The 283,970-nt window shown below is 56.3% G+C and overlaps 2 protein-coding genes, 3 long non-coding RNA genes and 1 pseudogene across 10 annotated transcripts; 2 read left to right on the forward strand and 4 right to left on the reverse strand.

Moving 5' to 3' along the window:
* Positions 1 to 5,107: 5,107 nt before the first annotated feature.
* Positions 5,108 to 119,360, reverse strand: SHISAL1 (shisa like 1). The gene is made up of 5 exons (XM_039463191.2): positions 119,048 to 119,360; positions 90,381 to 90,479; positions 85,571 to 85,784; positions 75,127 to 75,423; positions 5,108 to 11,058 (listed from the first exon to the last, which is right to left on the reverse strand). Coding segments are annotated over exons 2-5 (579 nt in total). The 5' UTR covers positions 90,448 to 90,479; positions 119,048 to 119,360; the 3' UTR covers positions 5,108 to 11,057.
* A 6,194-nt stretch (positions 119,361 to 125,554) lies between these two features.
* Positions 125,555 to 134,439, forward strand: LOC120361492 (uncharacterized). 4 transcript variants are annotated; one of them, XR_005577670.2, is made up of 4 exons: positions 125,555 to 130,476; positions 130,918 to 132,110; positions 132,310 to 132,428; positions 133,463 to 134,439. It is a non-coding gene; the product is annotated as an uncharacterized LOC120361492 (long non-coding RNA). The 4 variants fall into 4 exon arrangements; XR_012515430.1 differs by having other exon boundaries at positions 130,918 to 131,311; positions 131,967 to 132,428; XR_012515429.1 differs by having other exon boundaries at positions 125,556 to 126,356; positions 126,624 to 130,476; positions 130,918 to 132,428.
* Positions 134,440 to 135,496: 1,057 nt separating this feature from the next.
* Positions 135,497 to 145,324, forward strand: LOC104652132 (uncharacterized). 3 transcript variants are annotated; one of them, XR_012515439.1, is made up of 6 exons: positions 135,497 to 138,407; positions 139,014 to 139,169; positions 139,568 to 140,674; positions 141,704 to 141,801; positions 141,992 to 142,136; positions 142,727 to 145,324. It is a non-coding gene; the product is annotated as an uncharacterized LOC104652132 (long non-coding RNA). The 3 variants fall into 3 exon arrangements; XR_745480.3 differs by having other exon boundaries at positions 139,568 to 141,801; XR_745481.3 differs by having other exon boundaries at positions 135,497 to 138,242; positions 139,568 to 141,801.
* A 57,169-nt stretch (positions 145,325 to 202,493) lies between these two features.
* Positions 202,494 to 204,517, reverse strand: LOC141582589 (uncharacterized). Its single transcript, XR_012515460.1, has 2 exons — positions 204,069 to 204,517; positions 202,494 to 202,845 (listed from the first exon to the last, which is right to left on the reverse strand). It is a non-coding gene; the product is annotated as an uncharacterized LOC141582589 (long non-coding RNA).
* A 50,260-nt stretch (positions 204,518 to 254,777) lies between these two features.
* LOC141582658 (uncharacterized) lies at positions 254,778 to 257,137 on the reverse strand (annotated as a pseudogene).
* RTL6 (retrotransposon Gag like 6) lies at positions 254,778 to 260,422 on the reverse strand. Its single transcript, XM_039463276.2, has 2 exons — positions 260,111 to 260,422; positions 254,778 to 259,924 (listed from the first exon to the last, which is right to left on the reverse strand). The coding sequence occupies exon 2, from the start codon at positions 259,698 to 259,700 to the stop codon at positions 258,981 to 258,983; it is 720 nt and encodes a 239-aa protein (XP_039319210.2). The 5' UTR covers positions 259,701 to 259,924; positions 260,111 to 260,422; the 3' UTR covers positions 254,778 to 258,980.
* Between the last annotated feature and the right edge of the window lie 23,548 nt (positions 260,423 to 283,970).

Raw genomic sequence — 283,970 nt, forward strand, 5'->3', positions numbered from 1 at the left:
CCCTTATTAAACTGCTTTTGCACCTTCGTCAAAAACCAGTTTGGCAAATAGGAGCGGGTCTGAGTCCTGTATCCGGTCCCATTAATCTCTGTGTCTGTCCTAACAAAACCACCTAGTCTTGATTGCTACAGCTATAGAAGGAGTAAAATTGGGTAATTACTCCCGCTTCTGCCACTTGATTCTTTTTCAAAATTATCTTAAGCTTTTTTATCCTCTGCTTTTCTGTATAAATTTTAGAATAATTTTGTCTGCCTTCAGAAAAACCCTCCTGGGATTTTGGCAGGAATTGGAGATAACTGACATCAATCTGTTTTGGGGAGAATTGACATCTTTATTGAGTATTTCAATCTCTGAGTAGCTCACATCTCTTCATGTATTAAGAATTCCTTTGATTTCTCTTAGCAGTGTTTTGTTTCTCTTTTAACAAAATACTTATCTGTTTTTCTTCATTTTTAAAGCAGTGTTTCGTAGTTTTCAGGATACAGTGTGAACCCGAAAGTATCTGAGACAGATGGCAATCAATTTAGAAAGATGATTTTTGCTAAGATTAAGGACACCCATGACACAGCTTCAGATCCTCATGACATGTGCCCAGGGTGGTCGGGGCACAGCTTGGATGTATGCATGTTGGGGAGGCAGGAGACAGAAATCAGTATGTGGATGGTGTACATGGGTTCAGTCCGGAAAGGTGGGACCACTGAAAGCTGGGGAAGGGGCTTCTGGGTCAGAGGTAGACAAGAGACAAACGTTTGCCTTCTTTTGAGTCTCTGAGCAGCCAGCCTTTCACCAAAAACACATGTGGGGTGGAGTCGAGGAGCAGCCACTTTTCCCTTAGTTTGGTTTAGAGAAACAACAGGCCACAGGAAGCCATCAGACACGCATGTGTCTCCGTGGACAGAGGGAGGACTTTGCGTCCTCTGTCCTTGGTCCACAAGGAATTTCCTTGCGGGAACATGGTGAGGGAGGTACGTCGCTTTTTAAAATCTTTGTAGCTGTCTTATTTAGGATGGAAATGGGAGGCAGGTTTGCCTGACGTGGTTCCCAGGTTGACCCTTCCCTTCGGCTTTGTGGTTTTGGGGTTCTGAGATTCATTTTCCTTTCACGCAACCCCTGTGCTTGTTTCTTTTTCTTTCAATTTACATCTAAGTATTGATTTTCTTTGGAGTGTTTGTAAGCGGTATTGTATTTTGAATTTTGATGCTCAAGTGTTCGTTGCTAGTATATAGAAATACGACCGATTTTTGCGTGTCCCGTGACCTTGCAAACTCACTTATTGTTCTAGGAGTCTTTTTAAAAATTCCTTGGGATGTTCTAGGCGGACAGTCGTGTCATAGATTGAAATACTTAATATTGTTAATTTGACAGTACTCACCCAATTGATCCGTAAATTCAACAAAGCCCCTCTTGAAATCTTAGGTGCCTTATTTTCAAAAATTGACAAAAGTCCTAACATTCATATGGAAAGGCAAGAGTCTCATATTAGCCAAAATAGTCTTGAAGAATACAGTTTGAAGACTCATACTTCCCAGTTTTAAAACCTACCACGAAGCTATGCTAACGAAGAGAATGGTAGTGGCAGCAGAATAGAATTGAGAGTACAGAAGTCAGTCCTCGTATTTACGGCCGGTTGGTTTCGACAGCAGTACCACCGTTTCTTCCCTTTGTTTATTCTTTCCCGTCCGTATACATTCCATTTCCCTTCCTGGCCCACTTGCCCTGGGTAGAACTTTCCGCACTACCTCGAAGGAGTGGCAAGAGGCGACATCCCGGCCTCGTTTTCAATGTAATTTGCTTGTTCTTAAATAAAAAAGACTTTATTGGCCGGGCGCGGTGGCTCAAGCCTGTAATCCCAGCACTTTGGGAGGCCGAGGCGGGTGGATCACGAGGTTGAGAGATCGAGACCATCCTGGTCAACATGGTGAAACCCCGTCTCTACTAAAAATATAAAAAATTAGCTGGGCATGGTGGCGCGTGCCTGTAATCCCAGCTACTCAGGAGGCTGAGGCAGGAGAATTGCCTGAACCCAGGAGGCGGAGGTTGCGGTGAGCCGAGATCGCGCCATTGCACTCCAGCCTAGGTAACAAGAGCGAAACTCCGTCTCAAAAAAAAAAAAAAAAAAAAAAAAAAAAAAAAAAAAGACTTTATTTCTTAGAGAAGTTTTGGGTTCACAGCAGAATGGAGAGGAAGGTACAGAGGTTTTTCCGTGGGTCCCCTGCTCCACACAAACACAGCCTCCCTTGCTGGCAGTACGCACACCAGAATGGCCCAGGTGACACAAACTGATGAACCCACGTTGACATGTCCTTGTCACCCAGAGTTCATAGTCTACGTTAGGGCTCACGCTTGGTGTTGGTTGGGAAAATGTGTAATGACATGAATCCACCATTACAGTATCGTGCAGAGGAGTTTCACCGGCCAGGAATCCCGTCTTCTACCTGCTCATCCCTCGCTCCCCGACTCCTGGTGGCCCCTGATGTTTTCACTGTCTCCATAGTTTTGCCTTTTCCAGAATGCCGTAGAGCCGGAATGACACAAGATGCAGCCATTTCAGATTGGCTTCTTTCACTCAGTAATAACGCATCTGTGTTTCCTCCATGTCTTTTCATGGCTGGATACCTCGTTTCTTTTTAGCGCGGAATAATCTTGTATTGTCTGGATGTAGCATAGTTTGCATCTGTTCCTCTACTGAAGGACGTCATGGTTCCTTCCAAGTTTCGGAAATGATGAATAAAGCTACAAACATCCACGTGCAGGTTTCTGTGTGGACACGAGTTGTCAACCCCTCTGGGTAAATACGAAGAAGTGTGAATGCCGGGTCATCTGGCATGAATATGTTTTGTTTTGTGAGAAACTGCCAAACTCTCTTCCAAAGCGGGGACCATGCTGCATTTCCACAGCAGGAATGAGAGCTCCCGCTTTCCCACGTTCTCCCCAGCGTTTGGTGGCGTTGCTGTTCTGGATTTTGGCCATTCTAATAGGTGTCATGGTTTTAATTTGCATTTCTGATGGCACGTGAGGTGGAGCATCTTTTCAGGTGCTTATGTGCTGCCTGAGTATCTTTGGTGAGGTGCCTCTTTGCCTCTAAAGATCTTTGACTCATTTTTAAATCAGGTTGGTTGTTTTTTCTTTTCTTTTTTTCGTTTTGAGACAGTCTTGCTCTGTCACCCAGGCTGGAGTGCAATGGTACGATCTCAGCTCACTGCAACCTCTGCCTCCTGGGTTCGAACGAGTCTCTTGCCTCAGCCTCCCAAGTAGCTGAAATTACAGGCATGTGTCACCACACCTTTTTTTTTTTTTTTTTTTTTGTATTTTTAGTAGAGATGGTATTTCACTACGTTGGTCAGGCTGGTCTTGAACTCCTGACCTCAGATGATCCACCCACCTCAGCCTCTGAAAGTGCTGGGATTACAGGCGTGAGCCACTGTGCCCAGCTGTTCTTTATCTGTTTTTTCAGACAGGGTCTCACTGTAGCTACCAGGCTGGTCTCAAACTTCTGGGTTGAAATTAACCTCCCACCTCAGCCTCCCAAATAGCTGGAATTACAGATACAAGCCACTGTGCCTGGCTCTGTTTTCTTAAGGTTGAGTTTTAAGAATTCTTTGTGTATTTTGGCTAATGATCCTTTATCAGACACGTCTTTTTATAAATATTTTCTCCTGTGGCTTGTCTTTCCATTCTTGACAGTGTTTCACAGAGCAGAAATGGTCAATTTTAATGAAGTGCAACTTATCAGTTCTTTCTTTCATAGATGATGTCTTCGGTGTTGTATCTAAAAAGTCATTGCCAAACCAAGGTCATCTAGATTTCCTCCTACATGACCTTCTAGGAGTCCTACAGTTTTTTTTAAAAAACACTTAGATCTGTGATCCATTTTGAGTTAGCTTTGTGCTGTGTAAAGTCTGTGTCCCGATTTGTATTTTTGCATGTGAATGTCCAGTTGTTCCAGCACCACTGCTTGAAAAGACTATTTTTTCCCTCCATTCTATTGCTTTTGTTCCTTTGTCAAGGATCGGTTGGCTATTTTATGTGGGTCTATTTCAGGACTCTCTGTCCTGTTGCATTGGTCTGTCTATTCTTTTGCCAGTACCACACTGTCTTACGTAATCTGCTTTGAAAACTCATTTACTGAGACCTTAGTTTGGGCTACTATGTATTTTTTTATTTCTACAGTTTCTAATCGGCTCTTTAAACAATTTCCTGTCTTTTTTTATGGGTTTCAGATGTGGCTTCACGTATCTGGCGCACACGAGGTGCGGCCGTGTGAAGACCCTTGTCTGATTGCCCTGGCCTGGCAGCCTCTCTGCTTCTCCTCCTCCTCCTGCCTCAGTTGCTTCTGCACATTGCTGCCTTGGGTACCTGATGATCTCTGATTGTGGGCCAGGAAGGATGTATTTGATAAATTGTGGGCAGAAATACTTTGAAGCCTTGGATGATGAGACCTCTCTACAGGAAAATAGCATTTGCCAGCATCCGTTGCCGCGGGGGGGCGGGGGAGGGGGCGGGCGGTGCCAGCAGTCTGGTATCCCCATCATTACGTTTCAGGTGTTGGGGGCCTCTGGGCCCCAGATGAAGTGGAACTGGGCTGCAAGGACGGGTCCAGCCTGTCCCTTCTGCGTCCTCAGTGTTCCTGCTGGCAGGTGGGGCCAGAATGGAGCCTGTGGTGTCCAGTGTGAGGGACACATAGTCCCAGTGTCGGGGACAGTGGCTTTTCAGGAGCTTGATGCTCATTAAAGGAGGCTACTGCTGCCTCCCTCGTCAATGACATGACAAACGGCACCGCACGTCCCAGCAGAGGCCACTGACAGCCGCCGTCGGCAGCGATCAGTCCCGCGCCCCCCACATGCTTTTAGCTCTGTCTCGTCGGGGGCTGGTGCCAGATTCGGGGCTCCGTCGTGCCTCTCTGACCTTGCCATACCCTCTTTGGCGGTGGTGTCCACCTGCCATCGCCATCAACTGCTCAGGATGAACGCGTGTGCCCAGTGCCACCCTGTTCCTCAGCTGGGACCCCAACCCCTGGTCCTCCACCCTCCCCAACGGAGTGGCAAATTAATTACAGGGGCACAGCTTCCCTTTAGCCTAACTTGAAACACTGACGTAAACGCCAAACTAGGGAACAGTTGACATGACACTCCTTTATTAAAACCTAAGGACATCGTTATAAAAACTACTGTATATAAAGACAAAAGCAGAGCAACAGCGGTCAGTGAAAAACACATCACTGTTACATTCTAGTAGTGTTATTAGGAATAGTATTGGTTTTTGGTTTTCCCGGTTATCTGCTCTCAGACCCCATGCCTGCTCCCATGAAGTCGGGGTGCACAAGGGAGAAAATGTTGCCGCCCCTCCCCGTGCCGCTGCGCGCCCTTTTCAGGCTGGCCCTGGAGAGGACACACCGGCCTTTGTTGGGAGGTTTCCTGCCTTGTTAAGGTGATGAGCCCCCACCTCGTGACTGCACCTTGCCCAGGTGCTGACCACTTGGTTATTTGTGATGTGTGTCAGTATCTTTAAAATAGGGCATGACGAAAAATAGAAACCGGGTATGAGAAACTGACGTGCAATTCCAAGAGGCTTTCTCGGGCGCCCAGCGTGGTTCCGGTTGTGGCCAGGGTGGCCATGTAATCTATAGTTTTCGATCCAGTGCTCAGGATTGGTGCTGACCAATGTGGGATTCTGCACTTTTTGGAGGGGCTGATTTAGTGTCATTCAACAGGGTACCTCATCCCACAAACCCAAGGGTCACCATTGTCGGTGCAGCCCATGTAAACGGTATTCCTGGGAGCCCATTACCATTGGTGGGACAGTGTCTGGAGTTGAGCCCTGCAGCAGCCCTGCATTTCGGTCTGTCAAGGGCAAATCCATCAGGGCTTTGAGGTGAAGGTAGTTGTTCCAGGTACAAAGTAACTAATAGCCAAATCTGCTCATTCAGCCATCACGGATCTAGCACCAGCTGGTGGCCAGGGGCTTGGATTATAAATGGGGGTGGGTAGGGCAATGACAGCTCCACAGTCACTCTGGGGGGTGGGACAGTAAGTTTTCTGCGTCTGTTTTGTGACTCTGAACATGTCTGTTAGGCAAAACTCGTCGTTTAGCAGGTGGTCCCAGCTACAGCAGGAAGGGCTCCCCGATGGGCGCTCGGCAAGTATCTGTTGAACGGGGGAGGGAAGTGTACCTCACTGCACGGGTTTGCTGGGAGGATGCTGACCCCTTCCAGCTGGCCCGAACTGCCTAACTTTAACATTTGAGCTTTTCTGGCCACAACCCCCAAAGTTCTCTGCATCCATTTAAGTACCAGAGCGGGACGTGTGGGCACTACAGCAAGGCGCGAGGGCACCGTGTGGTATCTGCCTTGCCTTCTGCAGGGCACAGGGGGTGGCTCCAGCCCACGGGTGTATTCCTGGACTGCCAAGGGCAATGGTCAGGGCGTCATCCACACACAGCCCCTCTGAGCATCCGGAGGCTGTTGGGGGGGGCCAGGCAGACACACGCTGATGCCCAAGAATCCCTGCACTGCACCGTTCCGACCCTAGGTTTTCACAGACGAAAGGGGCCCACGTGGATGTCTCCCTCCAGTGACGGGTGGCCCTTCAACATGGCTAAGACGTATGCCCCCAGTAACCCATCCAGGGCTCTAGTGTTTTTTCTTACCTTCCACCCCAACGGAGTCTCATACCATTGCCCAGGCTGCGTGCAGCGGCGGGAGCTCAGCTCACTGCACCCTCTGCCTCCTGGGTTCATGTTATGTGAATTTCAAGCATGGGGGCATCTGTAAATTCGCTTCCGCACAGGTTTTCTGGGAGGATCCTGACCCCTTCCAGCTGGCCCGAGCTGCCTAACTTGAAACATTTGAGCTTTTCTGGCCACAACCCCCACAGTTGTGGGACCAGCCAGCCAAGTTGAAAAATTAAAATAAGCTAACAAAACATTCTGTGCGTCTGCACCTCAGGGAACACTGTTTCCTTAATAGACATGGTGGCTGTGAAGGCTGCCGAGCCAGCGGAGGGGCCGGGGTGGGACGGCGGCTGGAGGGATGAAGGGCCCCACCTGGACAGAGGCCTGTGGGGGAGTCAGGGCCAGGCTCGGCCCAACCCACAGCCACAGTCCTGGTCTGCTTGACTCACTAGACCTGAAGAGAGCTTTTAGGTTGATGGCGAACTGGGAACCCTCTCCCGTCTCAAGCAGCCTGTTAACCCCCATTCCTGGCGGTGTTTTTGCCGACATTCCCAAGTCCTTCACTTCAGTTCTGGGCCAAGTTTGAATCCGATGATGGGGGGAGAGCCACCCACCCAGGGACCCCTGTCAGCTGCCCACCTGCTGCTGTCTAGAGTATTAGAGCCAGCAAGAGGGACGGGATCTACCTGTGGCATCACCTGTGTGCGTGCACACCTGGTTACATGTGCGTGTGTGTGCATGTATGCACTTGTGTGTTTTCAGTTAAGGCCTGTTGCACGTCGGCAGTAGTCAGGGGCTGGCCAGGCGGGTGAGCAGGCTGCTTCTCTAGGTGCAGGGCACGGTCAGAGGCTAACGTGAGGGCATCGAGCCAGCGGGCACTACCAGCTATTGGTTCTGAACAGAGATTCTGAAACACACAACAGTCACACTGTACACAGACGAGAGGGGAAGCATAAAACTGCTCGTGAATCACACACAGTTCCCAGCGGGAAACGGTCCTTATAAACGCGGGCGTTCCACACAGCAGCCTGGCACGCAGGTTCCTTTGTGGACACCGTGTCCTCTTCTCTCGTGTTTGTCTTTTCATGTTATTACAAATTACGTGGTGATGGACAGAAGCTCACAGTAAAAAGTAAACGTAGGCAGCTTAGAAAATTGGGTGTAGGAGTCACTAAAAAACGCTAACTCTAGAAATCTAAACTTGAACTCATCAGGACCCTGAAACCCTTTTGTTCTGAGGGACGCTACTCATTGAAGGACTTGCCAGCCACGGCAGGATGGGGACAAGGTGTATGACAATGACCTGGGGACCTAAGGGGTTCTGAATACACACCCCCACCTGCTTTCCACACCGAGCGTTCACACCCATGTGACACTGTTGTCTCCCCTCGGCTCCCCCGTGAGACAGCAGGTGCTGTGCTCCTGGAACCCCACTTCCCACACTTCATAGCTGAGAGGCAGAGGCTCCGAGAAGGGAAGCGGCTGGTGGGGTCGCCTGCATGGAGGAGGGGGCTGTGGTTCTCTGCACCTGCCTTTGTTGAAGGCTACCTGTACCAGGTGTGTGGGGTCTTGGTGATCTCTGTGGAGGCCTCCTGCTGGCCCCGAACGCTCCACGCCTCAGCCTGGCTGCCCCAGAGGTACTCGGCAGAGCGGTGGGACAACAGATCCCACCGGGCTTTTCATTTCTCCCCGAAGGACCTCTGTTGGGGCCAGCAGGCATGTCCTTCTAGAAGGTTGTAAACATTAAGGGATGCTGCTCCGGTGAACCCCAGCTCTGGCTGTCTATCTGGCAGTGACCTCTGACCCCAGCTGTCCAGGAGAGGGAGGCAAGGCCACCAGTTCTTTTGGCACAGGAAGCCCCTAAAGAGCATCATCCAGAATAGCAGGACACCAGGGTGGCGACCCCTTACATAACCATCTGACTCCTTCCTCTTACCAGTGAGGAAGCTGAGGGCACAGGCCTGGCCTGAGGTCACTCTGCTCTCAGTGGCCGAGCTGATGTCAGAATCTGGGTCTTGCTCCCCCCTCCCCCACTGCTGCCAAGGCTTCCTCTACCTCCCGAGGCACCGCCCAGGGGATGCAGCTGTGGCTGCCCCCGCTGGGCTTGTGGGCAGGCTGTGCACCCCTCCATGGCAACATGGCCCTGAGATGGCTCACAGCAGGGACAGCAAGCCATTCCTGTCTCTAATTGAGACCCCACGCTGAGGTTCTCCTACTTTGCCTCGGCCAAGCCATATGCCTGGAAGAGACGGCTGGTCCCAAAGACTGGAGCCAGGGGCCTGGGTCTTCCACAGGTGACCTTTGGGACCCTGGGCAAGCCACTTGACCTGGCTGAGTCTGTCTTCTCATCCATAAAAGGGGGAGAGAGCCCCTTTCTGGGGCTGTCCAGAGGATGGAGAGCCAGGCAGCGCGGAGGATGCTTTATGCCCTAGCAAGTTGTTTCTGCTTTCCCAAAGGCAGGGCACTGTGTTTGTGCAGCGTGATTCAGTGGAGTCCAGAGCTGGGCACTCCGTCTGCCTTCCCTCTGGGTCCCAGCCACCTGGCTTGCTTAAGCTTCCTTGAAACCACCAAACTTATGGCTGCCACAGGGCCTTTGCAGGAGCTGTTCCCTCTGCCTGGAAAGCTCTTTTCCTATCTTTAATACCCATGGCTCGCTCCTCTGTCATTCAAATCTGGGCTTCAATCACTTGCTCAGGAAGGACCTCCCAGACCCCTCCAGGTGCACAAGGCCTCACCCGCGTGTCCCCAGACTGAGCTCTCAGCGGAGCACTCACCGTCCTGCGCCTTCCTTCTTCACCGTCTTCCCACCCCAGCTAGAAAGTCAGCAGGGACCTGCCCCGCTCACTGTCATGTCTGGTGAATGGATGGGCGGTCAGCATGAGAACAGTGGGTCTGATGAAGTGAGGAAACTGAGTCAGAGGATACAGACGTCTATTAAGCAGGGCCTCCCAAGCTAAGAGCTGGGGAGATTTGGTATCACTAGCAGCCATGGAATGAATGCGTCTACACTGGCAGTGTAGCGTCTACACTGGCAGTGTAGCGTCTACACTGGCAGTGTAGCCTTTAGAGATGTTTGTGATCATCATCGTTTAAGTGATGCCATCTCATCTGTGCCCCAGGGAAGGGGGGCAGGCGTGGAGGCGATTAGCTCCGTGGGTGGATGTTATGGGCATCTAAGTTTATGTGGAAGTCCCACTTTAAAGTGGATGGATTTCTAGAAGCCTCCTCTCTTGTTACCCTTTCCAGCAGACATCCATATGTCTGTCTCTCCCACCAGATGGAGAGCTCCCCAGGGGCAGAGACGAGGTCTGGCTCATCTCTCATCCCCATCACTGCCCAGCATGGGGCCTGGCACACAGCAGGCACTTAGCCACAATGTGTGCTGAGTGGATCAGCGCGCCAGGCGGTGATGGTGGAGAACTCAGGGTGATGGCCTGCAGAGGCATCAAGGAGATGCTGCCGGCCTCGTGCAGGGCGTACCCTGGCTGGGGAGCACGTCATATCCAGGGTGTTGGAGACTGGACTTTGGGTCCTGCACCCCTGAGGTCAAAGGAGGGGTTGATCTCCTCCTGGCCATGTGGGCCTGGGCACCCCATCCCCACTGTTTCTGCAGGGGGTTAGTCATACCTGCCTCCCAGGTGGTGACAGGGAGTGTGCATGAAAACACTTAACTTGGTACCTGCCACCATCAGCCTGAGAGGCGTCCCTTAGTATTACTATCATTACAGGAACGAATCCTTTAAGAACCAACCCCGACTGGCATCTTCAAATCCCCAGTGCCCCCCGAGACACAGAGGGGCTGTTCTCTGTGCTTAGCAAGAAACTGGTGGCCCAGACATTGACACCACACCGATGAGAACCCCCAGCTAGAGGGTGGCCCGTGCCCATCAGAGAACTTGAGTGGAGGAGCCCCAATAAAAACCAACCAAGCAAGCAAGAGGAACACCCCACATCACACACGCGCACGCACACACGCACATTCAATATTCTGACATAAATGGGCCCAAGGGGCCGCTAGTGGAGGGAGCGGGGGCAAGGGAAGCTTCGGTTTTCAACCACAGGTGTAACTCACAGGCCTCAAACCTCCTGGCTGGAACCACAGTCCACAATGAGTCACCTCTCAGAAGCCACCAGCCCAAAATAAGACTATTGCTTACAGGCAAGTGGCTCAGAATCCCTTCCCCTGTACCCCCAGCCCCTACCCCTGAGTTTGCTCCTAATCTGAGAAGTCCACGGAAGGGAGCTTTGGGCACAGGCTGCATTTCCTCCTCTGCCACCGCCACCACCGTGGCTCTCCCTGGCATCTCTGTAGAAGGTGGTGTTCTCGGAGGCTGCACCAGGTGCTTCAGCTCTCATCTCCTCCATCCTGAGGCACAGCAAAAGGGTTTTCTGGAAGAAATAGAAAAAAGTGTTACACGGTGCTTTCTCCATGGGGACCCACTAGGGACATTTCTCTCTGGCCTCAGTGCCAAAAGAAGCCAGGTTTCCTGAGCACCTGGCATTTGCTTTCTGAACACTGTGAACCATGTGACTGTAAGACTGGAAGCAAGACAATACTGTCTGCTATCATTATAGCTCCATAGAGTGCTGGAGCCCGGGCCCACGCAATAAGACAAGAAAAAAAGCATAGAACTGAAATAGAAGAACAAAAGTTTACAGTTAATTATGGATAACTTACATAGAAAATTGAACAGAATCAACAGGTCAATTAGTAGAATGGAGAGTACAGACAGAGATAGAATAGTTGACCTAAAAGACATCAAATCAACTTATAAAATGCAAGAGTGTGCAGTCACCTCAGCAATGACCAGGGTAATTATATGTCTGGGCTTGGGACAGTCTCGGTTAACACCTATTGTTTTGACATAATTTTTAATATTGTTCCCCTTTTACCTTCAAAAGTATTCTGATTTGGATGATTATATGGTCAACCTTGCTGTAAAAAACTAAAAGTATGAAACACAGATACGGATACCATTCATACTGACAAACACCATTATGCGTTTTGGAATGGCACTAAGATGACCATGTGATAAAAGGGACAGAGAAGGGACCAAGGGGCTCCTGGAACAGGGAAGAGTCAGGAGACCAGCGCAACCAGATCTACAGTGTGGAAACAGGTCTGCGGGGCACTTGGAGCTTTGAGTGGCAGAGGCATGTTGCAAACGACACACCGGGGAAAAGAAATATTAACTCCATCCGTGGCAGGCAGCACGAACCCCACTGCCCCGTGTCTGTTACAGGGGCAGCTGCCCAGTCACAAATACTTACCTTCCCAGGGGGTAGTCACATGACCCGGTCTGACCGATGCTGTGTAAATGGGAGTCTACGGGGAAGGGGATAGGAATCCCCGGGAAGATGGACTATCTTGCATGCATGAGAATGAAGGACGCTCACTAACACAGGTGCAGTGGAAAGCAGGGGAGAAATTTCATTCTGGTGGCAGCCCACCCTGGACACCACGGCAGGAAAGTTTCTGTCACTTGCGTACGTTGCATCTGATGACAGTTCTTAACTGATAAACCATCTTCAACCAGGCTTAAAGTGCATTTTTTTGGGCAAACGGAGAGGTCAAGGGAGGGGCTCTGACAAAGCCAGCAAAGCCCACCTGTCCAGAGTGAGCAATACGCCAAGAGGCAGGACCTACTCTCTCTTCTTAGCATCAGTGGGAATCTGCACAGGGGCTAAGGGTGAGGGATTCTGTGGGGCCATCTCCTCTGCTTCACAGAACAAAGCCAGGTCCAGGTATTCTTCATCACCCACTCTGTTTTTCTCCATAGCACCCATCTCTATCCAGCACACCACCTATTGTACTTACTTGGTCTTCCCCAAATAGAAAGTTAGCTACAAGAGGGCTAACGTGATTGTGTATTTTATACACTGCTGCATTGCCAGGGCCTAGAAAAGTAACTGGCATACAGTAGGGGCTTAATAACTATTTGTCAAATGAATGAATGAACCATCTTTCAAGTATAAAGTCAACAGAAAAATGTGCTGAGCATGTTTGTGAATTACAGTTCCCATGACTCCTTCTTAGTAAAATTATTCAGGACACCCTTAGGCAAATCAAGAATGATTCAAAGGATGGGCAGATGATTTTTTAAATGTTTTGTGGATGGATGGTGGTGATGGCTGCTGTATGAGTCCATTTTCATGTGGCTGATAAACACATACCTGAGACTGTGCAATTTAGAAAAGAAAGAAGTTTAAATGGACTTACAGTTCCACATGGCTGAGGAGGCCTCACAGTGGGAGGCCATGTTCTGTGGGCTGGGGCAGGCAAAGAGCTTGTGCAGGGCAATTCCCGTGTTTACAGTCATCAGATATCGTGACATTTACTCACTATCATGAGAAAAGCATGGGAAAGACCCACCCCCATGATTCAATGACCTCCCACTGGGTTCTCCCATGATGCCTGGGAACTGTGAGAGTTACAATTCAAAATGAGATTTGGGTGGGGACACAGCCCTACAGTGAGAAGGTCCTTAATGATCCTGAACTGTACAGTTAAAATGGTAAATCATATGTGCATTTTACCACAATTCGAAGGTCGAGCAGAAGCATAACAAATGCAAATGAAGAAACATCCAGGGGTCACGGTGTAAATGGAGCATTGCCAAGAGCACCAGAATTGTGCGTACAATTTGTAGAATTTGCATAACTGTAGGACTATGCTGCAGCCCGTCTAAAGATTATCGCCATCACAGAGAAGAATGAAACAAAACAGAGAACTGGCATAAGTAATTAAAAAGTGGGAGGGGCTGGGTATAGTGGCTCATGCCTGTAATCCCAGCACTTTAGGAGGCCAAGGTGGGCAGATCACCTGAGGTCGAGAGTTTGAGACCAGTCTGACCAACATGGATAAACCCTGTCTCTACTGAAAATACAAATTTAGCTGGCCATGGTGGCACATGCCTATACTCCCAGCTACGCAGGAGGCTGAGGCAGGAGAATTGTTTGAACCTGGGAGGCGGAGGTTGCCATGAGCCAAGATGATGCCTTTGCACTCTAGCCTGGGGCACAAGAGCAAAACTCCATCTCCAAAAGAAAAAAAGGGGTGGAGGTGAGAACAGGGGAGGTAATATAAGTAAACTATGTCATATTCATGTATAGTTGTGGAGCTTAAAGAATTGCTTAGAAGTTTAAAATTAGAGGCATCAAGGTGAACAGAAAAAATATAATCAACTAAAAATAAAAATAATGTGATGGAAAGGAGACAAGAGGAGGAAAAGCAGAAATATTCTAATTTTGACATCATTCACAGGAGGGAGAAAATAAATGTTGTCTAGAGAAATAAGAGGATTAAAGCTATCATGTCGTATTATAATTATAAAGATAACCATGGGATCAAAAATACAGCTTTCCAAATTATCAGAATACATACAAAAAATAAAACAGACAACAGAGACCATATGGTGAAAATTGACAACCCCCACAAAAGCTCTAAAAGCAGAAAGCATATCAAACAATGATGACGGAACAAAGACCAAATATATCTGCCGTATCAGTAATGGTAATGCGCCATATCCACTTGCTCGAAAAAGAAAGGACTGGCTCACAAGCAGGTGCCGTGAAGGTGGGATGATTCAGAAAGGTTTCAGACAAGGATGGGCAGATGACTTTGACAAAGTTCTGCAGATGGATGATGATGACGGTTGCACTACAGTGAGAAGGTACTTAATGCCCTTGAACTGCATGCTTTAAAAATTAAAATGTGGCCAGATGCACTGGCTCAGGCCTGTAATGTCAGCACTTTGGGAGGCCAAGGTGGGTGGATCACAAGGTCAAGAGATCAAGACCACCCTGGCCAAGAGAGTGAAACCCTGTCTCTACTAAAAATACAAAACTTAGCCGGGTGGGGTGCCACACACCTGTAGTCCCAGCTATTTGGGAGGTTGAGGCAAGTGAACCACTTGAACCCCAGGAGGCGGAGGTTTCAGTGAGCTGAGATCACAAACTCTACTCCAGCCTGGTGACAAAGCGAGACTGCATCTCAAAAACAAGGTTAACATGGTAAATGTTCTTTGCATTTTACCATGATTTTAAAAAAAAAAAGGACGAGCAGAAGCATAACAAACAAATGCAAATTAAGATAAAGCAGGGGTCATAATATCAGACACAGTTGAAGTCAAGGCAAGAAATACTGAATAAAAAAAAGGAGGGCGCTGTGTGAGGGTGAAGGATGAGAGTCACCATGAAGATTTAACAGTAATGAATGTTCATGTACCAAATAGCATAGCCTCAACATCCACAGAGCAAGAACTACTGGAAATTTAGGAAGAAAAAAGTATGCTAGTGTTGATGCATTTTTCTTTCTTTCTTTTTTTTTGAGATGGAGTCTCGCTCTGTCCCCCAGATTGGAGTGCAATGGTGCAATCTCTGCCTCATCCTCCTAAATAGCTGGTATAACAGGTACTGGCCTTCACGCCTGGCTCTTTTTTTTTTTTTTTTTTTGCATTTTTGGTAGAATCGAGGTTTCACCATGTTGGCCAGGCTGGTCTTGAACTCCTGACTTCAGGTGGTCCGCCTGCCTTGGTATCCCGAAGTGCTGGGATTACAGGCGTGAGCCACCATGCCCGGCCTAGTGCATTTTAATTCACCTTTCTCAATCCATTTCAGATGCAGCTGGCAAAAATAAAAGGAGATGGGGTGCCTAAAATATCTAATTAACAACTCGTGTGTGTGTGTGTGTGTGTGGTGTGTGGTGTGTGTGTGTATGTGGGGTGTGTGGTGTGTGTGTTGTGTGTGTGTGTGGTGTGTGGGTGTGGTGTGGGTGTGGTGTGTGTGGTTGGTGTGTGTGGTGTGTGTATGTGGTGTGTGTGTGGTGTGTGTGGTGTGTGGCTGTGTGTGTTTGGTGTGTGGTGTGTGTGGTGTGGGTGTGTGTGGCTGTGTGGTGTGTGTGTGGTGTATGTGTGTGTGGTGTGTATGTGTGTGTGTGGTGTCTGTGGTGTGTGTGTGGCGTGTGTGCGGTGTGTGTGGTGTGTGTATGTGTGTGTGGTGTGTGTGTGGTGTGTGTGTGTGGTGGGTGTGTGTGTGTGGTGTGTGTGTGGTGTGTGTGGTGTGTGGTGTGTGTGTGTGGTGGGTGTGTGTGTGTGGTGGGTGTGTGGTGTGGTGTGTGGTGTGGTGTGTGGCTGTGTGTGGGGTGTGTGTGGTGTGTGTGGGGTGTGTGTGGGGTGTGTGTGTGTGTGGCTGTGTGTGGGGTGTGTGTGTGGCTGTGTGTGGGGTGTGTGTGTGGTGTGTGTGTGTGTGTGTAAAATGCAGTCTACCTTCCATTCAAATGCTCTTGAAAATGCATATGCAAAAAATGACTATCCGTCCACAAAGACAGTAAATTCCCCCCCAAAAATAAGACATTCCCAGATCACAATACACCGAAATTGGAAAATACTAATCATGAAACCACAGATCACACCAGACTTTGCCACCAAGAAGTTTATAAACACTTAAAAATAACCTCGAGTTAAAGAGAGCAAAAAATAAACTGCAGCCTATCTAGACAATCCCAAAGTCCAGTGTCAGGAGCTGTGGGGTTCGGCCAGGCCCACACCGAGAGGAAAACGCGTAGCCTGAAACAGTCGTCTTGTTCATAGAGGCGGCGGCGTGGATTAACTGCCCAACTCAACAAGTCAGAAAAGGGCAACAGAGCCCCAGAAAGACACAACAGCAGGAAGCAAATGGAACCAGAAATGAAGTTAACAGCAACAGAAAAAAACGCATCAATAACTCCATGTTCTTTTTTTAATTTTTAAATAAATTTTTTTTTAGAGACAGGCTCTTGCTCTGTTACCCAGGCTGGAGTGCAATGGCGCGATCTCGGCTCACCGCAGCCTCCGCCTCCTGGGTTCAGGCAATTCTCCTGCCTCAGCCTCCTGAGTAGCTGGGATTACAGGCACGCGCCACCACGTCCAGCTGATTTTTTGTATTTTTAGTAGAGACGGGGTTTCACCATGTTGACCAGGATGGTCTCCATCTCTTGACCTCGTGATCCACCCGCCTCGGCCTCCCAAAGTGCTGGGATTACAGGCGTGAGCCACCGCGCCCGGCCTTTAATTTTTAAATTAATTTTTTTTTTTAGAGACAGGCTCTTGCTCTGTTGCCCCAGCTGGAGTGCAATGGCGCAGTCACAGCTCACTGCGACCTCAGAGTCCTGGGCTCAAGCGATCCCTCTGCCCCAGCTTCCTGTGTAGCTAGACTACGGGTGTGCACCACTACAGCCAGCTAATTTTTTTTTGTAGGGATGAGGTCATGGTGTGTTGCCCAGGCTGATCTTGAACTCCTGGCCTCAAGCAGTCCTCCTGCCTTGGTCTCCCAAAATGCGGGATGACAAGCATAAGCCACCGTCTCTGGCCCCAATGACTTATTTTTGAAAAACAGTGAGACGTGTTCACTGCTGGGGAACCTAATGAAGCAGAAGATACAACACAAAGAAAGTGGAGGTGGCCAGGCCTGGTGACTGAGGCCTGTAATCTCAGCATTTTGGGAGGCTGAGGTCGGGAGTTCGAGACCAGCCTGGCCAACATGGTGAAACCCCATCTCTACTTAAAAAAAAAAAAAAAAATACACAAGTTAGCTGGGTGTGGTGGCAGGCACCTGTAATCCCAGCTACTCGGGAGCCTGAGGCAAGAGAATCGCTTGAACCTGGGAGGCGGAGGTTGCAGTGAATTAAGATTGTGCCATTGCACCCCAGCCTGGGAGCCAGAGCAAGACTCTGTCTCCAAAGGAAGAAAAAAAAAAAAGGTGGAGGTGATTGCTTGGAAGGATTCTCCTTCCAGCTTTTCTTCTCACGGCCCCTTAGCTGCTCCCAGCAGGCTTTCCTCCAACTTCTCTGCAGAATTTGCCCTTGTCAAGGTCGTCAAAGACCTCCGCATTAAGAAACCCAGTGGTCAATTCTCAGTGCCCCTTCCACTCATCCTCCCAGCAGCAGGGACTCCGGTGATCCCTCCACCTGCTGCCAGGACACTGCAGTCAGTCCCTTCTGGTCCCCCCCCCTCCTCCCGCTGCTCCTGCTCCAGCTGCTGGTCCGCCCACGTCTTCCCGACCTCCTCTCCTGCATTCTCCCTACTCACTCGTGGATCTCATCTCCTCCCAAGGATTTAAACACTATCTTTATGTTGAGGACTTTTTTTTTTTTTTTTTTTTTTTTTTTGGAGACAGAGTCTTGCTCTGTCACCCAGGCTGGAGATATGTCGACTTTTTGAGCCTCAAACTCTCACCTGAACTCCATTCTGATGGCCAACATGTCTACTCAACATCACAAAAGCAATATTTAATAGACACCTCAAACTTAACATACCCTGAACGAATACATCCCCATCTTCCTCCCCCATCCAGCTTTTCCCGCAACTTTCCCGAGTTTAGGAAATACAACTCCAGGCTGCCAGTCGCTCTCCTTAGAGGCCGGGAGTCGTCTTTGACGCCTCTCTTCCTCTCACGCTCCACATCCAACCCAGGAGCAAATCCCGCTGACCCTTCCTTTGGAGTATCAATAAGCCTTTCACTTCCTGCTGCCTCCACTGCTCCTACAGTGGCACAGGTGGGCAGGATTCTTACAGTGGTCTCTGCGCTGGTCGGTCCGTTCCATCTGCTCTCAACACAGCAGCCGGAGGAGCCCTGTGAAAACCTAAGTCCAATGACGTTATCCCTTTCCTCAAAACCCTCAGTGGCTCCGATTCACTCAGAGCAGAAGCTAAAGCCCTCCCTGCCCTATTCCTCACCCTCTTCCCTTTCATTCTCGCCACTCCAAAGGTGATGGTTTGCTTCATGTCAATTTGACCGGGCCACAGTGTGCCCCGATATTTGGCAAGACATTTTTCTGGGCGTGTCGCAAAGGTGTTTTGGGATGAGATGAACAGGTGCCCTGACAGACGGAGGAAAACAGTGTCCTCCCTGTGCAGATGGCCTCATCCAACCCGCAGGAGGCCTAAACAGAACCAACAGGTGAGGGGGAAGGCAGGCTGTCTCTGCCTGTCTTTGAGTGGGAACATTGTTCTATTCCTTTTAGACTCAGGCAGGGACTGGATCTCACACCGTCAGCCCTCCTGGGTCTCAGACCTCCGACTCACACTGGATCTCACACCGTCAGCCCTCCTGGGTCTCTAGCCTTGGAGTCACACTGGATCTCACACCGTCAGCCCTCCTGGGTCTCTAGCCTTGGAGTCACACTGGATCTCACACCATCAGCCCTCCTGGCTCTCCAGCTTGCTCACTGTGGAACTCTGGATTCCTCGGCCTGCACAGCTGCCCGAGCCAGTTCTCTGCAGTGTATGTCTCCATGTGTGTCTGCATGTGATCGGTTCTGTTTCTCCGGAGCACACTGACTAACACACCATCTGTACCAGCCTGCTCCTGTCTCTCTTCCCGGATAAACCCAAGGCTGATCCATGATCTCCTTCAAGCCACCTTTTCAGTGAGCCCCTTGGCCACCTGCTAAATTATCCTCTTTCTCAAACGCCCTCCCCGCCTGCACGTTGGATTTCCCCTGGGCACTCTCCCTAACAGTCCACATATGTCACATACGCACGCATAGTTAAAACCGCCTGCAGTCTCCGTAAAAGCAGGCTTTTTGCTGCTGTTGGCCCGCGGCCGTATCCCCAGGGCCGGGGATGCCTGGCACAGGGAAGGCACTCAACGAAGATGAACCGAAGAAACGGAAGAACAAAGGTGGCTACCGCCCGCTCGACTCCACGGGAATCGGGAAGCCCCCATGCAACGGATCGATTTCCAAGAAAAATCGCCCCAAGGATCCGGGACGGGAGAATCTAAACAGACCCAATGCCAAGAAGAAAGAGAGAAACTGTCAAGCAGCAAATCCAAAGTCTAAAATAAGAGAGATGCAAATGAAAGCCGTAATGAGAGACGATTTCAGAGCGCAGACAAAAGGGAGCATCCGCACTCCCTCCCTTGCCGCCGTGACACAGATCAAAAGGGCCGAGCGCCGGGGCCGTGGGCTGCTTTGGCTTTCCGCTCCACTGCTGGTTCGGGGGACCCTGGGGTAATTTGTGCGAAAGGCAACTCAACACATGCCTACGACGCAGAGGCCACGTCCTCCGACCCAGCAGTCCTGTGTAACAATTATCCTACAGACATGCTCACGGGGGCCACACAGGTACCAGGGGTAACAGCAGGAGGTTAGGATCAATCAAGTGTCCGTCGTTCGAATGACCCGTTCAAAAACAGCTCCGCACAATGGGGAGCCACGCAGAGACCAGGCAGGCCCGGACCGCCGTCCTTGGCCACCTGGCGTGCCCTGCTTTCCTTCCCTGGGCGCTGGTCATCGAGATTCAAAGATTCACGATCCGTGGCACTAATGCCACTTACCCGCAGGGCCCTCTGCCCTGAACGCTAGTCTTGAATTCCCACCTTCCTCCCCAGGGCAATTTCTATACTTACCACTCAATGTTTCTGTAAGCCTAAAACTGCCTTAAAAAAAAAAAAATCTATTCGTTACATAGATCACAACATTCATAGGACAGTGAGATGTCACTTTAAATCCATCAGCTCAAACTTAGGAGATCGGGTGATTTGAAAGCTAAGTGAACACCCACAGAGGGGACCCGCCAGCCTGCTCTGCAGACGACCCGGCGACCTCCGCCCGCAGCTCCCCGGGAAGCTCTGGAGCTGGTCTTCAGGGGAACCCAGCTCCCTTCGTGGGAAGCTGCATGAGCCCAGGCATCTTCTTTTTTGAAACCTTCCAAGTTCAGGGGTGCAGGTGTGGGACGTGCAGGTTTGTGACGCAGCTCAAGTGTCTATCATGAGGGTTTGTTGTACGGATCATTTTATCACCCAGATGGGAAGCCTAGCGCCCATTAGTTATTTTCCTGGTTTTCTCCCTCCTCCCGCCCCCTGCCCTCCAGCAGCCCCAGCGAGTGTCCTTCCCCTGCGTGTGCCCACGTGCTCTCATCACGTAGCTCCATTTACAAGTGAGAGCACGTGGTATTGGGTTTTCTGTTCCTGTGTTAGTCTCCTGGCCTCCAGCTCCAACCATGTCCCTGCAAAGAACATAATCTTGTTCTTTTTTATGGCTGCATAGTATTCCATAGTGTGCACACAGGCATCCATATGGTTCTCAGAAGTGAGGACGCAAGAGCCCCTATGGCAGAATGCGTAGATCTTGCACACATCATGTTGGGTAAAAGGTAAGAAACACTATACATGAGGCCGGGCCCAGTGGCTCACGCCTGTAATCCCAGCACTTTGGGAGGCTGAGGCGGGTGGATCACCTGCCATTGGGAGTTTGAGACCAGCCTGACCAACGCGGAGAAACCCCATCTCTACTAAAATTACAAAATTAGCCAGGCGTGGTGGCGCGTGCCTGTAATCCCAGCTACTCGGGAAGCTGAGGCAGGAGGATTGCTTGAACCCGGGAGGTTGTGGTGAGCCAAGATCGCGCCACTGCACTCCAGCCTGGCTAACAAGAGCGAGACAGACAGAAAAAGGGAAGAAAAAGAAAAGACTACACGTGAAAACATACGATGCACGCAAACACTTCTGTGTTCCCAGCATTGTACGTAATTTAGAAATCACAAGAGGTAAGAGTGGGGTGGAGGGAGCAGGCAGTAAGGGCCCGTCACAGCCGCCGATGCGGGAGCTACGGACCAGGAGGTGTGGCCGGCTCCACATTCCGGACGCGAGGGTTGGAGACCAGAACGAAGCCTGGCTGACTCGACCACGAGGCTGAAACACTGAGAAGGCAAGGCAAGTGAGAGAGGGAGGAGCGTGCTCACCCAGCCCGCTGTGTTCCCAGGCGGAGACCTGCAACAGGGTGGCCACGTGGTGCCAACAGCGGGGTGGGGCTGCTTCCTGGGTGGAGGCCTTGGTTGCACACACGAGCTCCTAGAAGCGCTTCCTGCCCCTGGGTTTGTGCAGGGCATGGCTGTGTGTGGGGATGGGCAGCCATTCTCACGTGCCAAGGGGAGCCGAGACGCACAAAGGACTTTGGGTTCCGTTAATAGAAGTATACGTGCCAAAATAGAGAAGGGGACCCCAAGTCCTGCTGATGTTTGTGGCGGCTGGACCGCGACAGGATTTCAGCCTAGCAGGGCTCGTGGCGAAGTGCCCAATTCTCCAAGAATGTATCTTTACCTTCGGCTTTCTCCCTGTGTGTTCACTTCCTAGCTCTTCAGGAACGCAATGCTAACATCTACCTTCTCTCCACGAGGCGCTCCCTGCAGGCTTATCCACCTAGTTCGATGCGCTTCGAAATTCTAAGGCCCAAGCCAGGCACCCTCTGGGATTCTCCCCGCCAGGAGGTGGCCTCAACACCACGGTCAGTTCACAGCCTAGCTCTGTCCACCACGCGCCCTGCGGGCTGCCTGAGAAGACACAGAAGCGAGTCACTGGGACCCTGCCCCTCCCCACCCCTCCCCCGCATGCCTTTCACACCACGTTCCCCTTTAAAAAACGACCCCAGTTCCCTTACGTCAGGAGCCTGCACTGTCCCCTCAGCCAAGCTCTGGAATCAAGTCACTCTTTCTCCCCGACCTCGCTCTGTTCGCTGGATTCTGCAAGTGGCAGGAGGCTGGACGTGTGCTCGCTTACAGCCGGGGCCCAGACCCCGCTCCAGCCTGCGTGCTGCACGGCCGCCTTAGTGGGAGAAGAGGAAGGGGGGATGCCCCGTGGACCCCTCGTCAGCCCAGGCCCTGGTGACAATTCAGTCTCTGGCCTTGGAGACCCTGTCTGCAGGTGCACACGGTGACATCAGGCTGATAAAGGTTGGGACAGAGGGAGCCCAGGGGCTGAGGGGAGAGAGACGGAAAGTCCGGGAGGCCTGCAGAGGAGGTCCAGATGATGGTCTGGCCTCTGCTTGGTTTCCCCCAGGAACGCTGAGCTCACTTCTTTACAGGCTATCTGGAAAACTTGTGTAATACGGGACCAAATCCCTGCCTGTGCTCCACAGCCTGGCCTTCCTGGCCCACGTTGGTCCCTCTGGGATATGGGTGGCAGCAGCCATGCCCCTCCTCACTGCTCTTTGCTGCTGCAGGCTGGCATGGAACAGAGGTTGTCCACTGTGGGGTGGGGCAGCATCACCCCTGACTTTGGGCGAAGCCTCCCTGTGGTTGCCCCTGCAGGAGCCTGCGTTTCCCAGAGGGCAGAGTGGCTCCGGTCACCCCCAGGGATATGCCCCGTTCGCTGGCAACAAGCACAAAATTCAGGCGGGTGGAGCCTGGAGGGGCGGCGTGCCACGGGGCATGCGGAGGGCGGCTGTGGCATTGACACGGGTCTATTGCTCGTGCCAGTGGTGACAATGTGGTGTTTGCGTCATTACTTGTTATATGTATATACACACACACGACATAGATTCTTTTATACAGTATACCAAATTATACTTTTATACTGTATACTATATACTTGTCTTATCTACAGACCTTATATAATACCTTATGTATACACCGTATACACGTTACTATATACACCTTATGGATCTGCTATACAGATTCCATATGTATGCTATATAGATTCTTTTATCTACATAATATACAATACTTTTATACCTTATATACATATTTTATGCCTTACATATACTATATGGCTTTTATACTTTATATATACCTTATACATATACTACATATACCTGATATATATACACGCTATATACACCTTATCCATACTGGATAGATTCCTGGTGTATATATACATCTTATATATACTATGTAGATTCTATACCTTTAAAGTTTTTATATTCTATATATATACCATATAGATTCTCTTGCAGAAAACGAAATATTTAAAATCAACGGCATTTAAAGAAAACCCATTCTGTTGACAGTTTCTTACAGGGTAGAGTTCCGGTGCGTCAGCTGGGCCTCAGGGCCTCTTGCCACTGGAGCTCCATCACGGCTTTCAGTCCTGTGGTCTCCACTGCAAGCCCTCTTTCCAGAAAGCCCCAGGGTGCTCTTCACACTGCTGGAAACACCCTCCCCTATCTCCACCTGGAAAACTCCTATCCATCCTTCAAAACCTCATGCCCTGGGCAGCCCTTCTGTGCAGCTCATCTGACTCTCACGGCCTTTGTGACACCCTGCACCACACAGCACTGCAGAGTTCCCTGCGGAGGTGACCACGGCCTCACGTCAAACAAGGCTGGTTCAGATCCTAGCTGTGCCCCTCCCAGCTGTGTGACCCTGGGCAAGCCATTAGCCTCTCTGGGCCTTACGCACCCACCTCATACTGCTCTAGGCCATGTTTGCTGCCGCAGCGGGGCTATCACTCCCGTGGACGCCGCGTAGCCCGTCAGCCCACAGTGTCCCCGGGACCCCGAGGCCGCCTCCTCACTGCACAGCCTTCTGGAAGGAATCTTTGGCCAATGTCAACCCTTGTTCTGCTTTCGTGGCAAGGCGTGGTCACGTGCAGGGCTGTGGCCTGTGAGTGCAGGAAGCTGTTCCCATGTGGCCGTGGGCTCCTGCCACGGAGGGCACCCGCCTGCCCCGAGGCAGGGCTCATGTGTCCCCTCGGGCACTCTGCAGGTCACCTCGCCCCTCACTGCCAGTCCCTCCGACCCCAGCCCAGGCCCCCCCAGCGCTTCCCTCAGTCAGTGTCAACTCACGGCCCCTTGGACCAGGCCTTCCACAAGCCGGGACGGTGGCATCTTCTCCAGCCAGGCCTGGGCTGGGGGCTGGGGGCATGGACCCGAGTCAGGTGGGGGCCTTGCCCTCCAGGGCTCCAAGCTGGCGGGGGAGCTACACCAGGACCCCAAAACTAGAGCAGCGCTGAGTGTCTGGAAGTCCTGGGGACCTGGCCAGGGTGGGATGGAGGGAAACGTTCCTGGGAGCAGCCACAGAGCTGGGCCCGGGGCAGGGTTTGCTGGGACAACAGGGAGGATCCTCTGGGCGGATGGAACAGCCTCCGCCAAGGCCATTCAGAGGATCACGGCGAGCGGGGCTGTCCTGGCACAAGATGCTCCCGGCAGGGGTGAGTCTGGAGAGGCGGCAGCCACCAGGCCCTCGTCTGCCAGGAGGAGGCGCTTGGACCCAGTCCCAGGGCCCTGGGGTGTCGGCGTGGAAGAGCATTCCTAATTCTCACGGCGCCAAGATTGTGGCTGCAGGGGACCGAGTGTCTCTTCTGCGCCGGGCGCTAGACCAAGCCCTTCCCACGTGTGCAGCCTCGGCGCTCTCAACAGCCCCGGGGGTGGGGACCCCTAGTCCCTGCAACTTGCTGATGAGGGAAGTGAGGCTCAGAGAGACGACGTCACTAGCCCAGGGCTGCGTCTCTAGCTAGGAGTGGAGTTTGGCCTGTGCTGCTGACCCCAGGGCCACACAGGCAGCTGTTGTGTCCATCCGGGACGGTAGCCTGGGCAGGGTGGAAAGCGGCAGGCTGCCCTGGTGGCCGTAGTGGCCCCGGCGACAGAGGAGCTGAGCCTGGCACCGGGAGCAAGGTCTGCAGCTGGCAGTCCCTGCGGGCTGGCGCCTGCAACCCACATGGCAAGATAACAGAGCACCTGGCAATTTGAATAACAATGGAAGCTTCCAGAATGCAGAGGGTCTGTGACAATAACCCTTCCTGCCAACAAAAGCGGAGGAGTCAGGAGGCACAACACGCCTCCTTGCCAGGTGAATCGCAGACAGCGCGTCCTCTAGCAGTGCCCGCAGCTTGGGCTGCTTGGTGCCAGCTCTGCGCGCGGGGTGTGGGGCTGGGGGCCTGAGCGTGTTGTTCTAAGGGATTCTCACGGGGCCTGAGAGAATCCTACTCTGTAACTGTGTCCCTGCAGACAGTACAGGGACATCGAGGGACCTATTCGGGGCGAGGTGGTCGCCCCAAGGAACGCCACCTCCACACGGAGAGAGAGAGAGAGATGCTGCCGACGCACTGGAGGTGTGGGTTTGGGGAGAGGGAGGTGACCCCAGAGTAACTGGCTGGACCTGATGTCATCAGAGTCCTAAGTGAGCAAGCGGGCGGCTCAGTGTCAGCGGAGGGGAGGTGGTCACCGAGGCAGAGGTCGGAGAGACGTCCTTTCGTCTGGAAGGGGCCACAAGCCAAGGAATGTGGGTACCTCTGGGAACTGGAGCAGGCAAGGAAACGGTCACCCCGCGGCCGCCAGCAGTGCCCCGCGCTGCTGGTGCCCTGTCCACGAGGCTCCTTTCTAGCTGTGGCCCCCGGACCCGTACAAGACGAAATCCGTGCCGTTTTAAGCCACTGCATTTGTGATCATTTACGACAGCTGCGTGGGGCACTCACACAGGACCCCAGGGCGACGTGCGCGTTCGTGTCACCAGGAGACGTGGATGCGCTGGGAGGTGGGAACAAGCCGGATTTCCTGAAAAGGTGACGGAGAAACCGCGTGGAGTGTCCACGGCGTGCACACAGCACGGCAGGCAGAGGGAGGGGACCGCAGCACTGGCCGCCGGCGTCCGGCGCGACTCCGAGAGAACAGTCGGGTCAGGGCCCGAGGCCAGGGGAGAGGTGGCGGGGGCCACCAGGAAGCCATCGGGGCCGCGGGGAGGTCTGACATCGCGCCCTGGAATCCCCCAAGCTGTCCAAGGAAGACGAAGGTGCCTGGTGCCCTTTGGCGGAATGCAGACCGTGTGACACGGGCCACCAGACGCGCTCCCCTCGGACGCGGGTCAGCTGGCGCCGTGCCGGGTGGGGGTGCTGCTCCAGAAATGTTTCCCGAAGGAACCCCTAGAAGCTGCCTGGGGACACCTCCAGCTCTCGGGTGCCCAGCCCCACAGGGGCGCTGCAGCTGCCTGGGTAAGGGGGAAGCCCCCCGCCCGTTACAGACGTCTGCACGCGCGCCAGCTCATCTGCGCGCAGCCGTGACACCCCCAGTCACAGCTGAAGGGCTTGAGGCTGGGGGAGTGCGGGGAGCCGGGTGCTGACTGACAGATGTCCCACCCCCAATCCGTGCCCCGTCCCCTGCTTTTCTGGCCTCACCCCAGGCTTAGTGTGGGTCCCGATGGGACGACGCCGTTCCCGGGTCCCGTCTCCCTGGCACCGTGCCCGGCTCCGGGATGAATGTGTCTGGGCAGGCTGGGGGGGGGGGCTGCTCCCGGGGCCCAAGATACGGGAACAGAGTCCGGACTGCCCAGCAACACACGGGCTGTGTGACCTAGAACGAGGTCCCCAACACACACACACCACACACCAGAGCCCCCAACACACACCAGAGCCCCCAACACACACCAGAGCCCCAACACACACACACACACCACACACCAGAGCCCCCAACACACACCAGAGCCCCCAACACACAACAGAGCCCCAACACACACACACCACACACCAGAGCCTCCAACACACACAGCAGAGACCCAACACACACACCAGAGACCCAACACACACACACCAGAGCCCCAACACACTCACCAGAGACTCAACACACACAACAGAGCTCACGACAAACACACCAGAGCCACCAGACATACACCAGAGCCCCCAACACACACACCAGAGCCCCCAACCCACACACACCAGAGCCCCAACACACACACGAGAGCCAAAACACACACACCAGAGCCCCAAGACACACACCAGAGCCCCTAACCCACACACACCAGACACCAAACACAGACACACCAGAGCCCCCAACACACACCAGAGCCCCCAACACACAACAGAGCCCCAACACACACACACCACACACCAGAGCCTCCAACACACACAGCAGAGACCCAACACACACACACCACACACCAGAGCCCCCAACACACACCAGAGCCCCCAACACACACCAGAGCCCCCAACACACACCACACACCAGAGCCTCCGACACACACAGCAGAGACCCAACACACACACACCAGAGACCCAACACACACACACCAGAGACCCAACACACACAGCAGAGACCCAACACACACACACCAGAGCCCCAACACACTCACCAGAGACTCAACACACACAACAGAGCCACCAGACATACACCAGAGCCCCCAACACACACACCAGAGCCGCCAACCCACACACACCAGAGCCCCAACACACACACCAGAGCCAAAACACACACACCAGAGCCCCAAGACACACACCAGAGCCCCTAACCCACACACACCAGACACCAAACACACACACACCAGAGCCCCCAACACACACCAGAGCCCCCAATACACACCAGAGCCCCCAACACACACCAGAGCCCCAACACACACACACCACACCAGAGCCTCCAACACACACACCAGAGCCCCCAACACACTCCAGAGCCCCAGCACACACACCAGAGCCCCCAACACACACCAGAGCCCCAACACACACACACCAGAGCCCCAACACACACACCAGAGCCCCAACACACACACCAGAGCTCCCAATACACACACCAGAGTTCCCAATACACACACCAGAGTTCCCAACACACACACCACACACCAGAGCCCCGAAAATACACACACCAGAACCCCAACACACACACCAGAGCCCCCAACACACACACCAGAGCCCCGAGCAAACACACCAGAGCCCCAACACACACACCAGAGAAACAACACAAACACCAGAGCCACAACACACACAACAGAGCCACAATACACACACCACACACCAGAGCCCCCAACACACACACACACCAGAGTCCCAACACACACACCAAATACCAGAGCCAACACACACACCAGAGCCCAAACACACACATCAGAGCAACACCACACACACCACACACCAGAGCCCCAAACACACACCAGAGCCCCAACACAGACACCAGAGCCCCAACACAGACACCAGAGCCCTAACACACACACCAAAGCCCCAACACACACACCACACACAAGAGCCCCCAAATTACAGAAACCAGAGCCCCAACACACACACCAGAGCCTCCAACACACACACCAGAGCCCAAACACACACACCACACACCAGAGCCCCCAACACACACACCAGAGCCCCAATACACACACCACACAGCAGAGCCCCCAACACACACACCAGAGCCCTAACACACCAGAGCCCCAACACACACACCAGAGACCCGAACACACACACCAGAGCCCCAACACACACACCACACACCAGAGCCCCCAAAACACACACCAGAGCCCCAACACACACATCAGAGCCCCCAACACACAAACCAGAGCCACAACACACACAACAGAGCCCCAACACACACACCAGAGCCAACAACACACACAGCAGAGCCAACACCACACACACCTGAGCCCCAACACACACACCAGAGCCCCAACACACACACCAGAGCCCCCAACACACTCCAGAGCCCCAGCACACACACCAGAGCTCCCAACACACACACCAGAGCTCCCAACACACACACCAGAGCTCCCAACACACACACCGTAGACCCAACACACACATACAACCCTCAACACAGAGCCCCCAACACACACACCAGAGCCCCCAACACACACACCAGAACCCAAACACACACCAGAGCCCCCAACACACACACCAGAGCCCGAAAACAGACACCAGAGCCTCAGCACACACACCAGAGCCCAAAAACACCAGAGCCCCCAAAACACACACCAGAGCCCCCAAAACACACACCACAGCTACCAAGACACACACCAGAGACCTCAACACACACAACACAGCCCCAACACACACACCAGAACCCCCAACACACACACCAGAGCCCCCAACACACACACCAGAGCTGAAACACACACGAGGCCCCAACACACACACCAGAGCTCCCAAGACACACAAGAGAGCTCCCAACACACACACCAGATACCTCAACACACACACCACAGCCCCAACACACACACCAGAGACCTCAACATACACACCAGACCCCGAACACACACCAGAGCCCAAACACACACACCAGAGCCCCAACAAACACCAGAACACCCAACACACAAACCAGAGCCCCAACACACACATCAGAGCCCCAAGACACACACCAGAGCGCCTAACACACACACCAGAGCCCCAGCACACACACCAGAGCCCCAACACACACACCAGAGCTGAAACACACACCAGAGCCCCCAACACACACACCAGAGCTCCCAAGACACACACCAGAGACCTCAACACACACACCATAGCCCCAACACACACACCATAGCCCCAACACACACATACAGCCACCAACACACACACACCAGAGACCTCAACAGACACACCAGACCCCACACATTAGAGCCCCAACAAACACACCAGAGCTCCCAACACACACACCAGAGCCCAAACACACACACGAGAGCCCACAGAACAGACACCAGTGTCCCAACACACACATCAGAGCCCCCAGCACATATATCAGAGCCCCAACACACACACCAGAGCCCCAACACACATACCAGAGCCCCAACACACAAACAAGAGCCCAGAGAACAGACACCAGAGCCCCAACACACACCAGATCCCCCAACACACACACCAGAGACCCCAACACACACACCAGAACCCCCAACACACACACCAGAGCCCAAACACACACGCCAGAGCCCAAACACAAACACAAGAGCCCCCAACACACACACCAGAGCACAAACACACACATAAGAGCCCCCAGCAGACATACCAGAGCTCAAAAACACACATCAAAGCCCCAGCACACACACGAGCCCCCAACACACACACCGGAGCCCAAACAAACACATAAGAGCCCCCAGCAGACACACCAGAGCCCGAACACACACACCAAAGCCCCAGCACAAACACCAGAGCCCAAACATACACACCAGAGCCCCCAGCACACACACCAGAGCCCCCCCCACACACCAGAACGCCAACAAACACACCAGAGCCCCCAACAAACACACCAGAGACCCAACAAACATACCAGAGCCCGAACAAACACACCAGAGCCCACAACAAACACACCAGAGCCCACAACACACACACCAGAGCCCACAGCACACACGAGAGCCCGGCACACACACAGCAGAGCTCCCAACACACACACCAGAGAACCCACACACAACAGAGCCCCCAACACACACCCCAGAGCCCCCAACCCACACATGCAGCCCACAGCGCACACACCAGAGCCCCTAAAACGCATACCAGAGCCCCAACCCACACACGAGTCCCCAACACACACAGCAGAGCTCCCAACACACACCAGAGCCAACACACACACCAGAGCCCCAACACACACACAAGAGCCCCCAACACACACACCAGAGTGCCAACACACACCAGAGCCCCAACAAACACACCAGAGCCCCCAGCACACACACCAGAGCCCCCAACAAACACACCAGAGACCCAACAAACATACCAGAGCCCGAACAAACACACCAGAGCCCACAACAAACACACCAGAGCCCACAACACACACACCAGAGCCCACAGCACACACGAGAGCCCGGCACACACACAGCAGAGCTCCCAACACACACACCAGAGAACCCACACACAACAGAGCCCCCAACACACACCCCAGAGCCCCCAACCCACACATGCAGCCCACAGCGCACACACCAGAGCCCCTAAAACGCATACCAGAGCCCCAACCCACACACGAGTCCCCAACACACACAGCAGAGCTCCCAACACACACCAGAGCCAACACACACACCAGAGCCCCAACACACACACAAGAGCCCCCAACACACACACCAGAGTGCCAACACACACCAGAGCCCCAACAAACACACCAGAGCCCCCAGCACACACACCAGAGCCCCCAACAAACACACCAGAGCCCCCAACACACACACCAGAGCCCCCAACCCACACATGCAGCCCCCAGCACAAACACCAGAGCCCCCAACCCACACACGAGTCCCCAACACACACAGCAGAGCTCCAAACACACACCAGAGCCAACAGACACACCAGAGCCCCAACACACACACAAGAGCCCCCAACACACACAACAGAGCCCCCAACACGCACACCAGAGCTCCAACCTGCACACCAGAGCTCCAACCTGCACACAAGTCCCCAACACACACACCGGAGCCCCCAGCACACACACTAGAGCCCCAACACACACACCAGAGCCCCCAACACACACACCAGAGCCCCAAACCCACACATGCAGCACTCAGCACACACACCACAGCCCCCAACATGCACACCAGAGCCCCAGAACACACACCAGAGCCCCAACACAAACCCCCGAGCCCCAACACAGACACCAGAGCCCCCAACAAACACACCAGAGCCCCCAACACAAACACCAGAGCCCCTAACCCACACATGCAGCCACCAGCACACACACGAGCCCCCAACATGCACACCAGAGCCCCAACACACACACCAGAGCCCCGAGCACACACACCAGAGCCCTAACACACCAGAGCACCCAACACACACACCGGAGCCACAACACACAAACCAGAGCACCCAACACACACAAGAGCCCCCAACACACGCACCAGAGCCCCAACACACACACGAGACCCGAGACACACACCAGAGCCCCAACACAAACACCAGAGCCCCCAACACGCAGAAACCAGAGCCCCCAAAACAGAGACCTCAACACACACCAGAGCCCCAACACACGCACCAGAGCCCCAACACACACACCAGAGCTCCCAACACACACCAGAGCCCCAACACACACACCAGAGCCCCCAACATACACACCAGAGCCCCGAGCACACACACCAGAGCCCCAACACACACACCACAGCCCCCAACACACACACCAGAGCCCCCAACACACACACACCAAGCCCCAACAAACACAACAGGGCTCCCAACACACACACGAGAGCCCCAACGTACACAACAGAGCCCCAACACACAGAGACCTCGACACACACCAGAGCCCCAACAGACACACAACAAACCCAAGACACACACTAGAGCCCGAACACACACACAACAGACCCAACACAAACACCAGAGCCCCCAACACACAGAAACCAGAGCCCTCAACACAGAGACCTCAACACACACCAGAGCCACAACACACGCACCAGAGCCCAAAACACACACACCAGAGCCCAAATCACACACACCACACATGAGAGCCCCGAACACACACAACAGAGCCCTCAACACAAACACCAGAGCCCCAAAACACATACCAGAGCCCCAACACAAACACCAGAACCCCTAACACACAAACCAGAGCCCCAAGCACACACACCAGAGCCCCAACACACACACCAGAGCCCCAACACACACACCAGAGCCCCAACACACACCAGAGCCCAACCTACACACCAGAGCGCCCAGCATACACCAGAGCCCCCAACACACACACCAGAGCCCCCAACACACACACCAGAGCCCCAACACACACACCAGAGCCCGCAACACACACACCAGAGCCCCAACACACACACTGTAGCACCAACACACACCAGAGCCCCAGCACACACACCAGAGCCCAAACATACACACCAGAGCCCCCAGCACACACACCAGAGCCTGAACACACATACCAGAGCCCCAACACACACACCAGAGCCCGCAACACACACACCAGAGCCCCTAGCAAACACTAGAGCCCTGAACACACAGAGCAGAGCTCCCGACACACACACCAGAGCCCCCAAAACACACACGAGGCCCAAACACACACATCAGAGCCCCCAACACACACACAAGAGCCCCCAGCACACACACCAGAGCTCCCAACACGCACACCAGAGCCCCAACTCGCACACGAGTCCCCAACACACACACCAGAGCTCCCAACACACACACCATAGCCCCAACACACATATACAGCCCCCAACATATACATCAGAGCCCCAACACGCACACCAGAGCCGCAACCCACACACGAGTCCCCAACACACACACCAGAGCCTGCAACACACACACCAGAGCCGCAACACACACACCAGAGTGCTGACACACACACGAGAGCCCCAGCACACACACCAGAGCCCAAACATACACACCAGAGCCCCCAGCACACACACCAGAGCCCGCAACACACACACCAGAGCCCCCAGCACACACTAGAGCCCCGAACACACAGAGCAGAGCTCCCAACACACACACCAGAGCCTCCAACACACACACCAGAGCCCCACACACATCAGAGCCCCCAACACACACACAAGAGCCCCCAGCAGACACACCAGAGCCCACAACACGCACACCAGAGCCCCAACCCGCACACGAGTCCCCAACACACACCAGAGCTCCCAACACACACCAGAGCCCCCAACACACACACCAGAGCCCCAACACACACACCAGAGCCAACACACACACCAGAGCGCCAACACACACCAGAGCTCCCAACACACACACCATAGCCCCAACACACATATATAGCCCTCAGCATATACACCAGAGCCCTAACACACCCACCAGGGCCCCAACACACACACCAGAGCACTCAGCAAATACACCAGAGCCCCAACACACACACCAGAGCCCCCAACACACACACCAGAGCCCCCAACACACACACCAGAGCGCCAACAAAAACCAGAGCTCCCAACACACACACCATAGCCCCAACACACATATACAGCCGCCAACATATACACCAGAGCCCCAACACACACACCAGAGCCCCAACACACACACCAGAGCACCCAGCACATACAGTAGAACCCCAACACACACACAAGAGCCCCCAACAGACACACCAGAGCCCCAACAAACACACCAGAGCCCATAACACACACATACCAGAGCCCCCAACACACACACAAGAGCCCCCAGCAGACACACCAGAGCCCCAACACACACACCAGAGCCCCAAAACACACACCAGAGCCCCAACACACACACCGGAGCCCAAACATACACACCAGAGCACCCAGCACACAGCAGAGTGCCAACACACACACCAGAGCTCCAACACACACACCAGAGCCCCTAGCACAAACACCAGAACACCCAACACACATACCAGAGCCCCAACACACACACTAGAGCCCCCAACAAACACACCAAAGCCTCAACACACACACCAGAGCCCACACACATCAGAGCCCAACACACACACCAGAGCCCACACACACAAGAGCCCCCAGCAGACACACCAGAGCCCCAACACACACAACAGAGCCCAAACATACACACCAGAGCCCCCAGCACACACACCAGAGCCACAATACACACACGAGAGCCCCAACACACAACGGAGCCCGCAACACACACAACAGAGCCCCCAGGACACACCAGAGCCCCAAACACACACAGCAGAGCTCCCAACACACACACCAGAGACCCCAACACACACACCAGAGCCCCAAACCAACAGACGCAGCTCCCAGCAGACACACCAGAGCCCCCAACACGCACACCAGAGCCCCAACCCGCACACGAGTCCCCAACACACACACCAGAGCTCCCAACACATACCAGAGCCACCAACACACACATCAGAGCCGCAACAAACACACCAGAGCCTCCAACACACACCAGAGCGCCAACACACACACCAGAGCCCCAGCACACACACCAGGGCCGAAACATACACACCAGAGCCCCCAGCACACATATCAGAGTCCCAACACATAAACCAGAGCCCCAACACACACACCAGAGCTGAAACACACACCAGAGCTCCCAACACACACACCAGAGCTCCCAAGACACACACCAGAGACCTCAACACACACACCACAGCCCCAACACACACAGCCACCAACACACACACCAGAGACCTCAACATACACACCAGACCCCCAACACACACCAGGGCTCCCAACACACACACCATAGCCCCAACACATACAGCCCCCAACATATACACCAGAGCCCCAACACACACACCAAAGCCCACAGAACAGACACCAGAGCCCCCCCACACACGCCAGAGCCCCCAACACACACACCAGAGCCCCAACATACACACCAGAGCCCCAACAGAGACTTCAACACACACCAGAGCCTCAACACACACACCAGAGCCCCCAGCACACACACACCAGAGCCTCAACACACACACCAGAGCCCCAACATACACACCAGAGCCCCAACACACAGAGACCTCAACACACACCAGAGCCTCAACACAAACACCAGAGCCCCCAACACAGACACCAGAGCCCCCAACGCACAGAGACCTCAACACACACCAGAGCCCCCAACACACACACCAGTGCCCAAACACACACAAAACACACGAGAGCCCCCAACACACATACCAGAGCCCCAACACACATACCAGAGCCCCAACACAAACACCAGAACACCCAACACACAAACCAGAGCCCCAAGCACACACACCAGAGCCCTAACACACACACCAGAGCCCCCAACACACACACAAGGGCCCCCAGCAGACACACCAGAGCCCCAACACACACCAGAGCCCCAACACACACACCAGAGAACATACACATCAGAGCCCCGAGCAAACACACAAGAGCCCCAACACACACACCAGAGCCGCAACACACACACAAGAGCCCCCACCAGACACACCAGACCCCAACACACACACCAGAGCCCCCAGCACACACCAGAGCCCCCAACAGATACCAGAGCCCCAACACACACACTAGAGCCCCCAACAAACACACCAAAGCCTCAACACACACACCAGAGCCCACACACACCAGAGCCCCCAACACACACACCAGAGCCCAAACACACACACAAGAGCTCCCAGCAGACACACCAGAGCCCCAACACACACACCAGAGCCCATACACACCAGAGCCTCCAGCACACACAACAGAGCCCGAATACACACACCAGAGCCCCAACACACACACCAGAGCCCGCAACACACACAGCAGAGCCCCCAGCACACACCAGAGCCCCGAACACACAGCAGAGCTCCCAACACACACACGAGAGACCCCAAAACACACCAGAGCCCCCAACACACACACCAGAGTCTCCAACCCACACATGCAGCCCCCAGAACAGACACCAGAGCCCCAACACGCACACCAGAGCCCCCAACACACATACCAGAGCCCCAACACACACACTAGAGCCCCCAACAAACACACCAAAGCCTCAACACACACACAAGAGCCCACACACACCAGAGCCCCCAACACACACACCAGAGCCCAAACACACACAAGAGCCCCCAGCAGACACACCAGAGCCCCAAGACACACACCAGAGCCCAAACATACACACCAGAGACTCCAGCACACACAACAGAGCCTGAATACACACACCAGAGCCCCAACATACACACCAGAGCCCCAGCACACACACCAGAGCCCCCAGCACACACACCAGAGCCCCAACACACACCAGAGCCCCCAGCACACACACCAGAGACCCAACACACACACTAGAGCCTCCAACACACACACCAGAGCCCCAACACACACACCAGAGCCCCAACACACACCAGAGCCCCAACACACAAACACCAGAGAACCCAAAGACACCAGAGATCTCAACACATATACAGCAGTTCCCAACACACACACCAGAGCCCTCAACACACACACCAGAGCTCCCAACACACACCGGAGCCCCAACATACACACCACACACCAGAGTCCCAACACACACACCAGAGCCCCCAACACACACATGCAGCCCCCAATACACACACCAGAGCTAACACACACACCAGAACCCCCAAAACACACACCAGAGCCCCAACACACACACAAGAGCCACCAAAACACACACCAGAGTCCACGACACACAGAGACCTCAACACACACACCAGAGCCCTAATACACACACCAGAGCCTCCAGCACACACACCAGAGTCCCCAACACACACACAAGAGCCCCAACACACACAAGAGAGTCCCAACACACACACAAGAGACCCAAGACACACACCAGAGCCCCCAACAGACAGAAACCAGAGCCCCCAAAACAGAGACCTCAACACACACCAGAGCCACAACACATGCACCAGAGCCCCAACACATACACCAGAGCCCCCAATACACACACCAGAGCCGCAACACACACACAAGAGCCCCTAGCACACACACCAGACCACAACACACACACCAGAGCCCCCAGCACACACACCAAAGCCCCAGCACACACACCAGAGCCCAAACACACACAATAGAGCCCACAAAACACACACCAGAGCCTCAACACACAAAGCCCACACACACCAGAGCCCCCAACACACACACCAGAGCCCAAACACACACACAAGAGCCCCCAGCAGACACACCAGAGCCCCAACGCACACAGCAGAGGCCCAACACACACACCAGAGCCCAAACATACACACCAGAGCCCCAACACACATACGAGACCCAAGACACACACCAGACCCCCAATACAAACACCAGAGCCCCAAACACACAGAAACCAGAGGCCACAAAACAGAGACCTCAACAAACACCAGAGCCCCAACACACACACCAGAGCCCCCAACACACACACCAGAGCTCCCAGCACACACCAGAGCCCCAACATACACACCACACACAAGAGTCCCAACACACACACCAGAGCCCCCAACACACACATGCAGACCCCAACACACACACCAGAGCTAACACACGCACCAGAACCCACAACACACACACCAGAGCCCCAACACACACACCAGAGCTCGAAATACACACACAGGAGCCCCCAACACACACACCGGAGCCCCCAACAGACACCAGAGCCCTTAAAACAGAGACCTCAACACACACCAGAGCCACAACACACGCACCAGAGCCCCAACACACACACCAGAGCCCCAACATACACACCAGAGCCCCAACACAGAGACCTCAAAAGACACAAGAGCCCCAACACACACGCCAGAGCCCCCAACCCACACATGCAGCCCCCAGCACACACACCAGAGCCCCTAACATGCACACCAGAGCCCCAACCCGCACACGAGTCCCCAACACACACCAGAGCACCCAGCAAATACACCAGAGCACCAACACACACACCAGAGCCCTCAACACACACACCAGAGCCACAACACACACACCAGAGCGCCAACACACACAATAGAGCCACAGCACACACACCAGAGCCCAAACATAGACACCAGAGCTCCCAGAACACACACCAGAGCCTCAACACACACACCAGAGCCCCCAACACACACAACAGAGCCGCCAGCACACACCAGAGCCCCGAACACACGCAGCAGAGCTCCCAACACACACACCAGAGACCCCAACACACACACCAGAGCCCCAAACACACACCAGACCCCCAACGCACACACCAGAGCCCCCAATCCGCAAATGCAGCACCCAGCACACACACCAGAACCCCCACCACGCACACCAGAGCCCCAACCCACACAAGAGTCCCCAACACACACACAAGAGCTCCCAACACACACCAGAGCCCCCAACACACACACCAGAGCCCCAACACACACACTAGAGCCCCCAACACACACACCAGAGCCCCAACACACACACTAGAGCCCCCAACACACACAATAGAGCCTCCAACACACACACCAGAGCCCCAACACACACACCAGAGCCCCAACACACACACCGGAGCCCCAACACACACACCGGAGCCCCAACACACAAACACCAGAGAACTCAGACACCAGAGTTCTCAACACACACACAGCAGTTCCCAACACACACACCAGAGCCCCCAACACACACACCAGAGCTCCCAACACACACCAGAGCCCCAACATACACACCACACACCAGAGTCCCAACACACACACCAGAGCCCCCCAAATACACATGCAGCCCCCAACACACACACTGGAGCTCCTAACACACGCACCAGAACCCCCAACACACACACCAGAGCCCCAACACACCAGAGCCCCCAACACACACAGCAGAGCCAGCAACACACACACCAGATCCCCAACACACACACCAGAGCCTCCATCACACACAGCAGAGCCCCCAACACACACACCAGAGCCCCAACACACACACCAGAGCCCCAACACACACACGAGAGCCCAAACACACACAAGAAACCCAAGACACACCAGAGCCCCAACACACACACCAGAGCCCCCAACACACACACCAGAGCCCCCAACACACACACAAGCCCCAACACACACACACCAGAGCCCCCAACACACACACCAGAGCTCCTAACACACACCAGAGCCCAAACATACACACCACACACCAGAGTCCCAACACACACACCAGAGCCCCCAAAACACACATGCAGCACCCAACACACACACCGAGCTCCTAACACACACACCAGAACCCCCAACACACACAACAGAGCCCCAACACACACACCAGAGCCCCCAACACACACAGCAGAGCCACCAACACACACCAGATCCCCAACAAACACACCAGAGCCTCCATCACACACAGCAGAGCCCCCAACACACACAACAGAGCCCCAACACACAAACAAGAGACGAAAGACACACCAGAGCCCCAACACACAAACAAGAGACGCAGGACACACCAGAGCCCCAACACAAACACCAGAGCCCCCAACACACAGAAACCAGAGCCCCCAAAACAGAGACCTCAACACACACCAGAACCCCAACACATGCACCAGAGCCCCAACACATACACCAGAGCCCCCAACACACATGCCAGAGACCCAAAATACACACCAGAGCCCCAACACACAGAGACCTCAAGACACACCAGAGCCCCAACACACACGCCAGAGCCCCAACACACACACCAGAGCCCCCAACACACACACCAGAGCCCCCAACACACACACCAGAGTCCCCAACACACACACACCAGAGCCCCAACATACAAACCAGAGCCCCAACACACAGAGACCTCAACATATACCAGAACCACAACAGACACACAACAGACCCAAGACACACACCAGAGCCCCAACACACACACAACAGACCCAACACAAACACAAGAGCCCCCAACACACAGACACCAGAGCCCCCAACAGAGACCTCAACACACACCAGAGCCCCAACACACCAGAGCCCCCAACACACACACCAGAGCCCCAACACAGACACCAGAGTCCCCAACACACACGCCAGAGCCCCCAACACACACAGTAGAGCCTCCAACACACACACCAGAGCCCCAACACACAAACCAGAGCCCAAACACACACACCAGAGCCCCCAGCACACACACCAGAGCTCCAACACATACACCAGAGCCCCCAGCATACACCAGAGTCCCAACACACACACCAGAGCCCCCAACACACACACTAAAGCACAAACACACACACAAGAGCTCCCAGCAGACACACCAGAGCCCCAACACAAACACCAGAGCCCGCAACACACACACCAGAGCCCCCAGCACACACCAGAGCCCCAAACACACACAGTAGAGCTCCCAACACACACACCAGAGACCCAAACACACACTTCAGAACCCCCACCACATACACTAGAGCCCCCAACACACACACCAGAGCCCACAACCCACACATGCAGCCACCAGCACATACACCAGAGCCCCCAAACCGCACACGAGTCCCCAACACACACACCAGAGTCCCCAACATGCACACCAGAGCCCCAGCACACACCCCAGAGCGCCAAAACAGACACCAGAGCCCCCAACACACACACCAGAGCCCCAACACACAAACCAGAGCCCGCAACACACACACCAGAACCCCAACACACACACCAGAGCGCCAACACACATACCAGAGCACCAAAACACACAGCAGAGCCCCCATCACACACACCAGAGCCCCAACACACACACCAGATCCCCCAACACACACACCAGAGCCCCAACACACACACTAGAGCCCCCAACACACACACCAGAGCCCCAACACACAAACCAGAGCCCCAAGCACATGCAACAGAGGCCCAACAAACACACCAGAGCCCCCAACAAACACACCAGAGCCCCAACACACACTCCAGAGCCCGCAACACACACACCAGAGCGCAAACACACACACGAGCCCCCAGCAGAAACACCAGAGCCCCAACACACACACCAGAGCTGCAACACACACATTAGAGCCCAAGCACACACACCAGAGCCCCAACACACACACCAGAGCCCCCAACACACATACCAGAGTCCCAACACACACACTAGATCCCCCAACACACACACTAGATCCCCCAACACACACACCAAATCCTCAACACACACACTAGAGCCCAAACACACACACAAGAACCCCCAACGAACACACCAGAGCCCAAACACACACACAAGAGCCCCCGGCAGACACACCAGAGCCACAACACACACACCAGAGCCCCATCACACACACCAGAGCCCGCAACACACACACCAGAGACCCCAGCACATACCAGAGCCCCCAACACACACACCAGAGCCCCGAACACACACAGCAGAGCTCCCAACACACACCAGGGACCCCAACACACACACCAGAGCCCCCAACACACACCAGAGCCCCCAACACACAGAACCCCCAACCCACACATGCAGCCTCCAGAACACACACCAGAGACCCCAACACGTACACCAGAGCCCCAACCCACACGAGTCCCCAACACACACACCAGAACTCCCAACACACACATGCAGCCCCCAGCACACACACTGGAGCCCCCAACACACACACCGGAGCCCCACCACAGACACCAGAGCCCCCAACACACACACCAGAGCCCCGAGCACACACACCAGAGACCCCAACACACACACCAGAGCTCCAGCACACACACCAGAGCTCCCAACACACACACCAGAGACCTCAACACACACACCAGAGCCCCCAACACACAGAGACCTCAACACACATACCAGAGGCCTAATACACACACCAGAGACCCCAGCACACACACCAGAGCCAACACACACCCCAGAGCCCCAAAACACACACCAGAGCCCCCAACACACACACCAGAGCCCCAAAACACACAACAGAGCCCCAACAAACACACCAGAGACCCAAGACACACACCAGAGCCCCAATGCAAACACCAGAGCCCCCAACACACAGAAACCAGAGCCCCCAACACACACACCAGAGCCCCAAAACACACAACAGAGCCCCAACAAACACACCAGAGACCCAAGACACACACCAGAGCCCCAATGCAAACACCAGAGCCCCCAACACACAGAAACCAGAGCCCCCAAAACAGAGACCTCAACACACACCAGAGCCCCAACACACACACCAGAGCCCCAACACACACACCAGAGCCCCAACACACAAACACCAGAGAACCCAAAGACACCAGAGATCTCAACACACACATAGCAGTTCCCAACACACGCACCAGAGTCCCCAACACACACACCAGAGCTCCCAAGACACACCAGAGCCCCAGCATACACACCACACACCAGAGTCCCAACACACACACCAGAGCCCCCAACACACACATGCAGCCCCCAACACACACACCAGAGCTAACACACACACCAGAACCCCCAACACATACACCAGAGCCCTAACACACACACCAGAGCCCCCAACACACACACCAGAGTGCAAACACACACACAAGAACCCCCAGCAGACACACCAGAGCCCCAACACACACACTAGAGCCCCAATACACACACCAGAGCCCCAACACACACACCAGAGCCCCCAGCACACACACCAGAGCCCCAAAGACACACACCAGAGCCCCCAACACACACACCAGAGCCCCAACACACACCCCAGAGCCCCAACACACACACCAGAGCCCCCAACACACAAACACCAGAGCCCCAACACACACACACCAGAGAACCCAAAGACACCAGAGATCCCAACACACACACAGCAGAGTTCCCAATACACACACCAGAGCCTCCACACACACCAGAGCCTCCAACACACACACCAGAGCCCCAACACACACACCACACACCAGAGCCTTAACACACACACCAGAGCTCCCAACACACACACCACACACCAGAGCCTTAACACACACACCAGAGCCCCCAACACACACATGCAGCCCCCAACCCACACACCAGAGTCCCCAACACACACACCAGAGCCCCCAACACAGAGTGGTGCCTCCTCCCTGTGCCCTCAGTCCCCGCATCTGTAAACTGCTGCTGCTCACAGCCCCACCCTTACTCTCCACCAATGCCCACGGGACGCAGCTCTAAGGTGTCTCCAGAGACCCCACCTCCAGCTATTCACAGCCGCCTCTGGTACCCAGGGAGGCCAAAGGATGGGGACGGGGCCAAGTGGCTCGCTTCTAAGCAATGGATAGAACAGAAGTGACAGGGGTGGGATGTCCCTTCCAAGGTTAGGTTCCAGAAGGACCATGGGTTCCACGAGGCTCTGCACCTTGAACCCTCTCTCCCAGAACCTTTTGGCCGGTCAGCTGCCATGCGCAAGCTACCCCGTGGAGACGCCCAGCCGGTGAGCGCCCACACCCCCCGCCAACACCTGAGCCCACTGCCCGCGCTGTGAGAGCTGGGAGGTGTCTCCTCTCCAGCAGAGCCTTGAGATGACACGGGCTCAGCAGAAGCTTTAACTGCAACCTCCTGACGGACCCCAAGCCAGGAGACCCGGCCAAGCCACACCCACGCTCACGCCTTTCTGACCTGCAGAAAGGGTTAAATAAACGCCTTGTGGGGTGACTGGTCATACAGCAGCCGCGAGCTGACACAAGGCCTCAGGGCAGAGCTGGATATTCTGGGGAGGGAGCATCTCGGAGACGACGCGCGTCTGCGGTCCCTCCACTCCGCGTCCTCAGGAAATGAGCCTCTGGCCTCGGCCCGCACGCCCCGTCGGGCGCTCCCTGCTCTCTGAGGCCAGCAGACCCGCTGTGGAGCCAGGCTGTCTGGGAAGTTCTTCCGTCTGCCTCCTGGTGCCAGCTGGTGCCAGCGTGGCTCTGGGGGTTCCCTGGTGCCAGCCCCGTCCTTCGGGATGTGTGGGTTCCCCCAGAGCGAGCTGGTGCCTGGACCAGGCTTCTCCGCATCACGGCTTCACTCCCTTCTCTGCTTTAGGGGAGACTTGCCGGGAGGCACGTGAGGGCTCAGGCCCAGCCTCATTCTGGGGGAAGCTGGCAGGGAGGACCGCAGGATGTGCCCGTGGCCACTCAGCCTTAGCTCTAAGTCACCGTCCCCCCAGCCCCAGTCTCCTCATCTGCTGCATGGAGATGTCTGTGAGGACACGAGGCAGGGCGTGTAACGCGCTGGGCACACACAGGCGCTCAATACGTGTACGTCCTACGGAGTCCAGAGAAAGAGTGTGCAAAGGGGGCAGGGGGAGATGCCCGAGGGCAGTTTTATTGTCTTCAGCGAAATATGTTGATAGGCCATCGAGATGGATGAGGATGAGTGAACGAGGCAGTGGTGTCTGTGTGTGTGTGTGTGTGTGTGTGTGTGTGTGTGTGTGTGTGTATTGGGGTTCTGGTGTATGTTGGAGTCTCTAGTGTGTTTGTTGGGAGCTCTGAAATGTGCGTTGGGGACTGTCGTATGTGTGTGTTGTGTCTCCGGTGTGTGTGTTGGGGCTCTGGTGTGTGTGTTGGGGCTCTGGTGTGTGTGTTGGGGGCTCTAGTGTGTGTGTTGGGGCTCTGGTGTGTGTGTTGGGGCTCTGGTGTGTGTGTTGGGGCTCTGGTGTGTGTGTTGGGGCTCTGGTGTGTGTTGGGGGCTCTAGTGTGTGTGTTGGGGCTCTGGTGTGTGTGTTGGTGGCTCTGGTGTGTGTGTTGGGGCTCTGGTGTGTGTTGGGAGCTCTGGTGTGTGTGTTGGGGGCTCTGGTGTGTGTGTTGGGAACTCTGCTGTGTGTATGTTGGGATCTCTGGTGTCTTTGTGTTCTCTGGTGTGTGTGTCTTGGGGCTCTGGTGTGTAGTGTGTTTGTTGCGACTCTGGGGTTTCTGTGTTGGGGGCTCTGCTGTGTGTGTTGGGGGCTCTGGGGTATGTTTTGGGGCTCTGGTGTGTGTGTTGGGGCTCTGGAGTGTGTGCTTGGGCTCTTGTGTGTGTGTTGGGGCTCTGGTGTGTGGTGTGTGTGTTGGGGCTTTGGTGTGTGTATTTGGGCACTGGTGTGTTTGTTGGGGCTCTGGTGTGTGTGTTGGGGCTCTGGTGTGTGTGTTGGGGGCTCTGGTGTGTGTGTGTGTTGGGGGCTCTGGTGTGTGTGTGTTGGGGGCTCTCGCGTGTATGTTGGGGGCTCTGCTGTGTGTGTGTTGAGGCTCTGGTGTGTGTGTGTTGGGGGCTCTTGTGTGTGTTCGGGGCTCTGCTGTGTGTGTTGGGGGCTCTGCTGTGGGTGTTGGGGTTCTAGTGCGCGTGTTTGGAGCTCTGGTGCGTGTGTTGGGAGTTCTGGTGCGTGTGTTCGGGGCTCTGCTGTGTGTGTTGAGGGCTCTGGTGTCTGTTGTGGCTCTGGTGTTTCTGTTGGTGCTCTGGTGTGTGTGTTTTGGTGGCTCTGGTGTGTGGTGCGTGTGTTGGGGGCTCTGGTGTGTGTATGTTGGGGCTCTGGTGTGTGTGTTGGGGTCTCTGGTGTGTGTTAGGGGCTCTAGTGTGTGTGTTGGGGGTTCTGTTGTGTGTGTTGGGCGCTCTGCTGTGTGTGTGTAGGGAGTTCTGTTGTGTGTGTTGGGGGCTCCGGTGTGTGTTGGGGGCTCCGGTGTGTGTTTTGGGGGCTCTGGTGTGTGTGCTGGGGCTCTGGTGTGTGTGCTCGGTGCTCTGTTGTGTGTGTTGAGGGCTCTGGTGTCTGTTGGGGGCTCTGGTGGGTGTTGTGTGTTGGGGGCTCTGGTGTGCGTATGTGTGTGTTTTGGGGGCTCTGGTGTGTGTGTTGGGGGCCCTGGTGTGTGTGTGTTGGGGGCTCTAGTGTGTGTGTTGGGGGCTCTGGTGAGTGTGTTGGGGCCCTGGTGTGTGTATTGGGGGCTCTGTTGTGTGTGTTGGGGGCTCTGGTGTGTGTGTTGGGGCTCTAGTGTGTGTGTTCGGGCTCTGGTGTGTGTTGGGAATTCTTGTGAGTGTGTTCGGGGCTCTGGTGCGTGTTTTGGGGGCTCTGGTGTGTTTGTTGGGGGCTCTGATGTGTGTGTTGGGGCTCTAGTGTGTGTGTTGGGAGCTCTGGTGTGTGTGTTGGGGCTGAGGTGTGTGTGTTGCGGGCTCTCGTGTGTGTGTTTTTGCCCGGGGTGTGTGTTTGGGCTCTGGTGTGTGTGTTAGGGGCTCTGATGTGTTTGTTGGGGCTCTAGTGTGTGTGTTGGGGCTCTAGTGTGTGTGTTGGGAGCTCTGGTGTGTGTGTTGGGGCTCAGGTGTGTGTGTTGCGGGCTCTCGTGTGTGTGTTTTTGCCCGGGGTGTGTGTTTGGGCTCTGGTGTGTGTGTTAGGGGCTCTGATGTGTTTGTTGGGGCTCTAGTGTGTGTGTTGGGGCTCTAGTGTGTGTGTTGGGAGCTCTGGTGTGTGTGTTGGGGCTCAGGTGTGTGTGTTGCGGGCTCTCGTGTGTGTGTTTTTGCCCCGGTGTGTGTGTTGGGGCTCTGGTGTGTGTGTTGGGGCTCTGGTGTGTGTGTTGGGGGCTCTGGTGTGTGTGTTCGGGCTCTGGTGTGTGTGTTGTGGGCTCTGGTGTGTGTGTTGGGGGCTGCATGTGTGTTGGGAGCTCTGGTGTGTGTGTTGGGGCTCTGGCGTGTGGTGTGTGTGTTGAGGCTCTGGTGTGTGTTGAGCGCTCTGATGTGTGTGTTGGGGGCCCTGGTGTGTGTGTTGGGAACTCTGCTCTGTGCGTGTTGGGATCTCTGGTGTTTTTGGGTTCTCTAGTGTGTGTGTGTTGGGGCTCTGGTGTGTGGTGTGTTTGTTGGGGCTCTGGGGTTTGTGTGTTGGGGGCTCTGGTGTGTGTGTTGGGGCTCTGGTGTGTGTGCTTGGGCTCTTGTGTGTGTGTTTAGGCTCTGGTGTGTGTGTTGGGGCTCTGGTATGTCGTGTGTGTGTTGGGGCTTTGGTGTGTGTATTTGGGCACTGGTGTGTTTGTTGGGGCTCTGGTGTGTGTGTTGGGGCTCTGGTGTGTGTTTTGGGGGCTCTGGTGTGTGTGTTGGGGCTCTGTTGTGTGTGCTGGGGGCTCTGGTGTGTGTGCGTTGGGGCTCTGATGTGTGTATGTTGGGGCTCTGGTGTGTGTGTTGGGGGCTCTGGTGTGTGTGTTTGGGCTCTGGTGTGTGTGTTGGGGCTCTGGTGTGTGTGTTCGGGGCTCTGGTGTGTGGTGTGTGTGTTTGGGCTCTGGTGTGTGTTGGTGCTCTGGTTTATGTGTTGGGGGCTCTGGTGTGTGTGTTGGGGCTCTGGTGTGTGTGTTAAGGCTTTGGTGTGTGTGTTGGGGCTCTGGTGTGTGTGCTCGGTGCTCTGTTGTGTGTGTTGAGGGCTCTGGTGTGTGTGTTCGGGCTCTGGTGTGTGTGTTGGGGTTCTGGTGTGTGTGTTCGGGGCTCTGGTGTGTTTGTTGGGGCTCTGGGTTGTGTTTTGGGGCACTGGTGTGTGTCCTGGGGGCTCTGATGTGTGTGTTGGGGCTCTGTTGTGTGTGTTGGGGCTCTTTTGTGTGTGCTGGGTGCTCTGGTGTGTGTGCTTGTGGCTCTGGTGTGTGTGTTGGGGCTGTGGTGTGTGTGTTGGCTCTTGTGTGTGTGTTGGGGACTCTGGTGTGTGTGTTGGGGCTCTGGGGTGTGTTTTGGGGCTCTGGTGTGTGTCCTGGGGGCTCTGGTGTGTGTGTTGGGGCTCTGGTGTTTGTGTTGTGGGCTCTGGTGTGTGTTTTGGGACTCTGGTGTGTGTTTTGGGACTCTGCTGTGTGTGCTGGGGGTCTGGTGTGTGTGTTTAGGCTCTGGTGTTAGTGTTAGGGCTCTGGTGTGTTTGTTGGGGCTCTGGTGTTTGTGTTGCGGGCTCTGGTGTTTGTGTTGCGGGCTCTGGTGTGTGTGTTGGGGCTCTGGTGTGTGTGTTGGGGCTCTGGTGTGTGTGTTGGGGCTCTGGTGTGTGGTGTGTGTGTTGGGAGCTCTTGTGTGTTGGGAACTCTGCTGTGTGTGTACTGGGAACTCTGGTGTGTGGTTTTGTGTTGGGATCTCTTGTGTGTGTGTTGGGAAGTCTGCTGTGTGTGTGCTGGGATCTCTGTTGTGTGTGTTGTGGCTCTGGTGTGTGGTGTGTGTGTTGGGAGCTCTTGTGTGTGTTGGGGCTCTGGTGTGTGTGTTGGGAACTCTGCTGTGTGTGCTGGGATCTCTGCTGTGTGTGTTGGGGTCTCTGGTGTGTGTGTGTTGGGTCTCTTGTGTGTGTGTGTTGTAGGCTCTGGTGTGTGGTTTGTTTGTTGTGGCTCTGTTTTGCTTGTTTCAGGCTCTGGTGTGTGTGTTGGCGGCACTGCGGTGTGTTTTGGGGCTCTGGTGTTTGTCCTAGGGGCTCTGCTGTGTGTGTTCGGGGCTCTGGTGTGTGTGCTGGGGGCTCTCGTGCGTGCGTTGGCTCTCTGGTGTGTGTGTTGTGGGCTCTGGTGTGTGTGTTGTGGGCTCTGGTGTGTGTGTTAGGGGCTCTGGTGTGTGTGTTGGTGGCTCTGTTGCGTGTGTTGGTGGCTCTGGTGCGTGTGTTGGGGTTCTGGTGTGTGTGTTGGGGGCTCTGTTGTGTGTTGGGGCTCTGCTGGGTTTGCTCGGTGCTCTGTTGTGTGTTGGGGGCTCTGGTGTCTGTCGGGCCTCTGGTGTGTATGTGTTGGGGGCTCTGGTGTGTGTGTTTTGGGGGCTCTGGTGTGTGTGTTGGGGGCTCTGGTGAGTGTGTGTTGGGGTCTCTGGTGTGTGTGTTAGGGGCTCTGGCGTGTGTGTTGGGGGCTGCGTGTGTGTGTTGGGGGCTCTGGTGTGTGTGTTGGGAGCTCTGGTGTGTGTGTTGGGAGCTCTGGTGTGTGTGTTGGGGGCTCTGCTGTGTATTGAGGCTCTAGTGTGTGTGTTGGGGGCTCTGGTGTGTGTGTTCGGGGCTCTTGTGTGTGTGTTCGGGGCTCTGGTGTGTGTGTGTGTTGGGGCTCTGGTGTGTGTGTTGGGGGCTCTGCTGTGTGTGTTGGGGGCTCTGCTGTGTGTGTTGGGGCTCTGGTGCGTGTGTTCGGGGCTCTGGTGCGTGTGTTCGGGGCTCTGGTGCGTGTTTTGGGTGCTCTCGTGTGTGTGTTGGGGGCTCTGATGTGTGTGCGTTGGGGCTCTAGTGTGTGTTGGGAGCTCTGGTGTGTCTGTTGGAGGCTTTGGTGTGTGTGTTGGGGTTCCGGTGTGTGTGTTGGGGGCTCTGGTGTGTGTGTTGGGGGCTCTGGTGTGTGTGCTGGGGGCTCTGGTTCATGTTTTGGGTGCTCTCGTGTGTGTGTTGGGGGCTCTGATGTGTGTGTTGGGGCTCTAGTGTGTGTGTGTTGGGGCTCTAGTGTGTGTTTGGAGCTCTGGTGTCTGTTGGGGCTCCGGTGTGTGTGTTGGGGGCTCTGGTGTGAGTGTTGGGAACTCGGCAATGTGTGTTGGGATCTCTGGTGTCTTTGGGTTCTCTGGTGTGTGTGTGTTGGGGCTCTAGTGTGTGTGCTGAGGGCTCTGGTGCGTGTGTTGGGGGCTCTGGTGTGTGTGTTGGGGCTCTAGTGTTTGTTTTGGGGCTCTAGTGTGAGTGTTGGGAGCTCTGGTGTGTTGGGGGCTCTGGTGTGTGTGTTGGGGCTCTGGTGTGTTGGGAGTTCTGGTGTGTGTTTTGGGGCTCTGATGTGTGTGTGTGTTGGGGCTCTGATGTGTGTGTGTTGTGGCTCTAGTGTGTGTTTTGGGGCCTCTGGTGTGTGTGTTGAGGGCTCTGGTGTGTGTGTTGGGGGCTCTCTTGTGTGGTGTGTGTGTTTGGGCTCTGGTGTGTGTGTTGGGGCTCTGGTGTGTGTGTTGAGGGCTCTGGTGTGTGTGTTGGGGGCTCTTGTGTGTGGTGTGTATGTTTGGGCTCTGGTGTGTGTGTTGGGGCTCTGGTGTGTGTGTTGGGGGCTCTGGTGTGTGTGTTGGGGCTCTGGTGTGTGTGTTGGGGGCTCTGGTGTGTGTGTTGGGCCTCTGGTGTGTTGAGAGCTCTGGTGTGTGTGTTGGGGGCTCTGGTGTTTGTGTTGGGAACTCTGCTGTGTGTGTGTTGGGATCTCTGGTATTTTTTGGTTCTCTAGTGTGTGTGTGTTGGGGCTCTGGTGTGGTGTGTTTGTTGGGGCTCTGGGGTTTGTGTGTTGGGGCTCTGGTGTGTGTGCTTGGGCTCTTGTGTGTGTACTTGGGCTCTGGTGTGTGTGTTGGGGCTCTGGTGTGTTTTGGGGCTCTGGTGTGTGTTTTGGGGCTCTGGTGTGTGTTTTGGGGCTCTGGTGTGTGTTTTGGGGCTCTGGTGTGTGGTGTGTGTGTTGGGGCTTTGGTGTATTTGGACACTGGTGTGTTTTTTGGGGCTCTGGTGTTTGTTGGGGCTCTGGTGTGTGTGTTGGGGACTCTGGTGTGTGTGCTGGGGCTCTGGTGTCTGTGTTGTGGGCTCTGGTGTGTGTGTTGGGGGCTCTGGTGAGTGCCTTGGGGCTCTGGTGTCTGTGTTGCGAGCTCTGGTGTGTGTGTTGGGGGCTCTGGTGTGTGTGTTGGGGGATCTGGTGTGTGTGTGTTGGGGCTCTGGTGTGTGTGTTGGGGCTCTGGTGTGTGGTGTGTGTGTTGGAGCTCTGGTGTGTGTATTTGGGCACTGGTATGTTTGTTGGGGCTCTGGTGTGTGTGTTGGGAGCTCTGGTGTGTGTGCTGGGGGCTCTGGTGTGTGTGTGTTTGGGGGCTGTGATGTGTGTGTGTTGGGGCTCTGGTGTGTGTGTTGGGGCTCTGGTGTGTGGTGTGTGTGTTGGAGCTTTGGTGTGTGTATTTGGGCACTGGTATGTTTGTTGGGGCTCTGGTGTGTGTGTTGGGGGCTCTGGTGTGTGCGTTGGGTCTCTGGTGTCTGTGTTGCAGGCTCTGGTGTGTGTGTTCGGGGCTCTAATGTGTGTGTTGGGGCTCTAGTGTGTTTGTGTTGGGGATCTAGTGTGTGTGTTGGGAGCTCTGGTGTGTCTGTTGGGGGCTCTGGTGTGTGTGTGTTGTGGCTCTGGTGTGTGTGTTGGGAGCTCTGGTGTGTGTGTTGGGGGCTCTGGTGTGTGTGTGTTGGGGTCTCTGATGTGTGTGTGTTGGGGCTCTGGTGTGTGTGTTGGGGCTCTGGTGTGTGGTGTGTGTGTTGGGGCTTTGGTATGTGTATTTGGGCACTGGTGTGTTTGTTGGGGCTCTGGTGTGTTTGTTGGGGCCTCTGGTGTGTGTCTTCGGGCTTTGGTGTCCGTGTTGCGGGCTCTTGTGTGTGTGTTGGGGCTCTGGTATGTGTGCTGGGGGCTGTGGTGTGTGTGTTGGGGCTCTGGTGTGTGTGTTCGGGCTCTGGTGTGTGTTTTGAGGCTCTGGTGTGTGGTGTGTGTGTTGGGAGCTCTTTTGTGTGTTGTGGCTCTGGTGTGTGTGTTGGGAACTCTGCTGTGTGTGTGCTGGGATCTCTGGTGTGTGTGTTGTGGTCTCTACTGTGTGTCTGTTGGGGCTCTGGTGTGTGTGTGTTGTGGGCTCTGGTGTGTGATGTGTTTGTTGTGGCTCTGGTGTGTGTGTTGGGGGCTCTTGTGTGTGCGTTGGGGGCTCTGGGGTGTGTTTTGGGGCTTTGGTGTGTGTCCTAGTGGCTCTGGTGTGTGTGTTGTGGGCTCTGTTGTGTGTGCTGGGGGCTCTGGTTTGTGTGCTGGGGGCTCTGGTATGTGTGTTGGAGCTGAGGTGTGTGTGTTGGCTCTGGTGTGTGTGTTGCAGGCTCTGGTGTGTGTGTTGGGGGTCTGGTGTGTGTGCTGGGGGCTCCGGTGTGTGTGTTGGGGCTGCGGTGTGTTTTGGGCCTCTGCTGTGTGTGCTGGGGGCTCTGGTGTGTGTGTTGGGGCCCTTTTGTGTGTGCTGGGGGCTCTAGTGTGTGTGCTGGGGGCTCTGGTGTGTGTGCTGGGGGCTCTGGTGTGTTTGTTGGGGCTGTGGTGTGTTGGCTCTGGTGTGTGTTTTGTGGGCTCTGGTGTGTGTGTTGCGGGCCTGGTGTGTGTTTTGGGGGCTCTGGTGTGTGTGTTGGGGCTCTGGGGTGTGTTTTGGGGCTCTGGTGTGTGTCCTGGGGGCTCTGGTGTTTGTGTTGGGGGCTCTGGTGTGTGTGTTGGGGCTCTGGTGTGTGTGTTGGGAGCTTGTGTGTTGGGGTCTCGTGTGTGTGCATTGGGGGCTCTGTTGTGTGTATTCGGGGATCTGGTGTGTTTGTGTTGGGGTCTCTGGTGTGTGTGTTTTGGGAGCTCTGGTGTGTGTGTTGAGAGATCTGGTGTGTGTGTTGGATTTGGTGTGTGTGTGTTGGATCTGATGTGTGTGTGTTTGATCTGGTGTGTGTGTGTTGGGGCTCTGGTGTGTGTTAGCTCTGGTGTGTGTGTTGGGGCTCTGGTGTGTGTTGAGGTCTCTGTGTGTTGGGGCTCTGGTGTGTATTGAGGTCTCTGTGTGTTTGGGGCTCTGGTGTGTGTGTTGGAGGCACTGGTGTGTGTGTTGGGTGCTCTGTGTGTGTGTGTGTGTGTGTGTGTGTTGGGGGCTCTGTGTGTGTTGGGGGCTCTGGTGTGTATGCTCGGGGCTCTGGTGTGTGTGTTGGGGGCCCTGTTGTATGTGTTGGGGGCTGTGTGTTGGGGGCTCTGGTGTCTGTGTGTTGGCAGCTGTGTGTGTGTTTGGGGCTCTGGTGTCTGTGTGTTGGGGCTCTGGTGTGTGTGTTGGAGGCACTGGTGTGCATGTTGGGTGCTGTGTGTGTGTGTGTGTGTGTGTTGGGGCTCTGTGTATGTTGGGGGCTCTGGTGTGTATGTTGGGGGCTCTGGTGTGTGTTTTGGGGGCCCTGTTGTATGTGTTGGGGGCTGTGTGTGTGTTTGGGGCACTGGTGTCTGTGTGTTGGGGCTCTGGTGTGTGTGTTCGGAGCTCTGGTGTGTGTGTTGGGGGCTGTGTGTGTGTGTGTTGGGGGTTCTGGTGTGTGTGTTGGGAGCTGTGTGTGTGTGTTGGAGTCTCTGGTGTGTATGTTTGGAGCTGTGTGTGTGTTGGGGCTCTGGTGTATGTGTTGGGGTGCTGTGTGTTAGAGGCTCTGGTGTGTGTGTTGGGGTCTCGTGTGTGTGTGTTGGGGGCTCTGTTGTGTGTGTTGGGGGCTCTGTTGTGTGTGTTGAGGGCTCTGCGTGTGTTGGGGGCTCTGCATTTGTTGGGGGCTGTGTGTGTTGTGGGCTTTGGTGTGTGTGTTGGGGGCTCTGGTGCGTGTGTTGGGGCTCTGTGTTGGGGGCTGTGTGTTGGGGGCTGTGTGTGTGTTGTGGTCTCTGGTGTGTGTGTTGGGGGCTCTGGTGTGTGTTGGGGGCTGTGTGTGTTTTGGAGGCTCTGGTGTGTGTGTTGGTGGCTGTGTGTGTGTGTTGGAGGCTCTGGTGTGTGTGTTGGGGCCTGTGTGTTGGGGGCCCTGTATGTGTGTGTTGGGGGCTTTGTGTGTGTTGGGAGCTCTGGTGTGTGTGTTGGGGGCTCTGGTGCGCATATTGGGGGCTCTGGTATGTGTATGTGTATGTGTGTGTTTTGGGGGATCTGGTGTGTGTGTTGGGGGCTCTGGTGCGTGGTGTATGTGTTAGGAGCTCTGGTGTGTGTGTTTTGGGCTCTGGTGTGTGTGTTGGGGCTGTGTGTGTGTGTTTGGGGCTCTGGTGTGTGTGTTGGGGCCTGTGTGTTGGGGGCCCTGTATGTGTGTGTTGGGGGCTTTGTGTGTGTTGGGAGCTCTGGTGTGTGTGTTGGGGGCTCTGGTGCGCGTATTGGGGGCTCTGGTATGTGTATGTGTATGTGTGTGTTTTGGGGGATCTGGTGTGTGTGTTGGGGGCTCTGGTGCGTGGTGTGTGTGTTAGGAGCTCTGGTGTGTGTGTTTTGGGCTCTGGTGTGTGTGTTGGGGCTGTGTGTGTGTGTTTGGGGCTCTGGTGTGTGTGTTGGGGGCTGTGTGTTGGGGTCTCTGTGTGTGTGTGTGTTGGGGGCTTTGTGTGTGTTGGGAGCTCTGGTGTGTGTGTTGGGGGTTCTGGGGTGTGTGTGTGTATACGTGTGTGTTGGGGATCTGGTGTGTGTGTTGTGGGCTCTGGTGTGTGTGTTGGGGGCTGTGTGTGTGTGTTGGGGGCTCTGGTGTGTTGGTGGCTGTGTTTTGAGGGCTCTGGAGTGTGTTTTGGCTTTGTGTGTGTTGGGGGCTCTGGTGTGTGTGTATATGTGTGTATTGGGGGATCTGGTGTGTGTGTTGGGGGCTCTGGTGTGTGTGTTGGGGGCTCTGGTGTGTGTGTTGGGGCTCTGGTGTGTGTGTTGGGGGCTCTGGCATGTGTGTGTTGTGGCTCTGGTGTGTGTGTTGGGAGCTCTGGTGTGTGGGTTGGGGGCTCTGGTGTGTGTTGGCTCTTATGTGTGTGTGTTGGGGGCTCTCTGTGTGTTGGGGGCTGTGGTGTGTGTTGGGGGCTCTGGTGTGTGTGTTGGGGGCTCTGGTGTGTGTGTTGTGGCTCTGGTGTGTGTTGGGAGCTCTGGTGTGTGTGTTGGGGGCTCTGGTGTGTGTGTGTTGGTGGCTCTGGTGTGTGTGTTGGTGGCTCTGGTGTGTGTGTTGGGGCTCTGGTGTGTGTGTTGGGGCTCTGGTGTGTGTGTGTTGTGGCTCTGGTGTGTGTGTTGGGGGCTCTGGTGTGTGTGTTGTGGGCTCTGATGTGTGTGTTGGGGGCTCTGGTGTGTGGTGTGTGTGTTGGGAGCTCTCATGTGTGTGTTGGGGGCTCTGTGTTGGAGGCTGTGTGTGTGTGTTGGTGGTTGTGGTGTGTGTGTTGGGGGCTGTCTATTGGGAGCTCTGGTGTGTGTTGGGGGCTCTGGTGTGTGTGTTGGGGGCTCCGGTGTGTGTGTGTTTGTGTGTGTGTGCGTGTGTTGGGGGCTCTCTTGTGTGTGTTGTGGGCTCCGGTTTGTGTATTGGGGGCTGTGTGTTGGGGGCTCTGGTGTGTGGTGTGTGTGTGTTGGCAGCTCTGGTGTGTGTGTTGGGGGCTCTGGTGTGTGTTGGGGGCTCTGTGTGTGTTGGGGGCTCTGGTGTGTGTGTGTTTGTGTGTGTTGGGGGCTCTGGTGTGTGTGTTGGGGGCTCTGGTGTGTTTGTGTGTTTGTGTGTGTGTTGGGGGCTCTGTGTGTGTATGTGTGTGTGTGTTCGGGGTTCTGTGTGTGTGTGTGTTGGGAGGCTGTGTGTGTGTGTTGGGCGCTGTATGTGTTCGGGGCTCTGTGTGTGTGTGTTGGGGGCTTTGTGTGTGTTGGGAGCTCTGGTCTGTGTATTGGGGGCTCTGGTGTGTGTATGTTTATGTGTGTGTGTGTTGGAGGCTGTGTGTGTGTGTTGGGGGCTGTGTGTGTATGTTCGGGGCTCTGTGTGTGTGTGTGTGTATGTGTTGGGGGCTGTGTGTGTGTGTGTTCGGGGCTCTGTGTATGTGTGTATGTGTATGTGTGTGTTGGGCGCTGTGTGTGTTCGGGGCTCTGTGCGTGTGTGTGTGTGTGTTGGAGGCTGTGTGTGTGTTGTGGGCTCTGTGTGTGTGTGTTGTGTGTTGGGCGCTGTGTGTGTTTGGGGCTCTGTGTGTGTGTGTTGCGGGCTGTGTGTGTGTGTATGTGTGTGTGTGTTGGGCGCTGTCTGTGTTCCGGGCTCCGTGTGTGTGTGTTCGGGGCTCTGTGTGTGTGTGTGTGTGTGTGTGCTGGGTACTGTGTGTGTTCGGGGCTCTGTGTGTGTGTGTGTGTGTGTGTGTGTGTGTGCTGGGTACTGTGTGTGTTCGGGGCTCTGTGTGTGTGTGTGTGTGTGTGTGCTGGGTACTGTGTGTGTTCGGGGCTCTGTGTGTGTGTGTGTGTGTGTGCTGGGTACTGTGTGTGTTCGGGGCTCTGTGTGTGTGTGTGTGTGTGTGTGTGTGCTGGGTACTGTGTGTGTTCGGGGCTCTGTGTGTGTGTGTGTGTGTGTGTGCTGGGTACTGTGTGTGTTCGGGGCTGTGTGTGTGTGTGTGTGCTGGGTACTGTGTGTGTTCGGGGCTCTGTGTGTGTGTGTGTGTGTGCTGGGTACTGTGTGTGTTCGGGGCTCTGTGTGTGTGTGTGTGTGTGTGCTGGGTACTGTGTGTGTTCGGGGCTCTGTGTGTGTGTGTGTGTGTGTGCTGGGTACTGTGTGTGTTCGGGGCTGTGTGTGTGTGTGTGTGCTGGGTACTGTGTGTGTTCGGGGCTCTGTGTGTGTGTGTGTGTGTGTGTGCTGGGTACTGTGTGTGTTCGGGGCTCTGTGTGTGTGTGTGTGTGTGTGTGCTGGGTACTGTGTGTGTTCGGGGCTCTGTGTGTGTGTGTGTGTGTGTGTGCTGGGTACTGTGTGTGTTCGGGGCTCTGCGTGTGTGTGTGTGTATGTGTGTTGTGTGTTGGGCGCTGTGTGTGTTCGGGGCTGTGTGTGTGTGTGTGTGTGTGTGCTGGGTACTGTGTGTGTTCGGGGCTCTGTGTGTGTGTGTGTGTGCTGGGTACTGTGTGTGTTCGGGGCTCTGTGTGTGTGTGTGTGTGTGTGTGCTGGGTACTGTGTGTGTTCGGGGCTCTGTGTGTGTGTGTGTGTGTGTGCTGGGTACTGTGTGTGTTCGGGGCTCTGTGTGTGTGTGTGTGTGTGCTGGGTACTGTGTGTGTTCGGGGCTGTGTGTGTGTGTGTGTGTGTGTGCTGGGTACTGTGTGTGTTCGGGGCTCTGTGTGTGTGTGTGTGTGTGTGCTGGGTACTGTGTGTGTTCGGGGCTGTGTGTGTGTGTGTGTGCTGGGTACTGTGTGTGTTCGGGGCTCTGTGTGTGTGTGTGTGTGTGTGTGCTGGGTACTGTGTGTGTTCGGGGCTCTGTGTGTGTGTGTGTGTGTGCTGGGTACTGTGTGTGTTCGGGGCTCTGTGTGTGTGTGTGTGTGTGTGTGTGCTGGGTACTGTGTGTGTTCGGGGCTCTGTGTGTGTGTGTGTGTGTGTGTGCTGGGTACTGTGTGTGTTCGGGGCTCTGCGTGTGTGTGTGTGTATGTGTGTTGTGTGTTGGGCGCTGTGTGTGTTCGGGGCTGTGTGTGTGTGTGTGTGTGCTGGGTACTGTGTGTGTTCGGGGCTCTGTGTGTGTGTGTGTGTGCTGGGTACTGTGTGTGTTCGGGGCTCTGTGTGTGTGTGTGTGTGTGTGTGCTGGGTACTGTGTGTGTTCGGGGCTCTGTGTGTGTGTGTGTGTGTGTGCTGGGTACTGTGTGTGTTCGGGGCTCTGTGTGTGTGTGTGTGTGTGCTGGGTACTGTGTGTGTTCGGGGCTCTGTGTGTGTGTGTGTGTGTGTGCTGGGTACTGTGTGTGTTCGGGGCTCTGTGTGTGTGTGTGTGTGTGTGTGTGCTGGGTACTGTGTGTGTTCGGGGCTCTGCGTGTGTGTGTGTGTATGTGTGTTGTGTGTTGGGCGCTGTGTGTGTTCGGGGCTGTGTGTGTGTGTGTGTGTGTGTGTGCTGGGTACTGTGTGTGTTCGGGGCTCTGTGTGTGTGTGTGTGTGTGTGTGTGCTGGGTACTGTGTGTGTTCGGGGCTCTGTGTGTGTGTGTGTGTGTGTGTGTGTGTGTTGGGCGCTGTGTGTGTTCGGGGCTCTGTGTGTGTGTGTGTGTGTGTGTGTGCTGGGTACTGTGTGTGTTCGGGGCTCTGTGTGTGTGTGTGTGTGTGTTGTGTGTTGGGCGCTGTGTGTGTTCGGGGCTGTGTGTGTGTGTGTGTGTGTGTGTGTGTGTGTGTGTTGGGCGCTGTGTGTGTTCGGGGCTCTGTGTGTGTGTGTGTGTGTGTGTGTGTTGTGTGTTGGGCGCTGTGTGTGTTCGGGGCTGTGTGTGTGTGTGTTGGGGTCCAGGCCACGTTCCCGGTGGCCCTGGGGAGCCTCTCCCTGGCTGACTTTGGACGCGTGTCGTGGCCTCAGCCCGAGTTTCCGCCATGGCCACGGGGGCGCGGAGGGGGCGCAGGGGCGCGTTGGTGGCACAGGGACGCGCCGTGCCCCGCAGAGCCCCTCACGGCCCGTCAGCTCCACCGCGTCCAGGAAAACCCCAAACGAAACGACACGCGTTCTGTGCCCTGCAGGGCGCCGCCTCCTCTCGGTGACGAGGCGCGGAACGTTTCTTCCTTCAGGGAGCCGCTGGCGGGCCTCCCAGCCACGCAAAAGGCGGGCGGTGGGGTGGGGCTGACCGAGCTCTTGGTGCCAGCTCTATGCCCAGCGGCTCCCGGCAGGCAGGACGCTGCCCCGTGTGCTCTCGGAGCCCACAGGTCGTACCTGGGATGGGGACGTGGGCACGGCAGGCGCAGGGCAGCCTCCCGTGGCTTCCAGACCCCATTCGCCCTGGGGTTCCTCCTGCCGCGGGTGGGGGCTGCTCCTTCCCAGGCCGCATGGCAGCGGCCTCTCGGGGCATCTCAAACCTGACACTCCGTGCTGCTGAGCCCAGGGTCCCCACCTTGGCAAGTGCCCCAGGCTGCTGAGCCCAGGGTCCCCACCTTGGCAAGTGCCCCAGGCTGCTGAGCCCAGGGTCCCCACCTTGGCAAGTGCCCCAGGCTGCTGAGCCCAGGGTCCCCACCTTGGCAAGTGCCCCAGGCTGCTGAGCCCAGGGTCCTGGACACCCTCCTTCTCAGCCCGCACCCCAGTCCCTGGCCGATCCAGGGGCTCCACTCCGCCGCTGTCACCTGCCCACCACCACCCTCGGCCAAGCGGCAGATGTGGCCACAGCTCGCGGGACGGCGCCAGCCTCTCCGGTGGACTCCCAGCTCCCTTCCCAAGGGCAGGTGTGTCCCGTCACTCCTCAGGGGTGCCCCATCTGCCCGTGGCCCCGCACAGTCAGCCCGACCCCAGCGCACCTGCCGCGCTTCCTTTCTCCGCCACACTGGCACCACCCGACCGCCCTTCTGACGGACGGGCGTGCGGCCGTCTCTGCCTCAGCGCCTCTGCCCTCGCCATCTCCAGTGCCCGGACCACTCCCCACGTCCCCCCGGGTCCCCTCCGGCTCAGACAGACTCACTCCTTTCCATCCTGCAGACGTCAGCGGCCCAGAGCGGCGGAGCCAGGCCCCGGAGGGCCGCGGAGGCCCGTCCTTGTCCTGCAGGCCCCTGCGCGTCTCCGAAGGCCTGGGAGCCTCTGCAGACAGGGCCGGAGGCCGCCCCGGCTGTGGGAGCGCGGTCACCAGGGAGCTGCGTCTGTCCCCTCCTTCCTGTCACTTCACCCTCCTGCCGTCCCGGAGCTTAGGGCCCTTCTACGTCCCCAGGTAAAGGTGAAGGTGTCATGCTGCCCTGGTCAATACTTGATGCCGAGGCTTTAGCGGGAGAACGCGTGAGACGTGCAATGCCAGGGGTGCCGAGACGCCGGCCGTTCCCCCGGGAGCCCCTGCCCGCACCTCCTCCTGCTCCTCCTCCGAAGATAAAGACTCTCCTCCGCCTCCTGCTCTGAATTTCTCAAAGCGTTTTCAGGTCCATGCTTGTCGCTGACGCGCGCCCGCACCAGCCAGATAGAAGGTCAAAGAGGCTCAGCCGAAAGACGGCTCAGAAGCCGCCGCTCGCCCGGCCCTCGCCTGACGCAGGAGGAAGTGAGGCCCGGGAGGGACGCGGCCTGCCTGAGGTCGCGCGGCGAGGCCGTGGGTGGGGGAGCCGAACGCGCTGCCGGGACTCGCAGCCCAGGGCTCTGCTCTGGCACTGGCACCCCTGGAAGACTCAGACCAGTCCTGCCCACGCTAGTCCAGTGCAAACAGGCCATGTGGCCGAAGCTGGCAGCAGGGAGAGGGGTCTTTCAGAGAATGGGGAGAGGCCTCGGGAAGGAGCGTGACCTCAGTGAGGTTTTGAGGGATGAGTAGGAGCTCGCCAAGGGGCGGGCCGAGGGGAGAGGGAGGGAAACCTGAGAGGTGAATGGGCAGGGATGGGGACTGGTCTACTTTGTACCTCCAGCCCTGGCCTGGAGATGCCTCCAGCCCGTGGCATTTCACGTCTCATGCATTCTCCCGTTAAAGCCTCGGCATCAAATATTTACCAAGGCAGCATGACACATTCACCTTTACCTGGGGACGTAGAAGGGCCCTAAGCTCCGGGACGGCAGGAGGGTGAAGTGACAGGAAGGAGGGCTACGAGCGGGGCGCCCAAGACAGACACAGCCTCGTCCATGCCTTTTAATCCTTGTGAAGGGAACGTGTCCTCCGTCTCCGGGGCCGTGCGCACTGTGCCCTGGGTCATCGGCTCCTGGTCCCACGGGCCCTGGTGCCCTTGCGTCTCTGCCTCCTTCAGCTTGGACTCCGACCTGACCCACTTCCACGCACTGTGCACACCTGGCCCGTCCCTGACGCTGGGCCCCTTCCCCCACGGCCCTTCTAATGCCAGGACAGTAAACACCCACAATATGCACACACGCACCCTGCCGCACAGACCCACACAGTACACACGACCCCATGCCAGACACCCACAATACACATGAACACACACCCCATGCCACACAGACCCACAATATACACCCCATGCCACACAGACACCCACAACACACACGAACACACACAGACCCATGCACCATGCCGCACAGACCCCCAGTACACACGCACCCCGTGCCAGACACCCACAATACACATGAACACACACCCCATGCCACACAGACCCACAGGATATACACCCCATGCCAGACACCCACAATACACATGAACATACATACTGTGCCACACAGACCCACGGTCACACACACCATGCCACACAGACACCCACAACACACATGAACACACATACTATGCCACACACCCACAATATACATGCACCCCATGCCAGACACCCACAATACACATGAACACACATCCCATACCACACAGACCCACACAATATACACCCCATGCCACACAGACACCAACACACAAACACACATACTATGCCACACAGACACCCAGTCACACACACCATACCACACAGACACCCACAACACACACGAACACACATACTATGCCACACAGACCCACACAATACACACCCCATGCCACACACACACACCAGGCCACAGACACCCACAATACACACACAGGCCATGCCACAGACCCACATAATACACACACACCCCATGCCTCACAGACCCACACAATAGGACACATAGCTGGGCAGCACAGAGTCTGGTCCAAGCCCAGCCGGGGAGCCCCAGAGCCCATGGTTCCTGCCTGCCCCCAGCTGTGGCACCCAGTGATTCCCGAAGCCACAGGTCCCAGCACACAGTCACTCCCAGAGCTCACAGCTAATGCCATCCGACGACAAGTTTTCCTCCCCCCACAGCATCCTCTGGGGCACCTTGGAAGCTGCGGGAAGTCAGAGCTGGGGGGTGCTTAGGAGGAGCAGGGAACGAGCACCCCCAGCCCACGGAGGGCCTCGGTTTCCATCATTCTGACGGGAGCCGGAATGCCCAGGCCGGGAGACATTGGCAGCGCCAACAAGCGTCTATTCTTGGAAGCAAATATTTTAGCAGTTAAGACTAGAGTCTTAATAGCTGGGGAAATGAACTAGAATCCATGGTCCTCCCTGACACAGGCCGATGGAGATAAATTCCTTCTCCACTCACCCTGCCCTGCAGCGCCTGATCTGGGAGCCAGGCCTATGAACGGCCCCTGAACTAAACTGTTTCCTTGGGAACATTACTGCCACCGGCCCGACCACACTCCCCTCTGTGTGGCGATTACGCGCCTTCCACATTACTCTTGCCGCAGCGCAGAGGGTGATGATGTGGAATTCTTGTCAAATCAACATAAAGGAGCGTCCTCTGAGCTGGAGGCGTAGGCGTGAGCCCCGATTCGCCTGGGCCTTTGTGGAAGCGTCTTTTTGTTAATTACTCACGCGAGCTGGCATCTTTGTTTGCACAGCAGTTACTGCGTTAGGGCATTTTAATTAAGATTCCAAACTAAAGAGTCCAAACTGGCTGGGTGGAGCAGTGCGGGTCTCCCCGGGGCAAGGATTATAGGAGCCACCTCCGAGGAGGGGACATGTGTGATGCCGGCTGCAGGCGGCACGTCCCCAGAAACAGGGGTGCCATGCTGCCAGCCCCCAGTGGGCGCCGTTCCCTTTCTCCCGACAGCTGCGCCCTGGGCCCAGAGACACAAAGTCTCCATCTGAACTACAAATAGCTGTGTTAGGTCTAGCTCATTCGAGAAGTGCGTCTTCAAAATGACTTTCCCAAAACATTCCCTAAGGAATATTGACTCTTTGGCTGAAGACGCTGAGTTCTCCAAGCACAGCCAGGGCAGGGTCGGAATGGATTTTCTACGCATCACTGGACAGAGCTCCTTCAGGGTGGGGACCCGGCCTTTTCTGTCTTTCTGTTCCCAGCACTTAACACAGGGCATGGCCTGCCGCCGGCCCTCCATAAATGCTTGCTGCATAAAGGAGTACATTAATCTTGTCTGGGCTGCATCCACACAACAAACACGGATTGTTCTAGAGAAAGAAAAGCAGGACAGAGTTGGAGACTTTGCAAAGAGGATGCCCAAGACATTTCCTTGCCGGGACTGCAGACCTGGATGTGTGGCAAAGAGGTCAGACCAGTCTGTCTGCCTCCTCGTCCGCCCTGCTTTCTTTGCTTTGGGAAGGGCCAGGAGCTGGAAAGGGCCAATGAATCGGCCTCCCAGGACCACCTTAGAGGAGAAAGAAAAAAGAGAAAGAAGAAAAGAAAGGAGGAAAGAAGACTGGAAAGAAAGAAAGGCGCGCGCACAGCAGCTTCCCAAACCACTGGAGCGCGTGCGATTGCGTGAGGAGGTAAACACACCAGCATCTGAACCGTTATGCCCAGGGGCAAGCCGGTAAACATTTAACAACTCGTTCTCCAGGGGGAGAAAACCCTGATTTGTGGCAGGTGCTGCCACGTTCCCGAGTGTAAATACTGCCAGCCTGCAGTCGCCGAACGCACAGACAGGAGACCACGCAGGGAGCCGCCACTCTACAGATCTCCACCACAGACACAGGCGCAAATCACCCCACGGGCACAGACGAGAACATGTAGCAAAAGAACTAAGAAGTGATACGTTTTGAGTATGCATTACCTCTGTGTTTAATACGATGTATTCACCTGTATGTTTATATAAGGCAGTTTGCAACCGTGGCCGTGTTTAATAACAGGCTCCCCAAATTCCTACAACTGGAACTCTCTTGAGCCAGTGTGCCCAGATACGCTGACGGGTTCGTTTTTACCCGAATTAGGAAAAAGGTCACTCTTAAAGCAGGGATGGTATTAGCTTAGCACAAGCCTGAGTTTTCTACAAACAGGACTTGATTTCGAGTCAATTGAAGCTGTATGAAGTGAACAGAAGGAGGACCAAGGACCCAGGACGCGGGGAAGAAATCTTGCTTTCTGAAAATGGCTTCAAACCTCGACTGGCTTGGGGGCACAGTAAAATAAACGGGCACCTCTCAAGATGGAAAACACAATTGAACAAATGAAAGGGAAGGTGTTTTGTCTCCAAGCCATCAAAGAAATGCAAACAGCCTGGGTGCAGTGGCTCACGCTGGTAATCCCCGCACTGAGGCGGATGGATCCCTTGAGGTCAGGAGTTTGGAATCAAGCTGGTCGACATTGTGAAACGCCACCCCCCTCCATCTTCTCCACTAAAAATACAAAAATTAGCCAGCCATGGTGGTGGGCACCTGTAATCCCAGCGACTGGGGAAGCCCAGGCAGGAGAATCACTTGAACCCGGGAGGCAGGAGGAGGCTGCAGTGGGCCAAGATCACGCCACTGCACTCCAGCCTGGTCGACAGAGTCAGCCTCTATCTCAAGAAATGCAAACTGTATAGAAAGAGGGGCACCCCATGCCGGAGAGGGCGTCCCAAATCCAGTGCCCTCAGCAGCGGTCTCACTGCACCAGCCCTTTGGGAACGAGGCTGGCAGTGGAACTCAGAGCCATATAACTGTCACCCCCGCATCCCCCACCCCGCCAGACTCAGGGATCTCCCTGCCTGGTGTCTCTCTGGAGTAAATCGTTCCAGGCAGGGAAAGGCCAGAAACTCACAAAGGTGTCTGCTGTTTTCTGGAGTATGTCTCCTCCCCCTGCCCCCAGGAGAGCTAGGATTGGTGTTATTTGTCATAGTATTAACAAAAGGACTATATGCTCTATTGACACCCACTGTAGGGCAGTGAGTGCCGCACATGGAATGGGACACCTGGGTGGCCGCTGAAGGTCAGGGAGAATCACAGGATCATTCAACAGGACGATAGAATCGGAAGGCGCGTCATTACCAGAGGCAGGCGTGCGTGGGAAGGCAGAATCACGCAAAGCGGTCGCACCTGCGTGCGAGCGGGATCCTGCCTGGGTTTTCTTTCCCTCTGGTTTTTTACTCTTCAAATAACAGTCGCAACAATAATCACCGTTAGCATTTCCTGAGGCACCTGCCAGAGGACGGGCTCTGTTCCAGTCCCCACGATCACCTCACAAGCTAAGGCCCCTTGTGTCCACTGCGCTGAGGGCAATACTGAGACCCAGGGGAGCTACTGGTTTACCCGCAGCCGCCCCCGGGCGCGCAGGCAGGATCTGAACTCAGCTCCGATTCAAAGCCGACGCAGCTCACCCCTCGGCGGGTTTGCTAGAGTACGGCGAGGAGGTTTTCGAAGTCAATTTGTATTAAAACTAAGCGTGGGTGTCGCGTTCTTACCTTCTGTTCTGCCGGGCCCTCCTCGGGTGGGGAGCGGTTTGCAGAGGGGGCTGGGAGCTTCCAGGTGGAGCCGAGCACACCTGCCGCCTCCGGAAAGATTCCCCGGGCTGGGAAAGGCCTTCACAATGGTGCAGGGGAAAAGGCGCACCCCGAAAGCAAACAGCCAACCACGCACCCCAACCGAGCACTCCCCAAGCCGGCACCGTCACCTCGTTTAAACCGCTGCCTGGCAGCCCGCGAAGGGACGGGTGCGGGATCAGAAGCCAGGCTGAGTTTCAGAGTTTCGGGAGGCTCCTGGACGCAGACCAGAGAGGACTCGTTTCACCAGGACCTGCAGGCCAGGTCTCAGGTGCTGAGGGAGAGCCTTGAGGTCCTGCCCGGGGCACGGGGGAGACCCGCCTTGCACAGAGAACCCACAGCCATAGGGCAGCTCTGCACCCGGCGTGGGGCGGCATCATCTCAGCGTCAGCGCTCACAGGGAGAGAGGTGCAGGGACAGACGCTGCTCTTCCCAGTACAAGGACGTGGGCTTCACCGTTTCCCAGACCTGGGTTCCGATTCCGGCTCAGCGGCCCTGCCGTTCCCTGGAAGTCTCTCGATCTCTGAGCCTGGGCGTCTCCTTTGTAAAATGAGGCTCGGGACGGCCAAGCTGCAGAGCAGCTGGGGACGCTGAACGGCAGCATTTGTTGCAGCTGGTCCACAAACGCGCTACGAACCGCAACAGTGCAGCTCAGTGACCGGACCCTGCCTCGATGCCTTCTGTGCCCAAGGCACTGGGCAGGAAGACTCATTCATGCAACATGGATACATTGAGCACCTACCACGTGCCAAGCACTGTTCTATGTGCTGGGGTCACAGCTGAGCACAAGAAACGCCAATCCCAACTCTCTGGGGGTTTCCTTCCAGCAGAGGAGACAGGCACAAAGCCACAAAGCCAACGTGATGACAGACGACCATGCACACGAAGAGAAGGAACAGAGCGATGGCGGGGTGGTAGCTGCTGTTTTGTGAACCTTGGCCAGGGAAGACCCCTCTGCTCGGGTGGCTCTGAGCGGGGGCTGTGGGAGGGAGGAGTGAGCCCTGCTGGTATCTGGGAGGGGAGAGGTCTGGGTGGAGGGAGCAGCAGGGGGGCTGGTGGGGCTGCAGCAAGTGTGAGTCTGGGGAGGTGAGGACAGAGAGGCGGTGGGGCGGGGCGGGGCCAGAGCACGTCGTTGGCCGAGGAAAGCACTTTGATTCCTAAGTGCGAAGGAGGCCAGTGGCAGGTCTTGACTTACTTTTTTTTTTTTTTTTTTTTGAGACGGAGTTTCGCTCTTGTTGCCCAGGCTGGAGTGCAATGGCGCGATCTCGGCTCACCGCAACCTCCGCCTCCTGGGTTCAGGGAATTCTCCTGCCTCAGCCTCCTGAGTAGCTGGGATTACAGGCACGCGCCACCATGCCCAGCTGATTTTTTGTATTTTTAGTAGAGACGGGGTTTCACCGTGTTGACCGGGATGGTCTCGATCTCTTGACCTCGTGATCCACCCGCCTCGGCCTCCCAAAGTGCTGGGATTACAGGCTTGAGCCACCGCGCCCGGCCTGCCCAGCTAATTTTTTGTATTTTTAGTAGAGATGGGGTTTCACCATGTTGGCCAGGCTAATCCCAGACTCCTGACCTTGTGATCTGCCCACCTTGGCCTCCCAAAGTGCTGGGATGACAGGCGTGAGCCACCGTGCCCGGCTTTTTAAAAGATCATCCTGCTGCTGTCGGGGACAAAGGCTGGTATCTGGGAGCCATGTGGGGGTGGCTGCCTCCATCCTGGCCGGAGAAGCTGGACAAGGAGGGCTGGTCTCAGTGGAGGGCAGGTGGGGGCGGATTGTGGCTTCCTTTTCAAGGTATTGCTGGTGGGATACGTGAAGCGGGAAAGAAAGGATGAAGCCAAGGGGCTGGTGGGAGGCGGCCAGGACTGGGATATGTCCCCCACATCTGTGGGACATCCAGAGCTGCCCTGGAGGACTCAGCCTCTGCAATGACCAGCAAGTCTGGATTTGGGGTGGGGGGACCAAGGAGAAAGACCGTGAGGTGGACAGAATTGGAGCTGTGGGCGCGGGTGGTGTCCCTGGGGATAGGGTGGAGACGAGAGAGATGTTAAAGGAAGGAGCCCTGATCCCTCAGATCAGGGAGAGGAGGATGGAGCCACAAAGAGGAGCAAGGGGGGCAGCCATGAGGGCCGGGAGCCAGGACCCTGCGGTGCACAGGACCCTGCGGTGCACAGGATCCGGGCTCCCTGCTTCCCCTCAGCCCCTCCCTCCTCAGAGGCTCCGTCTACACTGCTGCCTGCCTGGATGCCCTTTCTCCACTTTGGCAAACTCCTATTCATCCACTGAAACCCTTTCTTGGTATTGACTGCTCCTCCCCTGGCTGACAGGTGCTTAGTCCCGCGGACCGTGAATCCTGGGACAGCGGAGCACTGTCTTCAGCAGAGCCGAGAATGGGGGGGAAGGCTGGGGCCCAAGGTTGGGGGAGGGACAGGAACAGCTGCCCCATGCCAGGGCCTTCCCGAGTTTCCTCTCACTAAAGCAGACCACAGCCGATAAGCCAGTGCGGTCACCCTCCGTCCTGGTGAGGAGGGGTAAGCTGCCTGCTAGAGGCCCTCCAGGGCCCTCAAAACGGGGGAGCCGGGACTCGAACCCAGTTCTGTTTGCCTCCCAGAGCCTTTGCTCCTAACTCGACTACTCTGCCTGCAAACAAAAAACAAAACAAAAAGGCTTCCTGGCAGGTGGGGCTATTCACACACGGGCCAGCGTCCTGGGGTGAGTGCGTGCTGGGTCGCTGGGCCGCGCCTCCTGGGCAGAGACGTGGAGGGGATCCCAAGGCAGGCTCCAGGCAGTGCCGGAGGGCTGGAAACCCTCTCCCTGGAGGCCGAGGGACCCTGGGCATGAGACAGACGGGTGCTCACAGAGGCTGGAGGAGAACCATCGTGGGGCAGAGAGAGACCCCACGGCCCGAGGTGGAAGCGGGTCACTGAGTTACGGGCCATTGCCGTGGTGGTTATGAGTTCTTCTCCATTACAGGGACGCCCGATGGGACATTATGCTGAATTAACAACCCAAGACACCCCGTTTTATGTGCAGGCTGACAGCCCTGCCCTGGTGACCGGCCAGGCTGGCGAATGCGCGGCACTGCGGGCGGTGGTGAGGTCGTGTGCCCCTCACACTGGCAGTGCCCTTGCCGTGGCTAATACTGAGTGTCAACCTGATCGAGGGGTGCTAAGCCCCGATGCTTGGATGTGTCTGCGAGGGTGCTTCAAATGGGACTGACACTGGAGTCCGAGGGCTGGGGACGGCAGACCCACCCTCCATCTGGGTGGGCACCGGCTCATCAGCCGCCGGCGTGGCCTGAATGGAAAGCAGGCAGGAAGACGTGGAAAGGTTAGCCCGGCCTAGAGCGTCCCAGCCTCCGTCTCCCTCCCGTGCTGGGTGCCTCCTGCCCCCGAACGGCGGACTCCAGTCGAGGTCTGCAGCTTTGGGATGTGGACTGGCTTCCTTGCTCCCAGCTCACAGATGGCCTATCGTGGGCCTCTGTGATCATGCGAGTCACTGCTACTCAATAAACTCTGATAGATACATATCTCCATATCCATCCTGTTAGTTCGGTTCCTCTAGGGAACCCTGACTACCAGAGTCCCCCCGCAAGCAGGGGCACCTTTATGGTGGAAAACGAAGCAGGGGAACAGAAAATGGGGCTGTGCCCCGGGGGAGTGCTGGCGAGGAGCAGCTGGGTATTACAGCAGGGGAACGGAACAGAGGGCCAGGGCGGCCGGGCCTCTGCGCACACCTTAACACCCCCTCAGCCTCTGGGGGCGCAGAGAGGGCTCAAGGAGTTGTGTTTCCCAGGAAGAAGGATGAAGAGAGACTCTGCAGCTGCCACAGGGGTCCTGGTGCACCTCAGGGCCTCCGTGGGTCGTGGTGATGTGGATCCTAGCTCGGCCACAGTCAGCCACGTCCAGGATGCCACGGGAGGACATAGCCGTCGGCTTAAGGAGGGTTCCTAGAGGCTGGGACTGCAGCTCACGCTCCGGGGAGTCTGCACGGTTGGGCACCGGGGCATGGGCAGAGCCAGGAAGAGATTCCCTGCAGTCCGACTGTGTGCCCTCATGACCTCTCATCGCCATCACCATCAAGGGCAGGCACTGAGACTCAGGGAAGGCCAGCAGCTCGTCTGAGGACACACAGCAGGTAAAGTCACTGCCTCTGAGCCTTTCTGTTCCCCCCTCCCCCGCGTGCTGCCCATGGTACCCACCAGCACGGGGTGACACTAATGAACGGACACCTCCCGGGGTTTCAGCCAAGCTGGCAGAACAAACGAAACAGCCCAGAGAGGCAGCGAAGGAGGGAACACGTGCCTTCTCAGGCCCCAGCTCGGGGAAAAAAAAGGAACTGGAGGGGACGGCCCAGTTTCCTGGTCCAGCTGGAGCCCCCTCCATCCTGGCTCAGGACATCAACTGTCTTCTGAATTCCAAGCATGGAAGCCTCCTTGGTATTTCATGTTATGCCAAGGAAGTAAGACACTTGGTTGTCTCCCTTTCTGGTCTCCTCATTTTCTGGAATTTCTTGCTGTTGGCTGGCACCCTCCCTGCAGAAGCCACATACCCAGGGCTCTGGCTGCAGAGCTGGGAAAAATACGATGCTTGAGTTTCAGCAGAAGAAGGTTCTGGGGTTGGGCGAACTCTGGGACCTCACAGGTGAGGACGAATGTGTTTTATGAAGCGCTCGAGGGGCTCCGGGACAGTGAGGTGAGAAGAGGTGGCGATGGGGCTTTGCTGGTAGGCAGAGGCTGACAGACGGAGAGGAACCCTGACATCCCCCTTCCCCTGCTGGGCTCCTGTACCTCCAGGTGACCCGAGGTCCCCAGGGCCCAGGGCGGTGGAGCCAACGCTGTCGAGGCACTCAGGCTCTGATTCCCGCTCTGCCCTGTCCCTGTATGCCCCACAGGCAGCACCAGCATCTCCCAGGAACTTGCTATAAACGCAGAATCCCAGGCCCACCCCATCATTAGGCATCAGAATTTGCAAACCCAACAAGACCCAGGGGATGTGGATGCCCCTTAAGCTCTGAGATGCACACAGGATCCCCTTGAGCCAAGTCAGGAATTTTTCCCTGAGCTCCGACAGCCTGGGAGGGCTTATGAGCTGGAAGGTCTGGAGCAGGGCAGCCTCCTCTCCTCCAGCCACTGCCCATCTCCCATCCCCACCCAGGCCTCTAGACCTCAGGGAAGGTTTTGAAGGATGAATAAGAGTTCCCCGAGAGATGGGCAGAGCACACTGGGAAGAGAATCGAATCAGAAGCAGGGAGGTGTGAATCGAGGAGGGATTTGAGGTGTCAAGGATGGGGTAGAAGACATGGGCAGTGAGGTGGGGGGAGGCTCTGAGACAGGCAGGGGCCAGGTGGAGTCGGCTCAGATCTGACATGGGCCAGGGAGACCCTGGCTCAAACCCACGGTTCTACTGTGTGGCCTTGGGTAAGTCACTGACCCTCCCTGGGCCCAAGTTGGCTCCTCCATACAAGGGGATGATGCGCCCTGCTGAGCCCAGTCCCCAGGCTGGGAGTTGCAGGAGTCCCTGGAAATAGGGAGGGGCCAGTGTCTAAAGTCAAGTGCTAACCATGGTTCCTGTACTCTCTGCTGGTCTGTGTGGGTCTTCCAGGCCTGAGGCTTCAGGAGGGGGTCGCTGGGGTGGGGAGGCAGGGTCAGGCCACTGAGGGCTTGGGGGGCAGGCTAGGAGCCAGCTGAATGGAAGATTCTCAGTTATCAAAAAGCATGGCTCTTACAGACATTTTCCAGGGCCTCCCAAGTGCCTCTCTCCGGGATGGGAATGTGGCTGCATGGTGGAGGAAGGGAGGTGGGGTCCCAGGTGAGTGTCCCACCCCCATCAGGTCCTCACAACTGCATTGCAAGGCCAGGCTTGCCCAGTTTACAGATGGGGACACTGAGGCTCAGGCAGGGGAGACTCGGGGCAGGTTGCAGGGAGCTGGCAGGGCCAGGCAGGTGTGTCTGACTGGGAGCTGATGCTTGTGCCCTGGATTTGAGACAGCAACAACAATGACCATGTCGACCATGACAGTGGCAGCTTCCAGGACCCCAGCCACAGCTGCACTGACGATGACATCACAGCACGTGGCAGGAACGTGGTGACACCCTCCTGCCTCGCTGTGAACTGAGCGTGCAACTGTGCAAGGAGGCCAGGGGGCCTGGAGAGGCTTTCTATGCCTGGGAGGAAGACCCAGGACCTCCAAGGTGCGAAGGAGACACTGTCAGGTGAAGAAGGCACCCTGTCGCAGGGGCTGTGTCCCTAAAGTCCCTGCTGGGTCATGCTCGGCTCTGGGCCTTCAGCGGTTGTCCTGACTGCTTTCAGGAGGAAATGACGGGCAGAGTCTCGGGGTCACCAGAGGAGACAGAGTCCAGAGACTCTGAGCAAGAAACTTCGCAGTCCGAGTTCATTATCTCCTAAGTGGAAGGAAAGCCCGGCTTCTCTGTGAAGTTAAGTGAACGGGCTGAGCTTTCTGACTGCCGCGTCCCTCCGGACGCCCCTGCCGGCCCCTACCTCAGTCATAAATCCCAGGGGTGGGGGACGTCACAGCGCCCCACCTGCCTGGCCACGCGATTCAGCAGCGCCTGGCTTTTGCCCGGCCCCTGGCAGGAAAATCATATTTCTTGTGATTGACGGAGTGTCTGTCCACGGGGACCCAGAGGCAGGGCTGCGTGGGGCTGTGCCACTGCCACCAGGACCTTCAATACTGCCGCTCAGCAGCGGCCTGGGGCTGCCTCGGGCCCCTCACTCACCAAGCCCTACGGGTTTCTGAGAGGGGACTCGGTGCTGGCCCCAGCTGGGGAGCCGAGAGCCTTGAGGACGGACCCAGCAGTCGCCCAGCTCACTCTTCTGCCCCAGCTCTGCCGTCTGCTCCCTGCCCACCATGGGCCCTCCCCCTGCAGGGTGCCCATCAGAACCGCTACAGCAGCCCGGTGGAAGGCAGGGGCAGGGGACTCCTGGTGCCCCCAGCACAGCTGCCCCTCGCCTCCCCCTCCCACGGCGTCGCCTGCCTGCGCTGTCCTGGAGGTGCCTTGACCTCCTGCCTCTGTGCACTCTGGGCTGCTCTCCATCCACTGCTTGGGTCCCACTAAGCCCCCACCAGAAGTGGCTGAGCCTCATTTGGAGACTCCCAGAGCCCAGGTGATGAGGGTGTGTCTGCAGCTGTCTCGTTCCTGCTGCTCCTGCACGGGGAGCCCCGAGGAGCTGGAGAAGCTGGAGTCATCCACAGGGGACAGAGCTGGGGTGGGGTGGGCAGGGGCGAAAGGGGGAGAAGCCACAGAGGCTGGGCTCACAGGAGGCTTCTGGAGGTAAAGGCAGAAGCAAAGGGACGTTTTTGGGAGCAGCCGCACTCAGCAGGAGGCTCCTGAGAGCTGTGAGGGGAAGAGAAACCTTTCCAGGGACTGATTAGCATTAAAGGGTCTCCCAGGCCAGGCACGGTGGCTCACACCTGTAATCCCAGCACTTTGGGAGGCCGAGACGGGGGATCACGAGGTCAGGAGTTCAAGACCAGCCTGGCCAAGATGGTGAAACCCCATCTCTACTAAAAATCCAAAAATCAGCTGGGTGTGGTGGGGGGCACCTGCAATCCCAGCTACTTGGGAGGCTGAGGCAGAGAACCGCTTGAACCTGGAGGCAGAGGTTGCAGTGAGCCAAGATCGCACCACTGAACTCCAGCCTGGGCAACAGAGCAAGACTCAGTCTCAAAAAAAAAAAAAAAAAAGGAATCTCTGCGGCCCGCACTCTCTGCCTGGACATTCTCCGACGTGACTGAGGGCCGCAGAGAGCACCTGTTACGCCTGTTTGGATGCCAAGTGGTGCCTCACTGGCTGGGACACCACGGAGAGGCTGCGACGCCTGGGGCCAGGGACCTAGTCAGGTTACAGTAAGGTCTGTGACGCTGGAGACGTCGTGGGTCACACAGCCGGGAGGACGTTGGAGTGGCAGAAAAGGAGGGTCCTCCCTGATCTCCAAATCAAGTCCCCTCTCACTTCGGTTCCTCAACTGGCAAAACTGAAGCCCCAAAAGGAAGCTCCTCGCCCAGAGTCACACTGCACATCAAAGAGCACAGCGGGAGTGGGGCGGTGCCCGCGAATGCAGCCAGGGACGGGCTGTTCCCTTCGCCTGCACCACATCCTTGTGGGTTCTGAAGACCCTTCTTCACGCTCACATGGTGATGGAGCACCTTCCCCAGCCTGCACCCAGGACAGTCAGGAGCCTCCGAGCTCCCAGAGGAAACGTGTCCCACCTGGACGTGGAGCTCAGCCGCGCACCCAGGCACTGGGCACCATCCCCGAAAGCCTGGCAAGCTCTCCGCGTCCTGATGGCACAGCGTGGGACCTGGCACACAGCAGGTGTGCAATGTGTGCTTGGTGAAAAGCAATATGGGACAGGGTGGGGTGGGAACTGCAGCTGGGACACGCGAAGGGTTCTGGGCAGGGCCAGACTCGGGGGCTGTTAGCGGCAGGTGCAGTAACGCAGGAAACGGAGCACCCGGAGGCCGGGGCAGGCAAACAGCCCCCAGGTGCTGAGCACAGGGTGCTAACAACATCCCCCATCCTCTCGGCAAGGTTCGGGAGGTGTGAGCTATTGACTGCAAATGCACGGGCATGCAGAAGGCGTGGGGGTGGAGAAGGACCAACGTTTTCAACGGAAGATTCTCAGATATTAGAAAGCTTGGCGATTACAGACCTTTTCCAGTGCTTCCCGAGCTGTCCTGCCTACAGGCGTCCCCCCCAGAGAGGCCTGGTCCGTGGGCTCTGGGTCTTCCGTTTGACAAACCCGCCAGGTGTGTCTGCTGCAAGGGACTCGCATTTCAGAACACCCCACTATGGGGTCCTGCCAACAGACATTTCATTGCCAGTAGCTCTCTTAAGTCCCAACTGCTCAAGGGTGGGGGGCCGGCTTCTCTACTCATCACCTCCGCATCCCCCAGAACCGGCCACAGACCCCTGCGCAAGGACCACTCAGCCAGCATTTGTCAAACGGAGCCACGTGGGGCTGTGTCTTTGTCTCCTGTGTAATAGATGGCGCCATTATGCGATCGATAAGCCCAAACGGATTTATGCATATCTTATTAATTATTTAAGGCACTCATTACGGAAAAGGTCACTACCTGCTAGCTATGTGAACGAATGCTAACTCGCTTGGTTGCTGCCTCCAAAGAGGAGGAATCAAGGGTTAAGTGAGCACCTACTACGTGCCAGGTAGGCTCGCAGTTAACCCTTGGAAGGGGGCAGTCTTACTCTCTCCTTTTTCACGAGGATCAGAAAGTTAAGAGGGTGAAATCTCGTGCCAGGACTCAGACCCAGGTCAGGTTGCCTGCAAAGCTCCTGGACTTGAACCCAGGGCTCGCCGTGCAGCAAACTCCTGCACACCCCGCAGCAGGGGGGCTCTGGATGGATCTTGCAGCCGGGGCTTGGTATCATGATGTCCCTGTGTGATGTGCCCTGAGCCACGTGTGCCCATGGCTGCAGCTCAGCGCCAACAGGGCATCTGAACCTCTCACTCTACCCCCTGACCTGGGAATCGACCCTCAGTGTGGCTCCTGTCCTTGGTACTGCCAGCCTCCCAGGGAGTTCCTGCTCCAAATGCCAGACCCCGCCTCTCTCCTTCCAACTCTAGATGCCACACTACCCAGGGCTACCTGGGGTTAGGTCAGGCTCGCCCCCACCATGCTGGAACTGGGCAGAAATAGGAACTGCCGTAGAGAAGCTCAGATCTGAACATAACCCCGAGGCAGCCGCCCCACAAGGCCAGCCCCTGAGATGCCACCTGTCTGGCTGGCTTCCTTCCTGAACAGCCTGCCTGAGTCAGCACCAGCACCCTCCTGCCACACAAGGCATGTCGTGTAAGGAACGAAGTAACATTTGTATTTTCTAACCTCATGCTGAGAAATCTGCCTGGGCAGACCGATTTGCCTCCTTTGGCCAGATTTACAACTTAGAAAGCCATCCAGTCACCCCCTTTGCCTTGGCAGCTAGGAAACGCAGAGCTCCAGTCAATGTTTAGCGGCTGCGTCTCTCGCACGGGGCTCTAAGCGCGATGAGCTTGCAGGCTCTGCTTCTAAGCTCTGTTTCCCCATCTCATGCTGACCTGCCCGTCCGGGCACATGTTCTAGGCTACCATGACAGTTTCAACTTTTTCTTGACAAACAAGATATGCAAACAGTTGGGTAACCAAACAGCCAGATCACTCTCCCCATGGCGAGAATGATGGCGGATTTTCCAAGCTCTCCAAAGACAGTGACCCAAATCAGCGCGGGCCTCAATGGCAGCCACTTACCAGGCAGACGAGCTCTGGAAGGTCATCAGTGGCGGGCTCTGGGTGTCTCCCCGCAGCGTGTGCACGGCCTGGGGGGCTTGCGGCAGCGGGCCTGGGGCAGGCTGCGGCCGGGGGGCCCGAGCAGGGTTCCCCCACCGCCGGGGGTCCTGTTTCATCCACCGCCCTTGGATGCCCCACCGTGCCAGGTAGACCTTGCAGATGTCGTAGTTCATCGCCGAGTAATACAAAAGGTCCAGAAGCAGCAGCATCAACACGAAAAAGCCGTAGATCCACACTCCCAACAAGGCGGTGTAATTGCTGTGAACGAACAGAGGGAGTGAGCGGGGAGAGGCAGCAGCCGGGCTCGGGCTGGCTTCATCGGCGGGGCTGATTAGAGAAGCTGGCATGGGGGCTATTTTGGAGTCCCAGGAGGAGGGTACGGAGCCCCTCTGGAGGGCGGCACCTTGGCGCCCTCTCCTCTGCCTGCACTGTTCACCTCCTTCCCTGGAATTCATTGCCTTGGGCCTGGTCCCGACCTGAGCATCCTCCAGGACCCCGCCCGCATCCTTGGGCTGGCATCCCTGTGAGCCCCACACCGTCAGGCACTTTGGGAGGAATTCTGAGCTGGCATCGGAGTCTCCCAGGACATGGCAGCCTCTTCCTCCTCCTGGCACTGTTTTGGCCTGGCCGCTCCCTCCTTCCTACAGATGCCCGTGCTCGCCACCTCCCTGCCACCTTTGCCTCCGCTGTCCCTGCTCCCCCACCGTGCTCTCACTGCCTCCCCCCTGCGTGAGGATGGAGCTCCTCCCCATCCTGCTGGACCTAGGGCAGAGGCCTCAGGTTCTGCCCTCCACACCCCTCCCAACCTCCCCCAGAGGTCCCCTTCACTCCACAGGACCAGGCTGTGCATGGCTGGGGTGTCCGGGCCCTGGGACCTCACTTCTCTTATTCATTTGCCCAGTATTTCCCCACTGAGGGCTGCTCTGCCTTCCCCAGGCAGAGGTGGCCACAGTTGCGGAGGGTTCGGAACCCCGCTGGGAAGCCTGGCTCTCCCGGCATCAGCCGACACCGCTGCAGAGAGGCTCTGCGCTCCCAGCACCCGGCCTTTGCACAGGCCGTGCCTTCTTTCCCTGAGCCCTCCTCCCACCGGCCCTCTGTTGAAGACGACTTCCTCCAGGAAGCCTTCCGGACACCCTGACCCTCCTACATGGCTGGGACAAGCCCCTCTTCTGGCCCACAGCCCCGATGTCCCCTCAAACCCAGCCCTCGTCCGTCACCCAGAGCCACGTCTGTCTCCCACGCCCTTCCCCAAGGCCAGGGTCCGAGTCTCCGCACGCCCAAGGTGGACGGTGTCCTGGGCTTCCCACTGCAGCGGGGGCTGCTGAGTCCTAACAGGACATGCCAGGGGCTGCGGCTGCCTGAACGTACCGCTCTATTAATCGCTCCGGTTGCCTCCGGCTGCTCCCCGCTGCGGCCATGTGTCTGGGTGGGTGTGCGCGTCGGTGTCGAGGGGGTGTGAACGGAGCCACGTCCGGCCCGCACACGCTGCCCCTGCACCTCCCCAGGGAGAGACCCGCCGGCCTCTTGCCCAGACTGGGCTCTCAGGGCCAGCACAACCTTCAAGACCCTGTTTGAGGCCGAGGACAGGTGCCAGCCTGGACCCCTGGTTCTAATTCTTCCTCTGCCTGGTTTGCTGCGTGGCCCGGGAGAACCCCGGCCTGTCTCTGGGCCTGGAGGAGATGAGCAGGAGGCCCCCCCCCGTCTCAGCGTCCAGGCTCCAGGTCTTGCCGGGCTTAGGTCAGCCCGGGCGCCAGCAGCAGCCTCTGGAGGAACACGGGGGCTGCTTCCCGCCGGCTCCTCTGGCCCTGACCAGGGCTGAGCCCAGGGCCGGGGAAGCTCGCCTTCCCCCTCTGCCTGGAAAGCCTTCCCTCCCCTCACTCGGCCAAGTTGTGAGCCTGAAGATGCTGCTCGGTGCTGGCGTCCGCCGGACGGGAGGCCTCCGCATGTCCTGAGCACGTCCCACGAGCAGCCACAGGCTGGGGCTGAGGCTTTGCCGCCGTGACGCCACAGCTCCCGGTCACGGCGGGTCCTTGCTGCCTCCCAGCCCTCACCGCCGTGAAGCCTGCAACAGACTGATGGGCTCGCTCTAGCTCAGGTGTAAATGACTGCCCGCCAGGCCCCAGCTGCCTTCCGTTAAAGAGAGGCCCGCTTTTCCTGGAGGCACCTGGCTGTGGAATTCCTTCCAGGGAAACGCGGCCTGCGGCCCCATCCAGCATGCTGGGGCAGGTGTCCCCAGGGTAGCTGTCCCTGCAGACAGAGGAGGCCGGCCTGGCTCCAGTCCCCAGGCCTCCCGCTTTCCCAGCACCCTCCCACAGAATCGCTCTAAGTGGCAGGTTTTTCTTCGGTGGTTCCCATGGCAGCAGCCACGGGGGCTGAGGGAGGAGACGGGGGAGGGGGGCAGGGCAGCTGTGCGCAGATGCTGTCCGCAGAAGGGGTCCGGGATGCCAGCTGCGGCTGTGGCTGCGCCGCGGGCTGTGGGCCTGGAAGTACCGGGCCAAGAAGTAACAGTGCCAGAGGTGGCAGCGGACGCCTGTCCCCCACCTGCCTCCCCCGTTAGCCCCTCTCATGCTCACGCAACTGCAGGAAGGACCCGGCTTTTCATCATCGTCCTCCCTGCTTTACAGACAGAAAACCGAGGCGCGGGGGAATTAAACAGGCCTGAGAGCTCACAGCCATCAAGGGGCAGAGCCAGTGCTTGAACTCAGCCGCGGAGCCCTGGAGTTGCGCTCCTAACCGCTGCACCACACTGCCTCGGCTGTTCTCAGGGTAGAAAAGCTGCCTCCAGCCCAACAGCACTCCTGCCTGGAGGGCTCTGTCCATGCTGCACCTCCATCTGGAACCCCTGCCTACCTCCCACACACCCAGCTGGCCCTGGCGCTGTGTCTTAGCCCAGATATCACCTCCTCCAGGAAGCCTTCCTTGATGCCCTGTGTCCGTCCAACCCCTACCATGCATTCCCAAACACACGGGAAACAAAGACATGCCGTCTTCGCTGTTCGGTGGGACTGTCTGCCCCTGGATATTGGGAGGGCCCTGAGGGCGGAGCGTGGGTTCACGTCGTCTTTATGAGCCCAGCACTCAGCCTCGGGCTGTGAATACCGACACCAACACATATCGAGAGCTGGGGACGCGCTGGTGACAGTGGCCGCTTTGACACCGACTTCACTGGAGTTTATAGCCGGCCCGTCTGTGCGCCAGCAGCTAATGGAAATGCCGGCAACGGTCGTGCCTCGGTGCCTGTGCTTCCGAATCCCTGCAACGGCGCCACGAGGGAGGAGCGGGTGTCCCCATGTCACGCACGAGGAAATGAGACCCAGAGAGGCAGAGTCCCTTGCCAAAGGCCACACAGCCGGTGAGTGGCGGTGCTGGGAGTTGGAACCGGGTCCGTCTGGCCTCAGATGAGCTCATCTTGGGGTAAGGCCGAGGTCCGATCTGGACTAGATGTTCAGAGACGGGTCCCCTGCACCCGTGTGGTGTGCCCGCTGGTCCTGGCCCACCCTCTACCAGGAACCCCAAGGCGAGTCCCCGTCCTCCATCCTCTGGGCATCCTGCAGATCGGCGGGCGTTGTCGCCGTGTGGGAGCGCACTGCCCTGCTCCCGGCCTTCGCAGCCAGCCTGCCGGAGCTGACACAGGACGTGACACCCGGCTCATCCCCAATGTCCGGGAAGGGAGGGGCCTGCCTGTGGGAGGTGCTGCCTTGGCTGCCTCGCCCTTCCTTGTGAGGTGACCACCGTGGAGGTGGCAGGCGGGGAAAGCCCGGGACACAGGCATCATCCTAAAGCCACTCCCCGGGCCTTGCATGGCCGGCCCGCCCCATGGTCGACCAGCTGGGAAGATTCAGGTCTTTAAAAACATTTCAGAGATGCAATAAAAAATACGTGGCCCGGAAATTCACTCCCTCCAGGTGCAGGGGTCTGTGTGGTGTGGGCGCGTTCTGTGGACGGCAGACGTGACACATCGAAGGCTGTTTTATGGAGCAAGAGGTGAAGACGGCCAGGGCCGCAGACGGCAAGTTTTTAGTGTCTTTTGGGATGTTTACCGATTCAAATTCTTTTGGCGTTTTCCAAGCGGTAAACAAAGCCTCCTCTGATGGAGGAACCGCACTGAACGTCTGGCCGGGGCGCAGGAGCGGATCCGTCAGCAGGAAGAGCAGCAGCCCGTGTGGGCTGGGAGGCCCCGTCACCACCCACCAGGGAGTCGCGTCGGAGGGGGCAGGAGGAGCGTTCCTGAGGCCAGCAGGTCAGAACGAGACATCGGCTCGGCTGGAAGACGGCCGACGGCCCCTCCGCCAACCTCGTCTGTGGGCCGGGCGCGGTGGCTCACGCCTGTCATCCCAGCACTTCGGGAGGCCGAGGCGGACAGATCACGAGGTCAGGAGTTGGAGACCAGCCTGACCAACACGGTGAAACCCCGTCTCTACTAAAAATACAAAAATTAGCCCGGCGTGGTAGCACACCGCTGTAATTCCAGCTACTCGGGAAGCTGAGGCAGGAGAGTCGCTTGAACCTGGGAGGCGGAGGTGGCAGTGAGCCGAGATTGTTAGTGGCACTGCATGCCAGCCTGGGCGACAGAGCAAGTCTCCATCTCAAAAAAAAAAAAAAGGGGGAGTATGGTGCCCACTGGCAGGAGCAGCTCGGGTCCGAGACAACGCGGATGACCCTGGTAACCAATGTGTGAGCTCAGGAAGGCGGGGCTGTGTGAATCCACATCCTAGCTCGGCACAATTCTCTCTCTGTGATTTTGGGAAACTGAGCCTCCGTTTCCTCGTCTGTGAAATGGGGATACCCAGACCCCCTACTTCATGGTGTGACTGTGAGGGTGTGAGACAGTGTGAGGGTCTGGAGAGAGAGAGAGACAGACCCCCAGGAGTGCTGGCTCCTGTGACTAAGGCACAGAGAGAGTGCTTAATAGGTCTAGACCCAGAGAGGCAAAGTGCCTTGCCCGCGGTCACACAGCAGGATCCAGGTTGTCCGGTGCGGTGCTGGTGTGTGGGCTCTGGGCCGGGATATACCCAGTAAAGCAGAGGCTATTACTCCCAAAATGCCACCGCGCCCGGCTGAGGGCGTTCCCAGCAGTGCCAACCCCTCTGTCTCTCCTCACCCCACTGGTAACAGGCTTGTACAAGTGAGGTACGTACTTCGGCCAGTGAGACACCAGCAAAAAATGCTATGGCCACATCTGAGCAGAAGCTTAGAGACACGCCGTGTGTGGCTTCGCCACTGCCTTCTCCCTCCACTGCCAGGCCATCGTCCCGCCGGGATGGGAGCTGCTCCCGCCGCCTCATCCTCGTCACGGGATGCTTTACACGCACAGCCACGAGAGCACAGGAAGGACCCAGAGCATGAGCTGAAAGGACGCTTTTGCTCCCAAGCCCCCGGAGCCTGAGGGCGCGCCTCCTCTCAGCATAACCGAGCCCAGGATGGCGGATACGGCTGTGTCCCCTGTGTGCCGCGTGGCTGCAGGCACGGCTTCGCCCTCTCTGGCCTCAGCCCTAGCGAATGGGGCTCGTGGAAGGTCCTTCGTAGATAACAGATGAAAGGCGGCGGCGTGAGTCGGACCCCTCGTGTTGGAGGGAGCCCTCACAAGTGTTCATTCGCTTCCTTTCCCTGGGGAAGGACAGGGCTTTGGGGCTCAGAGGTTTCATGTGTGGCCAAGGGAGGGACGACAGGCGTGCCTGCACACGCGGTCTGTCTTCCTGCGGACCCTCCCCAGCTCCCACCCCCGGCGGCCCATCTGCATGGTCAAGGATGCCACTCCCAGCCACCTCCTCCGGAGACACTTTCCCTGTCCCCAGAGAGAAGTGACCGCATCCCCCACACCGCCTGGCCACCAGGACCCCCACACGGAGGCTTCCACAGATTGCTCAGGGGCCTGGGTCCGAGTGGCCATTGCTGGTGCCCGGCAGCACCCTGGCATGGGAAGGCATGCAGTGCGCCTGTCCTCAGCACGCCGGGGCCTCTGCCCCACTGCTGTCCCCACAGTCTCTCTATGGCCCATGTGGCTGGAAGCGGGCATCTCGCCGTGGTGGTGGGCCTGGCGAGGCTGCTTGCTCTCACTCTGCCTTCCTGCCAGGCAGCCAGAACCAAAACAAAACATTCTGTTCCTCCAGAAAAACACAAATAAATAAGTCAGAAGCGCTCTCCTTTTCCCTGTCACCAGCCCCACCTCCTGGCTGATTCACCAGCAGGGAGGGCTGCGGCGGGGGTGGGGGATGGGGGAGCACCAGGCGCTCTGCATCTGCGTGAAGCCCCTTTGGGGAGTCACAGCGGCCCAGTCCATCTCGACGGGCTGCTGGCGTGTGCTGACCTGTCTAGGACACGGGAACATCCAGCCTCTTGGCTGAGATCTGGCGCAGTCCCCCGTGGCACAGAAGTCCCGGTCTTGTAGATGCACCAGGGGCTCCAGAGCCTCTCAAGGTCTTGACACCCATGTGGTCTGGGACAGGTGACTTCCCCAGCCTGGGCTCCAGCCCCTCCCTCCACCCATGGTGAGGATTCCTGGGCACCACGGGTGTCTTGCCCAGGGGAGCCTGTGATATCGTGTGGCCAGAGCCCCAAAGCACAGGACAGGAACAGAGGTGGACTCTACCCGGGTCCCGCTGCACACGCAGGCCCTCCCCACCCCATTCAATGACTCTAGACTTCAGCCCAGCCTCCTGCTCCCCAGGGTTCATCGTCAAGGCCCACCCTCACTGGGCCAGCCCCACCCGGACAGCCGGCCCTGCTTCAGCTCCCTGGGCTTGGGTCCCCTCCCCAAGTCCTTGAACCTGTGCAGCTGGGAAGAAACTTGCATGACCTTTGACCACGAGTTCTCCAGCTCCCCTCAGTGGGGTCCAGGTCCAGCCCAGGCCGTTCCCCTGTGCCCTGCCCTGCAGACACGCCGTGTCCTCTGGGGCCTTATCCCAGGCATGGCCCATGCAGCGCAAAGCCAGCTAAAGCCCTCCAGGGACCCTTGATGGGCTCAGAAGAAAGTCTCTCCACCCCACCCCCGAGGCTAGACAGGCCCCCCTGCCCCCACCAGCTGTTCCTCGCCTGGTTCCCCTTGCTTTTCCACTGGGCTGCAGAGAATTCTGCCCAGAGCGCTCCTTCCTCGGGTGCGTGGGGCTCCCACCTTCCTAAACACTGTCAGGTCTCGAGAATCGAGCATCGCGCCTCCCTGGGCAGGAGCAGCTAGGACAGGAGAGGCCTGTCCCCCTCTGTGTGGGCTCCGTACTCACAGCTGTGGGGAGGGAAGGTGGCGAGGGGCCTGCTGGAGAATGACAGGGGTGGGGTCTCCCCAGGGCAGCAGCATAACTGGAGATGATTCTGTGCCCCAGGAGCCATTGCTGCTTACCGCCGGGTCGGTGGAGGCCGTCGGGAGGTTACTAGACATCCCGCAACGCACAGAGCGGGCCCCACATGGAGCATGACCCGGCCCCGATGTCTGCGGTGCTGGGGTGGGAGCCCCGCTCAGGGGTCCCCTCCCCAGTCGGATCTGCCTCTGTTGGTAGAAGCTCCAGAACGACTAACGTGATTCCAGACCATCTGGGCTGGCTGCTGGCTCTGCCACTGACCGCTGCCTTCATCAGGCAAGTGACTCCACCGCCCTGTGCTCATCTGTAAAATGGGCTGAGGACGGGCTGCCGGTGGCCACAGTGGCATGAGGAGAAGGCTGGGCGCGGAGACGCAGCAAAATGATGTGCTCCCTGAACACTTCTTAGGGCTAAGGATTCAAATGTAAGTTAAAAATCTGATCCTTGATGCTCCCATTTTCCCCAGGGGAGGCCTTCATTTTGCAGCCCGGCTCTTCAGCAGCAGCCGCCAAGACCCCCTGTGCTGTGGAGTGGAGCGTTCCGTGTGAAATCCTGTGCAAATATGCAGATTATAGAAACCTGTGGGCTTCAGCATGAGGATCCCAGACACCAGTCACCAGACCTTGGAGAAGCCTGGTGGTTTTGCCAAGCCTCGTCTGGCATTCAGCCAGAACTTGCAACACGACAGGGCCCTCGCCCCAGTCCTGGCACTACCCTCCTCCTCCAGGGAATCAGTTCCTTGTCTTAGAAGAGGCTTGGGTCAAATCCCAGACCTGATTCCAGCCCTGATGTGATGGACAGGGATTGCTGAGCGACTTCACACACAGAATTATTCTAAGGGCTGAGCAGATGGCAAGAGACTGAGGGGAAGCACCCATGCATTTGAGGAAGGCAGGCTGGGGAGCTGGCCTCGGTGGGAGGTGGGGAGGTTTGGAAGAGGCAGCTTCCCCCTGAGTGAGCGCAGCATGGTGGCAAAGCCCTTCAGCCCCAACATCAGCCAGAGATCGAGGCTCACACCCCCAACCCACCACCTCCCTTCAACAAATGCGCCGTTCAGGAAGGTTTTTCCTTATCATGAAAAAATACATCTGCCCCCAAAGCTCAGCCTCATGCTTATTGGGAAAATAACTTGAAGCATCACATTCAAATCAGAAGAAGAAAAGACGCCTGACAATTCTAAAGGCTGTTTTAGAGGCACTAGCCAACACAATCGGACAAGAAAAAGCAGTGAGGCACAAAAACGGCAAGGTAGGGCGATAAAATTATCATCGTTTGCACACGGAATAACTGGAAACCTAAGAGAACTGAAAAAAAATAAGGAATTTCAGTAAGGTGGCTGAGTGCAAAATTTCTGTCTCAAAATCATCGCTTTTAACAATAGTCAGAGGATATTGTGGAAGGAAAGACCAATCGCAACATGAAAAGCAACGACTTGAAATTTAGTGCAAAGCGTATGTCCGCTATCTACACGAAGAAACCTCTAAACTGCTAGGAAAGAAAACTTGAACAAATGGAAAGACATTTGTGTAGAAACGTTCAGCGTCATGAAAAGTTAATCCTTGGATTAACCTAGGAATTCAATATCATCTCAGTAAAAAATACTCACTGGATTTTTTCGGGGGAGGGATCCTGAACAGCTAATGCTAAAGTCTGTATGACAGAGGTGCCAGGGAGAGCCTGCTGAGACATTAAAACACGTTAAAAGTCACAGCAGTCAACACAGCGAGGGACCGGCGTATACCCAGAGCAACGGAAGCCAAGTACGGATCACGCTCCACCTCAGTCCTCAAATTCAGTATATGAAGGTATTTGGTAAGTTTGCATTTCATGTCAGGGGAAAAGAGAAGGTCAATTTAATAAATGGTGTTGGAATAACCAGCTACCCGTTCTCAAAAAATAAAATAAGATGTAAGTCCTACTTTAAAACTTTCATCAAAGTAAATTCCAGAGAGTTCAAATACTTAAAAACCAAAAATTAAAATGTAAAGGAATTAGGAGAAAACATGGTGGCATTTCTAATGACCTCAGAGCAGGAAAAGCCTTTCTTAGTGTGCCGTCAAAGCCAGAAGCCATAAAAGAAAAACAAAATTGGTAAAATGTGATTACATAACAATTAAACATGAGGAAAAAGCACTATAAAGTCAAAGTCACACTGAGGAAACATTGGTATGAAAGCATCCAACAATGAGAAGATGGGAAGATATTTACAACTTATCATATTTCCTTCATATATAAAAAGCACCCATAAATAAATAAGAAAAAGACCAAAAATTCAATAGAAGAATGGCAAAAGACATACACAGCTAGCTCACGGTAAAAGAAACACAAACGTCTCCAGACATGTGAAGAGACGGCCAGCATCACTCATAATACAGAAAGGTGTGCTGTTTTCAGACCCCGTGACTCGACTTAGCGCGTTCTCATGACTTTTCTACAAACTCTTTCTCTTTTTCCACACCTGTGGTCCCCTCCCTCAGGTCCCTGATCCCAATGTGTTTTAATCACCGTAAGGAAAAGAACTGCATGGGATGAATCTCTGGGTCAATGGTGCCAGTCACTACTTCTTGAATAAGCGAAGAATGAAGGGGCTGGGCCCGGCAGATGACAGGCCGAGGCACCTTCTATGCCTGAGCTTTCCGCATCCTTAACCTCACTCGGCTTCCGCGGTAGCCCTGCAAAACCACGATTCTCTGCCCATTTCTTTCTTCCTTTTGAGATGGAGTTTCACTCTTGTCGCCCGGGCTGGAGTGCCATGGCACCATCCCTGTTCACTGCCACCTCCGCCTCCTGGGTTCAAGTGATTCTCCTACCTCAGCTTCTTGAGTCGCTGGGATTACAGGCACCTGCCACCGCACCCGGCTAATTTTAGCAGAGACAGGGTTTCACCAGGTTGGCGAGGTTGGTCTCGAACTCCTGACCTCATGTGATCCGCCTGTCTCGTTCTCCCGAAGCCCTGCTCATCCAGAGACTCTCCCAGACCCCTTCCAGGCCCATCTAATCTGGTAGTGGTCACCCAGCCGCCTCCCGAGGGGATGGGACTTTGGGAGGCAGGTCGCCTTGCCTGGGGCGCAAGGCGGTGGGGCTGTGTCCCCCGAAACCCCCGGGGCACTCACTTGTGCATGTAACCCTCGGAGCCGGCCGTGAGGTTCGCCTGCGTCACCGCCTGGAACTCCGTCTCGTTGCAGCAGTATTTGAAGACCGTGTTGTTATGGTGGCAACAGAGGATGAAGGTTTTGTTGTCGGAGAGCCGGGGGCAGTGGAAGCCGAAGTGGTAGCGGCCTTTGTGGTCTGTGTACGGTTCGCAGACCCGGAAGTGTGCAGACAGGGCTGGAAGACAGAGTCGCCGGGCTCAGACGGGCCCCTTGCCAGTCCGTGGAGGCCGAGAGGAAAGGGGACTGGCCTGCTCTTCTAGGGTCCTGCCTGCTTCTTCCCTCCCATGGACGCCTCTGTGGTCCACTGTGAGCCTCCCCTCCGGGGTCCCATGACCCCCGCCCCCCTCCCTGGTTATACCTCTCCCAGCCCCGGTTCCACTCTCTGTGTCACCCAGACTAGGGGGTCGTGGAGCGCAGGGCTGGCTCTCCTGCCTCGGTGGACACGCGTGACGTGCAGCAGGCACTCAACCAGGAAATCAGCCTTCAGTGAGCACCTACTATATGCTTCACAGGCCCATCTCGTTTGACTCACACAGCCAAGAAAATTTGAGATCCCACTTTACAGATGGAGAAACTGAGGCTCAGCGACCTAAGGGGACTGGCCCGAGGTAAGTGTTGGAGGGGCAGGAATGGAACCCAGGCCTGGATCTGAAGTCCGAGGCCCTCTCCAGTCGTCCGTCGATAGCTCTTTGTTGGCAGGTGGGTCGTGGTGGGCCTGTTGCCAAGCCCAGGCTGGCCCGGGCGGGGGGCAGTGGCTGGCACTGGTGTGAGGACCTCTTGGGTACCTCTTGTGTCAAAAACAGCAGGCCCTCCGTGCCTTGGCTTCTGCTAAACGAACACCCGAGACCTCAAGTTCCCCGAGCGCCTGCCTCGGTCACCCCTGCCTCAGCCTGGAGCCCTCCCACCCCTGGGCTCCCGGGCGGGGGTCCCTCTTCCGTCCCCAGTGCTACTGCAGGGCCCCAACGACATTTACGAGACGTGCCACTGGTGACAGACAGGACCGAAAGCCCGAACAAACGTTAACAACGGAAAAACCCGAGAGCCGCCGTCCCGGGCTTCGTTAGTCTCTTCATAAAAGAGATCGCTGCATCTCATTTGTGTCGCTGCAAAGGGGCTTCGCCGGCCGAACGCGCTCCTTCCGCCACACAGGCCCTGGCCTTGCACCCCACACCCGGGCTGCCGCAGGGGAGCCCCAGCCGGGCTGGGCGGGCAGGTGGGCAGGCGGGCGTCACGCGCCGGGGGCTGAGGCTGCCCGGGGGGCGGGGGAGTGTGAAATGCTACGTCCCTTCCCCACACAAAGCGCTCTCTTCTGTGGGGATGGCATGACCACTGCGAGGGAAAGGTCCCAGCTTTTGGGGGGGCCGCAGGAGCTTCTGGGTGCTGGTAGTGGGCTTGCAGGGCTCCCCAGACAGCAAAGTCCAAGCCACGCCCGGGCCGGGGGTCTGGGGGCCACCCAGCGGCTCTCCCCAGCCCGGGGGCTCCCGGTGGCTCGGCTCCCCTGGTCATCCTCAACCTTCAGAAGGAAGAGGCCACCCGCTGTGGATGCAGGGGTCATGACGCCCCCAGCAGACGACTGTCCCGCTCCATCGAACCGATTCCCACGGGACAGGGGACCGCAGCACTGCGCGGCTCAGAGCAGCAGCTCCCCCAGCGTGGCCCCCCAGCTGCCTCGAGGGCACCCCGGAGGTCTGGGCAGAAACACAGCCCTCAGGCCAGCTTCTGAGTCGGAAGCTCCGGGGCAGGCCCTGCCATCCGTCCGGGCAGGCGCCTCAGGGGCTGCTGATGGGCGAGGGTGTAGGACCCACTGGCCTAGAGGCAAGGGGCAGAGGCAGCTGGCCCGTCCCGGCCACCGTCTGGGTCACCGCCCAGGTCCGTGAGGACCCCGCTCACGCTCAGCGTGTGGGCAGCTGGGGAGGGACCAGGCACACGTGCTGGTCAGAAAGTCCAGCTCAGGCCCTGCGACCAGCCGTGAGGCTGCCCCAGGACTCAGGGCGGGAAGGGACAGAGCGGCCGGGCAGCATGGAGGAGGCGGCCTTTGAGCTGGGCCTCGAGGGACTGGGAGGAGCCTGATGTGCCGAGCTGGGGGCGGGGGAGGGCAGGCCCGGCCAGGTGAGGGGATGGGAAGGGTCCTACTCAGTACCAGCACCCAGCTCACCCAGTGCCAGCACCCAGCTCACCCAGCGCCAGCACCCAGCTCACCCAGTGCCAGCACCCAGCTCACCCAGTGCCAGCGCCCAGCTCACCCAGTGCCAGCACCCAGCTCACCCAGTGCCAGCGCCCAGCTCACCCAGTGCCAGCGCCCAGCTCACCCAGTGCCAGCGCCCAGCTCACCCAGTGCCAGCGCCCAGCTCACCCGGCCACCGCGAGACGGTCAGAGCCACAGGCTTTGAACATTTGGGAATGATGAGGCCTCCCCGGCTGCTTCCCCGGAGCCAACAGAGCCCTGGGCTGGGAGCCAGGACAACAGGGGACTGCCTGGGCCATTGTGACCTCACTGGCCTCCTCTGTTCACTGATAAAGACTCATGGTCTCTCGGGGGCTTGGGGGCTCCCAGGGGCGTTCTGTGAACGGCTAGGCGCAGCCCCCCCCGAGCTGGAGGCCGGGCGTGCATCGGGCAGCGAGGGCGGCGTCTTCGCGCCTCTGCTCTGGGCGCGGCGTGACTCCAGGCCAGCCCCAGCGGGGCAGGGACGCTAGCGACAGCCGCATGTGGGGCCCAGGCCTCCACCGTGAACACAGCCCCGCGTGACAGCTCCGTGTAACTCCTGCACCTGGAGGGCCCTCATTCGACGGCCGAGGCGTGACCTCGGGCCGGCCGCTTTCCTTCCGAGTCTCACCTCCCTCGTTTGTAAAATGGGCTGAGTGGCCGTGAGGACCAGGTGAGCCAAAGCAAGGGCAGCACCTGGGGGGCGGAGAGCAGCCGGGTGGCCCCCAGACCCCCTGGCCTGGGCGTGGCTTTGGCTTTGCTGTCTGGGGAGCCCTGCCCGCACCCCCAGACGCCCTCACAGCCTCCCTCGGAGCTGCCCCTGCTGTCAGTGACTCTGTTAGAACACGAGGAGGTGCAGAGACACACGGAGACAGAGACAGAGACAGACAGACAGAGACATACAGAGACCGAGAGACCGAAACAGAGACAGACGCGGACACAGAGAGACAGACAGTGACGGATACAGACACAGAGACACAGAAAGACAGATGGAGACAGAGACAGAGAGACAAAGACAGACACAGGCAGAGAGACAGAGACAGAGATAGACGCAGACACAGAGAAATAGACACAGACACGGAGACACAAACACAGAGACAAAGGGACAGAGATAGATCGAGACAGAGAGACAGAGACAGAGATACAGAGACAGAAAGAGAAGGAGAGACAAAGAGACACAGAGAGACAGAGACCCAGAGACACAGAGAGACAGGGAGCAGAAGCCGGAGCGCCGGAGAGGGCTCCTGTGGGGGGCGGGCCCTGGCTAGCGTGCAGAGCTGCCCTCGTCCTTGGGCTGCTCAGCTCTAGAGGGAGGCGCAGGGGGTCCAGTCTGTGGCGATCATCCTTGTAACTGGGGGAGCAGGAGCCTGCCCGTGACCTAAGCTGGAAACCCAGGGACAGCCCAGGAGGCCGGTCGGGCTACGATCCACTAACTGCGTGGTCCCAGGCAAGTCAGCTCCCTCTCCAGGCCTCAGTTTCCTCACCTATAAAATGGGATGACTGGGACCCTGCCTGACTGTCTTGCAGGGGCGAAGGAGAGAACGTGAGTCAGGGCTTCTCCCAAGGGTCCTGGCAGCCAGGTGAGCTCCACGGCACGCTCAGGGCTATGGTGCGCAATGGAGACAGACAGAGAGAGAGAAACAGAGACAGAGACAGACAGAGAGACAGAGACAGACAGAGACAGAGGCAGAGAGACAGAGAGACAGAGACAGAGACAGATAGACAGAGACAGAGGCAGAGAGACAGAGACAGAGAGACAGAGACAGAGGCAGAGACAGAGACAGAGAGAGACAGACAGAGACAGAGAGACAGAGACAGAGGCAGAGAGACAGAGACAGACAGAGAGACAGACACAGAGAGAGAGACAGAGACAGACAGACAGAGACAGAGAGACAGAGACAGGCAGAGACAGAGACAGAGAGACAGAGACAGAGACAGACAGAGAGACAGAGACAGAGACAGAGAGACAGAGACAGAGAGACAGAGACAGACAGAGACAGAGAGACAGAGACAGAGGCAGAGAGACAGAGAGACAGAGACAGAGACAGAGAGACAGAGACAGAGACAGACAGAGACAGAGGCAGAGAGACAGAGACAGAGACAGAGACAAAGGCAGAGAGACAGAGATAGACAGAGAGACAGAGACAGACAGAGACAGAGAGACAGAGACAGAAAGAGACAGAGAGACAGAGACAGGCAGAGACAGAGACAGAGAGACAGAGACAGACAGAGAGACAGACAGAGACAGAGACAGAGAGACAGAGACAGAGGCAGAGAGACAGAGAGACAGAGACAGAGACAGAGAGACAGAGACAGGCAGAGACAGAGACAGAGAGACAGAGACAGAGAGACAGAGACAGACAGAGAGACAGAGATAGAGACAGAGACAAAGAGACAGAGACAGGCAGCGACCAACCACATCAGCTCCTCACCAGAGGGCACCAGTAAGGTGGGGGAACTAAAGGGAAGCCCCTGTGCGCCCCAGAAGCCCAGACGGGCCAGCACGAACCTTAGGAAGGGACCCCACCCTCCCCACGCCGCCCGCGCCGCAGAGTCCACGGGTTTTACCTGCAGAAAACAGCAACGGGAAGAGGACGGCGAGCGCGTTCCGGGACTGCTGGCCACAACTGGTCATCGTTTGGCTGGCATTGATCCGTCCAGAGCTGCCTGTTCAATGAGATCCAGGAGAGGCTGGGTGTGGGCTACCTCGCCTGACACCGGCTTCGCTGCCCACGGGGGGCGGGCGGGCAGGTGGGCAGCGGGCAGGAGAGGGAGTTTGCCAGGAGCAGGGGCCAGGCACGGACGACGGAGACGCCGCTCTCCAACTTCCTTTCCAGAATCAATGACCTTCCCCCACAAGCCAACTGTCACCTCCTTTTCTTTTCATGGCAAAATGGGACTTAATCAAAGGAGGACGGATGGCTCAGGTGGTAGAAATGACCAGTGGGCAGGCGCCAGTGGGCAGGCGCCAGAGCTGCAGAAGTGAAGATGCCCAGGCTGGCTCGGCCACCCCGGGGGCTTCCAGGATCCGGGTCCCCTGCCGTGTCGCTGGGGTGAGGGGGTCCATGAACCCCCCACAAGTACGCACAGAGCCAGGCAGCTTCCCAGGCACGAGGCACGCGACGGTGCATGCAATAGAAATGGTTCCTCCGCAGAGTCCCCGCGTTCTCCCCGGGAAGGCCGACGACACGCAGACACACGCATGTTTAAAACGCGCCGGGCTCCTGAGCACACACCCTAAGGTGGGGAAAGCAGGGACCCGAACAGATACACACTCGCTCGCGTTCCCAGCGGCATCCTGCACTTTGGTCAAAGGTGGAGGCGACCCACGTGCCCCTCGAGGGAAGGGTGGTCAACCGTTGGTGCGACCCCTCACACGATGCGCATTTCTCTCCCTACCGAAGACGGTAAACACGGTGCCCGCTCCAGCGGGGGGACCCCGAGGCCATTACGCTCAAACTAGGCACGGAACACACGGCGAGAGTCCACCGACCTGGGGTCTCCAGGGGAGTCACATTCACAGGGAATTTGTCATCGGGTCAAAAGCAGAGTGGAGGGTGCCAGGAGCTCAGGGGAGGCGGATGGGGAGTGAGCGTTTCGTGGGCGCAGAGTTTGCGTTTGGGAAGATGAGACAGTTCTGGAGCTGAGGTGAGGGCCGCACAACACCGTGGATTCGCTCAGTACCACTGACCGTCCGCTTCAAAAGGGTTAAAGGTGGCCGGGCGCGGTGGCTCACGCCTGTAATCCCAGCACTTTGGGAGGCTGAGGCGGGTGGATCACCTGCGGTCGGGAGTTCGAAACCAGCCTGACCAACGTGGTGAAACACCGTCATTCCTAAAAATATAAAAATTAGCCGTGGTGGCAGGCGCCTGTAATCACAGCTACTCAGGAGGCGGAGGAAGGAGAACTGCTTGAACCCAGGAGGCGGAGGTGGCAGTGAGCCGAGATCGCGCCACCATTGCACACCCCAGCCTGGGCCACAGAGCTAGACTCCGTCTCAAAAAAAAAAAAAAAAAAAAAAAAAAAAAAAAAAAAAAAGTCTGGTTAAAGTAGTACGTTCCCTGTAATGTATATTTTACCACAATAAAAACAATTTTTTTTAATGTTATAAAGGGAAGTAAAGCAAGGTGTGGCTGGGGGTGCTGCAGAGAAGGGAGATGGGGGTGGCTTTAGAAGGGCAGTGAGGACGGCCTGAGAAGATGGCATCTGAGCAGACGCTGGCGTGAGGCGGGAGAGGCCACGCGGCTCTCTGGAATAGAGTGCTGCGGACCGGGGCGGTGGGGGGGGGCAGCCGGGGCAAAGGCCCTGGGTTTGGGGTATCAGCAGGGCCACTCGAGACAGGGCCTTGGGCCTTGAGGGGACAGGATTACTTAGACTATGATCACCCCTGTCCCCCACAGGGGTTGGAAACGGAGGCTAGGAGAGGCCAGGTGTGTCCTCTGTACAACACTGTCAGCCTCCCGGCGCCCCCGTTGCCTGCGTGTATCTGGCAGGAGAGGTAGAGACGAGAGACGGAGGTTGCTTCGCTGAGCATGTACCTCGTGCCGGGCTCTGGGCCAGGAGAGGGGCTGTGCCCCGTCCTCGGGCACCCCGTTACGACACGTGAATTGTGTTCCCCCAAATTCACATGTTGAAGTCCCCCAGGACTCAGCAGGTGAGCTGGTTTGGAAAGAGGGTCATTGCGGAGGTCATTGGTGAAAAGGAGGTCCTCATGGTGGCGTACGGTGGCTCCCTGACCCAAGAAGACGGGTGTGTTTTATAAAAAGGGAAAATTCAGACACAGAAACACGAGCGCAGGGAAGACTCCAGGGAAGATGGAGGCAGAGCTCGGGGTGAGGCAGGCATAAGCCAAGGAACGCCAAAGATCACCAGCGAACCCCCAGGAACAGATTCGCCCTCACAGCCTCAGAAGGCCCCAGCCCTGCCGACAGCTCGCTTGGACCTCCGGCCTCCAGGCTGAGACCGTGAACTCCTCCTGGGGAGGCCTCCCGGTTTGAGCAGCTCTGCTTGGCAGCCTGAGCAGAGACGCAACCTCGGACGGGCACCTGCTCCCGGGAAGGGCTGGGCTGGGGCCACAGGAGGAAGCTCATCTGCACAGCTGGGGGCGGGGCCCGAGGTGAGGGTGGTGGGGCCTGGCATCCCCCCGGGCAGGGGACCCTGAGGACCTCCTGGCCTGGCTGAGCCCCCCTCGCACCCCTCAGCCCCGACCCCACCATCTGCAAAGCAGACTCCCTGCCCACCTGTCTGTGCCAGGTGAGGCCCCCGGCCCCCGGGAGGATGGTTTCGGAGTTGAACGCACAGTGCAGGGATTTGCTGCCAGACCAGACGTTTCTGAAAGAAGAGACGGCGGCAGATGATGCCCAAAGAAACGAGCCCCTCTGCGTGCCCAGGCTGTCCCGGCACCTGCTCTGGGCCCTGGGAGCCAGCTGGCAGCTGCCCTGCCCTCCAGAGCTCGCAGGCTGGTCAGGGAGGGCAGAGGCGACACCACCCTGGGTCCCAGGGCAGCTCTGAATGCTTCTTTCCTGGGGACAGAGTTAGGGCTGCAGGCAGCAGAAAGGAAAGCCACTCGGGCCACTCAGAGGTCGGAGACTTGGGAGCGCACAGCCAGGGCAAGACTCAGGGCCAAACGCACAGCGCCCATGGCCTCGCCCTGGCCCGGGGCCTCCGTCTCCTCCCCGGCAGCATGGCCTTTGCGGCAGGACCGGGAACGTCAGGGGCTGTCCTTGTGAAGTCTGGTTTGCCAGAACAAGGAAAGGGACCGTCAGGATTGGAAAACGCCCTGAAACGCAGGCCCCTATCACCAAGCTGACGCCAGCTGACTCACCTCTTCCGCCAGGAGGGGCCCCTCCCATCACCTGCAGGCCCCTCTGCTCCCACCTCCGCCCTGCGCGTCCCCGGGGGCTGTACGCGGCTTGGCGGCTCCGAGTCTGGGCCTCCTCCCGGCCTCTTTCAGGCCCTCCTGGGAGGACGAGCCGAGGCCAAGCCCCCAGGAGTGCTCGGAATGGATTTGTCCCGGGGAGTCCGACGGATGAGCCCTGGGAAGCGCCGTGAGAGTGGAGAAGGAGGGGCCTGGAGACGCCTCCCCTGTGCGCCAGGCCACAGCCGGGGAAGGCGAGACCCAGGGACGGTTGAAAGAGGTCCCCAGACTTCTGTGACTGGGGGTCCAAGAGCTGGTGGGTTTGCTGAGAGAATGAGGAGGATCCGTCTCCGCCACAGGCCTGGCCCCGCTTCAGCTACTCTGACTCCCTACAAAGCCCTGAGTGTACTGGCGGATGTTGGGGGGCGGAGGGGGCTGTTGCTCACCCCTGAGGGGACACCCTCCCTTCATCCCCAGGAGTCCAAATCCTGCACCACTTTAGAAGCTGCTCCAGTGCCACCTCCTCCAGGAAGCCTGCCTTGATTCTCTCAGCTGGAAAAAGTTTGCCCCTCCACTGAGTCCTTGAGTGTTGCATCTGTTTCTTCACTCGTGTTAATTCATTTATTCATTCACTTATTCTCTCAGCACCCACTTGCTGATCTGTACTCTGGGCCAGGCCCTGGGCTGGCCTCTAGGAACACAGAGGAAGTGAGTCCCTGCCCTCAGGGGGCACAGGCAGGGGTGCCCTCAGCGGCTCCCCATGATGCAATTCGTCCCAGGACCTCTTCTACCAGGCCACGAGGCTCCCGGCCAGGGCTGACCCTCAGCCCCACCATCTGCTGAGCGGACCCCTCCCTCTGCCTTCCCAAACCCAGGGTCCGGGGCTAGAGAGGCCTTTATGCCCCTGGGGGCAGTTCCAGAGACGAACGCGCATGACGGACACGTGCTGTGAGACAGCCCGGGTCTGGGAAGGGACAGTGTGCAGCCTGCAGCCGGGGGCTGGGGCTTAGGAGGTGCAGGGACCGGGTGGGAATCCCGGCCTGAGGCACAGCCCACAGTCATGTGGTTTGCACACTGCAGGTGTCCCCACCACAACGCGCTGTGGTTGCACTGGTCCCGTGTCCATCCTGGGCTTCCCTTGGGGGGTCTGTTCAGCATCCATGGCCTGGCTGTGCCCCCCAACCCCCAGGAGTCTGGCCTGAGGTGGGTCAACGTGCAATCAAAGCTACAGCCCCGTATGCTAGACAGAAGCCCCGGGGCACGTGGGGAACTCTGGATGAAGGGGTCAGGGGGCTTCTGCCGGAGGCGGGAGGGGCTGCCCTTACTCCGCAGGTCCCCAAGGCAGCTCAGGGCCAGAACTGCAAGCTGAATCCTCAGTGGAAAGAAAAGCCCTCCGTATGTCACGAGAAGTTACCCAAGTAAAAATTCCATTTCTAATGATCTGAGACAGGGAAGCTTAGAAGCCAACCGCCCCATTCCAAGCTAGGTCAGAAAGCTGCATAGGAAACCTCCCCGGGACTTGGGGACCGGCCAGCTGCTGTGATCCAGGTCAGGATTCCACAAGGTCCCCAACCTCATGGCCACAAGTTTAACGGCACCGATGTTCACAAGGCCAAAGCCATCACCTCGGGTCCCTCTGTGGGGTGTGCAGAGGGAGGCCTGGGCTGTGGGGCTGTGATGATGATGATGTGAGTGGAGGGACCCGGGCTGTGGGAGCTCTGATGACGATGTTGTGTCACACCACTGGGCACCATTACCTGAGAGGTCCTACTCATGAGGTCTGTGGACGCCGCTCTGGCAGCCCACGTCCAGTCCTGGAAGGGGACCAGCAAGCTCCCATCCCAGAAAGGGAAAGCTGAAACTCAGTGAGGTGACGTTACCTGCCCAAGGTCACACAGCCCCTCAGCAGCAAAGCTCATTACCTCCTTGCACCAAAAAAGTTTCTGGGTCTCCTGAAAGACCCCCAGAAGGCGCATGGACCACAGACAGATTAGATTTCTCCTCCCAGGCTCTAGGTCGCTGGGAACTGGAAAACTGCCTAAGATGGTACTTTGTGGCCAAGAAAAACCTCAAACAACTGGAAGAACATTCCGGCGGAGCGGGACGTTCCAGAATGCTGGTTGTCTGACCCGGGTCAGAATGATGAGTCAGGCATGCATGCCTCTCTGCGAGCCATCCCTAGGGTCAGCCCGGGATCGCTGTTCCGAGATTTGAGGATTATTTTTAAACACTGAACTTGGCGAGGCTGGGGGAAGAGGAAGGAGGGCATGTGAAGAGAAACAGAGCTGGGAAGACGAATGACACCCGCCAGGAACAGCCGCGATCTGTTTTCGTGTCTGCCAGGCTCTGCAGGGCAGGGTGCAGGAGGGCCCGAGGGAGGCGGGGCTGGGGCCTCAGGCTCCCGCAGGCCTGGACGATCGCCAGACACCTGGAGACCCCCTGCAGCACTGGGGGCTTCCGGCCAGCCCCTCCTCAGCACCCCCACACCCCGCTTCTGGCCAGCCCATTGCCAGGCTATACCCACGGCAGCAAGGCCCTCACCTGAGGCCCAGCCCTGCTCCACCTTGTGTGAGCACATCCCACGTGACCTGGGGTGACACCAGAGCCCCAGTGTTCTCAGCCCTAGGACGGGGATGAGCCGCAGCTGAAGGAAGTGAGGCATCGCAGGCCGGGGGCAGGCTTCTCGCTGCTGCTGTCTCTGCCTCTGCTTCCTCCGGCAACCAAAGCCCTAGGCGGCCCCAGTGCCAGCCCTCCCAAGTGCCCACCTAGTCACCAACCTGCCTCCTTGGGTTCGAGGCCCCTCTCACACCCGAGGCCCCTTGTGGCCTGGCCCTGTGGCCGCCTTGCCCTCTCTGTTCCTGGGGCTTGAGCCCTCTGGCCTTCACACAGACGGTTCCCCTGTGCTCGGACCACCCTCCCCCTCTCCAAAGCCACAGTCTGGAGGCTCATCCGGGCGGCCACCTCTCAGGGCAGCTTTCCGCTCGTGATTCTCCCACTCCCCAGGTGAGCTCCTGATGCTCTGACTTCCCCTGTCCCCACGGTGGTCTTGGGCTGTCTGGAGGCCGTGCTAGGGCAGCGGCTGGGGGGGGTTCGCCCGGGGCAGCATGGGCAGGGAAACCCTGCTCAGCCTGCCTGGTTTGTGTCCGGACTTGAGAGCGACCCGGGATATGGGAGCAAAGGCAGCCGAGGGTGGTTGAACCCTTAGACTGGGGCCACGCTCAGGCCTGAACCTCACGGGCTGGCGAGCAAAGGACACGTGGCCTGTTCCCCAAACACGTCCCACCGACTCTACTGTCGTGAGGGGCGGGAGGCTGACCTCGAGGTGAGGACCGGTCGTGCCCAGCATTCTGAACGTGAAGCGGCTGGTGGCAGAGCTCCGGAGCCCAGGCCTTTGCCCAGGCTGGTCCTGCCCCTGGGCCTCCCTTTCCCCACCTTGTACGTCCCAATTGAACCTGCCCATGGGGCCTGGATCAAATGCCGCCTCATCCACAAGCAGCCGCGGTTACCCGCCCACCCGAGCCCACTGTTCGGGGAGTGCTTTTTCTCCTGGTGGCCACTCAAGGAACACCTGCCGAGTCCACTGTGGACCAACAGCGTTGGGCATGGGGGTTCTCACTGCCAGGAGCCTTACAGCCTCGGGGGAGGCGGTCACAGACCGTCAATTTCACAATCAGTAATTCCACGTGGGCACGCTGATTGGCGGTGGCATTAGCATGGATTCGTCGTTCAACAGGGCAGGGCTCTCCGGGGCCACACCAGCAGTCCCGCGGGCAGACAGCAGCCCAGCAGAAGGGCAGGAAGTACAGACAAGGAGACGGGGGCGAGCAGCTGCGGGGCTCCCCAGCCCCAGGCAGAGCACGGCGCCCAGTGCACCCGATTCTCACCCATTCCCTTCTCGCCAGCCCTAGGCTGCACCCTCCGTCTCCGTCACACGGATGGAAAATGTGGGGCTCAGAGAGGGGACTCAGGCCCTGGGGGCCTGCGCCTGCGCCCTGTCTCCACGACTCATGAGAGTGTTCACCCCCGCGGGCAGCACGTGTGTGGACGCCTGTCTCCAAACGGCACACGTGCGCACACGCGTGTCATCGGGGGTTTAACCTCCACAAGCTCCCCAGGCTCCAGGGCCGTTCGTCGGCCGTGCAGACCTCATCCTGAGTCTGTGAACTTTTCTTTTCGGGACATCCGCTTAGAGGTTATGAAATCTCGCTCTGAAACGTGAGGTCCGGGAATAATATGCACGAAGTGAGATCAAAGCGCGCCTCTGTGACCCGTTCGTACTTGCAGGAGGGGGCGGCGGGGGAACTAGGACATCTTTCCTCGCTGTGCTGGCCAGGACGGAGGCAGCCAGAGAACGCGGCTGGGGAAGCAGAGGCGGCCCGTTCGCCTGCAGCTGGGGCGCTGGGCTCCACGCCTGACAGCCAGTGAGCAGGGCCGGCTCCTCGCAACCGGGCCACGGCCAGTGTGACCTGAGCCCTGCCGACCCGCTGCCTTGCCCTGCCGCGGTCACATCCCGAAGCCAGCCCTGCTGAGATCATTGTGTTTTTGCTCAAGTCTGTGGGCAGCACAGGCCCGGCACGTAGTAGGCACTTTAGCAACACTTGTTAATTGGTTGAACGAACATAGGCGGTTGTCATGTCCAGTAAGGAGATAAATAAACCGCACCTCCGAGACACTAAGCGATCCCCCAGAGCTGGGCGTGGCGGGGTTTCCATCTGAGCCCAGATCTGCGACTCCAAGCGGCGCTGGAGGAGAATGCGCAGGCTTTGCAGGGAGTCTCCCCCGCCTTGGATCAGGGCCTTCCCGCCAACGAGCTGGGGGATCTAGGGCAGGTTACTTCAGTGGCTTCGGTTTCCTCGTCTGTGAAATGCGAGCCGTGCCCGCCTTGCAGGCGTACCGAAGACAGAAAGGACCAGACGTTAGCAGCGCACCCAGAACATCAGCAACGGATCCATGCAGGGTGCTTATCTGATGCTGCCCACTCCACCGTTCCCAAAGCTGAGGTTTAGGTATCAGGGAGGGTCCTGCGTGGCCCTTGGCAAACAGAAGTGTGTTTGAACTCCGTGTCTACGTCTCGCCTCCCCAGCTCCTCTCTCCAGGCTTTGCTCGTTCCGTTAGTTGGCACTGATTTCCTTCGGCCCTGCCTGTTGGTGCACTGCTTCCCTGCCTGGTACAAGCTCCTCAAGGTGGGAAATTCTGTGCCTCTGACCTCCCCTCCACGCTTTGCGCACAGTAGGTGCTGAAGACATGTCTGCTGGCCGTAGGGACTCCATCGGCGCTCACTGGCCTGGTTTGTTTTATTGCAAACAGCAGACTTGCAGATGGAACAGCAGAGATCCGGGCAGGAGATTTCCTTCAGCTGAGACGGGGCCTCAAGGCTTACAGCCACCCCGGGAGTGAACCTGGGCCATCAGCCCGGGCTGGAAGCCACTCACTTTAGCCTGGAGACCCAACTCCAGGGCTCTGGTGGGACAGGTCCCCCCGAGTCCATGAGCCGAGGCGGGCTAGCTCATACCCCCTGGGCCCCACTGTCTTACCAGGCAGGCTCCCCTACCACCTGCTCCATGGGGCGGCTCCCAGGGTCGGGACGGAGAGGAGCATGCTGTCATGAAGGGCGCCGGCCCCGGTGCGGGAACGGGGAAGCGCCCAGGTGACCGCCAACCTGGAAACCTCTCCTATCTCCCCACGTTCCTCCCTCAGTGGCTAAACATTCCAGTGTATCCGTAATGACGCTTTTGCCCCTCACTGACCCCTCTCCTGCTGAATCCACCAAGCCCCAGCCAGCTGGGCTGTGGGCCCAAGTTACAGACTCAGCTGTGCCAGCGGTTCCCCCTTTGAAGCCCCTGCCCTGGATGAGCTCTGCACCCGTCAAACGCTCTGGGTGTGCTGCCCTCTTCAATGTTGGAGGTAGGCACCGCTGTGATCCCATTTTACAGATGGGGAAACTGAGGCCCAGAGAAGGGGGAGCTTGAGCGAGAACACACAGCTGAAAGGGGCTGAGCTGGAAACCCCGACCCCGTTGAAGGCCCTCGATGCCCCACTGTCCTCCTCGGGCCACACTGGGTCACAGGGCGAGGCGCTCAGCCCAGCCTCAGTTTCCTCCCTGATTAAAGGGAGGGCTTGGCTGAAACAATCTCGGGCCTTCTGCGACTCACCAGCCCTCTGTTTCTCTCCGTCCTGAATTATTTGGTCGCACCATGGAGATAAAACAACCCCTGGAAATCCCAGAGGCATTTTTTTTCCCACTGGAGAAACACAAAAATATCACATGAAGAATGAATCACTTAAAGTGTCAGGGCAGGAGGAGGCACGACAGGCACGGAGCTTGCTCGGCGGTGGGGGGGTGACCCTGGGTTTCTCTTCAGCTCCCTCGGCCTCCCTGGTCCTCAGCACCCCTTCTTCCCTGGAGGGAAGAGAAGCCAAAGCCCCCAGCCTCAGTTTCCCAATCTGTAAATGGGGACAAGACACCCACCTTGAAGGGGTATTGGGAGAGGCCAGTGCATCCGTTCGTTCATGCATTCATTCATTTCTGTCATATGGGCACGATGCCAGGCTAGGACTGCAGACTCTGCAGCGGGCCGAACAGATCCATCTCGCCCCCATGAAGCCAAGCAAACGTCCTCCGTGCCATGACCAGGGCATCCTGAGCGCACCCCCGAGGCCCTCTGCAGCTCTCAACAGCCCTCTAGGCAAGGCTCTTGACACAAGCACACGGAGGCACAGAGACGGTCAGCAACTTGCCCAAGGTCACACAGCAGGTAGGTAGTAGCCCCAGCGTCTGTGCACCCCCACAGGGCCCCCACCCCTCCCGGGCAGAGCCTGCTCCGCCTCCCACCCGACTGGCACAGCACCACCCCGGCCCCTCCCATTCTTCTGTGACTGAGAACCACCGGGCAGCCTTGCTTGGCTTCTCCCTTAGACCCAGTGCCCAGCCAGGGCAGGAGCCCCAGCCCAGTGTGAATGGACGGAGGCGACCACACACCGTGAAGACCTGGAAGCCCCCGCAGGCTGCTCCTTACCTGCCCAGCCCTGTGGCCCCCTGCAGCTGCCGGCTGCCGTCCCTCTGTGGCTGCTGGCCTCGTCCCCAGCTCTTGGTTGCCACCAACCCTAAACCCCAAATAAAAGGAGAGCAACCGGGTCGGGCCTTGTATAGGCAAAAGAGTTTGCCAGCGCAGGCTGGCCTGTGTGTGTGTGACAAGAATTCAGCGTGCTCCTCGGGGCGGGGAGTGGGGCGAGGGCCTGACTCAGCCTCGGAGTCCAGCTCCTGCCCGGGCCTAGGTGGCCACCTCCCAGGCCCAGGGTGGCAGCGGCTGCTCCCGCCGTCTCCACGCACTCCGAGCTGTGGTCTAACTGCCTTGTGCATCCTCAGAGCACCGGCAAGAGCCGCGTTTTACAGGTGAGCGAACCGGAGACACTCCCTGAGATCCCACAGCTAGAAGCGGCCTCGCTGGGGCTCAGACCCGGGCCACCAGGCTCTGGGGCACACCTCGGCTGGGGCTCGGCATGGTACCTGTGGATTCCCTCCCGTGGGCCTCGGTCTCCGTTGGGCAATGGGGGCTAGTGACACCATCGCCCAGCGAGGGGCGTGGGTACAACGAACCGTCCCGAACCAGCCCAGTGAGGAAGGGCACCTGGAACCCGAGAGCCCACCACGGGTGTGGCGCCCGCCTGACTCCAAGCTGTGCTGACCTTCCTACTGCTGCCCCCCTACCCCTGGCTTGTCCCCACGCAGCTGCAGAGGGTCCTCCCTGCCAGCAGGAATGGGATGGGGATGTGGGCAGTGCCCACACCTGCCACTGTTCAAAACACATCAGCGACTTCCATGACTGTCTGGACACAGCCCAAGTCCTGGCTTCCCGGCTGTCAGGTACCCCGCGGCCCACGGCCGTCTCCCACACCCGGGCCTTCGTGCATCGTGGTACCTCGGCTGCGCCCTTGGCTGGCTTCTGGGTGGCATTTAAACACAGCCATAAAGGAGGCCGGCCCTCCTCTGCCTCCCACCCATCCCTGGAAGCCTGCCCATCCTGAGCCAGGCCAGAAATAAACCTCCTTTTCCATTCCTTTCGGTGGACAGAGCAGGTTCAGACAGGCCTGGGCCCCCCTATCTAGCCACAGTCCCGATAATGGCAGCCCAGAGCGATGGGTGCCACAGTGGGAAACCAGGGGGCTGTGGGCACCCAGAGTGCCTGATGCAGCCTGATGGGGTAGGGGGCCGGGGTGGGGTGGTATTTATACAACCGTGATTAGGAGGTGTTGTGATTATCCCCAGTTTACAGAGGCAGAAACTGAGGTGCAGAGAGTTTCAGTAACTTGTCCTGGGGCCGCCTGGCTAGGGACTCGGATCCGAGGGTCTGGCATGAGTGTCTGGCAGGGTGGGGGCGGTCTTCCTGGCAGAGGGAACAAGGCACACAGAGTTCCTCCTGCCTCTCGTCTGGGGCCCAGCGTAGCAGCAGAGAAAGGGAAAGGCTCTAAGCTTGGGGTCTGAACTTCACAAGTTCAAGTCCCAGCCCTGCCACTTCTCAGCTGTGTGACCCCGGGCACGTTTCTCTGCTTCTCTGAGCCTGGGCTGCCCTGGGGATTTCATGACAGGTCCAAGCAGACCTCCTGTGCGCCAGATCTGGAAGCTCGGGTCTGCCAGGGACATTTACTCCTTGCAATCACCCCAGGAGGCGGGAATTGTGAAAGTCCACCTTCAACAGAGGCTGGAAGCTCGGCAAAGACCAGCCTGCCTGGCGGACCCAGGCGAGGGCCACCTGGAGGGAAGGTGACCCCAGTGCGGACTCAGGGAGGCTCAGGGAGGCCACTGTGACCCGGCTGTCCTGCTCAGCGGGTCCTCGCCTCAGCGACCGTGTGGGAGGAACGGCACCAACGTCCCCTCTCGGCCGAGGGAACCCCGCTCTAGAAAGCTCACAGCAGCGCTGTGGAAACCCCGACCCAGCCCTGGAGAGGGTCCAGTGGACGAACAGGACAGTCCGCGGTGCTATGGCCAGACACTGGAACAGTCTTCAGCTGCCCCAATGCACTGCGGCCACACACAGCATCACAGGGCGTCTCGGCGCCGCGAGAGTCAGAGAGAAATCAAGTCTCCAGAGACGAAGTTCAGCACACTACCCTTCCTGCAAGGCTAAAACCAAGGGTAAATAACAGGTATTTCTGACAGCATGTCTGGCTATGGTGAAGCGCACTGGGGGAACAGGGGTGAAGCGGGCCCCGCTGGGGGGCTCACAGGCTGACACGCCCGCCCTCACGCTGGGGGGTGGTTCAAAAACGTTTCTTATCTTAGTAACAACAAGTAAATAGAGAAGACTTGGCAAGGACTTCCGTGGGAGAGTACCAGGGAGCAGGGAGAGACAGAGCTGACTCCGTGGCCTGGAGTCCAGAAAATAAAACAGAAAATCAAGGTCCAAAATATAGGTAAAGAAATATAATGATTACAGTGACCCCCAGCCCCCACCCACTGCAAACAGGCCCACCCCTCTGGGCAGCTGAGATCCACACGGAGGCCTGTCTGGGGACTGCAGACACCGCTTTGACCTGGCTGGGGGTCCCGAAAAAGCGGCATTTTTCCCGGTTCACAGTCCCAGGCTGCTGGGCGTGGTGCCGGAATTGTCCAATTTCAGGAGGGAATTGGCACGAACTCCCAGCCTCCTCCTAGTGAGCCCACAGACACCTTGTCCCTTTGAGGCCTTCCCAGTCATAAACGCTCTGTGCCTCAGTTTCCCTATCTGTAAACTGAGGACCCCGGGCCATGTATCATCCTCCTGTATTTCCGTGTTTTGAACTGAGCTTGTCCCTTTGAGGCCTTGTCCCTTTGAGGCCTTCCTTGTCCCTTTGAGGCCTTCCCAGTCATAAACGCTCTGTGCCTCAGTTTCCCTATCTGTAAACTGAGGACCCCGGGCCATATATCATCCTCCTGTATTTCCGTGTTTTGAACTGAGCTGGTGGCCCCAGGTCACCTGGGCCACAGAATCCCGACGCTGCTTCTGAAGCTGTTGCTGCCTGCCCGGCGGGTCACCTGCCTCGGGGACGCTTGGTTTTTTCCTCTGTGGATGGTGCCATGGCTCCATCTGGCCCCTCGAGGTCATGGCGAACATGACTGAGACGAAGAACACGCAGGACCCCGCCGGGGCCGCTGCTGGGGGTTGCTGCCTCCCTCACAGCCTCATAGGCAGCAGGAGATTCTGCAATGGCGGGATGGGTCTCCATCCTGACCCTCAAAGGCTTTGCACTCCGGGGCAGGCAGGAGAGAGGCCTTGCTCACCGTGAGCCGCCCGTACTGATGAGGAGCCGGGCAGGAACCCCCGGGCGCCAAGTGCCCTCTGCAGTGCCCTTAACGGACCTGGTCTCCCACACATCATTCCCACAACAGGATGTGTCATTCTGTGACTTGCCCAAGGTCACAAAAGCAGGCTGCCACGTGGAGTCAGATTTGGAGTACGGCAAGCCAGGGACCCCGCTGGGACGTGGTGCCCCCCGGGGAGAGGGACCTGGGTGGAGGATGCAGGATGTGATGATGGGAATCGGCCGGAGCTTCCTAGCTTGGGACCTCGGACACGTGAGTAACCTCTCCGAGCCTCACTTTCCTCAGCTATCTAATGGGGGCACCCAGAGTAGGCCAAGATGAGCAGAGATATCCCCGGCAGTGGCTGTGCCAGGGCCGCACAGACCTGTTCATCAGAACCAGGGTGGGGGGCGAGGGGTCTGCGTCTTTCCCAGCTTCCCAGGGTACTCTGGTGCCCACTCCAGGAAGAGTCGCTGGGCCAGCTCTGCAAGCCACCCAGTCTTCATCCACTCTGCCGTTGTAGACAACAAGGAGCTGTAGAGAATCCTGCGCGAATGGGTAATGATGCTGTGTTCCAATAAAACTTTATTCACACAAACAGGCAGCCCCAGTTTGCAAACTTCTGGGTGAGATCATTGCTACCCCAAGCACAGCCCACAGAGCAGCCACCCTGGCGTCTCCTCGAGCTGCTGGGAACGCCAGCTCCCGCCACCCCTCTGGCTGAATCAGAAGGGTGGGGCTCACCCGTTCACGGCGTGCACGTCTGGGAACCCCTGTGCCGGAGCACGCAGCCGGCTGTCGGGGCAGCTACCTGAGCCTGCTGGTACCTTCTGAGGCAGATCGGGGGCGGGCAGGAGGGGGAGCTGGGGGTGCTGCCTAGAGAGTTATAACAAACCAAGGCACCAACTCGGCTAATTGGTAGCAGCTGCTGTTTCAACCAGAGACTTGTCAGCTGTGATTAAGCGAAGTTGCCTTCAGGCCAATCAACTTCAAAATTATGCAAATAGAGCTGCCGCGGAGACCACAGGGACGGTGCTGAGCCAGCGCCCCCACCCCTGACCTGGCACGCTTAACCCGCCGGCTGCAGGGCCCGTCCGCCCATGCCACACACTGGCCCAGTTCCACTTCTGGGGGTTAACGAGCCTCCCGCCCACACTGTGTAATTGGCATGGAAGCTGCCGGCCGGGTGCGATCCAGCAGCTGAGCGCCAGGCCGGGATGGAAGGACATGCCTCTCGAACGTCTCCGCGGCCGCACTGACCAGCAGGGCCCGGCCAGCCACACTGGCCCTCAGCAAGCCAGGCCTGTCCTTAGGGCGGTCCACGTCCAGGAGGGCTTCCCGTCGGCGATGGCTGGACAGCGAGGGGGACAGGTACTTTTGAAGGTGGTAGGAAGTGGCTCTCGGCTGCCTTCCTGAGCCCTTGCAAATCCTTGGCCCAGATCTGAACGGACGACAGCCTCCTCCCACCTCCTGGGGTCTCCACGCCTGTGGCGCCGATCCCCGAAACGTGCTCTGCCGCCACGTGGACTTCCCGGCCACCCTGGCCCTGTGGTCTCTGGTCTCCGCTTTGCTGCCGTGCTCTGCGGGCTGTTCCCTTGGGGGCCGATCCCCCAGGAAGAATAAACCATTGGATGGTACGTTGCAGGGGGAGGCAAGGAGGGCAGCCCCCCAGAACCCAGACTTAGGACCCAGAAGTGCGCCCGGTTCAGACACGGACTCCCCGGGTCCTCTCCTCCTCCCCAGCACCAGAGCAAGCGCCCGCCTCCACTTCCTCAGTTGAACCTTCTTCTGTGCAGCCCTCCCCAACCTAGAGATCCGGTCTGAGACCGAGTCTGCACTTTGGAAACAACAGAATGGCTGATAAACGTGCCCGCTGTGCCCGCTGTGCCCGCTGTGTCCGCTGAGCACGGGGCCCTCTGAGCTTTCCAAGCTGGGCTCTGCCACCGCAGCCTTCTCACAGAGGAAGCAGGGACTGAGGGCCAGGGCGAAGCCCCTCCAGGGGAAGGCCCCACACTCAGGCCGGCTGCCCCCCGACCCAGTCCAGCCCATCCGGGAGCCCACCACGCGGGCGGGGAAGCCCAGAGCAGACAGGCCTCTGGCCCAGGCGTCCGCCGCAGGCCTGATGCCACGCCCAGCCTTCAAGAGACGGTCTCCTGCTTTCCAAAAAGCAACGTCTCTTACAACGGGGAGAACGTTGCTCAACTGCGTAGCATCTGTTGACGTCTGGGTAGAGGGTATTACGGAAGTCTAATTAGCACGCCGCTGCTTTTAGGGAGTGTTGGCTCAAAAATTTCTGGGGAACGCAGAGGTAGCGACCAAAGGCACTTATGGAAGCAGTCGGAACTGCAAGGGCGAGTTTGGAATTCCCGGGGAGGCGGGTGCCGGGCGCGGGCCTGGCAGAGGGTGGCCACAGCCATGGCCAGAGAGAGGACAGGGTGTCAGGCCGGCCTGCGGGAGCGGATCCAGCTGGGCCTGTAACCCCGGACACGCGACTTAGCCCCTCTGGACCTTTATCTGTGCAGATCATGTGACTGTGAACGGGTCACTTCATTCAAAGCCTCAGTTTCCTTTCTTCCTTTCTTCACAGAAAGTTCTGAGGATTACACAAGGTGGTGTTGGCAAAGCACCCAGGTCAGGGCTGGGCTGAGCGGGTGAGTGTCTCCCCATGGGGCTGGGGCTCCAAGGGCCTTGGGCAGAACACTCCCGTCCCTGGGCCTGCTTCTGCCCATGAGCTGGAGAGGCTGCCTCACTGCCCCAGCTTCACTTGGGTGGAGTGAGAATTAAATGAGATGCTACATGTGAAACTCGGAGGCCATGCTAGGTGCCTACGAGGGGTCAGCACCAGGGCTGCCTCTTGCCCTCCCATCCTGTCCTGAGGCTCAGGGCCTGCTCCGCTCCGTCACACAGGTTCTTTTAGGTAAGCAGCATGTGACCCTGAGAAGCGGGTGAGGACACAGAGACCCCGAGAGGCTGTCACTCCTAGAGGGTCACACAGCTCCTATGTGGCAGACGGGACTGGCACCCAGATCTCTGACTTTCCAGCATGGGGCCCCCTCCAGGAGGCGGCGCTGGCCATGCCTGGCACCACCCACACATCCCCAGCGTGGCTAAGGGTGGATGCTGAGACACGTGGGGCTCAAAGGGCCACTCGTACTGTGGCTTTGCCTCTCATTGTCAGCCGGGGGGCCTGCCCAGGACGACGGCCCATGAAGACTCCAGGCCACAGAGGCGGAACCCAGGTAAGAGGGAAACTGTGTATCAGCCGCGGTGGCTCACGCAGCGGAACGAGGAGGAAAGGGCCGTTCGCGGAGCACTGTGACGTGTCCGGCACTGTCCTGGGGGTCTCACAAGCACCGTCTCCTTCACTGTTCAGAAAAGAAGGGGCTGCCGCCCAAGTCCACACATGAGAAAACTAAGCCTCAGAGAGGTGGTGTTGCCTGCCCGAGGTCACACCGCTGCTGAGCTGCTGAGACTTGGACCGGGCTGCTTGGGTTTCCAAGCCAGGGTTCTTTCTGGGACTCAGACTCCTGGCCTTGGCCCTTGGGGGTGAAGGGGAAAGAGGAGGGAGTTGCCACTTCCTGAAATGAAACCACTTCCCTGTTACTGGCAATGACCCCTTCTCGCACTGAGGGGGAAATACGGAAGAGACGGTGCCGGGATCCACTGGTGCCAGATGTCCCCACACTCACGAGGTCCCGGCAGACCCCGCCCCTGGGCAAGTTCCTCCAGCCACAGAAATTCCCGGCACCACAGCGCAGAGGGAGCTGCCCCCTTCCGGGGCAATTCAGACCACGTGGAAGGCCCTGGCTCTCGGTTCTGCTGCCCTCCCCACCACTCCGGTCTGGCCTCACACGGAACAGGCTTATTTTAAAACAATCAGCATTTGGCTCAAGTCGTGAAAGATTACATGTAGGAGTTGTGTTAGGAGGAGTGGGATGCAGTGTGCCGGGGAAGAGAGGGGTCGCCGGCGTGGGAGGCCCTAAATGTCTCAGACCTAGCTCCTGGCCCCAGGGATGGACGCGGCTGGGGGACAATCAGGTGTGGAGGGTGACGGATGTGACTCCAATCCCACCTCCGTTTCTAACAGACCATGTGACTATCCACGGGTCACTTCATTCAAAGCCTCAGTTTCCCTTCTTCCTTCCTCCCTGCCTTTCCTTCCTGCTGTCATTCAGACAAGAAACTTTTATTGAGCACCTACTACGTGCCAGCCCTGATTCTAGGGCCAGGACCCTGGGGGTCTAGGAGTGAACTAGGCAGAGACATCTCAACCTTGGCATGGAGAGTTCGTTGTCTGGCAGTGCGGGAGGGAGGGACGGGAGGGACAGAGGACCCCCCTCGGGGGCCTGTCAGAACACAAACGTCCTGTCTTAGCCATGGCCATGTCTGAGTCCCTATAGGCTGCTGGTTCCTGGAGGCCACGGGAATATGGCCCCCCTGAGACCCCCTGTTGCCAGCCCAGAGCTGGGCATGGAGGAGGCAGCCGGCGGTGGGGGTGAGTGGGCCGGGCAGTGGTGCAGGGGACAGTGAGGAGGTGTGAGGCCCTGGCCAGGGCCATGGACAGTCCACAAATAAACTCCACCCATCCCTCTGCCCGAGTGAGCTGGGAGGGAGAAAATAGCTTTCACACTATATTTTCTAATTTTTTTCCACTCCACTGCTTCTAAATCGATCCAGAACAGCTTGTCCGATTGTTTGAATTTCGGGAGCGGCGTCTCCCGACCCTTCCCTAGTCCTGCCTAAGGTGCTGCCGGGCACCCGCCCTCCCCCGTGACCCCTCTTTGGCCCGGCTCCAGCTGATGTCCAGGCTGTCCGGGGCTTGACCCCCGGCCCGTGGACCTGCAGGGGACGGAGGAAGGGCCGCCCTCTCAGGCGGTTCTCATGCCCAGGGAGCCCCTGGTGGCAGCTCACCCCCGGGGCGAGGGAAGGCTTTGCTTTTGCGGAAGAGCTGAACCAGCCGGCAGCGTTCGCCACAAACGCACCGTCTTCTCCCACAGGGAAAGTGCTTTGGGTTTGGGGCTGTGACGACAAAAACTTCAAAGGGACATCATTGTCCCCATTATTCACAGCAGCAAGGACAAACAGGTGTCATCTCGGGCACGGGCATGGCTGGGGGACTGGAGCCATCCGGGGTCCTGCCACCACGGTGGATTAGCAAGGTCCAAAGGCAGCAGCGCCTTCCCCGGGCACCGCAGTGACGGTGGCAGCGTTCCAGCCACACGGTTCCTCAGAGTGATGTTCAAACCCAGCAACTCTCCAGTAACCCAGTCACTACCCCCCCTGCGGCCAGAGTCCTCCAGCCTCAGCTTCTGCCCGGCTTTCCACAAGTGCCACGGGACGGCCACGCGGCGTTCCCGGAAGTCTCCCAGGCTCGTTTCCCAGCCTCTAGATGTGCGGCTCCCTCTGCCTCAAATGTCCCCACGGCCCTTGCTCGTCAACCTGCTCAACTCAGACTCCACCTCCTTGGGTGCCGCCTCCTCTGGGAAGGCCCCCTTGATGCTCAGCCCCTTTCCTACCGGCGGAATTGCTCCCCATCCTCTGTCATCACCCACATCCGACCATTCTCTGACGAAGGACTGGAGCCTGGAGGCAGAACGGGTGACTGTGGCCACGAGTCCCTGCAGACTGTCAGTCTGTGAGGACAGGCCCTGGGCGCTATCTCAGGAGTGAATAAACTCGTGACACACACTGGACAAGTGGCCTGCCCACGCCTGCCTGGCACCCACCCTCTTCTGAGGAAGCCACAGGCAGCTGGCAGTTAAGACTCAGGGAAGCGGGAGCAGCCCCAGCGCGGCCCCTCTGCGGCTCCTGCAGGCCCCACGCCTCCCCAAAGAGCAGTCAAAGAACAAAGAAAGGGTGGAGAGAGCAGGCCCGCTGGAGCGCTCTGCAGGGTCCCTCCCGGATTCAGGCTCCTGCAGGAGGGCCTGCTGTGAACACGCTTTACAGAAAAGGAAACTGAGGCAGACAGAAGACAGGAGGCTGGGCAAAGCCACATGGTGGTGAGAGGGGAGCACAGGAGTGTGGTGACCCTGAGCTCCCACAACGATACCCTTCCTGACCACAAAGCGCATTCGGCCTCCCCAGCAGAAAGAACAGAAGCCACAAGGTCCAAATCCCGGCTTTGCAACGTAGCGGCTGTGTGCCCTTGGGGAAGTCGCTTTGCCTCTCTGAGCCTCTGCTGAGAACGGCAACCTGTCCCTGCTCATGGAAAGTTATGAGGATTATAAAAGGTGGTGTTGGCAAAGCACCCAGGATAGGGCTGGGGGGAGCGGGGGAGCGTCTCCCCATGGGGCTGGGGTCCAAGGACCTTGGGCAGAGCGCTCCCATCCCTGGGCCTGGTTCTGCCCATGAGCTGGAGGTGCGGCCTCTGCCCCTTCCCTGCCCCTGCACCTCGGCACTATCCTGGGTGTCACACAGGTAACACCTCCTCAAGAGGGGACCGGTCAGTGCCAGGCTGATGCTTCGCGAGCTCCGCCAGCTCCAAATCCAGCCTGCTCCCTGCCCTTCACTGCGTGGGGTCCAGGCACCTCCCCTGACTTTCAGTTTGACTTTACAGGTCACAAACCATCTTGAAATGCGTTATCTTTGCAAGCCAGTCCTCTCCCCACATTACGGAGGAGGAAACAGGTTCCGAGCAGCACGGGAACTTGCCTATGCTGAAGCCGAGGAAGTCACAGCCTGAACTCAGTCCTGTCCAGCTCTAGAACCAAATTCTGGGGGATACCAAGCAGACTCGGGCCACCATCCCCAGTCAATAAAGATTCATGCAGCAAAGAGAGACCGCATCCAGCTACACAACACATCCCACCTTGTCACTCACATCCTCAAAAGGAAGCCTCTGCCCTTAAACTTCAGGCCCTTCCTTGGCTGCCCTGGTCTTAGTTTCATTTATTCATTCATTTGTCCATTCATCCATCCATTCACTCATTCACCCATCCATCCATCCACCTCACCCATTCATTCATCCACCCATCCATCCACCCACCCACCCATCCATCCATCCATCCATCCATCTGTCCATCCATCCATTCATCCATCCATCCATCTACCTCACCCATTCATCCATCCATCCATCCATCCACCTCACCCACCCATTCATCCATCCATTCATTCACCCATCCATCCATCCACCTCACCCATTCATTCATCCATCCATCCACCCACCCACCCATCCATCCATCCATGCACCCATTCATTCATCCATCCATCCATCCATCCACCCACCTCACCCATTCATTCATCCATGCATCCATTTATTCATTCATGTATCCATCCATCTACCCACCCACCATCCATCCATCATCTACCCACCTCACCCACCCATTTATCCATCTATGCATCCATCCATCCACCCACCCACCATCCATCCATCCATCCATCCATCCATCCATCCATCCATGCATCCATCCATCCACCCACCCACCATCCATCCATCCATCCATCCATCATCCCTTCATTCCCAGAAACCTGTCTAAAGCATGCCAAGCCAGGGCTTGATACTATCAAGCTTAACTAGGAACAAGGTGGCCTCCACCCTTCCAGGATAGAGAGAGGCTCTCTGACCCTTCACCGCGTCTGTGCCTCCCGGTGTTTCTGTTTTTAAATGCAGCCGTGGTGATAATAATACCGGTAGTAGTTACTGAGCACTGACTGTGTGCCCCTCTGCACCAAACACACTGCTTGGAGTAACTTATTTAATTCCTGAAGAGGTGGATATCGTTCCAATTTTTAGATGAGGAAACAGGCTCAGAGAGGTGATGTAATTTGTCCAAGGCCACAAGTCAGGAGGAGTGGAGACTGGGATTTGAACCCTTACTGTCCCTCCAGAGCTTAGTCAACATAACGGTGAGTGATGTAACTGACCCAGCTGTTCTGAATGTTACAATCCCCGCCTCAAATCCTCGCAAGCCACTCAAGTTATCATCATTATCATCCCTACGTTGAAAATGAGGACGCTGGGGCTCAGAGGGAAATTACGCAACCCCCACTGGTCACTAGTAAGAGGGGGTGTGGATCGGAACCCAGGCTCCAAAGCTGCTCCCTGCTCCCCGCTCTGCAGTCGCACGGTGCTGGGTGGGAAGCTCCGCCGCTGGTCCAACGGCTCACCGACTCATTTCCTCATTCACTCACGGTGGTCCGTACCCCAGAGGTCTGGGGAAGGGCTGCAGCAGTGTGAACACAGTAACACAAAGTTGGTAACAGTAACAAAGTGAGAATACAGAGTGCTGATGAGGCGCTGAATGCACACGTGCTAACTAAGCATTCTGTATGAGCTCAGCTTATCCGGTTCTCACAATAACCCATTTTGCAGGTAAGTAAACGGACGTTCCAGGGGTTAATATGTAACTTGCCCACGGTCACAAAGGGAGGAGCGAGCAGTGAGGAGACTTGTCTGGGTGGATCCCCAGCACAGCTTCGGGGATCCCAGGCTGCTCCTGGGGAAGCGGGCAGCCTGCCTGGACCAGCACCCGGAGCCTCCCCCCGGCCCGTTGTCACGATGGGGCTCAGCCGCACGGCTCATTCCCTCTCCGCCCTGGGGATCAGGTTCCCAGCATCTGTACCCTGTCCGTGCTACACAGTCATGCTGCACACCGGCTCCCCAAAGCCCGAACAGTTTAAACAGCCAAGGCACAGCTAGAGGGCTGACCGCAGAGGCTCACATCTGTAATCCCAGCACTTTGCGAGGCCGAGGCGGGTGGATGATCTGAGGTCAGGAGTTTGAGACCAGCCTGGCCGACATGGTGAAACCCCGACTCTACTAAAAATACAAAAATTAGCCGGGCGTGGTAGTGCACGCCTGTAATCCCAGCTACTCAGGAGGCTGAGGCAGGACAGTGGTCTGAACTCAGGAGGCGGAGGTTGCGGTGAGCCGAGATTGTGCTACCGCATTCCAGCCTGGGCGTCAGAGAGAGTCCGTCACAAAAAACTAAAAATTAAAATAAAAAATAAATAGAAAAGAAAAAGTCTCTGCTGGACTCTCACTGAGCTTAAGGCTGAACCTGGGCCGTCCAGGGCTTGGGATGATGCCAGACTTCCTGCAAAGGGGCAGAGAGAGGCTCCATCAGCACGTTTTCTGGATGCAGAGACGGAGGCTCCGAGCCGGTGGCCCCGGTCCTGAAGCCCAGCCCTGCTGCAGCCAGGGAGCTCGGCTCCGGTGGAGGGAGCAAGGGGCCTTTCCAGACGTTGGCATTCACGTCTGTGGTTCTTTCAGTTTTAGAATTTCTATAGAATAACTGACTCTACGTGCTCCCCCACCCGCACAGAGCCCGGGAGACCCAGGGGCCTTGGGTGTCGCAGCCCCGCCTGGCTCTGACGCCGGCCACCTTGCTTCCGTTCTCTGGGCTCGTCTCTCTCCTTTACGGAAGCTTGGCCTGCTTTGGGCTCCCTGAGGCCAGTGAAAAATAATGGATATGAAAGGGCTTTGTAGAAAGTCACATGTCCAGCCAGGCTGTCGCAAAGGAACCTTAAAACCTGAAGACGCCACGGAGAAGCCACATCCGAGTGACACCCACGCCAAGAACTTCCGCAGGCTGCTCCTCTTCCTGAAATGTCCCTCGGCCTCCTTCTCCTTGGCACACTTCTACACGCCATCCAAGACCCTAGCCGAAAGCTGCTTCCACCAGGAAGCCCTCCCTGACCCCTCCGAGACGCTTGCTTTCCTTCAGTTCTCCGGCCCCTCCCCCAACACACACACTGCAAAGCTCACCAGGGCACGACCCTGCTTCGAGCCGCCCCTCCCCACCCCCTGGGCCCGGCACCCTGTCCAGCACCTGGGAGGCGCTCCAGGAACGTGGAATGAATGAGCACTAAGTGCATTTCTCTCGGCCTGTGAATCCAGCTGCACACGTACAATTCTGCCGACAAAGGAAAGGAACCCGAAGTGAAAGCAAATCACCATCGTTTCCGTGACGAGCTCCGGGAGCCTCAGAGGAAATTCTCGTGCTGGATTATGGAAGGAATTTGCCTTTATTTTTAATTTGTGCCAATATCTAAGAAAACGGCACTTTATTTTGAGCCCATCAGGCAAGACGAGGAGCTTTGGAATCTGGCATGGGAGACAAACTTTCCCAGTCCAATTTCCCAATGCAAATCTCTCCGCCGCGGCAGAGCTGGCCGTCCCCTCCCTCTGCTGGGCATCTTTCTGAGGCTTGCCAGGGAGGAATAATCAGATTATGTAGCTGGGTTTTCAAAGATCACGGTTTGTCTCATTTTCCAGGGAAGTGTGAACAAAAAATGCTTCTTCCCTCCCAGGGCTCTGTGAAGAGCTTCCAGAACTTAATTCAGTGTTAAATGGGTGTAATTTGGGAAACTCGTGCATTATTTGTTAATTTCTGGAAGGAGCATTTGCACACATCTTCTGGGGTAGGTGTGCGTGCGGGCAGATGGGTAGTGACTGGAGTACGCACCCCGGATGGGGGGAGGAGGAGGGCAGGCTGGGGGCCACGGGCTGCCGGTGGAAACGCCCTGTTCGAGTTGACGTCGAAAACACAGGACTGGTGAGACCTGCATTGCATCTCAGCTTCTGCTTTTACGGACGGCCAGGCAGGGAGAGAGTCTGAAGCCTTTTCGTAAAAGGAGTGCCTCTGGGGGTTCAGTGCAAATTTCATCCTCTAGGAAACGTTTGGACCCCACCCCCCACCCTCCAGACTCCCTGAAGCACCTCGAGACCTGGACAGTGTCCATGTCTGTAATACAGGCTGGAACATCCTTGGCCTCAAGAATCCCCAGTTCACGGTGTGACCTTGAGCACAGTCCCTGCCCTCTCTGGGCCTCAGTGTCCCCATGTGGATATGGGGGATCAGATCGGCCTCAAGCCCCTCCACCAGCAGCTCCTGGGGCCCCTCCTCATCACGGCACGGTACGGGAGGCTCAGGGCTGCTGCAGTCTTCGTCTGCCACGGCTGTGGAGAGTGGGGCACACGCGGACACACACATGCGCACACACAGACACACACACACACACCCCAGAGAGCCCCTGCCCGGGCCTGGCCTGGCCCTTTCAGAAGGACCGTGCCTGAGGTGCTCACTGAGAAAACCTGCGGTTGTGAGTGCGGGTGGCAGTGGCCGGGGAGGTCAGGACGAACGTTTCCAACCCAGCTACAGCTAAGAGGGAAAGGAGGGAGGGGCTCGTCATAACTCGGGGCGTGGGGACAGAAGGCACATCAGTAGGGCCGGCGGGACATCCACGGCCCCAGCTACAGAATGATTTATTCATAGAGTCAATCACTAAACAGGCTGGCTGGAAGTGGCCTGGGGCGGGTCTCAGTGACCTTGGGGTCTCCTCCACCTCTCCAGGGGTCCATGCTTAGGGGTCAAGGACTGTGTGCCCTGGAGGAAGGCAGGAAGGAGGGAAGGGGTGCAAAAAGGGAGGGAGGAAGGGATGGGGCCCACCCCCCGCCAGGCCTGTGCAGTGAGAACAACGTCTACACAGCGGGTGTCCCCAGGAGGGTGTAACCAGGGCAGGCAGGGCCTCTGGTCACCCTCCTCACTCATCCTGGCTAGGTGGCCAGAACCCTGCATGCTTCGTGTTTAGGAAACGAGACCCCCCATTCTTAGGGGGTGACAATCGTTTCGGTAACTTCCGAAAGAGCAGGTGGGCTGGGAGAGCTGGGGAAGGGGCTCTGGGTTCACTCTAAGATCCTGTGAATCTGTTACACGAGTCCACTGGGGCGAAGCGAGAGCAGCTGACACTGGGTTAGTGGAGGCACAGCGTCCCCAGGAGGGGAGGTGACAGCTTTCTCCTAAGCGTACGGCAGGCCAGGCTCTGCGTCAGTCACACTGGCAAGTAAACGGGTAATGACTAGGAAGTGAGACTGTAGGGCCCCCGCCCCCGCGTGGCTCCCGGGTCCCAGGAGCCTCTGTGTCCCCACCCCACACCAGGCGACGTGGTGCAGCAGCTGGGAGCCTGGGCCTGGTGGGCTCTTCTGCGCGATTAGCCTCTCTGGGCCTGTTTTCTCATCTATACAACAGAATCTACAGTTGCCACTTACAAGGTTGGCATGAGGATTAAGTGAGAAGCCAGGTCTGAGTGTGCTCCGCACGGGGCCTGGCTCAGAGAAGGCCTTCCGGCTGTCGGTGCCTGGCTCGGAGCAGGCCTTCGGGCTGTCACTGCCAAGTGCAACCCTCGTGCTGTGGGGGGGTGCGACCGGGAGGCTGTTCCATGAAGCCCTATACTGTGGACACAGACAGCCGAAGTGGACAGACCTGGTGTCTGCATGCCACCGCCCCCCACCCACCCCAGAAGCCCAGGGCCTGGGCATGAAGCAGTCCCCCTGTGGTGCAGCCTTTGGGGTGGGGCTGGGGAGGGCCTGGCTGATTGTCCCAGGGAACTGGAAATCAGATTCACCTTCTGCCCACCTCAAGCATGGGCAGCCCACCCAGAAGCTGTCTAAGCTGCAAACCTGCCCGCCCTGTACCCAAACCCTCACTCAGGCTGGGGGTGGAGTTCACTCCTTCCGGGCCCTGCTCCAGGGAGCTCCATCCCCCCTGTCCTCCAGGCCTGCAGCCGCCTCCCAGCCCCGCAGGTCCAGAAGGCTCAGCCTGCCACCCTGCCGTGTCTGCCTCTCTGCCCACAGAGGGTCTCTGCCCAGAGCAGCTCCTCCCCCTTCCTCCGGCTGATTCACGCCTGTCATTCTGGACCAAGCTCCCCCGGCCCCAAGCCCTCCCAGGCTCCAAAGGACAGGTGCCCCCCTGCATGTGCACCTTCCCACCCCCAGGAGCTCACTGCCCCGTGGCCTGACCCAGGCACGCCTCCAGCTCTGCTGGCTTGTCGGGGGCCACCGCCTCCCCTGCTTCCTAGAGAGCTGCCTTTCGTAGGCACAGGGGCTCCGGGAGTTGGCCGGGGAAGGGGAGTGAAGGGCTGGCTGGCTGGTAACCCGGACTGACTCTCGGCTGGTCTCACTCTGAGCAGGTCCCACGCCCTTTCTGTGCCACTCACAAAGGTCTGAGGGAGCAGCACTGGCCCTGCCCTGCCCCCTCCTCCGGTCCACCTGCCCTGATAAGCTGCAGGCTGGGAGGCTCAGGAGAGCGAGGATGGGACACACACAGACAGACACACACACACACACACACACACACACACACACACACACACACCCCTCCAAGCCTAACTGCTCACCGCACCCCCCTTCATCAGTCCAGTACCTCCCAGATGCCTGAGACAGAGCCAGCAACGCAGCGTGAAGATGTCATTAAAGAAACCATCAGAAACCCCTGCCTGGGGCTTTCGGGTTCAGCCACGAGGGGCCGGGGCTGCCTGGCTGCAGAACTTCCTGGTCATCTCTTGCCAGGATAGGCACAGCAGACCGCCTCTCTGGAGACATGGGGTGCCTGCGCTGAGCAGTCACAGATTCAGGGGATGGGGAGTGACTCCCCAATTCTAGGCAACAGTGACCAGCGTGGGGCTTGTCCTGGTTGATGCCAGGACCTGAAGGTTATTTGAATTCTGGTTTTGAATGACATTTCTCACTGAAGCCAAAGGCTACCCATAGGTGAAAAGTCCCAATGCTTACCCCTGGACCACTTGATTCCCAGCGAGATTTGGACAATCCGAATCAGGTGAGGAAATAAAGGGTGATGCAGGGAGGGACTTCCCATCAGCCTGGGTCTGAACAGAGCTAAACCTGATGGTGTTTCAGGCATAGCCAGCCAGCAGCGAGATTCACAGGACATTGGTGACCGAAAACACCTTAGACGAGGCCCAGAGCAGGGCTCTTATTTTATAGTCTAGGAAACTGAGGTCCAGAGACATGTGGACAGCTGCCTGGGGTCACACAGCCATCAGCACACAGTGGGAACCCGACAAGGGTTTATCTGAGTGAGCTCACAGCCGCCTTTGGTGATGGGCATGGCTGCCATTCTGTCTTCCAGATGAGGAGACAGGCTAGGAGGCGTCAGGAGCCTCAGTCAAGGTCACACAGCAGTGGAGAGGGGGCTGGAGGCCACCCCCAGCCATGCCCTGTTCAGAGCACGTTGTGATCTTCCCGTCCTAGGCTGGGATTCCTTCGGCAGATGCAGTCACTCAGAACAGAGGCTCAGGAGGCCCAGAGAGGTGGGGGGCACACAAAGAGGCATGCCCAGAGGTGCTCTCCCGAGGATTACATAACTCCCCTTCCCTGTCCGATGGCCCCAGGGGTGAGGCTGGGGCAGCTAGAAAGACGGGGGGACCCTGGGGCGGACAGACCTGGCCTGGTTCGCCCGGACCCTCCTGACTCTTTCCAAAGAGGTAACAGTTGCCGGCGCCAGGACGCGCTGGCTTTTCCCCCGTTTCTGTTTTTCTTCTGGCTGAGTAACAAATACTAATACTAATAATGACAATAATCATTAGAATAAATATAACCTTGAGACGCTTGGGGTCTCGTTGCCACGGCAACCGGGGGCACTAATGAGCTTCCGAGGCCACCGCCACGGCCACCCAGCCCCGAGCGAGCGCGGGATCAACGTTGATTCGGCCCCGGGAGGCGACAGCGGTTCCGCGGGGGCCACGCGGCGGGCCAGGACCTAGGGGCACGCACTTGGGGGGGTCCTTCTCCCCGTCCCCTGCGCTGTCCAGTGGGACGCCCCCCCGCCCGGGCCCTCTGGGTCCGCAGCGTGGCCCTCGGTCCCTGTGCAGCGGCACGGGGCTCCCGGCTCACGGCGCTCCGGGACTCGGTTCTTGGAAGCCGGTGCCCACCTTGGGCGCGGATTCCGGTCCCGGCCGCCGCGTCCCGAAACGGTGCGCCCCGGACAGCTCTCGGGAACCCGGCCCCTTCCTGTGCAAGGTTCAGCGACCCCGACCTTGGTGAGCGCCGGCGCGGACCCCAGGGCAGGCACACGCGCTGTCCCGCACGGCTCCTGCCCCCAGACGCTGCCCCGGCCGTCCCCGGCGCCTTTCTGAACCACCCCGGACCCCCGACACATGCCCCTTGCCCGCTTCTCCCCGTGCGCCCACCCTTCGCCCCTTCTCCGGAGCCCAGCGCCGCAGACCCCGCCCCCCACTCGCCCAGACCCTCCTCCGCCACGAGCTCCGCCCCGGCCCCTTTCCCAGCCGCGCTCGGACCCCGGCCCGGGCGCGCCCCTCCCCCCCGCGGCCCCCGCCCAGCCCGCCCGGGGCGCCGCTCACCTCGTGCCCGCCGCCCGCTGGCTCCTCGCTCCGTAGCCGGGTGCCGGCGCCCGCGGGAGCCGCCTGCTGGGGTGTGGGGGGTGCCCACGCCCCCGCGATGCCCCCGCCGCCGCCGCCGCAACAGTTGTCCGGGTTCTGGGGGCTGCGGGGCTGCGGGGACGCGGGGACTCCGGGCTCCCGGATCGGAAGGCGCCCGCTCCTAGGCGCGCCGGGCGCGGCGCGGATCTGGGGCTGGGGCCCAGGCTGGGGCTCCGGCTCCGCGTCTGGCTCGGGGTCCGGCGGCCGGCCGCCTGCCCCGCCGCCGCCCGCGGCTACTCGGCGGCCCGCGCCGCCCGGCCGCCCGCCGGCCCCGAGCCCCGCGCCGCGCCCGCCACCGCCGCCGCCGCCGCCGCCGCCGCCGCGCTCATGCTCGCCGGGCCCCGCGCTCGCCGCCGCCGCCGCCGCTGCCCACTTCACTCCTGGGCGCTCGCGCCGCGCCGCGCCCTCTGCTGCCCCCTCGCCCGGGCTCGCCGCGTCCTGCGCTCGCCTCTCTCCCTCTCTCCCTCCCTTTCTGTCTCTCTCTCTCTCTCCCTCTTTCTCTCTCTCTCTCTCTCTCTCTCTCTCCCCGTCCTCCTCCCATTCTCTCTTTTCTCCCCCTCTGGCTCTCTCTCTCTCTCTCTCTCTCTCTCTCTCTCTCTCTCTCTCTCGCTCTCTCTCTCTCTCTCGCTCCTGCTGCTCGCGGCGGCTTCTCACTTTCTCTCTCTTTACTTCCTTCCCGTCTTCTTCCTCCACGCCTCCCTCGTCCCTTCCTTCCTTCCACTCGTCCCTTCCCTCTTCCGCTTCCCGGCCCGTTTCCTCCCTCCCTCCTCTGCGCTCTTCCTCTCTCCTTTGTTCATTCCTTCCCTCCTTCCTCCCCACTCCCTTTTCCTCTCCTCTCCCCACCCCGTCTCCGTCCTTCCGCCCCGTCCGTGGCCCACGCACCTGCTCTGCCTGGGGGCCGCGTTATCCCCGCCAGCCAGACCCTGGGCAGGGGGCTCGGGGGCAGCGCAGCGGGGGCCAGGGACGCTTCACACGAGGCTCCTCTGCCCGGTGTCCTGTCGGAAAGGCCCCACCTCCCGACCCTCCTGGGCCACTGCGTGGGGTCCCCTCCCCGGCTGCCCCCCGGCTCCAGCCTGACCCCCACTGCAGCCCTCTCACCTGCAGGACCAGGCTGTGCTGGCCTGTCTGTAGCCCCAGGCCAGCGAGCCCCGGTTTCCCCACCTTCCGCCGTCCCTGGCCGGGACATCTCCGGTGGTCCACAGGTCTCGTGGGGCAAAGGTTGCAGCCTCCTCCAGGGCCCCAAGAGGGAACGGAGGCCAGGGTCTTCTCTCAGTTTCTCATTTGGAGGGAGAAGGAAGCCCCTGCAGGGCGGGCCCCAAGATCTTCCCCCCGGGTCACCTGAGATGGTGGCTCTCACTCCGTTTTCCAGTCATTGGAACCGCACCAGAAACTGGGCTGAGGCCTTTATACTCGTGTGTTCTTTTTATACTTCGTCTGTGCTCACCACAGTGCTGGGCAGCATCCTCCCCACTTCACAGGGGACGCGCTGGGACTCAGAGAGGTTAGGGCACCTGCTCTGAGCCACACAGCCAGCTAGGAGCAGAATTGGGGCTCAAGCCCAGGCCTGCCTGGCAGCCAAGCCCAGTCCCCCAGCGTTGGCCCCTCACAGATACCTTGGTGAACATCAAGAGAAGGCACTGAGGGCAGGCACTGCACCCTCCCATTACTGAGGAGGAGCCAGAGAGACGGCGGCAGGTGCCAGGCACAACTTCTGCGCGACCCCGAGGTGACGGGGATACGGGTCCGATGGCATTCCCGATGCCGCATCCTGGGCTCCTTTTGAAGATAAAAGTGAGGCTCAGCTGTGTGCCCGAGGCACCCAGCTTTGACAAGGAGAATGATGCCAGGGTGCCCACCGCAGGAAGGTGTGGGCACTGTTGAGGTGCCTTGATTTCCCCACGTGTCTCACAGATGTCCCTGCCCTCTTGTCCTCAGTGGGCCTGGTTTGAGCAGCTGCCCGGGCGGGACACTGAATCTCCCCCATGAGAGCCGATGTGGGCCCTGCCCATGGGAGGGGCAGAGGGGCCCCATGAACACCCCAGCAGGGCGAGGTCAGGGCCACAGTGAGGGCTCAGGGGCGCAGCGCCTGCTCTGCCACTGGGGCAGGTGGCGTTGCCCTGTGGGAAGGCTCATGGGATTTGTGGCAAGGCCAAGGCGGCACTGGGTCCCTAATTGGCCAGGTGGCCTTGGGCACGGCACAGAAGCTCCCTGAACGTCAGCTCTCTTCCCTAAAGAGGTCGCACTGCCTCGCGCACAGGGTGTCTTGAGGACTAACTGGGGCTGGGCCCATGAGGCACTTCTCCCGATGCCTGGCAAACATCCCTAGAGGGGCACGGAGGAAACAGGCCCAGAGAGGCCACGGAACAGGTGGAAGGACCAGGTGCTGGCGGGGGCGGGGCTGGGAGGTGCCTGCCGGTTGTCTCGTCTGATTTTGGCTGTCACGCTGGAGAGGTGCCTGTCATGTGCGCCCTGGCAGGGACGGTGTCTCAGGGTCGAGGTGGCTTTCAGCGCCAGGAACACTCAGACTTGAGCGATGTGGGCTGAGTGAGGGCAGGAAGCATGGCAGGGGCGTGGCAGCAGGCCGCCTGTGTGGCTGGGGTGGGCTGTGCAGTGCGTGTGTGTGTCGTGCGTTGTGTTTGTGGTGTGAGTGGTGCGTGTGTGTTGTATGTGTGTTCTGTGTATGTGTATTGAATGTGTGGTGTGTGTTTATGGTATATGTGTGAGTATGTATGTGTGTATGAGAGAATGTCAATGAGTGGTATGTGTGTGGGGTGCGTTCTACGTGTGTGTAGTATGTGTGTGAATGTGAGAGTGTGTGAGTGTTGTATGTCTATGTGGTACTGTGTGTGAGGTGTGTGATGTATGTTTATCGTGTGTCTGTGTGTTGTGTAGAGTGTGTGGTGGTGTGTGTGGTATGTGTAAGATGTGTATGTGTGTAAGTACACACAGGACTGTTGAGACTGTGTTGTGTGTGTGCTGTATATGTTGTATGTGTGATGTGTTTGTGTATATGTGTATAAGTGTGTGTTGGTTGTGTCGTGTGGTGAGTATGAATGTGTGTATATGTGCATTGTGCATATGTGGTGTGTTGGTGTGTGGTATGTGTTGTGTGTTTGTGAATGTGTCTATATGTGTATGTATGTGAGAGTGGGGTGTGTTGTGTGTGAAGATGTGAGTGGTGTGTGTCAACGTGTGTGTTTCCGGGTGTGTGGGGTGTGTGTGTGGTGTGTGGCTGTGTATGGGAGGCTGTGAGTGGTGTGTGTGGGGTGTGTGCATGAGTGGTGTGTGTGGTGGAGTGTGAGTGGTGGGGGTAGTATGTGTGTGTGTGTGTGAAAGTGTGACTGGTGTGTGGTTGGTGTGGGGGATGTATGAGGGTGTGAGTGCTATGTATGTGCTGTGTGGGGGTGTGTATGTGAAGGTGTAAGCGGTGTGGGGATGTGTCTGTGAGTATGTATATGGGTGTGTGAGTGTGTAAAGGTGTGAGTGGCAGGGGAGATGTGAGTGTCTGTGAATATGTGTGTGAGGTGTGAGTGAATGGTGTGTGTGGTGTGTGGGTTGTGTGGTGTCTGTGTATGGGGGAGGATGTGAATGGTGTATGTGGTAGTGTGTGTGATAGTGGGGGGGTGTGTATGTGAATGTGTGTGGGTTGTATGGTGTCTGCATGTGTGAGGATGTGAATGGTGTGTGTGTTGTGTGAGCGGTATGAGGGGTGTGTGTGAGTGGTGGGGGGGTGTGCGTGTATGTGAGTGTGTGAGTGGACGGTGTGAGTGAGTGGCATGTGTGCTGTGTGTGGTGGGGTGTGCGATGCTGTTGGCATTCAGGGGTGGTAGAATGAGAGTATCTTCATTTTTGGGTGTGCGTGTTTGGAATCCCCGTGTGATATGTCTGTGCACATTCCCCACATGTGTGTGTGGTGCTGTGTCTCTGTGTCTGTGTGTGTGTGGTGTGTGTGTCTGTGTGTGATGTGTGTGTCTGTGTATCTGTGTGTATGTGCGGTGTGTATCTCTGTGTATGTGTGTATGCATGTATGCATGGTGTGTGTGGTGTTTGTGTGTGGTGGGTGCGTATGTGTGGTGTCTGTGGTGTGTGTCTGTGTGTGTATATGTGGTGTGTGTGTGGTGTGTGTCTGTGTGTATGTGTTTGTATCTGTGTGTGTGTATGTGTGTGGTGTGTCTGTGTGGTACGTGTATGTGTGATATGTATCTGTGTGTGTATGTGGTGTCTGTGTGGTGTGTATGTTTGTGGTATGTATGTGTGTTTATGTGTGGTATCCGTGTGTGTGTGTGTGTGTGTGTGGTGTGGTCAGGGCATACCGAAAGCGTCATCATTTAGTGGAGCCCTCCCCTCGGCCCCCCTCCTTCCCTGCCACTGGGCATGGCCTGTCCCAGGTCAGTGCTGGGCACCCAGAGCCCAGAAGAGGTTCCTGCCCCGAAGCGCCCGCGGGTGGCCGGACAGGATCCTGGGCTCCGTCATCCGCCTCCTGCGGGGGAAGCGCCGTCCCCTCTTCCTGTGCCTGTGGCCCAGTCGCCTGCCCAGCCTCCTCTGCAGCCAGGTGCCCCGAGCTGCAGCCACGCCAAACCCCTGGCTGGCCGCTCCGTGGCCTCCTCCAAACCCCGAAACCCCACTGGGTGCCGGGCCGGGCTCCCCTCCGCAGCGCTCCCAGGACCTGCGCCTTCCCCTTCTCTCTCCAGCACGGGCTCCCTGACCTTGGACAACACTACTTTGCCTTCCTGAGCCTCAGTTTCCTCATCTGCGAAATGGGAATGACCTCCAAGCGTCACCGTGAGGATGAGATGAGGCAAGATCGTAACAGACAACGGCCTTGTCTGTTAGCCCAGAATCAGCGCGTGCCTGGCACTTCCTGGGTACTTGGACTCATCAACGCCTCTTCTGCTTTTCCAGGAGGCCGAGGGGCGGACAGGAAAAAGGGTGGGCTTTGGAACTGCGTGGATTTGGGTGTGGACCTCTGCTGGGCGGCTCACCGGCTGTGTGGCCGTGGCCAACGTCATTCGCTTCTCTGTGCACTCATGTTCTGTGCTGCCCCAACCCGGTGACCACCCCCTTGACAGGTCCGGAGTCTGAAATCCAATGGGCATCCCTGGCCCCAAATCCAGGAGTGGGTGGGGCCGCGCTCCTTCCAGGCCCCAGGGGACGACCCTCCTGGCCCCTTGCAGCCTGTGGTGGCTGTGGGCGCCCTCAGCACGCGGCAGCGTCACTTGGCATCGGAGGGCAGCATCTCCAAATCTCCCTGCCCTCCTCTTCCCGCGGCCTCGGGGCGGACGCTCCCTCCACCTCCCTCCTGTAAGGATGCCCGTGATTGCTTGAGGGGGGGCCCGCCGGGACCGACCGGACAATCCCCCCAACTCAAATCCTCCACTCGACCCATCTGCAAGTCCTTTTGTTCCCTGCTTGCCGTATAAGGTGACACTGGCAGGTTCCAGGGATTAGGGTGCAGGTCTCTTTGGGGGCAGGGAGCCCTCTGGGGTCCGCCGAGGCAGGGGAGGGCGCAGGGGAGGGGCTGGTGTGAGTCCAGCGAGGCGCAGCATGTCCGCTGTCATCCACGGGCCATTCAGCAGAGACGTGCCGTGTCTCCACTGCCGGCTGGACCGGGGGAGGCGGGCGCGGGTCACTCTCAGACCGCACCGGGAAGCATCCCCTGCCCTGTTTCTGGGCACCTACTGCGTGCCAGGCCGCGCCCGACGCCCCACATCTGCCGCGGCTCCATCCTCCACCCCTATTTACTACTTCCCTGCCTTCGGGAGGCCTGCTCCCCCGCAAACGCTGCTGCTCACGGGGCGGGCCACCGGCGATGACTCACGCTCCCTCCCTTGGTGGAGACAGCAGCCTTTTCAAAGGGCTGGCTGGGGAGGGAGCTAAATTTAAAGCCAGGCTTCCCGAGTAGATCACCTGCCACAGCAAAATGGCAGCCATTGAATCCGGAGTCGGGGACACAAGGCACCCCCCCCCCCGGTCCCTCTTCAGAGGGTGGTGCTTGGAGGCCGAGACCCTGGGGTGGGCAGGGGGAGTGGGCTCCGGGGCGGCGTGACCGTGACCGGCCGGTCCGTTGGCGAGCAGCCCCTCACCCTCCCGAGGACCATCCCCAGCTCCTCCCTTCTCCAAGGGGTCCCAATCCCCCAGTCCCCGTTTCCTGAATTCAAAATCGAGGGCTCAGATATTTAGATGTCCCTACCCCCTCAAAGTCCTCCAGCGAGGACGCAGCTGGAGAGATTCGGCCAGGACCCTGGGAGGGAAAGAGGAGCCAGCCAGCAGCCAGGCCTCTGCCTGTCCCAGCCCTGTCCTCCCCTGCGGTGTGAGGCTGGCTTGGTCACTGCCACCCTCGTGCCTTTGCCGGTGGGCGGGGCTGGCTGGCTGCCAGTCCCTGCTCCCGCTCTCCCAGCTGACCACAGGAGCCCCGTGTCCCAGCAGAGCCATCGCCTCCCTGTGGCTACAGGGACAGGTCACGGGGAGGCAGGGCTGCCCACTGGTTAGGAGCGCTGGCTGTGGGGTCAGAGCTGAGTGTGAATCTTGGCTGCTTGGGGCTGGGCACACAGTAGCTGGGCACACAGTAGCTGGGCACCACGGCCGTGCCTGACTGTGGTCCCGCAGATTTGGAAGGTGCGGTGGGCTGGGTGCCGGGGTCCAGGAAGCTCCCAGGCCAGATGCCAGCACTGGGGTCACTGCGCCGCACCCACCATCTTACTCCTGGGGACTCAAGAGTCACCCCGCTCCTCCTCTCTGGCCTGCCCTCCTCCCTCTTGGTCACGAGTACACACACAAGTTTCTCTTCCAGGCCTGGGAGGAGGCGAGAGGGGGCTTCTGTCTGCACACAAGGCGCATGCAGCAGGCTCAGCTCTAAGCCACCCCGGGACCCGCCTCCCCAGGTTCCCCTGTGACTATACAACGCTGTGAACGGAACTTTGCAGATGTCACGAAGGTGGCTGATCAGAGGACCCTAAGAGAAGGAGGTAATCTGGCTCACCTGACCTCGTCACGTGAGTCCTTTAAAAGTACAGCGTTTTCTCTGACTGCTGAGAGCAGCCGGGACCCAAGAGACCCCGATGTGAGACGCGCAGCCATGAGGCGGTGGGTGCCGGGGTGCGGGGGTCTCAGGGCAAGGCGGTGAGGAGCTGAGAGCCCCCAGCCAACACCCAGCCAGGACACGGGACCTCAGTCCCACAGCCGTAAGGAGCTGGATTCTGCCAGCACCCCGAAGGAGCACGGAAGCCTGCAGGTGAGGGCCTAACCCAGAGGTCAGCCGCGTGAGCCCCTGAGTGGAGGGCCCACGGACCCCACGCAGACTTCTGGCCTCCAGGACGGTCAGAGGTGTTTTAAAAGGCCAAGATTGTGGCCGTTTGTTATGTGTGGCAGCAACAGAAAAACCCGCGTACTCAGCAACCCCTTGTGCTCATGCCTTTTTAATGGGGTGCAGAGCCTGACCGCCCATCCCCCACTGTTCCCCAGGGGACAGCCCCTGACCTCGCCACCCCTCTGCTTACAGACCCTCCGGGGTTAGCCTTCAGGGTGAAGTCTCTGAGCTCTCCATGGTTTGGCATTCAACGTGGAAAAACAAAAGACACTGTCCCCAGCAGCTTGGAGAAGGTGGCCTGGTGCCAGGGGCAGCTGAGTCTCACGGGGATCAGGCTCCCAGGGAAATGCCTGCACTCCAGAGGCCGCCCTGCAGACGTCTGTCCCCAGAGTCCTCGGGCTCAGGGACCACCGAGGGGCCCAGGCGCACTGGGAGGACGTCTGATGCGAAGAGATGACGGGGAGCCAGGAGGGCTGGGGGATCGGGGAGCACCACCTGCATTTCCCAAAGCTGAGACACAAGAGACCCCAGGGACTCGGCGCGTTCCTGGCCTCGGTTTCCTCATCTGTTGATGATCACTGATGATAAGCCCCGCTTGGGGAGCACCGGGCTCTGTTCTCAGTGCGTGATCAGCGTTGCGTCCTAAGGTGGGGTAGGTGCTATTTATCTGTCCGCTCAGTATCGCAGTCTCCCAGGCAAGGAGCTGAGGATAGAGGGGAGACTGGAGCAGGGGCTCTCGGACAGGGGGAGGGGCCGGTGAATGACGGCCCCGGCTCTAGCTTTGTGGCTGTGCCCTGGGCTTGCCTCCTGGCACCCCGTATAGCAGCTGGGGACCTAGACTGGGTGGACTGGCTACCTCCTGCTGCCCTGTGTCCTCTGCAAATCAGGGGCAGTGACGGCTGGCCTCAGCCCAGGGCTGGCTTGCAGGAGGCAGAGGTTTGGGCCGGCGGGGAGGAGGTGAGAGGTCCCCCCCGTAGCTCAGATGCTCAGCCCCGCCCCACAGCTCTGTGGCATCATGTTCATCTGGGCAGTTGGCAGAACCCACTCGTTTCCTGGCTGTGTGTGTCTAACCCGGGCTTGGCATCTCCGCAGCTGGCGGCTGGCACAGTGTGCTGAATCCTACCCCCAGGCATCTGAAACCCAGCCCGGGACGGTGAGAGTTTATAGGGTGCCAATTGGCAGGTGGAGCTGAGCACGCAGCGATGAGCCTCACTTGCACGCAGCACCCACCACACCCCGCCCGGCAGCAGGTCCCAGAGTAATGCAATACTAATGACGACGGCGGCAGGCAGGATCTTTGGTGTGTGCCGGAGCCCCTGAAGTTCACCGAGCGCCCCCCACACCTGCTCACGCCTTGCGTACATGCAGGGGATAGCGGCAGGCACGACGCTCTTCTCAGAGAGGTTATGTCATCGGCCCGAGGTCACACAGCTCGTGGGTGCCTCTGTCACTGCCGGGTTCAGGTTTGGGTCTGCCTTGGCTCGGTGTCCCCAGCATGACGCACCACAGGGTCCAGCCCAGAGGGGATCTCGGTGCAGTTGATAAGCATCCTTGACACTGGCCTCGCGCCTTTCACGAGGGTGAGGGCTCTGCTCTGTAGACCAGCCATTTTCAATCCCCGAGGCGGAGCAACACAGCCCAGGCCAGAACAGGAGCCTCGATGTCAAAGACAGGGAGTGTGCCTTCTCCTCCTGGGCTGGGCAGCGCATGGCAGCACACTCTGTTTAACTGAAGCTGAGTGAGGGCCCCACTTACCGGGTGCCCCATGCCTCACAGTGTCACCCGATGGTTTCCCTGAATCTCCACAACCATCCCAGGAGTCACTTCTATGCATTCCCTATTGACAGATTAAAAAAAAAAAAAAAACAACCAGACCCAGAGAGGTTAGGTGACTAGCCCAGGGGCACACAGCTGGGAATGGCACAGCTGAGATTTGAACTTGGATCTGTCCCTCCCTAGCCCCATCCGAAGCCTCCACTCTTGATGTCAGTGCAACAAAGAACAGAGTAGAGCACTATGGGGTGGGAGCTTATCCCGGGTCTGCCTCTCTAGGCCTCGGTTTCCCCACCTGCTCCATGCTCGCTGCTGGTCGGGCCCCCCCGGCTCACAGTGGGAGGCTCAGTGTAGCACTGACTTCGGGCTGGTCTCGCCCAGGCGCAGGGAAGCAGGTTATCCTGGGTTCAACGGCTCGGGCCCCAGGGCCCAGGCTGGAATCCAGGCCTCTCTGAGTTCGCGGAGCAGCCTCTCCCCGTCTCGTAAATGGTCTGGCCTCACGGAGCAACCTTTGTTATTGCAAAATCTCATGTTTCCACGAAGCCCAGGGAAAGAAGAGCCTTCGGCGGCAGCTTCCGGCATCTGTCTGAATTCTATTCTTGTGAGGCTCCCAGCTGTGGGGAAGCCGGCCCAGGCTGAGCGGCAGGGTGGAGCCCATGGCCCTGGCCAGGTGGCCCAAGCCTGTGTGGCCACCTGCCAGCCACAGCCTGGTCACATCCGAGATGAACCAGAACCGCCACAGAGGTGCCCGAGGGCCCGCTCGGGCGAGGCTGGGGTGAGGAAGCCCAGGGAAGTGTTCCTGTGGTCACAGGCCTGGGACACTCCACAGACTGTTCCAGGGCTCCCAGGCAGATCAGGGCCCGCCAAGCCCGGGTTCCTTTGGAAGAGGAGAAAAAAAAGGAAACTCCAGTTTCCAGAGCTTGGATTCATAAACGCCCTGCCAGGCCTGAGTCTTTACAAACGCTCCCTCATGAGCACCGCCAGCCCAGCGTGAGCAAGGCACGACTGTCTTTGCACTGTTCCAGCTGAGGACAGGAAGGAGCAGAGGGGTTAAGTACCCGCCAGGGTGGCACAGCTGGTCAGTGGAAGACGTCGCCTGTGCCGGGTTAGATTTCCAAGTTCAGAACCGCTGATGCCAATGTTGCTTTCTCAGCCAGAGGAAGCAAGGTTTCCTCTCGGCGTCCAGGAGCTGCCTCTGCCTCAGTCTCTCCACCCTGGACCCAGGCCGCATGTGGGACCAGCCGACGGGAGTCGGTCGGCTTTGCTCACACCCTGCTCGGGTTCCCCCAGAATGTGACACTGGATACTGGAGCCCAGGCCAAGAGGAAGGATGGGCTGCCTTCTGCCCCACGGCACCATGGGAATATCTGGGGGCCTCACTTGCAAAGATGGGACCCCAGAACCCTGGCTTGCTAGAGCGGCCTTCTAGGACCAGCAGCGTGAGCCCCAGTTACTGACGAGAAAACGGAGTTGCCTGAGACCCCCGTGCAGTGAGCCCCCGGCCACCTTCATGTCTCACGTCAACGCCACAGTTACAGATTTGCAGCCGGACCCTTGGGTCGCCTCCTGTCTGCGCCCCCTTGGACAGATCACTTTCCCTTTGTAAGCCTCCATTTCCTCATCTTTGAAATGGAGCCCACGGTTCCTCCCTTTTCGGGACCTGGGAGGGCTGGTCGGCGGAGGCCATATAACTCACTGACTTACCGCAAAGCCTGGCGCACAGTAGGGCCCCTGCTCTGCATTCCTCACCACCTGCCCCACCAGCGGCCAGTACCTATAGTTTGATATTTCACTTATCGCCATCACCACCGCTGTATCTTAAGCACCTGCTGCGTGTGAGGTACTCCGCTGGGCACACGGTATCATCGTCCCCAACAGTCACCACCGCTGCTGGGCACGCGGTATCATCGTCCCCGACAGTCACCACCGCTGCTGGGCACGCGGTATCATCGTCCCCGACAGTCACCACCGCTGCTGGGCACGCGGTATCATCGTCCCCGACAGTCACCACCGCTGCTGGGCACGCGGTATCATCGTCCCCGACAGTCACCACCGCTGCTGGGCACGCGGTATCATCGTCCCCGACAGTCACCACCGCTGCTGGGCACGCGGTATCATCGTCCCCGACAGTCACCACTGCTGTTTTGAGCCATGCGTTGGGTGCAATTCTGTGCATGTCAGAAACATCTCAATGGCTGTGATGTGGCCGCTGTCATCACCACACCCATCTCACAGAAACTGAGGCTGGAAAGTGACTTGCTCAAGGCAAAAGGTTAGTGCCTTTGGTCAGAAAAACCGAGGTCCTCCTGAGCCAGCTTGGGGACCCTGGGGCAGAGCGTGGCTTGCCAGGAGAGGTGGGAGGGAGCAGTGAGGAAGATGGGCTGGGGGGCGGGTACAGACGGGCAAAAATGGGCACCTGCAGGCTGCCAGGTGCCTCCCAGGGTAGAGTCTTGACAGGGCTGAGGACCCACAAGCCGTCTTGGCCAAGGGCTCAGCCTGGCCCCAGGAGTATGGCGGTCAGAGCAGGATGGGCTCACAGTCCCCAGGTGTGCTGGCGTCACTGGGCAGAGCCCCTCGACCCTGTAGCTCGAGGCTCTCAGCCACTCCTCCTAGTGCCCTGCTCTCGTGCCCACTGGTGCCATCTGGTCCAAGTCTCACTGTCTCCTGCCTGGACTCATGCAGTAGCCAGTAATCTCTCTGCTCCATTCTCCAGCCCGCTGAGCCATCCTTCACACGGAGCCACAGGATCTGTGTGAAATCCACGTCCACCAGCATCATCCTCCTGCTCAGACCCTTCTGTGGCTCCTGATTTACGACTTTCAGGATAGACCAGGTGTCCCCAAACTACGGCCCGCGGGCCGCGTGCGGCCCCCTGAGGCCATTTATCCGGCTCCCCGCCGCACTTCAGGAAGGGGCACCTCTTTCATTGGTGGTCAGTGAGAGGAGCACAGTATGTGGCGGCCCTCCAACGGTCTGAGGGACAGCGAACTGGCCCCCTGTGTAAAAAGTTTGGGGCCGCCTGGGGTAGAGTCCGGATTCCTGCCATCTTGCCCCGTCTCCTGCCAAAGGCCACCCTAGACCTGCACAGCCTCTCACCGTTTCTGAAGGTGTGACTATACTCTCTGCTTTCTTTTCCTGGGCTTCTCTCTTGCTCCTTTTTATCTCTGAGGACCAGGAACATTTGCCTCCTCTTCCTGGAAGCCTTCCCGGAGCCTTCCCTGGGTCCCTGCTTCCTGCCCATCACAGCCCTGGTCCCGCTGGAGTGACGCCGTCTGTCTGAGCCTCTGTCACTGCCAGGGGCGCCCAGAGGGTCAGGTTTGGGTCTGCCTTGGTTCGGTGTCCCCAGCGTGACCCACCACAGTGTGCAGCCCGAAGGGGGTCTCAGTGCCTGAAGCTGCAGCACGCATGCCTCCAACAGGCCTGGGCTTGGAGAGCATGCCCAGGAGGCGGGCAGCGGCTGGCACCCTCGCGCCCCCCGGGACACCTGCAGCAGTCTGGCCGCGTCTGCTGCTTGGCACTAATGTCTCATTAATAAGTAGATTTGGCACCCGCTTTTCCCCTTTCATCCCCAACCCTCTGAACATGTCCCCAACGTTAATTAATTCTCCCCACACCCAAAACGAGGCTGCTCTTCCCACAGCAGATAATGATGTGTGAAGTCCTTTCGGTGAAGGTGTCGTGATGAATTCCACTGTGTAATTAGATCGTCTCTTCCCGCCTCCCAGACCGTTTCCAGTTCCCCTCTCTCCCCTGGCCCAACAGGTGGGCTCAAGGCCTTCAGCACAGAGCTCTGGCTTGTTACTGTCACGAAGCCACACCTGAGCTCGATGCCTCAACAGCTCGGCGTGTCCTTGCAAAATACAATGAGGGAAGTTTTGCAGAGATGGCAGAGGCAGAAGAGGAGCGGTGAGCGGAGCGCAGCCGCCCCGGGACCTGGTTTCTGCGAGCTTGTGGAGTGAACTGAGGCTGGGGAGGGCCCCGGGAAATCACAGCTTCAGAAAGCTCTCCCTCCTCCAAGAAGCCTCCCCTGATTAGTCTGCTCAGATTGGCCTCTCCCTTCTCTGTTTCCCTCTGGCCTTTAGAGCAGAGGCCCCTGTTTTAATAGGTGATTGCTTGGTGTTGGCCTGGCTTTCCCAATGACACTGAGAATCCCTGAATCAGATGCAAGTTTCCATGTCTTTGCATCCTGGGGGACGAGCAGAGGACTTTGCATCCAGTAGATGGGTATGTGTGGATGGGTAGACGGATATGGCATGAGTGAACAGATGGTAGATGGAGGAGGATGGATGGATGGATGGGTGGGGAATAGGTGAATGAATAGATGCGTGGATGGGTGAGTGGATGGGTGGATAAATGAATGGGTGAATGGGGGGATGGATGGATGGATAAATGGATAGATGGATGAAGGGATGGATGGATGGATGGATGGATAGGTAATTGGTGGATGGATGGGTGAGTAGTTGGGTGAGTGGATGGGTGGATAAATGGATGGGTGGATGGATGGATGGGGGATGGATGGATGGATAAATGGATGGATGGAGGGATGGATGGATAGATGGATAGGTAATTGGTGGATGGATGGGTGAGTAGTTGGGTCAGTGAATGGGTGGGATGGATAAATGGGCAGATAATGGATAGCTGGGCATGTGGGTGGAGGGTTGGATAAGTAAATGGGCGGGCTGGTGGATGGGTGTGGGTGGATGAGGGTGGGTGGATGGTGAGTGAACAAGTTTTGGAAGGATGAATGTACAAGTGGGTGTTGGGTAGATGGAGGACTGCATGGAGAACTGAAGGAAGGGCTGGGTTGATGGACAGATGGGTAAGGGGGTGAGTGAGAGCTGGATGGCCGAGGGAGGCTGGCTGGAGGGGTTACTGGGTGAATGATGGGTTTCAGGTCTTCCAAATGGCAATAACAATAATGGCAGTAATAATTTAACTCTAGCTAATATTTATTGAGGCACCGGGCATGGCTCCAAGCATTTTACATTTTTAATTAGCCCATTTAATGCTTCTAACTCTTCCATGGGAGAATGCATGGTGGACTGGGAGGGGCAGCTTGGTGTCTGTGCCGTGGAGGGGCGGGCAGTCAGGTGCATGGCTGGATGTGCATTTTGTGATGGAGCAGATGCTTGATGAAACATATGGGGAGCTGGGCAGGCTGCTGGGGTGGTGTGCAGGGAGCAGGATGGCAAGAGGACCAGAGGGGCAGGCGAGAGGCTGGCGTAAGAGCTGATACGTTCTGTCTGTCCCCACCTCAGGGACGGCATTTCCATCCACTGGACACGCACACCAGGAAGCTGGTGTCCCCTTTGAAGGTCATCTCTGCCTGGGTCCCTCGTCTAACACCAACCATTCCAGATCCTGCTGATTCCTGCTGCGTTTTGTCCCACAGGCCTCCTTGGCTGACCCCACCCCCTGCCCTGTCCCCTACACACGGGAGATCTGGCCAAACTGCAGTCTTCATCCTGCCACCTCCCTGCCCAAGCTCTTCTCTGACTCCTGACCCCCACAGCCAGCCAGCCCTGGGCTGCCGGGTGTCACGTGACCGGTGGCCGCAGACACACCTGAGACCCTGGCTTCCCCCCGCCCCCCACAGGTTTCTTCAAGCTCCCAGGTCATTACACGAGGTGCCTCTTCCCAAATGGCAGCCCCCACCTCGGCCCATTCACCTCCGGCCGAGGGAACCCTCATCTGCTCTGCAGCCCCGGTCACAGCCGCCATCCCAGAGTCCGGAGGTTTCCAGCCTGAGGTCCGGAGCCGCTGCCGTGTGCAAACCGCGGCTTCCCCGGCCCAGCCTCCTCATCTGTAAAACGAGGGTGAGACTTGTTCTCATCGCACCGGGCGGTCTTGCCGTGAGGACTCAATGAGGTGTGGAAAGTGCTGAGGACGTGACAGGTAGAGAGCGCCACGCGAATGCCCGGCTGTGATTGTTGTTAGGGAGGCCCCTGCCTTCCCCGCCAACTTCTCAGAGATAAGACTGGGGCTTCTTCACGGACGAATCATTTCATTCAACGGACATTTATGGAGGCCCTTCCTCCGTGCAGGGCAGTGTCCTGCGTGCCGGGGACACGCCAGTGCTCAGACGTCCCCCACACTCAGCCTAGGCCCCAGGTGACATAGAAGAGCAGTGACCAAATGGTGGCATCAGGAGTCTGCCCGATGGATGGATGGGGGCATGGATGGGTAGATGGGTGGAGGGACAGATGGATGGATGTGTAGGTGACTGGTGGATGAATGGGTGAGTGGGTGGGTGAGTGGATGGGTGGGATGGACAGACAGGTAGATAATGGGTAGATGGGCGGGTGGGAGGAGGATTGGATAAGTGAATGGGTGGCCTGGTAAATGGGTGAGTAGATGTTAGATGGCCGGATGATGGATGGGTAGATGACGAGTGGGTGGGTGACGGGTGGGAGGGTGACGAGTGGGTGGGTGATGGGTGTGGGTGGATGATGGTGTGGGTGGGTGACGGGTGGGTGGGTGGATGATGGGTGTGGGTGGGTGACTGGTGAGTGTAGATGGGTGTGGGTGGATGATGGGTGTGGGTGGGTGACTGGTGAGTGGGTGATGGGTGTGGGTGGGTGATGGGTGTGGGTGGGTGATGGGTGTGGGTGGATGATGGGTGTGGGTGGGTGATGGGTGTGGGTGGATGACGGGTGTGGGTGGGTGACGGGTGGGTGGGTGACGGTGTGGGTGGGTGACGGTGTGGATGGGTGATGGGTGTGGGTGGATGACGGGTGTGGGTGAGTGATGGGTGTGGGTGGGTGACATGGGTGTGGGTGGGTGACAGGTGGGTGGGTGATGGGTGTGGGTGGGTGACGGGTGGGTGGGTGACGGGTGTGGGTGGGTGGTGGTGTGGGTGGGTGATGGGTGGGTGATGGGTGTGGGTAGGTGATGGGTGTGGACGGGTGACGGGTGGGTGGGTGATGGGTGTGGGCGGGTGACATGGGTGTGGGTGGGTGATGGGTGTGGGTGGGTGATGGGTGTGGGTGGGTGACTGGTGGGTGGGTGATGGGTGTGGGTGGGTGATGGGTGTGGGTGGGTGACGGGTGGGTGGGTGACGGGTGGGTGATGGTGTGGGTGGGTGATTGGTGTGGGTGGGTGACATGTGGGTGGGTGATGGTATGGGTGGGTGATGGGTGGGTGATGGGTGTGGGTGGGTGATGGGTGGGTGGGTGACTGGTGGGTAGGTGATGGGTGTGGGTGGGTGACAGGTGGGTGGGTGATGGTGTGGGTGGGTGACGGGTGGGTGGTGGATGGGTGTGGGTGGGTGACGGGTGGGTGGCTGATGGGTGTGGGTGGGTGACAGGCGGGTGGACAGTGAGTGAACAAGTTTTGGAAGGATGAATGTACAAGTGGGTGTTGGGTGGATGGAGGACTATATGGAGAACTGAAGGAAGGGCTGGGTTGATGGACAGATGGGTAAGGGGGTGAGTGAGGGCTGGATGGCCGAGGGAGGCATGGCTGGAGGGGTTACTGGGTGAATGATGGGTGGCGGGTCTTCCAGATGACAATAACAGTAACGGCAGTAGCAATGTCAGTAAAGTATTACAGCCATTATTGTTATGTCATGACAGCAAACAGGACCAGCAAAGGACGCCGGGTGCCGAGTTCCCGCCGGCCTGCTCCCCGAACCTCCAGGGGTCCTCACCCTTCGGAGCAGGGCAGACCGGCCGCCCAGGCCCTCCGTCTGCAGATCTGAGTCTAAGCCACTTCTCTCTCAGGAACAGGAGGGTGACCTTGCTTCTCCCGGAGCCTGGGCCCCGAGGAGCTAAGAACAGTGAAGGGACCCTGCCCCCCGCAGTGCGGCCAGCTGCTGCTGGCATCTGTGGGAACGTGGCTGAGGCTTGCCAGCTGTTGGGGAGTGCAGGGGAGCCAGAGGCGGGGCAAGTTTCCATCTCTACATGTGCTGCGCCAGCAATCGGGGCTGCTGTCCTTGGGTCTCACCTGGAGTGGGGGAAGGCCTGCCACTGACTAGCAAGTGACTTTGAGAAGCGGCTCGTCCTTGCGTCTCTGTTTCCCAGAGAGGAAAGTGTCAGGGCCCTTGCTTCAGGATGTAGGCTGCCTCCCTGTCCCCAATCTAATCCTGACCCCAGCCAGGGGACTTGAGCATGGTGGCACGTGCCCCAGACCCCTGTCTACATTTCCAGCTTTGCCGAGCGCATGCTCCCCCGACCCCCGGGCACCCCCATTTCCGTATGAGGAGGCAGGAGTGGCTAAGAGCTCACAGCACCGCTCTGGGGTCTGCCACCCTGAGGACAGAGGCCATCAGCCACTCCCAGCCTGTGACCTCAGTCAAGTCATTTGCCTCCCAGACCGATTTCCCCTAAAATGGGGACGATGGCCCATCCTTGGGGCATGGTGGCGTGGGATGAGATATGCATGTCAAGATATGAGATATGCATAGTGAGAGCTTCTGAAGCACACAGTAGGCGCCTGGTGTGGCTGTTAGGCTTCCCCATGGGGTGGGCTGCTGTGGCGACTTGTACAGTAGATGGCCTCAGCAGAGCCAAGCTGGAGAGGAGAGGAAATGGCCAAGTTCTCTGCAGCTCTGACGGTCCAAGGCCGGGGCCAGCAGGGAGACCTTTGGTGTGGACTGGAAGGGCCCCAATTCTCAGAGCTGGGAGAAACAGTCTAAAAATTGGCTGTCGGTTCAGGTGGGGAGCTCCCCATTCCCAGGGGCAATCAAATATAATCTGGTCCTTGCTTTCCAGCAATTCACACATACGTGGGTCAGTGTTTTCCCTGAGATTTCATGATACTGTTTATCTAGATCCTCGCCAGCAGAAACACTCTCTATAGACTTTGGGTGAAGATCAGATCTGACCCTGCCAGGCTCCTGCCACCGATCTCCTGTGCCCCCATTGCCCGGGTAGGTGAGGGAGGGGAGGAGGGAAAATCCAACAGTGACATCCCCATGCACGCCACGTCGCGGCTGACACCAGCAGGTGGATGAACGCGGACAGGTGGACTCAACCCGGACCGAGGGCTCATCCCCAGGGGGCTGGAGAGGGTGAGGTGAGAGGCCGCGATTGGAACAGCTCCAACCGATGCACGTGCTGCCCAGAGCTCCTGTCATGCAAGCAGCGGGCCACAATCCTTGGGGTGTTCTTTGATGACCCTGTGTCCTAGAGGAGCAGTCTGGGGTTAACAGAAGTCCGGTGACCTTCCCACAGTCAACTCCCAGCCACAGAACGGGACTCTGCGCCTAGCTGCAGATACTGCTGTGTGGCATCTGTGAGGGGTCACTGTCACACTCGCGGGCTGCTGCTGGCCTCGGGCACAGGTGGCCCCTGCTGCTCTGGGCAGGCCTCTTGGGTTCTGAGCTCTGCAGCCCTGGAGCGATGCCTTCCCTTGAGGGCTCCCCGGCCATCGCTCGCCTGCCCGTGGCCGTGCAGAGTGGGCGAATCGCAGTGACTGTTTTCCCCTCCCGTGCACCAACGGGAAGGGGACACTCGGACGTCGGCTGTCCAGGCATGTAGGGTCTGGTGCCCCTACCCTGCGAATGTCGGAGCAGATTTCCAGTGGTCAAGGTGGCCATTTCCAGGCAGCCAAGCTACGGGCTCCCAGGCTCCCTTCACCGGACCCCCATCCTATAAAGTCCTCCTGAAGCCCAGCAGCCTCGGGGGGACTTAAGCACAGTCAGTATGATGAGGGCCAGTTCCTGCATTCAGGTCTCAGCTCCAAAGCCTCCCATGGTGACCAGGAGTAAGGGTTCTTCCACTCAGCAAGGACACAGCGGGTGGGGGCTGCATTCCAGGAGCTGCTCCGGGCTGCTCACTGGGAGAGGCGGAGGCAGGGCGTGTCTGGGAGGTGTTTTTCTAGGTGACATTTGTAACCCTGACCCTTCCTCTTCCCTGGTTCGTCTGTGGGCTGTCAAGGCCCCAGTCTCTCTCCTGAGCATCAAACCCATGCCACCAACTGCCCAGGCCCTCAGGCTGCGTGCAGGTCTGAGCTGGAACGCTGCGCCCCACGCCCAGATCTCCACCGTCTGCTCAGATGCTTCTCCTTGGCTCGCACGGGGCTCCATGGTTCTACCACGTGAGTTCCTCCACTTCCATCCGCTGCTACACTGTCAGCACCCCGGTGGCGTCTGGGCGCCATCCTGCTCCCAGGCCCCCACCTGCGTACAATCCGCCCGGCTCTGCCCTGCAGCCCTGCCGCGGGATGGTCTGACCAAGGTGACAGGACACCAGCATCAGCGAGGTACCACGGGCCAGGGTCCCTAGACAGGCAAATGAACAGAGGCCCCTTCCCCCATCCTGACTCCTAACCTGCATCAGAGAGCAGAGAGGGAGGACTGTGAGGACACTCTTTCAGGGAGAGACTGGGTCCCGTCCCACCTTGAGTCTCCAAAGGCCAGGAGCCTGCTGCCAGCTTCACCGTCGCCTGCTGGGACCAGTGAGAAGGACTCGCGGTTGACCAGAGCCAGGGGCTGCGGGCTCAGGGGAGACTCAGGGGAGAGGGCTGGGCACGGCTGTCATTCCCAGTCAGCCTGGCTGAAGTCCTCGCAGGAGTCCGTGGTTCAGACTTGGGGCTCAGGGCTGGGGGAGTCCTGCAAGAGACCCTGACAATCGTCTTCGAGGCGTGAAGACCTTGGAGAAGAGAATCAGGGACTCGGGGTGGGAGGGCAGCAGTCGGGGCCAGGGATGTGCTTTGGGAAGCTCCGCCCAATGGCTGCACCTTCCCGTCTGATCAGGGGGCGCGATGGCAGGCAGCTTGGGTGGGATTCGTGTTAGAGGCTTGGGGGACTGTGGTCCGGCTGATTTGCCTGTGACCCAGGGGATGTGAGCCCCTGCTCCATTTACGCAGGGGGGCCGCCAGATCCTGAGACCACTCCTGCCAGTCCCTCCCACGTGATGGGGCTGCTTCTGAGGGACGGACAGTCTTTGTCCAGGAGTCACTGGGGGTAGGGACGCCCCCAAGTTCACAGATGCCCCTCGCCAACACTCCAAAGTATGAATGGAGGTAAGTGTCATCAGCCCGGTGTCCACATGCGTGGCCCAGTCCCCCCAGTCCACGCCCCCAGGGGGCATCAAAGCTCTCAGCCTTGCACGAGAGATTCCCTGACTTGCCAAACTTGTCAGCCTTCAAGGTTTTCTGCCTGGGTGGGTTTCTGCTGTGCCCGAGAGGTGGCCCAGGGCCATGTGATGGCGAGAAACTAGCCCAGCAGGCCTGAGTTTGCCTGCCCCTCTGCTCTCACTTGCTGTGTGACCTGAGGCAAGTTACCAGACCTCTCTGAGTATGGTTTCCTAGCCGAGCTTTTGATAGACGGCTGGTGCGGGGTGTATGGTCGGGAAATGCTGTCTCCCTGCCACTTTTCAGTGTTTCCTCTTCTCAGCCAACGTTTAAAACGGTTCCCACAGGCCGGGTGCGGTGGCTCACGCCTATAATCCCAGCACTTTGGGAGGCCGAGGCAGGCGGGTCACCTGAGGTCAGGAGTTCGAGGCCAGCCTGACCAACGTGGTGAAACCCCGTCTCTACTCGAAGTACAAAAATTAGCCAGGCGTGGTGGTGGGCACCTGCAATCCCAGCTACACGGGAGGCTGAGGCAGGAGAATCGCTGGAACCCGAGAGGCGGAGGTTGCCGTGAGCTGAGATCGCACCACTGCACTCCAGCCTGGGCGTCAAGAGTGAGACTCCATCTCAAAACAAAACACAAAACAACCAGTGCCCACAAATGCAGAAACAGACTCCGGAACCTCCCCCTGAAACAGTGACTCAGTCTTGGGGTGGGGCGGGGGGGCGCATCACGTGCGTGATCGGTTTAACCCTGCCTCAGCCACGGCGCGGCCACCCCAGCGCCCGCCGTCTCACAGATATTAAACAGGCAATGAATATGGCAGGTGGAAGCAGTCCCTGCCTCATGGGGGAACCGGATGTCGAAACCGATGGCAGGGCCGTGGTGGGAGCGTGGCTTTGCCTGCATCGCAGGGGAAGCATCGGAAGGAGAGTTTGAGGGCCGTCGGGAGCCCGCGGCTGACAGGGGCTTGGGAATCCAATGGCGAGTTAGCTGCCTGCGTACAGGAACCCACGGACGTGGCATTTTGTGGGCAATTCTGGGAATGTTGGCTACGAGCGTTGCGGACCCCTCAACTTCGCCCTCGCCCCCGCCCCCGCTGTGGGTCTCCGTCTCTGCGTGGGTAACTGAGTCCCAGCGGAAGGGGCCCCGGAGGCCCTCTGGTCAGGGAGGCTCTGGGTTCGAGCGTGTCCACGCAGCCGCGTGTGCACGCCTCCTTCGGCAGAGAGGATTTTACGTTCTTTCCGACGAGATCGGGCGCGATCAGGGTGGTAGGGCCGTAGACGATTCTAGGTGCTTCCAGAGTCTCAGGGAGGTTTGTGACTTCCGGGGACAAGCAGCTGCAGGTCTTGTGCGTTTTACAAACAAGAAAAGCCCCGGACAGCCTGGCTGGACTTAGAGCGGCCGGCTCGCCTCCAGCCGGACCATCCCCACGGCGTCCTGGAGGAGGCAGGTCTGGCGGGCTGGGGGTGGCGGTGAGGGAGGTGTCAGGGACGTCCGTCATTGGTGCCCCTCCTCCGGGGGTTTTCAAAAGTAGGCACAGGGCTGCCCCTCCATCACAACGTCCCCGCAGCCAGTCACAGCCCGTGGAGACTGCAGTGGAGGGGAGGGGCTTCTGCTGGCTTGGTCCTCACTGGCCACTGCATGTGGCCCAGGTGCCCTGGGTGCTCAAGCCTGGGCCAAGGACGGTTTTGGGCGCCTCTTCCACTGCACTGCCGCAGCTCCCTCCCTGTCTTCACCGCTTCCTCAGCTTCCCCTTGGTGGTCAGCTGGCCCGCCCCTCCTTTCTTGCGGAGGAGGAAACAGCTCAGCCCCGTGACTCTTCTGGTTTCCTCCGTCTCTGAAGGCCGAGCAACGCCGGCCCCTGGCCTGGACCAGAGGTTCATGTAGCTTGTGGGCTTGCAGCTGGGTCCGCTGGGGTGGGACGTGTGGGCCCCATGGCCTTCCTGCCTGCCCCTGGCTCTGAGGCTCGGGGGGCTGGAGCCCCCTGTGTTCTGGCAGGGTGAGTTGAGTGTGGAGGTTCCTAGACTGGGCATCCTGGCCGTGCCTCTTCCCAGCCCCAGGATGCTATTGAGGGGACGGGGGTGGGGAGGAGAAGGATTCGAGGCAGGAGCCCCAAGGAAGGGACCTGCTGCTTGCAGGTAGATTCTTGTTTTTTTGGAGAACCCAGGCGGCCCCCACTTGCCCCCACTTCCTGTGCCTCCCAACAGGTGGCATGTGGCGGGTGCTCTGTGCACATCTGTCCCCTTCTGGGAATTCGCTCTGAGCTGAGCCGGTCATCCCAAGGCTCCTTAGACCTCAGGTGTCACCTGGGTGTTTACGGCGAGTGCCCACGACCTCTCCCGCTCCCGCCCCACGCCAGCCTGGCCGGGCTCCTATAAGCCTCCAGGGGGCTGCGTGAAGGAGGACACCCAGTAGGTCAGCAGCAGAGCGGGTGAGAACAGCCAGCCTTTCCGAGCCTTATTCCAGCGTGGTCTTCCCAGCCCGAGGGGAGCTTTCAGATCATCTGGTGACAGCAGAGGGACTCAGCCGAGACGCATGTGGAGGAGCTGCGGGGAAAGCCCCTCCCCCTCTATTCTCAGTAAGCAGCACACGGGACCCCTCTGAAGGCGGAAAGACCACGACCCTGCTCACTGCCAACCCCTCTGCAGCCCGCAGCTCACCAGAGCAGAGGCACTCACCACCCTCTTTCTGGAATACACCTGAGATACCCGCGGGGATAATGGGCTTGCTTCCATCACATCTTTTTTTTTTTTTTTTTTTTTTTTGAGATGGAGTCTCACTCCCGTCGCCAGGCTGGAGTGCAGTGGCGCCATCTCGGCTCACTGCAACCTCCCCCTCCGAGTTCAAGCGATTCTCTGCCTCAGCGTCCTAAGTAGCTGGGATTATAGGCACACACCACCACACCTGGCTAAGGTTTGTATTTTCAGCAGAGACGGGGTTTCACTATGTTGGCCAGGCTGGTCTCAAACTCCTGACTTCGGGTCACCTGCCGGCCGCGGCCTCCCAAAGTGCTGGGATTACGGGTGTCAGCCACCGCGCCCGGCCACGTCCCATCTCCAAAGTGCCGACTTTTCTGTCCGGCCTTGGGCACCTCACTGTTGCAGATGGCTGCCCGCCCTCCCCACTTTCTCCCTGCCTGGATTCTCCCTTCCCTGGTCTTTTGGGTTATGTTTCCCGCCACGGCTCCGCACCTCCCGAACATCTGCGCAGTTTACTATCAACCACATTGTCACCAATGCCTCTTTGATGTAGTTTCAGCAACACGAGGGCCGGGTCTGCATCTGCCTTACCCTCTGCTATGTGCCAGGGCCTGGCACCTCTAGAACCTCAGCAGAAATCTGCTGAATGAATGAATACTTGAATGAATGAATGGGCTCTTGGGGCAGCACCTTGGGAGCAGCAGCTGCCCAGGACACTGTGGGGACATTGGGCAGACCCAAACAGGGGGAGCCGGGTTCTGTCCCCAGTGAGCAAGTGGCCTGTATGTTTGTTTCATCCAACAGAAATCAAGCCTGTGCCGAGCATGGTGACAAGTCCGCACGGGCCTGTTACAGCCTAAGAAGGAAGTGCATTGTGGCAATTCAGCTGAAGCCAGGCGAACATTTAGAAATACTGTGATTCCCCTTTGCAGTGTTTGCGAATTGGTCTGTGGTCTTTATTTCATTTATTTCATTATTTCCGGGGGTTTTCTTCACAGCTATCCCTGTTGCGGTTTTTTTGTTTTGTTTTGTGTTTTTGTGATGGAGTCTCTCACTGTCGCTGACGCTGGAGTGCAGTGGCGCGATCTCGGCTCACTGCAGTCTCCGCCTCCCGAGTTCAAGCGATTCTCCGGCCTCAGCCTCCCAAGTGGCTGGGATCACAGGTGCCTGCCACCACACCTGGCTAATTTTTTTTGTGTTTGTAGTAGAAACAGGGTTTCACTATGTTGGCCAGGCTGGTCTTGAACCAGTGAGCGCGTGGTCCACCTGCTTCGGCCTCCCAAAGTGCTGGGATTACAGGCATGAGCCACTGCGCCCGGCCTGTCCCTGTGGGTTTTATGACAGTATGCCACAGGGTGACTTCAATAATGAAGATCATGCCTGTCTGTTCTTGCGGCCTTGGAACCCAGGCTCGTTACACCGGGTGGACCAGTCTGGGGGCCTGGGGGTGACCTGGGATTGGACACAGATTCTCATGGCACCAGATGTGGAAGCTGGGCCAGAGACCAGGTTCTGGGGTGCCTGGGATGGCCCACCTGCTTCTGAACTCCTTTCCCGAGTTCTCCACCCACCTCTTCCTCCCCTGAGGGACGCTGGCCTGCTTGCTGCTCTGGGGCCACGTCAAACACACGCCCGCCTCGGGGCCTTTGCACTGGCTGCTCTCACTCCCAGAGAGTTCTACAGTCCCCAGGATGTCCGTGGCTGCCTCGTCTTCCTCCACGCCTCTGCTGAGGTCACCTTCCAGGCGCCCCTCTCCTCCCAGGGCTTCCCACGGCCCTTCTCAGCTCCTTCCCGGGGCGTTCCTTGCCGTCTGCTAGAGGACACGTGCCTGCTTATGTGCAAGGAGTGAAGGGGTTCTGTTCCTTACAAGGTAGGGAGGGGCCCTCAAATCTGGGGGCCGTGGGAGGCAGAGGGCCAAGGACATCCTGGGTTTCCGGTTTGAGGATAGCTGGAGGTGGAGCCATTGGATCCAATGTGGGGCTGAGGTGACACTTCCCTGAGAAGCTTTTGGTCTGCCTGCTTGCATTGCTGCCCACAGTGGCCCCATCGCCAGTACCCAGCAGGGCTTGGCAGGCCCCACTGATTCTGTGGCTGGCCCAGCTCACTTGCAACCCCTGGGTACTGCCCCAGACTCGGTATTAGGTGCCGAGTTGCGCCCCCACCCTTCATATGTTGATGTCCTAAACCCCCGTCCCTCAGAATGTGACTTTATTTGGAAATAGGATTGTTGCAGCAATAATTAGTTAAGATGAGGTCATCCTGGAGTGTGGCCTAATTCAGCATGACTATGTCCTTATAAAAAGGGAACATTTGAGTTCAGGCACCGTGGATCATGTCTGCAATTTCAGCATTTTGGAAGGCCAAGGCAGGAGGGTAACTTTAGTCCAGGAGTTTGAGACCAGCCTGGGTAACAAAGTGAGACCCTCATCGCTACAAAAGTAAAATTAGCCTGGCATGGTGGAGCACGCTTGTCGTTACAGCTACTGGGGAGGCTGAGAGGGGAGGATCATTTGAGCCCAGGAGGTTGAGGCTGCAGTAAGCCGCGATCCAGCCACTGCACTCCACTCCAGCCTGGATGACAGAGCAAGGCCTTGTCTGAAAAAAAAAAAAAAAAAAAGAAGTGGGACAGAATTTGAAGACAGGGAAAAGGGGGAAACACCACATGAAAAAGAGGAGGCAGAGGTCGGGGTGAGGTGTCTACAAACCACGGAATGCCAAAGACTGCCAGCCAAACCCCAGGAACCAGGAGAGAGGCCTGGAACACACCTTTCCCTTGGAGTCCACAGAAAAACTAACCTGCTGACATCTTGTTCTTGGACTTCCAGCCTCCCAAGCCGTGAAGGAACACATTTCCATTGTTGCTGTTGGTGTTTTTGAGACAGATTCTCACTCAATCGCCCAGGCTGGAGTGCAGTGGTGCGATCTCAGCTCACTGCAACCTCCACCTCCTAGGTTCAAGCAATTCTCCTGCCTTGGCCTCCCGAGTAGCTGGGACTGAAGGCACGTGCCACCATGCCCGGCTACTCTTTAGTATTTTTAGTAGAGACAGGGCTTCACCATGTTGGCCAGACTGGTATCGAACTCCTGACCTCAGGTGATCCACCTGCCTCAGCCTCCCAAAGTGCTGGGATTACAGGTGTGAGCTGCCGCGCCCGGCCCATTTCCATCGCTTAAGCCACCCGGTCTGCCATACTTTGTTAGAATGACTTAATGTCATTGCTGAGCTCAAACTGGCCAGTCCCCAGCCCTCACCCTGTCCTGACCTGTCTCATCTGTCAGTGGAAGCTTCACTCCTCAAATGAGGAGTCACTTCTCTGAGTCTCTAGTTGATCGCTTGAAACATTAGGATAACAACACCCACCTCCCACGGCTGTCACGCTCCTTCAGTAAAATCTGACAGAAAATGCACCTGGTTTGTAGCGACGCTCAGTAATCGGTGGTGGCAGTAATGTGATAGTTATCTTTATTGTTATTATGAATCGTGTTGTTTTAATTAGCTGTCAGTTGCCAGGTCTGAGCTGGCTATCCTAGAGATAACAGAGCCGCGTGGACAGGGGCTCTGCTCAGCACCATGTGCAGGGGAGGCGGCCACCTTGGGGATCAGGGAAAGATGTGCAGACATCTCACAGATGTTCATTCAGTGGCCATTTGCCGCTGCCTCCGCGCCCAGGCGATGCTACGTCTGCCCCAAGGATGCAGTTCCATCAAAAGCAGCTGCAATGCTGCATGATGAGGGCTCTGAACTGGGGACTTCAGGAGCCCAGAGCGCACCTGGTCCAGCCAGGGATAAGGTGACAGGTGCAGGAAGGCTTCCTGGAGCAGGTGGCTTTTGAAATAAGCATAAAAGGAAGAGAATCCAAGCTTCTAGGCTCCCAGCTTATTTGCTATGTGACCTCAAGCCAGCCCCTTGCCTTCTCTGAGCCTCCTTGCATGAAAAACGAGGAGCAAGAGTTCAAGGCCACCGAGGTCTGCCCCCAGGAGGGCCTCAGGGTTGCCACCTCGGTTGAGCCTCAGGGTCCCCAGACTGTGCCGTCAAAGCCAGCTGAAGCAAGGACACTGGATCCCCTGCCAGGGAGTCAGGCAGGTCGTGCTGACATTCCAGCCAGCTCCCCAAGCGACATGCTTGGGGATAAGATAGGAAACTCCGACAAACATCTGACACACCTCACGGCTCCCTGCCCCGCTGTTCCCATTGGAGAGAAAACAAAACCCTGAGCCAAGCTCGCTGACGACCCACACCCTGCCGCGGCCTAGCCCGGGCCATCCAATGGCGTCCCGGTTCTTTTCATTCAATTGCGTCGCCGCGCCTGGCCACCTGCCTGTCCTTTTGAGCACAGAACTGGAGGGATAAATGGGGAAGCCGGGGCTGGGCAGATGTCGCTGTTTCTGAGAGCGGCCGCTCCCTCACCGCCTGGGATTCTGTTTTCCCCGCTGGAAGACAGAATATCCCAGCAACGAGCAATCTTTCTTTGCTGGCAGGTTTAAGGCCTCTCGTAAAGAGGAGCCAAAGGAGGAGAGAGAAACACGCCTTTGCTGCGCGCCTGTTCTGAGCCAGGCTCTGCGCGGCGCCTGGTGTCCTTTCACTCCTCTGCACGCATTTTACGGATAAGAAGCTAAGAGGCGGGGAGCTGAGAGAGCCCCCTCCGGGAGGGGAAATGATCACTCTGAAGGTCAAGCTTGCTCTAAACCAGGACGTGGACTGAGATTTCGGGGGCCAGCGGCTTCGGGGGGATGGCTAAGTTGGGGGAGGGCTAAGGAGGGTGTATGTTAAAGAAAGCAATTGCCCCCGACCTGGGTTTAGAAATGCTACGGAAGACTGTGCTGAAGACGATTGTAACAGGGACAGGGTTTGAACTCAGCCTTGAAGACAGGAAGGACAGCTGGAGATTGACGGCGAAGGAGCGAAGGGCGGGGGTCAGTGGATGGAAAATTACTCAGAAGAACTGGATTAGGTGTCAAGGGTAGAGGATTTCATGCTACGTGGGCCCAGAGGGATTCTTGCTAAAGGGACAAGGACTTAACTACAGAGAATGGAAGAGATTCCGAGATCAAGGGTAGGGGACTCTCTCCCTGGACGGACTTTGCGGGATTCTTCGCTGGCCAAGGTCAAGGCCTGCGTGAGAAGAGGGCGCAGGGCCACCTGGCTAAAGTTGGGTCAAGGAGGAACCTCTGTCACATGGAGGAGGAGACACTTAGGAGCAGGAGGTTGCAGGTCACAGTGTGAATGTCCAAGATCCCCCGCCTCCCGTGGACGTGGCAGGGTTTGAGGTATCCCAGGAGGTGGTGAGGGGTGGGGACAGATGCCCAGAGCCAGGAGGAGGTGACCGGGGCCATGCTGAGGATCCAGCAGGTGCTGGCCCCAGAGGTCCGGGGACCCCAGTGTGTGTGACAGACCTGAGGTTCTCAGCCTAAGTTCGGGGTCAGCAGGGGACGAAAGAGATGCAGAATCCAGTTAGCAGAATGAGGGCAGCGAAGGGCTCAGGGCGAGGTGTTGACGGGTGGGTGGGTGCCCCCTTGGTGTCCAGAGTGCGTCCTCTGGGCATCCATCAGGGACAGCGCCAGCCCTCCACTGACACTGTGTGCACCTTTGTGGGAGCTGTCTCCCCAGTTTCTTGCTAACAGAACACAGATCTGGTCAGGTGGCAATGTGCCTGGGACCAGAGGAACCCCAGAATAAGCACCGTGGATGAGGGGTAGGACACGTGTGGGGACGTGTGCCCCACCTGGGCCCCCACCTGCGGTCCCACGGACCTTGGTGAGGTTGGTGCTTGGGACTCCCCAGCTGCAGAGCGAGTCCCAGTTCAGCAGCTTCTTGGCAGGGTGAACTCAGCCCTCGCCCAATTCAGCTTCCTCATCCTGACAACAGGTAACGAGGACACTTACTCCCTGGGGAGAGTCATGAGGGGTTCGTGAGCCCAAGCCCGGTCTGGTGGGTCAGCGACGATGATAGTGACGGTGAGGAGTTAGGACCCCCACCCTCCATCTCACGGGGCTGGCCATGGCCTGCTGCAGGGCTGGCTGACGAGGAGCCATCCTCCCCACGGGGCTGCATGGGAGTGTGTGCAAAGGGCCTGGGGCAGGCTGGCTGAGGCAACCTTTCCAAAACTCCCCCACCTTGGCTGCTATCCATCCCCTCACTGCCCGCAAGACACAGGCTTCCCCCAGGCCTATTCCCATTCTACAGATGAAGAAACTAAGAAAGTGATGCTCAGAGAGGCAAAGCAGCCCACCTAAGTCTTGCAACCGGCGAGGAGTACGCAGGAGACGCAAGTGTGGGGCTTGCCCTGCCCCCCCGGGGCTGCAGCAGGGTGGGCTGACGAGGGATTTCCGAGACTGAGAACAGCTCAGGCAGAGGCTCAGAGGCAGGAAGGGGCCCGGAAACCCTGGCACTCATGAGTGGTGGGGAGCACGGTGCTGAGCTGGGAAAGGCGTCCCCGGAGAGAGCAGGTCATGCTCAGACTGTGGCCCGGGGTTTCTGCAAATAGAGCTTCGCACAGGAGGCCCAGCGCAGCCAGCGTAATTTGGAGAGAAAATTCCAACCGGATGAAGACGAACGTTCTTTGCTACTGCAGCTCCCTGCCCCCCGGGGCCCTCTCGGGCTGTTACAGTTGGCGGCCGGCTGGAGACCACGAGCAGCGAGGAATTCGGAGCCGGGGCCAGGACGGGGCTTCGTGCCAGTGAGACGTGCGCTGGCTGCGGGTTTCTGGGTGGCGTGGAATGGGCCGGAGCCGGCTGGCACGGATGGAGGCACGCAAGGACGTGTGGGGGCCAGCTTTGTTCCCTGAGGAATCCCACCAGCTTCCGTCGTGACTCAGTTCTGGGACAGCCGAGAGCTTAGGAACTGGCTTTGGCTTTTCGAGAAGGCGTGGAAAGGTCAGCTCTGCACTGGCCAAGTGTGGAGGACCCGAACCAGACAGGAAAAGTGGCCTGGCTCTGGCCTCGGTGACCGTGGCGTTTGGATGTGTGCCTGCGAGCCTGCCTTTTCGGGGGGCGGGGTGTGCATACCCCCAGGGCAAGGACTGTGCCAAAATGTGTCATTATAAATTCATCCAGCAACTTCCGAACAGCAGCTGTGTGCCAAGCCCGAGCGGGCACTGAGGGTGCCAAGGTAAATAGGTCTCAAGTTCCATCTCCTCCCAGCTCCTTCCAGCACTGGGCTCCCGGCTGGCACCGGCAGGCTCTGGAATGAGCCGGGCCTGGGTCCGATCCAGCGTCCGCCCTGACTGTGAGTCACTGTCTCCTCCAGACCTGGCTTCCCCCTGAGGAGGGCAGGGCTAAGGGGGGTGTCACAGGGGTTACTGGGGCAGTGGTCCTGAGTGTCGCAGAACTGGGCCTCTTTAAATCCTAGGACTCTGATGAATCACCCGTGCTATGGGCGTCATTATGACCCCCAAAATTCATCTGTTGAGATCCTAACTCCCATCCCTCCACATGTGGCTGGCTGTACCTGGAGACAGAGCCTCTAAAAAGGTGATGAAGTTAGAATCTGGCCACTGGGGTGGGCCCTGATCCAGTAGGTCTGGTGTTTTTAGAAGAGGAGGTGGCTGGGCGCGGTGGCTCACATCTGTAATCCCAGCACTTTGGGAGGCCGAGGTGGGTGGATCACGAGGTCAGGAGATCAAGACCATCCTGGCCAACATGGTGAAACCCTGTCTCTCTAAAAATACAAAATTTAGCCAGGCATGGTGACACACGCCTGTAGTCCCAGCTACTCGGGAGGCTGAGGCAGGAAAATCACTTGAACCCGGGAGCCGGAGGTTGCAGTGAGCCGAGACTGCGACACTGTACTCCAGCCTGGGGACAGAGTGAGATTCCATTTTGAAAAAAACAAAAGAGGAAATCAGGACACAGGCACCCACAGAGGGACAATCCAGTGACCAAAGACACTGGGAGAAGGTGGCATCTATGCACCGAGAGAAGACAGGCCTCGGGAGGAACTGCCCAGCCAGGACCGCAGCCTCAGCTTTGGCCTCCTGAGAGGTAAGAAGGCGGATCTCTGTTGCCGAAGCTGCCCCTTGGTGCTGCCTGGGTATTATGGCAACTCGAGCAAACCGCAAGCCCGCTGTGGAGCCCGGCTGGAACTCGGCCGGAGTCCCCCCGCACTGTGCCCACTGTGGAGCCCGGCTGGCACTCGGCCGGAGTCCCCCCGCACTGCGCCCGCCGTGGAGCCCGGCTGGCACTCGGCCGGAGTCCCCCCGCACTGTGCCCGCCGTGGAGCCCGGCTGGCACTCGGCCGCAGTCCCCCCGCACTGTGCCCGCCGTGGAGCCCGGCTGGCACTCGGCCGGAGTCCCCCCGCACTGTGCCCGCCGTGGAGCCCGGCTGGCACTTGGCCGGAGTCCCCCCGCACTGTGCCCACTGTGGAGCCCGGCTGGCACTCGGCCGGAGTCCCCCCGCACTGTGCCCGCTGTGGAGCCCGGCTGGCACTCGGCCGGAGTCCCCCCGCACTGTGCCCGCAGTGGAGCCCGGCTGGCACTCGGCCGGAGTCCCCCCGCACTGTGTCTGCTGTGGAGCCCGGCTGGCACTCTTGCTGGGGTTCAGTTCTAGATGAGGCAGATCTAAGATGATTCTCCACCCGGAGGATCCCAAGCGTTTCTCTCGAAGGAAATGCCTTTTGCCACCTCTGATGGAGCATGGCCAGCGGTTAATCACAGCCAAGTCCCGGCACCCGCCTCCAGGGACCGTCCTTAGGGACGCTCTAGTTCTGAAGGTGCTTTTGGCCGTGCCGTCCTGGTTAAAAAACCATTTAGAGGAACAAGCAGTTGAGTGAGCCCTGGTGGGTCCATTCAAAGGAGTCCAAGGTAGCTGACACCCAGTCGGTCTGACAGCTGCGCCCAGGGACAGGCAGGAGACTGAGGCCTATTGAACGGCCCTCCAGGCAGTGCCTGGCTCCAGGAAGTGCTTTCTGTAAGTTCTCTTGCTTATTCTTCTTTTTTCGTTTTTTTTTCATTTGTTTGTTTTTTTGAGTTGGAGTCTTGCTCTGTCACCCAGGCTGAAGCCAGTGGCGTGATCTCAGCTCATTGCAACCTCCACCCCCGGGGTTCAAGAGAATCTCCTGCCATAGCCTCCCAAGTAGCTAGGATTATAGGCACCTGCCACTGCGCCCCTGCTAATTTTTGTATTTTTAGTAGAGATGGGGTTTCACTGTGTTGACCAGGCTGGTCTCGAACTCCTGACCTCGTGATCCACTTGCCTCAGCCTCCCAAAGTGCTGGGATCACAGGCATGAGCCACAGCAACCAGCTTTGTTTATTTTTCTTCATAAGGAAGCTAGATATTTTTATCCCTGTTTTACACATGATCCTAAAGAACATCTCAAAGGCAGGGACTTGGGTCTCCCTCCCTTCCCAGCACCCAGCACCCAGCACCCAGCACCCAACCCCAGGCTCCATCCAGTTGACTGCAGGAGAAAGCATGGACGCCCGCTGGTCGTGTGCCAGCCACGTCCTGAGCCCTTGACGTGTGCTACCTTATCCCCTGCTCAATGCCCAGGGCAAATACCGTGTCAGATCCATTTCACAGATAGAGCCTGAAGCCCAGAGGGGCTGTGACTAGTCCAAGCTAAACGCCGAGAACATGGGGGTGCCAGGAGTCACCCCTGGCACTCCTGGGCTCCCGGCTGAAGGGTGCAGCCGTTGGCTCTCCTGCCTCTCAGCCCACGGCAGTTGAAGGACTGAATGAGTGAGTGACCCTGCCACCTCCTGGCTGCGGGATCTGGAGTGAGTCCCCTAGACCTGCTAAGTCTCGGTGTCCTCATATAAAATGGGCTTCCCCGCCCCCCACCAGGAGCTGCCTTGTGTTGCTGTGAGAGACGTGACCTGATTCCAAAGACTCGGCTTCAGCTGTGTGGACTGCCAGCTTTGTGGGGGCAGGGAGGGCGGGGGCCATCTACAGCCCCTGGTGCTTGGCTCCAAGTGTCTGATGAAGCACCTGAATCTAGGACCTGGAGCCGTCGGGGCATGGAGACTCACCCCGGCTCCCTCCTTCCTCTGCGGCCCTGAGTCACTGGCTTAGGAGCCCCCGGCTCAGCAGCCTGCATGAGCTTCAAGTGCTCTCGGAGCCGCCCAGGCTCACACCCAGGACTCGAGGCCACGATCACCACCCGGCACATCCCTCTGCCCAGCACGGCCCCAGCCCTGATGGCTCCCAGCCCTCTGGAAAGGGCCAGCCCGGCTGGATGAGGGACGCCAGCCCAGACGGTAATGAGGGTTCCCTGTGGAATGAGAGAGACCACATGGTTGGCGGTGGCGCCTGGACGGCGCCCAGCGTTTTTCCAGGGCATTCCGGGAATCCCGCTCTGGCTCCCTGTCTGACGCACTCGGAGCCAGGGCTCCAGCCAGCCGCCCGCTCTGGGCTGGCCGAGAGACAGGCCGCCTGCGTCCCAGCAGTGCTGGGTGTGTGAGGAAGCCTGGAGCACCCGGACTTAAATGGGCCCGGCTCACCACCCCCGTTTCACAGATGAGGCCACTGAGGCCCAGAGGCAGGGCACCCCGCCCACCCTGGATCCCCTGTCAATCGTCAGAGCGGCTCCCCAAAGCCCCCGCTCACCCCATCCTGACGTATTTGCGATTGCAGCGGTGGGACCACCAGGACCCCGCCTCACCCTGGCTGAGAATGAAGGGGCTGGGCCTTCCGCACCAGGGAGCGGCCCTGGGACTGCCAGGTCCCATCACACGTCCCCCATCCCCAGGACACAGAGGCTTCATCTGGTTATTTATGGAACCGCCACTCCCTGCCACAGCCTGCCCAGGACACGGCTTCCACCTTTGAGGACACACCCAGGAGCAGTGGCCTCCAAAATGAAGGGAGCACGGTGGGAGGACGGAGCACAGGGCCGGAGGCGCTGGGGAGAAAGGTCCTGAGTCCGCCAGAGAAGCCAGCCCAGGGCCCATGGCGGCTGGGATTGAGGCAGAATTCCCCCCCCACCAACCCAAGGAAGCAGCCCCTGTGGTTGTAACTGGGGCCTTGGCAGGGGTGTGAATGAGGGTAGGACTCAGCCATCCCCTCCAAGCCAAGCCAGGAGGTCAGCCTGGAGGAAGGGGCCTGACTGTGATTGGTACAAGGGTGCAACCTGAGCTGGTAGCTGCTTGAGGAGAAGGATGAGCAGTGCCAGCGAGCCAACCAGGAGCTTGACGAGTGTCCCTGGGGATGTCTGGGGTTCGCGCCAAGGTCTGGGAACAAGCTCTGGGTCATGCTAGGAGCTGTGGGACTTGCTCTTTCCGCCAAACTGGACCCAGAAGACAGGGTGGATCCCAGAAGCTGGAGCAGAGGGCGGCATTGCTCCAGCCGCCCAGGAGGCCCGGCCTCAGCTCACGCTGTGTCTGTCTATCCAGGGACACCTGTCCCTACCTCCCCCACCACCCCGCCAAAAAAGCCTTCCTTGCCTCACTGGACAGACCCAGCCCTAGAGGGGCAAGCGCAGCCCCCAGCAAGAGGGAGGAGAACAGGAGAAAGTGAGCGCACCTCGCCCCGGACCCCCGGACTGCGGCGAGCGGAGCGGGGCTGGCGGAGGAGGGAGCTTCAGAATCTACGGGTCTCACACTTCACACGAGACTCGCCTGGACTTTGAATTATCTGAAGTGCCTGGAAAAATGACGAGAAATCACTGCAGCTCCTTGCAAGGGGAGAGAGCGAGTCTGCCAGGCAGGAGTGAAGCGGGGAACTGAGGAAGAATGAACCGGACGGAGACGGCGGCTCACGCCTGTCATCCCAGCACTTCGGGAGGCCGAGGCGGTGGGTCACGAGGTCAGGAGGTCGAGACCATCCCGGCCAACACGGGGCAGCCCTGTGTCTGCTAAAAATACCAAAGGGTAGCTGGGCGTGGCGGTGTGTGTCTGTAATCCCAGCTACTCAGCAGGCTGAGGCAGGAGAATCACTTGAACCCGCGAGGCGGAGGTGGCCGTGGGCCGCTGCACTCCAGCCTGGGTGACGGAGCGAGACGCGTCCCCCCTCGCCCCCCAGAAAAGGAAGGAATCCAGGAATAAGGCAAGTGGCAGAGTGCTGGCTGGACGTTAAACCTGTTTAATCTTCGCAGGTGGCCTTTGAGTGGAGCCTGTTATCTGCTCGCTTTCCAGAGGGAGCCACTGAGGCACAGCGAAGCTGAAGGAGGCCCGGGGTCACACGGGCAGCACGCAGCAGAGCTGGAACGCGACGGGCAGGCCGGCCCCCTCCCGGCCTGTGGGGCTGCAGCCCGGCGGACACACTTGCATGTCTGTTGATTCATCGCCCTCTGTCTCCGTGAGGCCAGGGCCAGCGGCGTGCGTGGGGTGCTTGCTGGGAACCCGCGGGACTTCGCGAGCATCGCGTGTCATCGGGTGGAATTCCCACTGACAGATGGAGACAACTTCAGTCTCAAAGGAATGCATCTCTAACGGTGAAGCTTCAGAGTCCAAGAAGGATGTGAGAGGGATTATCCGGAAAAAACTCCCCACATCCCTGAAGACAGAGATCTGTGACGCAGGGCCAAGGAGAAGTCACAGAGCTGGGAGCGGGGGCCCGGGTTCGAGTAATAACAGTGTAACCAAGTATCCTCATTTTTCTAAGAAAAATATGACGAGTTGTTATTTTTGATTATCTTTCTCTTTTCTCGGATTCTCCCTATTCCCTACCTCCTTCTTCTCCCCTCAGAACTACAATTATAGCCGGGCGCGGCGGCTCACGCCCGTCATCCCAGCACTGCGGGAGGCCGAGGCGGGCGGATCACCTGAGATCAGGAGTTCGAGACTAGCCTGACCAACATGGAGAAACCCCATCTGTACTAAAGATACAAAATTGGCCGGGCGCGGTGCCGCGTGCCTGTAATTCCAGCTACTCGGGAGGCTGAGGCAGGAGAATCGGCTGAACCCAGGAGGTGGAGGTTGTGGTGAGCTGAGGTCGCGCCATTGTACTCCAGTCTGGGCAACAAGAGCGAAACTTGGTTGAAAGAAAACAGAGAGAGAGAGAGAGAGAGAGAGAGAGAGAAAAGAAGGAGAAGGAGGAGGAGGAGGAAGAAGGAAGGAAGGAAGGAAGGAGGGAAGGAAAGAAATGAGGGAGGGAGGGACACAGTTGTCACCTTTTGCGTCCCCCTCACCTGAGGCTTGTCGTCGGTCAAGCCCATCTAGCCTCGTGCTTAGACGCTGCAGCGTGGCGCTCCCAGCCAGCGGGAGGCTGCCTCCAGAGACAACAATCCATCTCCAGCCCGGAGCATGTCCGCTCTGAGATTCCTCCCACCTGCAGAGGTTTCCGCTGCTTTTACAACCTAGTTCTGCCCACGGAGGTACCAGCAGTCACCAGCTTGGCCACTGCCTGGCAGATCCAGTATGAAGCTGACGCACGGACGCCCCACCTGCTCGCTCCCTGCCCTGCGCAGCGCTCACGTCGGGCCCCCTTTAAAAAGCACTCGCTTTCTGCTCCAAAAGTAAAGCCATATACTTCCTCCCTAAGCTGGCGTGGGAATCAAGCGCCCCTTTCTGTCTATCGGACCTGACTTGTTAACTGAACTCTGCAAGTGGCACACAACTGAGCCTGTGTTTTGGTTACGACAGTGACAGCTGCTGTGTGCCGGTGCACACTCTGTGAGCCACTCGTGGTTTTAAGTGTTTTAGGCTCATGATCTCCTTGAATCTTCCCACAATCCCAGGATGGAAAGGCCACCGAGCCCCGAGGGGTCAAGGGTCCTGCCTGAGTTCGCAGAAAGTGACAGCCAGCTAGCCAGAGGGCAGAGCCCACCCTCCCACTTCCCCTTGGCTGCCATGCTGGGGCCACAGATGCCTCCCCTGAAGGCATCCGTGACTCAGTTTCCCGTTGTGAAGAGCCTGGGGGCTGCATCCTGGGTTTCAAGGTCTCTCTGGTCTCTGGCATTCTGGGACCCCGCCCTCCAGCTTATTTTCTCCCTCACCTTCTGCTCGCCTGCATCGCCCCCCACTGTGCAGTGCAGCCTGCCACCAAGCGCTGGACACCCTCTTGGGGCAGAATTGGCGGATTTTCATGCGTGGGAAAGTAGAAAAGTTCCTTTTTAAAGTTTCCTTTCTTGTTAAAGTGTGCTGATAACTCTGTGAAGCCCTGTCCTCTGTAGCCGTTGGACACGCCATGCTTCCAGGCACGTGGTACATTCTGTGCCCTTGTACTTTACCCAAGATCTCTGTGCTGGACGTGCTCACAGGCCTGTCCCAGCTCTCCACTGCTTTTACCTCTTTAGAAAAGTTTCAAGTTATTACCAATCGGGTTTTAGTTTAGATTGTGAGGTCTGGCTCCAGCCAAGGGAGACCAGACACAGCAGTGAGGACAACCCCAAATGCGTAAGGAATAAATGTGTCTGTTTTCCTTTGTTCACTGTACTCTCGTGGCATGATGGCTAGTGAGGGTCCCTTCCTGCAGGCCAGGAAGGAAAATCTGCGTTGCTGAGAGGTCCTTCGTCTCGGTGCCGATTTTTCCTTGCAGCACCGAGTGTCTGTTTCTAATGTCCTTGCACTTTGGCGCCCCCCCACCCCCCACCAGCCAGCGGCAGAGACAGTGAGCCCACAGCCACTTGTGACAACCGCTCCCTTCCAGCTTCCCCTACCTCCCCCAGTCATATCTTCACTAGAGAACTAATAATTTCCAGAGATTGAAAAAGGCCACAGCCCTCCCTCCTTCTCCCCTTGGCCTGTGCTGTCCCCTCCCACACTGATCCTGGGCCTGCCATGTGACTGGTTTTAGTGTGATGGAGACAGAGGCTTGGAAAGCCCTGGTGTGTCCACTCAGTACACTGGGAACACTGAGCCCAGGGCAGTCTGCTGCACAGGCCAATGGAGAAACCGAGGGGCCCCACCTGCCATCTGCCAGGCACCAGACATACAAGTGACCCCGTCTGAGACCATGTCATCACCAACCAACCTTCCAGCAGACCACAGAGCGTGACATCACCCTGCAGGTAAGAGCCCAGCCCAGCCAGCCCCCAAAATGGCTCAGGCAACCCAGAGTCATGAGCTCAAGAAATCACCAAGCCACAGAAATCTCGGCTGGTTTCTTACACAGCAAACACTGACTGATACAGTCACTAACATCTGACTTGAGGATTGGGCACTGGGTATGAGTGTTCAAGACTTCTGTGCCTTGGAAGAATCGCTTTGAGTGCAGACTGGCCTGGAAATTATTCTTTACACCAAAAGCTTAAGTTTCTAAAACCTGCTCAGAGCTCTAGCACGGACCAGAGGCAGAGACACAGGGGCACATTCCCAAGGACGTAGGTCTGGGGGCAGGTGTTTTACCGAGTCCTGCGGGGGTGGCGAGTCTCCCGGAAGTGGGGTGAGTGAAGATGCATTCACAGTGAAACCGACAGAGAACCTGAGCACCATCTGGAAGGAAAAACCAGGATCCTGGCAGAGGAAGCATCAATTCCAGCGGGGAATTGCTCAGGACAGAGAACAACCCAGCCTTGATTTTGATCTGGGGTAATCAGCTTCGCTAAGGAGTTCCCCAGTCCCCGAGTGGCAAGGGGATCCAGAACCCCACAAATTATTTTTCTATCTTATTGTATGTATCTTCGCACCCCATATGATAGAATATTCATAGATATCTTAGTTAATGGCCTAATAAAACATAGACATTATTATTCTAGAGCAAGCATCTGCAAAACACATTTTGTTGTTGTTGAGACAGAGTTTTGCTCTTGTCACCCAGGCTGAAGTGCAATGGCACGATCTCAGCTCACCACAACCTCCGCTTCCCGGATTCAAGCGATTCTCCAGCCTGAGCCTCCTGAGTAGCTGGGATTATAGGCTCGTGCCACCACACATGGCTAATTTTGTATTTTTAGTAGAGACAGGATTTCTCCACATTGGTCAGGCTGGTCTCGAACTCTTGACCTCAGGTGATCCGCCTGCCTTGGCCTCCCACAGTGCTGGGATTACAGGCATGAGCCACTGCACCTGGCCCCCTCCCTTTCTTTTTGAGATAGAGTTTCGCTCTTATTGCCAAGGATGGAGTGCAATGGTACGATCTTGGCTCACTGCAACCTCTGCCTCCCGAGTTCAACTAGTTCTTCTGCCTCAGCCTCCCGAGTAATTCCAGGTGCCCACCACCACACCTGACTAATTTTGTATTTCTAATAGAGACAGGGTTTCACTATGTTTGCCAGGCTGGCCTCGAACTTCTGACCTCAGGTGATCCACCCGCCTCGGCCTCCCAGAGTGCTGGGATTACAGGCATAAGCCATTGTGCCCAGCTGTAAAACACTTTTAATTTTCTTCATAAAGTTCTGATAGTCCCCAGACACTGTGACAGACAGACACCTGTTCTAGGGACGAGTTACATCTTCCTGAGTGGGCCTGAAGGTGTGGAGTCCCTTTCCTGGACGAGGTTGCTAGGTTTCCTCTGACTGTCAAGGCAATACAGTGAGGCAGGGGGGAGCCCATTTTACAGATGGGGAGACCAAGGCTGTTCAATGTCTCCACCTGGTACATGGCAGGCCTGGGAGTCCAACCACCCCAGCACCTCTGACTGCACACCCAGCAGGCCTCTCCCAGCATCATAGGCACCGGAACCAATGCCACCTCGCTCCTTCCTGCTGGCGGAGGGACAGACTCTTGCTCGCTGGCCCCGCAGCCCACACTCGGGTCCTCCTTGGAGCTCTGTCCCGGAAGCGAGCGCCTTGACCAAGTGGTCAGCCGCAGGGGATGGCAGGGAGGACTCATCCAGGGTGGGATCCACATTCAGCCTGGCGTCCATGGGTGTCTGTAAGAACCCGACCTCAACACGTCCCTTGGCTACGGTAGGAAGATAATGGGGTGTCGGCTGGGAGCTCTCTCCAGAGACGTGAGGTTGAAGCGTGTCTTTTTTCCAAGGTTGCGCCCGCCCAGGGCAGGGGATCGGGTTGGTTTGCACCGACGCGGGTCTTTTCAGCCCGTGGGTACATTTGGCAGGAGCATCCAACCTGATTAATTCCTCCCTGCCCTGGAGGGGCCCGGAGGCGAGGCAGCAGCCAGGGCTCTTTCGTTTGTCTGGGAGGAGCACCCGACGGCTGAGCTGGGGGTGCTGCTGGTGATGAATCTGTCCTCCTCCCACCCGACGGCTGAGCTGGGGGGGCTGCTGGTGATGAATCTGTCCTCCTCCCCAGGAGGGGGCTTGGGGCGGGCAGCAGAGAGGACAGTCTTCCTCAGGGCTGCTCTGCACAAAGCTGGCAGCAGGCAACATCCAGGCAAAATTGGGGTGCCCACATGTGGCAGGGGCAGTGGGCATTGGGGCCTCGCCCCCGGCCCCACCCGTCATCTGTGCCCACCGCGGGCTGCCTGCGCTGCTGGCCTCCACCTTCCTGCCCCAGGCCTTCGCCCTCGCCGGGTCCCCTGCCTGGAGCGCAGCACCTGCCGCTTTCGGGTGATTCTCCAAAGGCGGTTACACAGGCTGCCCAGAGCCCCGCCCTGCCCGGCACCCCCGAGCCTGCCCCCCTCACCTGCTCTGCTCCGACGGCTTCTCTCAGAGCTTACCATCGCCCCTCATGGGGTTGTTTCCTGCCTGCCCTTCCCTCCCCGGCACGTTTTTAACCCCGAGGACAGAGACTTTTGCCTCTCTTGTCCGTGGCCTGGAAGGGTGTGCCTGACAATCCTTCCCGGGGGACAACTGTGCTCCCCAGTTATCGGCTAAATGCTCGAGTACAAGAAGGTGACCTGGAGCCTCACCGCCATCTTTTCAGGTGGGGCAGACAGGCCAGGATTCATGCCCAATTTTGCCAGCAGGAGAAACTGAGGCTCAACCAAAGGAGACCTGTCTGATGTCACAGAAAAGGTTGAGAGGCAGAGTCAGGCAGAGCCCGGGTCCAAGCCAGCCAGCACCAGGGACCCTCACACAGGGGATGTGGCATGGAGCAGCTCTCTACAGAGCCTGCCGCCCCTCGGGTGGGGGTGCAATGAGATCATCACCAGTAACGTGCCATGGCGAACCACTGGGCTCCTGGAGAGCGGCTCACAGGTGACCTGGCCTGGCCCCACGGAGGACACACGACGGTGGGCAGGAATCCCCAGCTGGCTTCCGGGAGAGGGTTGGGGAAGATTCTCAGGTTGGAGAGAGTTTGTGCACAGGCCCCGAGGCGGGACCTCGGGATGCCTTTGAAGCAGCGACAGATGCTCAGGGTGACTCAGGCCAAGAGCAGAAAAGCTGCCGGCCAGCCAGGGGCCCGGTCGGAGCCTGCAGGGCCACATGGGCTGCGCTGAGATGTTCGATCTTTACCTGAGGGAAGGGAGGCCCCTGAAGGTTTTATGTGGGGTGATGTCACCAGGTCTGACCCAGACTTCAATGTTGGGGACTCTTTCTGGCCACCAACCCTGTCTCCTGGCAGCCCAGGCCCCATCGGGTATGGAAGCACTTAGGACATTTCTGCAACATCCAAACCAGATGTCACAGGCTGCCTTAATGACCTATTGATCCTCCCACCAGAATCAATTTCCTGTTTCAGACCAGAAGCGTAGTGGAATGGGGGTTACCATATGAAGAGCCAGAGAAAGGGTCAAGGTGAATCTGTGGGTACAACCGAACAATCAGAAAAACGTGTGGAGGAGGAAAATTAAGTTAAGACGTTCAGAGACACCTGCCTTTCTGCATCTACTATGGAGCGTAAAGTGGTCATTTCAATTAGACCATAATACGTCAAAGACGCACATTGGACTCTACAGAGTAACTGCTAAAAACTAACTCAAAAATGTGTAACAAGCTGATGGGAGGGGAGGGGTCAAATAATAAAAATATTTGATCATTCTAAAATAAGTAAAGAGGGCGGCCGGGCACGGTGGCTCACGCCTGTAATCCCAGCACTTTGGGAGGCCGAGGCGGGTGGATCACAAGGTCGAGAGATCGAGACCATCCCGGTCAACATGCTGAAACCCCGTCTCCACTAAAAATACAAAAAATCAGCTGGGCATGGTGGCGCGTGCCTGTAATCCCAGCTACTCAGGAGGCTGAGGCAGCAGAATTGCCTGAACCCAGGAGGCGGAGGTTGCGGTGAGCCGAGATCGTGCCATTGCACTCCAGCCTGGGTAACAAGAGCGAAACTCCGTCTCAAAAAATAAATAAATAGCACTTGATAAAATTCAACACACATTCATCGTTTTTAAAATGTTTAGCATTCTAGGAATAGAAGAAACTTCCCTAATATGAGAAAAGGTATTTACGATACGCACAGTAAATATAATACTTAGTGATGAAAGATGAAAAACGTTCCCCCTGAGATCAGGAACGAGTCAGGCACACCCACTCCACCTACTCAACATGAACGTTGTAGCCAGCATAAGGCAAGAAAAAGAGAAAGGATAAGGATTTGGCGAAAGGGACGCTGTCAGCACGAATACGTGTCGTTACAGTGAACCCCACATTTCTCTTCAAACAATCAGTATGTTGGTACGTTCAGCTCTCTTATTCTTTAATCCTCTTTTAAAGTTTAACTTCCTTGTAATTCCAGCAAACAACCTTCTCCGCCGGTTCTAATCAGTAGTTCACATCTGCTCCCCTGCCCCCGGCTCCGTCCTGACTCATTCCGGTCACCTGCTCTAGTCACCTGCCCTGGTCACCTGCTTTGACCTAGGTCACCCCCGGCTACCTGCTCTGACCCGCCTGTAACCGTCCTTCCCACCAAAACACCCACCCTGCCCCTCCAATCGGGATTAGTCTCGCTTGTGCGGCCTAACCCCAGCCAATAGGGGAATGACAGCCACAGGGACGACCCCGTCAGGCGTAAGTGCCCCTCTCCCGCTTGTCCACGCGTGCGGCCCCCATTGCTCTGTCCACGCTCGGCACCCTTCTATAGAGGTCAACTGCCTTGCCTAGAGGATTTATCTTCAAGTGCTATTTCTTTTGCAGCATCGAAATTTTACTTAAAACAATGTCATAATTATGATTATGATAGACAATCCAAAAAAATCTATAGATAATCTATTAGGATGAAGATATTTGGCAAGATTACTAGAGACAAGGTCAATATACCATACACACATAACTAGGAAATGAAATTTTTAAAATAGTGTGCAATAACAGCAACACACAAGGCATCAGGGAATCCCTTTAACAAAAGACGTCCAAGACCGCCACACAGAAAAATTACGATACCGCTGAGAGAAATCAAATAAGATCTTTTAAACAGCAGAGGGACAGGTCGGTTCACAGACAAGACAGCGCAGAACTGTGAAGCTTCTGTACTGTCCCTAGAGATCGGTGCCTTCCTGCTTTCCCAACCCAACAGCGGGCTTTTGTGCACATGTGTGTAAACTGATAAGCGGATCCTATAATTCATAAGGAAATTGAAAGGGCCTGTAATATTCAAAGCATTCTCAAAAAGGAAATGGAATTGGCACTCAGTCTCGGATTCGAGACTTGCTGTCAAATCAGACCCGAACGTCGGTCTGAGCATGAGTGTACACGTAGGGAGGTGCGTGGGGACATGACGGGGAGTGGCCTCCCAGAAGAGGAGAGTCTTCGACCCCCGAAGAAAGGGGCTCAGGAAGCAGTGTGGGGGGCGGGGCAGGAGCTGCGGAACGGACAGAGCACCTGCCGTCAGCACACCATGTAGGCGCGCTCTCTCTGAATCCTCAGCACAGCTCTGCAAAGCTTGTTACCATCCCATTCCGCAGGTAAGTAAATCGAGGCTCAGAGAGAGGAAGCCACTTGCCCAAGGTCACATACAGCCATGAGTCAAACATCACTCCAAGTCTATGACCTGTGCTGTGTGTCTAATAACAAAGTCTGGCCTGGGGCAGAGGAGGCCCAGGGGAGCGCGGGGGAGGAGGCATGCAGGCGTCCGTACCCCTGCAAAGCAGACGACTCCCACGGCTGCAGGCAGGCGTCCCCGGGGTGGGGCTGAGGCCGCCTCCTCCCACGCTGGGGCAGGCCTGGGGCTTCTGTCCCTGCAGCGGAATCGTGCACAGCCCAGACGCTTTCTGCTCACAAACCGCGTTGTTTCTTGGGTGGTCTGGGAGGGAGGGGGTCACGGGCCGGCCTTAGGTGCTGGTGACCAGATCAGCTCCACTCAAGAGTCGTAAGCGAAGGCTCGGCCAAGGTTTGGACACACAAAATAAAAATCCTTCTCAGCGAGTCGGGTGCATTCTTTATCCTTCCAGCGAATCTGAATCATGCCACAGGAAGCCGATGCCAAGGTTGGCTCCAGTTTCCTCTTGCATGCTCTAGCGTCACCCGGGGCCCTGGGAGGGATGCAACCAGAGAGTCCTGGGAATAAATCTGGGGACCCCGATCCCCAGAACCCCAGCAGCAGCAGGAAGTCGGGTCAGCAATGCGAGAGCTGGGTTTCCCCAAGCTGTATCTGGCGGGCACGTACCCCCGGGCAAGGCAGGTCTCAGTATCCTCTTCTGTGAAATGGGAACATCACACCTCACTTCACTACTGGGAAGGGTCCCTGAGATCCAGAAGGGTAGAAGCCACTCCTGGGACGGGCGCACAGTGGCCGTGCAGGAAATGCCGGCTCGTGGTCCTCGTGGGCCACAGAGGAAGGGTGCCGGGAACAGAAAGCCCCCGCCCGATGCTGCACAGCAAGGAGCTGTTGGCGGGGCCCAGGGTGGGGTCCTGAGCCCTGCAGTCCCCAGACCCATTTGCTGATGGACTCCTGGAGAACAAGGAGCCTCCGGACTCTCTAAATGCTCTGGGATAAAAGGAAGCCCACACGGCGCACAGACTGCCTGGACGTGCAGCCCTGGAGCTGCTGGGCTCTCTGTGGCAGCAGCTGCCCTGGAAAGAGGAGCCGAGGGGGAGGGAAGCTGGACTCTGCAGAGAAGGAGTTCGAATCAGGCGCTCCCATGATCTGGGTGTCCCCAAACGCTGGGAGCAGGAGCCATCCCTGGGAGGGGCACCGGCTCCCCGACGTCACGGGAAGGCCATATGCCTTTACAGTTACAAGTGGGTGCAGACTCCCTCTGGTCTCCCCATCTAGGGAGCTGTGTGGCCTTGGGCCAGTGCCTCGACCTCTCTGGGTCTCAGCGCCCTCAGTGGTAAAATGGCATCGGGATGGTGTGTCCCGTGTGAATGGTGGAGCAGGGTCCATGAGTTAAGATGTATGCATTGCTTACCCGGAGCCCGGCACCTGCAAATGTCCCAAATGTGCCGGCGGCTATTATTATGGTTGACGTTATTATCACGTGGAATCCTGGCGAGAAGGAGTGTAGGGAGGAGGGGGAGAGGGAGGGCAAGGACTAGGGAGAAGTGAGGGGCTGGGGCGGAAGAGTCCAGTCACAGGGCGGTGTCCAGCATGGCCTTTCCTCTCACCCTCCTTAGACGAGGTGAACAAGGGCCCAGGACAACCCTGGCAGGGAGGAGGGAGACACAGGCCTGGCTGGTACAAGGCACGTGGGACTCATAGTTGGTCACTTGGCCGGGCGGGGAGGGACGATGGTGCTGGGGCAGGGCAGAGACCAGGAGGGGGAGGCCACTGTCAGACGTCACATCCTACAGTCGGAGGACAAAGCAGCTTGACCACAAGAAGGACCATGAAGAACGGGGGTGAGCGCCGCATCGGCGAAGGAAGGGGAGCCCCAGGGCTGGATGTAGGACGGAGGCTCCTGGACCACGTGCTTCCCACTTCCTGGCTGAGCACACAGACATCCGTGCCTCAGTTTCTCCTCCACTGTAAGTGGGATGACGACGGCAGCCCCCCGTGTGCAGGGTGACCTTGAGGACTGAGTACGTTCCCATTGGCAGAGCCTGGGCAGAGTGCTGGCATGCCGGGACGCCAGCTAGGACGTCCGTCGCACGCTTGGAGGGCCGGAAGGACAGCGGCTGAGCCCCCACGCTGCGCCCAGCTCCCCCTCCTCCTTCACTGAACACAGCGAGGGGGTTGGGCGGGGGGTCGGGGACACAGACGCTCGGCTCAGCCGCGTGAGTCCTGTTCCCGGACCTCAGCGATCACTCCTAGACCGCGGGGCGGCTTTATGGAGTGGAAAAAATCCATTAAGGTTTTTAAAGCGAAGCTCAAGACGTAATCACCTCATTGTCGGGGTCCCCTCCCCCACCCGCAGCTAAGGGGCAGCTAAGTGGGCAGAGCCCAAGGGCAGCCGGTCCCGACAGGACCGCCCGGGGAGGTGACCAGGCGTACCCTCTCTGGAGCTGGCTACCCCATGGGGACCCGGCCTTTCCTGCTGCTCCACCCCCGCCAGAGTCACCTTTAAAAGCGCAGCCCAGACGCTGTCCGCCTTCTGCCTAAAAGCTCCAGTGGCCCTCAGCCATCGCCTGGCGGTCTGCCCGACTCTCAGGCTGAGAGCATGGACCCTGGCCAGGCAGCCTCGTCCCCACGGGTCACGTGACCTCTGAACCCATGTCCCCATCTGTGAAATGGTGTGGAGGTCATAGTGGCCCACAGCGGCTGAAGCATAACTCAGTGACCCCAGCGAAGTTCTGTGCCCGTTGGAATGCCCACGGTCATTACCACAGCCCCTGCTCCCCACCTCTTCCTTCGCTTTCCTACTGGCCACCCCTGCAAATTCCCTGTCCCCTCCTTGTCACGCCTCTGTACCTTTGCAGATACTGTTCCCCTATTCCTGTCTTGGCTGACTTACAAGGCTCAGTTCAGAGTGCCTCTTCCAGGAAGCCCTCCCGGATTGCCTAGAGGAACCCCGGCCCACCCCCAACACAGTTTGGAGCACACAGGGTTGGCAGTAGACATTGAGTTTCCTGCCTCCCTGCAGATGAGCCTTCCAGGGCAGAGCCCATGTCTGGGTCCCCGGCGCCTGACATAGGACCTGGCACTTCACTGAGGGCTGGTTGATTGGGACCGGCATCTAGAAGCTTCTAACACAGCTGTAAGCACTTCTGAGCCCTCGGTCTGGCACGTAAGGCCCTCTGCGGGTGAGCTCTGCCAGGCCCTCCTGCCCCTCCCCGCCACCCTGCTCTGACCCAGCTGGGCTCGGCCACCTCCACGCCCCGGGCCTCTGCTCAGGCCAGTCCCTCAGCCCGGACGCCTTCTCCCCTGTCCGCTTCCTTTCGCCCGTAGACATCCGACCCGGGCTAAGGACGCTTTCAGGCTTCTGGCGGCCCCGCTCCTGCCCCTTGTCCTCAGCCCCAAACTCACGCTGCAGCCTCGGGCAGCTGCCCGCTGCTCTCAGAGGGCCGCTGAGGGGCACACGGTCCTGGAGGCGGGGAGGAAGAGCCAGGCAGAGAACAGGGCCCGAAAGCTTGCGGGGACACCCTGACGCCCCTGAGCAGAGACGCGGCCGCAGGGGCTCCTTTGGGAGGAGCCGACCCAGGATCAGAACTTGACCGTCCAGCCCTGCAGGCTCCCCCACTGCAGACCCTTCCTCAGACTCCAGCGGCTGCCCGTCGACCCCAGCGCCGCTGGCCGCAGTGAGCGCGTGCAGGGTCGGCGGGGGGAGGAGACTCGGGGGCCCCTGGGAGCCCCGAAGCACAATTGCCTTGAATGAACGGAGGGGAAACAGCCTCCCTGCCTCATCGCCCTAATTCCGGTGTTTACAAACCGCTGATTTCCCTGGGCTCCAGGCTGGCACGTCAGCTAAGTGTCTTAAAATCCCTGGTTTCTGCTAAGCTCCCGCCTGGGGTGGCTTCTCGGAGGGGTGAGATTGAAGCAGGCAGAAGGGCAGGAACCATCAGCCACACAGGACACTGGGGAGGAGCCCCCCGGAACCTTCCAGAAGGCTGGAAATGGCCGACAGCTGGGCTAGAGGAAGAGCCAGGAGGGCTGAGTGGCTGGAGCCTGGTTGGGAGTGGGGGTGGGAAAGCGTCATGGGGTGGGGTCATGAGACAAAGAGAGGGGACAGAGCAGGCAGTCACTTAGGGCCAGGGGCCTTGGCGAGTGTTGGGACTTTATTCCCAGCGCCCTAGAGGGGGCTGGCGGGAGGAAATTGCAGGATTCCAGACACCTTGCCTTGGGTGGGGGAGGCAGGGGGCCGGCTCGGAGGGGGCTGTGGGGACCTGGTGGCAGATGAGCTGCGGGAGGGGGTGGCTTGGAGCCCGGGAAGGGCTGTGACAGGGTGGCGACCGGTGGAGGGACGTGGACTGCCCCTTGAAAGTGGGAAGGGCTGGTGAGCTGGATGCCTCAGGTAGAGGCGGGAGGGTCAGGAGAGGGGAGGTGGAGGAGGGGAAGCCCTGGCCAGGTGGCATCTGTCAGATGTCACCCTGGGACGGACTGGGCATCCAGCAAACAGGAAGCCCCGTGCCGTGGGAGACAGGCCGGCCAGGCCTGCCAGTGTGGATGCATGCCATGGCCGGACGCCGGAGTTTCACCGGGGGAGGCCCCCGTGCCTGGATCCCGTGACTCAGTGGCACTCATGAAACCCTCTCAGTGGGCGCAGCAGCCAGGGGTGGGGTCTCCTGACCACACTTCACATTTTCCTAGCACTCACCCGGCCCTTCCCTGAGATCGCACTCTGGCCTGTGAGGGCCCAGCCAGCCCCAGCCCTGCTCAGATGACGGCCGAGGGCGGCAGGTGGGGGCCTTGCCCAGCCCTGCAGCTCGCAGTGGCTCCGACTCTGGCTCCCCAGCCCCCAGCCCGGTGCTCTCAGGGGCGGGTGTGCGTGCCAGCCTCCCCGAAACCGTCCCTGCAGTGCCCTGAGCCCTCCGCACTCTGAGCCGAGCCTGGCACCCACGCCCCCGCTGTGACTGCACCCCCCTTGGTGAGCCCCCACCCTGGCTGTCCTCCGTGCGGTACACCCAGGGTCCCGCCTGTGTATGGCCACCCCAGGCCTCCCTTGGAGCCCGAGGGCATCTCCCAGCAGACATTCGGACCTTGGTGTCCCGGCAGCTACCCCGGTCATTTCTGTAAGGAGAATTCTCCTGTGTTTGCCCCCACTTTCCAAATTGTGAGGCTTAATTATCCCAAAGTTGAAACACCAGAGACAAACCTCTCGGTCTCCCCACAGCCAGGCCTGTGCCATGAGGGCGCCCCCACCCCGGGATGACCTCTGGTCCCCACTGTTCCTGCAGCTCCTGATGGAAAAACCGGGACTCACAAGAGCATCTCCGTCCCAGGCGAGTGTCCCTCGGCACGGGAGGGCTGAGTGCTGGCCCAGGAGTCAGGGCCTGTGTCCCCACGTGCTCTGACCCCACGCCCACCCCAAGCACCACGGACACACGTTCTTCCTGCACTGGCTTCTGTTCTGTGACAGGGACACTGGCGCCTGGTCCCTGCAGTCCACGGTCACGTGATGAAGGCAGAGCTGTGACTGCTGCAGGCGGATAACCAGTGTGAACGCGGCTCCCAGAGCCACCTGGACGTGAGGCCGCCCTGTGCTGAAGGCCCGGTGGACACGGGGCACGGCCACCTCTCCAGCCACATCACAGCCACACCCAGCACGATTTTCTGAGCGTTTCTGTGCCTGAACACATGAGGGTCCTTCCCACTCCAGGCCTTTGCACACGTGGGTCCCTCTGTCTGGAATGTTCTTCCTCCTCTCCCAGCTCAGAGAATCTTCCTCCCTCCCCAGGGGCTCAGAGTAGTTACTGCCTCTGTGGCCACTCGGCCTGCTGGATAGCCGATGTCTGTCTGTCCCCTGCCCTGGGCCATGTACCCAGGGACACACACCTATCTGGGGCGTGGACGTCTTCCCAGGCAAGACCTGGTTCACGGCAGGTGCTTCACAGATATATCTCAAACCACCCCGTGAAGGGAAGGGCACTGTTCTTCCCACAGGTGGGGGAGCCTGAGCCCGCAGGAGTGGGGTTCGAACCTTCACCTGCTCTGCCCCAGAGCCCGCGCCCCCACAGCTGCGCACAGGATCTCCGAGGTGAGACATTCACCGTGCTGCGGCCTCTGCGGGCAGCATGCCCGCTCTCCTGCGCCTACCCGGACCTGGTCATTCTGCTGCTGTCTTGCCCATCTGCCACGGACAGCCCCAGACTCAGTTTGCAAAGGGCCCCGTGGCCCTCCAGACATCACGGTTTCGACAGCTAACAGCCTCCCTTGCCCACTCCGAGGGCAGCCGGTGACCGCTCAGGCTTTGGGTCACCATGGTTCCCATCCTGTTTTCCACGTTTCAAAGTTCCTGTCCCAGGGAGGACGAAAAGCTTTCATGGATGGCAGCCTGAGGCAGAAACCAGCAATGATGTCAGGGGAGCTGACAGCCGCAGGTTCTAGTCCGTGGATTTATACATGGAGACGGGCCAGCTCCGGGCTGGAAGCCCTGCGGCCAGCGGCAACCCTGCCTCCGAGGGCCAGAGGCCAAAACCCCTACCCCAGCCCTCCTTGGCAGGGGGGTCCAGGCCAGCCTCTTACCAGGCGACGACCAAACCTTCCCTCTGCCAGGAGCAACCGCCGGAGCTGAGGCCACCACCGGGTGCCCATGATTCTTTCCGGGGTGAGGGACCCCCCTCCTTACCCACCCCCAGGGGCCACTTCGCCCTGTTTGTTCCTTCCACAGCTCTTGTCTGGATTAGAGCGTGTCTCGTCCTCTCTCTTCCCGTCACTAGAAGGTGAGACGCTGCAGGCGCGTGCTCGGCGGTCTGTACCGCTGCGGTCGTCGTAACAGGGCCCTCAACGGTGCCCACGCCAGAACCTTAGGATTTGTGAATGTGTGAATGTGTCACCTCTCAGGGCAAAGCGGGCTTGGCAGCTCTGATTCAGGGTGGGAACCTCGTGATGGGGAAACTGTCCTGGGTTGTCCGGGTGAGCCCAAGAATCATGCAAGTCCTTAGAAGCAGGGACCCGGCCGGGCGCGGTGGCTCACACCTGTAATCCCAGCACTTTGAGAGGCCCAGGCGGGCAGACCATGAGGTCAAGAGACGGAGACCGTCCTGGCCAACATGTAGAAACCCCCCGTCTCTACTAAAAATACAAAACATTAGCTAGGTGTGGTGGCGCGTGCCTGTAGTCCCAGCTACTCGGGACGCTGAGGCAGGAAGATCACGTGAACCTGGGAGGCGGAGGTTGCGGTGAGCCGAGATCACGCCACTGCACTCCAGCCTGGCGGCAGAGTGAGACTCTGTCTCAAGAAAAACAAACAAAAAAAGCAGCAGGGACCCGTGTCTGGCTGGTGAGCAAGACGAGGTGGAGGGAGGGGAGAGACTGTCCGGCCTCCATCGCTGGTGTCAAGAAATGTCAAGACCCACTAGGCTTATTGCGCCGAGGGGGAAGTTAAGCCCCGGAGAATGAGTCGTAGAGCACGTTTGTCCTGCTCCTAAGGACTGAGTCACATAGCGAGTCCGTAACTCCTGCTTCTTAGAGAACAGCCCTCTTCCTCATGGCTCTTGTTTCATGCAGGAAACCAGAGGCCGGGCCTCCCCCACTTCCAATCCCTGATGTTTGTTACAGAGGAACTGCCTCCCTCATGTCTGCAGCCAGGACAAGACTGTCCCAGCTCAGACCAGATGGCACAAAAGACCCCGAGACTGTAGCATCTTCAGGGTGGAAGGTCAAAGACACCTTTTGCAAAAGGAAAAAAATCACCTCAACGCATCAGATCATGGGTAACTACGCGTTAAGCCTTGTACGGAAAGATGTCTGAGCTCAGCTAAGCCTCCCTAAACTTTTTCTCTATAGACACACCCAAACATGCATATTTTGGGGCGCTGACTTCTATTCTTTGGAATCTATGCTTCCCTGGTGGCCGGGCTCAAACTCTGTGCTTGAATAAACCTCTGTGGGTCTCAGGTCCACGGTTAAGTAAACGCTTTTCAAACTACGTTCTGGCCCTTTTGATGATGTTGGGTTGACACTGGCTCTGGAGATGGAAGAAGGGGTCATGAGCCCAGGAATGGCCCAACACAGTCTCACTCCTTCACCAGGTGCCAGGCTGGAGTGCAATGGCGCGACCTCAGCTCACTACAACCTCCGCCTCCAGGGTTCAAGCAATTCTCCTGCCTCAGCCTCCCAAGTAGCTGGGATTACAGGCACGCGCCACCATGCCAAGCTAATCTTTTTGTATTTTTGGTAGAGACGGGGTTTCACCATGTTGGCCAGGATGGTCTCGATCTCTTGACCTCATGATCCTCCCGCCTCGGCCTCCCAAAGTGCTGGGATTACAAGCGTGAGCCACCGCGCCCGGCTGATCAGATCTTTCAAGAATGGGGAGACATGGGGATGAGAGACCCAGAGAAAACCAGAGCGAGGCCAGGAAACCCAGGCAGGCTCCGCGCCTTCTCCCTCTCTCCACCGCCCAAGCAGGGCTGAGCGGCCGCGTGTGGAACGGCCCTGCCTGGCGGCAGCTCTCCCCCACAAGTCATTTGAAAGTGTTCCCAGTCAAAAACAGAACATTAAAAAGAGGAATTCAAACACAGTCAATCCCTCCCTTTGCCGGGATTAGCTGCCAGGAGCATAATGATTTTCATTAATACCACCAGCCCTCCTCAAACTTGATGATAATTACTCTCCAGTCCTCGTTCCCTTCTGAGCGTGATGCTGAGTGGAAGCTACGTTCATCCAACCTCCTGATCACATCTGAACTCAGGTGACAGGAGAGGCCGGAGGGGACGGCCGGGCACCGTCTCTCCCTGGGGTGACACATCCATATGGATGGGGGATGGATGAACACGGATTTGGCCCTGATCAGCCGCCTCCCTGCTGCTGCAGCCGTCCACACGGGCTGTCCTCATCCATCACCTGTGAGGCCCTCACGCAGCTCCTGGAGGCAGGAATACTGCTCGCATTTTGAGACGAACCAGAACCGTGGCACAGAGAGGTCATGTGACTTCCTGAAGGTGGCCCAGCCTGTTGGAAGTCAGTGGTAAAGCCAGAGCCAGTGTGTGGGTGGGTAGGTGGTGGGGGAGGGGTGCTGGAAGGGAGAAAATGGCAAAGAAAGGGGTGCAGGAAGAAGTGGGAGGCTTCTTTCCGGACTACGCAGACCCCTGGGAGTACGTCCCGCGCCCTGCCTGGCCACCCGCAGTCTGCGCACCGGCACAGCCCCACCCAGCGCTGCACAATGACGCCGGCCACTTGTCACTCTCCCCTCTGCACTCCGTGGGGATTTTAAATGCCCTGTGTCACCTGAGGCTGTGAGGGCTGCCTGGCCCCCAGCCCCAGCCGCAGCCCCTGCCTCTTCCCTCCGGGCTGCGCCCCGGCACCTCCTACTCCTGCAGAAACGTCCTGCTCCCAGGCCCTCCCCAGCCAGCCGGACACTCGGGGGTCCCTCCCTGGGAAAGCGCTTCAATAGCTCAGTCGGCTCCCCTTCCCCTCTGTGGATCTCAGGCCCGTGGTTTCCATGGAGGTGGGCACAGGTAACTCACGGGGTGGGCGCAGGTAAATCACAGGGTGGGCACAGGTAAATCACGGGGGCGGGCACAGGTGGGCACAGGTAAATCATGAGGCAGGCACAGGTGAATCACGGGGCAGGCACGGGTAAATCACAGGGGTGGGCACAGGTAAATCACGGGGCGGGCACAGGTGGGCACAGGTAAATCACGGGGTGGGCACAAGTAAATCACAGGGTGGGCACAGGTGGGCACAGGTAAGTCACAGGGGTGGGCACAGGTGGGCACAGGTAAATCATGGGGGTGGGCACAGGTAAATCACAGGGGTGGGCACAGGTGGGCACAGGTAAATCATGGGGGTGGGCACAGGTAAATCACGGGGCAGGCACAGGTGGGCACAGGTAAATCACGGGGTGGGCACGGGTAAATCACAGGACGGGCACAGGTAAATCCGGGGCGGGCACAGGTAAATCACGGGGTGGGCACAGGTAACTCACGGGGCGGGCACAGGTAAGTCGCCTTTCTAAGATACTGGCCGCTTAGAGTTTTCCCATTGACAGAGTTGAAGGGTGGCGGATGGATCGAAGGCCCCATGGCAGCTTTGCCACTTGCCAGGCTGTCTCGGGCATGGGTTCACCTAGCTGGGCCTCAGTTTTCTCATCTGCACCTATACCCTGGGGGTGCAGGGGAGCGTTCGGCAGTGCAGGGCGAGGGGCTAGCTCCCTCTCTTACCCTCACGTCTCTCCAGAATGTCCCTCAAGGACTTCAAGACCTTGGGAAGAGGGACCTGTCTTCTCTTTGCCTGTAAGGGACGTGGTGAGCCCCGGGCGCTGCACCAGCTCTGCGTGCCTTTCTGTGGCGCTCAGAGCCCGGAGCCAACCCAGCCAAGGCAGCCAACACCCCAACCCCGGGCAGGGGCTGCCCCGCTGAGAAACGGGCCACAGTGCAGCTGACAGGCCAACCCCCAGCCCCAGCCTCGAGGGGAAGAAACCTGTCGAGTCATCCTCTCTCCTCCCCAGAAGGCGTGGGTGAGCCACGGGAGCCCGAAGGATGACCGGCCCCGGTGATCAAGCTGGAAGAGGAGCAGCGCCTTACTCAAGATTTACTTGGGGGATGAAAGGAAAGATCTCAACCCACTTGCCAGGCCAAACAGCCGAGCCCCGCTGCCAGGGGGGACTTTCTGTCCAAGATGGTACACTGGGTTCACGGGACTCTGCCCTTCCCTCCCTGGGGCCGCTGAAAGCAGAAAGTACGCTTAGAGAGAGGGCGACCTCCTAGCTGTGCTGGCAATGGAGAAGCGAGTTCTCCCTGTGGGCAGGACAGCAACGGGCTGGGCTGAGGAAGAGGCTGGACCAGAGGTGGGGGGAAGGATGGGTCTCCCTAGCTGGGCCCTGGGAAGCCCAGGTTGGGCATGACAAACCACACAGGTCAGGACTGGCCGGGGCACAGGGGCATTTGGGACGGCGGGTGCTCACCTGGTTCTTCCTTTCTTCTGTTAACCAGAGTTGCTGGTGACAGGGACCACCTTTGACTCCCGGAACCCAGGGGCAGGGTACCTGGGCGGACCTGCCTGCGTGCCAGGTGGTAAGGACGAAGCAGAGGAACGGGAAAGAATAGCTGAGACGAGAAGACTACTGAAGATGGACGAAATTAACAAAAATAATGCAACGGGGGTGTTGAACCATGCGAGGCTCATCTGGAGATCAGGCTGGCATTCCGAAAGACGAGAGAAGGTGCCTCTGAGCATAGAGCCCAGTGACTTCTAGATGAAAGACGTGAACCGCAGGACTGAGGGGCAGGGGCGTGTGACGCCAAGATTCACCAGCCCTTTGAGAGCAGTTGTGGGGCACAGCAAGGGACCAGGGGGAAGGGGAAGTCGCAGTTTAAAACCAATAGGCCAGGCATGGTGGCTCATACCTGTAATGTCAGCACTTTGGGAAGCTGAGGCAGGTGGATCACCTTAGGTCAAGAGTTCAAGACCAGCCTGGCCAACATGGCGAAACCCCATCTCAACTAAAAAATTAGCTGGGCATGATGGTGCATGCCTGTAATTCCAGGTACTCAGGAGGCTGAGGCAGGAGACTTGCTTGAACCCAGGAGGCGGAGGTTACAGCGAGCCGAGATCACGCCACTGCACTCCAGCCTGGGCGACAGAGCAAGACTCCATCTAAAAAATAATAAAAGTAACAGAAGAAATGCTCCCCCCAAACCCCGAGCTGCAGCAAGGTGCGTGTTTATGGATCCGACGCACCCGGTAAGAGTTGAGCAGGACTAATGATGGAGAGACACCCACGCCTGGTGAAATTTCGGAATGACGGCTGTAAGGAGAGCGTCGTGAAAGCCTGCAGAGGCAAAGAGCAGTCTGGGACAAGGGAACAAGAGACGGGCGGGTACCTGAGTTCTCCCAATCAGCCACGAACGCCTGAGGGCAGTGGCACCCTGTCTGCCAACTCCGAGGGAAGAGGTTTTGATCCGAGTTCTGTGCCAGCTGAACTGTCTTCAAGGATGAAAGCAGACAGAAGCTTCTCGAGATGAGGAGAAAGGCAGCTGGTTCACCCCCTGTCCCCTTCCACGTGTACACCTGAGTCCAGGCTGCACACACACTGCCTTTGGGCCACACGCACAGCTTGAGAGCTTCTTGGAATGAAGCAGGGGCCAAGGAGGAGGCAGCGGAGATCGGGGGACAGGGGCTTCCAAGGCCACCCGGAGCAGCCGCGAGACCCGAAGCAGGTGAAAAGTCATTGCTCGGTGGGTCATCCTCCAAGGCACAGGTTTTCAAGAGCTGGGACCACATTTCCTAGCCCGTGGGTTCAATCAACTCCAAGGTTCCTCAGGGAATAATGCCCACACAACATCGCCTCTCGGGCAAGGGTGGGTATTCCTTGCTCTCCCGTCTATGTTATGAGAATCGTTCTTTCTCGTGACACTCTCTGTTCCCTGGACATCCATCTGCCCTGGGAGCAAGAGCCAGGCCCTGCCATGGAAGAGCCCACGGTCTGAAGACAGAGACCAGAGGCAGCAACCTAGAAGTTGGGCCAAGTGCTGGACATCACACCAGGAGGACTAATTCCCGTGTTGTCACGCCCTGAAGGAGGAGTCGGATTTTAACAGGACAGAGGGAAAGGTATTCAGGGGGAGGGAACCGTCCAGGAAACGCAGGGGAGTGGGGAGTGTCTGATTGCACAGAGGATTTCGGGACCTCTGTATTCGTCAGGGTTCCCTAGAGAGACAGAACTAACAGGATATAGAGAGACGGGAGTTTATTAGTATTAACTTACATGACGCCAGGGTCCCACAGCGGGCTATCTGAAAGTATGAGGAGCAAGCAGAGCCAGGCTGAGTCTCAAAACGGAAGACCCTGGAGTCTGATGTTCAAGGGCAGGAAGCCTGAGAAAAACTCACAGGCTGGGAGGCAAGGCCAGTCTCTCCTTTTCACGTTTTTCTGCCTGCTTTATATTCCTCGGCAGCTGATTCGATGGTGCCCACCAGATTAAGGGCGGGTCTGCCTTCCCCAGCCTACTGATCAAATGTGAATCTCCTCTGGCGACACCCTCACAGACACACCCACGATCAATACTGTGCATCCTGCCATCTAATCAAGTCGAACCCCAGTATCATCCATCACAGATAGAGTCTTGGGTGGCTACCGAGGAAGCGGGGCAGTTTCTGGGGGCTTGACGGGCACGATAAAGATTAGAGACTGAAGCCCGTGTGTGATGGGGGCCAGAGGAGGTGAGTTTCTCAAGAGTCCCCAGAAAGAATCCTGCAGCGACGGGTCCTTAGAATAACTGCCACTCACAGCAGACGGTGATAAACAGGGAGGGGAGCCGGCTGGTCTCCCAGGTCTGTCCTTGAGACGGTCCGTGGGTCTCAGGTGTGCAATCTCACAAGTGACACACTCAGTCACCCAGAAATCCTTGGCTTGGCCTCCCAAAGGATTACAGGTGGGAGCCACCCAGCCCGGCCAAAGTTCCTGGTGTTTAACCACAACATGGTACAACCCAAAAGAATCTCGTGGCTCCACGTGGCCCAGTTCCGCCGAGTCCAATTTAACAAAGCACAGTCCAGAACCAAAAGTGGACGACGAATGGACGCTCTTCACTTGATTTTCTCAAAGCACATGAGAAGGAAGCCGAACATTCCTCTTTCCTCAGCATGTGGCTTTCCCAAAACCCCTCCTTCTCTGGCCACGCCCCTGAAGGCATCTGCCCCCATCTCCCTCCACCCTGGCAGCTGTGCCGTCGCACCTCTTCTCCTGGCTGCCAGCTCATTAAACTTCCCCTCAGCCCATTTCCTCTGCGCCCTGCCCGTGATCGGAATATTCTCTACAACGGAAGCTCAGGAACCGACCCAGGGAGCAGATGCTTTCCCCTTTTTACCTCCTGCTTCTGCCGTTTCTCAGCCTTTCCGTTTCTGCAGCTCGACGATGCGGGCACAGGCTGGCCTCAGAATCCTCCGTAGCGACCTGAGAGTCAGAGCAGGCAATAGACAGAGAGGAAATTCTCTTACGTGGCCAGGAGGGAGAGGCCGGAAGTTTCTCTGTGCCACGGCAGCAGGGGCGTGTGGTGGTAGCCACGGTCCCTGCTTGAGAAGGCCTCCTCCACGTGACGCCCCGTCCCGACTGCTCAATTAGCTGCCCCCTGCCCTCAAGGAGGCCTCTCTTGTGACAGAGAAACATTGCCACAGGGCCACTGCCACAGGTGTTTTCTGGAAATCTGTGCAGGTCCAAGGGGGAAGAGGAAGGAGGTCAGAATGGCTTCGTGGAGGGGGTGATGTGTGAATCGGAAATAGATATTTACCAAGAAGATGGATGTCCTCAAAACTAAGGGGACGATGAGAGTCGGGTCTTGGGACCAGCTGAGTGCAGGGCACGAGGGATAAGGCTGGCACTGGCAGAGGGACGACGGTCGATGGAGGATGAAGAGGGACAAAGACGTCAAAGTAGCATTTAGGAGACGCAAGGAGGGGTTTGGAGGGAAGGGTGTTCCTGGCAGAGGGAACAGCATGTGCGAAGACCCCAGAGTAGGGCGGAGCCTGGTGTGCTTGGGGTGCTGGGGGTACTAAGGCACCGGCATCTGCCTGTGTGTCCACAGGGCCTGGGGCAGCGGGCATGAGTGTGGAGGAGCAGTGCGGGCCACCTCTGACGCCCACTGTCATGTTATCACCCTGTTTTCACCCCAGGCATAACTGCAGTTCGGGGTCCGACGGGGGCCTCTTCCCGGATCTGCCTGGGTCTCAGGCCGACAGGATCTCACGCTTCCAGGCAGCTCCAATCCCCAAAGCACCTGGAGAGTCCTGGGCTCCAGACTCTGTCCGTCCCTTCAGCACAGTGCACGGCCGGCTGCAGGGGCTCACCTTGCCCTGGACCACACGTGAACTCAGCGACCAGGTTGGGGTGGCTCCTCGTGCAAGCTTCCTCCAGGGCCACTGCCACCTGCCGAGGGACTGGTCAGACCCTTTCTCTTTGGGGGCCTCATCTGCACAGCAGGGATGGCCACATGGAGCTGTTGGGGAGGAAGCGCCCGGCAGGGGCCTGAGCAGTGAGGCCTCATACCTGGTGAGGGAATAATGGGCATCCAGGACCCTGCTGGTCACGGGGCCTCCAACGCCGTTACCCTCACTGCGGGTCCGGGCTCAGATCCTGGTTAAATGAGACCCACTGTCTGTCTCTGCAGGGAGAAGGCAGAGTTGTCTTGGGCTGGCTGGGATAGGAAGGAGTGGAGACCAGGGACCCCGAGCGTTCGTGGTAGAGCCAGCAGTGAGGGGCCACGTCCCCAGAGGAGTCAGGCTGAGGACCCTGTGATGCCTCCCTGCCTGTGTGATGGGGGATGAGGACGTGAGCTGGATATCAGGCCGCCCGCCTTCAAGGCCAGCCGTGCCGCACATTGCAGGTGGCTTTGGACTTGTGCCTGGCCCCCCAGAGCCTCGCTGTCCTCTTAGAGAGGGGCAATGCCAGCGGCCTAGCAAGGCTGCCGCAGAAAAGGGGGAGACGAGCTCTGCGGAGCCCAGAGGGGCCGGTGCCACCATCGGCAGCATTCCGTCACCTGGGGGGTGAGACCCCACAGGGCCCCAGGGGACGGCGAGAGGGGCAGTTGCTGCCCGGTCCTGCCGAGTCCTGGGGGGCCCAGCGTGGCACGTGTAGCTGCCTCCGGCACAGAGTGCATTAGCTCGGTGTGAATGGTGGCCAGGCTGGTCTCCGTGGCGACAGTGGCACTGGGAAAAGAGTCGATTAATTCGCATGTGGCTTTTGTCGCACATTTTTGAGAGCGAGAAAGAGAATGCCTCACTCGTTCGTGTTTTAAATGAAGAACAGAAAACAGCCAATACATTGAAACTGCTAAAGAGACACCGGAGTTTTCTTTCACGGCCACTCAAGGCCGAGAGGAGGGAGAAGGGGGGGAGGAGGTTCTGGAAATGAAAAGAGGTGGGTGTGGGGAGAGAGGGGGCTGAGACCCTCAGAGGGGGGGATTTGAGGAGACTCGGGGCAGGCCCTAGGAGACCCTTGTGAGATCTCAAAGAGACCCTGCAGGGCCCTGGGACCAGAGAAGATCCCGGAGAGACCCCTAGCAGACCCCCAAGGATACCCTAGGGAGAGGCTGGGAGACCCTCACAGGACACTTCAAGGTGGCCCTGGGAGGCCCCGAAGAGAGCTGGGTCTGGCCCCAGCAGGCTGGTGGCTCCTCGAAGTGATCCTGCCTCCCTGGCATTGCCTGAGGACCCCACCCAGGGTGGGGACGGGGCATGGTTTTTGGAAAGGAGGCAGGAAGGTAAGCCTGAAGCCGCTGTGTGTCCGCCAGCTGTGCGGCCAGGAAATGCTGCGAGGTCTGACTGCTCCCAGGGCCCAACCTGGGGCTGCCCAACGGTGGTCCCCTGAGCCCGAGAGCTTCAGGAGGGGATCTCCCGTGTGGGGAGGTCAGCGGAGCCCAGACTGCCCCTCTCTCCATTCCCTCCTCATGCTCCTCCAAACAGAGCAGCCCCTTGGAAAAGATTTTACTTGAAAACCACCAAAAGAAAGCTGAAAACCCACAAGGGTACAGTCCCCGCTCTACGTTGCCATCGACACCCTCCCACGTCGAAGGCTCCCTCTGAGTCACGCCAGGCACAGCAGGTGAGACCCTCCTCCCGTTTTCACACACACATCTTCCTCCATTCTCCCAGCCCTCCTGGAGAATCGGCCCAAGCAGGGATCATCTGCCCACTTCACAGACGGATACACAGAGGCTTGTGGAGGCGAAGAGATGTGTCCAAGGGCATAAAGTTACAAGACACAGGAGCCCGTCTGGGAATGAAGGTCTGCCTGTCTCGTGCTCTGCACTGCGTGGAAGTGGTGTGTACAGGGAGGGACCAGAACACCTTGAACAAATGCGTCCTGCACAGGGCTCATTTCCTTAAATGTCCTGTCTCTGTCCAGGGTCTTGAATTCCTGGGAGACAAGGAAGTATTTAAACTTGAAAGAATCGCCTCTCTCCTCTGCAGTGACTTGAACTGGCTGGAATTAAAATACCTTCCCAGCCTAAGGGCACGGCGGCTGTGTATTCTTCATTTTGTGAATTACCACGACCGGGAGTATTTGTGAGCAACCTTGAAGCCACCCTGGCTCCCCGTGGGGCCGCCTGCCACCTGCCTCGCCAGAGCCTCTGTGTCCCGAGGCTCCACAGCCATGAATCATTAAAGAGCAGGACAATTATAATTCACCTAATGAGATCAGAGGTTCCCAGTGACCACTTCATTTCGAGCTGGTGCCGGCGGAGCTTGAAGGAATTCCCAGGGAAGAAGCCGAGTGCCGGGGAATGGCCGTGGCCGGGGTCCGAGGGCTGTGGGTCCCCTGCGATGTCCAGACCCAGGGAGGGAGGGCAGCGTCACATACAGTGAACTCCGAGTTTCCCTCCAAAGATCCAGCGTGTCTGCGTGTTCCGTGCCTCGTCTTCCAATTTAAAGTCTAAATTCCTCATCATTTCAATAAACCACCCTTCCCACCAGTTCTAATCAGCAGTTCACTTCTGTTCCCCGCCATCGTCTGCTCCATCCTGACTTATCCCGGTCACCTGCTTTGACCTAGGTCACCACTGGCTCCCTGCTCTGACCTGTCTCATAACCGTCCTTCCTGCCAAACGACCCACCCCGCCACTCCGGCTCGCACTCCTGCTCCCCTTAAAGTAGCCAATCAGAATCAGCTTAGACCGTGTGGCTTAACCCTAGCCAACAGGGGAACAACCGTGGCAGTGGGGGCTACCTGCATCAGGGATAAGAACCCCTTCTTCTCCCTTGTCCAGGTGTGCGTTCACCATGGCTCTGTCTGTGAGGTGCACCCTTCTCTAGAAGTAAACTGCCTTGCTGAGAACATTTATATTTGCTACTTCCTTTGCAGCACCGAAAACTTACCTATAACAGCAGCTTGCTCAGCAGGTGGCAGGAGGGCTAGCCAGGCTAGATGGCGGACGGCACAGACCTTCTCTTCTCCAGGTCTTTGTCCAGGCAGTGCCCCCTTCCGGGATGCCCTCCGTCCATCCCTCTGCCTGCTAAAATGCCATCCAGCCTGTGGTGCTCCTTTATAGGGTTGCCTTCCCTGCAGAGACTTTCCTGTTCCCTCCGTCAGACAGGTGCTCCTGGCCTCATCTCCATTCCTCTTCCTCAGCCCCGGAAGCTGAGAGGAACGTCATCACCCAAGTACTGACATCCCCCCTTGACTCTGAATTTGGGCTGATCTCGTTGAGATCTGCACCCTCAGGGCCTGGTGTGGCTCTGTACTTAACACACGTCCACTCTCCTGTCCAGGGAGAACAGGCAGGGGCCTCGTCCTCAGGAGGGACAGCCTGGGCACGACAGATGTGTGAATAAGCCAGAGAGAGGGTGGAGGGCACATGTGAATAAAGACGTGTTCACCCAACCCCATTCCCCACTGTGGGAAGTAGAAAGGTTCCTTTAAAGTTTCCTTTCTTGTTAGAGAATAAGTGTGCTAATAACTCTGTGAAGCCCCGTCCTCTGTAGCCGTTGGACACGCCATGCTTCCAGGCACGTGGTACATTCTGTGTCCTTGTACTTTAACCAAGATCCCTGTGCTGGACGTGCTCACAGGCCTGTCCCAGCTCTCCACTGCTTTTACCTGTTTAGAAAAGTTGTAAGTTGTCAGGCAATCGGGTTTTAGTTGAGATTGTGAGGTCTGGCTCCAGCCAATGGAGAGCAGACACAGCAGTGAGGACGACCCCAAATGCGTAGGGGATAAATGTGTGTGTTTTCCTTTGTTCATTGCACTCTCGTGGCAAAATAGCTAGCAGGAGCACCCTTCCTGCAGTCTAGGAAGTAGAAATTGCGTTGCTGAAAGATCCTTGGTCTCGGTGCTGATTTTTTTTTTTGAGCATCTGTCTCCAACACCACTCCCTCCCTCCACCGTGTGACCTCGCAGTGCCCTCCAGGAGAGCTCAGGGCTGGGGGTCTGCACTCGCATCTTGCTGACTCAGCGCCTGGCCTCCTGGTCTGCTCTGGCAGATGGAACAGCAGCAGAAACACACTAACTTACGTGGTGTGGTTTGAACCCTCACTCTCCGGCCACCATCAAGAGAAAAACAGACCCCAGCGTGACGCAGATGGGGCCACAGCGAAACTGACTCACAGCCTGGATTCCACCTACCCCCAAGACAGCCAATGCCAACCGGACAACAGGCCCGAGACAAAAACACATCTGCCACTGTGAGCCACTGAGCTGCAGGGACTTTGTTACAGCACACGGTCACAGCCGCAGCAGACCCGTGCCGTGGAGATGTGTGTGGGGCAGGAGCAGGCAGGACTGCAAAGCATGTGGTGGAAGTCATCTGAATGAAGTGGCTGGGTGGTACGATTCACCAGCACATCCACGAGGCAGAGCTTACCCTCCACACCCACGGCCGGGGTAGGTGGGCTGGCAGTGCATGGCACCGAACTCAGAGGCAGGGGGCTGGGGGCATGCAGAGGAGTGCTCGGGGTTGGCACACACAGAAGAGCCTAGGTGCTAGAGATCAGGCAGGCTTGTCGGAGGGGCCAGCAGACACCACGGGGTTTTTACTCGTTTCTACTGAGATATGTAACACCGCATCATTTTGCCAATTGGTGTATTTTTACAGCGTTGTTCCTTTCCACGGCGCTGACTGGTTCAATGTGTAAGACAGTGTTTGCAAGCATCGTGCACCGAGCCTGGCACTCCGACAAATGCCTGATAAACGGGCCGCTGTTGTGCCTGCGGGAGCGCGCCTCGGTTTTCAGACCTTTGTTGCAACGCCTGAGGACTCTGTCCTGGGTCCCGGCGCCCGGCTGTGGAGGCGGCAAAACCACCACCACCACCACCTCCGCCTCACCCAACCTTCCTGGGCAGCCACAGAGGCCGCACACGGGCAGATGGGGCTCTCCTCCCAGCCTTGTGGGCCTGTGGGCAGCTCTTGGGAAGAGGGCACCTCAGAGGTGTCCAGGGGAGAGGCTGGGTGCGCACATGTATTCCTAAGTAGGAAGCCAGTTCGCCAAAACCGAGCAGATGCTCCCAACACCAGGACCAGCGCCTGACGGTGCTGGTGACGACTTACAGCCACGCCTGCCTCAGCTCCGCCCTCAGCAGGCTCTCCGCATGGTACGGAGGTGATCGAGCGCCATGGCCCAAAGTCCATCCACCTGCGGCGTGGGCCAGGACTGCGTGGGGCAGAGGTGGCACCAGGGGTGGGGCTGCGGAGGCTGCTTTCTGTGGGCGCCGTGGCCACTGTCCCAGGCAGGCGGGCCTGGGATGAGTTAGAGCTAGGGTGGTGGCACCCAGATAACAACGCCTGCAGGTCACCTGGCGTGCCTGTGTCTGTGTGTGTGCACGCACGCGTGTGAGTTCACCAAGCACTGCTGCACACCTACTGTGTGCCAGGTCCTCTGCTGGGAAGTCCTGGCCCTTGAGGTGCTGCCTGATCAGAAGACGACATTATCATGATGTGAACAGCGTTCCCCTCCCCCAGCACCGCCAGAGTCCTTGTCCCCGTCCTGCTTCCCGTGTGTGATCTGTCACTCCCCCCACAGCCCAGTGAGGAAGGAGGCATGGCCGCCCTGTATCCACCAGCAGACTGAGGTTAGAGGAGCCCAGGGTTGTGCCAAGATTCACACGGCGCGGGAGCGCGCGGCAGGAGCCCGGATGGGAATTTCAGCCCCAACGATGGCAGTGACTCAATTTCTGGTCCTAGTGACACTGGCCACATGTTAGGATCCGAAGTTAACCAAAGCTGGGGGTGGGGTGGGCTTCCTGGGGCAAGTTCATGAGGCGGCCCCTGAGCAGGGTTCCTTGAAGACACAAGGAAGAGAAGGTTCGAGGAAACCAGCTCCTGGGACATGAACAGAGTGGACGGGGGCGGGGTGGACGGCGGGGGGTGAGGGGTGGACAGTGAGGGGGCGGGGTGGACGGCGGGGGGCGGCGGGGTGGACGGCGGAGGGGGATGGGGTGGGCACCCGGCCCTGGGCGGCCTCAGGGTCCTGGGCAGCATCTGCAGGAACTCTATGCCCAGTTCCAGACCCAGCACTGGCCGCCTGGTGTTTCCTGACCCAGCACAAGGCAGAGCACCCGGACAAAGCCTGGCCCCGCGAGCCCAGCAGCCCCCCACCCCTGTGCCCAGCCAAGCCAGCCCGCTGCAGGAGTTGGCCGTGGTGGATGCCAGCTCACCCTCAGGCCGAGAAAAATCCGTCACCCTAATCCCGCTTCCCCAGTGATTCCTGTGCTGTGTGCCATGGAAAGGCTGGCCCCAAATCCCCTCTGGCCTCCCCCCAGCACCCGCCTTCCTCTGCGGACCAGGACGGGTGAAGGCGGCCAGCGGGACCCCACGGAGGCCATCTCCCTGCCGTCCTGGCTCCAACGGTGACTATTCCTCTAGGTGAATACCCTTTCCTGGGATCTGGCACAGAAAGCAGTTTAGGCAGAAAGCCAGGCCTGACAGTCCCTCCGCACAGGGACAAAAGCTCTGAGCTCCTGAGACGAGTCCCCTCATTCTCCCCCGGGTCCATCGGGCCTGGCTCCGCTCCCGAAGCGGCACTCACCCAAACCAGTTTCTTTGTGTAAGCCCGGGGAGCTGGAGGCCCGCCCAGGGGCCCGTCTCCTTGCATTTCTCCCCATTTTCAAAGAGAATCCTCCCTAGCCAGCGCTCCCGAGAAGGCCTGCCGCCCACCCTCCTCTGGGGCAGAAGCCCAGTGCCTTCTGGCCTTGCCCTACCCACACCCCGGAGCGCGAAGGGAGGCCTTTCTCCTCCCGAAGGCGCTGGCTCCTCCCAACCCTGCACGGCAGAACTTCTCCACCTGGTTGCTGCAGACCCATTACCCCGGGGCCAGCATCTCATTAAGCCGACAGGACTCAGATGTTTTGACGGAGGCAGAGAGCACTCCAAAATGAACAGGGCAGGCTGTTCCCCACCAGGCTGGGGGCAGGGAGAGGGAACCAGAGAGCGAGGAGAGCGCAGCGGCCATGCCAGGATTCCCAGAGCTGAGGGAAGATGCCAGAAAACAAGGGAGCCTGGCTCCGGCCTCCTCCCACAGCCTCTTTCCCACCCCGCCCCGCCCCGTGCATCCCCTTCTCCAAGAGAGCAGGCCCTTCAGGGGCACAAGGAGCCATCGCTTACCTGTGCCTGGGCTTGCTGCTGTCCAGCACGCAGAGGGCAAGGCTGGCACGGGAGAAGTGACTCCAGGCGTCCTAGGGGTCTGCCGTCTCTTTTCGGGGGAGCAGCCCCCAGCCCGCTCTGTACGGCTTGCCCGGCTCAGGGAGTGTATGTGCGTGTGCCTGTGGAGGTGGGGTGCCCTCGGGAGCGGGGGGTGAAATATTCTTGGCTGCCACCTGCCTCCAGCCCATCCCAGGGGCCAGCTGCCTGAGAGGGGGGCCCTCTGGCTGCACCGCCGCCATCTGCGGGGAGTGGCAGGCGGCCGCTCTGGCTGGCCAAGCTCCTGCCTGCACCCGGGCTTAGGCGGGTGGTTTATTTTTAGAGCCCGGCCCTTCCCCAGATGCCAGGATCCCAGCTGAGATTTCCAGTGTTCAAACTCGCCCATGTGTGCCCTGAGTTGTTGCTCACTGGGACTCTCCTGGAGGAGGACGAGCGAGGCGCTAGAAGGATGCGGGCCTCAGCGTCCTCCCCCGAGAAGCACGAGGCTGGGCCGGGGGCCTCCCGGACCCTCCTCCTCCCTGGATTGGGCTGTTTCTCCTGGGCATTTCCCCCGTGCCTGTGGGCGGGGGCAGGCAGGTGCATCTCCTAACCCCGTTGAGCCTCCCTCTCGCCTCTCAAACCAAACAGCAATTCGTCTTCTGGGGCAAGTGAGGGGCCCGTCTGCCTTCTCGCAGGTGACGTGTTACAACCTGACACCAAAGGAACACAGTAGATTACAAACTGTCCACGTAGGATGGCCTCAGTGTTGTTTAAGATCCATGTCAGGCCGGGTACAGCGGCTCACACCTGTCATTTCACCACTTTGGGAGGCCGAGGCGGGTGGATCACTTGAGGTCAGGAGTTTGAGACCAGCCTGACCAACATGGTGAAACCCTGTCTCTACTAAAAATACAAAAATTAGCCAGGCGTGATGGCAGGTGCCTGTAATCCCAGCTACTCAGGAGGCGGAGGCAGGAGAAGTGCTTGAACCTGGAAAGTAACAGTGAGACTCTGTCTCAAAAAAAAAAAAAGGAAGAAGAAAAAAAAAGTCCAGGCATGGTGGCTCACGCCTGTAATCCCAGCACTGTGGGAGGCTGAGTCAGACAGATCACCTGAGGTCAGCAGTTCGAGATCTTCCTGACCAACAAATGGAAAATCCCATCTCTGGCAAAAATACAAAAATTAGCCAGGCATGGTGGAGGGAGCCTGAAATCCCAGCTACTTGGGAGGCTGAGGCAGGAGAATCGCTTGAACCCGGGAGGCGGAGGTTGCGGTGAGCTGAGATGAGATTGCACCGTTGCACTCCAGCCTGGGTGATGGCGTGAGACTCCATCTCAAAAAAAAAAAAAAAAAAAGATGATGGTCTTACATATAACATCAGGCAAACTTTTGAGTCTAAGTAGTTTGCAGGCAGAATGAGATCAGAAAGCATTTCTTTGGTCAATTTTCAGGAATTCTTGGTCCCAGCAGAAATGGTCTGTTCGCTTTTCTTCTCATCTCTCAGGAGGACGAGGAGGGAATACCTTGTGGCGGGTACACCCCTGAGTGACGTTTTAATATATTGCTGCGTTCACATTTAGGAGAGGAACTGAGCCATCGTCTCCCTCATTTCTTCCCAAATCTTCCTAAGCGGGTTTTTTTTTTTTTTTTTTTTTTTTTTGACATGGAGTCTCACTCTGTCACCCAGGCTGGAGTACAGTAGTGTGATCTCGGCTCACTGCAACCTCCACCTCCCGAGTTCAAGTGATTCTCCTGTCCCAGCCTCTTGAGTAGCCGAAGTTACAGATACCTGCCACCATGCCCAGCTAATGTTTTGTATTTTTAGTAGAGTCAGGGTTTCACCATGGTGGCCAGGCTGTTCTCGAACTCCTGACCTCAGGTGATCCATGCCCACCTCAGCCTCCCAAAGGGCTGGGATTACAGAAGTGAGCGACCGCACCTGGCCTGCAGTGTGATCTGGATAGTCACAGATTGCTTGACAAATGCCACATCAACTTCAAGTGTCTCTCCGGCAGAACTCTGCAACTTTCCTGAAGGCATGGCGTTCGGTCTCAGGAGAGGCTGGAGGCTGGCAGAGTAGGGCAACGTCAGTACAGGAAGAACAAGGCCACTCTCGATGTGTGCTTCTGTCTTCCCTCCTCTACTTCTTTTGGATTTAGTCTGCACCTCTTTTTTCTAGCTTCTTGTGGTGGAAATTTTGATGACCAATTTTAAACCTGTTTCCTTTTTAAATATAGGCATGTACGATAGAAATTTTATTCTAAGGACTGCAGCCTCCCACACATTCTGATAGGTGGTAGTTTTTTATTCCGCTAGAAATATGTTTTAGTTTCCTTGATGATTTCTTCTTTGACTTTTAGGGTATTTAGAAGTGTATGTATCAATTCCCAAAGACATGGTGACTTTCTAGAGGCCCTTTTTGTTATTGATTTCTAATTTAATTCTATTATGGTCAGAACGCTTCCTCATGATCATTTCAGCCCTTTGGAATGTATTGAGGTTTGTTTTATGGGTGGGGATATGGCCCATTGTGGTGAACGTTCCAAGTGCACTTAAAAATTGTGTTCTTTGCAGCTGTTGGATGGGGGTTATGTAAATATCAATTAAATCCAGTTGTTTGAGTGTGCTGTTCAAATATCTATAATCTTATGATATTCTGTTTATTGTACTATCAATTACTGACTGGACCATTAAAATTTCCATATTATAAGTGGAATTACCTAAATTCCATAAATAGGTGGATTTACCTATTTCTCCCCTTCCTTTTATCCATTTCTGCTTAGTATATTTTGATGCTCTGTTATTAAATGCGTACGTATTTAGGTATATTTACTTATCAAATGAACCCTTTTATCATTATGTCGTATGCTTCTTTATCTCTGGCGATGCTTTTAGCTTTAAAGTCTACTTAGTTGTTAATATAGCCACGCTAGATTTTTTTTTTAAATATTGTTTGCATGTTTTATCTTTTCCTAGCCTTTACTTTCAACCTTTTTATTTAAAATACATCTCTTGTCGACAGTACATAATTGGGTCATGCTTTTTTACCCAGTCCAACAATCTCTGCTGTTTAATGGAGGCATCTGGTCCATGTGTATTTCACGTAATTATCACTGTGACTGGGTTTAAGTCCACCACCTTGTTATTTGCTGCTGTTTAATGGAGGCATCTGGTCCATGTGTATTTCACGTAATTATCACTGTGACTGGGTTTAAGTCCACCACCTTGTTATTTGCTGCTGTTTAATGGAGGCATCTGGTCCATGTGTATTTCACGTAATTATCACTGTGACTGGGTCACCACCTTGTTATTTGGTTTTTACTCCTTTTCTGGTTTTTGTCCCTCCATTACTCCTTTTTGCCAACTTTTAGGTTAATTAGATTTTTTTAGCATTCTATTTCATTTCTGCTATTGTCTTCTTCGAAATTCCTGTACTGATTTTATTTAAGTGTTTTTTTCTGGGGGCATCAATATGCACCCTTATCAAAGCATATTGTGAGCCCCTGTTCATCCTTCACACCTGAACTTCACGATTTCTGCTTCCTCTTATCACTTCATACTTCTCATTTCACAAAGACAATGGTGTCATATCACCTGACCCTGAGCCATCGTTTTCATATCCTCATTTATTTTTACATATATTATAAGCCCTACCTTACCCTTAATTTTGATCATATAGTGATATGGTTTGGCTGTGTCCCTACCCAAATCTCATCTTGAATTTCGCTCCCGTAATTCCCATGTGTTGGGGAGGGACAAGGTGGGAGAGCATTGAATCATGGAGGTGGGGGGGGTCCCCCGTACCGTTCTCATGGTAGTGAATACGTCTCATGAGAGCTGATGGTTTCACAAGGGGAAATCCTTCCACTTGGTTCTCATCCTCTCGTCTGTCGCCATGTAAGACTCGCCTTTCCACCATGACTGTGGGCCTCCCCAGCCACATGGAACTGAGTCCCTTAATCCTCTCTTCATTTACAGATGACCCAGTCTTGGGTATATCTTTATCAGCAGCATAAGAACAGACTAATACATATAGTAAGATATCTTTTAAGTAAAGCTGAGAAAGAAGCGAGCCCCTGTATTTGCCCGTTTATTTGCCATTTCTGGTACTCTTCATTCATTTCTCTAAGTTTTGACCCAAAAGACATCCTGCAGCATTTTTTAAATTGTGGTTTTGCTGGAATTCTCTTCACTTCTGTTTTATTTAAAGATTTCTTTATTTAACTCTCATTTTTGAAGACTACGTTTCCTGATTATAGAATCCTAGATTGACAGACTTTTTTTTTTCTTTCAAAACTTTAAAGCTATCATCCCTCTCTTTTTGTCTCCCATTGTTTCTGCTTAAGTCCATCATGGCCAGGCGTGGTGGCTCACGCCTGTCATCCCAGCACTTTGGGAGGCTGGGGTGGATAGATCATCTGAGGTCAAGAGTTCGAGACCATCCTGGCCAACATGATGAAACCCCACCTCTACTGAAAACACAAAAATTAGCTGGGCATGGTGGTAGGAGCCTATAATCCCAGCTACTTGGGAGGCTGAGACAGGAGAACCACTTGAACCCGGGAGGTGGAGGTTGCAGGGAGCTGAGATTGCACCACTGCTCTCCAACCTGGGCAACAGAATGAGATTCCTTCTCAAAAAAAAAAAAAAAAAAAAAAAAAGTCCATCATGTATATTCTTATTGTGTTTTCCCGTATGTGATGTGACCTATTTTCTGGCTACTTCTAAAATCTTATCTTTATATGTTTTTTTAGAAGCTTGAATGTGATCTGACAAAGCATTTTTTTTTGTTCTATGCATTCTACTTGATTTTAGTTTCATATTTTTCATCAGTGTTGACAAGTTTTCAGCCATTACTTCTTCAAAGATTTCTCTTCCCCAATCTAAGTCTTCATGTCTCTCATGACTAATTTGTGAGACTGTTTGGTATTGTCCCAGAATTCTCTGTTAATTTTTTAAAATAAATTTTAGACAGTTTTAGATTTACAGAATTATTCCAAAGAGAGTACAGAAAGTTCTCACAGATCTCATATACATCTACTTTCCTCTATTATTAATATCTTAGTATGGTACATTTGTCATAATTAATGAACACAGATACATTATTAGTAACTAAAGTTCATACTTCATTCAGATTTCCTGAAGCCATTTTTCTCCTCCATGATGGCACCAGGACACCATGTGATAATCAGCAGCTGCCTCTCTTTAGTTTAGCCTTGGTCCTGATAGTTGTGATAGACTTAGCTCGTGTTTGATGACTTGCCGGTTTGTTTTGAGATAGAATCTCACTCTGTCGCCCAGACTGGAGTCCAGTGGCTTGATCTTGGCTCACCGCAACCTCCGCCTCCCAGCTTCCAGCGATTCTCCTGCCTCAGCCTCCCAAGTAGCTGGGACTACAGCCACGCACCACCACATTCAGCTAATTTTTTTGTATTTTTAGTAGAGATGGGGTTTCACCATGTTGGCCAGGCTGGTCTCAAACTCCTGACTTCAGGTGATCTGACCACCTCGGCCTCCCAAAGTGCTGGGATGACAGATGTGAGCCACCGTGCCCGGCCACTTGTTGGTTTTTAGGGTCACTGCTCAGATATTTTGTAAAGTATTCTTTTAATGGGATTTTCAAAAGGGTTTTTCTCAGGATTGGAGTGGGGTTTTGGGTTTTGAGGAGGAAGCCCGCAAAGGTGAAATGCTGTCCTCCCAACAGGGCGTGTCACTGTTGATGCTGAGCACGAGCCTCTGACCAAGGTGGTGATGGTCACACTTCTCACTGCAGACTTACCCTTTCTCCCGTCTCGATACTATACCCCGGAAGAAAGCTGCTATGTGCCCCTGCACTTGGAGAGTTACGCCCCACCTCCTTAAGTATGGAGTATCTACATAAAGTCTTTGAAAACCTTCTGCATGGGAGGCTACAATTTTCTCTGTTTCTTTACTTATTCCATCATTTATTAATATTAGGTATTATCACTTTTACACTGGTCATGATGTTGGCCAGGATAGTCTCAGTCTCCCGCCTCAGCCTCCCAAAGTGCTGGGAGCACAGGCTCGAGCCACCGCGCCTGGCCTATATTTATTTTCTACTTGCTTGTAATCACACAGCCAAGGCTGCTTCCTGGTGCCCAAATTATTCCATCGTTGCCAGCTCTTCCAGGGGGCTCCTGTGTCTCTTTCACATTTTATTTTCTGGCACTAGGAGATGCTCTGGGCTTATCTGGTGTATTTCCTACCCCAGTCTTAGAATCAGCCTTTCTCCAAGGAGTCCTGGTTTCTTTATTTGAGAACGACATTAGGAACTCAGATTTAGGTATTTAGTATGCTCATTTCTACTAGGGAATCATCACCTCCAGGCTCTCTCAGCTGACAGGGGTTGGTGATGAATTTTTCAATCCAACACCTTTCTCTGGCAAGAATTCAGAGCAGCAGGTGTTCACATTCCTTGCCGATGGAAATGCCAAATGGCACAGCCACTCGGGAAGACAGTTTGGCAGTTTCTTACAAAGCCAAATGCTGGTGCGCTATACCATCCAGCAGTCACCCTCCTGGGTACCCTCAAGGGATCTGAAAACTTGTGCCAATACAAAAGCCTGCGTGCAACGATGTGCAGCAGCATTCTTGATCATTGTCAAAAATGTGAAACGGTAGGTGCGTGGCTAGACCCTGGCACATCCTTACAACGGAATATGATTCAGCAATAGAAATCAGTAAGTTACTTGGTAGGTACCTGGTCACCATCCCTTCATGGAGAGCCATTTTCCTTGAAAGAGCGGCTGGGTGCGGTGGCTCATACCTGTAATCCTGGCACTTTGGGAGGCCAAGGCAATCAGATCACAAGGTCAGGAGTTCGAGACCAGCCTGGCCGACATGGTGAATCCCCATCTCTACTAAAAATACAAAAACTAGCCGGGCGTGGTAGCACGTGCCCGTTGTCACAGCTACTCAGGAGGCTGAGGCAGGAGAATCGCGTGAACCCGGGAGGCGGAGGTTGCGGTGAGCCAGGATAGAAGCGCTGCCCTCCAGCCTGGGCAAGACAGCGAGACTCGGTCTCAAAAAAAAAAAAAGAAAAGAAATAGTGCAGGTGGGGCTCCGTCCCGCAGCCCTTGGCTACTGCTGTGCAGCCGCCTTCCTCAGCCGCCCGCTCCCTTTGCATCTGCATTTTCTGTCCCTCCAGATGGAGCTAAACCACACCCTTTCCTGACTGGGCTGTGTCTGTCCGGGGCTTACTCATGCTCCCACCCTTGGGCCCAGGACAGAGGAAACATGGCAAGAGGCTCAGCAGTCGGGCCTGAAAGCCGGGAATCCGGAGAGCAGGAAGCAGGGGCCAGGGAGAGGCGTGGGCAGCCGATGGGAACAGGCCTGTGAGGTGGAGGTCAGGGCACGCATTATGTTCTCCTCCCCGAGGGTTCCGGGAGCTCCAGGCCGCCAGCAGCCCTGGGACAACCTTGGTGCAGCCTCAAGGAGGAACCCGTGGTGACAAGAGAGTCTGGGCATGGGCAGGGGGCAGGCAGGGCTGGCACCAGTGGGCAGTGGGCAGCCCCCCGTGCATGCAGCACCCATCCGCACTTGTTGATCCTGGCTGCATGGAGAAATCACTGGGGAGCTTTAAAAAATGTGGGTACTGGTGCCCGCCCCCACCCTAAGTACGTAAGTTTCACTGGAGCAGGCTGGCAGCCATCCTTGGAAGGGCAGCCCAGATGATCGTAAGGTTTTCTCAGGGTTGCAAACCTGCCGGGCAGCCTCAGCAGGAGCACGTGCCACCTCCTCCGCTCGCTCCCTGGGACCCTCTCTCCTGGGTTAGCAGGTGCCCGGGTCCCCAGAGATGGCATGATTCATGGCTGGTGGGCTCCTCCTCTTTGCGGGCGTAATTAACTGTGAACTCCAGAGCAAGGGTGACAGCGTTCTTCCGACAATTCTGCCCACAACTGGTATTTGTTTTCTTTTCTTCCCAGAGGCAGTCGGGAAATAGAAATCTCACTTGCGGATAAGCCTGACCTTAGTCTAAGACCCTTGGGATCCAGGGGAAGACCCCGGGCGCAGGAGTGGGGCCTCTGTCCACCTTCCTGTTCTGCAAGGGAGGGAGGGAAGCTCTGGACTCGGGTACCACGGACTGGCTGACGGAACCCTGGGAAGTCTGCCCATCCTAAAAATATACCAGCCCTTCCTTAAGATGAAAATAAGTGTCCCAAAAGCCAACCTCTAGAATGTTCTAGAGAGCTGCTTCTGCAGTGACCACCCCCAGGGCTCTTGTCTGGGAGGGGCGTGAGCTGACGGCACAGACGGCCCAGGAGCAGCGGACGGCGGTCGGTTCTGGGTGCAAAGGCCACCTGTCTCAGGGGGCCACATTTCTGTCCGAGCCTCACTCCTCCTGTTGGGCGGTGACGGTGACGGTGATGGTGGCAACAGCGATACCATCTCGTGGCATGGAGAAGGACCACGTGAGAAAAGCTGTGCCCAATCAGCCGAACAAATGCGGATTGCCACGGCAACCAGGACAATCACAGCAGCCACGTGCGGGTGACTTGGAGCTTGGCCCGCCGTGGTGGCGGAGCGGGCGGCTCACCCAGGGATGCAGAGGGGTCGCACGCCCCATGGGAGACATTGCTGGGTATGAGTCAAGCTCCCCACCATGCTGCCACACCCTCACACCCACACCGCCCTCCTCGTTTGCAGGTAGAAACTTCTAGCTAATTCTAGAAGCCAGACGATGACCGGCCCGGTCTGTTCCGCTCAGCGTTGGCTGCGGGAAACGCGCCCGCACCTGCGAGGTGTCTCTCTTCAGGGGTTCCAGGAGCTCCGGGCTGCCCTTGGCCCTGGGGAGGCCTTGGGCACTTTGGACGGCCTGTCCTTCTTAGCTCCTCTCAGTGTCTGGGCTCAGCTAGAAGACTGGGCTTTACAGAGGCCATTCGCCTTCTCTTGGGTTGTTGTTGAGAGGTCTCGGGGTTACCCTTTTAAAAGGGTCCCTAGCTCTTCCCTAACCCCGCCCAGAAAACACTGCCCCCCCTTGATCCTCTCCTCACAAATGTCCCCAGGGACACCCAGAAGCTTTCCACAGGGTCCCAACTGAGCCTCGGAACCCTTCTCAACACAGCCCCAGGCAGCCTCTGTCAAGGGATGAAGGCTGGTGTTTGCGATGGAAGCCATTCGCCAGTTCTGCCTTAAACCTCACGCCTCTGAGAGCCTCCCAGGGAAATGACACTCACGGTGCGAAGCAGTCTGCAGCTGTGCGCAGGGGATCCCCTGGCGAGGGCTGTGGGACACTCTCCTGACAAGGCTGGAGCTGGAGCGGAGGCAGAAGGGAACGGTGAGGGGGAAGGGCCACAGCATTTTCTTCCCCGAGACGAGACGCCGGCGGCGGGCTGCCTGGGCTCCTGACTCGCCTCTCCACCCCCTCCCGCCTTCTTCAACCTCCCAGTTCTCGTCCCCAGAGTTGTGGGACCCTTTGAGGGAGGAGCACAGCAGAGGCCAAAGGCCTGGGTCCGTCCCAGCTCTGCCAGCTGGGCTGCTGGCCAGTAACCTGCTAAGCTTGTCTGTGCCTCAGTTTTCTCACCTGTATCATGGGAATAACATTTCCCGCCTGCAAGGACCACTGTGAAGCCTAAGTTCACAACGATGCTATTTAACGGATTATAGGACTCATTTTTTTCACACTTCTGAAGCCAGAGGGCACCTGACAGTGAATGGCGTGTTGCAGGTTAATTGGCAACATTTGTTGTTCTGTCTTGGTGCTACGCAAAAAGACAGGCATCTCCCCCTCAGTGGGATCGACAGTGGGCTGACATACAGCAACGAAAAGCCTTAGAGCTGGGCCTGGCACGCGGTAAGCGCTGGTAGTGTCCGCGGTTCAGATTGCTATAATCCAGATCCTGTCCGTGGCCCCCACCCCACCACAGCGCCAACAATGCAATTAAGAATCACTGAAAACAGGCCAGGTGCAGTGGCTCACGCCTGTGATCCCAGCACTCTGGGAGGGCAAAGAGAGTGGATCAGCTGCAGTCAGGAGTTTGGAACCAGCGGGACCAGCATGGTGAAGCCCCATCTGTGGGAAGTAGAAAAGTCCCTCTTCAGAGTTTCCTTCCTTGTTAAAGAATGCACTCTCTCTCTCTTCTTGCTAACAGCTCGTTATTAAGTCCTACTCTCTGCAGCTGTCAGACACGCTCACAGGCACGCAGGACATTCTAGGTCCCCTGCCTTAACCAGGATCCCTGCGCTGGACGTGCTCACAGCCTCTGCCCCTGAACTTCCTTTTTGATCTCCATGACTTTTCCTTGTTTAGAAAAGTTGGAAGTTATTAGCCAATTGGGTTTTAGTTGAGATTCTGAGGTCTGACTCCCACCAGTGGAGATCAGACACAGCCGTGAGGACGACCCCAATGTGTCAGGGATGAATCTGTCTGCTTTCCTCTGTTCACTGTACTCTCATGGCAAAATGGCTGGCGAGGGTGCCCTTCCTGAAGGAGGTAAAATTGGCTTTGCTGAGAGATCCTTTGTCTCAATGCTAATTTTTCTGTGTGGCACCAAGCATCTGTTTCCAACACCATCTCTATTAAAAATACAAAAATAAAATTAGCTGGGCATGGTGGCACGGTTTGAGCTCCAGTTAATTGGACCCTCTCACCAGGGTGCTCCCCGAGGCCTGCCACCCCGACTCCCCCCACCACAGCCATGGTGCTTCCCGACGCAGGACCACACACCATGTTCTCATGTTTCTCCTAACAGTAATATTCTGTGCAAGATGATTTATACTGATGGCCTAAGATCCCGTCACATAAACGGTCTGTGCTTTTCTTCACGGGCACCTGCAGCTGGTGGCTGAGGTTGGCTCCAATGTCACGTGTCCTACAGCAGTGCCTCGCCCCTGTGGCTCTGCACACATCACCCGTGATTCTTCAGGATAAAACCCTGAAGGGGAATTGCCGGAGAGAAATCACAGATTTTCAAAGCATGTCCTTGGTCCTCATTACTGGTTTACAATCTAGGAAGCATTGTCCCCACTGTTTAGAGCAGGCGTCCCCAGACTTTTTACACAGGGGGCCGGTTCCCTGTCCCTCAGACCGTTGGAGGGCCGCCACATACTGTGCTCCTCTCACTGGCCACCAGTGAAAGAGGTGCCCCTTCCTGAAGTGCGGTGGGCGGCCCGATAAATGGCCTCAGGGGACCGCATGCGGCCCGGGCCGTAGTTTGGGACGCCTGGTTTAGAAGCTCAGCTAAGCGATTTCTTTTCCACCACCTGGAAAGGACTCTTCGCCCCTGCGATTTTGTTTGTGCCACCTGGCTCCAGGTGTCCCAGAGGCCTGAGGGACCTCAGTGAAACCCAAAAAGCTCCCTCTGGTCTGGCGTATCTGGGGCTCTGCACTTACGTGCAGTAGCAAAGACGAAGCCGTGGGGGCTTCCCGTTCTGCTGCCTGCAAAGCCGTTTTCCCACAAGCTGGATTTGTATGTGTTTATTCTGGTCCGCTAGCCACGGCCGGTCTGGACGCCCGCATCTGGGGCAGCATGTTTTCAGCCCTCACTGTGTCTCCACTGTTTTCTAGAGTTTTCTCTCCCAGCCCTGCCTTCCACCCGCCGGTCAGCAGGCTGTGAATTAATCATGCCCAGGCACCGCAGCCTCTGTCGAAGAACGCAGAAAAGCAGTTTTAGAAAAGAAATCCTGGTTTCTCGCTTGGTGGCTTTCATTGTGGGAGAAGGCGACAATTATGAATGACATCGGAGCTGTTCAGGAGCACTGGGTGGGGAGGGCGGGAGGGGGCCTGGTCTCGGCTCTCTGGGTGCCAGGCCTGGGGTCGCATCTCTCCCCAGTCCTACCCCCAGCCGGGAAGAGGGTCCCACTTCACGCGCCGCTCAGGATCCAAGGGCCGAATGACCCTGCTGTGTGTATGAGCCTCATCTGATCCCAGGAGGGCAGAAAAGTCCCAAGGGGCATCCAGAAATCCTTCCACTAAAAACGGGAACCTAAGGGGCCCCGAAAGAGGAGGGGAGCTGTCTGAGTTCACACAGCAAGACGGGTGAGAGCCTGGGGCTGGGACCCTCCGCTCAGGGGGCTAGGCTTTGTCCCCTTCCACGACTGTCCCTTAGTCTCATAGGGTTGGAGGAGGGGCAGCATCTCAGGTTGGGTTCCCCAGGAACCGAGATGGGAATCTGGAGCGGGAGGCCATGGTGAGGAGGGAGCTCTTGGCGTCTGCTGTGGGTTGAGTGGTGAGCCTCAGAAAGAGCTGTCCAGGCCGGGTGCGACGACTCACGCCTGTAATCCCAGCACTTTGGGAGGCCAAGGCAGGTGGATCACCTGAGGTCAGGAGTTGGAGACCAGCTGGGTCAACACCGCAAAACACTGTCTCTACTAAAAATACAATTAGCTGGGCCTGGTGGCACATGCCTGTAATCCCAGCTACTCCGGCAGCTGAGGCAGGAGAATCACTTGAACCCGGGAGGCAGAAGTTGCAGTGAGCCAAGATTGTGCCATTGTACTCCAGCCTGGGCGACAAGAGTAAAAACTTCATCTCAAAAATAAATAAATAAATAAATAAAGATTAGAAAGATCTATACATATCCTAACTCCTGGAACCAGTGAACGGGAAAGTGGGGGTTTCTGTAGATGTAATTAAAGACTCTTAAGTGTCCTTAGAAGAGACAGAAAGAGGAAGACAGAGAGCAGAAGCCCATGTGACAATGACAGAGACTAGAGGAATGTGCCTATGAGCCAAGGAACCCCCAGCAGCTGGAAGAGGCAGGAAGGGTCCTTCCCTAGAGCCTTGAACAGGAGCAGGTCCTGCTGATGCCTCAGTTTCAGACTTTGGCCTCCAGAACTGGGAGAGAATAAATGTCCATTGTTTAAGCCTCAGTTTGTGATGTTTTATGACAGCAGTCCCTGGACGCTGACATGCCTCTGCAGGAGGAGGAGGAAGAGGAGGATTGGACGGGGTGTTAAATAACTAAGAAGTTCTTCTTCAAAGGTTTGGCTTGTTTAAGTTTCTTTGTTCCCTGCTTTCAAGGCCAGACTTCGTCTTCCCCTGTGTCTCCCTGCCCTGGTCTCAGTCAGCAACTTCCCTGCCAGCCCTTGTCTACGGGCCCCACATTGCACTCACTCTGCAAATTTCCCCTCCTGCCACAACGGCTCCTCCCCCCACACTGTCCTTCCCACCAGTGTAACCCCCTCCCTGCACCCATCAACTTAGCCAGCCGGGGCCAGTTTAGAGTGCGCAGGCCAGGTCCAGCCGGTGGAGACAGGACACAGTAGTAGCAGCCCACTGCGTTGAAAATAAAAACCTCCGCTTTCCTTTGTTCGTGGTGATCTGGCCGTCGCTCCGTCTGTGGGACACACCCTTCTTTGCCTTGCCGAGAAAATTTACATTCCAGTGCTATTTCTTTTGCAGCACTGAAAATTTGTTTCTAACGGGGGGCAAAGCTGGCCTCGAGGGTTCCTGCCAGAGTGCCAGGGCTGGGGCGGCCCTGCAGAGGCGTCCCAGACAGAGGCGGGGGCTGATGGGCCATCACTGGGCTGCTTGCTGGGAGGCGTGAGACCTTGAGAGGCAGCTCCCTGCGTCGTGGTGGGTGTCACTGTGGGTGTCCAGGGGGTAAGGGGTCTCATGGCCCCAGGATCATCTGAGCATCCTGGAGTCATTCAAGTTTCCACAATAGAGAAGCTGACGGCATCATCTGCACAGGAGTGGACAGCTCGTCTCTGGCAGAAGGAAAACAAAGCAGAAAGACACATTTCCGAGGAAGAGGAAGCGCTTTTCACACGCATCGCAAAGCCTCAGTAGCCTCCTTTTGTGGAGCGTGTGCTAGAAGACAGTAAGAAAAAGCAAACACCCCAGTAGAAAAATGGGTAAAATATTGAAGGAGAAAAAGCAAGACATGCCCAACGTCACCAGCGTTCAGAGAACTGTCAACGAAGGAAACGCCACGTTAGTTCTCACGCATCAGAACGCCGGCAGGTCAAGGGATGGAGTCCCCGCCGGGAGATCTGACACTGCCCGTGTCACTGGGACGGTGGATAAATAGGTTCAGCTTTGTGGAGGGCCAGCACCGTCCAGAGGGTCATCGCTCACGCTCTCCCAAATGAGAAAGGCCACTGTCAGAGACCGTTCCGTGAATGACTCCACAGGCACACAAAGATAAATGTGCACGTCGTTCATAGCGTTATTTATTTACTTCATTGAGACAGAATCTCACTCTGTCACCTGGGCTGGGGTGCAGTGGTGTGATCTGGGCTCACTGCAACCTCTGCCATGAGGGTTGAGGCGATTCTCCTGCTTCAGCCTCCCAAGTAGCTGGGACTACAGGCGCCCGTCACCATGCCTGGCTGATGTTTGTATTTTTAGTAGAGTCGGGGTTTTGATATGTTAGCCAGGCTGGTCTCGAACTCCTGACCTCAGATGATACACCCATCTCGGCCTCCCAAAGTGCTGGGATTGCAGGTGTGAGCCGTCACGTCTGGACGATCATGTTATTCTCAATAAAGACAACTTGAAAACTACTGAAACGTCCAGCAGTGAGGAACTGTTTCCCCAAGTCATGCTGCAGCCATTCCGCTGCACACGCAGGGGTTCTAGCTCTGCTCATCCTGGTCAGGAGGGACGGCCAGGCGCAAAGGGGAAACGCCGGCCCCTTACGTGTGGGAGTGAGACCTGCGTCCCTCCCCTGCAAAGGCCGACGTCACCGCTCCCCACCCCTGAAGGCCTCCCAGGGCCCGTGAGCTTGCTTCATTCCTCACTGAGGAAACGAGCCACAGGTGAGGCCGCCCTCCTCCCCCCGGTCCTGCAGCGTATGTCTCTCCTCTTTCCTGATCACCCCATCAGCACACAGCCTGTCCTACTTCCTCCCACCCAGAAAAAGGGGAACCCAGGGATCTAAGCCATTCCCCTGGTCTCCCTGAAAGCAGAAGTTCTAGAAAGTGCCACCCCCAGCTGCTACTCCCTTAGTGCGGGTCTCAACCAGCTGCTGGTGGTCTCATGAGGGTCTCCAGGTGCCTCCTGGCTGCTGCTGCTTTGCTCTGTCCAAGGCAGCCTCTCCTCCTCCGTGACATAGTGTCTGCCCCAGGTCCCCCAGGCCCCACACTTGCCTGGGTCTCTCCTACCCCTGGCTGCCCCCTCAGAGCCTTGGGTGGTGCCTCCTGCCTAGCCAGTGTCTACACCTGGGTCTGTGTGAAGCCTGTGCTCTTCGGATTCTGCTCATCCCTCTGCACTGCCTGGTCTTCTCAGCCTGATCATCTCATCCAGTCTCAAGGCTTCTAAGCCAGCCATATGCTGATGGCTCCCAGATGGGTGTCCCTCCCAGACCCTCGCCTCACCTCCTGGCTCATCCACCTGTCTGCGCAACACCTCCGCTTAGATGTGGATGTTCAATCAGCCTCGAAACCCACTGTGTCCAAGACAGAATCCTACACCTACTGCCCCCTGTCCCCACCCCTGTCCCCATTTTCTGGGTCATCTAAGCAGAAGTCGCAGCATCATCTTGGATGGCTCCTTCCCTCTCCAAGAAGTTCATGACTAGGTAGCCAGGGGGCAGGGTGCGGGGGTAGGGCGAGTCCCACTCCCTGCCCGGGCTCACGACCCTGGTTTGCTCCAACCACAGTGACTTCTGCAACACCCTTTCCTAGCCCCTGCAGCCGGCCAAGCTTCAGCCACCTGGCCTTCACTCCTGAGCCCTGAGCTCGGGTCCTGCTGCCCATGGAGGATGAAAATGTCTTCCTCAGAAGACTGCCAGCTTCCCGAAGGCCGGCTCCATGCCAGGGAGTGGCCGCTCAGAAAGAGGTATTTGACTGAGTCCATGAGAAAAAGAGAAACAGCTCAGTGAAAAACAGCCAAAAGGCTTGACTGTGCCCCTCACAGAAGGGCTGATCGAAGCGGCCCATGAAAAAGCGATCAACTCTGACATTCATAAGGGGGAAAAAGCCAGATGTGGTCCCGCCATCCCACCAGGAGGGCTAAAATAAAAAGATCCCTCCTCCCCGGGCCTGGGATTCTCCACGCACAGCCTACTCACGCCAGACTGCGTGTCGTCCCCCCGAACATCCACACCTTCTTATTCACAGACTGTTCCAAGTCAGGTGTCAAATTGCTTGCCTGGGACCGTTCGGCCTGCGGGTGAAATGCAGCAAATGAAAGGCCTTTGGTCGGTGGAGAACGGATTGCCCGTGTCACCCACAGCAAATGGCGACCTACCTGCCGTGTGGCCCAGGAGGTGGCCTCGTGGGGACTGGTCCAAGAGCCCCTAAGCTTGTGCTGGTCCCTCCAGCCGGAAGCAGAACTGCTCACTGAGGGAGAAGGCTCCCTGCTGAATTAGGGAAACATTGACAAATTCTATCTTGCCACCCCAGACCCGGGGAAACATGAAAACCGAGGTTTCAAATCTCTCGAGCAGACTATCTGTGCAGACCACAGCACATTCACAATCAGGAAACCTGAATAAGTACTTTTCTCATTCGAAAACCTTCGAGCTTGGGTTCAAGCCTGCATGACGCTGGTGTGAGCCCGGCTGGAGGGGGCAGTTGGGTCGGTGAGTGACAGAGTCCTCTCTGCCCAGGGCAGATCCCGCTGGGGGCTCCTGGAGCTTCCACAGGTGACAGTGGGCTGAGAAGGGATCCTGACAAAGACACTCCCCTCCCCAGTGAAGCTGCAGGAATGCCACATGTGACAGAGCCTGGGGGTGGGGAGTGGCCTCTGTAGATGAGGCTGTGCCTTAGAAAAGGCCCCCAGCACAGTGACTCATGCCTGTAATCCCAGCACTTTGGGAGGCTGAGGCAGGTGGATCACCTGAGATCAGGAGTTCAAGACCAGCCTGGCCAACATGGTGAAACCCCGTCTCTACTAAAAAAATAAATAAATAAATATATATATATATATATATATATAGATACATATATATATATATATACACACACACACACACACACACACACTCACACACATATGTATACACAAAAATTAGCTGGAGTGGTGGCGGGCAACTGTAATCCCAGCTACTCTAGAGGCTGAGGCAGGAGAAGCACTTGAACCAGGAGGTTGCAGTGAGCCGAGATCACGGACAAAAGAGCAAGATTCTGCCTCAAAAAAAAAAAAAAAGGCCCCCAGAGGAAGGGACTCAGCTGACACCAGGTAAAGAGTGGGAACGGGTGGGGACTTTGTTTCCCAGAGGCCGATCCTGCCCTCAGCCAGCACCTGCACCGCCCTCCTCCCTGTAAGGGGCAGACTCCCTGTGCAGTCAAAGCGGGAGGGAGGGTTCTGGACCACAGGGGTTGCATGGGCTGAGCTTGGGAAACAGGATGTGACCAGCAGAAGAAACGTAAAAATGTACCCTCTTTCCTCATCAGAGAAATGACAATGACAACCAGAGGCCACTTTTGCCTCCAGGATGGGAAAGGTTTTTTGCTAAGGGGACACTAGGCAGGGCTGGCAGACGAACAGCGAAACTAACCGCGCTGGTGATGGCACGAGAGGGTGCAGGGGAGCAGACTGGGAGGGGCCTTCAGGAGCATTAAAATCTACACACCTGGCATCGGTTTCCTATCCCTGCTGTTTTGTTTTGTTTTGTTTTTAATCACAAACTGATATTATCACAAACTGTGTGGCTTAAAATAACCAGAATGTATTCTCTTTCAGTTCTGGAGGTTAAAGTCCAAAGTGAGTTTCACGAGGCTGAGGTCAAGGTGTTAGCAGGGCAGCCTCCTTCTGGAGGCTCCAGAAGAAAATCCATTTCCTCATCTTTTTCAACTTTCATTGCTTTTTCTCCTTCTTCTTCTTTTTTTTCCATACGTATTCTGTTGATGTTGATATCTCCTTTTTCACCTGTTAAAGGCTGCCGGCATCCCCGGCGTCCTGGGTTTGAATAGCACCTCTTCCCCAATTCATGTCTTACTTGTTAAAAAGAAAAAAACAAAATCGCAGCAAATGTCGTTTAAAGATCTAATTGGCTTTATTTGCAATTCTGGAATCAGGCTACATCTTCTACAAAACAGAGTGGGCGTTGTGCAGAGCTGAGCAGATGGGGTGGGCTTCATAGGCAGAAAGGGCTGGAGAAAGCAAAGCCGAGGAATGAAAAGCAGACTGGTCGCTTTCACGTTACTTTCTAGGACTGAAGCAGAAGGAACTTTCTCATCATGCAGGCAGGGAACCCAGTGTCTCCTGGATTGTGGCAGCGAATCGCTTGTTTTCTTGGAAAACCGGTCCATTGCAAAGTATCATCTGACTTTGTGGCACTTAGCATGAGTGACTCCATTCTGGTCTCCTGGGACCTACTTCAGCTGAGTGCGAAACAATAGCCTCCCGTGAATTTTTTTGTTTTTGAGACAGAGTCTCGCTCTGTTACCCAGGCTGGAGAGCAATGGTGCAGTCTTGGCTCACTGCACCCTCTGCCTCCTGGGTTGAAGCAATTCTCCTGCCTCAGCCTCCCAAGTAGCTGGGATTACAGGTGTCTGCCACCACGCCTGGCTAATTTTTATATTTTTAGTGGAGATAGGGTTTTGCCATGTTGCCCAGGCTGGTCTCCAACTCCCGGCCTCAAGTGATCCACCTGCCTCAGCCTCCCAAAATGCTGGGATTACAGGCATGAACCACCGGGCCCGGCCCTGGCCTCCCATGAATTATATGAACAGCCAGGAACCTGAAAATGTGACATTATGTGCAAATAGGGTCTTTGCAAGTTGATCAAGTGACCAGGTGAACATGAGGACATATTGGCATAGGGTGGCCCCTAATCCAATGACCGGCGACTTCATAAGAAAAGGAAAATTTAGACAGACACTAGGAAGAGAGAGAGACCGTGTGATGGCACAATAGAGACTGAGATATGCGGCCACCAGCCAAGGAATGCATTTGGCCACCAGAACGTGGAAGAGGAAAGGAAGGACCTCCCCAGAGCGTGGAGAGGGGCCACGGCCTTGCGAACGCCTTGATTTCGGACTTCTGGCTTCAGATAGGCGAGATAATGAATTTAGTGGTTTTAAGTCCCCGGGGTTGGCAGTCATTCGTTACAGCAGCCCCACAAAACCACGGCAATTCGACACCATCACCCCTATTCTCCAGGTGAGGAAACCGAGGCTAGCTGGAGTCCTCAGCCTGCCCAGGGCCACAGAGCCTACAGGAGGCAGAGCCAGGACTTGAACCCCAACGCTGGCCTCAGAGCCAGGGTTTCTTAGAGACCATGGCTGTGCGGCCTGAGGGCGAGGGAGGAGGGAGGGGGTAGGAGCGCACTGGCCCCGGGGGTTTTGACAGCGCTTTGTGGGACAGAGAGGAGGTCAGGGCTGAGGGGAGAACGAGGGCTGAGGTTGGGGGGCAGGGCGGGGCTGGCACTGCCCACCTGGGGAGAGGGTGGACGCTCCCTGCCCTGGAGAGTCCACACAGATCTTGCCTTTCCCCAGAGACGATTCTTCCCCCGTGAACCATGGCCGTGTGCCCGCCCTCTGCACCTGCTCAGAGCCCACTATCTCCCCCACAGCCCTGGCCACGAGCCTCCTTCCCCACTCACCCCCGTGCCCTGCTGGCACCAGCTGGGTCTGCTGCTTCTTCCGAGCCTGTCTCGGCTCCGCTGTGAGCTCTCAGCCTCCCGCCTCTCGTGGTCTCAGCTACGATGCAGCACAGCTGATCCCCGGGGGCTCCAAGGGGGCAGAGATTCTCCCGGGAACGTGAACCCCCTTGGAGCGCGATGTGGCCTCCTGTCCTGCTCCAAGCCCCTCACCGCGGGGGAGGCTGGGCGGGGAGCGAGGGGAGCTCGTGCGGGGCGGGGCTTACGGACCAAGGTGTGAGCTGAAAAACCTGGCTCCGTCTTCCCAACAACTTTCTGCCAGGACCCAGCAGCGCCTGGAGATCAAGAATGTGTCTCTCTGGGGACCAGGCAAGAGGCTGGGGCTTGGGGTGCCCCAGGCCTTTCCCAGAAAGTGTGGGAACGTCCACACTAGCCATCAGCCCCAGGTCCGGCCTAGCTGGCCCCTGACGTGTGGCTTTGGGCAGGGCGGAGAAAGAAATCGCACAGATACTTCCCCTGCCCGAGGCCCCTCCCAGCGGACACGGGACCTTCCAGCTTGAAACTTTAGAGGCAGCAGGTCTCCTAGGAAGAGAAAGCCAAGGGCCTGGGGCCCATGGACCCCAAGCGTCCCACGGGATGTGCCTGGAGAAACGCAGCCAGAGGTCAAAGCAGCCTGGGAACGTCCCCTCTCCCTGCCTCTCCTGGGTCAGAAGTGCACGCTCAGGCCTGCTGACTTCATGACCCCTCTCCCGGTGGGAATCCAGGCGCAGAGGCTCGGCTGAAACAAACCTGCCAGCAGTGGCCCTGGGGACAGCGGGCAAGGCCGGGGGCATGGGAGACCCTGTCCACAAACCTTCGGGCCCCAGGGCTGCCTGAGCACCAGAGGCTGCCGGAAGACAAGGGAAGAGCCTTGCCTCGGCTGCGTCAGGTTCGCCCCGGCCTGAAGGCCACCCTCCCTGTGCCTGGTGCGTTACTGTGGGTGCCCTCCCAAGTCTTCAGCAGCCCGCAGGGCCCCAGAGGCCCCCACTCCTTCCCCCCCCCCCGACACTGCCACCATGGCAGACAACCGGAAGGCCCAAGTGCAGCCCTGGGTGGTCCCAGAAAGCCCCTCCCAGCCTCCTGTGCACAGACTGGGCCATAAGCATCCCCAAGGCCTCCCTGGGGGAACTGGGGCCCCTTCCTCTCTGCCATCCGCTCGCCCTCCCTCCAGCTGCAGCTTCATCAGGGGTGGAAGGAGATGAAGGCGGGGGCCCTGGTTTCCCTACCACCCACAGCAGACTCTGGCTCGGGCTTCCAGAGGGCAGGGACTGGCCCGAGGACCCACAGCTGGCTCTGCGCTTCGAACGCACTGGACACTGGCGAATGAGACCAGCAGCACTGCGGGGCAGGTGTGACAGACAGGCCTGGGGGCCACACCCTGGGAGGCGTCAGCCACAGCGGCCCCGCAGACCAGGCCAGTCTCCAGCCCCTGCCCTCCCCAGCCATGCCTCCTCCCCAGCCATCAGCCCATGCTTCAAACCACGCTTCTCCCCCGCACCCGCAATGCCAGGAGGAGCAATTTTCCTAATAACCTTCGGTGTCTCTGACTTTCAGCATCCAGCAGCCACTTCTAAGATTTACTGGGATTTCCCTGGACATGGTTTGACAATTTCCTCAAGGAATTAGACAGTTTAGCTGCAAAACCTGATTTATCTGAGAGCAGCGTGTTCCGGTCGCTGAGCCACCAGCCGCCTCCTCTCGCCAGCTCTGCTGTTGACAGACAGCGGCCGCCCTGAGCCGGGACCCACCGGGGCAGCTTGCGTGTAATTCAGGGGCTTCTTTGAGGACACCTGAGAAGCGAGTGTTCTCGGTAATGAGGTTTAGGGAAAAGCAATTCTGGAACAGACTGTAAGAAATTGAGATAATTTCGCTGCGAGATGAGAGCTGAAACGTGACCCTGCACCATGTGGCTTCGGTCTGGAGGCAGGTGACAGGGTGACATGACGACCCAGAGGGCCCTCAGATGGCAGGTGGGGCGAGGCGGCCTCCTCTGCCTGAGCGGCTGCAGGTCAGGACCAGGACCACAAGGACCAGGTGGGCCCGGCCAGCCCCGGAGGATGCAGGCACCAGGACTGTCACCTGCTCCTGGAGAAGGGCAGGCAGGAAGGAAAGAGGCAGGAGGCAGAGGAGGGCGTGGGGGACAGGAGCAGGGAGGGCAGGGGAAGGGCCTCAGGCCAGTCCTGGAGGAAGGAATTTCCTTCCTGATGGTGGCCATGAAACTTCCCCTTTAGAATCCGGCCGGGGAAACTGGCTCTCTGCGTTCTTCTTCTTATTCTTATTCTTATTATTTTGTCTGTTCTCGGGGCTGTGGAAGGAAGGTGCTGTCTCCGGGGTCTCCAGAAAAGTCTAGATCCTCCTGGAGTTGAAATCTCTCTCGGGCGCCAGGATGGCAAGGGACTGGAACCCTGGGGCCTGTCAAGTTACCCCAAGGCTGACCAGTCCCAGGCCCCAGTGAGACGCGAGAGGAGCCTCGTAGTGCCTGGGCCCAGACTCCTGTCCTGGGGCAGGGGATCCGTCACTAGAAGAAGAAAGTGACAGAACCGCTCGGCTCCCACGGACCACGTTCATGTGTGACCCTCTGGATCCTCCAGCACTGCAGCTCTGCAAAAGGAGGCTGGTGGTGTCTGCACACACACACACACACACACACACACACACAGACATGCACACCCACACACAAAGTGTGCATGCACATATACACACAGACGTGCACACACACATACACACGCACACATGCGTGGGTGCACATATACACACAGACGTGCACACACACACGCACACATGTGTGGGTGCACATATACACAGACGTGCACACACACATACACATACACACATGCACACATGTGTGCATGCACATATACACACACAGACATGCACACACACACGTGTGGGTGCACATATAGACACAGACGTGCACACACACATACACACGCACACACGCGTGGGTGCACATATACACACAGACGTGCACACACACATACACATACACACATGCACACATGTGTGCATGCACATATACACACACAGACATGCACACACAAATACACACACATGCACACACACGCACACACGTGTGCGTGCACATATACACACAGACATGCACACACATATACACACATGCACACGTGTGTGCATGCACATATACACACACAGACATACACATATACACACACATACACACACATGCACGCACACACACATACACACATACACACATGCACACAGACGCACACATGCATGCGTGCACATATCCACACGCAGACATGCACACACACGTATACACACATACCCAGACACGTGCACAGACATACGCATGATTCTGTCTGCTTTCAAAGCCCTGGTATTGTGAGTGCTTCCAGGCTTCCAGGGACAAGCCCTGTGTTTGACGGAGGGTGACTCTGCAGAAAGACGAAGATCTGGGCTCGGCCTGGGCTTCACCGTGGACTTGGTGGCTCAATGAGGGACCTCCTTGAATTTCAGATTCCCCAGCTGTGAAATGGAGGCAGCAGTCAGAGACAAACCGCTCTGTGAGCCTCCGGTGACATCCCGGGAGTGAGGCGTCTTCATGGAGGCTGGCGGGTGGCGGGTGCACGGAAGGTTCCGGTCCTTCTTTGCTGGGAGGGTTAGATAAAGCCAGGCCGAGGGCACGTGGTCAGCCCTCCTCACTGCCAACGCGACGGCCCCCAAGCAAATGGAGAGCCTCTGACGTCAGCCTGCGGGTAAGAGAGGTTGAGGCCGGAGCACAAGGCGAGAGTCTGAAACACGTTCACGTCTGTTTGCTAGGTCCGTGCCTGGCTCAGAGCGTGCGCTCCGCAGACGCGGGTGGGATCCATGGCCGGTGTCCTGCTCAGTCATTTGCTACCATCTTCCCCCCTCCCTGGTCTGCGGCCCCGTGAGCGCAGGGCCGCTGCATCCCGCACTGCAGGAGAACCCGGGACAGGCAGTGGCCGGACTTGGGGTGAACAGAAAAACCCAGACCCGCCGGGAGTCGGGGCTCAGCTGCCAGTCCCAGCTCCACCTCGGTCGGGCGGAGGCCCCTGCGCCGCAGAGGACTGACCCGGCCGGCGTGCAGGGGACGTGGCCCGTGGCCCGCTGCAGGTCCCCCTGCGGTCCCTCCCCCGGCGCTGCTGACAGGCTGGCGGTGCCGAACAAGTGAGCAGGACGCCGCGCGGGGATGCCAGCCGTGCCTGGAACCCAGGCCCTGAGCCAGGCTCCGAGCCAGGAAATCAACGTTGCTTACGGGTGCCAGACGCTCGCCTTATGCTCTGGCCTTGACCTCTGTCACCCACGGCAGTCTCACAACAGGCCTAGGACGTGGCCCTCTTGGAACCCCGCCTTACAGGAGAGGAAACAGAGGCCCAGAGAGGCAGGGGTGAGGCCTGCACCCATTATCAGTATGCTGCTTCCTGCTGGATACTGGGGAGGGGGGTCTCCAGGGGCTGAAGCTGATGTGGTCCCTGCTTCCTGGAGCTCAACCTAGTGGGGCCTGGAAGGAGAGGGGCAGGGCACTTCCATCTGTTATAGTACATTCCAGATGGGTGAGATCAAGGAAGGCTTCCCGGAGGAAGTGATGCCTGAGCAGAGGTCTAAAGGTCAGGAAGGCATTAACCAGGTTCAGAGGAGAGAGAATCTTCTCCTCCTACGCATACTACCCATTCTTTGACACGCCCTCCAGGAAGCCCTCCTTGCCCCCTCCCAGACAGTGCTCCCACACTGGAGCTGCACTATCTCTGTGCCTGATTCCCCACCAGACTGTGGAACTCCCACAGAGCAGTGCGGGGGGCTGGCTCCTCTGTGTCCCCAGCCCCGGGCCCCGGAATCACAGAGGCTGAGGAACGGCAGGCTGTCTGGGCTGAGGCCGGAGGGCAGCACAGCCGAGGGGCCCGTTTGCCACACTGCCTCCAGATGCACAGGGTAAGACCCTCAGGAGCCTTGCTGCTCAGGAGGATGTTAGGCCAACGACCTGCTGGCCCCTGATTTGCCCCCAACGTTGCTCTGTGCCAGGCAGCGTGCCGGGCAGGTGACCCCCTCCTTGACCCCAGGAGAGGCTGGAGCTTCCGCATGTAAACTCTGTCCTTAGCTTCTACCCGGAGCTGCACCGCTGTCTATCAGCCGGGCACACAGAGGCTGCCTCGCCTGCTGCCAACGTGAAATGGCATTTTGCTTGAGGGCTCCTCCTCCCTCGCCTTTCCCTGCCTGTGAATTCACAGCAAAGGTAGTGTGAGTCATGACTCATACCACTGTGAGGGCCAAGGAGGGGCTTCGTGCAGTCTGTGCCGGGGACTCAGGTCCCTGATGTCTGTGGTGCCAGAAAAATGTAACAATGACAGAAACAAACGCAAAACCCACAAAAGCTCAGTGCAGAAGGCCGAGCGTCCAGGAGCGTCCATGTACACAGGCCGGCCAGCTGGGGGATCTTGGGCAAGACGTGTCATCCCTTCAACCTCGGTTTCCTCACCTGTAAAATGGACAGGATGATACTTGTACCTACCTCATAGGATCATCGTGCTAACAAACAGGTCAGTATCACATGCACAGCACCCACTAGGGCTCAGAGGCAGTGAATGGGGAGTACTCCTGCCGTCGTTGAGATGCTCACCAAAGCCTCTGAGTCTGTCACCAACTAACCACGGTGAGCTGAAATGAGCCTTGGAAGCCTAGGATGGCAGGAAACGGGTCCAGTCTGCGCCCTGATTCCCAAGACTTTGGCCAATGGCATGGGAAAATGAGCCCTGAAGCTTTGTGACCACAAGGCAGCCCACACACACATCCACAGGGCAAACGCACGCTTGTAGTTCTGTCTGCGAAAACCTCGGGCCGAGAATTTAGGTGAAAACGGTTTTCTCCAGCCTTCTCATAAACAAATGGAAATCCTCTCTGGAGCAATTAAGATGAAGTTCCAAGGACAGGAGCATCTTGCAGATGAGAGTCACTTAAAACACGAGGAATTGCGGCACCATGAGTAGGAACCAGCACAAGCCTCACCTCGCTGAATCAGACTCAGAGTCCCCGGACGGCAGGAGAATAAAGTTAGTCTGTTAATTAAAGACACAAAAAAAGAGGAGAATTGAAAGTATGAGTTGGGAACAAGAGATTCTAAAAACGGGCCAGGCACGATGGCTCACGCCTGTCATCCCAGCATTTTGGAAAGCTAAGGCAGGAGGATCACTTGAGGCTGGGAGTTCAAGACCAGCCTGAGCAACATGTCAAGACCTTGTCTTCATAAAAAATATTCAAAATTAGCCAGGCATGGTGGTGCTTACCTGTAGTCCCAGCTGCTTGGGAAGCTGAGGTGAGAGGATCGCTTGAGCCCAGGAGTTCGAGGCTGCAGTGAGCCGTGATCACACCACATACTCCAGCCTGAGCAATGGAGAAAAATTATGTTTTGTTTTGGTTTTTTTGTTTTTAGATGAAGTCTCACTCTTGTCCCCCAGGCTGGAGAGCAATGGTGCAATCCTGGCCCACTGCAACCTCCACCCGCCAGGTTCAAGTGATTCTCCTGCCTCAGCCTCCCAAGTAGCTGAGATCACAGGTGCCTATCACCACGCCAGGCTAATTTTTGTATTTTTAGTAGAGATGGGGGTTTCACCACATTGGCCAGGCTGATGATCTGCCTGCCTCAGCCTCCCAAAGTGCGGGGATTACAGGTGTAAATAAAATAAAATCACCAAGCAGATCTGAAATAGAATCGCATAGAATTTGTAGAAATTAGTAAAATAGTCATTGTGTAAATCAGTGCAATGACTTTGAAAACGATTTGGCATTCTCTAGTAAACGTGAGGGTGAGCACTCCCAGTGAGGTCCCTTCACCGTTTTTCAGAGAGTCTCCTGCCCGGGCGCACAGGAGACACGTGCCAGCTGTTTCTGGGAGCACTGATTGTAAGAGTAAAACAAACACAGTGAAACGCTTTTTTAAACAAGAAAGAAAAGAACGTTTTCACGGCAGAGGTGTCCAGTCCGGGGAGGGCCGGTGTGCAAGGTAGTGAGCTCCCCATCGCTGGTAGGAAGGTGAGTTGAGACTGATGATTCCTTGTGAGGACGCTGTGCTCTGAGATCTCATTTGTGTTAAGGGTGCAGGGCCCCTGTCTGATCTCTCTCAGGGGACCCCGGCTTTGGACCGGGCACAGGGACCATGTTCCGTGGACATTTGAATGAATTAAAAAAAAAAAAAGAATGAACAAAGTGACTGCAGTCACCCTACCTCACCGCCCATGCAGAAAGCCCCGCCATCCAGACTCCCAGGAGCCCTGGCAGGCATTCTGACTCACACGTTCCCCAGGACATGGAGGGCGTCCAAGTCGTGTGGATGTGTGGCCCTGCAGACTGAGCTTGCAGCCCCGAAGAAGAGGACACTTCGGCCCTTCCTCTGCACGCACGTGCCCTGCCCTCAGCTCTGTCGCCTGGGTGGAGAAGGGGCATCCCCTCGAAGGGTAAGACAGGCCTGGGGGGCTGTTCCTGCCGGAACTGCGCCTCTGGCTAATGATTCATACTCTGAGCCGAAATCTCATTATTTGCATAATGGAGAAAGGAATATCTCCCCAGGGGGCTGTTGTGGGAACCAGGTGCAATTTTATGGATACGACAGCTCTCTGTAAATGTCAAGGCTGGACCCAGCTGGGGAGTCACAAAGCCCTTCGGGATGGCAAAAGCTGTTTCAACAAGGCTGCCACGTGTTATCCTATTTAATTCTCAGCACAGCCCAATAATCTAAGCAGGACTGTGATCCCGCTGCTACGGAGGCGTAGACTGAGGTTCAAAGAGGTGAGGAGCCCCAGCCACCCAGGGGCACGGGGCAGCCTCCATACAAAGTCAGGCCGGAGCCTCGCAGGGATGCATAGCACCGACTGTTTGAGGGGCAGCGCCATACCTTCTGATGCTCCAGCCTACCCTGCCCCCAACTCGAGCCGTCACCAATGCCTCTGGGAGACTCTGGGCAGAAGGAGAGTCATTCATGGATCCCTGAGCCAGGGGCCTTACACATGACCTCAAATGAGAGACCAATGGTGCCAAGGCCTTCCGAGTCGGGCTCGGGTTCAAATCCCTGCTCCTCGCCTGGGTGAGGAAGTACAGGACCTTCCTGCGTGGCTAGAGGGCACTCCCCACCCTGTCCACGCTGGGCAGCTCACTCGCTCTGGCCAGTGGAATTGAGTAGAACGCATGCGACCAAAGGCCTCAAGAGTGCCCTGAGGTCTACACTCTGGTGACCGCCCTGAGAAGATCAGCCTGGAGCAGCCTGGGCCGGGAGCTGACCCAAACCCGTCCCTGCCGACCGCACGCAGCCTGAAGCCGAGTCACCCGGGGAAGAGTCAGCTGGGATCAGCAGAATCGCAGCCGACCTGCAGACCTGGGAAAGGAGAAATCACAGGCCTACTGTGTGCTGCCCGGGCCTGGGGTGTCTGGGAAACTGGCTTAGCTCGGAAATTGCTGACTCATTTTCTGAATTGCTCATTCATTCTCTGAGCGGTAATCTTTATCAATTAAATACAGATAAGGGCACCACCCTCTCAAGGTTCCTGGAGAATGATCCGAATCAACCATGCTTGCTTTGAAACGTCAAGGTCCCCTGCAGGAGCAGACCACCCATGTGGCACCCCGTCTTGGAGGCTCTTTCTCTGCACGTCTGTCTGAGGGCAGAGCCTGGCTTGCCGCAGATAACCCTGCCTTTTAGGGCATTGTGTGGGGGACAGTCCATTGTTGAGTCTGGAAGAAACCCCCAGATACCCCTGGTGCTGTGGCGCCCTCCTCCTCCCTGAGCATGAGGGCACAGGTGCCACGTGAGGATTACGGGAATCCTGAGAGCTAAGGCTCAGCTTTGTGGTGCCTGTGGAGGGTGTGGCTTTAGCAGATTGGGAGACCTTTGCATCCCAAACCCAGGGTGCAAGCAAGGCTGGGCGTTCATAGCCTCGGCACCCTGGGGTCTGGTGTCACCCTCGGCCTGGCCATCAGAGTCAGAATGCACCACCCAGAGCAGTGGATAGGGCGAAGAGGAAAAAGCCCGTTCACTGCGGGCAGCATGTGGACAGTGGAACCAGCGGCCACCAGCATGAGGAGAAGGGTCGCAAAGAAATAGGAGGTTCCAGCGGGGCCGCCTGGTCTGTCTCGCCCCCTGCACACATCACACATAAAGAAACCAAAGCTCAGGAGGACATGGCATGGCACAGGTGAGGCCTCGGCTCAGCTGGCGACAGACCAGACGGGACGGGAACCCCCAGGCTTATCCACAGGTCGACCAGCGTGCAGGGTCTCAGAGTCTAGTCTGGGCAGCCTGAGCTGGGACTGTCCAGCCGACCTGCCCAAGTCCTGGAGGGAAGGCCACTTGCTCTGAGGGCGGCGCGGGGCCGGGACGGTGGTGACGAGGAGACAGCCTTCCTAGGCTGCAGGATTGCAGGAGCCATGCCCTGGTGGTAACCGCCCCATGTCTGCAAGCTTTGAGAACGCTGTGCAATACCAATCCAGGAAGGCCCCTTGTAAGGAATTCCATTCAGGAAAGTCACCGCCAAGCCAATCACTGAATCAGAGGGAGGAAGTCAAACCCTTAGGGTGGATTAAACCACAGAGACATCCTGGGTACCTGCTATATGCTGGGCACTCTGCTAGATTTAAACATGGATTCTTATGAGACAGGCGTTATTATCCCCATTTTACTGACGAGGAGACTAAGTCCCAAAGAGGTAAAGTAACTTGCCCAGGACCAAGTAATAATATGAAAATGGAGATCTGTCCCGATTGTTCGTTCATTCATTCCTTCGTTCATTCATTCCTTCATTCATTCATTCAATATTTCTCGTGTCCAGCCTCTGCCAGACACTGTGGATCCGAAAGGCCTTGCCCGTCCCTCCGCCTGCTGCCTCCAGCCCATGGCCGGCTGGCTCACGCCTTCCCAGCAGGTTCCAGGGGCTTTGTGTGCCCCGGAGCCCAGCAACCTGTGGGAGCCCCTGAGCCAGGAAACCCCACTGAGACTCAGATGCCTGAGCCCCAGGAACGGTGGCACCATGGATGCTGTTGCAAGCTTGGGGGTGATTTGTTACACAGCCACAGGTGACTCACAAGTGGCTGGGGAGGGCATTCGTGACGGAGAAGGCGCGTCGTCATTTTGGACAAGCACTTTCATCAAAAACCGCCTAAATCCAAAGGGCATCAGCGTAATGGCTAAGGTCGGTGTGACCGTCAGCCACAAATGACATCTCTGACCAGAAACGTTTCAACCACAAAATAAAGCCCTCCCCAATCAGAGACATGCCAGCCCCAAGATAACCTCCCCTCCAGCCAGAGACATTCCAGCTCCGCCATCAACTTCTCCCCCACAAAAAAGACTCCAAACCTACGGTAAGTTCTCTCACCCTGAGCCTTCAATATTCAGTCCGTAAGAGAGAGAACGCGCCTACCTGAAACTGCCCAGAAGCCCCTCTCAGGTCTGCTTTCTCCATGGCTCTTTCCTCTTTCTTTAACCCTTACAGTATTCCACCGAGCAGGAAGCCAGGCAAAGACGAGCCAAGGGCGCTCAGGACCCGGGGTCAGGCAGGTGGGCGGGCCTCTGATGCAGTTCGGACGGGTGTCCCCTTCAAATCTTATGGTCGAATGTGATCCCCAGTGTCGGAGGTGGAGCCTGGTGGAGGTGTGCGGGGCACAGGGGTGGGCCTCTCATGCCTGGTGCCTTCCTGGCAGTAATGAGTGAGTTCTTGCTCCGAGCTCACGCCGGTCTGGTTGTTTAGGTGAGTGAGACCTCCCCCACCACGGCTCGCTCTCCCCGTGTGATTCACCGGTCCTCCCTCTGCCTGCTGCCATGATTGTAAGTTTCCTGAGGGCTCCCTAGAAACAGACGCCGGCTCCACGCTGCTTGGACAGCCTTCAAGGCTGTGAGCCAAATAGACCTTTCTTCGGAAATCACCCAGCCTCAGGGATTCACATCCTTCATAGCAATGCAAACGGCCTAAAGTGGCCTCCTAGCTCTGCTCCTTCTGGCTTTGTTTCCTCATCAAGAAAAATGGAGAGCCCTCTCCATAGGGGTGTGCAGGGGGTCAAGAGAGGGCTTGGGGGCAGAGCCACAGTGTGGTCCGTGTGCCTTCTGGATGTTGTCGATTTGCTTTCTACACATCTATCAGCTGCAAGCTCCCTCCCTGGAGCCACCTTAGTTAGGTTGAAAAGGCATGATGTGCCCAGTGAATGAGTTGAGAGGGTGGGTTGGGGGACAGCTCCTTGGTCTCTGCCACACACTGGCACCTGGAACCAGTCTCTGGCACAGGACAGATGGTCCTTCCCACAGCTGGTTGGATTGAAGGAGTCACAGAGAGAGTGGCTGTGGAGGGAAGGGTGCCCCTGTCCACCCTGCAGTGCCCACGGCCGATACTGTGATGTCCCAGAACAGCCGGATCTGCTCCTGTTCCTTGTCCGCCCCACTCTGATTCGTCGGGGCTCATGATAAGAGCTTATCAGATATTATGAAATCACTCACCCACACAGACCAGACAGAGGCACTACCTTGGAGAAGCAGAAGGCTCCAGGATAGAGGCCGAGTCCAAGACAGGCGAGGTTTTCGGTGATGCTGGAGAAAAGAGTCAACGGGCACTGAGTGTGGGAAGGAGAAAAGTTCCTTTTTAAAGTTGCCTTTCTTGTTAAAAAATAAATGTGCTAATAACTCTGTTAAGCCCTATCCTATGCAGCCATTAGACACGCCATGCTTCCAGGCACGTGGTACATTCTGTGTCCTTGTACTTTACCCAAGATCTCTGTGCTGGACGTGCTCACAGGCATGTCCCAGCTCTCCACTGCTTTTACCTGTTTAGAAAAGTTGTAAGTTGTTAGGCAATCGGGTTTTAGTTTAGATTGTGAGGTCTGGCTCCAGCCAACGGAGATCAGACGCAGCAGTGAGGACGACCCCAAATGCGTAAGGGATAAATGTGTGTGTTTTCCTTTGTTCATTGTACTCTGTGGCAAGATGGCTAGCGAGGGTCCCCTTCCTGCAGTCCAGGAAGTAAAAATTGCATTGCTGAAAGATCCTTTGTCTCAGTGCTGATCTTTGTTTGTGGCACCGAGCATCTATTTCCAACACTGGGAAAGAAAGGACGCGTGTTCTCAGGACTTCTGGTTCCCCTCTCACCCTAGGCGCACATACCTTTGAAGTCAGGGGTGACCCTACAGCCTGCTCTGGCTGCAGAAATGATGAGTCACCTCCAGGGAGAAGCATTAAGGACCACTCCACCTGCCCCTTTCCACTGCATCTAACGTGGTGGTCCTTCCCAGCTTGCAGTTCACGGATGTTGGTGCTCGGGTCAGCCGGGGTGGCTGAACCGTCTCTGGGAGACTGTGGCTCTGGGGAACCACTGGCACCTGTGGTGGGCTTTGCTTGGGCAGAAACACATTTGACTGAAGCCAATGAGACTTCAACAGTTTGTTCCTGCAGCATCGTTGAAATCAACCTGACCGATGCAAATATATTGTCAAGTTGAAACGCAGGTTTCAAAATAGCATCAATTCATCCATCGGTTATTAATTGGGCTCCCACCTTCACACCCCACGTCTGCGATTTCCAATTCCAGATTTAGGAGGAGGGGCATTTAGAGTCCAACTCCCTCCCCTGACACACACATGGGAAAACGGATATGGGGATAACGGGGCTGCACTGTGGTAATGGCGATGAGGCAGGGAATGGTAATGGCGATGAGGCAGGGAATGGCAGTCCTGGCGCACAGTAGGGCCTCACTCAATCTCAGTTCCTTTCCCAACTTCTCCTGCCTACACACCTGTCCTCAGGCCTCATCCAGGTGTCAGGGATAAAAAGTATTTCAGGTTGGGTGTGGTGGCTCATGCCTGTAATCCCAGCACTTTGGGAGACTAAGGCAGGTGGATTACAAGGTCAAGAGATCCAAAACCATCCTGGCCAACATGGTAAAACCCCGTCTCTACTAAAAATACAAAAATTACCTGGGTGTGGTGGCATGTGCCTACAGTCCTAGCTACTCAAGAGGCTGAGGCAGGAGAATCACTTGAACCCAGGAGGCGGAGGTTGCAATGAGCCGAGATCACACCACTGCACTCCAGCTTTATATTAAAATCACAACCCAAACCTCTGTGGGGATGTCCTGGTGGAGGAGACTCAGGCCATGTCAGGGCAAGTGGCCACGCCTGGGGGCCACAACATCCCTGCCCCGTGAGCTCCCCAGGTGACCGCACAGCACAGGCTTGGCTAACTGGGTCTGTGCGATGGGAAATACTCTGCTTTCCAGGTGCTGTCCGGTTTGAATTTTTGCACATTTATCAGCTCTGAGGTCACTCCCTGGAGCCACCTTTAATTGGGTTGAGAAGGTAGCATGCAGGGCTGGCAAAAGCGCTTCTGATGGCCTTGGACGGGGAGCTGGGGAGTCCAGACTCTCCCTTCTTGGGGACATGTGTCCTGCTGTGCCATGACACTCGGGTGTGTGGACGCCCTTCAGGGTCCCCTCAATTCCAGGACCAGCTGTGTGTCCGACTCCTGGCAGAGCAGCCATCGCTCAGGGAGGGCGGGGGGAGGCAGACGGCGCTGCCTACCCACCATAGCAGTGGGGCTGCCCCTTGGAAGCTGGCTGAACTGGCCTGAGCCCTGCCACCTTGCTACGGGACATCCAGTGTCCTCCCCACCCCAGGCACATGGACCACCAATCACTTCCCTCCTCTTTTAAGCTAGAGCTGCGTTTCTGTTGCTTGCAGCCTCAAAAATCTAGGCTGGCCCATTTACAATGACTGGAAACTGGTGATGCCTTCTTGCTACCATGGTACATGGGTACGGGCCCCTGTCACTCTGGGAGCTGTTGGCAGCTACAGTTGTTCCTGTATGGAAAACTTGCTGGGGGAAAGCCCCTGCTTGGTGGAGGATTGATATGAGAGAATTACGGAGGAGGATCTGGGGCACCAGCGCCCCTGAGAACCTCTAAGCCAAACCACACCAGAAGCCTCCCTCCTGCTGGACATTGCAGTCCCGTGAGTCCATTTCTCTTTATTATTATATATTCTTTCCCTTGACTACGCTACATTCCATCCAGACTTGACGGAAGGACTGTAAATATTCCCGGAATGAGATCTTGAACTGGAGATAGACGCAGAATGCGGAAGGCTGGAAGAGATTGGGGTTGACTTCTTTGTGTTTATGTGGGATCGGAACTTTGAGGGTTCATGGGCGGGGCAAGGATCTGTGTGAACCTGGGTGGCCAAGGGCTGTAAGGACTCTGTTGGAAGGGGGTGCTTCACGCTACAAAGAAAAACGATCACTGAGACCAAGGATCTTTTCCCAAAGCAAACTGTACTTCCTGCAGGAGGGGTACTTTTCCCATGATAGTACGAGGGACAAAGGAAAAGCAGACATACCTGTCCTTTCCACATTGCAGTGGTCTCTACGGCTGCGTCTGATCCTCGCTGGTTGGAGCCAGACTTTACAACGTAAACTAAAACTTGATTGGCTAATAACTTAAAACTTTTCTAAACCAGTAAAAGCCATGGAGAAGTTTAAGTAAGGAAGCGACACAGGCTGCAAGCTGGGACGTGCCTGTGAGCACGTTTAGCACCAATAGTTCAGTTAGGTACAAAGACAAGGCATGTCCCACGTGCCTGTGAACGTGGTTAACAGCCACACGGGGTAGGGCTTAACAAAGAGCTATTAGCCAAAAGCAAGAAGGCTTGGAAGAAAGCCTTTAAAATAAACTATTATTCGAAGATGGACTTTTCTATTTCCCACAGACTGTAAAGGCTCATTGTCAGCTTTGAATGTTCACGGGAGGAGGAAGGAACTGCATGAACTATGGGTGGCCAAGGGCCGTAGGGACTGAAACGGCTCCTTGTCACCTCATCACATTCTTCTCCCTTCCACCGACCCCTGTGTCCCTTTGGATGTCTGAGTAAACTGGCTCTACTCTTCGCCCCGGGGTTGGAGCATGTGATCTGATCTGAAACCAATCAGCCTCCCATCCCCTGGCCTAGTGACTGGTTCCAATTTGGGGGCCGGGGAACTAAGATTGATCCAATCCGAGTAATACCAGGCTCTGGGGACCGGCTTGGAGCTGTGGTGACATTTGCATGAGACAAAGAAACTCTGTCCCCCTCAAAGGATGTGGATGAGGACACACGCGACCCTGGGGGCCCCGGCAGTCCTCTCTGGACCGTAAAGGGAGCCAGCTTTAGGATGCATGTGAGGCCATAGAAAGGAAAGTGGCGAGAAAGGACAAAGCAGAAGTCAGAGTTCCGTCCCTTCACTGAACTGCCGAATCACACTTCACACGAGCCTTTCCGTTCGGAAGATGAATGTCATCTTGACATTTATTTTAAAAGCCCACTTGGGTCCTCGTTGATTTCTGTTCTTTGCAATGAAAACACCCTGAAACAGGTGGCTACTGTTATTATCCAGATTTTGAAGATAAGAAACTGTGGCACAAGGATATGAAGCAAACAGAGGCGGTAAACCCAGAACACGCAGCGGGAGCCTCAACCCACAGCTGCGGCTGGCCACCGGCCATTTGCTTCTGCCTTTAGGAGGCTGGTCCTCTGCACTTCCGGCCTCCCCCTAACACCCAGGAGGCGGCACCATCAACCCCGGCACCTGCCAGGCTAGCGCTGGGTTTCCGCCACAGCCACCTCCGTGAGTCCCCGGAGCACCAGTCACCTTAGCATGTGCACACGCACAGTCCCAGAGGAGCGAGCCCCCGGGAGCTTGCCATGCGCGAATCCCAGGCCCGCGGGGACGCTTTTCTTCAGGTTTTACAGTTCTCGTGGTCATGAAGACCTCCACTCACGGCAGTTCATTTTCATAAATCGGGTCACGGGATTTTCTCATGTTACGGAGTGAGCACGCTGAGGCTGGGATGAGGAACCTGACTCACCTCTGGTGGCAGAGCGGGAAGTCAAGTCAAGACAGCAGTGCCGCATCTTGGACTCGTTCACTTGACCGCTGGTTTTCAATCCCAAGACGACCATGACCCACACGCGGGGCAGAGAGTGAAATGCAGGGACAGAATGAAAGCTTAAATTTAGGCTTAGAAATAAACAGGCCGGGCGCAGTGGCTTACACCTGTAACCCCAGCACTTAGGGGACCAAGGCCAGCAGAGATCACCTGAGGTCGGGAGTTCAAGACCAGCCTGGCCAACATGGTCAAACCCCTGTCTCTACTAAAAATACAAAAAAAAAAAAAAAAAATTAGCCAGGCATGGTAGCAGGCACCTGTAATCCCAGCTACTCAGGGAAGCTGAGGCAGGAGAATCACTTGAACCCGTGAGGCAGAGGTTACAGTGAGCCGAGATCACGCCACTGCACTCCAGCCTGGGCGACAGAGGGAGACTCTGTCTCAAAAATGAAATAAATAAAAATAAAATATAAAATAAAAGAAACAGCTCTCAGTTGGGGAAAAGACCCTGGCTAGAGAGGGCCGACACCCAGCTCTGGCCCAGCACTTAACAAATCTTGGTTCTGTTTTTCTGTCATTCATTCCTTTTTTTTTTTTTTTTTTTTTTGAGACAAAGTCTTGCTCTGTTGCCCAGGCTGGAGAGAAGTGGCTGGATCTCGGCTCACTGCAACCTCTGCCCCTCAGGTTCAAGCAATTCTCTCCTGCCTCAGCCTCCCGAGTAGCTGGGATCACAGGCACGCACCACCACCCCCAGCTAATTTTCGTATTTTTAGTAGAGACGGGGTTTCACCATGTTGGCCAGGCAGGTCTTGAACTCCTGATTTCAGATGATCCTCCCGTCTCAGCCTCCCAAAATGCTGGGATGACAGGCGTGAGCCACCGCATCCGGTCTGTTATTTAATAGGCACTTGGTGAAACCGTGTCTTGACTGAAGTGCTGGCTATGATCCGTGAAGCAGCTTTGTCTCCTGATCCGAAGGCGTTTACGGCGTAAGGTGCCTTTGCTCCCTAAACCAACAGTCACGCCACAGACCGGGCTCTGTGAGGGAGCAGAGAGTCTCCGGGCTGCACAGGCTCAGGGACAGCCTTTCCCATGATCTGATGGGTAATGTGGGACCTTAGGAATCTTCTAGACAAAGGCAGAAGGAAGCCTGGAGGAGAGAGAGGGGCATCTGGGAACACGCGTATAAATCTGGTGTGGCTGCAGCCACGTGTAGCGTGTGGTGTGGCGTGTGCGTGACTCCTGTGCTGTGTACGTTTGGTGTCTGCGTGGGGTGCATGCATGCATGTGTGTGCGTGTGTCAGCACACAGGGAGGTAAGTGTGGGGGGAGGAGGGGTGACGTTGGAGACAGCCCTCTTACAGCCACGAGAGCCCTGGGGAGCGTCTCCCTGTGCCGCCTCCTCTGGGCCCATCTGGACTGGCTCCAGGCCAGGATGGGAGGGCTGAGCTCTTGTGACCCTATCTCCCAGGCGTGGGACTTCTCTAGGTCCCTGCTCCACTCAACCTCAGGGGTCTGTCCGAGAATTCAGCTTCTAAAGACTTCACGAGCCAGAGACAAAAGCCAGGGTCCTTACTGAGTCACAGGCCTCCGGACTGTGGTCTCTTAGCAACCAGCCGTGTGGGCCCCGGGCAGCTGCAGGGCTCTGCTCCAGGCGGGCTGCAGCCAGGGGCTTTGTGGCAGCTGAGGTGTGAGGACAGCCAGGCGCTGTCCCTCTAGCCTTGACGTCGCTCTCCTGGTCCCACCCCCACCCCTGCTCCTGTGCCCAAGCTGGCAGAGGAGTAGCTACCACAGCCCTGGCAAGCCCTGGGCAATGGGCCCTCAGGCCCTGGCAGAAGGAGCCTCTCTGAGCAAAGCTGCTGCATTTTCCCTTCTCCATGTTCAGTGTGTCCCACACGCCCACGTCTTCATACAAGTCCCCAAAGGCTCCAACGTCTGCATGACCTCCAGGGATGGTCAGCCACACGCTTTACCCCACGCCTGCGTCTGCCCATCTTCATCCTGCGCATCCTCCCAGGCCCAGTTCAGACACCACCTCCTCCAGGAAGACCTCCCCCCTGCCCTTGTAGAAGTTTCCCTTCACACGAGCCCCCCTGAGAAGTGCATCACCCTGGTCCTGCCTGCTGCCCACAGCTCTGCGCCAATGAAGCCACTTTTCCAGGTTCCCCGTGTGGCATGTGGCTTTCCTGGCTTTTCTTCTCTTCTTCACTGACTGGGAAGTTGGTTCAGCATTGCCTCACCATTGACAGGCTCAGAGACTCTCTTGCTCCAGGAAGAGAGAGTCTCAGAGAAGATCCTGATTGGCTAGTTTGGGTCACATGTCCACCTCTGAGCTACCCTCTGTGAGCAGGTTCGCACCTGCCGCTAGGATGTGTGAGCCCCATGATACGAGGTCCTACCAAGAGCACCACCTGTGTCAGCCTGCTTCTCCAGTGCCTGTCCTAGGTCTACATGCCTGTCCTAGGTCTACATGCCTGTCCTAGGTCTACATGCCTGTCCTAGGTCTACATGCCTGTCCTAGGTCTACATGCCTCTCCTAGGTCTAAATACCTCTCCTAGGTCTGCATGCCTCTCCTAGGTCTATATGCCTGTCCTAGGTCTACATGCCTCTCCTAGGTCTACATGCCTCTCCTAGGTCTAAATACCTCTCCTAGGTCTACATGCCTCTCCTAGGTCTGCATGCCTGTCCTAGGTCTACATGCCTCTCCTAGGTCTAAATACCTCTCCTAGGTCTACATGCCTCTCCTAGGTCTGCATGCCTGTCCTAGGTCTACATGCCTCTCCTAGGTCTACATGCCTCTCCTAGGTCTAAATACCTCTCCTAGGTCTACATGCCTCTCCTAGGTCTACATGCCTGTCCTAGGTCTACATGCCTCTCCTAGGTCTACATGCCTCTCCTAGGTCTGCATGCCTGTCCTAGGTCTGCATGCCTCTCCTAGGTCTATATGCCTGTCCTAGGTCTACATACCTCTCCTAGGTCTACATGCCTCTCCTAGGTCTACATGCCTGTCCTAGGTCTACATGCCTGTCCTAGGTCTGCATGCCTGTCCTAGGTCTACATGCCTCTCCTAGGTCTACATGCCTCTCCTAGGTCTACATGCCTGTCCTAGGTCTACATGCCTGTCCTAGGTCTACATGCCTCTCCTAGGTCTACATGCCTCTCCTAGGTCTGCATGCCTGTCCTAGGTCTGCATGCCTCTCCTAGGTCTACATGCCTGTCCTAGGTCTACATGCCTCTCCTAGGTCTGCATGCCTGTCCTAGGTCTGCATGCCTCTCCTAGGTCTACATGCCTGTCCTAGGTCTACATGCCTCTCCTAGGTCTACATGCCTCTCCTAGGTCTGCATGCCTCTCCTAGGTCTGCATGCCTGTCCTAGGTCATTTCTCAGGTAGGCTCGCTCCCAACCTACTTTTCCTGACAAGTTTCCTGCCATCCCTCCGTCCACTGCATCCCACCCCAAGGCCAAACTGGCTCCTACCTTCTTTCCCAACTCCACCCACCCCTGCTCCTCCATGCCCGCAACTGCCATCACCTTCATCCTAAATATCCTTCCAAGCCCAGTTCCGGCACCATCTTCCCCGGAAGCCTTCCCCGTGCCCATTCGGAAGTTTCCTTTCACACAGCGGCATCCCAGCTCTTGTTCCTCTGCGTTCCCCTCGTGCTCTGAGTCAGAAATACAGCAGGTAACACGCTTGCCCAAGATTCCAGCTGCTCGAGGGCAAATCTTGTTGCCCATTTGGACCTGGACTGGGCCTGAGTCTAGTCATCCCTTTATGTGGCCCTTTATTTCAGTGGAAGAAGACACGGAAGGTCTGGGCTTTCACAGAAGGTGAGAGAAACCTGGGCCCTCCTTCCAGACCCCTGCCTCATTTCTTTGATCATCAGCTATTTGTTGAGCAGTTGCTATGTGTCCGAAACAGTTTTCAACTTTGAGAAAGTAGTCTTCAACAGGTTTCTGTCTTAATGAAGCTCACGTTCTAGTCTGGTAAGGTGGATAATAAGTGAAAAAAAAAAAAAAGTAAACGTTCATGACGCAGATCGTGCTAAGGGCTGTGAAGACAGGTAAGGCAGAGGAAAGAGCGAGTGAATGCGCCCAGTAATTCATGCATCTACCCACCCAGCCATTCCACCCATCTACCCCCCTACCCACTCATCCATCCTTCTGTCCACCTACCTATCCAGCCATCTGTCCATCCACTCACATACCCACCCACCTACACACCAGTCCATCCACCTGTCCATCCATGAATCCACTGGACTCATCAACCCATGTATTCATCCACTCATTCATCCATCCATCTACCCACCCTCTCACCCACTCCCCCACCCACTCACTCACCTACTCAACCATCCACCCACCCCCTCATCCACCCATCCTTTCACTCATTAATACATCTACCCGTCTATCCACCCACTCATCCATCCGCCCACATACTCAACCATCCACCCACCCGCTCATCCATCCATCTACCCACTCATCTTCCAGCCATCCACTCACTCATTCACCCATCATCCACCTACCCATCCATTCATCCACTCACTCAACCATCCAACCATCCATCTTCCCACCATGACTCACAAACCACCAAGCCAAGCCTTGAGCTGGGTGCTTTAACTCAGACATGGTTCTCGATCTCAAGGAGCTCACATTCTGGCGAGGGATTGTGGGTGTGGACGTGATTCATGATGGTGCAGTATGCTGAGTTTCTCAATTCACTGGGTTTGAGCAAACTCCATAGTAATGCAAGTGAAATTGCAGTTAATTCTGACCCCAGAAGCCAGGCTTCAAAGAGGAAGAGCTTGACAAGGCTCCCTATGGAGGAGCAGGAACTCATCACCGGGCCAGGGAAAAGGCATTCCAGGAAGAGGAAAGAGCAGAGCCTCAGAATGCTGGAGGAACACAACTCACTCAGGCAGCAGAATCATCTGAAATGCCTACAGTGTTGGCGAAGCAGGGACGGGGTGAGGCCAGATCACAAACAGCCTTCAGTCCATGCCAAGCAGATTCCTGGGGGGACAGCAGGGAAGGCACGGAAGGATTTTAAGCAAAAGAGTAACGTAAGATTTCTGGAACGCCATCTGCCGCCACGCATGGACATTCAAAGAAGGTCCAAGCAGGACATGAAGGTTCAGGGAGGGCACAGGAAATGGTCTGGGCAGGAGATGATGGGAGCTTAGACTATGACAGAGACGGAGACAGAGACAGAGATAGAGATAGAGACAGAGACAGAGACGGAGACGGAGACGGAGACAGAGACAGAGACAGAGACAGAGACAGAGCTAGAGACGGAGACGGAGACGGAGACGGAGACGGAGACGGAGACGGAGACAGAGACAGAGACAGAGACAGAGACAGAGCTAGAGACGGAGACGGAGACGGAGACGGAGACGGAGACGGAGACAGAGACAGAGACAGAGACAGAGACGGAGATAGAATGGAGGAGAGTGGGGAGAGCTTCACCCCAGCAGGTGTGTGAGGGGGAGGGAAGCGGGTGATGCAGCCACCACGTGGATAGACAGTAGAAGGGGAAGGGAAGGTCTGAGGGTAGAGAATGGATTCCACTTAGGGGCCCTTGCAGGTGAAGCACCTTTGATTTTTCCAGGAGAGAACGCCAGGCGTGGCTGGAAGAATAGGAGACCCCTGGCTTCCGCAACACCCGGTTCTCCACGTTCTTCTGTCCCTCCTCACTCTTAGGAGGGCTCTGGTTCTTCAACCTGCCTCTCTAATGCCAGCGTCCTGGGCTTTCTCTGGATGCCCTTCTCCTCACCCAGGAGGACTCCTCGCTGGCAGGGCTTCATTTCCTATCTGAATGGGGATACTCCCAGAGTGCCACCTCCAGCATCTCCCCTGAGCTCCAGAGAGATGCAGGATCACACTGGGCCAGGTAGCGTCACAGAATCCAGCAGCTCAAACACGTAAGGAGTTTTGTCTCATGGAAAAGCCCAGAGATGGAGTTCAGCTGGTCCAGTCCAACGACGTCGTCTGTGCCCAGGTTCCTTCTCTTCGTCACTCCATCGTCCTCTGCCTGTGACTTGGAGCCCCGTGGTGACAAAATAGCTGCCAGGATCAAAACACCACCTCTGCATTCCAGGGAGGAATTTTTTTTTACGACACAAAGGTCCAAAAAAGGAAAATGGCAGCTGGCTCTGGTCCTTTTACTAAGCTTTTCTAGAAGCCATCTCTAGTGACTGTCATTCACATCTTTGTGTGTGTGTGTGATGGAGCCTCGCTCTGTCGTCAGGCTGGAGTGCAGTGGTGCAATCTCAGCTCACCGCAACCTCCATCTCTCGGTTCAAGCAATTCTCCTACCTCAGCCTCCCGAGTAGCTGGGATTAGAGGGGTGCGCCATCATGCACAGCTAATTTTTGCATTTTTAGTAGAGACGGGGTTTCACCTGGTTGGTCAGGATGGTCTCAATCTGACCTCATGATCCGCCCACCTCAGCCTCCCAAAGTGCTGGGACTCCAGGCGGGAGCCACTGCACCTGGCATTCACATCTTGCTTTTTTTTTTTTTTTTTTAACCATAACAGTGCCCATCAGGCCACCTCTAACTGCAAGGGAAGCTGGGAAAACCAGTGCTTTAAATGGGCATATTGCAACTCTGACCAAAATCGGGGAGAGGAGCTATTAGTTAGGCAATGGGCAGCATCCACTCCCACCTCCAAGCATTTCTTCTGTCTTAGGTTACGTCCAAAGACACAGAGCTCCTTCTCCCCCAGGGTGGCGGGCAGCAGCTGGGTCACCTGAGAGGAGGCCACAGAAGCCCCCAGCCTGGGCTCCTCGGCCTGCTGACTCCTGCTTCTGGGGTAAAATCTGGGGTCTGGCAATTTCACAGGCTCATCAAGACTGTCAGACTGATGGAGAGTTCTCGGAGGCCAGTCATCCAACCGGGCCCGCTCCTTCTCCCCAGCATGTCTTGGTAATAACGCTTCCTTAAACATTGGCATCAGGATCCTTTCCAAGACAAATCGCCGCTCAGACCACACAACAGCTTTTCTGTTATCTCTGTGTAACCGGCCTCCGCGGTGTGATAAACAGCCCAGGATTGAAACATTGCTTCTGCAAATTGAACTCTGCGGGGCCGGAGGACTACCATTACGTTAATTATATTCCAAAATTTTCCATTTATCTCCTGCCCGCCGCTCCAGGTCCCGGGCGGACCCGTTTGCATTTATGAATGCACAATGCTGGAGCTGGCAGCTGGTGCTGGATTGCTCGTCCCGCCGGCTTCCTCTCTGAGATGCTCTCTCCCAGCCGTCTCCGGGACCTCTCCTCTTCCTCTCTCCTTGTGGGTTTACTTGAAGGAGAGCCTTGCCAGGGTGCACACTCTTTGCTTTCAATACACGTGGGTTTGACTCTCCAAAGATGAGGTGGGCCCTGTGGCCTCCGAGCCAATTACCATATGATGCTAATCCTGACATTAACATATTACCTGCATAATGGCTGGTCTATTTTTAAAGCCACCAAAGGGATGAATTCCAGCCTGAAGTTCTCCTCCAACACAGCATGCACTATGATTTGGGGATATTTCTGGAGAAAGGGACAGCTTCATGCAGGGGGAAACCGGGTTGAAGGAAAAGACCTATGCCTGGAGCATCACCCGCCTGGGCCCTGCGTGCGGAGTTCACCCTGCACCGGTCTGCACTGGCATGGGGCAGCGAGGCAGGTCCCAGGAGCTGGGGTCGTCAGCAAACACCTTCGACTTGGGAATGAAACACAGCCACGGCTCCTTCTCTCTCTCTAGGCCTTGGAGGCAGACAGAAGCTGCTCCAAGAAGATCAGAGTATCCGACTGGGATGGGACGCCAGTGCTGTGCCCCTTCGATCTGTGGCAAACAGAGCCATTCACATCTCCCTGAACACTAATGACAGCCGAAGAACTCACAGGAACTGCATGCCTTTCCACCGAGAAGGTCCACCTCTGGGCATTTATCCAGAGCACGTAAGTCAGGCCATCTGACCAGGACCGATTGCTCCCACGCTGCTCACATGACAGAAATAGCCCCAGGAACTAAGCGATTGACGTGGAAAACGGTGGTGTCTGGCAGTATAGCAAAATTCATTTGCGGGGTAAAATGTTCAACACGCAGTGCTCTGTTTTCAAAGAGGTTATGAAAGAGTGGCTCCAGGTGTAATCTCATTTTGATCGGAAGTGATTTTACCTATACACACACAGAATCTCAACAGAAACATCAGGCAGGAGGGAACCCGGGTACTCGGAGGCCCCCAGCGATGTGGCTCCCGGAGGCTCAGCATGCACTCCTTCCACAACTCTTGCACACTCCACAGCCCCAAATGCCATCCCACTCAGTCCTCGGATGCACCAAGCGGAGTCCTCACGCAGGGGTATCCCATTTGCTGTTCCTCTGCTTGAAGTTGGGGCCCCACCTTCTGTAGCCACAAGGCTCATGAGCTCTCTGATGCCGACTGGACCACCCTCCATGAATCACCTGCTCCTGCTACCCCTGCTGTATCCCCCTTACTGGCACTTGTCCCCTCCTGACATATTGCACTGTATTCATTCGTTGTCTAATACCTGTCTCCCTACTGTCCCCCAACCCCAAGAGTATAAGCTCCCCAAGAGCCGGGACTTTGCTTTGAGCTCAGCTCTATCTCCAGCACCTAGAACAAAGCCTGGCCCATGGTTAGTGCTCAGACCTGTTGTTTTTTATCCCCCAAGGGTTCTAAACTAATTCAATGGGGAAAACGAGCAACCTTTTCAATAAATGTGGCTGAGACGACTGGATATCCACACTCAAAACCATGAAATTACATCCCTACCTCACACCATGTACACAAATTAACTCACACTGGATCAAAGACCTAAGAGCTAAAGCCGTAAAACATGTAGAAGAAAACCTAGAGGTAAATCTGCATGTCCTTCAATTGAGTAATAGTTTCTTAAACACCGAAACGCAAGCAACCAAAGGAAATAGATATATAAAATGAACTTCAGCCAGATGAAAAATGTTTGTGCTTCAAAGACACCATCGAGAAAGTGAAAAGACAACTCACGGAATGGGAGAAAATTTTGGCAAACCGTTTATATGATAAAAGATTTCTATCTAAAACACATAAAAATCTCTCGCAACTCAATAATACAAAGATAACCCAATTAAAAGTAGGCAAAGGATGTGAATAGCTATTTCTCTGAAGAAAATATACAAATAATCAACAAGCATGCAAAAAGATACTCAACATTATTAGCATTCAGGAAATATAAATCAAAACCCAACGAGATGTTGTTATAGAATAGCTATCATCAAAAAGACAGATACCAAGTGTTAGTGAGGATGTAGAGAAATTAGAACCCTCATTCACTGCTAAAATGTAGAATGGTGCAGCCACTTTGGAAAACAATTTATCCGTTCATTCCTCAAAAGATTAAGCATAGAGTTACCATACGACTCACGAATCCCATTCCTAGGAATACATCTAACAGCAGCGAAAGCATGTCCACATAAAATCCAGTGCACAAATGTTGATAGCTGTATTATTCTTTTTATTTTTGAGACAGGGTCTTGCTCTGTCACCGAGGCTGGAGTGCAGAGGTGCGATCACTGCTCAATGCAGCCTCAACCTCCCAGGCTCAAGTGATTCTCCCACCTCGGCATCTCAAGTAGCTGGAACTACAGGCAGGCACCACCACGCTTAACTAATTATTGCATTTTTGGTAGAGACAGGTTTTTGCCATGCTGCCCAGGCTGGTGTTGAACTCCTGGGCTCAAGCAATCTGCCTAGCCTAGCCTCCCAAGTGCTGAGACTACAGGCATGAGCCACTGTGCCTGGCCACATAGAACCAGTATTCTTTAAAATATATATGTTTATAGATAGATAGATAGATAGATAGATAGATAGATAGATAGATATACACACACACATACATACTTTTTGTTTTGGTAAATGTAGGGTCTTTCTGTGTTGCCCAGGCTGGTCTTGAACTCCTAGCCTCAAGCGATCCTCCCAACTTGGCCTTCCAAAGTGCTGGAGATGGAGGGCAGGCAGGCAAGCCCCAAAATTGGGGATTGGCCTGGAAGCATTCTTGACTTCACCTAAGGGGGAATTCAAGGGTGAGCTGGTGCTGCTAGAGAGCAGCTCGTATTAAAGTAGCCATGTTCGGCAGCAGCAGAGGTACCGCTTCCTGTGGAACGGGACCACCCCGCAGGCGATGTGCCGGGGGTAGCAGCTGAGGTGTGGTGCGACAGTCACAGTTATACCCACTTTTAATTATATGCAAAGCAAGGGTCAGGTTATGCAGAAATTTCTAGGAAAAGGGTGATAACTTCTGGATCGTTGCCATATGAAGGGGTAGTAACTTCCAGTGTTGCCATGGCAGTGGGAAGCTGGCACGGAGTTGGGGGGTGTGTCTTACGGAAACTTAAGGGTGGTTTGCCAGTTCCTTGTTTCAGCTAGTCTTCAGTCTGGTCTAGAGTCTGAGCCCTGCCTCTGGAATTGAGTCCAGGCTTCTACCTCAATATCTAAAAAACCAAAGATTTACGCCAGATTCCCTTCTAAGAGTTTTATAGTTTTAGCTCTTAGGTCTGACCCATTTTGAGTTAATTTTGTATATGGCATGAAGTAGTGCTCCAGCTGGACTCCCTTTCATGTGGATAGTCAGGTGTCTTAGCACCAGATGTTGAAAAGACTATTTTCCCCATTTAATGGTCTTGGCTTTTTCGTCAAAAATTAATTGACTATAAATGTATTCAATTCTATTTCATTGATATATATGTCTATACTTATGTCAGTACCACACTGCTTTGAGTACTGTAGCTTTACAATAAGTTTTGAAATAAGGAAGTGTGAGTCCTCTAACTCTGCTCTTTATTTCCAAGTGTTTTAGACATTTTAGATCCCTTGAGTGTCTATATAAATTTCAGAGTCAGATTGTCAATTTATCCAAAGAGGTAAGCCTGGATTTTGGCAGAGATTGCAATAAATCTGTAGATCAGTTTGGGAGTATTGCCATATTAACAATATTAATTACTCTGATCCATGGAACATGGGATGTGTTTCCATTTATTTAGAGTTGCCTTAATTTCTTTCAACAATGTTTCGTAGCTTTCAGAGTATACATTTTTTACTTCTTTGTTAAGCATAATCCTAAGCATTTTGTTCCTTTTAGTGCTCTTGTAAGTAAATTTTCTTCATTTTCAGATTGCTCATTGCTATTGTATAAAAAGATAGTAGATTTTTGCATACTGATCTTGTATTCTGAAACCTGATAAACTCATTTCTCAGTTCTAATTTGTGTGTGTGTGTGAATTGCTTAGGATTTTCTGCATAAAAGTTCATGTAATCTGCAAATAAAAATAATTTTACCTTTTCCTTTCCAATGCAGATTCATCTTTTATTGCCTAACTGCCCTGGCTAGAACTTCCAGTCCAATGTTGAACAGAAGCAGTGAGGGTGAAACTCCTTGCATTCCTTCTGATCTTAAGGGGAAAGCACCCAATTTTTCACCATGATGAGAGGTATTTATTACCTGTGAGTTCTTCATAGATGTCCTTTCCTGGGTTGAAGAAGTTTCCTTCTAATTCTAGTTTGAGAATTTTTGTCATGAAAGGGTGTAGAATTTTGTCAAATGCTTTTTCTGCATCTGTTGAGATGATCATGTGGTTTATTGCTGTATTCATATGGTGTATTACGTTAATTGTTTCTGGGTGTTAAATCAACCTTGCATTATAGGGATAAATTCCAATTGGTCATGGTGGATAATCCTTCTCAGGTGTCGTTGGATTCTATTTGCTAGTATTTATTGCAGACCTTTTGTATCTATATTCATAAAAGACATTAGTCTGTAGTTTTGTGATGTCTTTGTCTGGTTTCAGCCTCAGGATAATAGTGGTCTCATCGAATGAGTTGTGAAAGTCTTCCCTCTTCTTTGACTTTTCTGGAAGAATTTATAAATAATTGGTATTAATTCTTTCCTAAATGTTTGGCAGAGGAGCCATCTAGACCAAGGCTCTTCTTTGTGGGAAGTACTTTTTTTTAATTACTATTTTAATCTCTTTATCTGTTCAGATTTTCTCTTTTTCCTTGAGTCAGTTCTGGCAGTTTGTGTCTTTCTAAGAAATAATTTATTTCATCTAGGTCATCTAACTTATTGGCATATGATTGTTCATAGTATTTAAATGGGATCTTTTAAATTTCCATGTGCTGTTTGTTTCTGGTATACAGAAACACAACTGACTTTTGTATATTGACTTGCTAGACTATCTAATGAATTCCAGTAACGTACCTACAGACTCTCTAGACTTGCTACATGCGTAAGCAAATTCTCCGTAAATAATGGTGAATCTGTTTCCTCATTTCCAATTCTTATGACCTCATTTCTTTTTCTTGCCTTAAAGCAAGGTTTGATTCTCAGTCCAACACGGATGAGAAGCCGGGGAGCAGATATCTTTGCCTTGCTGCCAATATTAAAAGGAAAGTTTTCAGCATTCTACCAATAAATATATGTCTTCTATAGTTTTTTTTAGCTACTATTTATAAGAAGATTAAACTTTTTATTTATATTTCTAGTTTTGTTTTGTCTTGTTTTTTTATTTGTTTGTTTGGTTTTAGACAGAGTCTCACTCTGTCACCCAGACCCAGTGGCATGATCTCAGCTCACTGCAAACTCCGCCTCCCCAGTTCAAGAAATTCTCACACCTCAGCCTCCCGAGTAGCTGGGAAACAGGCACATGGCCCCACATCTGGCTAATTTTTGTATTTGTAGTACAAACATGGTTCTGCCATGTTGGCCAGGCTGGTCTCAAACTCCTGACCTCAGGTGATCCACCCACCTCAGCCTCCCAAAGTGCTGGGATTACAGGCATGAGCCATTGTGCGTGGCCTATATTTCCAATTTTCTAAGAGTTTCTCTTTTCATAAATGGAGTTTGGACTTTGTCAAATGTTTTTTCCTGCATCTATTGAAATGAGCGTGTATTTTTTTTCCTTCAACTGTTAATGTGGCAAGTTAACATTTGAGTTTATAATGTTCAATCTACCTTGTGATCGGATCAGGTCACTTTGCTAACACTTTGTTTAGAATGTTTGCATCTGTGTCTTGGGTGAATTTGCCTGTAAGTTTTCTTTCTCGTGTTGTCTAACCTCTTCTCTTTTTCATATCAGATGAAACTGGCCTCATACAATCGATTGGGCAATCTTCCCTTTTCTCTTTCTCTAGAAGAGGCTGCGTACGGGTAGTGTTATTTGCAGGGCAGGATTCTCTGGTGAAGCCATCTGGGCTTGGAGTTTTATTTGTGGGAAGGTGTTTAGTTAAAAGTCAATAGTTACAACATTATCCAGATTTTCTCTTTCTTCTTGTGCCAATTCTGGAGCATTGTATTTTTCTAGAAGTTTATCCATTTTATGTACAATGTTAATTACATTGCGACACTTTTTCCTAGTAGCCCCTGTTTAGTTTCCTATAGCTGCTACAATCATTCAGCACCACCAGCTTGGTGGCTTCAAACCCATTTCGGCCGGGCGAGGTGGCTCACGCCTGTAATCCCAGCACTTTGGGAGGTTGAGGCGGGTGGATCACCTGAGGTCAGGAGTTCGAGACCAGCCTGACCAACGTGGAAAAACCCCATTTCTATTAATAATACCAAAAAATTAGCCAGGTGTGGTGGTGCATGCCTGTCATCCCAGCTGCTCGGGAGGCTGAGGCAGGAGAATCGCTTGAACCTGGGAGGGAGAGGTAGCAGTGAGCTGGATGGTGCCATTGCCCTCTAGCTTGGGCAACAAGAGTGAAACTCCATCTCAAAAAATAGATTAATTTATTCTTTTACAACGTGGAGACCAGAAGACCAAAATGGGCTACACTGGGCTGAATCAGGTGTCCGCAGGGACACGCTTCCTTCCAGAGACTCTAGGGACACAGATACTGGCCTTTTACAGCTTCCAGGGCCCCCTAGATTCCTGAGCCTGTTTGTGGCCACCTCTCTGATCTTCAGAGTGCATCCCTCCAGGCTCTGCTGCCATCACAGCCTTCTCTTTCCGGTGCCAAATCTCCCTTCACCGTCCTCTGGCCTGGGATCCTTGTCCTGAGCACCTGACTCTACCTGGCTGTCACAGATGCACGTGTGAGGTCATCACCTGTGCTGAGAGTCTCTGGGGAAACAGCCGCAAACACGTTACCCCTTGTCTCTCCAGTGTTTCCAAAGAATTAATTGCCGATTTCACTAATTTTCTCACGCTTTTTTGTATTTCATTCATTTCTGAGCTCTTTATGATTTTCCCCTCTCTATTTCCTTTGGTTTTATTTCTGGCTTTATTTATGTATTATTTTTGAGGAAGGGTTTCACTCTGTTGCCCAGGCTGGAGTGCAACGGTGTGACCATAGCTCACTGCAGCCTTGACCTCCCAGGCTCAAGTGATCCTCCCACCTTAACCTCCCAAGCAGATGGGACTACAGGTAGGCACCACCATGTCCAGCTAATTACTACTTGTTTGTGTGTGTCTAGAGATGGGGTCTCACTATGTTGCCCAGGCGGGTCTCAGATTCCTGAACTCAAACTATCCCAAAGTCCTGGGATTACAGGCATGAGCCACTGCTCCCAAACCTGGTTTGATTATTTTTTTTTTAACTCCTTAAGACGATTGCTTAGCCCATTGCTTCCCAGGCCTGATGATTTTCTCAAGTAAATATTCATGGCTGTAACTTTCTGTCTAAGCGCTGCTTGGCTGTCTCCCATGTTTTGATGTGCCTTGCTTTTCTTTTCATTCAAAACATTTTCTAGTCTGCATGATGATTTTTCTTGACCTGTGAACTACATAGATGATAGTTGCTATTTTTGTGTCAGATTTTGACGTATGATTTCCATCTTTTGAAGTGTATTAAGATTTGTTTTATGGCCAAAAATAAGGTCAATTTTAAGATACTCTTTAGTGTGTGCTTGAAAATAATGTGCATTCTGCAATTGGATGCAGATGTCTTGATATGCCAATGAGGTCAAGTCAGTTGATTGGGTATTTCTAATCTTCCACATGCATACTGCTTTTTTGTCTGCTTCTTATACCAATTACTGAGGTCTCTCACTACGACTGTGAGCTCGTCTGCTGCTTCTTGTGGCTCGTCATTTTTCCTTCAGCTATATTGAGGCTTTGTTATTAGATCCGTACAAATAGACAGTTGCTGTATTTTTCTCATGAATATAACCTTTATCATTATAAAGGGTTATACTTTCCAGTGACTTTTCTTTTCACTCTATTTTGCCTACCAGATGTAAAGCTAGACTGACTCAGTCTGCAGGCTATGTCCTTCTACTTTTCATTTTCCCGAAATCCTAAGTCTTACATGTATCTCTTGAAAACAGCATATAGAGATTTGGAAACCCATCCTGACAAGTTTTGTCTTTCATTTGGAGAATCTGGCCCAGGTAATTTCAGTCTAATTGCTGATAAATTTCCTCTTTTTAATCTTACTTTGTGTCTATCTAACCTGTTCTATGTTTTTTTCAGTCTGTTCTTGCCCTTTGAGATTGATTATATTTGATTACTGCATTTTCGTCTTGTCTGAGTTTGACGATTTTACTGCGGCTTACCTAGAAATTTCAATACCCTTCCTTTTCTTGTTAGCATGAAATATTAATTGCTACATTTCCACTTCCCCAGGAAATGCGAGGGTCTGCGATCTTTCTAATTCCATTCACCACCTTGCCAACGACGCGCTCTCGTGTTTCTGCATGCGAATTCCATATATTTTAAGTTCCACAAGAACATATATACAGCTCATTCTCATTTCAGTTTTCTAAACAACTCTTCTGAAATATTATCTGCATGCCATAAAGTTGTGCTGTTTGAAGTGTACAATTCAACGTTTTTAAGTTATTTGTAGAGTTCTGCGGCCATCACCGTAGTTAAATTTAGAGCATTTTTATCACCCCCAAAAGACACCTTGTACCCATTCACAGCCACTCCCCATGACCCACCTCGCAACTTCTATTTACCCCCCTTACCGCTGGCAGCCACCGATTTACTTTCTGTCTCTGTAAGGTTGCCTAATTTAACATTTCATATAACTGGGTAACAAAATACATAGTCTTGGCCAGGTGTGGTGGCTCATGCCTGTAATCCCAGTACTTTGGGAGGCCAAGGTGGGCAGATCATAAAGTCAGGAGTTCAAGACCAGCCTGACCAACATGGTGAAACCCCGACTCTACTAAAAATACAAAAATTAGCCAGGCGTGGTGGTGCCCGCCTATAATCCCAGCTACTCACAAGGCTGAGGCAGGAGAATCCCTGGAACCCGGGAGGTGAAGGTGGAGGTGAGCCAAGATCGCGCCATTGAACTTCAGCCTGGGCAACAGCATGAGACTCCATCTCAAAAAAATAAATAAATAAAAATAAAATAAAATATACAGCCTTTTGTGCCTGGCTCCACTCAACATAATGTCCTCAAGAGCACCCATGTTACAGCCTGTGTCAGTACTTCAACTCTTTTTACGGATGAATAATGTTGCATTGCAAAGACACACCCCCTTCTCTTTATTCGCCGTTGAAGGACATTCATGTTGTTTCCGTTTTTGGCTTTTGTGAATAATGCTGCTGCAAACCTCTGTACAGACGACTTTACGTGGACATAGGCTTTCGGTTCTCTTGGGTGCATATGAGAAGCGGAATTGCCAGGTCATGCTCTAAGCCCACGTTTAACCATCGCGGATCTGCCAGACCGTTTTTCAAAGTGGAAACGTCACTTTACGTTCCTAGCAGCAGTGTAGGAGGGTTCCAATTTCTTTACATCCTCATGGCTGTCGTTTTCATGATGGTGTCGCTCCGAACTTCATGTTGAAACCTCATCCCCAATGCCACCGTATTAAGCGCTATGGCCTCTGAGGGGCAAATGGAAATGGTACCTTTGCAAAAGGGGTCAAGGCTGGAGGAAGGGCTCTCTTGCCTTCTGTCCCTTCTGCCATGGGAGGCCACAGTGTTCCTCCCTACGGAAGGATGCTACAACACGAAGCCATGCTGGAACCAGAGAGCAGCCCTCACCAGACGGCAGTCCTGCTGACACCTTCATCTTGGGCCTTCGGAACTGTGAGAACTAAATTTCTGTTCTTTGTAAATGACCCAGTCTGTGAGAGTCTGTTGTACTAGCACAAACAGACTAAGACAGAAATTGGTACCAGGAGTATTGCTATATAAAAAAATAATAATACAACACGTGAAAATGTGACTGGCTTTAGAACTGGGCTATAAGTAGAGGCTCGAACAGTTCTGAAGTGAGTGCCAGAAAAAGCCTGCCTTTCATTAAGGGAGATGCTGGTGAGGGTTGGGTCTTTCCAGAAGAGAGCTGCAGAGATTACCTAAGTAGGTCAAGCACAGAATGTTGGTAGAACTGTGAACAGGAAAGGCCATTCTGATAAGGTCTTGGATAGAAATGAGGACTTTCTTATCGGAAACAGGAGGCAAGGCCATCCTTGTTACAAAGTGGCCGAGAAGTTGGCTGAATTGTATCTGTGCCTGCTGCTCTGTGAAAGCAGAACTGAAAAGCGATCAACTAGGATACTTGGCAAAGAAAATCTCTAAGCATGGCTACATGGCTTCTCTTCGCTGCTTAGAAAATACAAGAAAAGAGAAATGAGTTAAAGGCAGGATTTATCATCAAAAGGGAAACGGGACATAACGATGTGGAACCCTCAGCCTGGCCGTGGGAAGGTGCACACCACGGCACCGGCTCAAGCTCTGAGGCTTCACGTCTTTTTCCTGTTGGGTTTTGGATTTACTTGAAACTTGTCACCCCTTTCTTCCTGCCTATTTCTCTCTTTTGGAGTGGAAATACCTCTCCCATGCTTGCCTCACCATTGTATCTTGGAAGCACATAGCGTGTTTGGTTTCAGTCTCACCGCTGTAGAGGAATTTGCCTCCGGATGAATGATCGCTTCGGTCTCACCTGTATCTGAGTTCGATGATATTTAGATCAGACTTGGGCTCAGACAGTAACGTCGATGCTACAATGAGCTGAGCATTTCTGAGGCCGTTGGGATGGAATACATGTATTCTGTGTGCGTGGATAAGATGAATTTAGGGGCTAGGACACAATGTTATGGTTTGAATGACGGTATCCTCTCCGCAATTCATGCCCAGTGCAACAGGATGAAGAGGCGCAGCCTTTGGGAGGCGACTCGGACAGCAGGACTCTCCCCCCGTGATTGGGATTTGCACCCTCTCTTGGCCTCTGTCTCTTCTGCCATGTGAGGCCACAGCGTTCCTCTCCTCTGGAGGGTGCCGTGCCATCTTGGAAGCAGAGGGCATCCCTCACCAGACATCAATCCTGCCAGCACCTTGACCGTGGACCTTCTGGCCTCCAGAACTGTGAGAAATAAATTTCTGTTCTTTACAAATTACCTAGTCTGCTGTATTCCGTTGTCGCAGCACAAATGGACTAAGAGACTCACCAACATTCGTTACTGTCTGTCCTTTTGATGACAGCCATTCTGGTAGGTATGAAGTACTATCTCATTGTGATATTCATCCCTACCCACATATTGACTGTGTTCCAGTCATTTGGGACATTATGTTATGAGACTCTGGATCTTATTTAAATCTAAGGCATCAGGCAGCCTTTGACACCACACTCCCAGTGGGGGGGTGCTGCCTCAGCCCTGCCAGACGCAGTACAGCCGGTGCAGCCCAGGGACTATTAATTCTGGAAAGCATCAGAGGCCACAGAGGTGTGTCACCACCACCACCACCACCACCAGCACGAGCATCTGCTAGAAGAGGTGTTTCTTAAACTCTGAGTGACGCCTGGACATGGCAGACATGGACCCGAGATGATCTCAGATGGGCTTTGGGAGAGAGAGAAAGAGAGAGAGAGGAACAGAGACAGAGACAGGGCAAGGGAGAAACTGGCTACATCAAAAGCAGCAATCGACGGTATGGAACACATTTCCCAGCGTGAATTCTGAGGTGTCTCAGGCTTAAAAGAAGACCAGATAAGTCTCCTCTAAGGAAAGTGACTGCCAAAAGGAGGGAGAATAACACAAAGAAAAAAAAAACACACCGGAGAAGACCAGGCGCGGTGGCTCACGCCTGTCATCCCAGCACTTTGGGAGGCCGAGGCGGGCGGATCACAAGGTCAGAAGTTCGAGACCAGCCTGAGCAACGTGATGAAACCCCATGTCTACTAAAAACACAAAAATCACCCAGGTGTGATGGTGTGCGCATGTAATTCCAACTCAGGAGGCTGAGGCAGGAGAATCGCTTGAACCCGGGAGGCGGAGGTTGCGGTGAGCCAAGATTACGCCACTGCATTCCAGCCTGCGCAACAGAGCCAAAAGACCAGAGAAGTATATTCTAATTAATTAGTTTGAGAGGAACTTAAAAGAAATTTCCTTAGACATCCTGAATGGACATTGGCCCTTTTGGCATTCTGAGAAAATTTCTCAGGGGGGAAAAAAAAGGAGTGAACTTTGCTTAATCTGTTACTTCCTGGATCAAATTGCTGTGGAAAATACTATTTCTTACTGACAGAGCCGCAATCCAGGCGTCCATCTGTTTCCTTATCTTCAGAGGAACGGTGGATCTGAACCATGCGGCCCATCATCACTCAAAGGGCCACAAAGCCACGTCTCCTGAAATTCCAGGAAGCATATTTTGTAATGTGTAAACCAAAACGTGGCTCCTTCCTCACGTCTTAGGAGCTGCTGGCATTGGAGGAAGAAATGATGAGTTAATGAATAAGAAAGAAAACTGATAGCATATTTTAAACCAACAGCCGATTCTTTAAAAATTAATAAGTTCTGCAGTCAATCTGTGACAAATCTAATCAATAAAAAAAGAAAACAGATTAAGTTACACAGAAGAAAGAGGGTGTGATCGATGCAGAGAGGAATCTCAAAGCCTGAAAGGAAACTACACAGGACTCTACGCTGATGAATCAGAAAATCTCCATGAAATGAACAGTTTTCTATTCCCTCCCCAAATGATTAAAGCAGAAGTCGTTTATCTGGGAAGAAAATGCTATTTCCCATCTCTGGTACCTAGTACCAGAAATTCCAGCCAATTAGACTTAATAAGCCAGCTCATTAAGTGAGTGAGCTTCCTCAAGCAGGAGACAGACAGTCTTAACTGCCAAGGAAATGGTTATCTAACTAGATCATGAATAATTGAGAAGTAGAGTCACAGGATTAAAAAAAAGGACAAAGCCCCGCACGAATCAGGCAGAAACTGTAAAGGTAAATGTGATGAACTTAAACAAAGCAGCTGTAACAAGAGATGTATAAGACCTGTTTGAAGGAAAATACAAAACTTGATTGGAGTGAGGACGAGACCAGTGTCGGAGCGCTTCCTCTGTGCGATGACCCTGCAGGCGCACAGTCACCCACGCGTGCACCGCCTTCAACGCGGCGTGTGTTGTATACGCTGCGTGGTCGTCCCCTGGTATCTGCAGGATTGGCCCCAACACACCTCCGTCCCCACAGAATCCGAAGATGTTCAGGCCCCTTACTCAACGGTGCAGCATCTGCATATAACTGACACACATCCTCCAGTATATTTTATATCGTCTCCGCATTACTTATAATACGTGATGCAATGTGAATGCTATGTAAATAGTTGTTACAGTGTATTACTTTTTTTTTTTTTTGAAACGGAGTCTCTCTGTCGCCCAGGCTGGAGTGCAGTGGCACAGTCTCAGCTCACTGCAACCTCTCTGTCTGCAACTTCCATCTCCCACGTTCAAGCTATTCTCCTGCCTCAGCCTCCCAGGTAGCTGGGACTATAGGCGCCCACCACCATGCCCAGCTAATTTTTTATATTTTTAGTAGAGATGAGGTTTCACCATATTGGCCAGGTTGGTCTCAAATGCCTGACCTCAAGTGAACTTTCCACCTCAGCCTCCCAAAGTGCTGGGATTATAGGAATGAACCATCGAGCCCAGCTAAATTTTTTTGTATTTTTAGTGGAGATGGGGTTTCACCATGTTGGCCAGGCTGATCTCAAACTCCTGACCTCAAGTGACCCACCTGCCTCGGCCTTCCAAAGAGCTGGGATAACAGGTGTAAGCCGCTGCACCCAGACTCTTAAATGTTTTTAAAATCTCAGCTGAGGCTGAGGATGTAGAAACCCGCAAGAGACCACCACTCCCAATCTAACGGTGAGGAAGGGCTGAATGATCTGCAAAAGCAGAATTTTTCTTGATCCCATAAGAGAGCTAAGATGACAAGGGTGTGAATTCCAAACAGTGCCCAGCCGCTCTCAGGAGAGACAACACAGGGCACGTGGATCGCTGTCCTGTTAGCAGTGCGCGAGAAAAGCAGAGCTGCGGGAAACACAGGCAGGGAGCAAACGGCTGCAATTTTAACAAATGTGTATGGGCTGAATATGGGCTACTGCGACCCTCTGGAATAGCGGAGGTCACCTGAGTCCCCCACAAGCTCTTCTCTGAGCACTCACTGGAAATCTTGGAGACAGGGCAGGACAGCATCAAAAGCTGACACTTCTTTGACGCACAAGCATGAAAAAGAAAACCTTCTCCCAGACCCTTCTCATGTAAAACTAGAGCCGCAGGCCACTGGGGGCAGGGCAGGAGATCTTCCCAAGGCCCACAGACACCCATAGGTGGCTTCCGGGGAATAAAAACAAAAGAGAGTTTTTTTTTTTTTTTTTTTTTTTTTTTTTTTGAGACGGAGTTTCGCTCTTGTTACCCAGGCTGGAGTGCAATGGCGAGATCTCGGCTCACCGCAACCTCCGCCTCCTGGGTTCAGGCAGTTCTCCTGCCTCAGCCTCCTGAGTAGCTGGGATCACAGGCACGCGCCACCACGCCCAGCTAGTTTTTTGTATTTTTAGTAGAGACGGGGTTTCACCATGTTGACCAGGATGGTCTCGATCTCTTGACCTCGTGATCCACCCGCCTCGGCCTCCCAAAGTGCTGGGATTACAGGCTTGAGCCACCGCGCCCGGCAAAAGAGAGTTTTTATCTTAAGAAACTTAAGGGCCAGGCACGGTGGCTGACGCCTGTAATTCCAGCACTTTGGGAGGCAGAGGCGGGTGGATCACCTGAGGTCAGGTGTTAGAGACCAGCCTGGCCAAGGTGAAACCCCATCTCTACTAATAACAGCAAAATTAGCCGAACATAATGGTGGGCTCCTTTAATCCCAGATCCTCAGGAAGCTGAGGCAAGAGAATCACTTGAACCCAGGAGGCGGAGGTTGGAGTGTGTCCAGATCGCGCCACTGCACTCCAGCCTGGGTGACACGAGTGAAACTCTATGGAAAGAAAGAAGAAAGCGGGGGAGGGGAGAGGGGGAGAGGGGAAGGGGAGGGGGAGGGGAGGAGGAGGGGAGGGGGGAGGGGAGGGGAGAGGAGAGATGAAAGCTGAGGCCGGGCATGATGGCTCAAGCCTGTAATCCCAGCACTTCAGGAGGCTGAGGATTGCCTAAGGCCAGGAGTCTGTAAAATCAGTTTATTGGTGGTAACATGATAGAATTAATTGCTGATATCTGATATTACAAACTTTCGGGTCCTTGAGATATTCAGGATCCCGGTATGTAACTGACATACACCCCATTATTTGAGCTCTCTTAATTGCTTCTGTGGTTTCTGTTTCTCCCCACAAAGACCTGATGCGCCTTCCACAAATGTATCCAGTAAATGGAGAAATAAACTGAGACAAGAGCTGTTCTTATCATCTACACGCTTCCCGCACAAGAACCATTTCTTTCTTTCTTTCGAGACAGAGTCCCACTCTGCCACCCAGGCTAGAGCGCAGTGGCACGATCTCAGCTCACTGCAAACTCCACCTTCTGGGTTCCAGGGCTTGTCCTGCCTCAGCCTCCCAAGTAGCTGGGATTATAGGCACACATCACCACACCCGGCTAATTTGTTGTACTTTTAGTAGAGACGGGGTTTCACCACGTTGCCCAGGCTAGTCTCAAACTCCCTGAGCTCAGGCAGTCTGCCTACCTCAGCTTCCCAAAGTGCTGGGATGTCCAGCCCGAGATAAGTTTCTTAAGAGGTTCTTGATAAGGGTTTTCCATTGGAATGGGCAGGTCCTCATTGCTGGAAGGCGATTGTCACAGGAAACTTTTCCCCTTTAGGACCATGATGAAAGTTTGAGGCTGAACCCTGGTTACCAGCTTTGGGCCTCTGTTCAGATGTCAGCCCCTCCAAAGCACCCCTGACCACTGTACCTTCCAGGCTTCACACCTGACCTCTCCAGCCTTCTTCCCTGACGTGCCATGCGGGTGGCTTCCTTGCCTTGGGAGAACAGTGGTCCTTGAAGGCAAAGTCTTGCCTACTATTATACCTTCAGCTTCTAGACCAGTTCCTTGCGTACAGCAGGTGCACAGTAAATGTGCATTATTTGAATTGTTTTTCTCATTCACATACAAAGTTTCTTCTAGACGGCTCCAGGCAGCTGGCAGGCTAAGGGTAGCTTCCCGGCCCTAAAAGCTCCCTTAGCTCTGACGGCACCAGGGTTTTCTCTTCCGATTTAGTAATTTAATAGCTTTGTTTTTGTTTTTCATAATTTAAGTGAATTATGTGTAACTAGTTTATTGAGGAATCACAACTCGTTGGGAATATAAATAGACACAATTTTATTTCTTCCCAGCTCCAATCCACACGGGCTCTGTTGACGCCCTCTTTTCTCTTAGGTGGGAGGTCCCTTAATGACATCTTGGCCAGATTCCAAGATTTTCTTCTCAGTTTCATCTTTACAACAGCCTCTTGGTGTTTAAAACTAAGCCCTGTTTCTTTTTCTTTTTTTTTTTTTGAGAAGAAGTTTTGCTCTTGTTGCCCAGGCTGGAGTGCAGTGGTGTGATCTCTGCTCACTGCAACCTCCACCTCCCAGGTTCAAGTGATTCTCCTGCCTCAGCCTCATGAATAGCTGGGACTACAGGCACCCGCCACCACACCCAGCTAATTTTTTATTTTCAGTAGAGACAGGGTTTCACCATGTTGGCCAGGCTGATCTAGAACTCCTGACCTCAGGTGATCCACCCGCCTCAGCCTCCCAAAGGGGTGGGATTACAGGTGTGAGCCACTGTGCCCAGCCCAGCCCTGTTTATTTCTAAAGAACATTCAGCTCAAACACACTTCAAGGCTTATGGCCAGAGTTTGCTGTGGCTCTGGTGGCTTGGAGAAGCAGGGAAGGTCCCCTCTGGACCCAATGAAACTGTTTGCCTCGCCAGGCTGTGTTCGTTCACGTGCTGGGATGGCTCAGAGAGGGTGCAGGGGGAGGGCCCTGATGGAGCGACGGACTCTCCCGCTTTCCCATCCACTGCTGAACACGAGAAGACGTGGGCTCCCGCCGGGGCCCTCCCAGGTGGCTCTGGTACCTGATGCCACGTGCCCCCCTCCTGGCTGGCCCTGGCTGGTGGCATCACACCACAGTACTCTGATGCTGTGTTCTTGTGTGCTTCCCACCACGGGATCCACAGCAGCGTGGTCTACCGAGACCAGCCACACCATGGAGCCCCGCACCCAGGCGGCGCTGAAGGCGCTGAGAAGCAGACACCCAGATAGAGCAGCAAAGTGGGGCTGTCGGGGCCAACAGCCTTCCCAGCTGACGGCCTCAGGGGCTGACACATTCCGGGCTGAGGGCCTCGAGCTGATTCTGACCCAGCTCATGAGTCTCACTGAACAGGTGATCATTATTAACCAACAGGTGTTCTGTGTCTTCTCACAGAACCAAGATGAACTAGGCGGGCAGCTGACGCCCGCTTACCACTGATCACCGGCAAACCAGAAAGCATTCTCCACGAGGGAGCCACGGGGCAGGTCACATAGCCCTGCGGAAAGAATCGTTTTCACGGTGTGTGACGTACATGCACCGGCTTGCTACTTTAGAACGCCCCCAGCTGTTTTCCACTTGGGGTGTGGGGTGTGGGGTGTGGGGGGTGGCTAGGTTTGCCTTGCGGTCATTCTTCTTAGCAAATTATGATTTGATCATACACTCAGTATTTCTCAACACTGGTCCCTTGTGTCATCCCCCTTCCCGGGGGCAGCAGGCACTGGAGGGGGGGATCCAGCGTCCATACACTCTGGGAATGGGGACTAAAGGGGTTGACGCTGGCTCCCCTCAACTGGGAAACCCCTTCTCCTTCTGAGTCCCTTAACCTCTGGTTCATGGGATGAAGACAGGTGGTGAGTCCACTGGCCAAGCAGACATGACCAGAATGTGCTTGTTCCTGTCTCAGAGGTGCCCTCAACCTACATGACGTTCTCAAAGCCCGCTCTTCCCCGGGCTTTCTCCCACGAAGGAGGAAATCGCACTTACCACCGAGGCTCCGTGGTCCCGCGCAGACCACTCCCGCAGCCCGGTCTTCCGCACGTGAGGACTCACGCCTGGTGTTTTTAGAGAGACTTTGGCTTCTGGATTTTTTTTTTTTTTTTTTTTTTTGGCACAGTCTCTCTGTGTCACCCAGGCTGGAGTGCAATGGCACCATCTCAGCTCACTGCAACCTCCGCCTCCCAGGTTCAAGCAATTCTCCTGCCTCAGCCTCATGAGTAGCTGGAATTACAGGAATGCACCACCACGCCTGGCTAATTTTTGTATTTTTAGTAGAGACAGGGTTTCTCCATGTTAGCCAGGCTGGTCTTAAACTCCTGGCCTCAAGTGATCCGCCCACATCGGCCTTACTGAGTGCTGGGATTACAGGCGTGAGCCGCCACACCTGGCCAGAGCAGGTGTTTCTGACAGCGCGAGCTCCTGAGCAGCTGGACACCCTCCTCCAGCCAGTCACTCGGGGCCCCGGCCTCCGCATCGCGGGAACCTGCCGCCTTCGCTGCCTGTTTTCAAGGTCCCCATGACCGTCAGCTCAAATCCAGCCGGCGGGAGGGACAGGATCCCCACCTACATTCCACTGGCTAGAGTCTAAGCATTGAGCACACCTTGGCATTGAGGGGGCAGGAAGATGGCATTGAGCTCTTTGCCCAAGATGAAGAGCAAACAGAATTGATAAAGAACCAGCAACATTCGGGTTCTGGGAGAATGGCGGGTCTGGGAACTCCCTTCAGGTGCCGTGGCTGACGGCCTGTGGGCAGCTCTCCGGGTTCAGAATACAGGCTGTTGACTGCACCCCATTCTCAGCTTCAGGCCCTCGTTATAGTTTGGGGCCAACAGAAAAAGCCCAGCTCCATATCTTGCTCTGTGTGTGTAACTAGAAAATACGTCCCTTTTCTTGAAAGGTGGCAGGAGGCTTTAGCAGGTGGCCTGTGACAAAGACGGCTGTTGGAGAGCCACGGGCAAGTCACGTGGGTTCTGCTGTCTTTGAAAATGCTATGACCCGATCAGAGAGAGTTGGCAGTTTCTCCTGGTGTGTGGTTTGTTTCTGCTGTGTGTGTGTGTGTGTGTGTGTGTGTGGTGCTTGGTGTGTAACCACCAGGTTTCTGTGAACACAGGAACATCTGGAATCCAGAAGTTCTGGAACACACGGAAGGACCACTGGAAGAGGTGGTGAGGTGGCCCTGCCTGGTGCACCAGGGCAAAGACCACAGAGCGAGGCTGGTGATGGGGCTCAGGACGGGACAGGGAAGCCCACTACGAGAGTGAGCCAGCTCCCCAGCACCCGCAAGGCTGCCCAGGAACGAGGAAGTCCCCTCACAGGCTGGGGCAGACAAAGAATGGGGTGAGGAGGGGAGAAGGCAGCCACGGTTCCGCAGAGAAAGGTGCATGTGTTCCCTCCCGCTGGCGCGCAGCAGAGCCCGAGGGACACGGAGTGGTAACCAGCAGGCAGGGGCCTCCTTACCAACACTGAGAGAGAAGAAAATAAAAATGGCAAAATATCACAGTCACAAAGATACTATTATGTACAAGAGATACGGAAAAGAATCAACTCTACAACTTATAAAAATACTGAGATTTCAGGCCAGGCATGGTGGCTCATGCGTGTAATCCCAGCACTTTGGGAGGCCGAGGCAGGTGGATCACCTGAGGCCAGGAGCTGGAGACCAGCCTGGCCAACATGGCAAAATCCAGTCTCTACTAAACATACAAAAATTAGCCGGGCGTGGTAGCAGGCGCCTGCAATCCCAGCTACTTGGGAGGCTGAGGCGGGAGAATCGCTTGAACCCGGGAGGCGGAGGTTGCCGGGAGCCGAGATCGCACCACTGCACTCCAGCCTCGGTGACAGAGGGAGCCTCTGTTCCCCCACAAAAAAAAAAATTTGTCTTTGAGATTTCAGGCTGTGATGGTCTCTTCGTGTGGGCTGCTATAACAAGGTACCCCAGACTGGGTGGCTTGAGCCACAGACATTCACTTCACATCGTTCTGGAGGCTGGGAGGGTCGGTGGCCGGTGAAGTGCGCTTCCAGGTTGCAGGCGGAGGAGTAATTGTCCTCTTGCTGTATCTACTCACGAGGGTGCTACCTTCGTGACCTCACCACCTCCCAAAGGCCCACCTCCTAAGGCCACACCATTGGAGGCTACAATTTCAACACACGAATATTGAAGGGACACAAATATTCAGTGCACTGCAGGTGACATTGAAAACAGTACCTTAGGCCAGGCGGGGTGGCTCATGCCTGTCATCCCAGCACTTTGGGAGGCTGAGGTGGTGTATCACGTGAGGTCAGGAGTTTGAGACCAGCCTGGCCAACATGGAGAAACTCCTTATCTTCTAAAAATACAAACATTAGCTGTGTGTGGTGGCGCACGCCTGAAGTCCCAGCTACTCGGGAGGCTGAGAAATGAGAATTGCTTGAACCTGGAGGCGGAGGTTCCAGTGGGTTGAGATCGCGCCACTGCACTCCAGCCTGGGCAACAGAGCGAGACTCTGTCAAAGAGAAAAGAGAGGAGGGGACGGGGAGAGCTTTAATCGATATCTCTAATGTAAATGATGAGTAACCCATGTGGTTTAAAAAAAAAAAAAAAAAAAACGATGCTACATTTGCAATAGGAAACAGACATGCATATCAACAATCTTTGAAAAAAATGACGCCAATGTGGATAAAACTGCAAACTTTGTATGAAATAGGATTTAGATGAGTGGGGAGATGACCCTCGTTCCCAGAGTAAATGGCTGAGCATTCTGCCTAATGTTTTTCAGAGAAGTTTATAGAATTGATTAAACGCTAATAAACATTCTAATGTAATTATGTTTAATTCTAAAATCTCTCTGGAATGATCCCAGTTTGTAAGAGTGTATGTGTGTACGTGTGTGTATGTGTGTATTTGCAAATGTAAAAAGACTAGAAAGGAATAGGCGGACATTTAAATATTTTCCGGGTGGGGGGAGTACAGATTATTTTTATTATCTGCATAGTCTAAGTTTTAAAAAGTATGTAATACATAGATACGTATAACCATTATAATCCGATTAAACCAATAACTGCTGAACAATTCAGCCCATCAGAAGATATCAAACGAGGAAGAACGGATGAACAGCTGAGAGGTGCCCCTGGCTGTGGCTGGAAATGTGTGCTGCATGGGGTCAGTCCCAGGGCGCCAGAAGTTGGTGGCAGGGAGGGTGGAGGAGGGGTGCAGGCACAGGGCAGGTTTCTAGAATGGAAACTTCTGGAAGCCCAATCCTCATGAGTGGGACACATGAGGGACACGGAGGAGGGGGAAGGTCAGGAGCTGACGGCGTCTGTTCCTTCCCCATATCTGCTTCTCATGTCATGGAGACGGCTTCCTCCTTCCCTTTTTATGATTGTATTTAGTTATTTATTTTTGTTGTATTTTATGACGGAGTCTCACTCTGTCACCGAGGCTGGTGCAATGGGAATATAAAATTGTGTCTATTGATATTCCCAACAAGTTGAGGTTCCTCAATAAACTAGTTACACGTAATTCACAATGGCTCACCGCAACCTCCGCCTCCCGGGTTCAAGCAATTCTCCTGCTTCAGCCTCCCGAGTAGCTGGGGTTTCGGGCACGCACCACCCCACCTGCCTAAGTTTTGTATTCTTAGTAGAGACCGGATTTCGCCATGTTGGCCCGGCTGGTCTTGAACTCCTGACCTCAAGTGATCGGCCCACCTCGGCCTCCCACAGTGCTGGGATTCCAGGCCTGAGCCTCCTTTAAGGATTTTAAACAGACCTACTCTCGAGTCCTCTTCAGGCTGCTGTGTTTACCTGGGAACAATCTTCCTCCGTGTGGTCTGGGGACTGTTGCAACGCTGTTTTGTGCTATGCGATTTGTTTGTTTCTGGAGCTGTTTCCTGCAGGGGGTCTCTCCTTCCTGGACTGGGGGTCGTGTGTCTCTCAATGTGTTGTGGTCCCCTGGCTGTGTCCACCCTGGTCTTCCAGGGCACACAGGGTGAAGGAGGCCTGTCTTCAAGACGCTGTGCACACCACCCACGCCGTGCAGGATGGACCCTGGACTCTCATCCATGACTTGCTTCTGTCCCTGGCCATGGGCGACCCACAGTAGTAGAGACAGGGTTTTACCACGTTGGCCAGGCTGGTCTTGAACTTCTGACCTGCAGACTGGCCACAAACCCCGGCAAGATTTCCAGCCCCCACCCATGGGCAGACAGCGCGTGGTTCCCAGTTATTGCTTGCATTTTAGTTTGGAGAGATGTTTTCACTTCTGGTCCATAGAAATGTCCTTTGATTATTTTCAAATGCTCCTATTCATACATCTCTCATGGGTGTCTGTGTGTCTGTGTGTCTGTGTGTCTGCGTGTGTGTCTGTGTGTCTGTGTCTGTGTCTGTGTGTGTGTCTGTGTGTCTGTGCGTGTGTGTGTCTGTGTGTCTGTGTCTGTGTGTCTGTGTGTCTGTGTGTCTGTGTGTGTGTCTGTGTGTCTGTGTTTGTGTCTATGTGTCTGTGTGTCTGTGCATGTGTGTGTGTGTCTGTGTGTGTGTCTGTGCGTGTGTGTGTCTGTTCGTGTGTCTGTGCGTGTGTCTGTGTGTGTGTGTGTCTGTGCGTGTGCATGTCTGTGTGTGTGTGTCTGTGGGTCTGTGTGTGTGTCTGTGTGTCTGTGCGTGTGTGTGTCTGTGTGTCTGTGTGTGTGTCTGTTCGTGTCTGTGTGTCTGTGTGTGTGTGTCTGTGTGTCTCTGTGTCTGTGTGTCTGTGTTTGTGTCTATGTGTCTGTGTGTCTGTGCATGTGTATGTGTGTCTGTGTGTGTGTCTGTGCGTGTGTGTGTCTGTGTCTGTTCGTGTGTCTGTGCATGTGTGTGTCTGTGTGTCTGTGTGTGTCTGTGCGTGTGCATGTCTGTGTGTGTGTGTCTGTGTGTGTGTCTGTGTCTGTGTGTCTGTGTGTGTGTCTGTTCGTGTCTGTGCGTGTGTGTGTCTGTGTGTCTGTGTGTGTGTCTGTGTGTCTGTGTGTGTGTGTCTGTGCGTGTGTGTGTCTGTGTGGTGTTAATGATGTTCTCACTTCAAGTCTATGGAATTGAATAGGGAGGTTTCTGTATAAACTCAAGTCTGAGCCAGAACATTGTCTTCGCTGCTCCAAGCCGATGCGCTCATCTGTCAAGTGGGGCTGTTCTGAGGATGAACGGAGACAGATTCATCAGCAAGTAGCACAGCCGACCACGCGGTGAACACCCACGGAGCCGGCCGTTCTGCTTCCCGTCAATGTTGGGAGCAGGACAAGGGTGTCATCCGTCCGTCCCGGCAATAGCAGTGCTGGGAAGTTCCACAAGTGACCTAAGAGGAGGTACAGGTGAGCGTCTAAATAAGAAAACGGCCAGGCGCGCAGCTCACACCTGCAACCCCAGCACCTTAGGAGCCTGAGGCGGGTGGACTGCTTGAGCCCAGGAATTGGAGACCAGCCTGGGCAACATAGTGAGACCCCATCTCTACAAACAATTTTTGAAAAGGAGAGGGGAGGGGAGGAAGGAGAAAGGAGGGGAAGGGGGAAGAGGAGAAGAGGGGTAAGGGATGAAGGGAGGAAGAAAGGGGGGGAGGGAGGGGGGGAGGGAGGGAGGGAGGGACAGAGGGAGGGAGGGAGAAAGAAAGAGAGGGAGGGAGGGAGGGAGGGAGGGAGGAAGGGGGGAGGGAGGGAGGGGGGAGGGAGGGAGGGGGGAGGGAAGGAGAGAGGGAGGGAGGGAGGGAGGGAGGGTAGGAAGGAGGGAGGGAGGGAGGGAGGGAGGGACAGTCACCAGTAACTTTCCCTGGAGGTCTGCCTGCAGGAAGGCTACGGAAAATGCTCTTAGGACCGACAGCTGTGGGACGCAAGGCCAGGGACTGGCACCGGGATGTCTGCAGCCTCGTGAGTCCCACAGAGAGCTCTGTCCTTTCTGCTTTGTTTCTGGAGCCATCTCCTGCAGGGTGTCTCTCCTTCCCGGATTCGGGGCTGTTTGTCTCTCTGCGTGTTGTGGTCCCGGCTGGCCCTGCACGGGGATCCTGCGCCCCCCAGCCCCGAAGTGAACACTGCCACAGAAAGGAGGCTCGCACGGCCTTGGGCGAGGTGGTACCTTCGCTCTCGAGGACAAGGTTCAGAAGGGACCCCAGCTGACAGCTCTCGCTGCCCGCCGGCACTGCCAGGAAGCAGGGGTCAGGACTTTCAGTCTGGGAAGGAAACCCAGATGGCCCAAGGCATGTGTGCCAGGGACAGACGATCGCAGTGCATTGGGAACTCTGCTGACTCTGGTGGAAACCCGTCAGTCTGTGGAATTCACTGAAAAATCCCTCAAACGACTGCATGTCCAGTGAGGCAGCCAAACCAAACACAACATTAACCTTTCCTATGTATCGGCAGCATCTCTCCGTAACTGTGAAGGAAGCCTGCGAGACTCGCCATGGGATCCCATCGGTGACAGAAAACTACGCCCGAGGAGCCGTCCAGCGACTGGGATGCTCGTCACAGCATCGTTCACTGTGACAAAAACTGTCAGCACATTTCCGAAGGAAACGGGTCATTTGGGTCAAGCATGGCCAGTCCAGAGATGGGATATCACGTACTTATAAATCCTATTTTTCAAGGCCCTGTCATGACCTTGGCGAGTTCTCATCACATATTAAACATGCAGAATATCGTCCCATTCTGTAAAAACAAAAGCGAACAGGACCACACGGGCTGTGGCTGGCTGGGCTCCGGCTCAGCTTGGCGGCCGGCTGAGAGGGGACGGGTCGGCCTGACATGGACCCGAGACTCCAGCTGTGGTCTGATGTGTGGTCCTTCTGCTCAACCGCTAAACAGACACCTGGTGGCTTCTCCACGAGGCTCTGGGCGAGGTGCTAGGGACGCAGGTGACTCCCGGCAGCCCTGCCCTCTAGGAGCACAGTCTGGTGGGGGAGACAGACAGGCTCAGAAAGGGCATAAGGCCGTCACATACTAGCTGTGAGCCTGGGGGTGCCAGGGCAGGAGCAGAGCCACAGGGCCCCTCGCCCAGCCTGGTTGCTCAGGGAGGGTCCTAAGGGGAGTAACACCGGATCCTTCTTAGCAGAACGGTAAGAGCAGGAGAAAGAGGCAGTTAGCAAGGCCGGCCGCCCAGGCCTGCAGCGGGCAGGGGCAGCGGGGACAGACAGGCCGATCTGAGAGTCGCTGAGGACCCCGGGGTCCGGGCACCGGAGTGGGCGCAGGAGAGAGGAGGACAGCAAGGGGGCCACCCAGACACCAGGGTGGGGATTCCATGGAGAGAGCAGGGGAGGCTCCCCAGAAACTCTCTATGGCCACAGGTTGGAATCCCACCAGGATGGGCCCATGGGAGCTCAGAGTGCCAGCAGGCATCACAGAGCCAGAGGGTGGAGGGCCAGCTCCAAGCCACAGTCTGTTCTCTCGCCTCAAGGAAGCCAGACAGGCATGGGGACGGGGCTGAGCCCTCGACCTTCCCTGTCAGGCAGAGTCCCTGCAAGGCCAGGTCCTGGTAAACCTCTCAGATCAGCCACGTGGAGACGGACAGGACACTATGCACACTCCAGGCCTTCCCACGGAGGGAGACACGGACTAGGCAACGGGCTACCAGAGGGGACCCCGATTTTCACTCCCATTCCCAAACCAGCCACCAGTCACAGAGCAGCAGATGGGAGAAAGCTCAGGGCAAGGGAGAGGCCACCCAGCCCGCGACCGCCGCGTTCCTCCACAGAGCCCACGACGCTGTGCCCCACACACAGCTCACCAAAGCGCTTCTGCTGCTCCAGCCGCTGCACCTGGTGCCAGGGTTTGGGGGAAACTGTAGCATGTTTTGAAGCTCATCTGGCAAGAACAGCTAAGAAAATCTGAAGCAGGAGAGCCCGACTAAATATGAATAGAAATTATAAAACCTGGCCGAGCATGGTGGCTCACACCTGTAAGCTCAGCACTTTGGGAGCCCAAGGCAGGGGGATCACCTGAGGTCAGGAGTTCAAGACCAGCCTGGCCAACATGGTGAAATCCCTTCTCTACTAAAAATACAAAACAAAATTAGCTGGGCATGGTGGCAGGTGCCTGTAATCCCAGCTACTCGGGGGGCTGAGGCAGGAGGATCGCTTCAACCCAAGATGTGGAGGTTGCAGTGAGCTGAGATCGCGCCACTGTGCTCCAGCCTGGGTGGCAGAGATTCCGTCTCAAAAAAAAAAAAAAGCAATTATAAAACCCAAGTCAGCTAAAATAGGAAAGTACTGAGCAAGGTAAACGCATCGACTGAAGAGACAGTGGACAAAGCTGGTCGTACGACAGGTAAGATTTCCCCGAGTGTGCAGGGAAGAGCACACGGAACCAAGAGAAAGAATTTGTAGTAGGTGGACTCAGGGTGTCTGTTGAAATCTTTGAAAGAAAGTCTACCTGGAGCCTCATCTCACATCGCATGCCAAATTAATCCCAGAAATAACCGTTTGTGAATCCGGAGGGGAGAAAGGCCTGCGTGCGGAGCAACGGAGCGGCCGCCGATGCCAGGACCGCGGACCCTGGTCTTTAGAGCGGCCATCCTCACGGTGAGGCAAGACCCTCTCGGGGTCCACGAGGTAAAACTGCTTTCATAATAATCCCGGAATGTCGTGTGCGCCGCCCACGTCATCTCCGGGTGTAAGTGGGCTCTCCAGAGGCGCCGAGGCGTGCGCCCTCGCAGAGGGCGGAGCGCAGCAGGAAGGACGCTCCCACTGTCTTCTCTTCAGCCAGACTGGCAGACATCTGCCAGACTGTCTTCTCCACTGCCTCCTCACCAAATCATGTTTTGTTTTAGAAAATAGTTTTTACTTAAAACATTGTTTTTATTTTCAAAATAATTATTTTATAACTTTGTTTAAATGTGTAAGACGGTAAATACTGATGGATAAACCTACCTAAGCAAAAGCTCTTTGAGGTCCTCAATGAGTTCTTCTCACAGTGCAAGGACCCTGAGACAGAATGTGTGACAGCTGCCCATGGCCCGTGAGCTCTGAAGCGTGGACAGCTCACTGCCTGTGGCCCGTGAACTCTGAGCGTGGACAGCTCACTGCCCGTGGCCCGTGAACTCTGAGCGTGGACAGCTCACTGCCCGTGGCCCGTGAGCTCTGAGCGTGGACAGCTCACTGCCCGTGGCCCGTGAGCTCTGAGCGTGGACAGCTCACTGCCCGTGGCCCATGAGCTCTGAGCGTGGACAGCTCACTGCCCGTGGCCCGTGAGCTGTGTGTGTGGACAGCTCACTGCCCGTGGCCCGTGAGCTCTGAGTGTGGACAGCTCACTGCCCGTGGCCCGTGAGCTCTGAGTGTGGACAGCTCACTGCCCGTGGCCTGTGAGCTCTGGAGTGCGTGCTGCTGGGTCCGTCTGTGGATCCCAACGCGCTGCAGATCCATTGGTGCAACTAATTCAACAAACCTTCACTGAGTACCTACCACATGGCCAGACACTGTGGCCGGTGCTAATGCTACAGCCATGAAGAAAACAGACAGACATTACCTGCCTGCCTCATGTTCTTGTCTAGCTGACACAGTGCTGTGGAGACTAGCTACATATGTCAGAATTTCAGTAAGATAACGCACACACACACACACGCGCACGCAAAGTGAACACTCGGAAAGAGCTGCAGCAAATATGGCACACACCAGGTTAATATCTTTAATACATACCGGGCTCATACAAATGTATCAGACCCCAGAGGATAGAGCAAAGAACACTGACAATCCACAGAAGAGGAAATAGAATCGCTTCACATGAGAGATGCTCGACCGTGCTGGAAATCGATGAAACGCCAACTAAAACACAATGCTACTTTTTCATTATCAAATTAGCAAATATTTAGCCAGGTGATACAATTCCCAGTACCGGCAAGATGGACATGTTTATCCTTGCTGGTGGCAGTAAGTGGACACAAATGTTTCCGGAAACCATTTTGTCAATATGCAGTAAAATCCTCAAAGGTTTTCATATTCTTGAATTCAAGAATCCACCTCTGGGAGTCTATCCTAAGAAAATAACTTGACATTGGGAGACAGCCTTGCGCACAAAGGTTTTCATCAACTTGTAACTGAAATGTTAGTGACAGCGTTAGTGTCTGCACGGGCAGCACAGCCCATCCAGCCGATGGAAGGGTACACGGCCACTCCACAGTCACGTTAGTAATAACACAGGGAGATGCCCACGATAGCTGTGAAAACAGTGGCACAGAACTGTATCGTGACAGAGGACAGCAGCGTAACTGTGTCAAAACAAACTGCAAAGAAACTAGAGTTGGGGGAAGAAGCCTGAGACACCAAAATGTGACATCTTCCTTCCTTCTTTCCTCTACTTGCAAAAATGGACCTGCCATGTGGTTGACACGGATAACGAGAAGCCCTGGGAGGTGTGGCGCTTGTGTATGGCAAGGCCTGAGGCGGGCAGAGCGAGGAGCTGGGTTTCCTCCCATCTCTACCACAGCTGTGCTGTGCCCGCTGCCACCCCAGCCAACCTCAGGTCCCCGGAGAGGCCGGCGGGAGCTGTCAGTTCCGCAGGGAAGGCCCTGCACCCCAGTCTTCTTCCCACTGTGGGAGCTTCTTCGGCTGGCCCAGCAGGCTCTCCTGCCTCCCCGTCCCGGGAGCCACGCCCGGTGCCTACCTCCCTAAGCCCGGCCAGCGCTCTCCACGCGACGTGAGCTGAGCCTTAGGGCTGTGTGTGGCTGCGGACGGAGGCGCCTCCGCCGGGCTCTCTCCCCTCTTCCACCCAGAGCTCTGCCCCCAGCGGTGCCCGCAGCCTGGGTTTTGTCCAATCCCAGGGCTTGTTCCTAAGTGAACCTCGGCAGGTGCCCAGCTCAACCCACGTCCCTCCGTGCCCCGGCAAGCCGGAACCGAACCGCTCGGGTGGTGCCCACCGAAGGCGGCTCTGTCTGCCTCGGGCTGGTCCGGCCGCTCCTCCTCACTGCTCATCACACACTAACCTGGGGCCAATCAAACAGGCCTTCGCTGTTTCCTAGAAGTCACCAAAATGCTTTAGGCATTGAGTGAGTCCCAAGGCCACACTATCCTGGGCCAGGGAGTCGCCCCTTCACTAACTCCCGTCTCTAGTGATTTCCGGGTGTGCAGGGAAGCTCACTTAGCAGAGGGGCGTCGTGTGGAGCAGACAGCAGTCACAGGACAGTCCAAAAAACGTGGGAACCCAGGGAAACAGAATTTCCTTCACCTGCACTGTTCACTGCCTGTCCCTTTTATAAGTCAATACCTGTTTTCTAAACTTTAGAGACATTATAAGCCCCAAATACGTACAAAGCATCTCCATTCTCTCACCTTCTCCTGCCTGATCCCCCGACACTGAGGTCTGCACCACATCCTCCTTAGCTGGGGACTAAGGTGTCTTCCACTAGAGCCACCACGGGGTCCTCACCCTTCCAACGTGGGCTTCGTCCAAGTCCGAGGTGGAGGGCAAGCTCCTGACCCTCTCTCATGTGCTCCATGTTCCAAAGTGCAGGGAGCTTTCAAGAAGGTCCTAAGAGCCACCAGCACACGTCCCGAGCCCACACACGTGAGCACCGAGAGAGAAAACACAAACCACAGCGCCAAACAAAGCTGGAGCAGCTGCTTGGACAGGGCGCCTGCAGGCAAAGGACCCGGCTGCAGGTGTGGCCGGCGGTGTGGCCAGCCTCTCCCAGGCAGCCTGGCACAAACACGGCAGGGCTTTCGTCAAGCTACTTGAGTGGAGCCAGGGCTGGCGACATGGCGGAGTTCCTGCCCCGTTTCCACGCTGGGTCTCCTACTCCGGCTGGGCCAGGCCACGTGAAAACCTTCCCGGTGCAAGGTTTTCCCAGGTGCCACTGTCCCCCTTCACTGGGGAGCACGTCTCCCTGGCAGGTACTAGTCTTATCAACACAGCTGCAGCGACAGGACAGAAAGGAACACAAAGAGAATGCGACCTGTCCCCTCCCATTCACAGAATGGTGGCCCCGCTGCGCGTCCTCCCTCCGTTCATGCTTAATGAGCACCATGGTCCCACCTGGATAGCCTCGGCTGGAGTCCAGGGGAACCGGAAGCCTGTGTTCGGGCAGTTGTTCAGCAGGGCAGCTGGGCTAACGGAGTGGCTGATGAGTGGGCGGCAGGAGTCTGTGGACCCAGCGACCCCCGAGCATTCTTGGTGGTTCTCCAGAATCGCAGTCACTTTTCCCAGCGCCATCAAAACCCTTCAGGAGCGGCCAGGTCCCAGGACCCAACCTCTGGGGTCCCGAGACATATGCATGGCTGTGGGTGGGTACGGAGTTTGCCCTTCTGCAACCAAGCCAGAACCCTTCAGACAGGGGCAGATGAAGCCAGGTAGGAACCCTGCGGTCCAGGAGGTCACGTCACCGTGGTTCATTTGGCACTGAAATATGGCGGGGCGGCAGAGTCCAAAGGGCATGGCCAAACTCAGCCAGAAAAGGGTTTCTTGGGCCTCTCCCTGTGCGGAGGCATGGGGTCCCTCAGAAGCAGGACATGCCAGTGCGGCACTGTCACCACCCAGGGCCACTGCAGTTCACAGCTCTTTGCTTTTACCAATGCCACCAAGACCCTGGCTGGGTTGCCAGAGGCAGACAGCCCCGGCCTCAAGTGCTTACAAATGGTTCCCAAGGGAATGTGTTTTCTCTCGGGCAAAACCAAGACAGCCGATTGCCCAGGCATGGGGCGGACATGCTACAGGGAGTGCCCCTGGAAACCCACAGATGGAGTGTGAGGGGCCGCAGGGGCTGCAGTGACGGCTTACCTGGCACCTGAATGGAGATGGGAAGAGGCCTCAAGCTGGGCCAGGCTCACTATCAGTGACATGGGGCAGGGGCAGGAGTGACTGAATGAGCATCAGCAGCTGTGGCACTGCCCATGGAGATCCTGGGTGGCAAAAGGAGTCACTGGTATCCACCCTCAGCCTGCTATGGCCCTCAGGCATGGGTGTGCAGGAACCCGCAGCCTGAAGGACTTCCCCAGTGGCTGAAACGTCCACCAGGACCTTATTTAGCAGACAAGTTACAGATTCCCCAAATCCCCAGCCTGATCAGAACACAAGCGAGCGGCTGAAGTCAAGCATTACTGGAGCCGCATCTTCTGAGGGATTCACCTTCAGCTGCAACACTGTTCCTCCCCAGTGAGAGCAAAGGGGCCTCCTAGACTGAACATTCACGTGCAGAGCGGAACCCAGCCCCCGGAAGTGCTGGAACCACACCCCCAGCAGTGACCACTCCTGCACTGACAGCGCGGATGAGGCCCTGTCCGCTGCACTGGGCCCTAGCAGGGCCAGTGGGCATCTTGGGCAGGACGCCAGACCCCCTCTCCAGGCACACCCATCGGGCCACCAGCCTGGCCAGACCCCCTCTCCGGACACACCCATCGAGCCACTACCCTGGCCAGACCGCCTCTCCGGACACACCCATCGAGCCCCCAGCCTGGCCACACTGGCTCCTTTCTGTCCGGAGGTCGTCAAAGGGAACCAGGCAACCAGGTGCGGAGCCGCCAAGGGGGCTTACAGAGGGCAGAGCAGGAGCCTCCATGAACCAAGTCGGGCTGGGAGGCGTCAGCCCGCGTGGTCCGTCAGTGTGCAGCCCAGTCCCTGCGTCCCAGCAGCAGAGCGGCAGTCACTGAAACAGCCCGGGATGCCAGCAAAGGGGAGCATGCAGTGCGCGTTAGCAACAAAGCCAGCACGTGGAGTGGGCCGCCGGGCGCCGGAGGGATGGAAGGAAGGTCTCCTCGGGGAGCCGGTCTGGGGAGGCGGGAAGGGAGGTCTTCACACAGGAGCGACGCTGTCGCGCGGCAAAGAGCGCGCACTACCCGGGCGGCTGCAGACGCTGCCAGGGGGTGGCGGGATTCTTAAAGATTCCGCGCCCGGGCGGGCAGGGCTGGCGCTGGACTAGTCCCGTTGGAAGCGGGATGCACCGGGCAAGGCCCCGTGCCCGCGGCGGCCAGCTGGCGGCAGAGCACCTGCCTCTCTCGCACCGCCCTGTTGGACGCCGAAGCCTTCCTGATCTGGGCGCGCCGCGCGTGTCGCAGCGGAGACTTGTACGTTCTCCGGAGCTCCGCCAGGAAGCCCTGGTAGTTGTTGCGCAAGGGGCTGTCGGGCTGCATGTGGGGGATGGCCCACTTCTCCGCCTCCCCAGTCAGTCGAGACACCAGGAAGGCCACGCGCTCGGCCTCGCCGGGGAAGCGGGAGGCCTGGAAGATCATGAATCTGTCCATCTGCATCAGGAACCCCGCCAGCTGGCCTGGGTCCCCGGAAAACGGCTCGGGCAGAGAGGTCGGAGGTGTGGTCATGGGTCGGGTCCCGTTGGAAGTAATGGCAGAGATGGGCGGGGTGATCTGCAGCGCCCCCGGGATCCGCGCCCTGGTGCGCAGCAAGGTCAGCTCCGCCATGACGCTCTCCAGCATGCTGGTGAGGCTGGCCTTCTCCGCCCGCAGGGTGGAGGCCTCCCGCCGCAGCGCCGAGTTGGTGAGGCGCAGGGAGGTCAGGGTGTCGATGACGTCATCCATCGGGGGGCTCGGGGGCGCCGCCGACGCCGGGCTTTCAGCCTTGGATGTCTGCGGCTGCACCATGCCGGCCGGAGGTCGGCCCCGGGTGAGGCCCGCGGGTGGGTCCCCGTGGAAACGGCGGCAGCGTGGGGCGCACGACGGGAGGTGGGCTGTGAGCTCCCCACGCGCAAGCCGAGGGCCCGAGAGAGGGGCGCGCGGTGCCCGGCGGGGGCAGGCCCTGGGCACCTCGGCCCCGGCCCCACGCGGCTCCTGGACGGGGGCCTCGCGGGCGAGGGAGCCGGACGGCCCTGGGGGAGGAAGAAAAGACGTTTTTAAGGCTTCGATAGCGACTCGCGGGCAGGACGGCGAGAGGCGGCGTGGAGGGCCCGCGCGTGGGTGGCGCCCGCCCCGCGCCCGCCGGGGGAGAACAAAGGGCGCCGCTGCCCGGCGGCGGGGTCGGCCCGGGCCGGGCAGCGGGGAGGGGGCGCGCGTACCTGGGGTCTCGCGGTTCCTCCGCGGCTCCGTCCGCCGCCGGCCGCGACCAAGATGGCCCGCGCGGGGGACGCGGCCGGGCCGATGAGTCACCGCGCGGCCCGCCGAGAACTGCTTCCCGGTCAGCACGGCCGGGCGACTGCGCGGGCGATGGCGGCGGGCGGCCTCCGGCAGGTGCAGGGACCGGGCCGGGCCGGGCCGGGGCGGGGCGGGGCCGGGGTCGCGGCGGAGGGCGGGTCACCGCGCGGGCTCTGTGCGGGCGGGGCGGCGGCGGCGGTGGCGGCGGGTGGGCCTCGCGCGGGCCCCGCTGGTTGCCATGGCGACGTCCCGCTTCCCGCGTGGGCGGTGACGGCAGCGGGCCCGGCCCCGGAAGTGACGCAGAGTCCCCGCCCCCTCGGCGCGGGCGTCCGCCGCGCGTCCTCCCCGGCAGCCAATCAGGGGCCGCTGTGGGTGCCGCGGCCCCTTCATCATGGCGGCTCCTGGTGTCCTCGCGGCCGTTCCAACCCAGAGGGCTCGCGGGGCTCTTTCTGTGCGTTGCCATTGCGGTTTTCTTTGATAATTTAATTTTCTTCTTATGATGATTTTGTTTTGAGACGGAGTCTCACCCTGTGGACTAGGCTGGAGTGCAATGGCGCGATCTCCGCCCGGGTTCAAGCAGTTCCCCTGCCCCAGCCTCCAGAGTAGCTGGGATTACAGGCGCCTGCCACCACGCCCGGCTGATTCTTGTATTTTTAGTAGAGATGGGGTCTCACCATGTTGGCCTGACTGGTCTCAAACTCTTGACCTCAGGTGATCCACCCGCCTTGGCCTCCCAAAGTGCTGGGATGACAGGCGTGAGCCACCGCGCCAGGCCCGTATTGTGATTTGAATACAATTTAATGTAAGAAATATAATGTAATGTGACAAATGTTGATGTCAGAGATGCTAAAAAAGAAAAACCTTTATGCTACTCAGACTTCCTCCACCTAGAGAGAGCAAATACTGATTTCTTTTTTTTTTTTTTTTTTTTTTTTTTTTTTGAGACAGAGTTTCGCTCTTGTTACCCAGGCTGGAGTGCAATGGCGCGATCTCGGCTCACCGCAACCTCCGCCTCCTGGGCTCAGGCAATTCTCCTGCCTCAGCCTCCTGAGTAGCTGGGATTACAGGCACGAGCCACCATGCCCAGCTGATTTTTTGTATCTTTAGTAGAGACGGGGTTTCACCATGTTGACCAGGATGGTCTCGATCTCTCGACCTCGTGATCCACCCGCCTCGGCCTCCCAAAGTGCTGGGATTACAGGCTTGAGCCACCGCGCCCGGCCTAAATACTGATTTCTGTTACACACCCACTCAGTTGCCCAGGCTGGTATGCAGTAGCAGCATCAGCTCCCGCCGCCTGGAGCCCAGAGCTCAAGTCAACCTCCCACCTCAGCCTCCCCAGTAACTGGGACCACAGAGGCCACCACACCTGGCTAAGCAAATAGTAATAGTTCTGTCGTTCCATCCAGTCATTTTTCTATGATATGTTCTACAAAATATTTTTTACTTTATGAATATTTTGTAACCATAATAGCACATTCAATTTTGAGCATTTTCCTATTAAGGATAGTTCAGAAGCATGATTTGCAGCTACTGCCTGTGGTCCATGGAAATCCTGTACCACAATGTATTTAGCCATAACCTTTTTGATAGATCCTTATCTTGTTTACCGTGCTAAAGTTTTATAAACTACACTTGTATACAAATCCCCACCCTTTTCTGTGCTGGGTTCCCCGGGGTCAATACCAAGGAGTGAAGATACCTGGCTGCTACGCTTTGGCTGTGTCTCTACCCACATCTCATCTTGAGTTGTAACTCCCACAATTACAACATCGTGGGAGGTGACTGAATTATGTGGGCGGGTCCCTCCTTCCCTGTTCTTGTGATAGTGGGTCTCAAGATATCTCATGGTTTTAAAAAGGGGAGTTTCCCTGCACAAGCTCTGAGTTTGCCTGCTGCCGTTCATGTAAGACCTGACTTGTTCCTCCACGCCTCTCACCTTCTGCCATGATTGTGAGCCTCCCCAGCCGTGCAGAACTGTCAGTCCAATAATCCTTTTTCTTTTGTAAATTGCCCAGTCTCAGATATGTCTTTATCAGCAGCATGAAAACAGACTAATATACTGGCCGAAGGGTATAAACTGTTTGATTCCGAGTCTGGATATTTCCAGCTTGACCTTGCTGAGACGCTTCAGCACAGTCAGTTCCAAGCCGGCATGGCTGGGAAGAAAAGATACTGAGAAATAAAAATAAAAATTTAAGCCCCCCAGCCAACTGAACAGACCCCTTCTTGGCCAGGGGACCCCAGAGAAACCTGGGAAGCTGAACTCCTGGCCATGGTGGTATGGGAGGTTGGGCACACCTCGATAACTGCCTCCCATTCATAGCCGATAACCACCCTTAGGCTTTTTCCCCCGAAGGGTCAAACAGAAACAAGCCCCTTTGAAAGACTTTAACATTGATATCAACCAACAACTGACCAGCATTCTTTCCTGATAAGAGACCACCAACAAAGGTGTGGTTCTGGCCAGTCTGTGGAGGATGTGCGGTGAAAGTTTTGTTGTTAGAGGGCTGAAAACTCCACCCTCACATCATGCTGACACCACCATGTTTTGTACATCTGACCCATGAAGGGGCAGGAAGCTCAGTTGCACGTGTGCATATTTCTCTTCTCATCAATATTAATGACTCCTCCTGTAGCTTATTGAATATGTATATTTGGCCATCCTGTTCAACATAAACTTCTGTCTTACTCTTCCAACCCTTGAAGCGCCTGTTTATGGCTTCTGGCCAGAGGCTACCCTTCCCAGCCTGCACAAATGGCCACTCTGCAGGCTGCAATCTTTTATGAGAAATAAAACTCTCCTTTCCAGGCTTATGAACCTCATCGTTCTTCAGATCACAACACCCAGCATGCCAGTTGTTGAGAACACAGTCTTCAAGGAGGCTGAAGCTGGCAACCATTGCACTCCTAAGGCAGGCCTGGGACCGAGCTAGACTCACTCAGACTTACAGTTTTCACTCAAGAGAATCAGGGAATCAGGATGTTGTTACTGAGCAAATGGTCTTGCTGCCTGATGCACACAGAAGCCAATAATCATGGCACCAGCTTTCTTTTTTTTTTTTTAGACAAGAGTCTCGCTCTGTATCCCAGGCTGGAGTCCAGTGGCATGGTCCACCTCCCATGTTCAAACGATTCTTCTGCCTCAGCCTCCCAAGTAACTGGGACTACAGGTGTGCACCACCACACCTGGCTAATTTTTGTATTTTTAGCAGAGACAGGGTTTCACCATATTGGCCAGGCTGTTCTCAAACTCCTGACCTTGTGATCCACCTGTCTCAGCCTCCCAAAGTGCCGAGATTACAGGCATGAGCCACTGTGCCCAGCCGGCACCAGCTTTTGAGACAAGAAAAGCTTTATTGCAAAACTAACTAGCAAGGAGAGGAGGTGGGCTCGAATCTCTCCCTGATTTGTTGTCTGGGGCAGGTTTTAAGGGCTCAGATGGCAAGAGAAAGTATTTAGAAATGTTGGCCTTTCGGGGTCTGATTGGAGGGCTTCAAGTGTGACTGTACATGGTAATGTATGTTAAAGAAGATTTTCGGCCGGGGGAAGTTGAGATAAGTTGAGTCAGGGGTAGACAAAGGAGAATCCGGTTAAAAGATATTCTGATGAGCAAAACCAGAAAACCTTTTCACATCTCAGTTCTAAAACAAGATCAAACCAGAGATACCTGCAGCCAGGAAGAAGAATGTCTGGATGTAAACAAGCTTTGTGATCACAGGAAATTCTGTTACTTTTTACAACCACTGATTGTGTATCTGACTTTTCAGTTGTGTAGGCCAAGTAAGGTATACATTTGCATTTCCTCTTGCAACCATTGTGTATCTGATTTCTCTCTTGCATAGGCCATGTAAGGTGTACATTTGCATCTCCTCTTGCTATGACGTAAACCAGAGCCAAGAAAGTGTATTTATTCCTGGCCTTTGAAAAATAAAATTTGCTGTTTAGGCACAGCCTATCAGCCCTCCAGACGCCTCGCTTTTTCTCTCTGTCTTTATTACTTTTCCAAGCGCACTCCCTCTTCCAGGTATTGGGACCCTCTTGCAGGTCAAGAGACCCCCGGGCAGACGTGCCTACCCGTCCCGGACAGTCCCCGACAGCCAGCCTGATTTCCATCCTAATGTCTGCATCTATTTTTATCTTGTTTACTGTAGGAATAATGTTTCCATAATCCTAAGACACAGATTGCTCAAAGTGTGAATGTTTCTGAAATCAGTGTTCATCTTACAGTGGCTGTCAAAGACCTGGCCAGTCCCAGGCCTCGGTGGGCATAGAGTGGCCCCACCCTCCGAACGAAGAGGGGTCCTGGGATTTGGGAATTGCCATTTTAAACGTGGTATGAGCGAGTCACCCTACTCAAGGGAGACCCAGCTGCAGAGGCCAGAGGGCGTGACCTCAGCCCGCTCGGTGTCCCCTCAGCCACGTCGCTTCAGTTAATTTGTGGACATCGGTAGCACCACAGCATTTAGACTGAAACCCGAGTGTGCACACCTCGCCTGACTTTAGAACTGGGTTTCGTGAGACAAGATGATGAAGTATTAAAGGCAAATATCGGCTTCTCTTCGGCCGTCGCAGGCTGCCTGGAGAAGTGATGAGTCGTCCACGTGGAAATGAGGAATCCGTGGAGCTGATCTCGGCTCACTGCAATCTCTGCCTCCCGGTTCAAGTGATTCTCCTGCCTCAGCCTCCCTAGTAGCTGGGATTATAGGCGCCCGTCACTGGGCTAATTTTTGTATTTTTAGTAGAGATGGGGTTTCTCCTGACCTCAAGGGATCCATCTGCCTTGGCGTCCCAAAGTGCTGGGATTGCAGGTGTAAGCCACTGCACACAGTCCCTCCTTACCCTTTGAGGCTTATGTTTGAAACTGCATTGGCATCTGTATCGGTCAGCTACAGTCAGCGATGCTGCGTAACAAACCACCCCAAACTCAACAGCTTCAAACAATAATCAAGTCTTCCCTCCGACATGCCTATGGTCAGCTGGAAGTCAGTGAACAAGGGTTGGGCCAGGCTTGACCCTAAGCTGCAGGTTGAATCCAGGTGTACTCCACCCACGTCCATTTGTGGCTGCAAGCCAAAGCAGCGGCAGCTACCTTAGGGCAGCCCTTCTCCCGAGTGGCAGAAGTGCAGTGTGCTGAGGCCACTTTGTCCGTGTATTTCGGGTCTTTACAGCGGCAAAGCCACTGGTTTCCCTTTGACCAAAACAAGTCACACCAATAAGTGGAAGCAATGTAGGTCACATGACCAGGTCCGGCACCAAGGGGTGAAGAAGTGCCATACCTCATGGGGGTGGGGGCGGGGAGCGAATATCCCGGAGCAATAATCTGTCTCAGCACCTTTAGACTCACAGCCTGTCTCTCTTAATGGCAGCTGAAAAAGGCTGGGCACCGTGGCTCACACCTGTAATCCCAGCACTTTGGGAGGCTGAGGCAGGTGGATCACCTGAGGTCAGGAGTTCAAGAGCAGCCTGGCCAACGTGGTGAAACCCTGTCTCTACTAAAATTACAAAAATTGGTCAGGCGTGGTGGCGGGCCCCTGTAATCCCAGCAAACTCTAGAGGCTGAGGCAGGAGAATTGCTTGAACCCAGGAGGCAGAGGTTGCAGTGAGACAAGATCGTGCCACCTCACTCCAGCCTGGGTGAAAGAGGGAAACTGTGTCTCAAAACACAAAAAGGAAAAAAGAAACCTTCCTATACTGACCCCACCACTTCCCTTCCTACATCAGATATGTGTTCCCAGACCAACCAATTCTCTAGCTCCCTGGACACTGGCTGGCCGTTCCCAAATGTAACTGAATTCTGAGACTTCATACCTGGCGTTAGTGCAGACCTCACCAGTTAGGGGCCAGAACCACAAGGCTGTCCTCCACTTCAGACGCCAGTGGCAAGTATTGAATCTCCAAGTGACCCACATCTCCATTCAGCTTGGCTATCAATTGACTCTAGGTCACCGATGACCTCCTCCCGAGTTTTGATGCATTCGCCAGGACTCAGAGCTCAGGGACATGCGTCTCTTGTGCTCCCTGGTCCATTACGAAGGATATGATAAAGAATGCAGGTGAGGCCGGGCGCGGTGGCTCAAGCCTGTAATCCCAGCACTTTGGGAGGCCGAGGCGGGTGGATCACGAGGTCAAGAGATCGAGACCATCCTGGTCAACATGGTGAAACCCCGTCTCTACTAAAAATACAAAAAATGAGCTGGGCATGGTGGCACGTGCCTGTAATCCCAGCTACTCAGGAGGCTGAGGCAGGAGAATTGCCTGAACCCAGGAGGCGGAGGTTGCGGTGAGCCGAGATCGCGCCATTGCACTCCAGCCTGGGCAACAAGAGCGAAACTCCGTCTCAAAAAAAAAAAAAAAAAAAGAATGCAGGTGAAAGGCACGCAGGGCGAGGCCTGGGAGGGCCCCGAGCCCCAGAGCTTCTGTTACCCTGGAGTTGGGGTGTAACCCCCCACCTGCGTGTGTTCACTCACCCAGAAGCTCTCCACACCCTGTGGTTCAGGCTTCATTGTGTAGGCAAGTCCGGTAATTAGCTCAATCTCCAGCCCCTCTCCCCTGCCTGGAGGGTGGCAGGTGGAGTTGAAAGCTTTCCAGCATTTAACCTCCCCCCGCCCCCGCCAGGAGCCACCAACCATCACCTCATTAGAATAAAAGATGCTTCTATCTCCCCAGAAATTCCAGGGGATTCAGAATCACTGTCAGGAACCAGGGTCACAGACCAAATGTCAGAACAAAACGTTTTCCCAGCACCCCTGTCACTCAGGAGATTGTAAGGGTTTTCAGAACCCTCGCCCGGAGCCAGGGACAAAGACCAAAATATACACTTCTAATTATATCGCAGTATCACAGCAGTCACATGGCCCTACTGAAGCACTCCAGGGTGTTTCAGGGTGATGAGTGCCTCTGTCTCAGTGATGCCTCAACTCCCCTCCACCCCGCCCCCCAGTGAATTTTGCAATCACTTCTCAGAATACATTTTACATTGGGCCATCCCCACCATATTCTCCCAGTTCTGTAAGTGTATTCCTGAGCTACAATAATAGACAAAAAGACCGAAAATTCATTTTGTGTATAAGACCCAGGCTTTATCACACACCTGCCAATTCATTAAAGGCAGGTGAAATTGCCAAATCTCTCAGAATAGAGTCTAGCATTTCCGAGGCTGGGAGAAGTTTTGGTGACCAATTTGTGTGTTTAAAAGGAGTATCACTCAGGAGCCAAACATCCCTCTGTCTAAAGCGACTGGCTGCTTTTCAGAAGGAGGCATTTAACTTCCAGTGATAAGTAATTCAGTTAAAGGGAAAATGAAACTCTCGCTCCTGCACAAAACCCTGGATTCCTCAGTGGCACTCAGCTCCATCCTGCCAGTTCCGAGAGTGCCCGGGAAGGCAGATGGCAGGCGGTTTGGAAAGCAAAGTGTGACGTTAAGTGGGATTCAGAAGACATGGTGGGTTCAACTCTTGACAATGATTTCCAGAGACATCGGGATGGAACTGTGTGGATGGAGGTATGCACCTGTCACTGAGGGTTTCTTTTTAAATCTTGGAATTAGAGTGTTCTGGAAAACTACCAAATTAGCGTGAGACATCAACCACCCGCTGCGGGAGTCTGGCCTGCAGACCCTGACTCAGCGACGGATGAATGAAAGCACTCTTACCCCATTCCAGTGACACTGGCGTTGGTGCAGACCTCACCAGCTGAGGGCCAGTCCCACAAGACTGTCCTCCACTTCAGACACCAGTTGCAAGTACTGAATCCCCAAGTCACCCACATCTCCATCCAACTTAGCTGTAAATTGACTCTAAGTCACCCATGGTCTTAATATAAGTAACCCATGGGCTAAGGATGGCCGCTGGCTGCTTTCAGAGGGTGACATGCAACCAGACCCTCTGTCCGTCCACACATTTATTCCATCAGGATTTTACAACAGAGGTTCTAAGTCAACACACGTGGATAATTCACATGGTTAAAAGAGTGGTTATAGGAATGATAAAAGCTTTACATTCTGGGCCCAGAATAAACACAATTAGCAGGTCATTCGCCTTTGATCTCCCCCGGAGAGGGCCATCCAGCACCAAGTCTACACAAGTCAACAGAGTGGAGGCAAAGGGATGTGGGTCAACAGACTCAAACCGGGACAGCCTGTGTCTGTCTCTTTCCTCTGCTGACGTTAATGAGGCCGCTGCCTTCAGCAGGCCTTCGTAAAACCTTTCGGTCTTCCAAAAGGTTTGAGATTACAGCCTGTAACTTCTCCTAATAGTTAATATTTTGCCAGCCACCCCAGTGAATATCCTCATTGGTGTTGCCGCCCATGCCTGGGGGCGTCTTAGGGGTGAGGAATGGATTCTGTACGCCACCTCGAATCTAATTTGGGAAGAAAGCTTCGGGACGGAGAAAAAGCAGACCCAGTGTGGGCCAGGCACAGTGGCTCACACCTGTAGTCCCAACACTTTGAGAGGCCACAGAGGGCGGATTGCTTGAGCCCAGGAGTTTGAGAGCAGACTGGGCACCACAGGGAGAGCCCTTCTCTACCAAAACAAAAAGAAATTACTGGGCATGGTGGGGCCAGCTCTCAGGAGGCTGAGGTGGGAGGGTGGCTGCAGCCTGGGAAGTGGAGGCTGCGGTGAGCCGTGATGCACCACTGCATCGAGCCTAGGCCACACCCTGAGACCCAGGCCACTGCCCATGCCCCACCCTCACGTCCACCCAGCGTCCCCACCTCTGCGCCTTCAGGCTTTCTCTGAAGCTGGAAGCTCACTCAGCCTTCCCGCTCTGGAGAGCCTGGACGTGGATGGGAGTCGCCACCCTTCGGGACAAACCTCCACTTGTGGGGCTGGGGTCAACGGAGAACAGCCCTGTGTCTAGTTGTCAAGGTGCCTTCTACGCAGCCCTAGGGCCCTGGAGGGGCTGGGCCCCCTGCAGCTGTCACCAGCTCGGGGCGGCCTCCCTCCTGGCCTGCCTCACGCTGCTTTCTGGGGCCACAGCCATGCCAGCGTCTGCTTCCCCGGGGCCCACGCAGAGCCGCCTCCCTGGTGGGCTTGCAGCGGCATCCGGTGGGTTACACGATTGGGACAGGGCAGGAGGGCGAGAGAGGAGAGAAGGGAGGGTCCCCGCTGTTTCTCTAAAGCAGCCGCCCAAGCCACTGAATAGCAGGAGGCCCGGGGGAGCTCCGAGCATGTCCTAAGGATGCCGTCGGGATGGTCCAGCCGGGGATGGGGCCTGGGCTCGGGGGCTGCGGTGAAGATGGGGGGGCAGGCAGACCGTGCACACTTCGGAGAGGCAAAGTCTCCAAGGTTTGGTGACGGACACAGGGAGCTCTGGTGAAGATCCGGAGGCGGGGACCACTTCCCGCGCCGCCCGGAGGCTACCAGCCTGGCCGTGACCTCTCAGAGAGAGGCACCAACCAAGACACCTCTCACTTGGTCTACGATCGCGAGCTCATTCTGCGTTCTCGTCATCATCCCACTGTCTTAATCACACCGTTGTGCGTTAATGGATCAATTCTGAGCCGCTGAAGCATTTCTGTAAATTAGGAGCACAACGCAGCAGAGCATAACGATGATCAATGTAAATTAACTCAAAGAAATAATTAGAGGAGCTTGATGTGAAAGCATAGCACGGAGACAAACTGCCACCTGGTAGCCCAGTGCTCCCTGTGGCGCTCCAGACAGGGGCAGCCCCTGGAATCCAGGTGTCCTTTGTCCCGTCCATGGATGGACGGGCCCCAGGGTCTCCAACCCACGGGCACATAGTTGAATGAATGGAGAATGCCATGTGGCGTCTGGCAGTCATAGCCCCCTGCAGTGCTGCATCTACAAGTGCGGTGTCCAGGTCACATCTTTGGGAGCTGTCACCCCTTCTAAGGACCTTTTGGTTGAATCTCAAGGGTCCAGGAACGCTGCTGATTTAGCAGGTGGCCGCAGGAAGGCAGGATACGGGGAATCATGGGGGCGGATGGGCAGCCCCAGGAGCCGAGGCTCTCAGGACCAATCTCTCACTGTCGCAGACTTCAAATAGTGGCAGGAACCCCTGGGCTGCCTGCTAGAGAGTGTTTCTGGCGCAAACACCAGCTGCCAGGCACTCCACAGCCTCTCCTGTGACGCTCTCAGCAGCCCTCTGTAGCCGCTCGCCTCATTAGCCCGACTTTACCGATGAGGAGACGGAGCCGTGGAGAGCTGAAGCGACTCACGCAGCTGCACGAGCTCACAGGTGACCGAGCCTCGACCTGACGGCCAGCCCCGCACCTGAGTTCATCACTAGCTCACTCATCTCCACCCCAGACAGCGATTTCATTTCCAGGACCGCATCCTCCTGGCTCTCGGTTTAGGAGAGCTGAACAGAGCCTGCTGTTCTTCACCTCGGGAGTGTAGACAGCAGAACCCACAGCCTGCCAGGGCTCTTTCTACATCTTATTGACGGTACCGCGTCATTTGCATATAAAAGGTTCTCCTCTTTAATTCCCAGAGCAGCCAAGCAAGACGAGAACAAAATGAGACAGGGAGAAAGAGTGTACCTGGGGCCTGCAATATAGCGGGGCTTTGGAACGTGGGAGACCTCTCGTGACAAGAGCCATCACAAAACATTTGTCTCAATTGTCGTTCTAAGCGTCTTTATTCACGGGCCACACACAGCCGTGATCTTACAAAAAGGCACAGATGTGATACAGTCATTGATTGTAGCAGGAGATGTAATGGTGCAAACATGGAAGCTGCCTGGATGCCCGAGTAAAAAGCTATAGCAGAAACGTGCGGACTATTGGAAATGAGTGGAAAGGCACGGGATTAGGTGAGAGTCATTCATTCACTCCTTCATTCACTCATCCACTTACGCTTTCAACATATATTCCATATATGCTGGTTCAGCACGTCCCAAGGTTCAGCATACATGAAAATCTACAGGAGAATATAAATGAGGCTCCTTCTTTCTTGACTTACATTCTTTTTTTTTCTTTCTTTTTCTTTTCTTTGAGATGAGGTCCGGCTCTGTCACCCAGGCTGGCGTGCAGTGGTGCTATCTCAGTTCACTGCACCCTCTGCCTCCCAGGTTCAGGTGATTCTCCTCCCTCAGCCTTCTGAATAGCTGGGACTACAGGAGAGCACCACCACACCTGGCTAATTTTTGTATTTTTAGTATTTCACCATGTTGGCCAGGCTGGTCTCGAACTCCTGACCTCAGGTGATCCACCTGCCTCGGTGGATCTGGAATTACAGGCGTGAGCCGTGGCACCCAGCCTTGACTTACATTCTAATAGGGATAATAACCACATATGTAAGCAGGATAAGTTAATAAAACAAATGTTCTGAAAACAATAAAAGATGAAATGTACTGGAAAGTGCTGGAGGTTGAGATGGAATGGGGTAAGGAAGCCTTCTTGGAGGCGCTGACCTTTGATTTGAGACCTGGATGAGGAGCAGGTACCCGCCACGTAAGTATTTCGGGGTTCAGTTTTCCAGGCAGCAGCAGAAGCAACTGCCGAGGCTGCAAGAACCAGGGTTCAAATCCTAACAGCAACTCGACCTGCCTGCGACGCCCAGTGACGCCTGTTGTCAGGTACTGCAGGCAAGGCGCTTCACTCCCCTGAGCTGCAGGTCCCTCCTCCCGCATTGGGGGGTGGGGGGCAGAAACCATGCCATGGGGCTTGCCAGGAGGAGGGCAAGAGCAAGTTAGGTAGAGAGCTTGGCTCAGTCCCAGGTGCAGAAACATTGTGCCAAATTGTTCCTCACGTGGCTGAGGGCAGAGAGCAGGTAGATGCAAACACCCAGGGTTGGCTTCTTGGAGTGGCAGGCTGGGGAGAAATGGCGTTTGCTTTATTAAAAGTTATTTTAGGCCAGGCGTGGGGACTCACACCTGTAATCCCAGCATTTTGCGAGGCCGAGGCGGGTGGATCACGAGGTCAGGAGTTCAAGACCAGCCTGGCCAAGATGGTGAAACCCCGTCCCTACTAAAAATACAAAAAATTAGCTGAGTGTGGTGGTGGGCACCTGTAATCCCAGCTACTTGGGAGGCTGAGGCAGGAGAATCACTTGAACCCAGGAGGCAGAGGTTGAAGTGAGCTGAAATCATGCTACTGCACTCCAGCCTGGGCAACAGAGCAAGATTTCATCTCCAAAAAAAAGTTATTTTAATACAGCTGCCCCATTTGAGAGCGTGAACATAGATCAGGGTGAATTGCTCTTTCCTTCAACAACTATGACCCCAGTGGAATCACTGCTCTCTCAAAGCCCGCCCCCGCCACACACACACACACACAAACACACGTCAGGGGTGGAAGAACACCCTAAATTGGGGTCCTCGTTCTGCCACTGGCGAATTGCACAGACGTAGACAAGTTATCCCTCCTCTGACCTGTGTCTCACCGACACCCACCCACCCTGGACAGCTCCACCCTCTGCCTGCAGGATCTTAGGAGGGCCCCGGGCCACTGGGAGGGGCGTCCACATGGGCGGCTGGGCAGGGTCCGCCGTCCTCACAGGGACCCCGGTTGCTGGCTGAGGCTGAAGTGACCCCGGAGAGGCTGACACTACACTCTCCACGTGCCCCCACTCCCTTGAGGACCACTCCTCCCCAGGCTCCCCCCGCCCAGCACACGGTCCTGCTTAGGGTGGCAGTGGGGTCTTCCCCTTTCCCCCGCTTGTCTTTTCCACCCTTGCTAGGAACCGTGTGCCCCGCCAGCCTCAGGACCTTCTCTCTTGAGAGTCCAGAGACAATTTGGGAGAGTGAGACAGCGTGAAAACAGGGCTGAGTACGTCATGCCAGCCTCTCACTACCCCGGCAGAGGCACCCGGGCCCACGCCTCCGCCTCTGCCCATGCTCTTCCCACACTCCTTGGCCAGTTGGCAAACTCCTGTTCGGTGTTCAAAACCCACTTCCCATAGCACCTCCTCAGGGACGCCGGCCCCTCCCACCCTCTGTGCTTCCCTGCCGCGGCATGCCTGGGCAGCCCTGTGAGTGTCGCTGGCAGGGCTGCCTGTCCTCCGGCCTGTGGTGCTTCCTTCTGAAGGTCACGGGCCACACCCTGTTGCCACCACGTCCCCAGGCCCCAGGCCGGAGCAGCATCCCTGTCCCACGTAGAACCTCACAGCCCACTGCCGCCCTTCTTCCCCCGAGAGGAGGGACCTCATCTCGCCCCACTCCAGAGAAGGAAGAGGGGAGGGGCCCCACGTCCACGCGCTCGGTGAGGGGACGGGGCTGGAACCAGGGCAGAGCTAGAACTCCAACCAGATTTGATCCACTCCAAAGCCGAGGCACGTTCCCCGGCCTGCAGCCCAGGGTAGCATCTGCCAAATCATTTGCTGAATCATTTTCTACACTGCTTCCCTCTTTGAAGAGTAAAAGCTTCTGGCACACACAGGCACACAAGATGACAATCTAAGACCACAGTAGTCCTAGCCCGTCAGCCCCTGGTAACAGGCCAGCGCCCAGACACTGAGGTTACTCTCCAGACATGTAAGGATCGCTTGGACACCCCCGTCCTGGGAGAGGTGCCCCCCAGACCTGGTCCAACCTCAGCAGCTGAGAATGTTGGTGCCAGGATCACAGACCCAGCCCCAAGCCTGGCAGCACGACCCCGGGCACACGACGCTCCCGAAGGATGCTGCCGGTGGCCCCTGGGCCGTTGTGGTCATGGCGGATGATACACACCCGTCATCTGCAGGTGCTCAGAACGGAAGGTTAAGTCGTGCAGTGGGGCGGGGGGGACACCCCAGCTCCCTGCCGGAGCAGGACATCTGCTCCTCTGCTGCTGCGCTGTCGTGCGCTGGTGGCTCGCGGTGACGTCTTGCTCCCGGAACTGACCTTGGCTGAAGGGAGCTGCCCAAGGTGGTCCCGCCCCAGGAGGGGCCTGCATGTGGCGACTGGTCAACGCGTGGCTGTAAAGGCCTGGCCTCCTGCCTCAGCTCGGGCCGCCTCTGTAGGGCCTTGAGGCTCGGGAGCCCACCGTGGGGCAGCTGAGGCCTCCCTGGGGCTGCGTTGCACGAGGGGCCCTGTCCCTGAGATTCCGCAAGAGGACCGGGCGGGGGGCGGGTAAAGCAAACCACAGAACACGTTTAAAGCTCTGCTTGGCCCGGTATGTTCCCCCGGCCTGAACGGATCACGCGGCCAAGCCCGGACTTCAGCGGGAAGGCTCACCTGCTGACAGCAGCGTACGGAGGACGCGGCTCCGGGAAGCTGCGGGCGGACCGCGCTGAGGTCACTCTGACTTCACACACGCCATAAAAACCCCAGTGGATCATACTGCGTTATGCTGTCACGACTGCCATCGTAATTCTTGTTTTTACCTCCGACTGAGCAAAGGTGGACACAAACAGATTGGCCGTGTTGGCCGGGTGCTGGAGGTCAGTCCTGGAGGCCGCCGGGAGGAAGACGCCTGGGCCCGCCTTTCCGGAGGGCGACTTGGTAACGTTTGATGAAGCCACGGGAAAGTGCTGAGCTCACTCACCAGGCGTTAATCAGCTGCCGTGAATTCCCCAGGTGAGGGCTCACCCGTCTCCCGCAAGGCGGCATCGCCAGGATTACAGGGACTGGGTGGAAACTGCGTTTTTGTTTCACAATCTTCCCTCCCCGCCCCTGGCTCTCCCGCCCTCCACCATCAGAAGAGACATCTGAACCCACACTGCTCCCTCCTCCTGCGTTGTGGAAACAGGGACAGAGACAGGAGGAACAGGCCTGAACGCAACCACAGCCCCAAATCAAGCACAGCACTTGTCTGCAGAAGCCACGGAGCGGGAGGGACTGTTTGTTATGCAGCATCACTACAGCCAAAGCTGACTAATGTGATGTGGGATGTTTTAACATAACTGAGCAAAAGTAGAAAAACATTGTTAAATGTTTACTGTGTTCCACGCAGGCACTTAACCAAGAGGTTTACAAATAACTCAATTCTTACCGCAACCATATGTGGGTCAGTACAGTTTTCAAACTTATTTACAGGTGAGGAACCAGAGGCCCCAAGGGGTAAATAAGTTGTCAGGTATGGTGGCTCACACCTGTCATCCCAGCACTTTGGGAGGCCAAGGCGGGTGGATCACCTGAGGTCAGCAGTTCGAGACCAGCCTGGCCAACATGGCGAAACCCCGTCTCTACAAAAATACAAAATTGGCTGGGTGTGGTGACACGCACCTGTAATCCCAGCTACTCGGGAGGCTGAGACAGGAGAATCTGTTGAACTCAGGAGGCAGAGGTTGCAGCGAGCGGAGATTGTGCCACTGCACTCCAGCCTGGTTGACGGAGCGAGACTCGGTCTCAAAAAAAAAAAAAAAACACAAACTAATTGTCCCGGATGAGTCACCAGTGCCTGGTAGAGCCAGATCTGAACCTGAGCCAAGGGCTCTGGCACCCAGCTGTTTATTCACACTGGTGCCAGAGATTTGGCTCCATTAGCCACTAACTACTCAGATAAAGACTGTCTGCGGCCTTAAAAAGACACAGTCACACAGTCACACAGGTTAAATGATCAATCCTCACCCTTTCCTTTTGCCAAACACCCCTCTCCCCTAAGCACACCACCTGACCAGGGCAGCAGGCACCGCCTGTCACGTGACCATGGCCACCAGCATCCCCCATTCCAGCTAAGTAAGTGCCTCAGAGCCCCTGTTCCTGACGTTGACCCTGAACTCATGCTGATTTCTGAAAATGGCCCTGGACTTTCTGGAGCATGAGCACACAAAACCCCTGCCAGCCTTCAGGCGTTCATGGTGATGTAAGAAGATGCTGTGTGTGCCTGCGTGCCTGCGTGCGCGTCTTTGCAGACAGGGATAGAGATCCCGAATTTGGAAGGAAGAAAAAGAGGGAGGGAGAGAAGACAGGGAGAAACAGAGGGAAGCCAAGGAAAGAGAAAAGCAGAAAGTCAATATCCGCCCACACACAGCCCCGGAGGGTTGTTTTGCCTGTTGTGGCCTCGCATGTAAATGTCGTCCTGGACTAGGTCGTCTTTTCTGTGTGCTGTTTTCCACTCGACGCTGAGAGAGTCATCGTCACGGCTGCCTGTGTCTGCTGCACTTGGGTTCTTGTTGCTGCGAAGTGTCGTGTGGCTATCCCGAGTGCACTTACCCGCTGCGACGGGCGTACGGGCGGCTGAAACGGTCGTGAGCACCTTCAGGGAGCGCCCATGTGCATTTCCAGCCTGTCTGCACCTCGGAGCGGGATTGCCGGGTCACGGTGGGGCTCAGGTTCAGCTTCGTAGACACTACCAAGTGGTTTCCGATCCCGCCAGCACTGATCTCATCGGTAGCACAGAGGCCGTGATGATTGCAGGGAGGAGCAGAGACTAGAGGGGCATGGAAGAGGCGTTTTTGTTTGGTCGGGTTGGTGTGGTTCCGTTTTGGTGTTGGTTTTGATTTTGGAGACAGAGTCTCACTCTGTCGCCCAGGCTGGAGTGCAGCAGCGTGATCTTAGCTCACGGCAGCCTCCACCTCCCAGGCTCAAACGATCCTCCCACCTCAGCCTCCCAAGTAACTGGGACCACAGGTGTGCGCCACCACACCTGGCTAGTTTTGGGGGTACTTTTTGTAGAGATAAGAGTCTCACTTTGTTGCCCAGGCTGGTCTGGAACTCCTGGGCTCAAGCTATCCCACCTCCTCAGCCTCCCAAATTACTAGGACTGCAGGCGTGAGCCACCACGCTCAGAGGCGGTTTTGGATCTGGGTCTGTAACCGGTGATGATTCGCCCAGCTGCACACTTAGAATCGGGGCACTTTTCTAGACACGTCTTACACTCCAATATGTTTTAGAAGAAATGTGTCCGTAAACACAGATACATATACACAACTCAGCAGCAAGGGGCATGAAGAATCTTAAAATAAATAACAAAATACTTTAAAAAGATAAATGGCTGCACACGGTGGCTCATGCCTGTAGCCTCAGTACTTTGGGAGGCCGACGGCGGGGCCGAGTGCTTGAGCCCAGGAGTCTGAGACCAGCCTGCGCAACAAAAGGAGACCTCAGGACTACAAAAAAAAGGCTTTTAATGAGTCAGGTGTGGTGGCATGTGCATGTGGTCCCAGCTACACAGGAGGCCGAGGCAGGAGGATCGCCTTAGCCCAGGGGATGTGGAAGCTTCTGGATCCCCCGTGGGGCTTGCCGTGTGGGGAAATGAGAGAAAGAGGGGGCCAGCGGCCACTTCACCCCAGCAGCCACACCCCCACTCTATCGCCGCCCTTCCCCGGGACAGTGGGTTCGCCGCCCCCTGCTGTGCCCGTGGCCCGGCTGTGGCCATCCTGCCTTTGGCAACAGCAGCTTTCCCTGGCACATCTTAAGGAGTCTGCCTCCCACGCTCGGCTTTTGGGCACGAGACACTCACGTCCTGACACGGCCATAAGGCAGCGCCGGCCTTTGCCCCAGGACCCCCGCGGGAAGCTCCACCTGAGGCCCGCCTCACCTCCGGGCCGGGAAGAGCTCTGCCCCCCGCCGAGAAGCCGCCATCATCTTTCTTCTCTGCAGGGCCAGGTTCCTGGAGCCAGGCTTGGCCGTCTCCCCGGCGGCTCTGTTCCAAGCCACACATTCCCTGCGTGTTGGTACCTCTTGATTCCAAGACTCGCACGCGCACGGAGTTGGGGGCCTGTTATCAGGATGACGGAGAGCTTGGCTCAGATCGGAGCTGCTGGGCTGGAGGCCGCGGGGTCTCCGCTCCGCGCCTCTGGCTTCATTCTGCCTACCTCGCCCACCCCCGTGCAGGAGAAACAGTTTCTTTCTGCGTGACAGGCTCTGTGCCTCCGTCTCCCTGGCTCTTGATTTCTGTGTCTCAGGCCAGACCTGAACAGGTCATCTCTGTCCAAGGGAAGGAGGTGGCAGGACCCGGGGCCGTTCCCACAGGACATCCGGTGGGGAGGGACAGGCCTGGGGCAGGGGCACAGCCCCCCCGTGCAGCAGAAGCCATCCCCCGCCTCTCCCCCAATTTACTTCACTTTTCTGTTCTTATTCTATGATCCATTTTATTTTATTTTCATGTATTTATTTGTTTGAGACAGAATCTCACTCTTACCCAGGCTGGAGTGCAGTGGCACAATCTCGGCTCACTGCAACCTCCGCCTCCCAGGTTCAAGCGATTCTCCTGCCTCAGCCTCCCGAGTAGCTGGGATTACAGGCACCTGCCACCACGCCCAGCTAATTTTTGTATTTTTACTAGAGACAGGGTTTCACCATGTTGGCCAGGCTGGTCTTGAACGTCTAACCTCAAGTGATTCACCCACCCCAGCCTTCCAAAGTGCTGAGATCATAGACGTGAGCCACCACACCCGGCTAGCATTTTAAACAAGCCTATTTTGGAAACATCTATGAAGCAGCGATGGTATTTTATCTCATGATCTCATTGTATCTTCACTAGGGCCCAGCAACGGAGGAGTGCATGCTCCCATGGTGCAGATGAGGAAACAGGCTCAGAGAGGGGAAGTGATTTTTCCAAGGACACACAGCTAGACAGTGATACAAAGGATTCATACTCAGTCCTTTCTGACCCCAAAAGCCATGTGGATTTTTTTTTCCCATATCAAGACAAATTGGTGTGGTTTTGTGTGTGTGTGTGAGACAGAGTCTTGCTTGGTCGCCCAGGCTGGAGTGTAGTGGTGCCATCTTGGCTCACTGCAACCTCTGCCTCCCAGGTTCAAGCAATTCTCCTGCCTCAGCCTCCCGAGTAGCTGGGACTACAGGCGTGTGCCACCACACCTGGCTAATTTTTTGTATTTTTAGTAGAGACAGGGTTTCACCATGTTAGCCAGGCTGGTCTTGATTTCCTGACCTTGTGATCCACCCACCTCAGCCTCCCAAAGTGCTGAGATTACAGGTGTGAGCCACCGCGCCCGGCCGACAAACTTGTTCTTAAGGCTGATTCCAACCCTCTCTGAAACGTGGGAAGGAGTACAGATGCATCCAATTAATAAACACAAGCATTCGGATGTCTGCCTTCATAACGCCCAGCTGGCTGGGGTCGAGCTTGGGAAGAACCCGACGCTTCGGTTCTCTGGCAGAGCGTGAGCTCCCATCTCAGCAAAATGCCTCAAGTGTCAAAACCTGCCTTTAATGAGCAGAAATCTGGGGGGGGGGGTGTGGTGCCAGGGTCCGTCTGGGATGAAGGGAGGTAACAGCTGTTTGCGGGCGCACCAGCCAGAAGCGGGCGCAGGGAGGGTTCCTCCAACAGCCCTGGGGCCTGCCCGCTCCTCCAGGGGATGTGGGGAGGTACCCAGCCCCTGGCATTCCCTGCTCCAGGTGATGGAATGCCCCGTGGCAACATCACCTGTTCCTGGAGCTGGAGATGCTAGAGGTTCCCGGAGCTGACAAGGAGCCCGGGGCTGAGGAACCGCCAGACACCTGTGCCCACAGTCACTGGACTCAGAGTTGGAGAAGCTTCTGTCCATGGGCCTCTTGGTGGCCCCGCATTTTTTCTTTTTTCTTTCTTTTTTTTTTTTTTTTTTGAGACAGAGTCTCGCTCTGTCGCCCAGGCTGGAGTGCAATGGCACGATCTCGGCTCACTGCAACCTCCGCCTACCGGGTTCAAGCGATTCTCCGGCCTCAGCCTCCCGAGTAGCTGGGATTACAGGGGCCCACCTTGGTGGCCCAATTATCCCAGACCTGGTCCGGTCAGACCTTGACCAGCTGAAACCCAAGGCTTGTTAAAAGCATGTGACAGCTGCTTGTCACCCAGAAACCGCCAGCGTCTGAGCAGGGAGCCGAAAACACTCTTTCAGTGCCGGCGAGAAGGTCGCCAGCGGTGGGACTGGAAACCTGTCTGCCTGTCCGGGTCCGCAGTCACGCTGTTCCCTCCTCAGGCCGCTCTCCACTGCGGACAGCGGGCGCGCACGGCGGCAGCCTTCACCAGCGTTTGCACCGCGGCACGCACGTTCCTCCTCCTAACTTCTCAGCAGCCCTGTGTGGCAGCGTGGCCGTCATCCCCAGTTACGCAGGGGACACTGAGACATAGAGAGAAATCCAGTGTCCAAGTGAGCATCTAGCAAGTGGCAGAGCAGGGACTTGGACCCTGGCGGCCAGACCCTGGAGCCCAAGGGTCAGCCAGGACGTGCCCACATTTAACTCACCTGAGCCGCTACCCGCCTGTGAGCCCGGCCAACCTCAGCCTCATGACTCAACTCGACCCTGATGTCGTCCCGGAGGCTTCTGGGAAGTCCAGGTGACGGACGCTCCCTCCCGTCACTCTGTCGGCCTCAGCCGTCCTTCCCCGCCCGTCCTCCCCACCCAGCCTCCACCAGCCTGATCCACGTCTGCATGCCCAGGGCGCCCACACAGTGGAAGCACTTCCAAAAGTTTGTAGGGAGGAGGGAGCCACCATGAGGAGGGGCAGCGGCATCGAATCTGCTGGCGAAGTGGTTGGTCTCAGAGCTGAGTGGCCATCGGCTGGTTTCACCAGGGTCCCTGCTCCTAAGCACAGTGCACAGCTGCCCAACTCAGGCACGACTGTGCCCTGGAGAATCATGAGTCATGGCAGCAGCTGACCTCACGGACCACTCACTACGTGCAGACATCATTGCGGGTGTGTCTGATGCAAGTCACCCCATGAGGTGGGCAGGGACCACTGTCCCTACATTGCAAAGGCAGCAGCAGACGCTCGGAGAGGTTAAGTCACTTTCTCAGGGTCACACAGCCAGGAAGTGGCAGAACCAGGATTCAAGTCCCAGGACGCCTGATCTTTGAGCCCAGACACTCAACCAGTGCTCTGAGATGGTTCAGGCAAGGCTGGAGCATCCCCTCATCTGACAGCAATGCCTCTGTTTGCTCCACTCCCCGTCCCCTGCTTCAAACAGCCCTTCTGGAAGCTTCTGTGAGCTGTGCTGCCTCGTGCTTCCTCCTTTCTCTCTGTCAGGGTCATCCTCAGGCCTGGGCCCTTCGCTGGGGAGAGGCTGAGGCGATGCCAGCAGGGGAGCTCCCTGGGCTGGCAGAGGGGAGTTGAGTGACAGCCTCACAGTGGGCAGCCCCGGACAGGGCAGCAGAGCAGAGCACACTCTGTGGACCAGAGAGGAGACACTCATCCGTGCGAGAGGGCCAGGTCCGGAGAACCCCACGCTGTTCCCCGGGAGGGGATGAAGCAGGCATGCATGGCCGCCGAGAAGTGAGTCTTGGTGCGCTCATTTCTTTTATTTATTTGTATTTTTATTTTATGTTTTGAGAAACAGAGTCTCGCTCTGTTGCCCAGGCTGGAGTGCAGTGGGGCCATCTCAGTTGATTGCAACCTCCGCCTCCTGGGTTCAGGTGATTCTCCTGCCTCAGCCTCCCGAGTAGCTGGGATTACAGGTGCGCACCACCACACCCAGCTAATTTTTTTTCATTTTTAGTAGAGACGGAGTTTCATCGTGCTGGTCTCCGGCTCCTGACCTCAGGTGATCCAGCCGCCTCGGCCTCCCAAAGTGCTGGGATTTCAGGCGTGAGCCACTGCGCCCGGCCCATCATTTCTAACCTGAACTGGCCCACACGGAGGGCCTGGGTGAAGGGTCAGCCCTACCAGGTGCAGCTGTCCGAGCTGCCTCCAACCCTGCAGCTTGACCCCAGGCTGGCCCAGGCCTGGCCCTGCTGATTCCTCCAGGCTCATGGACCCAGCACACTTGGCCCAACTTGACTCAACTCCCTGGAGTGTCCTCAACACCCGCCCTGGCCTGGCTTGGGCTGGCCTCTCTCCCTGCCTGAAGCCCTTTCTCTCACCCCTCGCCTGCTGTCCTCCTTCGGATCTAACTAGATTCATCTCAGATGTCCCCTCCTGAGTCGACCATGCCTCTGGGCTCGCGGCCCTTGCCCTGCGTCCCTCTGTCCGTCCTGTGTGCTCATCACCTGTCATCACCTCTGCCTCCTCCACCATCAAGGCCAGCAACGGTTGAGGAAAGTCAGTACAAAGTCCTGGGGCTTGAGGTCTGCAAGGGGCCAAGGCCAGGGGCTAAGTTTAACTTTGCTTAGCATCCTTAGATTATGGCAGAGAGCAGACGCAAGTATTTGAGGGACAGGTGGGTGGGTGGGTGGGGGTCTTGGCAGCACCAGGAGTGAGGGTGTGCCTGCTTGGGGGCACTGGGAAAGGTTCACAAAGAAGGGGGCATTTCTGGGTTTTGAAGGATGAGTAGGAGTTGGCCTGATCAAGAAGAGAGGCCTCACAATTCCAGCATCAGAACAAGTATTGGTGAATAGAGCTCAGAATGGAAACACTGAGTAAGAAGCAGGGAAAGAAGTGATGATGAAGAGGAGAGGGTGGCGTTGACGCCAGGATCCCAGGGGAGTCGTTCTAGTATATTTTAGGCTGAGGACGTGGGGTTTCCTGGGAGCCTGCAGGCACAGGAGTTACGAGAGCCACAGGGTGGCTTGTGTCCCCACCCAAGGTCTGCCCAGGACTTGGGACACAGTCAGTGCTCACAGACAGTGCACCCGTACCCACACGGGCTGGCGTACTTGGAGGAGCCAGGACTCTGGGTGTCCCGGGCAGTGGCTTCACCAGCCAGAGCTAAGGGAGTCCAGCCTCACCAGGACGGCCTCCTGCAGTCAGCCCAGAAACGCCAACCGTCAGAGTAGCAGCCTCAGGGGAAATTCACAAATCTAGGCCAGAAGCAAGAGCTCTTTCTTAGCCTCAAATCCTTGGTGACAGAGAATACACACGGAGGTTCAAGTCCGTCACTTTGAGGGATGAACTGCCACCACTGGGGCCCCGTGGGGGAGACAGAAGGGGACCACATGACGGACGTGCTGGGGAGCCACAGGCTGGCACACGCCCGGCAGACCTCGAGAATGTTGGCGGCCGGGCGCAGTGGCTCACGCCTGTCATCCCAGCACTTTGGGAGGCCAAGGCGGGCAGATCACCTGAGGTCAGAAGTTCAAGACCAGCCTGACCAACATGGTGAAACCCCATCTGTGCTAAAAATACAAAAATGAGCCGGGTATGGTGGCACGCACCTGTCATACCAGCTACTCAGGAGGCTGAGGCGGGAGAATTGCTTAAACCCAGGAGGCACAGGTTGCAGTGAGCCGAGATCGCACCACTGCACTCCAGCCTGGGCGACAGAGCATTACTCTGTCTCAAAAAAAAAAAAAAAAAAGGAAACAAAATAGTGATTGGCCAGCAAGGGACCAGTTGTTCTCGGTGTGACGGGGAGACGGGGCCCAGCAGGCTGTGCTCTGCCTCTCCTCGACACTGGGCCCTGGGCAGAGACATCAGTGCCAGCCCTCACCTCTCGTTGGCACCTGGCCAGGAGGAGCCTCAGCCTCCCTCTCCACACCGGGCTCCTGCCCCTGTTGATTTCAGTTCTGCCCACAGTGACGTCCCTCCGTGCTGGCTCTGGCTCCAGAACCTTCTCGGGCTCAGCCTTTCCCCAGCCAGATGCGTCAGAGCCTCTGAGGTTGGCTCCTGCTCTGAGCCTGAACAGACCAGGGCAGAACCCACGTGGGCATGAATTGGGAGGCTGAGCTCAGCTGCTCTGAGCCGCCCCCTCCCCCTGCCCTGTGTGTGACCGCTGGGCTCCTGGGTCCCAGCTCCCTGGCCAGCAGTGCAGGCTGCAGAGGAATACTGATCAGGGTTCGAGTCATCACCCTGCTGCCTCCCAGCCAAGTGGCCTTGGGCAAGTCACTTCACCTTTAGAAGCCTCGGTTTACTCATCTGTGAAATGGGCATCGCAGAGCCTCCTTCAAGGCACTGCTGTGCAGTTTAAAAGGGGAGTTGTGAAGTCCTGCACATCCGCGTCCCTCTCTCCAGTCTCCAGCAGCATGGCCTGTCCTGGGAGCAGACATCCCTACCCGCTCAGACTCTGCCTCTGCCCTCACAGATGCCCGCGAGCCTCCACTTCGCCGCTCACATTCCCCATGGCCCAGGAACAT

Source organism: Saimiri boliviensis, chromosome 21 (genome assembly GCF_048565385.1).
Source record: "Saimiri boliviensis isolate mSaiBol1 chromosome 21, mSaiBol1.pri, whole genome shotgun sequence".
NCBI lineage: Eukaryota > Metazoa > Chordata > Mammalia > Primates > Cebidae > Saimiri > Saimiri boliviensis.

What these genes read in the sequence shown, in the direction of transcription:
- RTL6 (XM_039463276.2), bottom strand. Translation starts at nt 259,700, where the DNA reads ATGGTGCAGCCGCAGACATCCAAGGCTGAAAGCCCGGCGTCGGCGGCG.
- SHISAL1 (XM_039463191.2), bottom strand. Translation starts at nt 90,447, where the DNA reads ATGACCAGTTGTGGCCAGCAGTCCCGGAACGCGCTCGCCGTCCTCTTC. An exon ending in CCCGTTGCTGTTTTCTGCAG is followed by an intron (nt 85,785 to 90,380) that starts GTAAAACCCGTG and finishes TCTGTCTTCCAG; the next exon opens with CCCTGTCTGCACACTTCCGG. An exon ending in TCCGAGGGTTACATGCACAA is followed by an intron (nt 75,424 to 85,570) that starts GTGAGTGCCCCG and finishes GTTCGTTCACAG; the next exon opens with CAATTACACCGCCTTGTTGG.